At 46.5% G+C, this 280,035-nt stretch overlaps 16 protein-coding genes and 4 long non-coding RNA genes across 33 annotated transcripts; 5 read left to right on the top strand and 15 right to left on the bottom strand.

Moving 5' to 3' along the window:
• Nucleotides 1-998: 998 nt before the first annotated feature.
• On the bottom strand, nt 999-7,850 carry LOC309336873 (uncharacterized protein). The gene is made up of 4 exons (XM_081853337.1): nt 7,777-7,850; nt 5,065-5,859; nt 3,250-3,379; nt 999-1,873 (listed from the first exon to the last, which is right to left on the bottom strand). The coding sequence occupies exons 2-4, from the start codon at nt 5,797-5,799 to the stop codon at nt 1,200-1,202; spliced, it is 1,539 nt and encodes a 512-aa protein (XP_081709463.1). The 5' UTR covers nt 5,800-5,859; nt 7,777-7,850; the 3' UTR covers nt 999-1,199.
• Nucleotides 7,851-11,035: 3,185 nt separating this feature from the next.
• On the bottom strand, nt 11,036-22,079 carry LOC309336663 (uncharacterized protein). 3 transcript variants are annotated; one of them, XM_081852792.1, is made up of 5 exons: nt 21,774-22,069; nt 17,811-18,540; nt 16,611-16,749; nt 14,863-15,114; nt 11,036-12,544 (listed from the first exon to the last, which is right to left on the bottom strand). In XM_081852792.1, exons 1-5 carry the CDS (start codon nt 21,809-21,811, stop codon nt 11,631-11,633), a joined length of 2,073 nt encoding a protein of 690 aa, XP_081708918.1. In that variant the 5' UTR covers nt 21,812-22,069; the 3' UTR covers nt 11,036-11,630. The 3 variants fall into 3 exon arrangements, with proteins under 3 accessions (XP_081708918.1, XP_081708919.1, XP_081708920.1); XM_081852793.1 differs by having other exon boundaries at nt 17,811-18,593; nt 21,774-22,068; XM_081852794.1 differs by lacking the exon at nt 14,863-15,114 and having other exon boundaries at nt 21,774-22,079.
• A 2,932-nt stretch (nt 22,080-25,011) lies between these two features.
• On the bottom strand, nt 25,012-25,517 carry LOC309337515. The gene is made up of 2 exons (XR_014154380.1): nt 25,401-25,517; nt 25,012-25,323 (listed from the first exon to the last, which is right to left on the bottom strand). It is a non-coding gene; the product is annotated as an uncharacterized lncRNA (long non-coding RNA).
• Nucleotides 25,518-28,610: 3,093 nt separating this feature from the next.
• On the bottom strand, nt 28,611-37,054 carry LOC309336601 (uncharacterized protein; the record flags this gene model as incomplete). Of its 2 annotated transcripts, XM_081852613.1 has the most annotated exons (5): nt 36,944-37,052; nt 34,475-34,634; nt 32,789-33,441; nt 32,169-32,298; nt 28,611-30,046 (listed from the first exon to the last, which is right to left on the bottom strand). In XM_081852613.1, the coding sequence occupies exons 2-5, from the start codon at nt 34,545-34,547 to the stop codon at nt 28,611-28,613; spliced, it is 2,292 nt and encodes a 763-aa protein (XP_081708739.1). In that variant the 5' UTR covers nt 34,548-34,634; nt 36,944-37,052. The 2 variants fall into 2 exon arrangements, with proteins under 2 accessions (XP_081708739.1, XP_081708738.1); XM_081852612.1 differs by lacking the exon at nt 34,475-34,634 and having other exon boundaries at nt 36,944-37,054.
• Nucleotides 37,055-39,309: 2,255 nt separating this feature from the next.
• LOC309336160 (uncharacterized protein) lies at nt 39,310-45,550 on the bottom strand. The gene is made up of 3 exons (XM_081851652.1): nt 45,112-45,550; nt 43,278-44,022; nt 39,310-40,729 (listed from the first exon to the last, which is right to left on the bottom strand). Exons 1-3 carry the CDS (start codon nt 45,142-45,144, stop codon nt 39,984-39,986), a joined length of 1,524 nt encoding a protein of 507 aa, XP_081707778.1. The 5' UTR covers nt 45,145-45,550; the 3' UTR covers nt 39,310-39,983.
• A 6,438-nt stretch (nt 45,551-51,988) lies between these two features.
• Nucleotides 51,989-57,553, top strand: LOC309337198 (uncharacterized protein). Of its 2 annotated transcripts, none has more exons than XM_081853935.1 (3): nt 51,989-52,095; nt 54,002-54,118; nt 56,538-57,553. In XM_081853935.1, exons 2-3 carry the CDS (start codon nt 54,101-54,103, stop codon nt 57,252-57,254), a joined length of 735 nt encoding a protein of 244 aa, XP_081710061.1. In that variant the 5' UTR covers nt 51,989-52,095; nt 54,002-54,100; the 3' UTR covers nt 57,255-57,553. The 2 variants fall into 2 exon arrangements, with proteins under 2 accessions (XP_081710061.1, XP_081710060.1); XM_081853934.1 differs by lacking the exon at nt 51,989-52,095 and adding an exon at nt 52,106-52,244.
• Nucleotides 57,554-64,945: 7,392 nt separating this feature from the next.
• LOC309336808 (uncharacterized protein) lies at nt 64,946-79,823 on the top strand. Of its 3 annotated transcripts, none has more exons than XM_081853161.1 (4): nt 64,946-65,094; nt 72,204-73,054; nt 75,684-75,822; nt 78,494-79,823. In XM_081853161.1, exons 2-4 carry the CDS (start codon nt 72,371-72,373, stop codon nt 79,366-79,368), a joined length of 1,698 nt encoding a protein of 565 aa, XP_081709287.1. In that variant the 5' UTR covers nt 64,946-65,094; nt 72,204-72,370; the 3' UTR covers nt 79,369-79,823. The 3 variants fall into 3 exon arrangements, with proteins under 3 accessions (XP_081709287.1, XP_081709289.1, XP_081709288.1); XM_081853163.1 differs by having other exon boundaries at nt 75,684-75,813; XM_081853162.1 differs by lacking the exon at nt 64,946-65,094 and adding an exon at nt 70,494-70,585.
• A 7,114-nt stretch (nt 79,824-86,937) lies between these two features.
• Nucleotides 86,938-96,120, bottom strand: LOC309336668 (uncharacterized protein). 4 transcript variants are annotated; one of them, XM_081852805.1, is made up of 4 exons: nt 95,943-96,120; nt 92,692-93,500; nt 90,263-90,404; nt 86,938-88,341 (listed from the first exon to the last, which is right to left on the bottom strand). In XM_081852805.1, exons 1-4 carry the CDS (start codon nt 96,067-96,069, stop codon nt 87,374-87,376), a joined length of 2,046 nt encoding a protein of 681 aa, XP_081708931.1. In that variant the 5' UTR covers nt 96,070-96,120; the 3' UTR covers nt 86,938-87,373. The 4 variants fall into 4 exon arrangements, with proteins under 4 accessions (XP_081708931.1, XP_081708930.1, XP_081708932.1 ...); XM_081852804.1 differs by having other exon boundaries at nt 92,674-93,500; XM_081852806.1 differs by having other exon boundaries at nt 92,674-93,558.
• Nucleotides 96,121-99,355: 3,235 nt separating this feature from the next.
• On the bottom strand, nt 99,356-108,673 carry LOC309336768 (uncharacterized protein). Of its 2 annotated transcripts, none has more exons than XM_081853067.1 (6): nt 108,557-108,673; nt 106,211-107,024; nt 105,140-105,263; nt 102,613-103,452; nt 100,989-101,188; nt 99,356-99,672 (listed from the first exon to the last, which is right to left on the bottom strand). In XM_081853067.1, exons 2-5 carry the CDS (start codon nt 106,952-106,954, stop codon nt 101,103-101,105), a joined length of 1,794 nt encoding a protein of 597 aa, XP_081709193.1. In that variant the 5' UTR covers nt 106,955-107,024; nt 108,557-108,673; the 3' UTR covers nt 99,356-99,672; nt 100,989-101,102. The 2 variants fall into 2 exon arrangements, with proteins under 2 accessions (XP_081709193.1, XP_081709192.1); XM_081853066.1 differs by having other exon boundaries at nt 102,613-103,455.
• Nucleotides 108,674-111,323: 2,650 nt separating this feature from the next.
• Nucleotides 111,324-121,704, bottom strand: RBM41 (RNA binding motif protein 41). Its single transcript, XM_081853763.1, has 7 exons — nt 121,604-121,704; nt 117,325-117,441; nt 116,794-116,986; nt 114,823-115,027; nt 114,382-114,671; nt 112,703-112,850; nt 111,324-112,547 (listed from the first exon to the last, which is right to left on the bottom strand). The coding sequence occupies exons 1-7, from the start codon at nt 121,609-121,611 to the stop codon at nt 112,450-112,452; spliced, it is 1,059 nt and encodes a 352-aa protein (XP_081709889.1). The 5' UTR covers nt 121,612-121,704; the 3' UTR covers nt 111,324-112,449.
• Nucleotides 121,705-124,792: 3,088 nt separating this feature from the next.
• Nucleotides 124,793-142,020, bottom strand: LOC309336785 (nuclear pore glycoprotein p62-like; the record flags this gene model as incomplete). Of its 2 annotated transcripts, XM_081853106.1 has the most annotated exons (13): nt 124,793-124,987; nt 126,374-126,440; nt 128,165-128,276; nt 128,801-128,935; nt 129,768-129,817; nt 131,125-131,269; nt 132,233-132,335; nt 134,075-134,200; nt 134,469-134,600; nt 135,500-135,604; nt 136,358-136,752; nt 138,023-138,322; nt 141,997-142,020. In XM_081853106.1, the coding sequence occupies 12 exons, from the start codon at nt 138,304-138,306 to the stop codon at nt 124,896-124,898; spliced, it is 1,746 nt and encodes a 581-aa protein (XP_081709232.1). In that variant the 3' UTR covers nt 124,793-124,895. The 2 variants fall into 2 exon arrangements, with proteins under 2 accessions (XP_081709232.1, XP_081709233.1); XM_081853107.1 differs by lacking the exon at nt 141,997-142,020 and having other exon boundaries at nt 134,469-134,597; nt 138,023-138,306.
• Nucleotides 142,021-142,172: 152 nt separating this feature from the next.
• On the top strand, nt 142,173-152,265 carry DNAAF6 (dynein axonemal assembly factor 6). The gene is made up of 6 exons (XM_081854007.1): nt 142,173-142,374; nt 144,834-144,888; nt 146,470-146,578; nt 148,509-148,605; nt 149,733-149,818; nt 151,847-152,265. The coding sequence occupies exons 1-6, from the start codon at nt 142,267-142,269 to the stop codon at nt 151,974-151,976; spliced, it is 585 nt and encodes a 194-aa protein (XP_081710133.1). The 5' UTR covers nt 142,173-142,266; the 3' UTR covers nt 151,977-152,265.
• LOC309336636 (uncharacterized protein) lies at nt 150,109-186,856 on the bottom strand. Its single transcript, XM_081852709.1, has 4 exons — nt 186,077-186,856; nt 171,806-171,817; nt 168,252-171,080; nt 150,109-150,435 (listed from the first exon to the last, which is right to left on the bottom strand). The coding sequence occupies exons 1-3, from the start codon at nt 186,720-186,722 to the stop codon at nt 169,588-169,590; spliced, it is 2,151 nt and encodes a 716-aa protein (XP_081708835.1). The 5' UTR covers nt 186,723-186,856; the 3' UTR covers nt 150,109-150,435; nt 168,252-169,587.
• Nucleotides 156,448-159,490, bottom strand: LOC309337143 (uncharacterized protein). The gene is made up of 2 exons (XM_081853857.1): nt 159,301-159,490; nt 156,448-157,787 (listed from the first exon to the last, which is right to left on the bottom strand). The coding sequence occupies exons 1-2, from the start codon at nt 159,446-159,448 to the stop codon at nt 157,024-157,026; spliced, it is 912 nt and encodes a 303-aa protein (XP_081709983.1). The 5' UTR covers nt 159,449-159,490; the 3' UTR covers nt 156,448-157,023.
• Nucleotides 186,857-193,300: 6,444 nt separating the features above from the next.
• LOC309337091 (uncharacterized protein) lies at nt 193,301-195,020 on the bottom strand. Its single transcript, XM_081853774.1, has 2 exons — nt 194,695-195,020; nt 193,301-194,587 (listed from the first exon to the last, which is right to left on the bottom strand). Exon 2 carries the CDS (start codon nt 194,495-194,497, stop codon nt 193,454-193,456), a length of 1,044 nt encoding a protein of 347 aa, XP_081709900.1. The 5' UTR covers nt 194,498-194,587; nt 194,695-195,020; the 3' UTR covers nt 193,301-193,453.
• A 5,531-nt stretch (nt 195,021-200,551) lies between these two features.
• LOC309336654 (uncharacterized protein) lies at nt 200,552-221,471 on the bottom strand. Of its 2 annotated transcripts, XM_081852756.1 has the most exons (4): nt 221,260-221,471; nt 219,518-220,652; nt 217,607-218,099; nt 209,961-211,286 (listed from the first exon to the last, which is right to left on the bottom strand). In XM_081852756.1, exons 2-4 carry the CDS (start codon nt 220,560-220,562, stop codon nt 210,719-210,721), a joined length of 2,106 nt encoding a protein of 701 aa, XP_081708882.1. In that variant the 5' UTR covers nt 220,563-220,652; nt 221,260-221,471; the 3' UTR covers nt 209,961-210,718. The 2 variants fall into 2 exon arrangements, with proteins under 2 accessions (XP_081708883.1, XP_081708882.1); XM_081852757.1 differs by lacking the exons at nt 209,961-211,286; nt 217,607-218,099 and adding an exon at nt 200,552-202,168.
• Nucleotides 221,472-225,376: 3,905 nt separating this feature from the next.
• LOC309337064 (uncharacterized protein) lies at nt 225,377-227,493 on the bottom strand. Its single transcript, XM_081853728.1, has one exon. It carries the CDS (start codon nt 226,634-226,636, stop codon nt 225,539-225,541), a length of 1,098 nt encoding a protein of 365 aa, XP_081709854.1. The 5' UTR covers nt 226,637-227,493; the 3' UTR covers nt 225,377-225,538.
• A 10,012-nt stretch (nt 227,494-237,505) lies between these two features.
• Nucleotides 237,506-242,759, top strand: LOC309337448. Of its 2 annotated transcripts, XR_014154311.1 has the most exons (3): nt 237,506-237,763; nt 241,498-241,630; nt 242,608-242,759. It is a non-coding gene; the product is annotated as an uncharacterized lncRNA (long non-coding RNA). The 2 variants fall into 2 exon arrangements; XR_014154312.1 differs by lacking the exon at nt 242,608-242,759 and having other exon boundaries at nt 241,498-241,665.
• Nucleotides 242,760-244,435: 1,676 nt separating this feature from the next.
• Nucleotides 244,436-244,839, bottom strand: LOC309337388. The gene is made up of 2 exons (XR_014154243.1): nt 244,680-244,839; nt 244,436-244,585 (listed from the first exon to the last, which is right to left on the bottom strand). It is a non-coding gene; the product is annotated as an uncharacterized lncRNA (long non-coding RNA).
• Nucleotides 244,840-246,049: 1,210 nt separating this feature from the next.
• Nucleotides 246,050-251,365, top strand: LOC309337415. The gene is made up of 3 exons (XR_014154274.1): nt 246,050-246,246; nt 247,713-247,785; nt 250,464-251,365. It is a non-coding gene; the product is annotated as an uncharacterized lncRNA (long non-coding RNA).
• The last annotated feature ends 28,670 nt before the right edge of the window (nt 251,366-280,035 follow it).

A 280,035-nucleotide genomic window follows, 5' to 3' on the forward strand; every position in this document is an offset into this window, starting at 1 on the left:
TGTACGTCGGATGAAGATGTCCTGCCTTTTGTCTCTCCTGGATCTCCCACCATTCAGCTTCGCTGGACGTTAGTGTTATGGGCAGGAAAGAACTTCCCTCTGTCCACGTTCTTCACAAAACCAGCCAAGCTGGTGGCCCTCATTGCCTCTGTGGGAGGGAGTTCTGTAGTTTAACTGTGTGCACTGCATGAAAAAGTACCTTATTTTGCCTGTCCTGACTCTTCTGACATTTGGCTTCATTGGGTGTCCACAAGTTCTAGTCACCTTTGAAGGTGACTTGGAAACTGCAATTAATCCAGAATGCGGCAGCTAGACTGGTGACTGGGAGTGGCCGCCAGGACCATATAACACTGGTCCTGAAAGATCTTCATTGGCTCCCAGTACGTTTCCGAGCACAATTCAAAGTGTTGGTGCTGACCTTTAAAGCCCTAAACGGCCTCGGCCCTGTATCCCTGAAGGAGCGTCTCCACCCCCATCGTTCAGCCCAGACACTGAGGTCCAGCGCTGAGGTCCTTCTGGTGGTTCCCTCACGGCGAGAAGTGAGGTTACAGGGAACCAGGCAGAGGGCCTTCTCAGTAGTGGCACCCGCCCTATGGAACACCCTCCTAAGGCAATAAACAACTATTTTACTTTTAAAAGACAACTGAACGCGGCCCTGTTTAGGGAAGTTTTTAATGTCTGGCGCTGTATTGTTTTTAATATTCGGTTGGAAGCCGTCCAGAGTAGCTGGGAAACCTAGCCAGATGGGCGGGGTATAAAGAATAAATTATTATTATTTTATAAGAGAGGGTGAAAACCCTCTTTCTCCAAAAACTGCATAATACTATACCCCTCTATCATCACATTCCTCACTTTTTAGTCTTCTACGCTAAAAAGCCCTAAATGGTGTAACCTTTCCTTCACGGAGAGTTGCTCTGGCCCCTTGATTGTTTTTTGGTTGTGTGCGTGCAGACAATTGCTCCAAAAATAAATAAATCAAAAATCAAAATAGCCGTGGAAGGAATGGAGAATATTCTTTATTGTGTTAGCAACCGAATGCTCCTGCATTACACAATGTCTAAACACAGGACATTTTTGCGACTGAAGTTTAGCCCGGGTGAGCAATCCACTCAGTCACTCATTGGCAGTACCGATCTCCTGCATCTCACCCCGCTGCCATGGAAAAATAACCCCCCTGTAGTCCATTCCATCTTTATAGCTTAGCGTGCAGTGTGGATTCTCTGATGTCTATTAAGGCAAGTATTGCGAGAGAACCTTTTCCCGCACACCGGGCACTCGTGGGGCTTTTCCCCCGTATGAATCCTGCGGTGCGTGTTAAGGTTAGCTTTCTGGCTAAAGCTTTTCCCGCACCGCGAGCACTCGTAGGGTCTTTCCCCCGTGTGGATTCTCTGGTGAGTGTTAAGGTAGGAGCTGCGAGAGAACCTTTTCCCGCAGGTGGGGCACTTGTGAGGCCTCTCGCTCTCGCATCTCTTGCGGTGCCCGAGAAGGTGGAACTTCTGGCCAAACCGCTTCCCGCAGTCGGAGCACTTGAATGGCTTTTCTCCCGAGTGGATGTTCTCGTGCTTAAGGAGGTTCGCGCTCTGGCCGAACCTCTTCCTATACGCGGTGCAGACGCTTGGTCTCTTACCAGTGTGACTCCTCCGCTGGTGTGCATCCTCCTTCAGATCCTGGAATGTTCCCCCAAATGGGACAGACACACCGACTTCTCGCCCCAAGTCCGCTTCCTGGTGCCCACCCCGAGCGTTTCCCTGCTCGCGGAAACAGGAAACGTCCTCTCTTGCTCCCCAAACCGGCGTCCCACGTGGTGAGAGATGCTCGCGATCTTCAGGGCTGTACCTCTCCGCTTCGTTGAGGTTCGTCCACCCTTTAGCTCCTGAACGGGAAAATAAAATTTCAGATAAGTGCTGCAGATGCAAAGAGGTTGAGGGTACGTTTTTTCATATGTGGTGGACTTGTAAAAGGGTAAAAGAGTACTGAGAAATAATTGTAGAATGAACTGAAAAAAATGTTTAAAAGTACTTAAAAACAACAACAACCAGTGTGTTTTTTTTGTTGGGGATAATTCAGACTGAAATTCCCAGGTTTCAAAAAACGGTTATTTATGTATGCAACAACTGCGGCCCGTGTTTTGTTAGCCCAAAAATGGAAAATGAGCGAGGTCCCAACCAAAGAAGAATGGCAACTTAAACTGATGGGATATACGCAGCTTGCGGATTTAACATATAGAATAACAGAACAAGAAGAACATACGTTTAAAGAAGATTGGAAAATGTTATGGTTCATTTTGCATATCATAAATCCCTGCATATTTTACATAAACTAAACCATTCAGTATTTCATTATTCCATCCATCAAAGCTTATTTGCATTGTTGAATTTATCTTAATGCTGCTAACATTTTCAAGTGTACATAATTTCCCCCCATATATTCAATAAACATTTTCCAATCTTTTCTAAATGTATCTTCTTCTTGTTCTCTTATTCTATATGTTAAGTCTGCAAGTTGCGCATATTGCATCAGCTTAAATTGCCATTCTTCTTTAGTCAGGACCTCGCTCGTTTTCCATTTTTGGACTAACAAAACACGGGCTGTAGTAAGGTAGGCGGTTTGAAAGCCCGTGACGGGGTGAGCTCCCGTTGCTCTGTCCCCGCTCCTGCCAACCTAGCAGTTCTAAAGCACACCAGTGCAAGTAGATACATAGGTACCGCTCCGGCAGGAAGGTAAACGGCATTTCCGTGCACTCTAGCTTCCGTCAGTGTCCCGTTGCGCCAGAAGCAGTTTAGTCCTGCTGGCCACATGACCCGGAAAGCTGTCTGTGGACAAACACCAGCTCCCTCGGCCTGAAAGCGAGATGAGCGCCGCAAACCCATAGTCACCATTGACTGGACTTAACCGTCCAGTCCTTTTACCTTTCACCTTACATAAATAACCTTTCGTTGTCATATTGTCAATCTATTGACTAAAGGGGATGTGATCCCCTTGTCCGCCCATGAATTTGTCTAATCCTCTTTCAAAGGCACCCAGGTTTGTGGGCCAACACTGCCTAGTGGGAATGAAAAACAAAAAAATTCCTTCCAGTAGCACCTTAAATTTTTTTGTTTTGACTATGGCAGACCAACACGGCTACCTATCTTTAGTGGGAATGAGGCAGCTTAACTATGAGCTTAAGTGAAGAAGGACATTCTTTTGGTGGTCCTGAACCTTCCAACCTATTGCAAGCGCCATAAGACACACCTTTGCCATCCTCACCTGTCAAGAGGGCCTCTCCGTGATCAGCTTCCTGCTTGGTCTCCCGGCGGATCTGCCGGTGGGCGGGGTCAGAAGGAACCAGTTCCGGCTCGCAGAAGCTCAGGACCACCTCCTCAAACGGCACGCTTACCTGAAATAGCAGAGGAGATTCTCTATGGACAGGACTTAGGGCACGGGCGGGAGGGGGAACCCCCCGACCCGCAAGTTGCATGCGGCCCTCTGCCAGACTTCCTCTGGCCCTTTGAGTTCCCCTCCAGCCCATCAGCTTTTCAGCAAGGGATCACACGAGCAACAGAGGAAAGGTTTGCAATTATGGATGGGAGATGTTGTCCTTTATTCTTCTCACCTTCTCAGTCTTTCAAGTTACTTTCTCCGCATTTTTACATAGGTTCACTGGTTCTTCTTATTTTAAATATATCTATATATTGGGTTTTGATCAAGATGATGATTAGTGGAATGATCTCTCTAGGGAGGCACCTTCATTATACAGCTTTAGGCGTATAACGTTCCTCTTCCACCAGGGCTTTAGCTGATTAACATCCTATAATCCTATGTTTTTGGGAGGGGGAGAGCGAGGATTCTTGGTTTGTTTTGGTCTCGTTCATGTTTTTATTACGTATTTTGTGTTTTTAGAATGTACAGTGGTACCTCAGGTTAAGTACTTAATTCATTCTGGAGGTCCGTTCTTAACCTGAAAGTGTTCTTAACCTGAAGCACCACTTTAGCTAATGGGGCCTCCTGTTGCTGTCGCGCCACCGGAGCACGATTTCTGTTCTCATCCTGCAGCAAAGTTCTTAACCTGAGGTGCTATTTCTGGGTTAGCGGAGTCTGTAATCTGAAGCGTATGTAACCTGAAGCATATGTAACCCGAGGTACCACTGTATTTTTATGCTGTGAACCCCTCTGAGATCTACAGATAAGGGGTGATATATTTAACAAATAAATGATAATGATAATAAACAGTAAGAGTCAGCACAATTTTTGTACCTGTTACTTGGCTGTAGAAATGCACTGTAACATTTGGAGAATCGACCATTTTGATGGATGGCTGTGTTTTAGTTGGACAGCGCTTGGAAATGTGTCAGCTACCTAATGGCCAACCGAATCAAGTCAAGTCATTTTATTATGGTCAATGACAAGTATCCAAACGAAACACCAATTACAAAATTTCCCCCCCATCTGATTCACTTTATCTGCAGCCTTTACAGCCCCAGGCATTTGGCTAATTAAACAATCAACGGCCTTTTACCCTACGGGTTTTTAAAAATTGTTTTGCTTGTTATTATGTTTGCTTGTTATTATGTATTTTTTATTATTATAATATACAGTGGTGCCCCACAAGACGAACGCCTCGCAAGACGGAAAACCCGCTAGACGAAAGGGTTTTCCGTTTTGTAGGCGCTTCGCAAAACGAATTTCCCTATGGGCTTGCTTCGCAAGACGAAATGTCTTGCGAGTTTTTCCGACTTTTTTTTCCTCCCCCCCCCTTTTTCTAAGCCGCTAAGCCGCTTATCAGCTGATCCGCTAAGCTGATAAGCCGCTAAAAGCCACTAAAAGCCGCTAATAGCGCTAATCCGCTAAGCCGTCAATGGGCTTGCTTCGCAAGACGACAAAACCGCTAGACGAAGAGACTCGCGGAACGGATTCTTTTCGTCTTGCGAGGCACCACTGTAAACAGCCCTGTGATCCTTGGATGAAGGGTGGTATAGAAATTTAATGAATAATAAACAAATTAAAAACCTGCCCCCCTTCCCCAGGGTACTGGCTGCTCATCTGTTCCCAACTTGGGTAAGGCAAACAACACAAGGAGCTCACCTGAGGTTTTGGCTGCTCTGCTTCCTGCTGCCTCAGCAGGAAGTCCTCAGCCAGGGCCACTGCCTGGAAGCAGGTCTCTGGCCCCCGTTCCCTGACCCAGCTCTGGATCTCTGGAGGCAGGATGGTCAGGAATTGTTCCAGGATCAACAACTCCAGGATCTGCTCCTTGGAGTGCCTCTCCACCTTCAGCCACCGCCGGCAGAGCTCCTGGAGGCGGCTGTAGGCCCCTCTTGGCCCCTCGGCTTCCCGGTAGCAGAAGCGCCGGAAGTACTGGCGGTTCTTCTCCCTGCTGATGGCATCCCCGCGCAAGATGGCCGCCTTCACTTTCCCATAATCCTCTCTGTCCCGGCCCTCCAGCCTGCGGAAGGCCCGCTCGGCTTCTCCGCTGAGGGCCGGCGAGAGCCGAGCTGCCCACTCTTCCCGGGGCCACCGGCAGGCTTGGGCCACTTGCTCGAAGGAGGCGAAGAAGGCCTTGGTGTCGTCCCAGGGGGTGGGCTCCTCGGGCGGCTGCGGGACCCCCCAACCCACGTGAGGGGACTCCACTTCCTTCAGGAACTCCTGCCACTGGACCTCCCAGCGCTGAAGGATCCCTTTCCCTCCTTCCTCTTTCACTTGGTGCTGGGACGGCATCTTTTGCAGGAATTCTCGGATGCAGCCCCTCTGGTGGGGCTTCCTCACACTCTCTGCTCCCTCCACCGGTTTGGGGGCTGCTTGGCTTGGCTCCTCCATTTTCATCCCTGGTGCAAGCCTCTCGCGCAAGATCACAGAGGGGGCTGAACAGGACGTCCTGGCTCCCTGGTAAAAGAGGCATTTATATCATTATTAATATTATTTACTAAATTTATATGCTGCCCTATGTGAGAGCCAGTGTGGTGTAGCGGTTAAGAGCAGTAGTCTCGCAATCTGGGGAACCGGGTTTGCGTCTCCGCTCCTCCACATGCAGCTGCTGGGTGACCTTGGGCCAGTCACACTTCTCTGAAGCCTCTCAGCCCCACTCACCTCGCAGAGTGCTTGTTGTGGGGGAGGAAGGGAAAGGAGAATGTAAGCCGCTTTGAGTAATAGTGCCACTGTATTCTGCTCTGGTCAGACCTCACCTGGAGTACTGTGTCCAGTTCTGGGCACCACAGTTCAAGAAGGACACTGACAAACTGGAACGTGTCCAGAGGAGGGCAACCAAAATGGTCAAAGGCCTGGAAACGATGCCTTATGAGGAACGGCTAAGGGAGCTGGGCATGTTTAGCCTGGAGAAGAGGAGGTTAAGGGGTGATATGATAGCCATGTTCAAATATATAAAAGGATGTCACATAGAGGAGGGAGAAAGGTTGTTTTCTGCTGCTCCAGAGAAGCGGACACGGAGCAATGGTTCCAAACTACAAGAAAGAAGATTCCACCTAAACATTAGGAAGAACTTCCTGACAGTAAGAGCTGTTTGACAGTGGAATTTGCTGCCAAGGAGTGTGGTGGAGTCTCCTCCTTTGGAGGTCTTTAAGCAGAGGCTTGACAACCATATGTCAGGAGTGCTCTGATGGTGTTTCCTGCTTGGCAGGGGGTTGGACTCGATGGCCCTTGTGGTCTCTTCCAACTCTAGGATTCTATGAGACTCCTTAAAGGGAGTGATAAAGTGGGATATCAAATCCAAACTCTTCTCTTTCTTCTTCTATAGCCGCAGGTCTCAGAGAAATGTGAGTGATTTATTTGAAATGTTAGCAAAGACACTCAAACAAGGCAGACAAGAGTCTGGAGAGAGGTCCTGCAACAACACTTTACTTAGAAAACTGAACAAAATAAGCCCACAGGAATGAAAACACACTACAGAGTATGATCTGAGGAGAAAAAACATAGAGAAGACCCCAATGTACAGTTGTCAACTGTCCAGAAAAATACAACCTGGCCTGCTCCTCTTCCTTTAAGACAGTTCTGATCCCCAGAAATCAGACAGCACAGCTTTTCATGGCTTCAAAATAAACATCATAAGGATCACCTGACAGATCTTATACCTGCTGTTCCTCCAAGGGGCTACATTACAAAATGGAAGACAATGGCCGCTGCTGTCTTTCCATAGCTGTCAACCTTCCAATTTTTTTGTGGGAAATCCCATTATTCCAGTGCTGCTTCCCGCTGCTTTCTGGATTGTTAGATATCCTGTAGGCTGTCCCCAGGACAGGTGAGGCTGCTGATCCCTTATTTTCGAGGCTCCCTGGGACAGGTGAGGCTGCTGATCCCTTATTTTCGAGGCTCCCTGGGACAGGTGAGGCTGCTGATCCCTTATTTTCGAGGCTCCCTGGGACAGGTGAGGCTGCTGATCCCTTATTTTTGAGGCTCCCTGGGACAGGTGAGGCTGCTGATCCCTTATTTTCGAGGCTGGGCCAAGAGAAAGCAACCAGCCCAAGGGAGGGGGGCTGGAACCTGGCTCGCTATTATCCTAGTCTGACTTTCGCAAGAGCCCTCAGGATCAGGCCAGCGGCCCCTCTAAGTCCTGCTCTCACAGTGGCCGACCTGTGGGAAAGAAGGAGCTGAGGGCTGTGGTTTCCAGCAACTGGGATTTCTATGCACTGGAACCCAGGAAGCTGCACAGAGTCAGACCCCCGGGTCCATGTGCATTGTCGTCAATGACAGCCAGTGGCTTGCCAGAGTTGCCTACGGGTGTGTGTGTGTGTGGAGATCGCTTGCCCTAACCTAGAGCTGCTGGGGGCTGCAAATATTGCAAGGCACCTGCTCATTGCAACCTTGGCTGTTCGTTTCTTTCCAGGCACCGAAGGAATCGCTCTCGCTTCTTAACTTCTTGCATCTCTCCTCCCCCTTAAAAAAAGGAAAGCAAGCAAAAGCACAATCTGCAATTTGAAGCAATTTCCAAGAACTCACCTAAAAATCACACTCACTCTCTCTCTCTAGAAGAGCCTCCAGTCAGCTGGAGAGCAAAAAATGGCACACAGGAAGTGAAATTGTGACTTTTCACGTCCTGCCTCGCCTGCCTCTCTCTCTCTCTCTCTCTTGCACATCCCCACACCAAAACATGCACACCCACACTTCCGCATGAAGCCTAAACACACCTCCCAGGACCCCTCTAGGACTCGCAAGGAGCTCGCTGGTTTTAACTCTTCGAACACTTTGAGTGGGTTGCGGGTGTTTGCCCTCGCGTGGCTGTGAGGCTTAGTGGGTAGAGCACAAGCTGGGAAATGTGCATTTTATCTATTCTATACATTGATTGATTGATTGATTGATTGATTGATTGATTGATTTAAAATCATTTTTGGTTTTAAATAGGAAATGTTGAAGAATTATAGAAGCATGGACTATCTGACTTTTAGAAGACATCTGAAGGCAGCCCTGTTTAGTGAGGTTTTTAATGTTTGATGTTTTGTCCTGTTTTTAATATTCTGCTGGGAACCACCCAGAGTGGCTGGGGAAACCCAGCCAAATGGGCAGGGAATGAATGAATGAATAAATAATAATAATTATTATCCCAGAATTTCAGAGTTGGAAGGGGATCCCCAAGGATCTTCTAGTCCAACCCTCTGCAATGCAGCTGTCCCATACAGGGATAGAACCTGCAACCTTGGCGTTGTCAGCACCTGCTCTAACCTACTGAGCCTGCCACACACAGAGAGACAGTGTGGTGTAGTGGTTACTGCAATGGACTATGATCAAATCCCCACTCTGCCATGAAACTTGCTGTCACCAACTCTCAGTCTAACTTACCTCCCAGGGTTGTTGCAAGGATCAAATGGAGAGGGAGAGAACTACATAGACCACCTTGAGAACAGAATGCTGGGCTCAATGGGCCCACTTTGGCCTGATCCAGAAACCAGGCTCTTCTCAGGTTCATATGCATGTGTTTGTATAATTTTATTACATATATGTATTCTATTTCATAGAAACATCAAAGCGGTTTACAAGAGAAATACATAAAAAAAATTAAAAATTAAAAAAAAACCCCAGGCATCTGTTGTGGAAGGACGTATTCCAAATTAATAGCATGGATCTAGTGGAATAGGAAAGTCTTCAGCAGCCCTTGTTTCATAGGTTATTGTATTTTAGTGTTTTGTTGGAAGCTGACCAGAGTAGCTGGGGAAACCCAGCCAGATGGGCGGGGTAAAAATAATAAATTATTATTATTGTAACGATGAAGCAGAAGATGTTTGCTGAATCTCTATTGGCAGAATATTCCTCAATAAGGTAAAAAGGTAAAGGACCCCGACAGTTAAAGTCCAGTCAAAGGCGACTATGGGGTTGCGGCGCTCATCTCACTTTCAGGCCAAGGGAGCTGGCATTTGTCCACAGCTTTCTGGGTCATGTGGCCAGGATGATTAAACCACTTCTGGTGCAACAGAACACCATGACGGAAACCAGAGCGCACAGAAACGCCATTTACCTTCCTGCCACAGTGGTACCTATTTATCTACTTGCACTGGTATGCTTTTGAACTGCTAGGTTGGCAGGAGCTGGGACAGAGCAATGCGATCTCAATCCGTTGTGGGAATTCGAACCACCAACCTTCTGATCGGCAAACCCAAGAGGCTCAGTGGTTTAGACCACAGCGCCACCCTCAATATTGGGCCGATGACACTATAGGTTCAGTTTCTTGTTGCCGTCAAATGAGCCTTATTAGCTCAGGGAACAGCCAACGATGCTCCTCTGTATGATCTCAGTGATGCAGCCAGGATCTAAGGCAGGCATAGGCAAACTTGGCCCTCCAGGTGTTTTGGGACTACAACTCCCATCACCCCTAGCTAACAGGACCGGCGGTCAGGGATGATGGGAATTGTAGTCTCAAAACATCTGGAGGGCCAAGTTTTTCTATGCCTGTTCTAAGGGTTCAGGCGGTCCCAGAGGTGCCCTGGACCTAAGTTGGGTTTTCTAAATTAGGACAAGGACCTTTAACCTGCCTCAGTAGCAAGCGGGTGACCAGCACAGAAGCTTAAACCACTGTGCCACATGATATCGGGCAGATACCCGCCATCAGCAGCCTGGCTGCCACTTTCTACACCTGGACCTGGTACAGGGAAAACGGGCAGGTGTGGATGGGCCGAGGGCAGGCTGAGTTTGGGGGAGCAGTGACTCATTCTCCCTCATGGACCAGCCTCTCCTGCTGGGTGGTCCTTCTTTCCTTGATACTCCTCTGAGGAAGCCCCCTCAGTTTTCAGGTCTGGTCTCCAGACATAGACCCTCCCAGGAGCTTGGGACTGACGCCTGTCTTTCAACCTCTTTGCCTTGGGTTTTGAAACTTAAGAAGTATATTTTCAGAACCCACCTATTTTTCTGATTTTAATGTGCTTGAAACATCACGGTTCAATTGTTGCAACTCGCCCTTCCCCCTTAAAACTGAAAAATCATTTATTTATTCTATAGGTGTGGTTTAAAATTATTCTTATTTATTCAATTTGTATACAGTGGTACCTCAGGTTACATATGCTTCAGGTTACAAACGCTTCAGGTTACAGACTCCGCTAACCCAGAAATAGTACCTCGGGTTAAGAACTTTGCTTCAGTATGAGAACAGAAATCATGCTCCGGCGGCTTGGCGGCAGTGGGAGGCCCCATTAGCTAATGTGGTGATTCAGGTTAAGAACAGTTTCAGGTTAAGAACAGACCTCCAGAACGAATTAAGTACTTAACCCGAGGTACCACTGTATAGCTGTACCTCGGAAGTCGAACGGAATCCATTCCGGAAGTCCGTTCAACTTCCAAAATGTTCGGAAACCGAAGTGCGAGTTTTGATTGGCTGCAGGAAGCTCTTGCAGCCAATTGGAAGCCGTGGAAGCCCCGTCAGGCTTCCAAAAGAACGTTCGAAAACCAGAACAGTCACTTCCAGGTTTGGGGCGTCCAGGAGCCAAAACGTCCGAGTACCAAGGCGTTCGGGATCCAAGGTACAACTCTACTGCCCTATATCCGCAAGTCTTAGGGTGGTTCGCAAGAGTGTGTGTGTATGTCAAAGAGAAAAAATGAAAATGAGCAATGAATACAAACAAAATTCCCAAGGTGAATGTATTTTTTTTTTACTCTAGGAAATATTCATTTAGGAGGGGGAAAAACAAGTATAGGTTCACAATAGCACACACGCGTGCAAAATACATTATCACAGTTATTAACCTATTTGGTTTCTCGCTTACCCTTTGCCACAGGGGTGGGATCCAACCATATAAAAATACATGGTTAAAATCAGCTTTAAACGATATACCTATAGAACAGACTGGATGTTGCACCTCTGGCCGATGATGAAATCTGCACGACAAAGATGCTGGATGTGAGGAGGGAATTTCACAGTTTAAGGGCTGCTGCTGCAAAGATTGCCACCCCCCCAAACGTCTGACGGCAGAGGGGCTTCCCAGAGCAGGGTCCCCTCTGCCCATTTTAACACTCCAGAGAGTCTGTAGGGAAGGAGGTGGTCTCCCCGATATTTAGGGCTACCCCTGGGCTTACTTTTAATCTTGTTTTTAAGTTGTATTCATTCAACTTGTTTTCTTATTGGTTGTTAGCCGCCCTGAGCCCGGCCTAGGCTAGGGAGGGTGGGGTATAAATAAAATTATTTATTATTATTATTATTATTATTATTATTATTATTATTATTACGTGGCTCCCCCCTTGTGAATCCTTTCATGCCTAGCCAGGGTGGTGTGAGTGTTGAAGCTCTTCCCACAGGCCAAGCAATGGTATCGCTTGACCCCCGCGTGCGCGGTCCGCTCGTGGAGCATGAGCTGCTGCCACTGGCCAAAGCTCTCCGCGCAATGGGAGCACTTATGCGCCAGCTTCTCTCCCGTGTGGCTCTTCTTATGGCGGATGAGGCCCGGGCGGGAATGGAAGCGCTTCCCGCAGTGCGGGCAGGCGTGGGGCTTCTCGCCCGTGTGGACCGTCATGTGCGCCAGCAGCACCGACTGGTAGCTGAACCTCTTGCCGCAGGTGGCGCACTGGTGCGGCTTCTTCTCGCCCGTGTGGATCCGCTGGTGAACCAGGAGGTGCGAGTTGCAGCTGAAGCGCTTCTCGCAGAAGGAGCAGCCGTAGGGCCTCTCGCCCGTGTGGGTCCGCTCGTGGCGCGTCAGGTCGGAGATCTGGACAAAGGTCTTCCCACACGACAGGCACATGAACGGCTTCTCGCCCGTGTGGATGCGCTCGTGCATGAGCAGGTTGGAGTTGCAGTTGAAGCGCTTCTCGCAGAAGGAGCAGCCGAACGGCTTCTCGCCCGTGTGGGTCCTCTCGTGGCGCGTCAGGTCGGAGACCTGGACGAAGCTTTTGGGGCAGTAGGCGCACTTGAAGGGCTTCTCCCCCGTGTGGGTCAGATTGTGCCTCAGGAGGTTCTGCTTGCGGTTGAAACTCTTCCCGCAGTCGCCACACCGGAAAGCCTCTTCTTGGAGCGGGGCCCTCTCGCGTCTGGGCCGAGAGACCCTCTCCGCTGCTGTTCCCGGGTGCTCGCCATCCTGCCGGTCCTCTGGACAGTCCAATCGGCCGTATTTCTCGTCACACTCCCTCGACTGGTCATCATAACCTGTCGGAATAGGGGAAAAACCACCCAAAGCCGTTTTGTTAGTCTTCACTAAGGGGAAGACTCGCGGGGTCCGAACTGGCGAAAGGCCCCACCTAAAGAAGAACTGATGGAATATGCATATCTAACATATAGAATAATAGAGCAAGAAGAACATACATTTATAGAAGATTGGGAAATGTTTACTGAATATATGGGGGGAACTATGTACACTTGAAAATGTTGGCAGCATTAAAATACAGTGGTACCTTGGTTCTTGAACTTAATCTATTCCAGAAGTCCATTCGACTCCCAAAACAGTTTAAAAACCAAGGCGCCAATTCCGATTGGCTGCAGGAGTTTCCGGAACTCAAGCAGAAGCTGCGTCGGAAGTTCGGCTTCCAAAAAATGTTCACAAACCGGAACACTTGCTTCCAGGTTTGCGGCGTTTGGAAGCCGTTTTGTTAGGCAACTAAGCCATTCAAAAACCAAGGTACGACTGTAAATTCTACAGTGTAAACAAATTTTAAGGTTGTTTAATGAATATTTCAAATTGTAAAATAGAAAACTTAGTAAAAATCATACATGAATTGGTGAAAAGTGAAAAGCTATTGCAAGAATACCCAAAAAATTACACACTACAGTGTAATAACCTAGGAAAGAAACATTTCCTGCCATTATTTATCAACGCAGGGGGCTGGATTAGATAACAATTGGGGATCCCTCCAACTGTACAATTCTATGAAAGAGTTACCCAAGGATGGGCTTTGTGACCTGCGATATTTTACTAAAGTGTAAAGTGGTGTGTGTTGGGGTGAAAAAAATAATCCAAATTTCATATCTGTCTATCTATGCACTTACTGGGTCTGAACTGGCGACGATGTACCATAAACAAGACCATGGGGCTGTAGTGGATAGTTTGATTAAGATGTTTACCCAGTGTGTGGGATAAAAATAAAATATAAAGGGGAAGTTCCATAAACAGTTCTGGCTCTGGCCTTGCCCACCTCTAGCTTGGGCTCCCTAAATTTTCTTAAATACCAGGTGTGACTGGAAAGTTGGAAAGTTGGGTGAACGGTCACAGAAATCAGACAGCGAGAAATATTCAAACACACAATCGGCATCGGAAACCCACGAAATGCTCACAATTGTGTATGGTGATGAAACTGTAACTTGAAAGACAGTGTATGAGTGGTTTAAGCATTTCCATGAAGATGACCCTAGGTCTGGCAGACCGCCGACGAGCAGAACGGCAGCAAATGTAAACAGAGTTTGTGAGTTATTGATGTGGGATCGGTGTTTGTCCGTCGGAATGATGGTGAAAGAATTGCATACACTGAGTGAAATTGTTATTGAGGTTACTGAGTTGTCCCACCCTCCATATTCTCCCAATCTGGCCCCACCAGATTACTTCCTTTTTCCAAAACTGAAATCTGCACTGACAGGGCACAGGTTTCCCAACATTTCACACATCCAAGCTGCTGTGACGAGGGAATGGAAAGCAGTACAAAAAGGACTTGGAGATCCCGGGCCACAGGGAGGTTAGGCTGGCCTCAACCAGAGCCAGGGCTTTTTCGGCTGTGGCCCCAATCTGGTGGAATGCTCTGTCACAAGAGACTAGGGCTCTGCAGGACTTGACATCTTTCCGCAGGGCCTGCAAGACAGAGCTGTTCCACCAGGCCTTTGGCCAAGGCACAGTCCTCCTTTGGTAATCCTCATAGAACTCTAGCGCAATGGTTGCCATTAATTTGACTCTGAATTGATTTTAGAATGAATTGTTTTTAGAATACATTTCAATTAATTGATTCTGATTTTATGTAAAGTGTGTTATTTTTACTGTTGCTAGACGCTCTGAGCCCGGCTTTGGCTGGGGAAGGCAGGATATACCGTATTTTTTGCACCATAACACTCACTTTTTTCCTCCTAGAAAGTAAGGGGAAATGTCTGTGCGTGTTATGGAGGGAATGCCTACGGGTGGCATGCCTACGGATTTTCCTCCTCTAAAAACTACGTGCGTGTTATGGTCGGGTGCGTGTTATAGAGCGAAAAATACGTTAAATAAATTGTTATTGTTGATATTGTTATTATTCTCCAGAAGTTTCCAACAGTTCTACGAACGTTGTCAGCGATGCAATGCATCTGAGGGGGCTTACTTTGAAGGCCTGTAAGGCCTGTGTGTTCAAATATTTCTCGCCGTCCAATTTCTGATTCACCCAACTTTCCGGTCGCACCTTGTAAAATAAATCACTGGCTTCATCCCCCAAAAGATCACCCTTCGAGGGGATGTCACTTTGACAAAAAACAACAACAGTAGTTCCCTAACCCTTTATCCTGCCTCTTACCAGGGCGGGTTTGTCGCTGGGCAGCGATTTCTGTGTCGTCTCCTCCGCAAAGCAAGGTTTGTTCATTGCTCTCCGGACAAGATTCCTGCTGCTCCTCTTGCCCAAGCTGACTTCCTGGGAAGTTTTCCTGCCTGTGACTCGGGGAAACATCCTCTTCCTCTGGCTCCACAGATGTTCCAGTTGGATCTGCCTCCTTCAAATCCTCTTCGGCACATTTCTCCTCCTTCCTTACATTCATCCAACCTTTCGTTGCTGGAGGAAAGAAGCAGGGGGGGGTGTCAATCAATCAATCAATCAATTTCCTTTATTCGACCGATAGTCAGAGATAAAACACAATACAGAATTATAAAATAAAACATCATAGGGGTACATAAATAAGGTAGGGCCACAGTACTAAACCTCTCACAGATTAACCCGCATCAAAGCATTCAGTTATACGTTTCTGACACTTGAGTGCCAGGAAAAGGAATTTAGCCACTGACAAAGTTGTTTACCCAGAAGACTTATTTAGCAGATATGCTGTCTGCTTTCCTCTTTGTCGGGGACTGAGCTGGGGTAAGTATGGAGTTATAAGATACTGTCTTAAATCGTTGTAGAAGGGACAGCTCAGTAAAATGTGTTCTGTGGATTCTACCTCACCCAACGCACAATGGCATAATCTCTGGTCATATGGGACTCCTCCATATCTTCCCTTCAGAACCGCCGAGTCAAGAACATTCAGCCTAGCTGCAGTAAATAGTCTGCGGTATTCCCGATACATCTGCTCCCCCAGAAACAACCCAGGTTTCACACGGGCTATGTCCTCCTGTCTGGCAATATCCCTTAATCTTTGGGCGATCACCGCCTTTGCGTGGCTATACGTCATGGACTCTATATAAAGGGAGGACAACCCGCACTTCTGCACTTCCTCCACTAACTCCTCTTCCCATGGAGATTTAAAGTTATCCCTCAGAATCAAGGGGGCCAAACCCACCGGTCTGAAACAGAGCTTGAGCCATAGCCATAACTTCGCTTTCAGGGCCACATACCTAAAGGCTTGACAACCGGTTTCCAATCTCATGATTGCAGGGGGGGCTCATGCGCTTGGGCGTAAATGGAAATGTGGAATTAAGGAACGAAGACCAGGAAATTGCCATTGCTTGCCAGTTCCAGGGCTAACTGAAGGCGCTCAAACTAGTGTTTAAAGCCTTGAATAACTTGGGACTTAGGCCCCAAATATTTGGGAGACTGTCTCCTTCCCTACTGACCCTCTTGGCTGTTTAGATCAGTTTAGATCAGTTGTTTGACGTCCCTAAGATGTTTGTGACAGGGGTCTGTGGCAGTTCCTGAGATTCCTTCCCCACAGAGTCTCGCCTGGTGCCTATTTCAATTTTTCCTAAGAGGTTTACAAGAAGCATTAACATTGTCCATAAAAGGTTAAAATATTTAGAAGCGGTTCATTTTTTAAAAAATGCATATAAAAAATAACAAACTGTGGGTTGCCTTATACATGGGGCAATCTCTCCCCCCCCCATTTTCTTAAATTGGAGTCCCTAAAAATATGGAGCGTCTTATACATGGAAAAATACGGTTTTTCTTTTCTAAAAAAAAAAGATTTAAGAATCTTCAAATTCCTGTAATATAAATGTAGCAGCTCCGGGGTGTGTGTGTGTGTGTGTGTGTGTGTGTGTGTGTGTGTATACAGCCATAGCTGAAGCCAAACCACAAACCCCCACAAGCCCAAAATCTAAACCCACAGGCAACCTTACCCAACAGCTCAGCATCCCTCCTGACTTGCTCCTCTTTGGCCCGCTGGCCAAACACACTCCACCCGAGGTCAGACAAAGTCTGTTCTGCCTCAGAGGACTCTGCCGCAGCCGCCGCCTCTTCTTGTGGTGGAATCAGCCCCTGAAATTGCACCAAGGATATATCTTTTTAGGGTGGAGAAACAAGATGAGACTGAGAGGATGACTCCTATGTATGTCTCCAATGTCAGCTCAGAGCCACTGAAACCGAAGCACTTACTTATTGGAAGAAAGGGTCAAATCAACGTATGTGAAGGACCTGCAGCCACGCACGAGAATAGTGAAAGGTGATGATTGGAGCAATTACAGCTAGCTTTGGACTTTGCAAGGTGTTTCAAAAACGGATATATGCATACATTAAATGTACACAACACAGCCCCCCCCCATTCCAATATGCTGCAATATGTTAGGGTTGCCATTTTCCAGGACATAGCCCGGGTACTGCAGTCGGAAGCAGTGTCCAGGCGCAAATTGTTTAAAAGTCCCCAAAAATCCAGACGTAGGGCAACCCATCTTGGAAGTCTAGAATTTCCTTCAAAATAGCTCAAAATAGCTCAGCTTTGGCCAAAAAGGAAAAAAAAGAAAAAAGAAAATAAAGCTCAACAATTTTGCCAAAAGTTTTTGAGGCATGGCAACCCTACAACGCATAATGCTTTCAGAGAACACCTTATGAACTCATGGATAGAGTGGTACCTCGGGTTAAGTACTTAATTCATTCCGGAGGTCCGTGCTGTTCTTAACCTGAGGTACCACTTTAGCTAATGGGGCCTCCTGCTGCCACCATGCCACCGGAGCATGATTTCTGTTCTCATCCTGAAGCAAAGTTCTTAACCTGAGGTACTATTTCTGGGTCTGTAACCTGAAGCGTCTGTAACCCGAGGTACCACTGTATTTACATTGGTGATTTCATGAGATTTGTTTCAGAACCTGGGAATCTGAAGGGAAAAAAACAGCAATGTGGTCCCCTGGAAAATATTCTGATGCCTCCTTTTCTACCACCCCCTTCTCTCTGCCACCCTCTTTAGGGAAAAATCCATTTTCAGAAATGAATAGGGAAAATTTCCCACCACAGAATGCCATCTGGACCTCTTCCCTTCTATATCAGGACAGGCGAAAATCTGCTCTGCCGTGCCCTGATCCCGGGCTGCTCAGGACCCCCCTCACCTGTGGTTGCTGCCCCGCGGCCTCTGGCTGCCTCTGCAGGTAATCCTCGGCCAGGGCCACCGCCTGGAAGCAGGTCTCTGGGCTCCGTCCCTTGACCCAGCCCTGGACCTCCGCAGGCAGGACGGTCAAGAGCTGTTCGAGAAGGAGCAGCTCCAGGATCTGCTCCTTGGTGTGCTTCTCGACCCTTAGCCACCCGTCGCAAAGCTCTAGCAGCCGGCGGTGAGCCCCTCTCGGCCCCTCGGCCTCCTGGTAGCAGAAGCGCCTGAAGCGCTGGCGCCGAGTCTCCCTCCGGAAGCTGTCCCATTGCAAGATGGCCGCCTTCACTTTCCCATAATCCTTTCTGTCCCGGCCCTCCAGCCGGCTAACGGCCCGCTCGGCTTCCCCGCTGAGGGCTGGCAGGAGCCGGGCCGCCCACTCCACCTTGGGCCACCGGCAGGCTTCGGCCACTTGCTCAAAGGAGGCCAGGAAGTCCTTGGCGTCATCCCAGGGGGTGGGCTCCTCTGGCAACTGGGGGACCCCCCAGCCAGAGTGGGGAGACTCCAGGGTCCTCAGGAACTCCTGCAGCTGGGCATCCCAGTGCCGGTGCAGCCTGTCCTCTGGTTCCTGCTTAATCTGTTCTCCGGATCTCCGGTTTTGTCCTCTAGGGCCGGGGGCATGTCCTGCTCCTGCCACCCTTTCCCACACAGGCGGCGCGACATCCATTTCCTTGCCAGCCACTCTTTCACAGTCTCTGGGAAATGGGGTTGGGGCAACAGCGGATGAGGCTGCCACAAGGCGCTTCTCCTGTGAGGGAATAAACAGAAATGAGAGATGTTGTAAACAAAATCTGCCCTTCTTTCCTTATGGGGTATCCAAGAGCCCGTATAGAGTCCTTAAAAATGTTCCAAATGCATGTTGGAAATGAAAGGAATGATGTAAGTTAAAAAAAACTGCTCCTTTTCCCTTATGGGGTACCCAAGAGCCCATATAGACAGAGTCCTTTTGTAGGTTCTCTATCGGTAGGAGAAAATAACAGAGGCCAACCAGAGAATATTGAGAAGCAAAGCAGCTAGTAAGCCTGATCTTTATTGAACTGTTGCAACAGGGTGCTCCCCTCACACGCAGGAGGACCCAGAACAAAGGTGTGCCCGCCTTTATATAGACATTTTAAATTGCCTGCCCTGGAGTCCAAGACCACCCCCAGAAACATCATACATACATCACAGAAAAAGCGGTCTACAACAGAAATCTGAGTGCGTTGTTTATGTCCTGTCTGGCAGATTACCTGTTAATGGTCACTTGATTGGATTACCTGGGGAGCCTGGCCAGTCTTTTGTAATGACAAATACCGGTACTTAGTTCCTGAGCCAGGTCACGGGCTCATCCTATTCATACACAGACATACCCTTAAGACAGGATTTGTGAACGAAAAGACAATGGGGAGGCTTTTCCATTTTCCTTTGAACTTCGGCCAAGGGTTCCCCATTATTATTACATTATAACAACATTACCTTACTTTGAATAAACATACACAAATTTATTGATTGTTAACATAATAGACAGATGATTTAAGGATCTTGATAATTTGATAATATGCAAGAATAATATGTGTTGAAAAATCAGAGAAGAACTGAGGGAAGTCTGAGGGGGAGGGAGGGAGGGTTCCTTTTTGGGGAGGGGAAAAATGCGGGGGGGATGAAAAGAAGATATGTTTTGATAATTTGTTATGTTGGAATTCTCAATAAAAACTTTTTTAAAAAACAACAACATTAACTTACAACTGTACTATAACTATTTACAAATGGCAGCCATACGAAATTGGATCTGCTGCAGGAAGCCCCCATTTAACTGGTGCAAATTCAGCTTTACACACTTGGCAATTTTATTTTTATTTGTAAAGGGGGTAGAAAGAGGGCAGGTGCCCAGGAAAAAAAGACTTTGGCAACCCTATTGAACCCAATATGTTTTTGGCTGTGAGCACTAGGGCAAAAGATTCTGGCACTGCAGGAGGCTGGACTAGATGACCCTCATGTGCCATGGCCAGCATGGAATGATGGGAATTGAAGTCTAGCAATATATGCCCTAATATCAACAACCTCAGATATGCAGATGACACAACCTTGATGGCAGAAAGTGAGGAGGAATTAAAGAACCTTTTCATGAGGGTGAAAGAGGAGAGCACAAAATATGGTCTGAAGCTCAACATCAAAAAAACTAAGATCATGGCCACTGGTCCCATCACCTCCTGGCAAATAGAAGGGGAAGAAATGGAGGCAGTGAGAGATTTTACTTTCTTGGGCTCCATGATCACTGCAGATGGTGACAGCAGCCACGAAATTAAGAGATGCCTGCTTCTTGGGAGGAAAGCGATGACAAACCTAGACAGCATCTTAAAAAGCAGAGACATCACCTTGTCAATAAAGGTCCGTATAGTAAAAGCTATGGCTTTCCCTGTGGTGATGTATGGAAGTGAGAGCTGGACCATAAAGAAGGCTGATCGCTGAAGAATTGATGCTTTTGAATTATGGTGCTGGAGGAGACTCTTGAGAGTCCCATGGACTGCAAGAAGATCAAACCTCTCCATTCTTAAGTGTTACGGCAAAAATCTGGGTGCGAGGCTACTCTGCCACCCAGCTCATCGGACTAAGTCCGTGGGTCCCTGCGGAGGAAAATGAGCTCAGCCGGAGACAGGAGCAAACTGCAGAAGATCCAAGTTTATTGCGCAACAGGTTCAAGGCGAGATTGAACAGTGAGAAAGGGGTCACATGAGTTTTTGAAACTCCCTCCATGTCCCAGAATACAGTGCAAAACACGTCATGAATACATCACAGAAAGGTGGGGTTACACAGATCAGCACTTCAGAAAGGTGGGGGGTTACACAGATCAGCACTTCAGGAAGGTGGAGGGGTTACACAGATCAGCACTTCAGGAAGGTGGAGGGGTTACACAGATTAACATATGGAGGAGGGAGGGGGGAATATGCAGAGCTGGAGATATGCACAGATAAACACTTCCTGGGGATGAGAAAACAATGGTCTCAAATATGCATAGCCTGCCACCTGACATTGCCTGGAGGAAAGGCTGATCAGAGATTTGAACGGATTAGGGTCTTGACACCTTGAGGGATTATGGAGGACAGGGAGGGGTGATGGAGTCCTAGAGAAATTGAGCAGATATATTGTAGCGAAGAAGGTGAATAAGACATGCCCCCCCCCCTTCCGTAACATAAGGAAGTCAGCCCTGAGTGCTCACTGGAAGGTCAGATCGTGAAGCTGAGGCTCCAAGACTTTGGCCACCTCATGAGAAGAGAAGACTCCCTGGAGAAGACCCTGATGTTGGGAAAGATGGAGGGCACAAGGAAAAGGGGACATCAGAGGACGAGATGGTTGGACAGTGTTCTCGAAGCTACAAACATGAGTCTGACCAAACTGCGGGAGGCAGTGGAAGACAGGAGGGCCTGGCATGCTCTGGTCCAGGGGGTCACGACGAGTCGGACACGACTAAACGACTAAACAACAACAATATACGCCCTGGACTAAACTATAACACAGCTACAGTTTTGGAAACTTATTACGAAACCAACTGTTATGACACCCGCTCCTTTGCCTCCTCCTTCCTTCCCAGCCAGGGAACCTCCTACTTCTGCACTCCCACTCACCCCGTCCCTGTTCCTTCCACGGACTTCCCAAGCCCACAATTGAGTCCATCTACTTCAGTAGTGCCTACACTGGCGGGCAGCGGCTCTACAGATCGGGAGCCCTGCCTTATCAGGAGACGCCGGGGATCGACCATGAAACCTTCTGCATGCAGTGCACATGCTCTACCCACTGAACCTGAATCCCCTTCCCAAGGAGCGCGCAGGAAGCCGCCTCCTAGGGAGATGCACCGTTAGGTCCGCCCAGCTCAGCACCGTCTGCACTGACCGGCAGCTGCTCCCCAATACAGCTGGCGGGGGAGGGAGGAAGAGCCCGCTCCCAGCCTTACCTGGAGGCGGCGAGATTTGAACCCAGGACCTTCTGCATGCAAAGGTGTCCTCTGCGACCAACTCCCAGCTGGAGAGCTTAATTAAAATAAACCAGTTTCCGGAGGAGGGCTGGAAGGAGGAGGAGGAGGAGGAGGAGGAAAGCTCAGCCCAGCTTTGCAAAGGGGGACGGATCAAAGCGGAGGCGCGCTTTGTTTCCATTGCACAACGCGCGGCTCACTCCGGAGTGAAGCCGGAATGGATGGCAGGCAGTTCTGCAGAGGGGCGTCCTTTCTAACCTCCAGATCGCCATTTCCAGGGAGGGAGGGAGGGAGGGAGGGAGGGGGATCCCCCTGCCCAAATCCTGGCTCTGCGCCCACCCCAAAAAAGCTCCCGCTTTCTGCACCTAGTGCAATGTTGTTTTCTCCACCTATAAGGGGGCCTTTTGGGGGAGCAGCCTCTTAATAGCCGCCTACTTCTGGCTCTCCATTGAACAGGAAGGACAACCGATGAAGAAAGTGGGGTGAAAGCGGGTCTGATATTCTTTATGAAACACCCACCTATCCCTTTGGCCCCCTATATGGCAGCGCAGGCACTTGGGAGCCGGAAGTGAGAGCACCAAGCCGCCCTAATGCTTTCCCCTTCCCTCTTTGTCCAAGGAGCCGCTACCTTTCATTGCGCGCAGGCGCATGCTCTCTATTGGTCCGCCTAGAGCAGTGTTGCCTGCACGGGCCGGCAGCGGCAGTTCCAGACCGGTGACGTCCTCACCTCTTTGGAAATGCTGCGCATATGGAGCACAGCAGGCTGCCCCGGTACTGAGCTAAACCATGGCATCCATTGGGTTCAGTATTTCCCACACGGACTGGCAGCAGCTGTCCCAGGTTTCAGCCCTACCTGGAGGCGCCAAGGCAAAGCAGGTGGTCCTCTTCCTTTACAGGGATGTAGTCAAACCATTGGTCCACCGAGCTCAGTAGTGCCAGCACTGACTGGCAGGCGCTCACCAGGATTTCAAAGAAACCTTTTGTCCCAGCCATACCTGAAGATGCCAGGTATGCATGGAAAGCAGGGTCTCTTCCCCTTGGCCCTTCCCCAGACACTCCACCCATATAATCCCACCTGCTTATTCTCTGCCCCCAAATCCATGATCATTTTGAGGGTTCCCTACCTGAAAAGGTTTCCCCCAGTGCTCTGTGTGTGATTGGGTTTTTTCCTCTTGGTTTTCATGTACCTATGTGGAGCTTGTGGCCAGTGCAGTTGATAAAGCAGTTAACACATTTATTAGATATTGGTTGTTGTTTAGTCGTTTAGTTGTTTCTGACTCTTCGTGACCCCCTGGACCAGAGCACGCCAGGCACTCCTGTCTTCCACTGCCTCTCGTAGTTTGGTCAAACTCATGCTGGTAGCTTCGAGAACACTGTCCAACCATCTCATTCTCTGTCGTCCCCTTCTCCTTGTGTCCTCCATCTTTCCCAACATCCGGGTCTTTTCCAGGGAGTCTTCTCTTCTCATGAGGTGGCCAAAGTCTTGGAGCCTCAGCTTCACGATCTGACCTTCCAGTGAGCACTTAGGACTGATTTCCTTAAGAATGGAGAGGTTTGATCTTCTTGCAGTCCATGGGACTCTCAAGAGTCTCCTCCAACACCATAATTCAAAAGCATTAATTCTTCGGCCATCAGCCTTCTTTACGGTCCAGCTCTCACTTCCATACATCACTACTGGGAAAACCATGGCTTTAACTATACGGACCTTTGTTGGCAAGGTGATGTCTCTGCTTTTTAAGATGCTGTCTAGATTTGTCATTGCTTTTCTCCCAAGAAGCAGGAGTCTTTTAATTTCCTGGCTGCTGTCACCATCTGCAGTGATCATGGAGTCCAAGAAAGTAAAATCTCTCACTGCCTCCATTTCTTCCCCTATTTGCCAGGAGGTGATGGTTTTGTTTTTGGTTTTTTTTGATGTTGAGCTTCAGACCATATTTTGCGCTCTCCTCTTTCACCCTCATTAAAAGGTTCTTTAATTCCTCCTCACTTTCTGCTATCAATTATTAGATATAGGGTTGCCATATTTCAGAAACAGGACACCCTGAAAGTTACTGAGCTTTTTAAGACAACCCCCAAAGTTTGTTGAGCTCTTTCCTACAAAAATGGCTATTTTTTCGATTGACTAGCCAGGACAGATCCAGGACAAAGCACCACCTTTCAAAAATTGCCCCCACCCCGGACATCAATTCCATCTTTAAAATCCCAGTAATGTCCAGGGAAATCCTTATTAAATAATAATATTTAAGAACATAAGAACCTGCTAGATCAGGGTTCAGTGGCCCAACTAGCCATGGCAAGGGTGCCAACTTGAATAAAATATATTTTGGGGGGATGATGCGGTGCACATACAACATTCAAATGGCAATGCGTATCAATTTTATTTTATTGTGGGGGCCAAAGAGGAAGAAAGGCCCCTAGGGGTTGGCTCCTATGAGTCATGGAATCAGAGAATTGCAGAGCTGAGGGGGATTCTGTTCTCCGCTGGCCAACAAGATTCCTGTGGGAAACTCGAAAGCAGGACCTGAGAATGATAACCCTCTCCCTTCTTGTTTCTAGCCATTGATAGCCCACTCCTCCGTGAATCTGCCCCATCCTCCCAGCCATACTGTGGGAGGCAGTTCCACAGATTAACTCTGCGCCACACAAAGGACTTTCTTTTACCACTGTTGCGGCTACATTCACAACTAATCTCGCAGCCCGACCATCTGACAAAGAGGGAACGGTGGAAAATCTGTTGTTTATTACTATCACATTACTTTAATGAAGGTAAAGGGGCCCCTGACCATTAGGTCCAGTCGTGACCGACTCTGGGGTTGCGGCGCTCATCTCGCTTTATTGGCCGAGGGAGCCGGCGTACAGCCTCTGGGTCATGGGCCAGCCTGACTAAGCCACTTCTGGCAAACCAGAGCAGAACACGGAAACGCCATTTACCGCCGGAGCGGTACCTATTTATCTACTTGCATTTTGACGTGCTTTCAAACTGCTAGGTTTGAAAGCACCTGGCAGGAGCTGGGACCGAGCAATGGGAGCTCACTCCATTGCGGGGATTCGAACCGCTGACCTTCTGATTGGCAAGTCCTAGGCTCTGTGGTTTAACCCACAAACCACCCGCGTCCCTTACTTTACTTTACTTTACTTTACTTACTTTAATAGCCCCCACCTAAAAGGATTAATTGAAATAAAACACACACACACACACACACCCAAAAAAAACCCAACACCATGAGGTGGGTGAAACTTTTATTTCAGCATGGAAAAGAAAACATTTTTCTTCAGGAGGAGGTTCATGACATCGCGGAGGTGCGAAATCTTTGGCCCACCAAATGTTGCTTGAACTACAACTCCCATCAGACCCAGCAAACATGACTGACGGCCAGGCCTGCTTCTTGCCGTTTCAAGGGATCCTCTTGCAAATTTAATAATGAAAAATTCAATTTCGTTAAAGGACTACAAAGGGACGAGTCACACAATAAGTTCATTTGTGGGTGATGCCGTACTTAGGCTGACTCCAGCATCCTCCGGCTGGGGTGCCCAACTGTTGTTGGACTACAACTCCCATCACCCCCTGCCATCTTGGCCAATGCTGAGGGATGATGGGAGTTGTAGTCCAACAGCAAGGTTGAAGAAGATTATACAGATTTGAGCAGCTCACAGCTGGAAACTCTTAATTTAGTTGCTACATATGATTTTGGGGGCAGGAGGGGATTACATTAAAAAAATATGAAAGGTTTTATCCATTAACATGCCCAACTGAACATATAATAATAATCTGAATTTAAACTATGCCAAAAAAAATACCAAAAGCTTTGTAATGGTTATCCCCCCCAAACTAGAAATTGCTGAAAAATGGGAGTTTAGTTCAGCAACTTCTGGAGAGTGTGAGGTTTGAGAAATCTGGCTTAAGTCTGTTCTACTCTAGATAATGATTTCAAATTCCCAGTGACTATGAGATTTAGGCGGGACGCGGGTGGCGCTGTGGGTAAAAGCCTCAGCGCCTAGGGCTTGCCGATCGAAAGGTCGGCGGTTCGAATCCCTGCGGCGGGGTGCGCTCCCGCTGCTCGGTCCCAGCGCCTGCCAACCTAGCAGTTCGAAAGCACCTCCGGGTGCAAGTAGATAAATAGGGACCGCTTTCTAGCGGGAAGGTAAACAGCGTTTCCGTGTGCAGCTCTGGCTCGCCAGAGCAGCGATGTCACACTGGCCACGTGACCCGGAAGTGTCTTCGGACAGCGCTGGCCCCTGGCCTCTTGAGTGAGATGGGCGCACAACCCCAGAGTCTGGCAAGACTGGCCCGTACGGGCAGGGGTACCTTTACCTTTACCTTTATGAGATTTAGGAACATGATTTTTGCGCCACGTGGCAAAGGGGGATATTGCTGCAGGGCGAAACCCGCGGGTTCAATCTGCTCTGTTGCACATACCTTGGTGAGACTTGAGAACAGATGAGAGAGGATAGCACAGGGCCCTCCAGCATAGCTGTCAACTTACAGATTCGAAAATAAGGGATCAGCAGCCAAAATAAGGGATTTTAGTCAACCAGCAGCCAAACGAAGTCTCAAGTGGTGGTTCCCACAGCGCAGCAACCCGGCAAAGGGGATGCAGCAAGGAAAACCACCGTCACCTCTCTGCTGGGAAGCGCTGAGCAAAGGCGAGTCCCCAGGCAAGGCGGCCGATTTGATGGGCACAAGGCATGCAAGCTCCACCCCCCAGTCATTCTTAGACTCCTTATTGGGTGAGCAACGCAGCCAAGCAACACAGTTGGAGCCTCCCTCCTCCCTGGCCGGCAGGGAGGGAGGGAGAGGAGCTGCTTCCTTTGAAACCCGGGGAATTTAAGGGACATCATCAATAAGGGACAGCAGCGGGACACGGCGCTGGGATAAGGGACTGTCCCGCCAAATAAGGGACGCTTGACAGCTGTGCCCTCCAGGTGTTGCTGAACTACAACTCCCAGAAAGCAATGGTGGGAATTGTGGTTCAGCAACATGGGGAGGGCACCAAAGGTCCCCCTGCCACCTTCCAAACCCAGGACTTCCAATCGGTATCTGTGACGTACAAATCTGAGCAACTACAACTCCCATCATCCCTGACCAGTCAATGGATGATGGGAGTTGTAGTTGAACGACAGCTGGGGGGACCTGAGGTTGCCAGAATACTGAGCCCCAAAGGAAGGAGGGAGGAGAAACTTTGGCCCTCCCAAAGGTTTCGGATCTACGACTCCCATCGGGCGCAGCACAAGCACATGGGAGTTGTAGTTCAGCAACACCTGCAGGGTTCCCTGCACCTGTACAAAGGAAGCAAGTTCTCGCAATAAGTGGCGACTCTTACCCAAAATGGGAGCCGTCCCCTGTGAAAGTAGCATCCTGGGTATGGAAGCCAACTTTCTGTGCGACTTGCGCCGTGAGTGAAGTTGAACATGCAGGCGGCTGCATAGCCTCGGCGATTTCAGAGAGGCTCTGGCAAGCACAAAAACCATTCCCTGTGTGCAGACCCTGCTGCTGCTCCTCTTTCTGGGCCACTTCCCATCTGGTTAAAAAACAAAAACGCAAACTCGAAAACCCACATCGCAGTCCCCTCTTCTGTTGCGCACGGATCCTTTCCCATGTTTGGAATTCCAACCGCCCCATTTTCTCTCTCCCAGGTCCGCTCAGCAAAGCACCTCGACGCAAAACTAATTCTCTCTCTCTCTATTCGCAATTTAGAAAATAATAAAACAGGACCTACCCAGTCCCAGACTTTCAACCGCTTTGATACAATCGGCAAAGCCAAGCCATAAAGTCTGGACAGCATTACTTTCAGCTTATATGTAGCCCTGCCTCTAGAAAAGTAGCAGGTCAGCGAAGTTGTATCCCTTGCACGCTACATATCTACCTGCAAGGATTTTTCCTTTCTTTTTTTTCGTGGCGGAGAGGTGGTGTGCACAAAATATTCCCACATCTAAAACACCTCTGCACTGCAGCCTATAGCGGTACGGTCTGAGAATTGGTTCCCCCACCCCGCAAAAAAGAAAAAAAAAAAGGTGAGATTTCAAGTGGCAGGATGAACTTATAGGTAGCACAGAAATCAAGGCAAAAAGCAGTGAGTTCTGGCTTCAGGGAACGCAAAATCAGGTTCGCTGGTGGCTGGTAGGGTGGAACGCTAGGAGCCTAACAGTAGGTGGCGCCACAGCCAACGACAGAGTCAACAGGAGGCAAAGCCAACTCGTTTGTGTCCCCATCTCCCTGCTGGGTTCTAAAAGAGCAACATTGAGGGGAGGAAGGCGACAGGCAGCGCCACCCCTGGGCTGGCAGTTGGGGGCTATCTGGGTGCAGACTGAGGTTGGCGGGGCAGTCCCTCGTTTGCTCCTAATGGGGTGTTTCCCACTGATCAGGTCCCTCTTTGTAGGTTTCAAAGGCTTAGCACTCTGAGCACCCCAAGCCTAGAGGGCTCCTCCCTCCTCTATCTGGAAAAGGGGTACACATTGAGAAGAGCCAAGTGGCCGGGACATGACAGGCGTTTTGGAGAGATATGCTTTCTCCCCACCTGCATTTTCAGGCACCTTCATTTATGCGCTCGGAACAAACCTTCCCAGAGCAAGCTATTTGCCATGACTTTTGGCCTAGGTGGGCTTGTGACACTCCTGTTCACTTGTAAAGGGGTTTATATCGATCGGTGCCCGACTCTGGTAGCGGCGGGAAAATAATGCATCAGTATTCCAGCACAGCTGCCCCAAAAATGCCCCTTCTAGAGAAGACGGGGCGCTAACGAAATGCCAAAGACCCAAGTCTTATTATGAAAAGGGGAAGAGAGGAGGATTCGATTATCTACTAAGGTTCGTCCAACTGATTTTTCAGGAGTTTCCTTCTGCGTGGATTCTCTGATGACTAATGAGGTTTGAGCTCTGAGTGAAGCTTTTCCCACAGTCCAAACACCGGTACGGTTTCTCCCCTGTATGTGTCCTCTCGTGGGCCACGAGGCTAGAGCTGCCACGAAAGCTCTTCCCACAGACGGAGCACTGAAAGGGCTTCTCGCCGGTGTGGATTCTCTGATGTGTAATGAGGTGCGATTTGTAGCTGAAGCTTCTCTCGCACACCATGCACTGGAAAGGCTTCTCTCCCGTGTGGATCCTTCTGTGCGCGCTGAGGCGGGAGCTGACGCTGAAGCTCTTCCCGCATTCCCCACACTGGTATGGCTTCTCGCCCGTGTGGATCCTCTCGTGGCTGACTACTTCTGAGCTGCGCAGGAAGCTCTTCCCGCAGAACGAACACCGGTAGGGCTTCTCTCCGGTGTGGGCCCTCTCGTGCGCGAGGAGATCTGAGCTTTCACTGAAAGTTTTCCCACAGTCCAAACATATAAACGGTCTCTCGCCCGTGTGGCTTCTCTGGTGCTTCCTGAGCCGCGAGCTCACGCTGAAGGTTTTCCCGCACTCAGAGCACTCGTATGGCTTTTCCCCCGTGTGGATTCTCTGGTGGCTGTTGAGGTACGAGCTCTGGCTGAAGCTTTTCCCGCATTCCAAGCACTTGTATGGCTTTTCCCCTGTGTGGATCCTGTGATGCGTGATGAGGTTCGAGATGTCGCTGAAGCTTTTCTCACACACCGAGCACTGGTAAGGTTTGTCGCCGGTGTGGATTCTCTGATGACTAACAAGGCCTGAGTTGCGCCGGAAGCTCTTGCTGCAGTACAGACATTTGTACGGCTTCTCTCCAGTGTGGGTTCTCTCGTGAGCGATAAGTCCCGACTTCACACTGAAGCTCTTGGCACAGTGCGAACACTTGTAGGGCTTCTCTCCCGTGTGTGTCCTGCGGTGGGCAATGAGGCTGGAGCTGACGCTGAAGCTCCTCCCGCAGTCGGAGCACGTGTACGGCTTCTCTCCCGTGTGGGTTCTCTCGTGAACGATAAGGCGTGACCGGAGGCTGAAGCATTTGCCGCACACCGAGCACTTGTGAATTTTCTCTCCGGCTTGGTCTGAGCCCTGACTGAAGTTTTCTTCGTAGACGATGATCTTCATGGGCGGCTTGCCCTCACCCGTCTCCTTCTCTGCCGTGGCTACACCGAGGTCTTCATAACCACCCGCCAATGGGATGGATTTTTGCAGCCTCTTCCTGGGTGGCTTTTTCGACAGCTTATCTGATCGCAGCGGCCTTTCGGGTAGGTCTTCCAGTTTGTCAAAGACAGGGAAGGTCTCCTCAAGGCCAAGGCCTTCATTGGATGCCTCACACAGCCCCTCGTGCTCCCTGTTCTCTGGCTGGGGACTCCCTTTGTTGTTCTCACTAGGGCACAGGTTGCCTAAAAGGAACAGTTTTGGGGATTAGCACCGATAATCATAATCGTCTGTTTTATCTGAATGCCACTTTCTCACAGAACGGTGTCCAAAATGGCACAAATCATATCAAGTGAGCAGTAAGTGTGCTTTTATGTAAGTCGGAAGGTGCCCAGAGTGGCTGGGGCGACCCAGTCAAATGGGTGGGATACAAATAATAAAATTACAGTGGTACCTTGGTTGTCTAACTTACCGTATTTTTCTCTCTATAACACGTAGATTTTTTCTCCTAAAAAGGAATGGGAAATGTCTGTGCGTGTTATTGAGCGAATGTGGGGGGGGGGGGTCCTCGGAGCCGACTAGGGGAGCGCAGGAACAAAAATCAGCAAAAATCAAATCGCGCGTTGCGTCGGAGAAGGGAAACCTGAAAAGAGGAAGTTGCTGCTTTCCTGCATTCTGCCTCAGGGTCTTACTGCCCACCCTCTTGTGTTTCATTGCTGTGTTTGCTCAAACGGAACAAAGAGCAGGCAAATCCCCTCCCCTCCAGGCAAGCAGAGGGGAAAGCAGAGCGTCCTTCTCTCTAATTCCTCTCCGTGCTCCGGCTGTGCTCGCAGGCAGCCAGAAAACATGCAGAGGAGGGGGTGGGAGGAGGGAGGGCTGGCTTCGGTTTGGGGAAACTTTTGCCTTTCTTTCCTCCGGTTTGGGGAAACTTTTGCCTTTCTTTCCTCCCTCCCGTTAAATCCCTCTCCTGCATTCTTAGCCAGCTGCTTCTCTGCACACCGCTCTCGTGCTCCTTGTCCCTTCTGTGTTTTTCCTTCCCTCCCCCCTTAAAATGTAGTTACAAAGCATGGATCCACATGGATCCTCAGGATCTTTGGATTGGGCCACCCCAAATTCACCATCAGATCACATAGCAGCCTGCCCCCCAAACATCACGCACCCACTGTTGCCTGGGGCTGCAATGGTGCAAAAATGTGGTTAAAAAGCATGGATCCACATGGATCCTCAGGATCTTTGCATTGGGTCACCCCAAATTCACCATCAGATCATATAGCATGTTCATGGCTACAGCCTGCCCCCCAAAATCACGCACCCACTGTTGCCTGGGGCTGCAATGGTGCAAAAACGTGGTTACAAAGCATGGATCCACATGGATCCTCAGGATCTTTGCATTGGGCTACCCCAAATTCACCATCAGATCACATGTCTGTGGCCACAGCATGAAGCACAAAAATGATACATCCACTGTTTCATTCAGAATTTTTTTCCTTGTTTTCCTCCTCTAAAAACGATGTGCGTGTTATGGTCAGGTGCGTGTTATAGAGCGAAAAATACGGTACTCCATTCCAAGAGTCCGTTCGACTCCCGGAACCGTTCAAAAACCAAGGCGCGGCTTCCAATTGGCTACAGGTGCTTCCTGCACTCATCGGAAGCCGTGTTGGACGTTTGGCTTCTGAAAAGCGTTCACAAACCAGAACACTTCTGGGTTTTCAGCGTTTGGGAGCCAAAACATACGCGTACCAAGGTGTTCGAGAACCAAGGTACGACTGTATTACTATTATTATTAAGTTCCAAACATATCAGAAACAATTACAAATCATCAGTCTCAGTCACAGACCTGATAGAAATGATCACAATATCAGCAAGAACCCCAAAGCAAATTTAAAAATCAAAATCAACGGCTTGGCTCTGGGACTTCAGAAGTTCAGAAACTAATATAGAGTCAGACCATGGATCTAGTGAGCATAATATTGCCTATGCCAATTGGCAAGATTTCAGGCTGACGTCTCTCCCAGCCTTAGCTGGATATTCCTGCCTCTCCCCAACCCCCTTCTTTCTTTTCTCTCCCAGCCTTTCCTTCTCTCTCCCCCTTCTCCTCAGTCGGTATAACAGGAGACTCCTGATCTCGGGGTTGTGAGTTTGAGCCCCACATTGGACAAAAACATTCTGGCACTGAAGGGGGTTGGACTAGATGACCGCCATGGCCCCTTCCATCTCTATAATTCTACGATCCTTTCCCAACCTGTCTCTCTCCCTTCCTGTCTCCCCTTTCCTTTCTCTTCTAGCTCTCCGCTTAATGGTTTGGGTCAAAGGAAGTATGTTGTGCATGCCAAGGAACCAATTTTAAAATTCAAATGGGCACCTTACCTCGTGAAGAACTGTCCTCCGCAGCAGTCTCCTCCTTGACCTCCAGGCCCTGCTGTCTCTGCTCAGGGTCCAACAGAGCTCCTTCGGCCTTCAGGGACGTCTCCCTGGCATCCTCAAACAATCCCAGCACCTGAAAGACCAGGAAAGAGGCTGAAAGATACAGCATGTGGGGGGGGGGGGCAACGCCACAGGCGAAGACAGATTCTAAGCCCACCCTGAACAACTCTCAGACCTCCCTTACCATTCCTTGTTGGGGTATAAATAAAAATTATTATTATTATTGTTATACGCCTCATAGAGCTACGGGGTGGTTTAACAATCAATCAATGTAAGGCAATAAGAAATAAACCTAGATTGATAAATATCTGAAAGAGCATCCCCTTCCATACAGACCCTCTCGGGTGCTGAGGTTGGCAGAGGGGGAGGAAATAAAGGGGAAGGTTCTGGAGTGGCCTAGTGTAGAGGTACTAGCAGAAAGGTTTTGCCCTCCCCATGGCCTGGGGAGAGGGAGTGTGGTCAAGGAGGGGGGCCTGACAGACAGGTCTAGAGGGCCACATTTGCTTCCTGGGATGGAGGCTGTCTATACCTGGATGAAAGATTTAAGAGACCCAATATCTCACTTGTGCTTCTGGCCTTTCGGGCTCTCGCTGCCTCTGGAGGAAATCCTCGGCCAACATCACCGCCTGGGCGCAGGTCTCCGGGCAGCCATCTTTGACCCAGCTCTGGCTCTCCGGTGGAAGGATGGCCAGGAACTGCTCCAGGATCAGCAGCTCCAGGATCTGCTCCTTGGAGTGCCTCTCCGGCTTCAGCCACCGGTGGCAAAGGAACCAGAGGCGGCTGCAGGCCTCGCGGGGCCCGTCGGCCTCCTTGTATTGGAACAGGCGGAAGTGCTGCCGCTGGACTTCGGTGCTGATGGCGTCGACCCGCAAGATGGCCGCCTTCACCTTCCCATAATCTCCCGCTTCCCTCTCCTCAAATCGCGGCCCTTCCTCTTTCAGGCCCGGTATGAGCTGCGACATCCACTTTCCCGGACGGGTGTCAACAGCCTTCTCAACGGACGTCAAAAATATATCGTCCCAGCGCGGTGGGTCTGGAAGCTGGGGGTCGTCCACTTCCGAATGAGACGTCACCACCATCTCCGTGACGTCCCTCGTGCAGACTTCCTCGCGTGTGGCAGCCGCTTCGTTTTTCACCAGAGCAACGTGGTTGGTCACACCGGCGTCCTCAGAAACGTCTGTCTGTCTTCTAGGGCCTCCATCGGCCATTTTCTCACCTGTTGTATATAATTTGTATAATATTTTCTGTTTTACATTTTAAAGTACTCCTTAATATATCAATGACGTCCCTTTTTCTCTTTCGATGGTTCATTTAACATATAATAAATACCTGAATATTTTACAAAAACTATACCATTTAGTATTCCATTATTACACCTAAAGGTAAAGGGACCCCTGACCATTAGATCCAGTCACAAACAACTATGGGGTTGCGGTGCTCATCTCGCTTTATTGGCTGAGGGAGCTGGCGTACAGCTTCCGGGTAATGTAGTTCGCCTGACTAAGCCGCTTCTGGTGAACCAGAGCAGTGTACGGAAACACCGCTTACCTTCCCACCAGAGTGGTACCTATTTATCTACTTTCACTTTGACGTGCTTTCGAACTGCTAGGTTGGCAGGAGCAGGGACCGAGCAACGGGAGCTCACCCGTCGCGGGGATTTGAACCGCCGACCTTCTGATCGGCAAGTCCTAAGCTCTGTGGTTTAACCCACAGCGCCACCTGCATATGATAATAATAATAATAATAATAATAATAATAATAATAATAATAATAATAATAATAATAATAATTTATTATTTATACCCCGCCCATCTGGCTGAGTTTCCCCAGCCACTCTGGGGAACATAGAACTCTATGTTCTTCTAATTCTCTTATAGTATATGTTAAGTCTGTGAGTTGTGCATATTCTGTCATTTGGGGGCTAACAAAACAAAGGCCACAGTGTTGGCATACATAAATAACCTTTTTTGACACCTGGGAATTTCAGTCTGAATTATCCCCAACAGGAAGGACTCTGTTTTTTGGGGGAAAGTACTTTTTGACATTTTTCCCCAATACATTATGGATCATTTCCACATACACTTTCACCCTTTAACAGGTCCACCACATATGAAAGAATGTACTCTCGACCTCACTGTATCTCCAGCACTTATCTGATTCAGTCTTAGGCATCTTTGCAAGCCTGCTCTGAGTTAAACACCATCTGTAAATCATTTTCAAGAAGTTCTTCTGCCTGCCCATTTTCTCACCTGCCCACTCCGTTGGAAAAGGTTCCTGGAGGCCCAGCGGGATGGTCCCCACCTCCTCTTCCTCCGAAGCCATTTTCTCTCCCCAGATCGAGGGCAACTTTAGCCCAGCTCGGCTATCTCCACTCCAGATTCAACCCCTTCTGTGTCTTACTAAACGCAGCTGGGTTGGGTGTGAGAAACGGAACTTTTATTTGTTCGGAAAGATAAAATGCCCAACAATAACAACAATAATAATGAATAGATACGACCTGTGCTTTCTCCAAACAAGTGAAGACCTTTTTTGTTCCAACAGGATTTCTAACTGGGCAAATGGGGTCTTTACTGCCAGTGTCCTCTTAGAATCTTAGAATTATAGAATTACTGACTTGTAGAATTGGAAGGGACCCTGGGGGTCATCTAGTCCAACCCCCTGCAATGCAGGAATCTCAGCAAAAGCATCCATGACAGATGGCCACCTGACCTCTGCTTAAAAACCTCCAAGGAAGGAGAGTCCACTACCTCCTGAGGGAGCCCATTCCACTGCCAAAGGGCTCTTACCGTCAGAAGTTTTTTCCGAATGTTTAGTCAGAATCTCCTTTCTTGTAACTTGAAGCCATGGGTTCGAGTCCTACCCTCCGGAGCAGGAGAAAACAAGCTTGCTCCATCTTCCATGGGACAGCCCTTGAGATAGTGGAAGATGGCTATCCTATCTCCTCTCAGTCTCCTCTTTTCCAGGCTAAACATTCCCAGCTCCCTTAACTGTTCCTCATAAGGCTTAATCTCCAGACCCTTGGTCATCTTGGTTGCCCTCCTCTGCACACATTCCAGCTTGTAGACATCCTTCTTAAATTGTGGTGCCCAGAACTGGACACATTATTCCAAGTATCGTCTGACCAAGGCTCTTATTTCCCTTGATCTGGACACTATACTTGATGTTGATGCAACCTGGAATAGCATTAGGGGGCTTTTTTGCTGCCTGACTCGTGTTAGGATTCTTTTGGGTTGTTTTTTTTTTAAAAAATGTTGGTTTTGTGTCTTTTAACTGTTTTTAATTATTTTGTGTGTAAATCGTCTTGAGACAGTCGTTTAGAAGGAAATTCATAAAACAATTGTAATAAAAAATATTAATAATTACAGTTAGATTGATTATTATTATTATTGGGGTGTAGTCAACTAATTCATTTCATCAGCGCAAGTATTTCCACTTGTGCAATGGAGCCTCCCCCACTTAATTCTTCAGATATGGGAAGTGTGCAGGGTGTCAGGATTCACAGAATGCTGTGTGAGATAGTAAGTCTGCAGGCTTGAGTTTGCTGGCTGATGCAATCAGCCTGAAATACTTCCTATGGAAGTGCTGGGTCAGAAAGACTCAGCGGTAATGTGCTGTCAGTTGATTGGCTGCCATTGGTTTAAAAGGAAAACCTGTCCATCAGTGTGGTGCAGAAGAGTGTGGTCAGAGAGAGAGAGAGAGAGAGAGAGAGAGAGAGAGAGAGTCTTCCTATTTGCCTTAAGGTGCAGCCAGGTACTCTGTTTGACTGTATGAACTGCTCGTGTATTATAGCCTGTAGATATTTGTATATATAGCTCACAATAAATATACTGCACTGAAGAACCTGGAATTCTGAGCATTTCTGCTAAAGCGCTGTGGAGAATTCGCGACACAGGGTGCACACTTGGTGTGAATGGGGGGATGTTCCTCTGCCCAAGTAGAAATCCTTGTGCTGATGGAACAAGTTAGCTAGATGCAGCCCATTTGTAAGAATTCTTAGTAATGAATAAAGATTAATAATCAACAATGAGCCTTTTACATAGCTCAGCTGGTTGAGCATGAGACTCTTAACCTCAGGTTTGAACCCCGTATTGGACAAAAGATGATTGCATTGCAGGGGGTTGGTCTAGATGACCCCGGTGTGCCTTCCAGCTGACAATTCTAAGATTCATTTAATCCCTCCTGAGGCCAGGCGAGGCGGAGAGGCAGCGATCTTCAGAGCTGAGCAAGTATTTAAACCTCAAACCTTCCTGGCTCGATGGCCCACACTCTTCCCCACCACACCAGACTGGGGACAGCGCAGCAACCCTGTGCATCTTTACTCAGAAGCAAGTTCCCCTACAGACTATAATCTGGAGTGGGAGGGAAGCATTGCAGGGATACGAATGCATTGTATTCCAGGACAAGATCTCGTGCATCTATTGACGCGGGCTGCAGTATCCCCGAAGCAGACACCGTCATTAAATCGTTAGCCTTCCAGGTCACACAAGACTCTTTGTTGTCAGGGCTGCCCTCTCTGGAAATGACCGTCCTTGCTGGAATTCTTACATCATTCAGGCATGGATGCTTGGCAGAAATCTCCTCTTTATTATTATTATTATTTGCAATTTCTGTCCTTAATCATCATCATTCTGTCCTTAATCATCATCAATAATAATAATAATAATAATAATAATAATTGCACATGCATCTCCCCCAGCTCTCCTCCATCAGTCACTCACCTTTTGCAAAGATTGCAAGGTTGCAATCCTTCCTTGCAAGGTGGGTGCAAAACACAGATCCCTGGGAGCTGGATGCACAATTCAGAAGGCGCATCTGCCCTCCCCCCTCCTCGCAACTCCCCTCTTTCTCCTCCCCCTCCCGCCACAGGAAGGAACTCGCCAGCCCCCGAAAGGTCCTCCCCCAGGACCTCGCTCTCGAGTCCCTCTCTAGCAACGGCCCACTCTGTCGCTTTAACCCCTTGCGCGCCTCGCGGCAAAGCAAACCAACCATGCGGGGTTCGCGTAAGGAGGCTTTTTTGAGTCCGCTTTCCCTGCTGGACCCCCTCGAGAGGTGGGGCGGGGGGGGGGGGAGTAGATGCCGCGATGGGCGGGGCCAGAAGCAAAAGGGGGCGGAGCGGCTGGCTGCAAAGTTCCATCTTTTTGTTGCAACGTCCAGCTTTGCTTTTTTCCCCCTCTTTTTTTTATTACAAAGGATCATGGAATTGTAGAGTTGGGAGGGACCCCCAGAGTTACGTAATCAAGTACAAAACAAAATAAAAAAATTCCTTCCAGTAGCACCTTAAAGACCAACTAAGTTAGTTCTTGGTATGAGCTTTCGTGTGCATGCACACTTCTTCAGAATCAAGTACAAACACACTGCAATATGATGATGATGATGATGATGATGATGATAGTGATAATGATAATAATAATAATTTATTTATACTCCACCCATCTGGCTGGGCGGCTTCCAACAAAATATTAAAATACAGTAATGCATCAAACATTAAAAGCTTCCCTAAACAGGGCTGCCTTCAGATGTCTTCTAAAAGTCAGATAGTTGTTCTCTTTGACATCTGAAGGGAGGGCGTTCCACAGGGCGGGTGCCACTACCGAGAAGGCCCTCTGCCTGGTTCCCTGTAACTTGGCTTCTCGCATTGAGGGAACCACCTGAAGGCCCTCTGTGCTGGACCTCAGTGTCCGGGCAGAACAATGGGGGTGGAGACACTCCTTCAGATATACCGGGTTTCCCCAGCCACTCTGGGTGACTCCCAATAGAATATTAAAAACATGATAAAACATGGATGCTTTAGCTGAGATTCCTGCATTGCAGGGGGTTGGACTAGTTGACCCATGGAGCCCCTTCCAACTCTTAAGATTCTATGATTGCAACACAGGGAACTCAACATGCATTCCACTGTCTGATTTGAAACCATACCAAACCCCGCTTAACTTTGTAAATGTGCAAGCAAGTTTTGCTGCACATAAAACGGAGAGAAGAGTTATAACAAGGGAAGAAAATTTAAAAGATGAAAATCAAACTTGGCACATAGATTAAGTAGAGTTGTGACTGCTTCCTAAAGCCTGTTGCCTTGCTTAGCCGGCTTTGGAAAGGCAGCACGAGGGCCGAGGGGAGTATGTGATTTTGGCTTTGCTTCCACCCCCTCAGTAGGTTCCCTGTAGGAGTACTTGTGAAGCCCACTTGGTATGAAAAGTTGGGCCGCCCCGATTTAGTCACCTAGGTTACTTTTATAGGTTTTTCTGGTTTCATCTGCATTTTGATCCTTCTACAAATACTGATCTTATAATAATTTTGCGGCTTCTAGCAAAAATTCTACAAATTTTATAATGTACACGAAGGTTGCGGCCCTCCCTATGTCAGTGGGCTTCATCTCCCATTAGCCTCAGTCAGTATGGCCAATGGTCAGGGATGATGGGAGCTGTACTGATGGGGTTGGACTAGATGACCCTTGGGTTCCCTTCCAGCTCTACAATTCTATGATTCCTGCAGTATCTGAATGGTCACAGGCCATTCAGAACTGAAGGGCAATTTGATTCAGCAGCTTGCTAATCTTTCTAAATCAATTAATGAAAACCTGGCTGGTTTTATGTGTGTATTATTAGTAAACACGGCCAATTTTGTGTATCATTAGTAAATTTTCTGTTTATACACACCACTGAAAGATTTCTATTATGATGGTGCATAAAAAGTTCTCCAAATAAGAAATAAGATGGAAGCCTGCTATCTGGGGTTAAAAAAACAAAAACAGAAGCTGAAGTTCTCTAATCATGCCAATATCACTTTCCTATGCTGATGAAAACTTGGTGCATGAAATAATAATTATTAAAAAGCAGGCAGGCTGAGAATATGCTCCTATGAGAAGCAGTGATGGCCACCAACTCAGATGCTTTTAAAAGAATATGGGACAAATTTGTGGAGAATAGGACTATCTGTGGCTAGTAGCCCTGTCAAGAGGCAATATGTCTTTGAATACCAGTCACTGGGGATCAGAAATGGGGAGCGTTGGGCTGTTGCTCTCGGATTCTGCTCTGCGGGCACTGAGGCATTGACAGGAGTGAGCCAGCAGTAAATCACACCAAGCAAGTTGGAGTTAACTCTTTATTAGCAAAAACAGGATATGCACAGGAGTGTCCGGCCTAATGAGCAGAGCAACTGATCTCCTCCATGAAGCAGTAGCTGAGACTGAAGGCCTCCCTATGGCTGCCTAACTCCCCTCATCTCCAGGGCCTTTTCTGAGCAATCAGAGACTGTGCCTGTATAAAGCCCCTCCGTCCTCTTCATGCCTCTCCTGGTTCTGGGAGAACAAGAGGGAAGGGAACCTGTTGCAGCAGGAAGGTGAGACATCCACGACTCTTCACCAGCCAGAGTCCTCTCCTCCCACCTTTCTGCTTCAGCTTCTGCCTCTGATTCTGGGCTGCTCTCTGCCACACACTCTCCCCGCTCACTAAGCCTTGTTACCCCTTCAGCTTCCGATACCTCCTTTCCTCAGTCTGCTCCCTCTTCTCCCTCATTGTTGTCCCAACACCATTCCACAGGCCCTGACCCTTCGTCCCTTGGGGGTTCCCCAGCTGGGTGACCTGTATGCCAGACTGCAGAGACCCCCTTTGGCACGACCCAGCGTCGTTTGCGAGGGAAGAAAGTGAGGTGGAACAATGACAAACTCCATAGACTGCAATCAATAAGGAGAAGGAATGGAACAGGATGGCAGTGGGAACCACCTGGTCAGACGAGAACGCGTGGGGACCTGCAAAGTCTCGCTCAGTCACAGTTTTTCCTCTTCTGGCTCTGCTTCGAAGTGGCGCTGGGGTGTGTGACGGGAGCTGGCAGCGAGGTAGCTGGCGAATCTCCAGGACTCGGGTTCGTTAAGGGAGGGAAAGGCTCGGGGCTGGTGGAGGGACACAGGGGGCCTGGCGCCGGGTCGGGTCCCGGAGCCAAGTCTTGTGCCCCGGCAGGAACGTGCATCCCGGGTTCCTCAGGGGTGGGGGAAGACAAGGGCATTGTGCTGCTCCCGGAGGCGCTGGCCCGCCTCTCCTCGGAGTTGGGAGCGGCCTGCTGGGCGGGCCATGGGGGGCTGAACCCCGGAAAGAGGCTGGGAGAGGGGTATCTCGGTGTCGAAAAGGCCGTTGCAATGGCCTCCATGGCAGAGGTCTGCCTGCCCATGAGGTCAGCCAGGGTCTGGTGGGAGCGTTCGATGGCCGCAATCATGCGGTGAGTGGTGGCGCGGTCCTCCTCCCGCTCCTGCTTTTCCTGGCGCCTCTCCTGCCTGTCCTCAGCACGCTCCTCCTGCCGGGTGTTTTCGAAGGCCTGCAGGTCCTGCCGGTGCAGCTGCCGCAGTGCGTCCACAAGGTCGGCGTTCGCCTTGGAGGAGGACGCCATCGCCGGGGAGGATGAGGGTTCCGCAGGCCGCCGGGCGGACTCTAATCGCTGGCGCCAGTTGCGCTCCCGCCGGAAGCGCATGCGCTCCACGTTGCCGGCAGTCGGCCTCCTTGGCTCCTCCGCAGCGTCTGAGGAGAGACAAAAGGAAGGAGAAGGAGTGAAGGAAATAAAACACAGCCATCAGCCCTCGTCATAGAATCACGGACATTCGAGGCCTAAAGGAAAAGACGCACACAGACACAAAACACACATCTTATCTGATGTGTAACTATTGTGGATGAGAATCTTTTGTCAAACTGGGGCAAGTTCAAGGTGTTGGCACTAAAATACCCAATGCAGCTCAGGACCAGGTTCCTCCACAGCAGGTCTGGGCAATTATCAGCTTTCCAACATCGTAATGTTGCCAGCTAAGCTTCATGATATGGTAGTTAATAATAATAATAATTTTATTATTGATACCCTCTTCCACCTGACTGAGTTTCCCCAGCCACTCTGAGCAGCTCACAGAATATATCAGAACATACCAAAACATCAAACATTAAAAACTTCCCAATACAGGGCTGCCTTCAGATATCTTCTATATCAGGGGTCAGCAACCTTTTTCAGCCGTGGGCCGGTCCACCATCCCTCAGACCATGTGGTGGGCCGGACTATATTTTGAAGAAAAAAATGAATGAATTCCTATGCCCCACAAATAACCCAGAGGTGCATTTTAAATAAAAGCACACATTCTATTCATGTAAAAAACACCAGGCAGGCCCCACAAATAACCCAGATGCATTTTAAATAAAAGGACACATTCTACTCATGTAAAAACACGCTGATTTCCGGACCGTCCGTGGGCCGGATTGAGAAGGCGATTGGGCCACATCTGGCTATGGGCCTTAGGTTGCCTACCCCTGTTCTAGATGTTATGTAGTTCTTTATCTCCTTGACATCTGAAGGGAGAGCATTCCACAGGGAGGGCGCCGCCAGTGAGAAGGAAGAAGTGGGGAGGAAGAAGGCAGTTGCCGGTCACGATTAGTGTCACCCTGCACAGTTTCTGCCTCTTCCTGGTGAGGCCAGGCGGGCAGCACTGCCCCCGAATGAGTGCAACAGCTGGAGCACCGCATGGCAATGGCACCACGGAGCCGCTGGCCTCCCTGGGACCACCAGAGGTGGCTTGCCCCAATGAGAGTCTCGCAGCGCAAAAGCCCCCATTCCACTCAGCATGAGGAGGAACGTAGGGATGAGGTGGCCTGCCAGCGCTCACATGGCCAGAGAAAGAAATGAAAGTGACTGGCTGGCAAGCAGACAGGCCGGCCCACTCCTAATCTCAGCTAAAGCATCCATGGCAGATGGCCGTCCAACCTCTGCTTAAAAACCTCCAAGGAAGGAGAGTCCACTGCCTCTCGTGGGAGCTCATACCTGTTTATATTCACTTGCTTTGATATAAGCTAATTGGCCAACTTTGATGCTAGGCTTGGAGCCCAGAAATGGGAGCGATCTGTAAGAGTTGGATTTTTGCACCTTCTGCCTTCATATTTGAAGACATAGGTCCTCTGGCTGGGTCAGGACGACATGGGGTTGGGGGTCCAACTCCCCTCTCTTGCGGGGGCTCAATTAGTGCCAGCGCCTTCTGTCAAGAGTTTGGGTGTAACCTTCGACGCCTCCCTTTCCATGGAGGCGCAAGTTGCAGCCATAGCAAAGGTGGCATTTTTCCATCTCTGCCGTATTAAGCAGTTGGTTGCTTACCTTTCTTGCCCTGATCTGGCCACAGTGATCCACGCAACGGTCACCTCCAGGCTTGACTACTGTAATTTGCTCTACGTGGGGCTGCCCTTGAAGTTGACCCAGAAACTCCAGCGGGTGCAGAATGCCACGGTGAGACTCCTTACGGGGTCCTTGCCGCAGAATCACATTCATCCAGTGCTTTACCTACTGCACTGGCTCCCGGTGGAGTGCAGGGTCAGGTTTAAGGTGCTGGTTTTTACCTTTAAAGCCCTATGTAGCCTAGGAACCACGTACCTATGGGACCGCCTCTCCTGGTATGCCCCGCGGAGGACCTTAAGGTCCACAAATGACAACACCTTGGAGGTCCCAAGTTGCAAGGTGGTTAGATTGTTCTCAACTAGGGCCAGGGCCTTTTCAGTACTGGCCCCAACTTGGTGGAACGCTCTGTCACAAGAGACCAGGGCCCTGCGGGACTTGACATCTTTCTGCAGGGCCTGCAAGGCAGAGCTGTTCCGCCTGGTCTTTGGTTTGGACTCAGTCTGACCCTTATGTTTCCCTCCCCTTATGGTTTTGATCTATGGGCTACTTTTAAAATGAGGCTGCATTTTAAATTGCATTTTAACCAGTATTTTAAATTGGTTTTTTTTCCCTATTATGTTTTTACTGTAATTTTACTGGTGTTAGCCGCCCTGAGCCTGGCTCTGGCCAGGGCAGGCAGGGTATAAATAAAATTTAGTATTATTATCATTAGTATATTGGCAAGTGAAGCAATGGGAAGTCCTGGCCAAACAAACTGCTTTTTAGGTTTGGTCGTTTTCCATTTCACAATATAAATTTTCTGAAATAAATAAGTGAAACACACGTGCTGCCTCCAACAGAGGAGGGAGAATGTCAGCATCGCACCTCACAGCCATTATATGCCACAAAAAATAAACTGTGCCCAAGCCACAAAGCGCCACTCACTTGACACCTGAGGTTCAGCAGGGGTCTCTGGGGAGGGCAAGGGGACACTACTGCCCCGCGGCGGCTCCTCTTTCCCCACGATCAGCATGTCGTCGTCCTTGGACGGCTTTCGGGCCTGCCTGCCCGGCTCGGCGGCCGCCCCCCGGAGCTCTTTGGGAGGGGAGGTCTGGGGCAAGGGGAGGACGTACTGCCGCTCGTTCGCGGCTGCCTCCGGGGCGGCGCTGGCCGCTTCCCTGGCGATCCTGGTGGCGGCCATGGGGTTGAGGGGCAGCCTCTTGCGCCGCTTGTCCAGCCGCTCCACCACGCCGGCCCCACACACCTTGCCGCAGACGATGCCCTTGCGGAGGCAGAGGAACTGCTCCAGCAGCTTGAAGTAGGGGGCGGTCTTGGGCGCCCTCCCCGAGTGGAGGTTCCCGCACTTGATCTCCTTGTAGCCGCGCTTGAGGTCTTTGGCCCGGCTGCGGCACTGCTCGGCATCCCGCTCGAAGCCCCGCTCACGGAGGCGGTCGGCAATCCAGGCAAAGAGCTTCATGTTGCGGTACTGCTGACCCAGGGCGATCTGGACATCCTCCGCTTTCCAGATGTCGATGAAGGCGATGGTCTCCTTGCGGGACCAGGCATCCCGCCGTCTCCTGGGCTCCGGGGAAGGGAGGTTCACATCTGGGGGGCTTGGGAGAGAATCCGTCAGGGAGAAAGGCTCTGCAGCCAGCTGAGAGCTCTCTGGGTCGGCAGTCATTTCCGCATGCTGTAAAGAAAAGAAAGGGGGAATGAAAGGGGAAGTGTCGCTCAGTGGTTAGTTTCTTTTTTAAAAAAACAAAACAAATCACTTGTGTCATATCATTGGCTCCTGGTACATTTCAGAGCAGAATTCAAAGTGTTGGTGCTGCCCTTTAAAGCCCTAAGTAGCTTTGGCCTTGCATGCCTGAAGGAACGTCTCCACTTGCCTCGGTTCTGCCTGGAAGAGCTTAGATTTGATATCTCACTTTATCACTACCCTAAGGAGTCTCAAAGAGGCTAACATTCTCCTTTCCCTTCCTCTCCCACAACAAACACTCTGTGAGGTGAGTGGGGCTGAGAGACTTCAGAGAAGTGTGACTAGCCCAAGGTCACCCAGCAGCTGCATGTGGAGGAGCGGAAACGCGAACCCGGTTCCCCAGATTACGAGTCCACTGCTCTGAACCACTACATCACACTGGTTCTCCAGCTGACCTACACACTGAGGTCCAGCTCCGAGGGCCTTCTGACGGTTCCCTCAATGCAAGAAGCGAAGTTACAGGGAACAAGGCGGAGGGCCTTTTCAGTAGTGGCGCCCACCCTGTGGAATGCCCTCCCATCAGATGTCAAGAAATAAACAACTACCTGACTTTTAGGAGACATCTGAAAGCGGCGCTGTATAGGGAAGTTTTTAATGTTTGATGTCTTATGTTTTATGTGTTTTAATTTATTGTAACCCAGTCAGGTGATATAAAATGAAATGAATAATAATAATAATAAGCATCGGCATCAGAAAAGCTGTTTACAACAACAGAAATAAAAAATCATAAACTATTGACAGGAGTGAGCCAGCATTAAATCACACCTAGCAAATTGGAATTAGCTCTTTATTAGCAAAAAGGATCAACACAGCAGTGTCAGACCTAATGAGCAAAGCAACTCATCTCTGACAGGTCTCGCATCCATGAAGCAGCTGTCGAGGCTGAAATCTCTCCATTTCTCCAGGGTTTCCCCCAAGCAATCGGAGATGGTGCCTACTATTCCCTCTGCCCTTTTCATGCCTCTCCTGGTTCTGGGACTCCTGAAGCTTCCGGCGCCTTCCACGCGAGCCACCTCTCACCTTTTGCTCCTGCCTCTCGGCCTCTTGCTTCATCTGCAGGAAATCCTCCGCCAGGCCCACCGCTTGGGCACATGTTTCCGGGCTGCTCCCCGTCACCCAGCTCTGGAGTTCGGTGGGCAGGATGGTCAGGAACTGCTCCAGGATCACCTGCTCCAGGATCTGCTCCTTGGAGAAGCGCTCTGGCTTCAGCCAGTGGTGGCAAAGGTACCAGAGGTGCCCGCAGGCTTCCCGGGGACCCTCAGCCTCCTGGTAGCGGAATTCCCGGAAGCGCTGGCGGAGGGTGTCCCTGCTCGGAGCATCTCCGCCCAGGGCCTCCTCCTTCGCTGCCCCGAAGCCCCTTCTTCCAGTGTCCGGGACGAGCCTGGGGGCGGCTTCCTCACGAGCCCACCGGCATCCTTCCACAGCTCCCTTGAAAGATGCCAGAAGCTCCTTTGCGTCGTCCCAGTTGCCTCGTCCGGACGGAGGGGACCGCGCCGCCTCGGGGAATTCTTCCAGCTGGGTCTCCCAGCAGTCGGAAAGGCCCTCGTCCGGCTCCTGCTTGACCTGCTGTGACGGTGCCCAGCCAAAAAAGGCCCTTGTGGTCCTGGATGGAGCCGGGTGGGAGCCCCTGACTTTCCCTTCCAGCCCCGCCAACGGTTTGAGCCCTTCCGACTCCCGGCCCTCCATTTTCATTCCCGTCCGAACACACCGTGTGCAACGGGAGGCGTGAGGAGGCCACACTTGCCCAGTCGTCGCCCCCAAACCGTTTTCCTCAGGCGCTCGTGTCTCCAAAAACAATTCCCAGCCATGGGTCACTCTCTTCACATTTGCATGGGCGTCTCTCAGCAAAAGCTGAGGACATTGGGATCCTTAAACCAGGAGGAATCTTACATGGCAGTGGGCAATGTTTGAGGCCTGGAGGGCTAGCTTTTTCTCCCCCTGAAGAAGAAGAAAAGATAAAAATTAATCATTGCAACTACAACAGAAGGCCCATCAATTTGTGCAATGCTTCCCAAGCCTTTTCCCCTCATGGACCTCTTGGAAATTACTGAGGGTCTCAGTGGACCCTATTTTTTCTGCCTGCTGCAGCAATCGTAAAGCACTGTGTTAGGTGCTGTATGCTTTTTAACTGAATGATTACTGCTTGTTTCTTTCGTATCTTGTATTTTGCTGTATTCCAAAGAATTCTTGATTACGTGTTTTGTGATTTTATATTGTGATTTTTATCTTGTGAGACCTGCGGGTATAGGGTGGTATACAAATTTAATAAATGATAATAATAATAATAATTTCCAAAGATTTTAGATTGTGTATTTCACAGAAACACCATGGACCACTTGAATGAAGCTTGAGTGGTGCAGTTATCTGAGTAAATTAGCTTTGTTAGTCAACAGCAGCAGCAACAACAAATAAATAAATATATGTAAATAAATAATAATAAGAGTAATACATTGCTTATTAACAGTACTTTCTTTGTCATGGCTCTCACTAGTACAGAGCACCATCACTTTCTGTTGCTGTTGTTGCCTATGGCACCATTTGGTGCTGTCACCCACGGCACTTTGATCAAAAGATTACCACCGTCACTTCATTATTTTTATCTTTATCAAAAAAACAAAACAAAACACTGCTTCTTAATCTTCTTCTCATCATCAACTCAACTTCTTACCAGCCCTGCACCATAAAATCCCTGGGCTGGTTACAGCCATTTTAAAAAACCACAACATTAAAGCCAGTTTGAAACAAATCACAGTCAACTAGGAGTGTTTTGTTGCCGTTTACTTTCACAAAAAAATAAAAATATTAACAACCCAGGATTGTTAGGTTGTCTTTATTTTTATTATGTATTTTGTGGGGCATATATATATATAGAGAGAGAGAGAGAGAGAGATTTTATTGTGGTGAACCGCCCAGAGATCTATGGGTATAGGGTGGTATACAAATTAATTAATTATGAGAGTGATCAATCAATCAATATTGGGGGACCCCCACCGCAATTAACTAACTAATTTTGACACATAACTTTTATTAAATTTTCTAATTTACATTTCAAAATATTCATTTAAACAACCTTAAATCAACGACTACCCTTCTTCTCTTTCCGTAGTTCATCCTGCATATCACTAATTATTAATTAATTTTGGGGGGGACACCCCCCTCCCCACCCACAGCAAGAAGAAACTTCCTAGAACTGAGAGCTAAGGGCACGCGGCGGCTTCACTCGCCCCTCCTGAGCATGCTCCGAAGTGGGACCCCCCCCTGCGCGCATGCCCGGAGGGGGCGAGCTATCTCGGGCTTCCCCCAGCCGGCAGGCGAGCGTCACGGGACGGGGACCCCACCTTCCTTCCTCCCCCCCCCCCAGCGGCGCCCGCTTGCTCTCCTCTGCGCGGGCGCGGATCTTTGCGCGGCGCTGCTTTTCTTTTGCAAACAAACAAACGACAACAACAACAGCCGTGCATTGGGAGGGGAGGGGAGGGGAGGGGAAATGGGGGGGGGGGAGGGAGGAATAAAAGGTGAGGATCGGGGCGAAGAAGGGAGGGGAGGAATAGAAGGTGGTCTCACTCCCACCCCCCACCCCCCCAAAAATATAAGATCCCCCCGGGCCTGTCTCGCTCACCCCTCCTGCAGCCCGGCCCAGATGCCAAACTTCACTCCTGCGGCTCCTGGGAAATCCGGACTCCAGATTCCCACGCACGAGGGGAGGGAGGGAGGGGGGGAGGGAGGGAGCAAAGCAGGAAGGGGACGGATTAGCCCCTGACATCAGGAGGCTTGGCCTCGCATGCCACCCACACTGGTCTGTCTAGGAATCCGGAGTGAGCCCTCGTTTAAACGCTGGCTGATTTGGAGCAGATCTCTCCATCCATCCATCCATCTATTGCGGGGGGGGGGGAGGCGGGGGTAGTGGAAACTTTATTTCCTCCCCCCCCCTCTCTCTCTGCCTTCTTTATATCTCTTTTTATATATATATATAAATATTTATTAAAAGTTTTCCAATTTTATAAACCAAAAAGATCCAATTAACACAACAGAAAAACATAAACATAAACAGAAAAACATAAATATACATTTAACAACAAAACAAAACAGATATAATTCCCAATCCTTATCTCCATTACCTTATATCCCGGACTTCCTCTCACCTCCCCCTTTTGTATTCCAGTTTAAACTTAAATTCAGCAAAGTCCTTATTACCACATTAATATAACTTATCTAAACTTATTTTTCCACCTTTACATTACAGCTGGTAACCATTTAATTTCTGTCCAACATCATTCTAACTATCATTAATTTTCTGTAGGTAGTCCTTGAATTTCTTCCAATCTTCTTCCACCAACTCTTTCCCCTAGTCTCGGATTCTGCCAGTCATTTCCGCCAAACCCATATATTCGATCATCTTCATCTGCCATTCCTCCAGAGTGGGCAAATCCTGTATTTTCCAAAGCCGCCTTTATATCTCAGGTCCCTTTCTGGCCATCATTACACCTCCATGCTGGGAAAGGAAGGTTGAGCTGCACCGGGTGGATTTCTGCCTGCCAGTTTAGTTCAATCAAAGGCGCAGCAAGAGGCCTGCCCCGCTTTTAAAAGAGCACTGCCTTCCATCCCGCCCAGTGGCCTCTCCAGGAATTTGGAGTAAACCCTCATTTAACTGCAGGCAGTTTTGAAATGGGTTTTTTTTTTTTGAGGAGGGTGTCACACTCCCCCTTCTCTGCCCTTCTTGTACTTTTTATAGGTAGTGGCTGTTTCTTCCTATCTTGGCACCTCCGTGCAAGGGAAGGAACGTGAGCTGCATCAGTTGGATTTCTGCCTGCCATTCCGTTAAATTAAGGGTGCATATCCATCTTTAAAAGAGGGGAGATCTTTGCTCTGTCTCTGACTTACGGACTGGTGTCTCTAGGAACACAGAGGAAGCCCTTTTTTTGGTAGCTCATCTAAACGCAAAGAAGTCTGGATCTGGGATCTGGTTTCCACTGCCTCGTTCTCTCTCCTTCCCAGGCGGAAAGATCCGACAATGGAAGTTTCTCCCTATCACTTCCTTGCTGCACCTGGTGGGTTTCTGCCTGCTACAAGCTGGTAAAGTTGTAGCAGAGCTCAGTCATTTTTATTCAGAGAATGGTAATACTATTTCTTTATTATCTGAGATTGTTAATGACAGGGCTGCCGCCTCTTTAATAGGTGCGTGACAGTAGGAAACTCCACAGGTGAAGCTTTGCTCCAGATGGATTTCTGCCTGCGACATAGCCGTTAAAGGCATGAGAAATACTTTGCCTTAAAAGAGAGAGGAGGGGGTGATCCTAGGTTTTAATCGTCTAGGATTGCTATTTATTTATTTTTTGGCAGGGTGGCTACACTTTTAATACTATCACTACAGGAGGAAATCCAGCAGGTGAAGTTTTCCTGTTACTTTGTACAGAGAAAATTGGACACAGAGAAAAAATGTTTTCTCATAATACTGTCAGAACATAAGAAGAGCCCTGATGGAATATGCTGCCCCAAATGTAGGGCACCGTCTGAGATGGGCTTTGAAAGAGGATTTGACAATATTTTGGAGCAGAGATGTCTCAGAGATGTGCTAGGGCAGGCCTAGGCGATTGGTTCTGTGAAACCAAGGAAAACTCATGCAAATTTCCTTTTTTAAAGTTATTTTTAATATGCTATGAGCCACCCCAAACATTTTTTTACAATGGAAGGGTGGGATATATATGTTGTTGTTGGTTAGTCGTTTAGTCGTGTCCGACTCTTCATGACCTCTTAAATATATAAAGCAAAGTTCTTAAAACAATGTGGCTTACTGTGGTAAGAGATCACTTACAGTATAATAATAATAATAATAATAATAATAATAATTTATTATTTGTACTCTGCCCCATCTGGCTGGGTTTCCCCGGCCACTCTGGGCGGCTTCCAACAAGGATTAAAAATACATCAAAATGCAGGTGTCTCTCGTTTTTATGAACTTGTGCACACTGACGAAGTGTTCTGTGAAATGCTGAAAGCTGGCATACTCCAAAACTCGTTTAAAAATTTGGGAGACAGAGGAGATCCCAGCAGACTTTAGGGATGCCAAAATTATCAATCTTTTTTTTTTTAAAAAAAAAATGGTGACAGAACGGATTATGGAAACTATTGGGGCTTCTCTTTATTAGCTGCGGGCGGCAAAATTCTTGCAAGGATCTTAGCCTGGCTCAGTCAACTAACTGAGGACTTTGCGTTGGTGAGAAAGGAACCTGTCAGTCTGCTGGAGGGCAACCAGAGTTGCCTAAATCTGTTCCAGAGTGAGAAATTCCACGCAAGGACAAAGTGCATCGGGGTGAAGAAGTACCACTTTGGGCAAGAGGGACTTGTGGAACGGTCTTACTGTCATACCGATTAAATGACTGCAGTTCCAGAACCTACATGTCAAGCTTGGACTCTAGGTGTGAAATATACTCGGAGTTGAGTGTAGATTTCATGCTCTTTATTCAGATCATAGTAGTGAGGAATGGAATGTTTCCCCGAACTGTCTGCTTTATATACATTATTATTATTATTATTATTATTATTATTATTATTATTATTATTTTATTATTTTATTTATACCCCGCCCATCTGGCTGAGTTTCCCCAGCCACTCTGGGCGGCTCCCAATCAAGTATTAAAAAGAATACAGCGTTAAATATTATTTACACAATGGGCCCCACGTGATTGGCTAATTCCGGGATTCTCCTGCAGGCCAATCAGGTTGCAGATTCACTTTCACCTGGAGTTGGATTGGGTGGCTCCTGTGGACCAATCAGACTGCTGCATTCTGATCCTATTGTTCTAGGACCAATCAGACTCCTGCATTCTGAATCCTATTGTTCTAGGACCAATCAGACTCCTGCATTCTGAATCCTATTGTTCTAGGACCAATCAGACTCCTGCATTCTGAATCCTCTTGTTCTAGGACCAATCAGACTGCTGCAATTTGGATCCTACTCAACTCAATACATAACAGGGTGGTTGAATAAAAACTGTGTATGTTGTATTGCCTGAGTAAGGGGCATGTGGGATTATATCATCACTGAAGCAGTCAAGTACAACATTTTCCTTGGTGAGGTAAACTTTGCTGCCACATACACCCGGACAACACCATTACTGGCCCCAACAACATCACACATACCATCTCGGGACTATTTAATTGCTCATCGTCTAACATTGTGTATGCCATCAAATGCCAACAGTGTCCTTCAGTGTCCTTTGGTATCTGAAGAAGTGTGCATGCACACGAAAGCTCATACCAAGAACTGACTTAGTTGGTCTTTAAGGTGCTACTGGAAGGAATTTGTTTTGTTTTGACTATGGCAGACCAACACGGCTACCTATCTGTAACTAGTGTCCTTCAGCTCTCTATATTGGACAAACAGGCCAGACCTTACGCCAAAGAATAAACGGACATAAATTGGACATCAGGAATCACAAGACAGAGAAACCAGTAGGAGAACACTTCAATCTCCCAGGACATTCTATACAAGATCTCAAAGTAGCTGTTTTACTACAAAGGAATTTCAGAAATAGACTGGAAAGAGAAGCTGCTGAATTACAACTTATCACCAAACTTAAAACCATGGAGAAACCTGGTCTGAACAAAGACCTTGGATTCTTATCTCATTATACATGACAAAGCCATTTTTCACCTTTTCACCCCTTGCTTCCTCCTGTAAGACCTATTGCAGTCGTTAAGAGTCGTTAAGAGTCGTCAACAGGCTCATCACAGCCATCTGCCAATCACCCATTCCCACCACCCTTCTGAGTAATACCCCTCGGGTCTGGTGACTTCTGTTTCAGTGTATCTGAAGAAGTGTGCATGCACACGAAAGCCCATACCAAGAACTGACTTAGTTGGTCTTTAAGGTGCTACTGGAAGGAATTTGTTTTGTTTTAACATTTTCCTGTTGCCTAGAGTGGACCCACAGGGGAATGTGGCTCCAGAGAGGGAGGACTTCCTGCCATACCTGTTCTGGAGCCCCCTCCCCTTGCGTGTGACCAGGTAGGTGGGCGTGGCCCTAGCAGACCCTTTAAAAGGGCTAAGCACATGGCCATCTCCCCTTTCTCCTTTCGCCTTCTCTCTTGGACCTCCTCTTCAGCCTCTTCTCCAGCAGCACATGGTTTATCCTTACAGAGGATAGAAGCCACAAGGTAAGTAAGCTTTACTCCTAAAGAAGACTCCTGTGTTGTTATTATTATTATTTTAAGAGGGAAATACTAAGGGGAAACCTACCAGGAACAAGGAAGACTGGATGGCTTAATTTAAAGGATTGTAACGAATCACCAACTTGCAAGGGAATGTCTTCTAATGGCTTTCTCCCTAGTGTGAGTGAGGAGGGATAATATTTAATCAATACATCCTCTCCTACCTTCCTCAACATCCCCACAGATTCTGGGTTCTCTATGTCCAGTAATTCGTCTTTCTAGAGCTATCTGATTTAGCCACTGTGGAAAACAGAATGCCCATGGTCAAGCTAACATATTATCAGGGTCAAAAAAAAAATTTTTTTAAAGAAAAACCACAAAAGTTGATGTTATTATGTTGACAGTATGTGAAACCGAGCCACAATTTTTTGAAACACAAAACAAGAAAGCTATTAAATCCAAGTGCAAGAGGGAGAAAGAGGATCTTTCTCTCTGCTGTTTACCAGTAATTTCTCTTTTCATATCTTGTTTTTCTGTGAACTCCAATTCCCAGCAGCCTTTGCACTTCCCACATAAACACCTGGCCCCCTTTACCTGAGCAAACACCCAAGTGGGACAGTGAAGGGGCTTGAGATGAAGAAGGGAAGTCTGTGAATTCACCCCTGTCTGAAGGGGTGGGCTGGAGCCTATTATTATTATTATTATTATTATTATTATTATACCGCTGTTATAAGAAAAAACCTGCTCCTATTCCCTTCGGGGTTATCCAAGAGCCCATATAGAGTCCTTTATTAAACTGTTGCAACAGGGATCCCACTCCCCACATGCAGGAGGGAGGAGGAACCAAGAACAATGGTGCAAGTTTGAAATTGCCCACCCTGTAGCCCAAGACTTCTCCCAAAAAAAACATCATCCGTACATCACAGAAGGAGGCAGAAATCCTGCCTGCTAAGATACTCAATGGTCACTGATTGCATTAGCTGGGCAGCCTGGCCATTCTTTTGTGATGGTTAATACTTTAATTCCTAAATCCAGGTCACAGGCTCACCTTATTCATACACAAATATGCCCTTAAGACTGGATTTGCAAGCATAGAGACAATGGGAAGGCTTTCCCATTTCCTTTCTCCTTGCAGAGAAATATTTGAGGTCAATTTGGGAGAGTCAAAATGGTTTGGGAGAGTCAAAAATGGCTTCAGGATTACTCTCCTGTACTATTTCAGACACGTGGCTTATATACTTACCTAAGTGTTTCCCTTGTACATTTATGAACGTTTATTTAGCACCTTGGAATTCTTATAACACCACCCTATACCTGGAGGTCTCAGGGCGGTTCACAGTACAAAATCAAAATATAAAACCACAAAACATATAATCAAAATAAAAACACCAACCCAATAACCTCCCCCCAAACCACATTTTTAAAAGGCATAGGATGAAGTAGGACTTACTCATGAGTAAACAAGCAAAGGCTTCTGCTGTTCCACACTGCTCTCAGTGTTTAACTCTGCTTTTAGTGTTTATTGCTGCTGTCTACAATGCAGTTACTATTTGTATATTTTATTTAACCTGTTTTATTAGTAGTTATCGGCCTTTGCCAGACAGCCCTAAAACATTAATTCTATCAAATGAAGACATAATTAATCCCACCAGGTAATAAAATGCATTGACCCAACAAAACACATGGCATTTTTGGATTTTCTAATATTAACAATAGCAACTGCTTTGCACTCTTTAGACATCTCTTGTTATTTTTTCACACAGGTAGTTTCCTGCCCTCCATAGTGAAGGCGGTGCTTCCAGAGTGACATCAGGGCCTTGGCCAATCAGCCTCTTCGGACGCCGAAAGTTCCCTTCTCTAGGATGGCACATCTGGAAATGGTAACATGGCTGGTTTCCTTTTTATTTTTTTAGTTGGTGGTTAAGATAGAGAGGGTGAGAATCACTCAGCAAACCGTGGACGCGGATCTGAGCTTTCCATTTGCGCACGTCCTGAGTCCATTTTAATGGTTTCGATTCTCTCCCCTGGATTTATAGCTAATCCAGAAAGCTCGCAGGCTGGAATCGGGACAGGAACCGGCAGGGAAGCCCAGATTTACAAGCCGCTGTCTGATTATTGCTCTGGGCCTTTTAAGAAACAAACAAATTGGGGGCCAATGGGGGAGGGCGAAAGATTTAAAATACATGCACACATATATATAAGTCAACATGTACCGTATTTTTCGCTCTATAACACGTACCTGACCATAACACGCACATCGTTTTTAGAGGAGGAAAACAAGGGAAAAAACATTCTGAATGAAACAGTGGATGTATTATTTTTCTGCTTCATGCTGTGGCCAGAGACATGTGATCTGATGGTGAATTTGGGGTGAACCAATGCAAAAATCCTGAGAATCCCTGTGGATCCATGCTTTGTAACCACGTTTTTGCACCATTGCAGCCCCAGGCAACAGTGGGTGCGTGATTTTGGGGGGGCAGGCTGTAGCCATGGACATGCTATGTGCTCTGATGGTGAATTTGGGCTGACCCAATGCAAAGATCCTGAGGATCCATGTGGATCCATGCTTTTTAACCACGTTTTTGCACCGTTGCAGCCCCAGGCAACAGTGGGTGTGTGGTTTTTGGGGGGCAGGCTGTAGCCATGGACATGTTATGTGATCTGATGGTGAATTTGGGCTGACCCAATGCAAAGATCCCGAGGATCCATGTAGATCCATGCTTTTTAACCACGTTTTTGCACCATTGCAGCCCCAGGCAACAGTGGGTGCGTGATTTTGGGGGGGCAGGCTGTAGCCATGGACATGCTATGTGCTCTGATGGTGAATTTGGGCTGACCCAATGCAAAGATCCTTAGGATCCATGTGGATCCATGCTTTTTAACCACGTTTTTGCACCATTGCAGCCCCAGGCAACAGTGGGTGCGTGATTTTTGGGGGGCAGGCTGTAGCCATGGACATGCTATGTGATCTGATGGTGAATTTGGGCTGACCCAATGCAAAGATCCTGAGGATCCATGCTTTTTAACCACATTTTAAGTGGGGAGGGAAGGAAAAACACAGAAGGGACAAGGAGTAGGAGAGGGGTGTGCAGAGAAGCAGCTGGCTAAGAATGCAGGAGAGGGGTATAACGGGAGGGAGGAAAGGAAGGCAAAAGTTTTCCCTCACCTACCCACCCAAGCCAGCCAGCTTGCACGCGCTCTCTCTCTCTCCCTCCCTCCTGCATGTTTTCAGCTTTCCCCTCTGCTTGCCTGGAGGGGAGGGGCTTTCCCTGCTCTTTGTTCCGTTTGAGCAAACACAGCAAGGAAACAGAGGTGGGTGGGCAGTAAGACCCTGAGGCAGAATGCCGGAAAGCAGCCGCTTCCTCTTTTCAGGTGCTGATTTTTGCCTGCTTTTTTTTGCCTCCCCTCGCACCATTTGGCTCCAGGGACCACACATTCGCTCAATAACACGCACAGACATTTCCCCTTCCTTTTTAGGAGAAAAAATCTGCGTGTTATAGAAGGAAAAATACGGTATATAAGTCCAGTTATCTCCTGCTTGGACTACTGCAATGCACTCTACGTGGGGCTACGTTTGAAAGTGACCCGGAAACTACCGTATTTTTCGCTCTATAAAACACACTTTTCCCCTCCTAAAAAGTAAGGGGAAATGTGTGCGTGCCTTAGGGAGCGAATGCAGGCTGCTCAGCTATCGCTGAAGCCAGAAGAGCACCGATCCCTCTTGCTCTCCTGGCTTCAGGGATAGCCATGCAAAGCCTCTTGAGCGCAGCCGGAACGCTCCTGCCTCTTTGCTCAAGAGGCTTTGCGTTGCTTTCTGGTTTTCCTCCTCTAAAAATTAGGTGCGTCTTATGGTCGGGTGTGTCTTGCAGAGCGGAAAATAGGGTACCACTAATCCAAAATGCAGCAGCTGGACTGGTGACTGGGAGTGGCCGCTGAGACCACATAACTCCGGTCCTGAAAGACCTACATTGGCTCCCAGTACGTTTCCGAGCACAATTCAAAGTGTTGGTGCTGACCTTTAAAGCGCTAAATGGCCTCGGCCCTGCATTGCAGAAGGTTGCAGGTTCAGTCCAGACAGTACTAAACTAAGTGGCCAAGATTCCTATTCCCTTGTGTAGGTGAGGATCATGAAGGAAATATTATATTGTGAGCTATTTTCATAAAACAACAACGCTGGGAGTGTCAGAAATGCAGGCTACGTATGCGGCACTCAAAAGTACCCTCTGAAAGGGGAGCTGCTTATCTGTATTTCCTCTTTCTCAAGATTCCTCATTTCAATCAATCTACTTTCCTAAACAGGCAAAGAGAAAGTGGCAGCCAGGAGATGAAGCCAAAGACGCCTGTGCCTCCGAAGAAAGTTGCAAAAAGACCACCTGGGCCACAGCCAGGATGACGATGTTTGATACTTGCAAGGAGCAAGACCTGTGCATTGTCTATGGGGAACCCATCCGGCCAAAGCCCATCATCCACAAGAGAGCGGGGGGTCAGCAGAAAGCCCACCCAGTCGAGGAGGAGGAGGAGGAACCCCTTCCTCTTGGAGGAAGTTGCAGATCCCCCTGGGATATCCCAGTACAGGCAATTCCTGGTGCTGTTAAGGAGCAGGATGTGTGCATTGTGGGTGAGGAAAACATCTGGCAGTTCCCCAAAACCGGCGAGAGAAAGGCATGTTTGCAGAAAATCAGCTCCGGGGAGGGTCCAATTGACAGCAAAGGAGACTCCAGTGTCCCAAGTAAAACTCCAGCTCAGACCGTTGTTGCTGCCACAGCCAGGATGACGATGCCTGTTACTTGCAAGGAGCAAGACCTGTGCATTGTCTATGGGGAACCCATCAGGCCAAAGCCCATCATCCACAAGAGAATGGGGGGTCAGCACGAAGCCTACCCAGAGGAGGAGGAGGAGGAACCCCTTCCTCATGGAGGAAGTTGCAGATCCCCCTGGGATATCCCAGTGCAGGCAATTCCTTGTGCTGCTAAGGAGCAGGATGTGTGCATTGTAGGTGAGGAAAACATCTGGTAGAACCCAAACATCTGCGAGAGAAAGGCATGTTTGCAGGAAACCCACTCAGTGGAGGGTCCCGTTCACAGCAAACTGGATTCCAGTGTCCCCAGTGAACCTCCAGCCCAGACTGTTGCCGATTCTGCTAAGGGACAAGACATCTGCATTGTGTATGACCAAGGTGTCGTACAAAAGCACCCTGTCCATATCAGAATTGGGTATCCTGAGGAAACACACCCAGGGGAGGATGAAGTTAAGCCTATTGATGGTGGAGAAGATTGGAAAGCCACATGGCAGCCCACTGTTGGTGCCCCCAAGGAACAAGAAGCCCATCATTCAAGGAGGAGCCTGCAGTGAATCACAGCCCCTGTCTCCCACTCCTGTGGGAACAGGAACTGACTAATGAGGAAGACCTTCTATTTACATCAGTGTGTTATTTGATTGATTGATTGATTGATTGACTGGTTGCATTTATATCTCATTCTTTTCTCCCAGGAGGTGCACATGGAATTCTCACAAGAACCCTGCAAGGTAGACTAGGCTGAGAGGCAATGACTGGCCCAAGGTTCTCCAGAGAACCTCTGGGCTGAGTAGGGATTCGAACCCTAGTCTCTCCCAGGTCCTAATCCAATACTCCAACCACTACACCACATTTATTTTATGAGCTGTCTGGAGTGCAGCAGGCTCGCAATGTCATTGTCTCAATTCTCCACAAGAAATGCAGGAACGAAAAGGATAGCGATTTCATACAGCTATTTCTGTATAATTAGCCTAAAATCCCTAAGATCAGGAACGCGTTTCCGCACATGTTTTCCACCTACTCAAATTTATCCGTTTGTCTCTGCATGCATTCTTTAATGAGCAGTGAGGTCTCAGCTGTTAAGGAAGCTTTTCCCACAACCCAGGCACTTGATAGGCCTCTCCCCTGTGTGGATTCTCTTGTGTGCCATGAGGAAGGTCCGTCCCTGGAAGGTTTTCACACGCACCAAACTCTTGTACAGCCTTTCTCCGGTGTGGACTCTCTGATGTGTGATAAGTTGAACCCAGACCCTCTTGGGGTGTTAATGCTGTGAGCCCCTCCACTGTAAGCTCAGGTTTCATGTATGTGCAAATAAACCATGTATCTTAAAAGACGCCACAGTCTGTCCCTCATTCCAAAGGAAAGCGAAGCTTAGATAAGCATCAGGAACCCCTGGAATCTTTTTTTTTTAATTTTTTATTCATTTTTCTTTTTCATTCATTACACATCTCATATTCATAACATTTACTTTGCATTCCTTCCTCCCTCCCGCTCTTAGGCTTTCCCCAACTTCCACTTCTAGTTTGTTTCTCCTTTCACCAACTTTGCTGCCTCCTAAAAGAAAAAGCTACTAATAACATATTTATACAATAACACCAAACCTAAAAACATAAAAATAACAATGAATACACCATATTATTTCTCTATCTTCTACACATTTTCAGATGCTAACAATGTGAATGTTTATTTAAATCCTGCCATCAAGTCTATAGACTTTCTTTGTTTCTGCAAATATAATATAAATGGTTCCCATTCTTTTTCAAAGTCACTGTTGTCTTTTTCTCTTAGTCTGTCATTTTTGCCAGTTCTGCATAGTTCATCAACTTCTCTTGCCCATTGTTCTTTATTTGGTATTTCTCCAGTCTTCCAGTTTTGTGCAATCAACAATCTCGCTGCTGTAGTGGAATACATAAATAAAGTCCTATTTACTTTCGGTATGTCTTGGCCTAAGGAACCTCTGGATTGTTGCACTGCTCAGAAATGGGGGGCGTGCCTGCGACAATACTGCCTTAGAAGAGGCGGTCCTCTTTCTCTCACGCACATTAACACCCTAGAACAGTTATGTCCCCCTCTCACACATGCACATCTTAAAATAGGCAGTCCCCCTTTCCCTTGTATGCACATCCAGAGAAGGGCATCCCCCCTTTTTTTCTCTCACACAAGAGAGAGAGAGAGAGGAAGGGGGGAGGAGAGAATGCCTCTCCTCACACCCTGATATGATACTGTTGTGACGTGGGGTTTGTGATTTCAGCTCTCTTGACATAATATGCTGGAGGCAGTTCTCTAGTAACACTTCTTTATTAAAGCAACAAGACTCAGACTTGAGGAGGGGAGAGCTACATTTATAGGGACAGGGAACTAGCTAGAAAGGATACATTTTGGAGGGAACAATATCAGGCAATCACAGTCCTGCCTTTTGGAGGCAACCAATAAGACAGAGGATCCAAATACAGCAGCTTAAATGAACCAATAGTAGCTGTACCCTGTGGAACCAAAAGGCAGTTACTTTACCCTAATGCAAATACAGACAATAATAATACAGATATAAAATCCTTTGACTCAATACACAACAGATAATATATAATAATCTTTATTGTCATCGTCCCATACAGAACAACAAAATTGAAAAAATCTACATCAGACATTCAAAAACCAACAAGCCTGCTATCCCAGCTTGGTTAACCCCCTACAAACTCTGATACCCCATAATTAAATACAATATACTCCCACAGAGACTACCTTAAGGTAAAGGTAAAGGTACCCCTGCCCGTACGGGCCAGTCTTGACAGACTCTGGGGTTGTGCGCCCATCTCACTCAAGAGGCCAGGGGCCAGCGCTGTCCGGAGACACTTCCGGGTCACGTGGCCAGCGTGACATCGCTGCTCTGGCGAGCCAGAGCCGCACACGGAAACGCCGTTTACCTTCCCGCTGGTAAGCGGTCCCTATTTATTTACTTGCACCCGGAGGTGCTTTCGAACTGCTAGGTTGGCAGGCGCTGGGACCGAGCAGCGGGAGCGCACCCCGCCGCAGGGATTCGAACCGCCGACCTTTCGATCGGCAAGTCCTAGGCGCTGAGGCTTTAACCCACAGCGCCACCTGCGTCCCCCTTTCCCTTGTTATAAGACTACCTTACACTGTGTTTAAAACCAAAATCGCATTTGGATAAAAATTGTTTCTCAGGTGGCTAGTCCTAGTCTTTTTAAACCTGTACCTTCTTCCAGGGGGACGCGGGTGGCGCTGTGGGTTAAACCACAGAACCTAGGACCTGCCGATCAGATAGTCGGCGATTCGAATCCCCACGACTGGGTGAGCTCCCGTTGCTCAGTCCCTGCTCCTCTCAACCTAGCAGTTCAAAAGCACGTCAAAATGCAAGTAGATAAATAGGTACTGCTTGGCGGGAAGGTAAATGGCATTTCCGTGCGCTGCTTTGGTTCACCAGAAGTGACTTAGTCATGCTGGCCATATGACCCGGAAGCTGTACGCCGGCTCCCTTGGCCAATAAAGCGAGATGAGCGCCGCAACCCAAGAGTCAGCCACAACTGGACCTAATGGTCAGGGTTCACTTTACCTTCTTCCAGAAGGCAGAAGCTGAAAGAGATCATTTCCGGGGTGTGCACTATCCTGCACTATCTCTGCAGCTTTCTTATGGCACCTGGAAGCATAGATTGATCCAAGGTGGGAAGAGTGCACCCAATTATTCTCTCTGCAGTCTTTACAACCCTGGACAGCATTGTTTTTCCCCTGACAGTGCAGCTCCCAAACCACACACACAGACCATAAGTTAATACACTCTCCACAGTACAATGGTAAAATGCCATCAACCTGTCCTTTGACAGATTATTTTTCTGGAGGATTCTCCAAAAATATAACCTCTGCATGGGAAGAAGGCAGCCCTGTTTAGCCAAGTTTTTAATGTTTGATGTTTTATTCTAATTTTAATTTGTTGGGAGCCACCCAGAGTTGTTATTATTACTATTAGTATTACTTCTTGTCCTACCAATGAAACCCTGGTCCCCCCAGCACCACGCAGGCAGGGCCTTCTCACCTGCTCCTCAGCCAGGGATGCCGAGACAGGCATTCTCATTTCAGTGTCAATTAAATAAGGGTTGCCATATTTCAAAAATGTATTTTGGAGGGAGGCAGAGTTGTTGAGGTTTAAAGGGGGGAGAGTGTTTTTGAGCTATTTCTTAATGAAATTTGCCCAAATCTACACTGCCCACGTGGGCTGCCATACGTCCGGATTTTCCCGGACTTTCCAGCGATTCCCCCCCCCCCCACCAGATGCTACTTACGAGGGTTAAATACTGGCTATGTCAGGGAAATTCAGTCCTTAGACCTTATAACAGGGGGGGAAACGTCCATTTTTAAAAAGCCATTTGGGACACAGGAAGCTATCTCCCTGGCACGTTAGATTCCCGTTTATGGATTTCAGTAGTTCTTCCAGGGTTTCTGACAAAGAATCCAAAAGGAGGAGAACAAGGTGAGGGGGAATAAAAGGCCTTTCCTTAGACATATCTGATTTCCTGTCCCTGAGAAAACCCTCTGAAGGGTTGCTAGGCAGCAGGATTAAGTGAATTGCATTTCAGTTCAGATGAGCCGCCTCAGGGGTTAGTGCTGCCAGCTGAGCGCAGGGCGACACGCCAGCAGTGCTAAAATGAATATTATTTTTTTGTGGGGAGAAAGGCAACACTGGAACTGTTCAAGAGAATAGCAAACTGGGCAAGGGAGCTTATTCTCTGTGGAGCAGGGTCTCTGTTTGGGATTAGGCTGCAGGAGATAATCCAGCCTAATGTCACACTTCCCAATTCCATACGTTTCATTTGTTATTGCATTGTTTTGCCACCTTTCCTCCAAGGGCCCTCAGGTGGCATGAATAATTCTTGTGCTTCCCCATTTTATCCTCACAGCAACCCTGAAAGCGGAGGTGGAACATGGCCACTGAAGCTAGGAGCCATTGCCAGCCTTTCCCTTCTCTTTTAAAGCCATCCAAGTTGGTGGTTGGGCTGCCTCTTGTGGCAGGGAGTTCCATAGTTTAAGCACTTGGTGAAGAAGTTACGTCCCCAAGGAACATTCACCCAAACCAGCTCAGGGAGTGTCCCCTTCAGGGCTTTTTAATGAGAGTGAAAGCTCATTAAGTAGCAACGCCTGCATCAAATCTCCCTAAAAACAACTCAGGATGAGAGCCTAATGCACAAACACACATTTACTGAGAGCAATCTGATAGTGATTTAGATCCCTTGGCCATATATTATCTGCGTTTGCCTAACAATGAGATGCTTGCCTGCTCTGTTTACCTAACAATGAATATACCAGACTGGACCCTTCAAACCTGTTTGCTCACATCTGGCTTCCAACAACACACATAACGTGTGTTTAATTCAAATCTTGCAAGCTTCTGGACCGGGATCAGAAAGAGATTAGCAAACTAGGGAGAAATATGGTGTCCTGGGAGTTCTCTTGCTCCCAGATTTTGCTTCAGCCACCAGCAATGGAGGACAGCCTTGAACTCTGATAATGTTTCTTGGTCATCTGTGCCAGAACAGGATCTTGAATTAGATGGGCCAGCAGGCCCTTCTCATGTTCATAATAATGGCTCCCGACCCTGGCATGAACCAAGGTTCCCAGAAGCCCTCGCAAGGAGCTTACAGACCAGCTTTTTTGTTTGTGCAAAGCCAGCGCTATATACTACAATGTGCATTTAAATCACACCGTTTCTCCCAAGGGATCCTGGGAATTAGTCTATTAAGGGTCCTGGGAAGTGTAGCTCTGTGGGTGAGAAAGTACATTTCCCATGATTGTTTGGGGGAAGCCATGTGCTTTAAATGGGTGGGATTTTTGGTGTAGTTTACTTCTGAGTAAACTTCATGGGTGTAGCTAGGTGGGCAAGGGGAACAGCTGCCCCCCCCATCAAGTAAATAAATAAAAATACTTAACTAAAAGAAGAAATTGTAGAAGGATTTCGACAGATTTTTCTGAGCACTTGGGGTCGAAAGAAAGTAATTTAAAATCCTGGCTGGGCCCATGGTAGACATTTATAGGATTGCACTATGGTAGACATGTATAGGATTACACGTTAACCCTTCAAGGTTCACAAGACTTATTTCTTCCACAAACTTGCACTACCTCCTTTCCCTAGGAGAGGCATAGGTAAACTCGGCCCTCCAGATGTTTTGGGACTACAACTCCCATCATCCCTAGCTACCAGGATCAGTGGTCAGGGATGATGGGAATTGCAGTCTCGAAACATCTGGAGGGCCGGGTTTGCCTATGCCTGTTCTAGGAAAACAGGTTTGTTGTTGCCTTTGTTTTGAACTACAGTTCCCAGAAGCCCTTGCGAGCCCCAAAGCAGACGCTTGGCACCTTTCCTTTGTGGGGAAACCGGCCAATTTTAAAACAAACAAACAAAAGCCCCAAATGCACAAGCGGGATGGAACCCGAAATAAGGGTCAGGGTTGGGAATTTAAGAAGAAAAAGAGACACACCCCTAAGCATTGCAAAGAGATAATAAGTAGTATCTGGACTTGCAAACTATGCACAAGCAGGATGGAACCCAAAATTAGGACAGGGGTTATTCAACATCCCGGTCTTATTCAACATCTTTATGAACGACTTGGATGATGGACTCAAGGGCATCCTGATCAAATTTGCAGATGACACCAAACTGGGAGGGGTGGCTAACACCCCAGAGGACAGGATCACACTTCAAAACGACCTTGACAGATTAGAGAACTGGGCCCACCCAAACAAACAAGATGAATTTTAACAGGGAGAAATGTAAAGTACTGTATTGCACTTGGGCAAAAAAAATGAGAGGCACAAATACAAGATGGGTGACACCTGGCTTGAGAGCAGTACATGTGAAAAGGATCTAGGAGTCTTGGTTGACCACAAACTTGACATGAGCCAACAGTGTGACGCGGCAGCTAAAAAAGCCAATGCAATTCTGGGCTGCATCAATAGGAGTATAGCATCTAGATCAAGGGAAGTAATAGTGCCACTGTATTCTGCTCTGGTCAGACCTCACCTGGAGTACTGTGTCCAGTTCTGGGCACCACAGTTCAAGAAGGACACTGACAAACTGGAACGTGTCCAGAGGAGGGCAACCAAAATGGTCAAAGGCCTGGAAACGTTGCCTTATGAGGAACGGCTAGGGGAGCTGGGCATGTTTAGCCTGGAGAAGAGGAGGTTAAGGGGTGATATGATAGCCATGTTCAAATATATAAAAGGATGTCACATAGAGGAGGGAGAAAGGTTGTTTTCTGCTGCTCCAGAGAAGCGGACACGGAGCAATGGATCCAAACTACAAGAAGAAGATTCCACCTAAACATTAGGAAGAACTTCCTGACAGTAAGAGCTGTTCGACAGTGGAATTTGCTGCCAGGGAGTGTGGTGGAGTCTCCTTCTTTGGAGGTCTTTAAGCAGAGGCTTGACAACCATATGTCAGGAGTGCTCTGATGGTGTTTCCTGCTTGGCAGGGGGTTGGACTCGATGGCCCTTGTGGTCTCTTCCAACTCTAGGATTCTAAGAAAGAAAGAAAGAAAGAAAGAAAGAAAGAAAGAAAGAAAGAAAGAAAGAAAGACTCTCGATGCATTGGAAATAAATAATAACAAATGCATAAGCAGGATGGAACCCAAAATAAGGACAGGGGTTGGGAATTAAAAAAGAAAAAGAGACACCCCCATGCATTGCAAGTAAATAACCATAATTCCTGGACTTGCAAACTATGCACAAGCAGGGTGGAACCCAAAATAAGGATAGGGGTTAAGAAGAGCAATAAAAAAAAGGAAGAAAACCCATTGCAATACTAATACTAATACTAATATCCGGGCTTCCATCAACTCTTTGCTTGGCCAAAGAGGAGAGGAGAGAGAGCGAGCAGATTCCTAGAAAGGAGCCCCAGAGAGTTAGTCTGGCCTCTTCCTGCTGTATCTCCTCCCCCTGCAAACGGAGTCTTGCGAAGCCACTTTCCCCCCGTCTCCTTCCTTCGCCTCCGGGAGTGGCTGCAGATCTGGGGGGTCTCCGGAGTGGGGGGGAGCAGGTCCCTTCCGGAGGGGAATCTGGGTAAGTTGCACCCATAGAGGAGGCGGAGAAAGGGCACGATCCTGATTGGGTGGGGGAAGCAAGAGAGGGAGATCTGGCGGGGGATCGAGTCGCTCTCTTCGCTCCGGGGGTGGGGGGGGGGAGAGAGAGTTTGCTCCCTTCCACCTCTAGCCATAAGGCATAAGGAAGAGGAGCAAGATCCTGGGTTCAAATCCTCCAGAGCAGAGGCTCTTTGCAAGAAGGGAGGAGGAGTTGAATTGCATCTGTGCATGTTGAGATCGTTTAAGGTGCACTCAGTTTCATTTGTTATTGCATTGTTTTGCCACCTTTCCTCCAAGGGCCCTCGGGTGGCATGCATAATTCTCGTGCTTCCCCATTTTATCCTCCCAGCAACCCTGAAAGAGGAGGTGGAACATGGCCGCTGAAGCTAGGAGCCATTGGCAGCCTTTCCCTTCTCTTTTAAAGCCATCCAAGTTGGTGGTTGGGCTGCCTCTTGTGGCAGGGAGTTCCATAGTTTAAGCACTTGGTGAAGAAGTTACGTCCCCAAGGAACATTCACCCAAACCAGCTCAGGGAGTGTCCCCTTCAGGGCTTTTTAATGAGAGTGAAAGCACATTAAGTAGCAACGCCTGCATCAAATCTCCCTAAAAACAACTCAAGATGAGAGCCTAATGCACAAATACACATTTACTGAGAGCAGTCTGATAGTGATTTAGATCCCTTGGCCATATATTATCTGCGTTTGCCTAACAGTGAGTTGCTTGCCTGCTCTGTTTAGCCAACAATGAATATACCCGACTGGACCCTTCGAACCTGGGAGAGGCAGCCCCATTGAAGCCAGGAGGGCTTACTTCCGAGTAGACCCGGCCGGCATAGCCGCTTCATAGCCTGCTTTGTTTTCTAAGGTGCTCAAGTCGGGGTGTGTGTGTGTGTGTGTGTGTGTGTGGTTATTTCACCACCACCAATGTCTGATCCTCACTACTACAACCCTGAGAGGTAGGTCGGGGTGGGAGAGGACTGAGTTGCTGAGAAACAGCCAAAGCGTTTCATGGCTTGAAATCGAATTGAAGCCTGCCCGGGTCTGACGCTTTTAACTGGGCTGCTCTGTTAAAAAGAACTAACTAACTTAGTTGGTCTTTAAGGTGCTACTGGAAGGATTTTTTTTCCTTTTATTTTGTTTTGACTATGGCAGACCAACACGGCTACCTATCTGTAACTAAAAAAAAAGGATGTATCTACCGTATTTTTCGCTCTATAACACGCACCCGACCATAACACGCACGTAGTTTTTAAGGAGGAAAATCCGTAGGCATGCCACCCATAGGCATTCCCTCCATAACACGCACAGACGTTTCCCCTTACTTTCTAGGAGGAAAAAAGTGAGTGTTATGGTGCAAAACATACATCATACACACATGTGCACATACACACATGCACACAGAAAAGTGGAACGGTCTCCCTCTGGAGGTGGTAAACTCTCCTATCTTGGAGGCTTTTAAGCAGAGGTTGGAGGGCCACCAGTCATGGATGCTTCAGCCGAGATTCCTGCATTGCAGGGGGGTTGGACTAGATGACCCTTGGGTCCCTTTCCAACTCTACCATTGTTCTATGATTCTGTGTCTCTTAACGTGCCTTCGGGCTCCAAAGAAAGACGGCAGCCTTTAACCTTCCCCGTTCCTCGTCAATTGCTTATACAGTAATAAAAAAATAATTAACAATTCCTTCCCCCCTATAAAAAGTTGATTTTTAAAAAGCAAAAAGCCTACGTGTAAAAGCTAAAAATGTCACACGGTGTCTTGGAAGAGGCATTTCTCCTGCTCCCCTTCGCTTTTACAAAGCACGAATTTCATTTGGAGATTGTGTGCGAGTATACGTCAATACATTTAATATATGCAAGGCACTTTGCAGAAAGTAAATTAATGCAAGGCACTTTGCAAAAAGGCATGGTAAAGTTGTGATTTATTATTGGGGTCTCCAACGTGACGCCACAGTGCCCTCAGGCCCCTCCTCTGACTCCCACCAATGTTTCTTGCCCCTCCCAATTTGTTACTGAGGGTTTTGGGGAAGGTGGGTGGGTTATCTTTCTATTTGGGTCAAAATAAAAAAAAATTCCTTCTAGTAGCACCTTAGAGACCAACTAAGTTTGTTATTGGTATGAGCTTTCGTGTGCATGCCCACTTGTGTCACCTGCTTATTTTGTCTAGGTTTTATTTGTTCTTTGTTTTGATGTTGGTTTGCGCGCGTGGTGATGTTGGTTTGCAGAAATAGTACCTTGGGTTAAGAACTTTGCTTCAGGATGAGAACAGAAATCGTGCTCCAGTGGCGCAGCGGCAGCAGGAGGCCCCATTAGCTAAAGTGGTGCTTCAGGTTAAGAACAGTTTCAGGTTAAGAACAGACCTCTGGAACGAATTAAGTACTTAACCCGAGGTACCACTGTACTGCAATTTTCCCCATCTGTGAAATGGGCATTTTGTCGCACTCACAGTAGTTCCAGAATTGCCTGATGCACACAAGTTTATACATGTACCCCACACCTTCTCAAAACAAGGAAAGCACATTTTTGTTTTATTTAAAGAAGAAAACACAGTTTCTTGAAGAGAAGGAGAAACTATTAGTGGACTTTTTTAACGTGTGTGTGAAAAGACAATGAGTTCAGCGCTGTTCTGGTACTGACAGAAAAAGAAAATCTCTGGGTTCAGAATATGCTCAGAGGCACCGTGCTCTAACTGAACGTCTTTCGCACCTGGTTCTGGTTGGTGGTGGGCCTGAGAAACATCAAGTCTGCCCCACCCTTGGCTTCAGCCCTACACAAACATGAATGATTCATATCACTGAATTGTGCCGAGTGACGTCCTGACAAAAGGAGCTTTTGGGGAGGCAAAACCTGTTCGCAACAAAATGCAAACGAAAAGCCGTTTGAGAAATTAATCTGGCTACCCAAGTACGGGGTACGAGAAACGTCAGCAGCAGAAGGGCAGTGAAATAATTAAATAAATTTGTGTTTAAAAATTGGGCATGGCATGGCATGGCAGTTGATTAGATCTGGGACGGACGGACACTTAGAGTTCAAAATTCCCACTTTGGCCATAAATCTTGCTGGTCTCTATGGGCCAGTCACTATTTTTCTGCCTAACCTACCTTTCAGGGTTGCTGTCGAGGTTGGGGGAAAGCAAAGACTGTGAATGCTAAATTGTAAGACCACTGATAATGCACCTTGGCTGTTTTTAGGGTTCCCCCACCAGCCCTTTATTCTCAAAAGCTTTTTTTGTTTTTTAAAGGGTTTGCAAACCTCGGGTCCCCCACCCCACCCCAAGCCTGGGGGTCTCCAGCTCCCCACCCACGTCCCTGGATATTTGTCCATAAAGTAGGGGTGTTGTACGTCCAGAATTTCCCAGATGTAGGTGGGAGTTGCCTGCTGGAAATAGCATCTGGGTGGAATTTTCAAAAATTGGCAAAAACGTCCCGAAAAACCAGGGGGGTATGGCAACCTGTGTCTGGAAGTGTAGATTTTGTATCCTGATTTTCACTTTTTGAAATACGGCAACCCTACCATAAAGACCCCCTACTTGGAAATCAGTGATTGCTCTGAGGGTAGAGAAAGCCATGCACAACGGGGTTATGTGGCATTTGCGTAGCGATGTTTTATTTTTTACTTTTTTTTGCAAAAAGTGGGGAAGTTTCTCCTTGCCAGGGGGGAGCGGCTTGAGGTTGCCATAATGGCTACCAAAACTCCTTAAGGAAGAAAATGAGATGGGCTGCTTTCGTTACAATGCAAGGGGATGTGGTCTGAGCTCACATCTGTGGTTGAGTTTTCCGAGGGATTTTCTTTTTCCGGAGAGATAATATGTGTTCTCTCCTAACCACTTCCTCCTCTGCTTTTAAAAACGCTCTGTTCTTTTTCTGTCGTTCTTGGTGTGCAGACGTGGCTGAGGGACTTGGGCTTCCTGGTCCAAATTCAGATCCCATCACCCCACCCCTCTTTTTATAACATTTTTTATTGGTTTTACGAAATTTTATACATTTTAACCATTTCAAACATGAAAACAAAAGGTTCTGTTGAACCTTCGGATCTCCTTCCCTCCCTCAATGGGTTCCATTTTCGAGATAAAATTCTCTGCATTTTTTTCCTTTATCCATCTGTTCAATATCCCTGACTATGATTTTAACTGTTTACAATGGTCTTTTAAGGAAACTAAAAATTTACTCCAGTCTTTTAAGAATACTTGATCTTCCTGGTTTCTTATTTTCCTCATCAGTTTCCTTCCTTCCATCTTTGGGATAGAAGCATTCTCGCTGCTGTCGTTGCATACACAAAAAGTCTTTTTTCAATCCTTTAGGCCAAACTCATACCATACATTTAAAGCACCTTGATACCACTTTAAACAGTCATGGCTTCCCCCCATTTTCTTTTTCTTTTTTGGGGGGGGAAACTGTAGTTCGTAAAGCGTACAGTCCCCACCCACCCCGAGCTGCAATTCCCACGGTGGATTCACCATGAATCTATCTTTTGGGAATTGTAGCTCTGTGAGGGGAATAGGGAGTGTCTCCTTTTTTATAATTTATTTAATCATTTTTTCAATACAAACAACAATCACAAAAAACACATACAACAAAAACCACAATAACACTAATAACACAATGTAACAATTCAGATTTGAATACTGATATACCTATAACTACACCTTTTTAACAATATTTCCCCACCTCTCCTCCCCCTACTTCCCACCACTATCTATCTGCCTTATCGCTTATGTATTCCTTCCAGATTTCTTCATATTTATCCATTCTTAATTTGCGTCGACATGCAATTCGTTTGTATGTAGCTAGTCTGTCCATATTGTCAATCCATGTGCTCAATGGAATCTTTTTGCGGTTCTTCCAGTTCATCAAAACATGTTTTTTTTGCTTCTAATATGGCACGGTGCATCCATTTTTTAAGACCCCTTGTAATCTCCCACGTTTCCGGTATATAGTTTAGAATTCAATTCAGTTCGGGACTAGGGGGTCTCCTAAAAACTCTCAGCAGCCTGAACAAACCACAGCACCCAGTTGGTTGAGGGTGGTGGGACTGTGGCTAGCAAAAACTACAGTTCCCATGATTGTTCGGGGGGAGTCAATGACAGTTAAAGTGGTATAGGAGCGATTTAAATTTATGTTGTACATGTGACCCTAGAAGTGGGCTGGGTAGTCTTAAAGTTTTGGGGGAATCTGCTTTATTTTTGTTTTACCAATAACCGGAAGTTTCTAGTAAAGCCAGATACAAAATGGCGGCTCAAGGGGTTGGAGCCAATGGCAGCTGCAGGCCACACACCCTGAGGCTGCATCTTGTACTCTGCTTTTGAAGCAGTACGGTGTCGCTAGAAACCGCCATGGCTTCCTCCAAAGAATCCTGGGAACTGTACCTCGCTGAGGATTCTCAGTTGCTAGGAGACTCCCATTCCCCTCACAGAGCCACAATTACCAAGTAATCAGTCCCTATTCCCAAGGAAATTTTAGATTTGTAGCTCTCTGAGGTGAATAGAGGTCTTAAATAGATGAAATTTCCATTCTGTTACATCTAGGCCTCTGTTAGAAATTAGCCAGGCGCCAGGCGCGTTTTGCACCTGGCGCGGGTCCAATTGTGACCACGTGGAGATGTCTAGATGCTAAGTTGGCTACTGACATGTCCATCTGACTGGCCACTCCAGCTTTCTTAAGCAGGTCAGCAGAACTTATTTATTGCATTTATATCCCAACTTTTTCTCCAAAGAGTACATGGTTCACCCCCAGGGGCGCCGACTTATAAAAAATATTGGGGGGGCGGGGGCCCATACCAACTTATAAAAAATATTGGGGGGGCCCCAGACCTCCAAACCGCTGCTGCTGGGGGAACGAAAGGGGCGAGTCCCGGGCTGCCCCGACCTTAAGTGAACCTGTGAGGGCCCGCCCTTTGCGGCAGCCGATTGGCTGCCGCCGTGGGCGGTGAATATTAATGAGCTAGGGGGAATCCCCGCTTCTCGCGGGGCTGGCGTCAGCCCCACGAGATTGTTGATGGGTCGAGAGCCCGCAATCCCACCCCCTCTCTAGATTGGGAGTGGCTTTGCTTTAACTCATTACTGAATGTATTTTAAAAGGTAACTATCGTCAAACAAGGAAAATAAAAAATACCAACATAATTTTGTGATTTTACAAAGCATAATATAACTAATAATTTTCTTAAATTATTGGGGGGGCGGAGCCCCCCAAACGAATTTTTGAGGGGGCTCGGGCCCCCTCAGGCCCCATGGAATCGGCGCCTATGTTCACCCCCCTCCTCAATTAATCCCAACAACGACTCTGTGAGGTAGGTTAAGAGGCTGTGACTGACTCCAAGGTCACTCAATGAGCTTCATAACAGAGTGGGGACTTGAACCCTGATCTCCCACATCCTGGTCCGACACTCTGACCACTACACCACCCTGGCTTCCGAGAGTCCTTCTGCTGTGGGGCAGCTGTGGGGTAAAAAAATATAGGGAAAGCAAAATGTCACTTAGAGCAGGATCTGGAATATTTTGAAGCTTGAATTTCTTTTATTCTGGATTGTTCTATTTGATGCTTCAAGGTGTCGTAAGCCACTTTTAGACTTTTCCTTTAAAATAGTGAAAAACCTCTGGGAAATTATATATAATGAGATGAAAATGATGTTGAAATATACATATATACAGTGGTGCCTCGCAAAACGAAATTAATCCGTTCCATGAGGCTCTTCGTATAGCGGTTTTTTCGTCTTGCGAAGCAAGCCCATTGACAGCTTAGCGGATTAGCGCTATTAGCGATTTAGCGGCTTTTAGCGATCAGCTGTTAAGCAGCTTATCAGCGGATCAGCTGATAAGCGGCTTAGCGGCTTAGGAAAAGGGGGGGAAAGGGAAAAAACCCGCAGGAACTCGCAAGACATTTCGTCTTGCGAAGCAAGCCCATAGGGAAATTCGTTTTGCGAAGCGCCTCCAAAACGGAAAACCCTTTCGTCTAGCGGGTTTTCCGTCTTGCGAGGCGTTCGTCTTGCGGGGCACCACTGTATCTGGGTTTCTAAAACTGATCTAGGTGCAGGCTGGACATGTCTGCAGGGCCTCTGTGATCGCTTCCCACTCAAAATCTACTCTCTGTCTCCCTCAGGAAAAGCGCCACGTTTTGTGGAGGACCGCTGCTCGCTTTGGGCCGACGTGGAACGACGGACGCTGTGCACCCCGGATAATCCGAGTCGGGGCGAGGAAAGGAAGAGCTGGGCGAACACCTAGGCGCATTCGGGAGATTTGCTGCCTTCGGGAGCGAGTGCGAGGGAAATGTCCGCCGAGCAGACCCCACGGATCCTCCAGGAAAAGAGCATCCGGGAATTCCTCCAGAGGAAACCGGGGGAAGAGATCAAGCAGGAGTCTCGCGACGGCCTCCTTCAGCAGTGGGAAGCCCAGTGGCAGGAGTTCCTGAAGACGGTGGAGGCGTCTCAGCCGGGGCCCCCGCAGCCGCCCGAGGAGCCCACCCCCTGGGACGACGCCAAGGCCTTCCTGGCTTCCTTCGAGCAAGTGGCCGAAGCCTGCCGGTGGCCACGCGAGGAGTGGGTGACCCGGCTGCTGCCGGCCCTCAGCGGGGAAGCCAAGCACGCCTTCGGCAGGCTGGAGGGCCGGGACAGGAAGGATTATGGGAAGGTGAAGGCGGCCATCTTGTTAGGGGACGCCATCAGCCGGGAGAAGAACCGCCAGTATTTCCGGCACTTCCGGTACCAGGAGGCCGAGGGGCCGCGAGGGGTGTACAACCGGCTGCAGGAGCTCTGCCGGCGGTGGCTGAAGGTGGAGAGGCACTCCAAGGAGCAGATCCTGGAGCTGCTGATCCTGGAGCAGTTCCTGACCGTCCTTCCACCGGAGATCCAGGGCTGGGTCAGGGAACGGGGGCCCGCATCCTGCACCCAGGCAGTGGCCCTGGCCGAGGATTTCCTCTGGATGCAACGGGAGTCTTTGAGATGGGAGCAACAGGTGAGAGACCCCGCATCCTCTCCCCTCCTGCCCCTCCCTGGGCGACAAATGTGGCCCTCCGGACCTCTCTGCCTGGCCCTCGCCAGCTCTGCTTTGCACTGCCTGACTGGGGCACGGGCTTGAATTCCGATCAGATCCTTTGCTTGTGTGGATAAAGGATAGAAAGGGATCTGTGTAGAAGCTAAGCCTCCTCATTTTGTTTGCCTCTGGCTAGAAATCCTTTTTTCAAAAAAAAATTATTCATTTTATAACACAAATAAACAACACAAACAGAAAAACAGACAATACAAACAAATTCTTGTCTTCTCCTTATTTTTTCTAAACATTGTTAGGTGAGCTTTCCCAAGTCCTCCCTATCTGATATTCATTTTACCTCATCTTTAGCAGTTTACATATATCACAATTTTAATCATTTTTAAAATCACACTTACTTTTACCATAATAATCTTCACATTTTATTCTTTACAAATAATACTATTTTAAAATTCACTATCTTCTACTTCTAACCCTACAGCCTGTATCCACTTCCAAAGCTAGTCTAAGATTTAAATATTAACACATTTTTTCAAATATTCTTTAAACGTCTTCTAATCTTCTTCCACCATCTCTTCTCTCTGGTCTCAGAGTCTCCCAGTCAGTTCGGCAAGTTCCATATAGTCCATCATCTTCATCTGCCATTCTTCTATAGTTGGTAAATCTTGTTTCTTCCAATTCTTCGCTAATAAAATTCTTGCAGCTGTTGCGGCATACAGAAAAAAAAGTAACATCCTTTTTGGGGATTTCACCCCCCACTATACCAAGTAAAAAGGCTTCTGGTTTCTTAATAAATGTGTTTTTCAACACTTTTTTCAGTTCATTATAAATCCTTTCCCAGAAGTCTTTTACCTTGGAGCACATCCACCACATGTGGTAAAAGTTCTGGCTACAAATCCAGCAATATCCCAGCCACATGGACAGGCTATTCTTATTATTATTGACAGGGAATAATCATCAGCATCATCATCTACTGGTTTCCCCATTCCTGTTCTAAGCAGAGCCTCACTCAGATGGAAGATAGAATCCAGCAGACCTCCTCAATGGACCTTTTTCACTTTTGGATTTATTATAATTACACGTTTATCCCACATTTTCCTCCAGTGACCTCAAGGTGGCATACAAAACATCGTTCTCCCTTCCCCATTTCATCCTCACAGCAGCCCTGTGAGGTAGGTTAGGCTAACAGATGGATGGTGGCTCACCCAGTGAGCCTCATGGCTGAGTGGGGATTCGAACCCTGCTCCCCCAGGTCCTAGTCAGACACACTAACCACTACACCACCCTGGCCTTTTGTCTTTGACCAACACTCTCACTGTTATACCACACTGCTCTCTTTACCCATGAAGCTAAAAGCCTGCCAGTATTAGAAAGGAAAAGGTATTCAGCAGGAAGCGGGGCCAGCAACCGAGAAGGCCCTGTCCTTTCTATCCTCAAAGTATTGTTTTCGCAATAGGAAGGGCCTGGTGGGGAAGGTTTGGTTTCCCAAAAGTTTAAAGTAGCTGGAGGATATACCGGTACTGCAAGAGCCTTTGTGTGTGTGTGTGTTTGTGTGTGTGTGTGTGTGTGTGTGTGTGTGTGCTGTGTTGTTGTTTAGTCGTTTAGTCGTGTCCGACTCTTCGTGACCCCCTGGACCAGAGCACGCCAGGCACTCCTGTCTTCCACTGCCTCCCGCAGTTTGGTCAAACTCATGCTGGTAGCTTTGAGAACACTGTCCAACCATCTCATCCTCTGTCGTCCCCTTCTCCTTCTGCCCTCCATCTTTCCCAACATCAGGGTCTTTTCCAAGGAGTCTTCTCTTCTCATGAGGTGGCCAAAGTCTTGGAGCCTCAGCTTCAGTTCTGTAGTATCACCTTATTTTATTTGCTGACTAAGAACCCCACAACTGTATGATCCCTCCGCTTTATTATTGCAGGGTGTAGATTGGGGAGCAATGATGTTAACTCTTTCATCTTGACATCAGATGTCAAGGAAATAAGCAGCTATCCTATTTCTAAAAGACATCTGAAGGCAGCCCTGTTTAGGGAAGTTTTAAATATTGAATGCTGTATTGTTTTTAACACTCGATTGGGAGCCGCCCAGAGTGGCTGGGGAAACTCAGTCAGATGGACGGGGTATAAATATAATAATAATAATAATAATAATAATAATAATAATAATAATAATAATAATATCTATTCAGGTTGTTGTCGTCCCCCATTTGGCAAGTCCTCGCTTTAAGCAAATGCCTACTTGTGAAGCAAAATGCTGTTTTGTTGTTTCCTGCTGGATCTTACATTATGTGCGATTTTTTGCTGTTTCGTTCTGTTTGTGTGTAAAATTTCCCCCTTCGAGTTGTGATTTACAAATTTCAATAAAAAGTCTCCCCCCCCTCTCTTTATATATATGGTGAGGCAGAGAGATGGTGATTGGTCCAAAGTCACCCAGTGAGCTTTGAAGGGAAGCTTTCTCCCAGATCCCAAAGCAGTGCTCTAACCACTACACCATGCTGTCGTTTGGGGCTGAGTTGGTGCCAGGTTCTTCCCTCCTTTGCTGTTGCCCTGCTGCTCCTGCTCCTTAGTGCTGCTTCATGTTCTGGTCCTCCCTACTGTTTCAGGTGGCAACGGCAGGGGTTTCTTTGGCGGCAGTGGCCGTTCCACTGGCCGAGGCGGAGCCAGTGGCGCCTGATTCTGGAAAGAGGCAGCTGTGCATGGTGGTGAAGCAGGAGATGGATGCCGTCAACATCAGTGCCCATGGTGAGCATGGAATGCCGACCCACGGGAAAGAAGTACCGTATTCAGGCGAATCTAATGCGCCATGAAATTGAATGCACACCTCAGTTTTCAAAACCTTGAAACCGGAAAAATATTTGCTATGTCAGCCGTGTTTTTCAAGCTTGCTGTCGAATATAATGCGCTGTCAAGTCTAAGGCGCACCCTAATTTTTGCAGTGTAACTACTGAAGCAGACCACATACATGGGGAGAAAACAGTAGATCCGGCTGAAAGATGTGCACTGATCATTGCAATGCAGTCCTAATCATTATTACAGTGGCACCACAGTGGTACAGTGGTACCTTGGAAGTCGAACGGAATCCGTTCCCGAAGTCCGTTCAACTTCCAAAATGTTCGAAAACCAAAGTGCGCCTTCTGATTGGCTGCAGGAAGCTCTTGCAGCCAATTGGAAGCCGCGGAAGCCCCGTCGGACTTTGGGCTTTCAAAAATAGTTTGCAAACCAGAACACTCACTTCCGGGTTTGCGGCATTCAGGAGCCAAAACGTTTGAGAACTAAGCAGTTCAAAAAGCAAGGTACGACTGTAAAAGCAAAAGGGGGTGGGGGCTGTGAGGGGACGTGGCTATGATTATCACGAAAGGGCCCTAGCATACCTGCTTCCTTGGTAATAATAATAATAATAGTAATAATAATATTACATTTTATTTATACCCTGCCCTCCCCGGCCAGAGCCGGGCTCAGGGCAGCTAACACCAGTTAAATTACAGTAAAAACATAATAGGGGGGAAAAAACCCAATTTAAAATACAGGTGAAAATGCAATTTAAAATGCAGCCTCATTTTAATAGTAGCCCATAAATCAAAACCCTAAAGGGAGGGAAACATAAGGGTCAGACTGAGTCCAAACCAAAGGCCAGGCGAAACAGCTCTGTCTTGCAGGCCCTGCGGAAAGATGTCAAGTCCCGAAGGCCCTAATCTCTTGTGACAGAGTGTTCCAGCAAGTCGGGGCCAGTACTGAAAAGGCCCTGGCCCTAGTTGAGACCAATCTAACCACCTTGCGACTTGGGACCTCCAAAATGTTGTCATTTTTAGGGTGCTGCGGGCGGTTCCGCCACACAGGATGCCGAGCTGAGGGGGTACAAAACTGAGAAGAAGCGTAATCAAGAAGATCCATTTGGGGGCGCCATGTTTTGGCCTTGCGCTGGGCTCCATGTTACGAAAGATTCCTGTATTGCAGGGGGTTGGACTAGATGACCCTCGGGTCCCTTCTGACTCTTAAGGTCCTGTGATTCTATGAAAGATTACAAAAGCCTGCCCCTGTGCAACCCCTGGCTGTTGTCGATGCTGGATGGGGCTTTGATGGGAACTGGGAGTCCAGATGCCTTGAAGGTTCTCTGTCTCTGCTGCAAAATGTGGGGAAAGCGATGAGCTTTTGTGGTCGCAGGCTTGGCTCAATAGTGTGCTTCTGTTTTTGACCAAAGCTGCAGGCAAGCTGCAGTTGAGCTAAGCCTCCAGGCCAGTATGTGTGTGTTTGCAGATAGATAGGGAGATAGATAGGGAGGGAGACAATGGAAAAACATCAGCCGGCAGCGATGGGGGAGACAACTGTAGCTCAACGGTAGAGGGCATCTGTCCCCAGCATCTCCTCTCCGAAAACCTTCTGTCTCTCATGCAAAGCGGGCCTCACTCTGCAGCAACAGACTCTCACTCTAGGGAAGCTTTTAATGTTTGATGCATTACTGTATTTTAATATTTTGTTGGAAGCTTCCCAGCGTGGCTTTGGAAGCCCAGCCAGATGGGCGGGGTATAAATAAAAAATTATTAAGTAAATAAATTATTATTAAAAACAAAACAAATTCCTTCCAGTAGCACCTTAGAACAAAGGAATTTGTTTTGTTTTGACTATGGCAGACCAACACGGCTACCTATCTGTAACTTAAATTATTATTATTAACCTTAATAACAATAATAATAATAATAATAATAATAATAATAATACCTGTGCCTTCAGGTACACAGGACCGAGGCCGTTTAGGGCTTTAAAGGTCAGCACCAACACTTTGAATTGTGCTCAGAAATATACAAGGAGCTAATGTAGGTCTTTCAGGACTGGTGTTAAGTGGTCTCAGTGTTATGTGGTCTCAGTCTAGCTGCCGTATTCTGGATTAGTTGTACTTTCTGGGTCACCTTCAAAGGTAGCCCCACGTAGAGTGCATTGCAGTAGTCCAAGCGGGAGATAACCAGAGCATGCACCACTCTGGTGAGACAGTCCGCAGGCAGATAGGGTCTCAGCCTACGTACCAGATGGAGCTGGTAAACAGCTGCCCTGGACACAGATCTGACCTGTGCCTCCATGGACAGCTGTGAGTCCAAAATGACTCCCAGGCTGCGCACCTGGTCCTTCAGGGGCATAGTTACCCCATTCAGGACCACACCCACCCGGCCTGTCCCCCCCAAATCTTGTCAGGATTCAACCTCCATTTGTTAGCCGCCATCCATCCTCCAACTGCCTCCAGACACTCACACAGGACCTTCACTGGTTCTGATCTGAAAGAGAGGTAGAGCTTCAGGTTTTTGTAGACGGATATTGTGGCTGGGGAGACCCAGCCAGATGGGCGGGGTACAAATAATAATAATTATTATATTATTATCACCTCTCAGTCTCCTCTTCAACAGGCCTCTCTCTCTTCCGGCAGGTGACATCCGACAGGGCGAGAACAGCGGGGAAATCCTTGGGCTCCAGTTGCAAAGAGTTGAGCAGCAGAAGCTGGAGGAAAACTTTGGGAACCAAGGCGGGCCGAGGCGGAGAACGAGAAACCACCAGGCCGAGAAGTGGAAGAAGCCCCCCATTCCTTGCCCCGGTGGCGGGTTCCACAACGCCTCTATCTCGGAAGAGAAGCCCATTGAGAAGAGGAAGTACAAGTGCAACGTTTGCGGGAAGTTCTTCAGCTACAAGTCGAGCCTTAAAATACACCTGAGAATCCACACGGGGGAGAAGCCCTACAAATGCCAGGAGTGCGGGAAGAGCTTTATCCGGAGCGACCTCCTGGCGTCGCACCAGAGAATCCACACCGGAGAGAAGCCCTACAGCTGCTCCTACTGCGGGAAGAGCTTCTGCGACCTGTCCACCCTTATCAAACATCGGAGAATCCACACCGGGGAGAAGCCCTACGTGTGCCTGGAGTGCGGCAAGAGCTTCAGCCAAAAGGCGATCCTGAATTCGCACCAGCGGATCCACACAGGGGAGAAGCCACACAAATGCCTGGAGTGCGGGAACAGCTTCAGCAGGAGCACTTACCTTACTTCTCATCAGAGAATCCACATGGGTGAGAGAACGTACAAAAACATCGGCTTCTCTGAGCAGTCGGGCCTTATTCATCCTCAGAGAATCCACGTCGAGGAAAAGCCCCACAAATGCCCGGAATACAGCCCAAACTTTAGCCAGCCGTCGTCGTGCGCAACACATCAGAAAATCTATGCACTGAGCGACACTATCAACGTTTTCGAGTGTGGGGAGAAACTTCAACTGGAGGCGGCGTCTTATGAGACTTCTGAGCGTCCTAGCAATTAGACTCATGTCTGGTCGCCTGCGGTGATTTGAGCTTGCCTCCTGGCGACCAGGTGTGTTCCCCCTTCCAGCAGGGATTAAAAGCCACATTCTTTATAAACGGCAGCACTGTAAATGCTCCTTCAGTGGAGATGCAGACAGGGCAGGGGGCGCGATTTTATATCCTTTCGCATTCTGTTTTGCAACTAGCTGTAGGCAGCTGCCAGGTTTGAGAGCTGAGGAAGCGTTTTCCAGCTTCCCTTCCCTTCCTTTGCGCTGGCGTTCCAAGTGACCAAGCAGAGGGAAAAGCCATCCTAGCCTTTGCCCTTCGGTCGGCTTGCGTGTTTGATCTGTCTCAATCAATTCAGCCAACTGACCTGTGAAATATTAGTCATGTATTGTCAGATAATGATCAAGTACAGTGGTACCTTGGGTTACATACGCTTCAGGTTACAGACTCTGATGACCAAGAAATAGTACCTGGGGTTAAGAACTTTGCTTCAGGATGAGAACAGAAATTGTGCTCTGGCGGCGCGGCGGCAGCAGGAGGCCCCATTAGCTAAAGTGGTGCTTCAGGTTAAGAACAGTTTCAGGTTAAGAACGGACCTCTGGAACGAATTAAGTACGGTACTTAACCCGAGGTACCACTGTATTTGAAAAGGCTACCTTTTCATCAGAGTCCCCCCTCCCCTTTTTAATGACTTTCCCCAACTCTCCAAAGTTGCAGCTGTTGAGGACTGCATTCCCTTGCAGATAAGCTTTTTTAATCTTTTTTTTTGAGGGGCGGGTGCTGGTATTGGATGGGGGCAAAGAGCCAAAAGTGGGCAGTTTTCAGGGTTGCAAAGCATTCTCTCTGCCACCTCATTTCTCTCTTTCTCCCTCCTTCTTCCTTGTCCCCAGCGTCTGGTGTCCAGAGGTAGACTGCTGCAGCGTATGAAGGCTCCATTGTGTCACCCACATCCCATAGAAATTTTGCAGGCTTTCCCTGTCTTTTTGGGCTACAGTCATACCTCATGTTACGTCTGCTTCATGTTACTTTCTTTCAGGTTTCATCCCGCGGCGACCCGGAAGTACCGGAAAGGGTTACTTCCAGGTTTTGCCACTCGCGCCTGCGCAGACGCGCAAAATGACGTCACACGCATGCGCAGAAGCGGTGAATCGCAACCCATGCGTGTGCAGATGTTCATGTTGTGAACGGGCCTCCAGAACGGATCCCGTTTGCAACCAGAGGTACCACTGTACTTACTGGGAAAACTTCCCTCTCTTTCTCTCTCATACACCTACACACATTGCAGAAGAGGAAATAATCACAGGAAGGTTAGACTAGAGAGCAAAGACTAGAGTGGGTCTGCAGAGGGCCAGATGAAATGAGGTTGGGGGGGGACGCAGCCTTCCCACCATTGATTTAAAGTGTCACTTGCGACTGTACCCAGTGAGCATCGCTCCAACCTGTTCCCTCTACTCGCTACCCCCCCCCCGAGACCCAGTCCCCTGCAAGAGTTTTACAAAGCTGCCAACTTTGTAAAGGGCAGGGGAACTTCCCGCAGCAAGAAAGTTAGGGAGTCCTGGATGGACCTTTGACCCTGATGCTTCCCCGAGATTCTTTTCCTCTTGGGAGATTGCCTGCAGTCCTAACAGGTGGCCAGTAGAAGGCGTGTTGCTGGGTTAATAGTTTGCCCCCCCCCCAATCTTACAGGTATTTGTGGGCGGGGGGCAAGTGGCCTGTCCTTGCTAACAACTGACACCCTGGAATACTTAACAATATTTGGTAAGATGATTATTATTTCTTTGATCATGAAAGTGAAGAGCTTGTAAGAAGGTTCAAGAAGACACTCCCCCCCCTCCCTGAAAAACCTGGGTTTTCACATGATGCTGGTGAATCCTGACAATTTCTGTGTGGCTCTTCTGGAACATTTTGAGCCTCTTGGGTCGGAAAAGCTCTTGTCGCAGCCGGGGCACCAATGTCCTTTCTCCCCTGCTTGGATTCTCTGATGAGATGTAAGGTTTGCGCCCAAGAAAAAGCCGTTTCCGAAGTGCAAGCTTTTGTTCAGCTTCTCTCCACCTCTGTGGACAATCCTGGTTTCCTTCTCCTCTGCCGCTCCCTGCTTTCCCACAGCCCCTTCCCTTGCAATCTCGAAAGGTAGAACGGAAATTGTCCCTTCTCCTCTTTTATGTTGGTGTTAGCAGAGCTGGGTGGATTTGGCCGTATCGGTGGGCAGGTTTTTGGCCTACTCCGCAAGGCCAGTCCTTTTCTTTCCCCTCTGCTTAGAAATGCATAATGGCCACTCTCATATTCGGGAGAAAGTGAAAACGAGGGAAGTGCTCAGGAAGATGAATGGGCTGGATCTGAATTGCCCCATCAGAGACACCAGCCATTCAGTACTGTGCCTCTTCAACATTTGAATTGCCCCGTCCTGATCCTTGGTCACACCTGCGTTCGACGGAACGGTTGGCTTTTTAAACATAGCTAGGCGATTGGCAGCTTTGCGGTTTTTGCGGTCTCACAGTGGCCTCCTTGAAAAAGAGGGCAGCGGTAGGGTGGGAGGCTGGGAGCCCAACAGCAGATGGCGCCAGAGCCAACGCAGGCAGATCCTGATCTAATTCTGCTATTCTCCCTACTGAGTCCTACAAGGGGCAATGCTGAGACTGGTTGCCAGGTGCATTGGGAGGAATTGGGACGGAGGTTGGTGGGACAAGACGGTATAGGAGTTTCATAACGACAACGCCTACGAGGCTTCTCTGCATTGCGAGTTCGCCTTTCTGAGAGGCTGGATTCTTAACCTCCCTTTTCTCTTAAGCTTCTATAACTTCTTTGGTGGTGTGGAGGCGGCAGAGGGAGAGAGAGAAACTCTTCCGCAGTTGAGATCTTCCTGAACTGTAGGCTCCCCCCTCCATGATGCCGTCGCAAACACCAATTCTCCTGAACCCCTAGCACAGATATGGTGACCCATCTTCGTATTCGCTTCCGAGAACCTCTTGAGGGGGCCATGTTCCAGTCCTGGGGCCAGGGGCAAAAGGGGTGGAGCAACAAATGCTTTGGGTGGGGTATACTTTTGTACAGTAGGCCAGTTTCCAAGCCTCTCTTACCTTCCCCTGGCCTGCAAGAAGCATAACCAGAGTGCAGGAACACATCCCAGCCAGGCAAAACCTCTCCAGGAGAGTACGATGTGGGGGTCAGTGACGGGGTGGCGTAGGGAGAGGTCCGGGGGGGTTGGAGGGCTGTGTTTGACTTCCAAACCCTTGCCAGCACCTTAGGGATTCCTGATTGCAACACCGAATAACGGCTCAGAATTTCTCTGCCTTAAAAAGATGATCTCCCTGAGTATGGTAGCTGCTGGGGAGCTTTCTTGAGCCGTAAAATGTGTCCCCAACCAAGAACACTCGCCCATAGTTTTCAGAGAGACGTCTTGATTTCAGACCTTGGCATCAACATGAGGACAGATGGGTCCAGCCTTGTGTTTAACAGAATGTGCCTGGTCGCCATAGGTGAGCGCGAGCTCTGTGCAGGCGAGCAAGCAGGTTGGCGGAGGAGCAACAGCACGTCCCTGCCTTCTGTTCACCTGCTTGGTTTCCATCCCAGTTGCAGAGGGACAAAACATCTTTCTCCATACCAGCATGGAAATGCAGAAGGGGGGGGGGCGGGGGGTATGGCATGATCTGCCTCTCCTCCAGCAGCCCTCTTGGTTACAAATCACATTATATTTTTTTGCTAGCCTAAGATGCTCATAGGCGGTGTTTGCATCTAGACTGTGGAGGAAATGGAGAGCAGGCTTGGGGTTTTTGTGTGTGTGTTTTGCTTTTTCCCAGGCTAACGAGTGTAGTGGGGCTTAGTCAGATCCTGACATAATTATTTTAAGTTCACTATTTGATTGTCAGTTCATGTTTCTCTTGGCAACTGCAGTAGATGTTCTTTTGAGGGAGCTGTTTCTAATCAAGCTTGAAATTTGCCGAATGACAAAGAATTTGATCTCCGACAACTGGTTTGCCCCAAGTGGGGTGACCCGGACTTGGACCTTTTGAGTTCAGTTCTTCACAAACCTCATTTTGGAAAAACTTGGCACCCATAAAGTCAACCTGTTCAGACTTTCCGGAGATTTAAATTTTATTAAAAGGCAACTTTTGCTTTTGTTATTGTTGTTTAAATGCTTTCCTATTGTCGAAACTTTTGATTGTGCTTTTCAAATAGTTTTTAAAAACATACTTTTTTCTAAAAACAAAAAACCCTGTTTTTTAAAAGGTTTTATGAAGTTTGTAACCTGAACTGCTTTCTGCGTGAGAATTGAGATGTGTATGATATTTTAAATATGGTAAATAAAATACCCTGGGTCTCAAGAGATTTGTGTGATTACGGTGGTGGTGTTTTATATATTAAAGATAACGCTGAATTATCTTTTGCTTTCTGCTTGACGTAACGTGCAGTTATATGCAGAACAGTCATAGCTTCCTATGTTCCTAATTTCAAGGTGAGAAGATTAAGCCTTGTGGCAGGCAAACGTGAAAATTCATTTTCAGCGACTGGGTAACAGCAGCACGTTCAGTGTTATTGCGGTGGCTCATATTTGGGCAGGTGGGGTGAGGTGTGCCACCTCTCACTACTGGCTGTTTTTGCATTTTTTGAAAAAGGGAACTCTGGTACTTTGAGACTTAGGGTAGTTAAAAAGCAAAAATTGTTTGTTTTTTTTACAACAAAATGGGTAAAACAAGATGATAGAATCATTTCAAGGAGCAGTAAACTTCTCTATATATATTAAATACAGTGGATATTGCACGTGCTCAGAAATGTACTGGGTGCCAATGTAGGTCTTTCAAGACCGGTGTTATATGGTCTTGGCGGCCGCTCCCAGTCACCAGTCTAGCTGCCCCATTCTGGATTAGTTGCAGTTTCTGGGTCACCACCAAAGGTAGCCCCACTTAGAGCTCAGGGCCTCTGCCTATAATCTATCATCGTTATTGGAGAAGAGATGAGATCCCTGCATATTGGAGGCAGGTAAGATGTCCCCATCTATCGACTGGTCATCTTGTGTGGATACCAGGAAAGATCAAAGAACAGATAATTGAACATTAGGCCTGTGAGCACTTAGAAACAGACACTGCGATTACCAAGAGCCCCTTGCCAGCATGACCAGTGCTCAGGGATAGTGGATGCAAGAGTCAGCAACTTCTCCAGGGCCACAACTACCTGGTTCCTAGTCTAGACTGACTGCCAGCAGCTGTCCAGGATTTCAGACCAATTTGTTTCCAAACCTGCATGACAAGCAGGTGGTCCTCCCCACTGGCTATGCCCTGTCCTACTTTCTCACAGATTCCTCCTTCCCACAATGCCCATAGATCCCAGTTTTGGGGCACAGCCTACTTTCTTTAGTTTATCCAACCCCCCTGATCAGTTTCATGAGAACCACCACTTCATTTCTCCAACCGCCATATAGAGGCCCTCCAAACCCAAGAGCTTTGTGGCTTCTTCAGTGTCTCCTCTCTAATAGGTCTTTCCGTTCTTGTTTAATAATAATAATAATTTTATTATTTATACCCCGCCGCCCATCAGGCCGGGCCTCCCCAGCCTGTGCCCCTCTGATCTTTCCCTCAAGTCCTCCTTCTGGGTCCTGATTCTCAATCTGTTTCCTAATCTGCAGCCTCCCCTCAGCTAAACTGCCTGTGCTACCTTGCTCCTTTATTTTTTTTACAGCGAGAACTGTTCCCCCTCTTTCAGCACTTGTGTGAGATTCTTTTTTAAAAAATTCCCAGCCAAACTGATAGTTTGCCCTTCCCTCACCGGGTCTGGACAGGCAGCAAATCTTCTGACGACTTCATTCCCTTAGTAGTCAGAACTCCGACTGCTCATGAACCAGCTCAGTCAATCAGTGCCAGAGGCTGCCCTGATGTAAGAGCAATGCAATATGAACAGCCCTATCATTCTGGCCCCTCTGCAGAGTCTCTTTCTGTATTGTGAAGAGGATGTTTTCCCGATCCAATGAGAATGAACAACTTGGCTGCAAAGCATTTGCTTCATGGCCGAAGTGTGAGTGGAAATCCAGGTGCTCTTGGGATGATCTGAATACGGTGGGATTTGAAAAGCAAAGAAAGCTACTTCAACATATCTGGTTTCCTTTTGAGAATTAACATTGCTTTGTATACAGCTGTGATTTAATATCTAAGCTGCATCTCTATTACTCTTTACAACTGGAAACCTAATAAAAATATAACGGAAAGAAAGTACAGGGAAACAGGGAAACAAGAACTAACACAAAATGCTAATGGCAAAGTCATACAACCTCACCCTCAATCTATGCACAGTCTAATCGTGTGCATGTTTGCTCTGAAGGAGGACACTTTGGAAGAGAGAAGTAATGAGTTCACTTTTTAAGTGATCTGACCTAACTCATCACTCCTGGACTTACATACATACCAGATGCATTCCAGAGCACAGCTATGGATGCCTCTGATTTTTTAAAATGCAGTTTTGGTTTGTTTGTTTGTTTGTTTGTTTTGAAGGGTACTAAATGCATATTTTAGGGGGAACAGGTATTGGAAAGCATACCAGGAAAAAAATGAGATTTTTAGAGGGAGTCGGTGCCTAAAATGCATACAGTTTAAAATGTGAATTTTTTCATGCTTAAAAAAATAATAATCCACAAAAGACAAGAGCTATTAATGAGCGTGTTCAAAACATGACATGGATCCATCCATCCATTACTCTCCAGTAAATGTGGATAAGATGCCCACATTGGAGGCCCTTTGAAATCCATTGGCTTACAGAGACACACACACAATGCTTGCATTGGACGGGGCATTGTTGGGGTGTGTGTGTGCATAACACAAAGTCTCTTGCTACCACATGCAAGAGAGAAAAGAGACAACAGGAGCTCCCTCAATTAATGGGGGGGGGGGGAGGCACCTACATCAGCCGTTCACAGTGCTTGCTCACACAGAGAAATTCTTTGCACCTGTTCAGAGCAGGAAGGAGGGCAGGTGTTTGTCCTAGCATCCAATGAAATGTGGACATGTTTGAAGTGGGCATGTTCAATGTAGGAAAGGTTGAGACAGTACAAACAGCAACTGAGCAGGAAGAACAAATAGTCTCTCCTACATTGCGGATTTTTGAGGGGATATTTGGTGAGACCTTTCACAGGCGCCATAGAGTTAAAAGGTCAAGGACCCCTGGCCGGTTAAGTCCAGTCAAAGGCGACTGTGGGGTTGCGGCGCTCATCTTGCTTTCAGGCTGAAGGAGCCGGCATTTGTCCACAGCCAGCTTTCCAGGTCATGTGGCCAGCAGGACTAAACCGCTTCTGGCGCAACGGGACACCATGACGGAAACCAGAGTGCACGGAAACACTGTTTACCTTCCCGCTACAGCAGTACCTATTTATCTACTTGTACTGGCGTGCTTTCAAACTGCTAGATTGGCAGGAGCTGGGACAGAGCAACGGGAGCTCACCCCATTGCAGGGATTCGAACCACCGACCTTCCGATCGGCAAGCCCAAGAGGCTCAGTGGTTCTGGTGGACACACGGGCAACCATGGACACCATGTTGGCAAACCTTGCCCTAGGCAGTTGACATGAATTAATAATAATAATAATAATAATAATAATAATAATAATAATAATAATAATTTTATTATTTATACCCCACACAACTGGCTGGGTTTCCCCAGCCACTCTGGGCAGCTTACAACATATCTAAAAACATAATAAAAACATTGATCCATTAAAAACCTCCTGATACATGGTTGCCTTCAGATGTCTTCTAAAAGTTGTGTAATTTTTCTTATCTCCTTGACATCTGAAGGGAGGGCGTTTCACAGGGAGGACACAGCTACCAAGAAGGCCCTCTACACAACTATCCAGGTCATTACAAACTAATTAATGGAAACATGCAGTTAAAAACCATCCAACTAACTGAGTATTTATAAAACCACAAATGAATCACGAGCATTAAAGAGGGAGTCCCGCAAAGGAGCAACCACGGAAGAGATCCAGCTGTTCAGCTCTCCAAAACCAAAGATGGTTGGAGCAGGACCTCATCTGCTACTCTTAAGAGTATGGGGAAGTTAATATGGAGGCTTCACCTCCTGTGTGAATTCTCTGATGCCGAATAAGATTTGTGCTCTGGCTGAAGCTCTTTCCACACGCTAAGCATTTATATGGCTTCTGCCCTGTGTGAATCCTTTGATGTTTAACAAGGCCTGATTGGTCGCAAAAGGTCTTGCTGCAGTCCGAGCATTTATATGGTCTCTCTCCCGTGTGGATTCTCTGATGTGACGTAAGATGCGTACTCTGACTGAAGCTTTTCCCGCACTCCAAGCATTTATATGGCCTCTCCCCTGTGTGAATTGTCTTGTGGTTAATAAGGCCGGACTGATTACAAAACCCCTTCCCACAGTCGGAACACTTGTACGGTTTCTCCCCAGTATGGATTCTCTGATGTGATGTAAGGCTCGTACTATGGCGGAAGCTCTTTTCACACTCGGCGCATTTGTACGGTTTCTCGCCTGTGTGAATTCTCTGGTGTTGAATAAGACTAGTGCTCTGGTTGAAGCTCTTGCTGCAGTGTGAGCAACTGTACGGCCTCTCCCCTGTGTGGATTCGTTGATGTGACGTGAGGTGCGTGCTCTGACTGAAGCTCTTTCCACATTCCAAGCATTTATACGGCTTCACCCCTGAGTGGAGCAACTGATATTCTGTGACACTTCTGTGCTGGCCGAAGCTCTTCCCAAACTTTAAGCTTTTGTTGGTTTTCTCCCCTGTGTGGATTCTCCAATGTCCACTGAGGCACTTGCTTCTCCACTTCTCTGCTTGTTGTTGTTCTTGAACTACGATTTCATGGAAGTCTCCGTCCTGGAAAGGAGTGGCTTTATCTCTGCCCTTCTCCACGTGGTTTCCCTCTGGCCTCTTCGATCCATCTTGATTCCAGAAGTTCTCTTTCAATGCCTCCTGCTGGCCTGCTTCTGAGGAGGTCCTGCAAGGTTCACCTTCATCTTCGCTCTCCCATACACCACCATCTGAAATGAAGAAAGAAACCTGATAAAAGCCATGAATAAATCATTCAAAACCAGGAATCAATCAGTCAGTCAATCAATCAATCAATCAATCAATCAATCACAGACCTCCTTAATAATACTCATAGAACAGGAACATTCTTTCATATGGGGTGGACTTGTAAAAGGTTAAAATAATATTGGGAAATGATACATAATGAATTGAAAAAAATGTTTAAAAGTACTTTCTCCAAAAACCCCAGTCCTTTCCGTTCGGGATAATTCAGACGGAAATTCCCAGGTGTCCAAAAAGTGGTATATTTATGTATGCCACTACTGCGGCCCGTGTTTTGTTAGCCCCAAAATGGAAAATGAGCGAGGTCCCGACCAAAGAAGATTGGCAATTTAAATTGACAGAATATGCACAACTTGCAGACTTAACATATAGAATAAAAGAACAAGTTTTGATGGATGGAATACTAAACGGCATAGATTTTGTAAAATATCTTAAGGATGTAAAAATGAGTACTTTAAATTGTAAAACAGAAATTTTAATTTATATATATGCAGCAATGCAGGAATCTCAACTAAAAAATCCACTCTGAATGTGGCCTAGGTTCTATTCAGAGTGGACACATTGAAATGAATGAGTTCATTTGGGCCGCAGAGCAGCGGAGGATCACATTCCACAACATCTCCACCAGGACGCCACTTTAAACAGCCACAGCTTCCCCCAAAGTATTCTGGGAGCTGTAGTCAGTTAAAGGTGCTGAGAGTTGTGAGGCAACCCTCTCTTCCCCTCAGAGACCTCCAGAGTTCCTTTTTCGTGTGTGTATATAAAAAATACTCATTTTACATCCTTAAGATAATGATTTCCCTTCTTCTCTTTCCATGGTTCATTTTACATATCATAAATCCCTGCATATTTTACAAAAACTATACCATTCAGTATTCCATCATTGCATCCATCAAAACTTGTCTACATTGTTGAATTTATGCTAACGCTGCCAGCGTTTTCAGCTGTACACAGTAATTTCCCATATATTCAATCAACGTTTTCCAATCTTCTCTAAACGTATGTTCATCTAGTTCTCTTATTCTATAAGTTAAATCTGCCAAGTGTGCATATCCCATCAGTTTAAGTTGCCATTCTTCTTTAGCTGGGACCTCGCTCGTTTTCCATTTCTGGGCTAACCAAACACAGGCTGCAGTTGTTGCGTACATAAATAACCTTTCTTGACACCTAGAATTATAGAATAGAATCATAGAATCCTAGAGTTGGAAGAGACCACAAGGGCCATCGAGTCCAACCCCCTGCCAAGCAGGAAACACCATTGGAGCACTCCTGACATGGTTGTCAAGCCTCTGCTTAAAGACCTCCAAAGAAGGAGACTCCACCACACTCCTGGGCAGCAAATTCCACCGTCTAACAGCTCTCACTGTCAGGAAGTTCTTCCTAATGTTTAGGTGGAATCTTCTTTCTTGTAGTTTGGATCCATTGCTCCGTGTCCGCTTCTCTGGAGCAGCAGAAAACAACCTTTCTCCCTCCTCTATGTGACATCCTTTTATATATTTGAACATGGCTATCATATCACCCCTTAACCTCCTCTTCTCCAGACTAAACATGCCCAGCTCCCTTAGCCGTTCCTCATAAGGCATCGTTTCCAGGTCTTTGACCAGGCATTTGACCAGTCTGAAAATTCCCAAAGTTCCTTGTGAAAATGGTCAAACTACTCTGGGAATTGGAAGAGAGGCCTTCTAACAACTGTCTCTTAGCAAACTGCAACTCCGACAATGCTTGGGGAGCGGAGTCATGAATTTAAAATGAAAATGCAGATAGGGCCATAGGCTCTAGAGAGAGAGAAGCGGAGAGTAGCTTCCGGAGGTCAGTCCAGCAGGGAATGTCAAACTATCCAAGGCACACATGGAAAACCCTCCTCCTTACCCAGCAGGTCCTCCTCGTCCTCGTCCTGCTTGGCTGCTGCATGCGGCTGCTTCTCCCTGGCCTCAGGTGGTGCCTGGCCAGAAATGGAGGAACCTGCAGCTGCTGCCGCCACCACCACCACCTCCTTCTCCTCAAAGACCACCTGCAACAAGCAGAGCATCTCTCTTGCATTAGTATACCTGAAGGAGCGTCTCCACCCCCATTGTTCAGCCCGGACACTGAGGTCCAGCGCCGAGGGCCTTCTGGCGGTTCCCTCGCTGCGAGAAGTCAAGTTACAGGGAACCAGGCAGAGGGCCTTCTCGGTGGTGGCGCCCTCCCTGTGGAACGCCCTCCCACCAGATGTCAAAGAGAACAACAACTACCAGACTTTTAGAAGACACCTGAAGGCAGCCCTGTTTAGGAAAGCTTTTAATGTTTAATAGATTACTGAATTTTAATATTTTGTTGGAAGCCACCCAGAGTGGATAGGGAAACCCAGCCAGATGGGCGGGGTATAAATAATAAATTATTATTATTATTATTATTATTATTATTATTATTATTATTATTGAAAGTATCAGAAGCAAAGGTTTGATTGCGTCCTCCACCCTGCCCTTACCGACCTCATTGCCATGCAGAGGGGAGGAATCAGGACTCAGTTTCATTAAGGCATGTTTAGGTGCAAGACGGACCATGCAACAAAATGTCACCGCTCAGGAGCGCTCTTGCTCAGGATGCCAGTCAGGCCCTTTTTCAGCCCTACCGTTCCATCCCATCCCCAGGTTCCCTGCCCTACTGCCAGTCAGCATTCTGTGCCCACTGAGCACGCTCAGTCTTCTTGGGAATGGTTTCCCCCACTTCTGTACTACTGCAAAACTAGAGGTTCCTCTGCAGCCCACCTGCCCATCGTAGAATCATAGAATGTTAGAGCTGGAAGGGACGCCAAGGGCCATCTAGTCCAAGCCCTTGCAATACAGGAATCCTGCCCGCAGTCATCCTTGGGTGGGCTCAAACCACCAGCCTTCTGTTCAATAGTCAGATACACTGACCAAACCTTATGAGGAATGGTTGAAGGAGAAGGGTATGCTTAGCCTGGAAAAGAGGAGGCTGAGAGGAGACATGAGAGCCATCTTCAAATACAGTCATACCTCAGGTTACAGACAGGTTGCGTGTTTTCAGGTTACGGACGCGCCGAAACTCGGAAGTACTGGAACGGGTTACTTCTGGGTTTTGACACCTGCGCATGTGCAGAAGAGCTAAATCGCGCTTTGCGCATGTGCCGAAGTGCAACCCGTGCGTGCACAGACGTGGCGCTGCGGGTTGCGAACGCTGCCTCCCACACGGATGTGTTAGAGTTCCTGTTCCATGATGGCAGTCATAGGATTGTTGTCTTTCACATGACGGTATATGTTTTGACTCCAGAGAGTGGGATGTGATGGAGGCAGCATGTTTGTGTTACTGTGTTCCGTGAAGTGGGACTGTTGTCTTTTGTTCTTTTTCTCTTTGCTGTCTGATGCTAGAGAGAGAGGGAGCCATGTTGCAGTGCTCTGTGTGTGTGTTTATATGTAAATAAAGTAGATTAGCCAAAATGCTGAGTTGCTGAGGTCTGTCACGCAATGATGCGAAGACTCTGCAGATCCCTAAGTGTGTCGTGTCAGTTGGCATCGGTCGCTGTGATGTTCGGGCTGAAGAAAACTTTGAAGCTCCCGAACGATTGATCAGGAGGGAGAAAACATGCCAGTTGGGCATGTGTCTCTGCCAAAGTCCTACTCGAGTGTAGGCTGAACTCCTGACAGGATCATGTTTGCAACCTGAGTGTCTACTGTATCTCAAGGGCTGTCACATGGAAGAGGGAGCATGTTTATCTTCTGCTCTTTAAGGCAGGACTCAAACCCATGGCTTCAAGCTCCAAGAAAGGAGATTTTGACTAAACATTAGGAAGAGCTTTCCGACAGCAAGAGCTGTTTGGACAGTGGAATGGTCTCCCTCGGGACACTGTGGACTCTCCTTCCTTGGAGGTTTTTAAGCAGAGGCTGAATGGCCCTCTGTCATGGATGCTTTGGCTGAGATTCCTGCATTGCAAGGGGGTTGGACTAGATGACCGCTGGGGTCCCCTTCCAACTCTACAATTCTATATTATTTCCTGATACCTTACTTCTTCTGTGTGCATGGTAACTACATAAGGTTTTTCCTGAGAAAGGGCTGGCAGTCGGGTTGGCTGCTAGCATGTAGGACTGTAAGGGGATTCCTTCTGTGGCCAGCTTTGTTGCTGAGTCGCAGAACCCAGCCACACAACTCGGAATTGGACACCATGAAGCCCTAAGGGGAGCCTGGATCAGGCCAAAGGCCTGCCTAGTTGAACATCCTGTTCTCACAATGGCCCAATGGGAAGGCCACCGATACTGACACTAACCACAGCCAAGTGGTCCCACCTGGCTTTTCGGATTGACCTGAGTCTCCCGCTGCCTCAACAGGAAACCTTCTGCCAGGGCCACCGCCTGGGAGCAGGTCTCCGGGCCGTGATCCCTGACCCAGCCCTGGATCTCCGCTGGCAGGATGGCCAGGAACTGTTCCAGGACCAGCAGCTCCAGGATCTGCTCCTTGGAGTGCCTCTCCACCTTCAGCCACCCCTGGCAGAGCTCCTGGAGGTGGCTGTAAGCGCTGCTGGGCCCCTCGGCCTCCTGGTAGCAGAAGTGCCTGAAGTGTTGGCGCAGCTTCTCCCTCCTCAAGGCGTCCCCTCTCAAGATGGCTGCCTTCACTTTCCCATAATCCTCTCTGTCTCCAGCGTCCAGCCTCTCAAAGGCCCACTCGGCTTCTCCCCTGAGGGCCGGCAGGAGCCGGGCCGCCCATTCCACCTTGGGCCACCGGCAGGCTTGGGCCACTTGCTCGAAGGAGGCGAAGAAGGCCTTGGCGTCGTCCCAGGGGGTGGGCTCCTCCGGCAACTGGGGGGCTCCCCATTCTGAGTGAGGGGACTCCACTGTCCTCAAAAACTCCTGCCACTGGGCTTCCCAGCAATGGGCCAAGCCGTCTTCCGATTCCTCCTTCACGCGATGCGGGGTCCCCCTTTCGAGGAACCCCTCGGCGTTCCCCGAATGCCTTGCTCTGGGGAGTTCACTCTGCGCCTCCAAATCCATCCTGGGTTTGCGGCCACCAGCATTCAAGAGGGCATGAGCGGCTTTCCCTGTTCCTTCTGGTTCCTCTCTTTCTCCCCAGGCTACAGGATATCCCTCCTCCATTTTCATCCCTGGGCAAAGGTGCGCTGTGGAAAATTCCAGAAGAAACCACAGTGAGCAAGGTGGGGGAGCCACACTTTGGGCCTGAAAAGCACAGAGAAAGAAATTGACTGAGGTGAATGGTCAGCCTCTCATAGGGCTGGAATAAATGAACTCTCCCTCTTTCTTTCTTTCTTTCTTTCTTTCTTTCTTTCTTTCTTTTCTGAGAAATTTGACTTTATGGGAAGATTGTGGTCAGCTGCAGGAGAGAATGGGGCTCATGCACCTTTGTGTAGAAGCTACAAGCAGCCATGCTTCCTTACTGTTACTGCATTAATACTGCCTGGAAGTGGATGGGAAGTGCCAGAAAGAAAGAAAGAAAGAAAGAAAGGGAGGGAGGGAGGGAGGGAGGGGGTAGTTGGCCAAGGAAAGGCTGCAATTCATTGGTAATTCATCTGCCTTGCACTCAGAAGGTCTTGAGTTCTAATCCCCCATGGCAGTGGTTCTCACGCCACACCAGGATTTTTTTATTTTTATTGATAAGAAGCACATTGGAGAACAAAAAGAAACACCTCTTGGCAGTGTTTTATTTAAGACACATAACACAACTACTTTATAATATGATCATGGGACGTACAGAAAGTATAAAACAATGCAGCTACGTAAGAACATCAGTCATTCCCAAAGTATAATTCTAAACGAGCCTCTTACATACGCACCTTAAGTACGTATGCAAACTCACTGAGAGGTGTGAGCTTGTTTTTGCCAGATAATCCAATTTACATTGGTCCGATTTGAGGCAAACAAACTCTCATCAACACAAATGAAATGTTCAAATGTTTCTTTGATCGTCCTCAGATCTTCCCACCTGACTTGCCATCCTTTCATGTCACGCCTTTGAGAACCTACTTTATGGTATCTCCAGGTATTGCTGGGGAAAAGATCGAAACCCCCGGAAAGCCACTGCCAGCCAGTGTAAACAATACTGGGCAAACGAGACTCTTAATCTCAGGGTTATGGGTTCAAGCCCCAACGTTGGGCAACAGATTCCTGCATTGCAGGGGGTTGGAAGACCCTTGTGGCCCCTTCTGACTTTACGATTCTATGAACTGGGCTGACTCAATATAATAACAATAATTTTATTACGTATACGCCACCCATCTGATTTGGCTTGCCCCAGCCACTCTGGTCGGCTCCCGGCAAAATATGAAAAACACAATCAAATGTTAAAAGCTTCCCTTATACAGGACTGTCTTTCCTATATAGCGTAGCCCATGGGTAGGTAGGGACGCGGGTGGAGCTGTGTGTTAAACCACAAAGCCTAGGACTTGCCGATCAGAAGGTCAGCGGTTCGAATCCCCGCGACGGGGTGAGCTCCCATTGCTCGGTCCCTGCTCCTGCCAACCTAGCAGTTCAAAAGCACGTCAAAGTGCAAGTAGATAAATAGGTACCGCTCAGGCGGGAAGGTAAACGGCGTTTCTGTGCGCTGCTCTGGTTCACCAGAAGCAGCTTAGTCATGCTGGCCACATGACCTGGAAGCTGTACGCCGGGTCCCTCGGCCAATAAAGCAAGATGAGCACCGCAATCCCAGAGTCAGCCATGACTGGACCTAGTGGTCAGGGGTCCCTTTACCTTTACCTTTATGGGTAGGCAAACTAAGGCCCGGGGGCCGGATCTGGCCCAATCGCCTTCTCAATGCGGCCCGTGGATTGTCCAGGAATCAGCGTGTTTTTACATGAGTAGAATGTGCCCTTTTATTTAAAATGCATCTCTGGGTTATTTGTGGGGCATAGGAATTCATTCATCCCCACCCAATATAGTCCGACCCCCCACAAGGTCTGAGGGACAGTGGACCGGCCCCCTGCTGAAAAAGTTTGCTGACCCTTAGCGCCGTAGCCCCCCAACATTTCTCTAATGAAAATTTTTAAAGCGGGACATTGCCGGATCAAATCAGAAACTGGGACGGCTTCTCTAAATACGGGGCTGTCCCTGGAAAATAGGGACACTTGGAGGGTCTGATATAGGCAGCAGTTTACTATGGCTGAACTGGGGGGTGCACTGCCCCCCCCCATTATCCCCAATTGAACCAGCCCCTCAACCCTGCATTTGTGCAAAGCTCTTTCTGGATCTAGAAGGGGCTGAGTGGGAATAATGATGATGATGATGATGATGATGATGATGATAATAGGTTTGTCATTGCTCAATTCCAATTATTATTATTATTATTATTATTATTATTATTATTATTATTATTATTATTATTTATACCCCGCCCATCTGGCTGGGTTTCCCCAGCTACTCTGGGCAGCTTCCAACGGAATGATCCTGTGCGTGGTAGGGGGATCTGAAGGAGCTTCTGTCTCTCCCCCCCCTTCATTTTCCACCCCTCCTGCTGCTTTGCCCCCCTTCCCTTCCAGATGACCCCCAATGCTCCCTTCCCAGTCCTTTGCCTGCTCCCCCCCCCCCAGCAGCTCCCTTCAGTGATTCACCTCCTTTCTGGGCCTTTCTGCTGCTTCTGCCTCTTTCTCCAGTCTTCCTGCAGATGCAAAGCAAGGCAAGGCAGCCCACTCCCCCTTTCCCCCCCACTACATACAGGGAAAAGGGCAATTTGCTCATCCCTTTCCATCCCTCTCTTCTGTCCTCTCTAGGAAGTAGGAGGGAAAACTCCTTCGGCTTAACCCTTTAGGCGCATCGCTGTCTTAAAAAAAAAACACCGCACAAAGCAAAACATCTCCAATTTGGATTATTAGAAAGGTCAAAAGGCCCTGGTGGGAATAAAGGAGCCTGGTGCCTTTGGGGGCATGAGGGAAAATGTACCTGGTTGTTTAGGGAATCATAGATTTATAGAATTGTAGAACTGGAAAGAATTGCTGTTAGCAGCTCTGAGCTGGGGAGGGCGGGATATAAATAAAATTATTATTATTATTATTATTATTATTATTATTATTATTATTATTATTATTATTATTATACCTAAGGGCCATCTTTCTGCAGGGCCTGCAAGACAGAGCTGTTCCGCCTGGCCTTTGGTTTGGACTCAGTCTGACCCTTATGTTTCCCTCCCTTTAGGGTTTTGATCTATGGGCTACTTTTAAAATGAGGCTGCATTTTAAATTGCATTTTAACCTGTATTTTAAATTGGGTTTTTTCCCCCTATTATGTTTTTACTGTAATTTTACTGGTGTTAGCCGCCCTGAGCCCGGGTCTGGCCGGGGTATAAATGAATTATCATCATCATCATCATCATCTAGTCCAACCCACTGCAATGCAGGAATGCTTCTTAACGTGTGAGATGCCTGTTTTTAGGAACCCACCTCATCTTTATGATTGTAAAATTCCTTAACATTGTTTTTTTCTTTTTTAAATACTTTGCTTTAATGTTGTGAGTTGCCCTGGGGCCTGTAGGTAATTAATAAACAAGCAAACAAATAAACAAGCAAGCAAGCAAATAATATAATTATATAGTACATAAATTCGATTTTAAAAATATTAAAACAGTTTTACTTGTTTTCAGTGGGTTTTTTATTTTTAAAAAAAACACACGCATTATTTAACTTTTTAAATACTGGTATATATTGTGTGTTGTTAGTTATGTTCTGCCTGAACTGGAGCAACACCTCCACTGAAAGAAAGAAAAAGAAAACTGGGATTTTTCATGTTTTGGAAAGTGATGGGGGTAAATATGGGACAATGTGAGGTGGTCCCATAAATACAAGGATCCTAGGCCACAAAGGGCTTTAAAGATAATGTAGAAACAACTAATCCACCCTAATCACCTTTGGTGAACATGCCCAAAGATTAAGACCTTCTGGGAGATGATCTATAACGAAATGAAAAAGGTATTTAAATATACCTTCCAGAAGAAACCAGAGGCCTTTCTCTTGGGCATGGTTGGCCAATTGGTGCGAAAGGAGGATAGAACTTTTTTTATGTACGCTACAACAGCAGCAAGAATAATCATCGCAAAGTATTGGAAGACACAAGATCTACCCACCCGGGAAGAATGGCAGATGAAGGTGATGGAGTACATGGAACTGGCTGAGATGACTGGCAGAATCCGGGACCAAGGAGAAGAGTCAGTGGAAGAAGATTGAAAAAAATTCAAAGTTTATCTTCAAAAACATTGCAAAATTAAGGATGGCTAGAAAGATGTTGGAAAAAGAAAATTATGTGGTTTTAGTAGAAATGACATAAAGGATTAAGTAAAATGAGTTGGTGAAAGAGAGAATGTAAAATTATGGTATATTAAGACAAATTATTAAGATAAAAACAAGGTTGGAAGGATTTGCTGAAATAATAATTTGAATTAGAATACAAAAATGGGAGGTGTGAGGAGGTCAAGGAAATAAGTAAAGGAAAGAAAGCTATGTAAAGGTTCGAATTGTTCTTTTTTAATTGACTGTATTTTTTTCTGTATTTTTTATTTTTATTTTTTCTCTTTTTTCTTTTTGTAACCTTTAAAATTTGAATAAATATTATTTTTTTTAAAAAAAGAAACAGCTAATCCAAGGGCTCTATTTGGAGTAGGCTTTCCCTCTCCCTTTTATATCATGTTGTTGGCATCCATCAACAGACAATGGAGTGAGCCTGTGTGTGTGTGTGTGTGTGTGTGTGTGTGTGAAGTCAAACCACTGTGTTAGCAGCAAGGAAGTGACCTCCATAGGGCACAAGCCTGGACAGTGTGTCTGGAGGTCCCCGGCTGCCCAGATGTCAAGACCCCCCTCTCAGACTCACTGATGTGGTCCAAAGGAAAGCAGAGCAAGATGTTTGGCACCTGTTTAATCTTAAGCCATTTCTTGTCCTGACGATAACCCACAAGGCAGTGGAGAATTAGGATCAGAATTTTTCTTCTCCTAGATGGCCTATCTTCCCAGATGGACGAGGCCCATCTGCCCCTTTTATATTAGAATACAGTGGTACCTCGGGTTAAGTACTTAATTCGTTCCGGAGGTCCATTCTTAACCTGAAGCTGTTCTTAACCTGAAGCACCACGTTAGCTAATGGGGCCTCCTGCTGCCGCCGCACAATTTCTGTTCTCATCCTGAAGCAAAGTTCTTAACCTGAAGCACTATTTCTGGGTTAGTGGAGTCTGTAACCTGAAGCGTCTGTAACCCAAGGTACCACTGTAATAATTATTTTAGGCTACGTCTCTCAAAAATATTGTTCCTGCCTTGTTTAATTTATCCTGCCATTTTCCTTCCGCACTCATCTTGTACTTTGGCTCCATTCCTTCTCTGCGGTTAAAGCACTGTGACGCCACTTTTAACAGCCATGGCTTCCCCGCCAAGAATTCTAGGATCTGTCGTTTGCTGAGAGTTGTGCTACAATTCCCAGAGTGGTTTAACAATCAACTCTCTCTTTTCAGGGAACTCTGGGAACCGTAGTTCTGTGAGGGGAACAGGGTTCTCCAAACAGCTCTCAGAACCCGTAACAAACTACAGTTCCCATGATTCCTTGGGGGAAGCCATGGTGATGGAAGTGGCACCAGGGGACCTTAAATGTATGGTGGGAAAGTTGCTGTCCGAGGTTCCCTGCCCCAGATCTTGAGGCAGAGCCAGACTCCGCACCTGATAATGAAGTTGAGTTAAGGAATGCAAACCTTTCCGAAGCTGCCCTGAACATGAACGATTTGTGAAAGGGATAGAACCACAAGTTCTTTCGTCAGCTTGGGTTAGGGTCGCCATCCAGGGAGAGAACCGGCAAAATGTGTGGGATTTCAAGGCTGATTGTCTAAAAAAAAGCTGAAGAAGTTTCCTAAATATAAAAAGGTCAAGAACTTTGAGTTTCTTTTTCCAAAAAAGAAAATAAAATCAGGAACTTTTGTGTCTTCTAGAAATATGGCAACCCTAACTTGGATACAATTTTAGTTTCAAACAAACGGAAGAAACGAGAGCACAAAAGCTTATTCAAAACCACCAACTTTTAATTCTCTCCCCTTCCCTCGTTAATGTAATGTGGAATTGATAGTCAAATGGGAAAAGCAAGAGAGTCGGTGCCTTGGAGTGAGCCATTTTTGAGGAGAGAGCCTGGGGTGGGAGAAATCAGGAAGGGGTCATCTTCCTTCTCAGCGATGGTCTCTGCCAGGGATGGAGGTGGCTGTAGTCTGTTTCAGGAGAGACAGAAGGAGGGTGACACTTTGTTAGTCTCTCCTCATCTTCTCAGGAGACGAAGTCACCTGCCTCTTGAAACCCCCGATTTCAAGGACCACCAACTGGTCAACTGTTGAGGCGAGGGAAAGAGAAGTAAATAACCGAGACGACAGGAAAGAAGAGGGTTAGGATAAAAATCCGTTCACAACCACACACTATGGTACCACTTTAAACAGTCATGGATTCTGGGAGCTGCAGTTTCCTTACAGGTGCTGAGAGTCATAAGGAAAGACCCCTACTCCCCTCACAGAGCTACAATTCCCAAAGTTCCCTGGAAAAATCAACAATACTTATTGGCTTATCTCTCCTGACCGTTGTCAGGATGACTAGTTAAATATCATTAAGCCTATTAGGTAGTTTTTTAAAGCTCTAAATTAGAGCTCCGAATTACTGTCCTGCCTCACATGATAAGAGGAGGTTAAGGGGTGATATGATAGCCATGTTCAAATATATAAAAGGGTGTCACATAGAGGAGGGAGAAAGGTTGTTTTCTGCTGCTCCAGAGAAGCAGACACGGAGCAATGGTTCCAAACTACAAGAAAGAAGATTCCACCTAAACATTAGGAAGAACTTCCTGACAGTAAGAGCTGTTCGACAGTGGAATTTGCTGCCAAGGAGTGTGGTGGAGTCTCCTTCTTTGGAGGTCTTTAAGCAGAGGCTTGACAACCATATGTCAGGAGTGCTCTGATGGTGTTTCCTGCTTGGCAGGGGGTTGGACTCGATGGCCCTTGTGGTCTCTTCCAACTCTATGATTCTATGATGTTGTCAAGCTGAGAAGCTTGGAATAGACTAGACTAGACTAGACTAGACTAGACTAGACTAGACTAGACTAGACTAGACTAAAATAAAATAAAATGTGTTATATCTTACTGGCCTCTCAGGGTTGATGTCTGCTATGTAATATGAAGAAGAAGAAGAAGAAGAAGAAGAAGAAGAAGAAGAAAAAGAAGAAGAAGAAGAAGAAGAAGAAGAAGAAGAAGAAGAAGAGGAGTTTGGATCTGACATCCCGCTGTATCACTACGCGAAAGAGTCTCAAAGCGGCTAACATTCTCCTTTCCCTTCCTCCCCCACAACAAACACTCTGTGAGGTGAGTGGGGCTGAGAGACTTCAGAGAAGTGTGACTGGCCCAAGGTCACCCAGCAGCTGCATGTGGAGGAGCGGAGACTCGAACCCGGTTCCCCAGATTACGAGACTACCGCTCTTAACCACTACACCACATTGGCTCTCTTAAGCACATTAAGGAATAAAAAAAGGTCCAAATTATATGAATAACAATAATTACTGGCCTACCCCTCAGGGTTGTTGTCAGCCTTATCAGCTAAGCAGCATTAAGTGCTAAAAACAGACTAGACAATTGCGAGTGAACGCTGTTCCGTTATTCTTACATGGGCCACTCGAGTTCCCAGCGGTGCCCCTCCTGGTTCTGGTGCTTGGCTACTGGTTCATAGGACCTCACAGAAGGCTTGTTTTTCCTCGATTCCAGGTGTCCCCCTCATCTGTTAGCAGGAGGGGCCTTGTACCTCCACGTCGTCCTCGTCATCTTCCTCACATCTCTCCAGCTCACGCCTCCGGGCTCGGTAGGAAGCTGAAAGGGGACAGAGGGAGAAGGCCGTTTCACTGCGGACCATGACCTCTCGCTGTCACTGAGATACACGGAGCTGGGCCCTTGCCACGACCCCCATTGTGAAGAGCCAAGCAGGGAAGCATGAGAAAATGTTACCACCGGAATGGAGTGCTCTGGTTGTGGTGTTCAGCCAGCCACGCCCTCCTTCAGTACTCCATTCCGCCTCTTTGCCAACGGACGCTCAACATTCTGTGCCCACTGGGCATGCTCAGTCACTATTAACGTACTGGTGGAATCGATGCTCAACATTACCCAGCAAATGGGTAAACTCAGCCTTGGCCCAGTATACCTGAAGGAGCGTCTCCACCCCCATTGTTCTGCCCGGACTCTGAGGTCTGGCTCCGAGGACCTTCTGGCGGTTCCCTCACTGTGAGAAGTGAGGATACAGGGAACCAGGCGGAGGGCCTTCTCGGTAGTGGCGCCCGCCCTGTGGAACGCCCTCCCATCAGATGTCAAAGAGATGAACAACTACCTGACATTTAGAAGACATCTGAAGGCAGCCCTGTTCAGGGAAGTTTTTTATGTGTGACATTTTAATTTATTTTTAATCTTTTTAAAATATTTATTTTTAAATATCAAAGAAATAAACAACTCTCTGACTTTTAGAGGACATCCGAAGGCAGCCCTCTTTAGTGAAGTTTTTTATGTTTGATGTTTTAGCGTGTTTTTAATATTTTGTTGGAAGCCGCCCAGAGTGGCTGGGGAAACCCAGCTAGATGGGCTGGGTATAAATAATAAATTATTATTATATTATTACTCCCCTCCCCACTGGTCTCCCAGAACCAGGAGAGGGCAGAGCAGAGACAGACAAGGCAATGAAGTCTCAGACTGCTTGGGAGAGGAGATGGGGACCTTCAGCTCTCACAACTGCCTCATTGGGGCAAGACCTACCGGGATCTGTGTTGCCGTGCTCACTAGGCCTGGCCTCTGGAGCTGATTGTTTCTTTGAGTATAATAATAATAATAATAATAATAATAATAATAATAATAATAATAATAATTTATTATTTGTACCCCGCCCATCTGGCTGGGTTTCCCCAGCCACTCTGGGCGGCTTCCAACAAAGATGAAAAATACACTAAAATGTCACATATTAAAAACTTCCCTGAACAGGGCTGCCTTCAGATGTCTTCTGAATGTCAGGTAGTTGTTTATTGCTTTGACATCTGGTGGGAGGGCGTTCCACAGGGCGGGCGCCACTACCGAGAAGGCCCTCTGCCTGGTTCCCTGTAACTTGGCCTCTCGCAGTGAGGGAACCGCCAGAAGGCCCTCGGAGCTGGACCTCAGTGTCCGGGCAGAACGATGGGGGAGGAGACGCTCCTTCAGATATACTGGACCGAGGAGTTAACATCACTGACGCCTGCTGCTGGCACCCTCCCACTTACCCGGCAGGTGACGGTCCTTGAAGGGGGGGCGTCCCGCTGCGTCCCACACGGCCCGCATCCGGTTGAAATACGGGGGGATGACCGCAGGCTTCTCCCTCCCTTCCGCGGCAGGCCGCCCGGCTGCAAAAAAGTCCGTCTTCAGCTGTTTCCACTTCGATCGGAGCTGGTCGATGTTCCTGACGAAGCCCTGAGCCTGGAGCTGGTCCCTGATCCTCTCCCAGTGTTGGTGCCCCCTCTGGGAGCTGCTACTCATCAGAAGGGCCAGGGCGGGACTCGCTTTGATGCTGCTCAGCAAGGCCACAACTTCCTTCCCTTCCCACCGCTGGCCACGGATGCGGGAGGGAACCATCTTGTGGAGGACGGGGGGTTGGCCGGGTTCACTGGTGGAGCCCATGTGCTGGGCACCACAGAAATACGGGCGCTTGTAGGGTTTCTCCCCAGCGTGGGTCCTTTGATGGACGAGGAGCTTTGCGCTGCAGAGGAAATACTTCCCACAGACTTGGCATTTTACCGGCTTCACCCCCATCCGGGTTCTCGTTGGGAGGATGGCGTTCCGGCCGTAAGAACTGTAGGCAGTCCGTTTCCGGTTGGTGTCGATTCCTACCGGGACTGCAGCTGGGGTTTCCGTGGGGGTCAGGCAACCCAATCCATCAACTTCCTCTGCCATCAGCTTTTTCTGACAGCCGTCTGCTCTTCCCTGGCGCCCTGAGGCATTTTCTTGCGCACAACACTCGGAAAAGCTCTCCTCCGTTTTCCACACCGATGTCCCGTGCGGACATTCTGCCTCAGAGTCTTCCGCCGCGTAGTCTTCCCCGTTGCAGATGGTGACCCAACCTTTGGCTGCTGGAGAAAGGAGAAGAGAATCCTAAATACACTCAGAGCTTTGAGAGAAACGAGACTTGGAAACAGAGGGGGAACGCGCTTATTTGATAGAGGAAAAAAGCACATTCTTTTCAAAGACCTTGGGTGCAACTTTAGGACAGCCCTGTTTAGGGAAGTTTTTAATGTGTTATGCATTACTGTATTTTAATATTTTGTTGGAAGCTGCCCAGAGTGGCTGGGGAAGCCCAGCCAGATGGACGGGGTATAAATTATTATTATTACTATTAGAATCATAGAATCATAGAATCATAGAGTTGGAAGAGACCACAAGGGCCATCGAGTCCAACCCCCTGCCAAGCAGGAAACACCATCAGAGCACTCCTGACATATGGTTGTCAAGCCTCTGCTTAAAGACCTCCAAAGAAGGAGACTCCACCACACACCTTGGCAGCAAATTCCACTGTCGAACAGCTCTTACTGTCAGGAAGTTCTTCCTAATGTTTAGGTGGAATCTTCTTTCTTGTAGTTTGGAACCATTGCTCCGTGTCCGCTTCTCTGGAGCAGCAGAAAACAACCTTTCTCCCTCCTCTATGTGACATCCTTTTATATATTTGAACATGGCTATCATATCACCCCTTAACCTCCTCTTCTCCAGGCTTCTTCTTATTATTATTATTATTATTATTATTATGCAGTACAGTCGTACCTTGGTTGCCGAACGCCTTGGAACTCGTACGTTTTGGCTCCCGAACAATCAGAAACCAGAAGTGAGTGTTCCAGTTTTCAAACGATTTTCAGAAGCCAAATGTCTGGCACAGCTTCCGATTGGCTGCAGGAGCTTCCTGCAGCTAATCAGAAGCCACGCTTTGTTTTCCGAATGTTTTGGAAGTCGAACAGATTTCTGGAATGGATTCTGTTCGACTTCCAAGGTATGACTGTACAGTGGTGCCTCGCAAGACAAAATTAATTCGTTCCGCGAGTCTCTTCGTCTAACAGTTTTTTCGTCTTGCGAAGCACGGCTATTAGCGGCTTAGCGGCTATTAGCAGCTATTAGCGGCTTAGCGGCTTTTCGTCTTGCAAAGCAAGCCCATAGGGAAATTCGTCTTGCGAAGCACCTTGAAAACGGAAAACTCTTTCATCTAGCGAGTTTTTTGTCTTGCGAGGCGTTCGTCTTGCGGGGCACCACTGTATATTTAACAAGGTGATGCCTTTCATTACAGGTCAGTCAGTCTAACTCTCTAGCCACTAATATGCTTACACTGATAATAATAATAATAATAATAATAATTTTGGTTTTGGCATCTGGGAATCAGTGGAGGAGTGGGCCTTTGGGGTTGAAGTCAAACTCTTGCAAGGTTGCAGCGCCTGCTGGGGCTGAAGAGACTGATACTACAGTCATACCTCAGGTTAAATGTGCTTCAGGTTAAGCGCTTTTGGGTTGCGCTCTGCGGCGACCTGGAAGTAACGGAACATGTTACTTCCGATTTTCGCCGCTCGCACATGCGCAGATGCTCAAAACGATGTTACGCGCATGCGCGGAAGCGGCAAATTGCGACCTGCGCATGCTGCGTTCACTTCTGGATGCAAACAGGACTCCGGAACGGATCCCGTTCATATCCAGAGGTACCACTGTACAACTAATAAAAACAAAATTCAACAAATAAGAGAAACTCATGCACAAAAGGCACTTGCTTCATACCCATACCCAGCAGGCCAGCTTCTCCCTTGTCATCTTCCTGCTTGGTGTCGATGCAGAGAAGCCCCTGCTTGTTCAGGGACGGACCCCGGCCTTCCTCGGAGGAGCTCCCAGCCACCTCTTCAAACGTCACCTGAAAAAGCAGAGAGGAACCTGGTCAAGGCAGAACTGAGATATGCTCAGCAGAAGATTTTGGTCTGAGCAAGTCCCTCAGTTCTCATCAGCAAATTCATATACGAGATAAATCCATATAAGGTCTCGTATTTTTCACTCCATAAGACGCACCAGACCATAAGACGCACCTAGTTTTTAGAGGAGGAAAACAAGAAAAAATATATTCCGAATGAAACAGTGAATGTATGATTTTTGTGATTCATGCTGTGGCCACAGACGTGATTTGACAGTGAGTTTGGGGTAGCCCAATGCAAAAAACCTGAGGATCCATGTGGATCTGTGCTTTGTAACCACACTTTTGTGCCATAGCGGCCCCATGAAACAGTGGGTACGTGATTTTTTTGGTACAGGCTGTAGCCATGTACATGCTATGTGATCTGATGGTGAATTTGGGGTGACTCAATGCAAAAATCCTGAGGATCCATGGGCTTTTACCTCCCCTCTCCCAGGCAGCCTCCTTTATCTCTAGCGTCCCTTATCTCCCTCCCCGATCGCTTGCCGATTAGAGGCTTTATTTCAACCACTACTACCCTCTTTCAAAAAAATAGCATAATCTGCTTTTCACGGCGCTCATCTCGCTTTATTGGCCGAGGGAGCCGGCGTACAGCTTCCGGGTCATGTGGCCAGCATGATTAAGCCGCTTCTGGTAAATCAGAGCAGCGCGTGGAAACGCCATTTACCTTCCCGCCGGAGTGGTACCTATTTATCTACTTGCACTTTGATGTGCTTTCAAACTGCTAGGTGGGCAGGAGCAGGGACCGAGCAACGGGAGCTCACCCTGTCATGGGGATTCGAACCGCCGACCTTCTGATCGGCAAGCCCTAGGCTCTGTGGTTTAACCCTAATAAGCCCTAGTAAAAAATATTATTAAAAATAAAGAAGGAAAAGGTGGCCATATGGCCTCACCTGGCTTTCTTGGCTCTGGGCCACTTCCTGCCTCAACAGGAAGTCCTCGGCCAGGGCCACCGCCTGGGAGCAGGTCTCCGGCCCACACTCCCTGACCCAGCTTTGGATGTGGGCTGGCAGGATGGTCAAGAGCTGCTCCAGGATCAGCAGCTCCAGGATCTGCTCCTTGGAGTGCCTTTCAAATTTCAGCCACTGGCAGCAGAGTTCCTGCAGCCGGACGTAGGCCCCTCTCGGCCCCTCGGCCTCCTGGTAGCAGAAGTGCCGGAAATGCTGGCGGATCTTCTCCCGGCTCATGGCGTCCCCTCGCAAGATGGCCGTCTTCACTTTCCCATAATCTTCTCTGTCTTGGGCCTGGAGCCTGCGGAAGGCCCGCTCGGCTTCCCCGCTGAGGGCCGGCAGGAGTCGGGCCACCCACTCCTCCCGGGGCCACCGGCAGGCTTGGGCCACCTGCTCAAAGGAAGCCAGGAAGCCCTTGGCGTCGTCCCACGGCGAGGACTTCTCTGGAAAGGCTGGGATGCCCCAGTCCGGATGAGGAGACTCCACCGTCTTCAGGAACTCCTGCCACTGGACTTCCCAGAGCTCAAGGGAGCTCTCGCTTGGCTCTTGTTTGATCTGATCCCCCGGCATCCGTCTCAGGAATTCTCGGATGTTCCCAGCTTGGAGGACATGAGGGGCTTTCGCTGCTCCTGGAGATCCCGCCTCTCCCGATGTTAGTCCTGTGGGGGTCTGATCCCCCCTTTTCATATTTGAGAGGGTTCACGGAAGAGCGAACAAAAACCGAGTGGAAAATTTCAGAATAAATTCCAGTGGTCGGCTGAGGGAAAAAGGGGGGGGGGGTCACGAGAGAAAATGAGCACAAATAAAAGACTGACAACAAACTTGGAGGGGTAGCTAATGCCGCAGAAGACAGAATTAGAATTCACAATGAGCTTAACAGATTGGAGAACTGGGCCCGAGCTAAGAAAATGAATTTCAGTAGGGAGAAATGTAAGGTTGTCCACTTAGGCAGGATGAACTAGATGCACAAATGCAGTCATACCTCATGTTATGTTTGCTTCAGGTTGTGTTCTGCGGTGACCCAGAAGTACCGGAAAGGGTTACTTCTGGGTTTTGCCACTTACGCATGTGCAGATGCGCAAAATGACACCATGCGCATGCGCAGAAGCAGCGAATCACGACACGCGCAGACGCGGGTTGCGTTCTGCTCATGTTGTGAACTGGCCTCCGGAACGGATCCCGTTCGCAACCAGAGGTACCACTGTATATATAGGATGAGGGGACACCAGGCTTACTAGCAGTACATGTGAAAAGGATCTAGGGGTCTTGATTGACCAAAGCTTAACATGTGACACAGCAGCAAAAAAAATGCCCATGTTATTCTAAGCTGCATTAACAGAAGTCTAGTCTCGCTCTATTCCATAGCTGTCAATTTTTCCCTTTTCTTGCGAGGAATCCTATTTGGAATAAGGGAATTTCCCTTAAAAAAAGGGAAACGTTGACAGCTATGCTCTATTCTGCCTTGGTCAGACCACACCTGGAATACTGTGTCCGGTTCTGGGCACCACAATTTACGAAGGACATTGACAAGCTGGAAGGTCTGCAGAGGAGGGCAACCAAGATGATCAAGGGTCTGGAAACTAAGCCCTATGAGGTACAGTTCAGGCTTGGAAAAGAGGAGACTGAGAGGAGATAGGATAGCCATCATCAAATATCTCAAGGGCTGCCCCATGGAAGATGCAGCAAGCTTGTTTTCTCCTGCTCTGGAGGGTAGGACCCGAAACCAATGGCTTCAAGTTGCAAGGAAGGAGATTCCGACTAAACATCAGGAAAAAAACTTTCTGACTGTAACAGCTGTGGAACAGACTCCAAAGGGAGGTCTGTTCCTTCCTTGGAGGCTTTTAAGCCGAGGTTGGAGGGCCATCTGTCATGGATGCTTTCGCTGAGATTCCTGCATCACAGGGGGGTTGGACTAGATGACCCTGGGACCCTTCCAGGTCTACAGTTCTATGATGCTATGCCCTGCATAAGGCAGCTTCTCTTGGAGAGAGACCACCACCTTCCATCACCCCCCCCCCACCCGCCGTGATTTTGCTGTGCGCGTTTCTATATCAGAAGGAGGCATCTCCAGACAGGCAACTTTAGCAGGGATTTACGCTTTACACACACAGAGGAAAAGAGGGAACGAAATGAACGTTTGCGAAAGGTCTTCCCTCCCAAAAGCAGTGCAGAGTGCGACCCTCCTGAGGTCACCAGGCAGCTTTTGCAACCGGAGAGACAGAGGAAAGTGGTGATGGGAGATCTTATTAAACATCGATCTTGCAAATCCCTCCACCCATCGCCCAATACCTTTTCCAGGCTGGATCCTGCTCTCCTCTCTTGTTTTCTGCAGCAAAAGGAAATTCAAAAAGCCATCTCAGGACCATCCCAGGGAGCTGGGAGGACTCATTGCCTCTCTAGGAAGACGGTATCTCTTGGCTTTTAACCCTTTGGGGTTGACTTTCCCCGCCACCAACACCGGGAAAGTGAGAAGTGTAACCTGCCTGGTTTGGGCTCCAGAGGGAGAGAAGGGATTTAAACAACGAAAGCAGGAGGCGGAGGAGGGCAGATTTTCATTCATTCATTCTTAGCACGGCAGCGGCTCATTAACTCATTAGCTGCCACCAGCCTCATTAGCTGCCATTAACTCATTAGCTGCCACCAATACAAGATGGGTGACACCTGGCTTGAGAGCAGTACATGTGAAAAGGATCTAGGAGTCTTGGTTGACCACAAACTTGACATGAGCCAACAGTGTGACGCGGCAGCTAAAAAAGCCAATGCAATTCTGGGCTGCATCAATAGGAGTATAGCATCTAGATCAAGGGAAGGAATAGTGCCACTGTATTCTGCTCTGGTCAGACCTCACCTGGAGTACTGTGTCCAGTTCTGGGCACCCCAGTTCAAGGAGGACAAACTGGAACGTGTCCAGAGGAGGGCAACCAAAATGGTCAAAGGCCTGGAAACGATGCCTTATGAGGAACGGCTAAGGGAGCTGGGCATGTTTAGCCTGGAGAAGAGGAGGTTAAGGGGTGATATGATAGCCATGTTCAAATATATAAAAGGATGTCACATAGAGGAGGGAGAAAGGTTGTTTTCTGCTGCTCCAGAGAAGTGGACACGGAGCAATGGTTCCAAACTACAAGAAAGAAGATTCCACCTAAACATTAGGAAGAACTTCCTGACAGTAAGAGCTGTTTGACAGTGGAATTTGCTGCCCAGGAGTGTGGTGGAGTCTCATTTGCTGCCCAGGAGTGTGGTGGAGTCTCCTATGTCAGGAGTGCTCTGATGGTGTTTCCTGCTTGGCAGGGGGTTGGACTCGATGGCCCTTGTGGTCTCTTCCAACTCTAGGATTCTATGATTCTATGATTCAACCGGTGAAGCTTCTCCACATCCTCTTGAATCGAGGCTTCCAAAGGCAGAGCAACCTTGCCAAGGGGGAAGGTGGCAACCTGCCTGCCGCCCGTGCATTTTTCTTGTTTAATGGGATCGTCTAATTACTTATTTCAGTTACAGCTGCTTGTATTTTAATGAAATTGATGTACTGTGGATTTTGAGCATGCATGCAGGATTGCTTTCTTGTGTTGTTATAATTGTGGACGCTTACATGCTAAGGTTTATAGGGGGTTGCTTCATTGTATATTTAAATTATTGTGGATCTTTATATCTGGATGATTAACTGGGATTGTTTCATTCCGCGTTTTAATTAGGGATGCTTGTGGTTTAATGTTGCATAAATGTCTATATGCTTCTGGTTTGATGATGCATAAATGTTTCTAGCTGTAAAAAGCGCAGAAGCCTACTTTGGCATTATGAGGTAAATATTGATTGGCACCTGCCAGTCTTGGAAAACAATGGAGAAGTACATCTTTGAGGGTGAAGTCGAACTGTTGGGAGCTTGCAGGAGAGACATGTTTTGTTGCAACCAGGGAAGGTGACGGCGTCCAGTTGCGCTGCTGCAGATGCCATGGTGTTTCTCTTCTCTGCACTCCTCCCAGTGGTCTTTTCTCCTCTGATCACTGCTGTTGATTTGCAGTGGAGTGCAGAGAGAAGAAAAAGTGGGGGGGGGGGGGATGAGGGAGCACGTATGGGTGAGAAACCCATTAGGCATGGGGTTTCAGTTTTCTCTGCCTCATTTCTGCAGTCTTAAATTTAGTTATCCAAATTGCCGCTCCACAGTAAAAGGAAGGAGCTCCTGAAAATCTGTCACCATTGTAGTGCAGATTTCTCCTAAGGCACATTTTTTGCAAAGCATGCTTTCGCTAATAATGACATCTTTCCCAGTAACAAGTCTGGATCAGTTGACCAGATAGCTAATCTTTCGTTAGAGGACTATGTAACTTGGGATAAGGCATCTCCAGCCCCAGTACTTGCACACCCTTTTGCCTCCCTTGCTCCAGTTGCTGAGTCACAATAGCCCAGCCTAGATTTCTGGACTTAAATTTGGCAATGGAGGTCTGGACGCTTTATCTGAATCACTGCAGGTCTGTGCTTATGTGGTAACCACATTAAGACTGTTAAAATGGCAGGGTATTCTTGAGTCAAGCTGGGTATCTAAGTGTAACACGCGCAGGACCGAACCCTGTGGTACCCTACTTCTCCCATTTCTCCAGGATGGCGAGGAACCATTAGTGAGTACACTTTGGTGGCTTTCCCTGTTGTGCTCTGCGGCAAACCCCCTCTATATACACCATATTAACCACCATGGGTTAGCTGATGATTTTTGTGTGAGGGTAAACTTAGATCCTTGGAGGTAAACTTAGATCCTTGGGACGTGGGTGGCGCTGTGGCCTAAACCACTGAGCCTCTTGGGTTGCGTTGGTGGTATAGTGGTGCGCATAGCTGCCTTCCACTGAGCCTCTTGGGTTTGCTGATCAGAAGGTCTGGGGTACCAGAAGCGGTTTAGTCATGCTGGCCACACGACCCGGAAAGGCATCTGCGGACAAACGCAGGCTCCCTCAGCCTGAAAGCGAGATGAGCGCCACAACCCCATAGTCGCCTTTGACTGGACTTAACCATCCAGGGTTCCTTTACCTACCTTGACCTTACCTTAGATCCCTGGAGACCCAGGCAGAAGTTGAAGAAATAAGAAAGATTTATTTTACAGGACAAAGGTGATAAAACAAAGGACGCATCAGGAGATAATGTTCCTTCGGGAAACAGTTAGCATTAATAATTACACTAAATCGAATGGATGTTACAGGCTTCTAAACAAGTTAGTAAATGCACAGCTTCTTTTAAGTAACTACTCTTCAGTTAGATGTTACAGGTTTCTAGATTAGATGGTAAATCCTCAGCTTTTCAGCATATTTATCCTGTGGGATAACCAGCCTCACATCTGTCTTCACATAAATCTATCCATCTGTCTTCCCATAAACCCATTTCTTAGCAGAAGCCTCCGTCCCTGCCCACCATACACCTCACACGTGCAATAGGATGCCATGCCCCCCCCAAATTACGTTTTATTGTAATTTATATTTGGTCGGGGAGGGTGGGGTATAAATAATAAAATTATTATTATTATTATTTCCAGTAATTTCACTTCAGTTCCTTAGCTGAGTTGCTGCATAGGTGATTTCTCTAGTTCTTAAATAATGTGCCACTTTCTGTCATGTTACCCAACCTTTTATGAATCCCACTCCTGAGGTATTTCTAGCAATATAACAGACCTTCTTATCTGGTTTGGGATTCTTCTCTTCCTAGAAGATCACTCCCCTCCTAACCGAAATGAGACCCAAGTAGACTGTATCCTCACAGCTCCTACTTCTCCTGGCTCAAACTCAGCCCCCCAGTTAACTCCTGTCTGAATACTCTTCCGAGAGAGTACACACTGTATTTCAGTCTAAACTCAGAGACTCCTTTCTCTAGCTGTAGATACTTTTCTCAGAGTGGATGCTACACGCAGACCAGAACCAACTCTCTCTCTCAAACTATTTGCCCACTCTCTTAGAAATGGCTCCTTTTATTCCCCCTCCCTAAATGCTCCACGCATGCACCCCCTCTGGCTAGCTGTCTTGGTAGCCAAACAGACAGAGACTCCCAGCCGCTGGTGGAATTCAGAGGCACTCTGGTCTAGCTCAGCTGTCCGTCACAGTCCCAGGTCTCTGCCCCTGGCAGCAAGGGACAATTCTTCCACGTGAAACCCCTCTGGCTGTTTCCACTTTGCTGCAGCGCAGGGGAGACTCCAGGATGAAGGCTCAGAGTCAAGGCGTCTTCTTCCTCCCGTACTCAATAACCATGGGCTTCCCCAGCAGGATGAAGCCGTTTGCCAGCTGCAGGGCTGCCTGTGCTGTTGAGATACCTGAGACCAAAGAGCGACACAGGATCAGCCCTGGCGGTTCAGCTCCTGGGGAGGCATCCAGAGACCGTTGGAGCCTCTGCACTCCATTCCCCGCCCACATCCCAACCGGAAGGCCAGCGTTTGGCTCTGGGGGATGTGGAGGGCTGGACACTCACTGGGAAAGGTGAGGAAAGCTTGTCCTCTCATGCGCCCGCTCAGCAGGCGGAATTGGATCTGGGGGCCTCCCTCCTCCTGGAACCTCGCAAACAAGGACAGCAGCTCCTTCATGTTGACGCGGCGGCTGAGGTTCTTCAAGTACAGCACCTGCTCAGCACCAAAACACATACAGTGTTGGAAACTCAGATATATAAGCTAATCGCCAAATGACACCTTAAATCTAGGTGGCTGTCACCACCACAGAATGTCTAGTTCATGGAAGAAGCAAAGATCACCGGTGTTGAAGCAATGATTCTTCAACATCAACTTCATTGGACTGGTTATGTTGTGCAGATGCCTAATGATCATCTTCCAAAGCAACTACTGCATTCCAAACGTAAAAATGGAAAGCGTCTCTCTCAAGGCAAATCTAAAAAAATGTAACTGGGAAACACTGGCTTACAAGCGTTCCAATTGAAGAACAGCCTTTACCAAAGGTGTCATGGACTTTGAATATGCTCGAACTCAGGACGAAAGGGAGAAATGTGCTAAGAGGAAGGCACACTTGGCAAACCCTCACCGTGATCAACTCCCACCCAGAAACCTATGTCCCCACTGTGGAAGGATGTGTAGATCCAGAATTGACTTCCACAGTCACTTACAGACTCACTGTCAAAACTGTTTATGGAAGACAATCTTACTCGGCTACGAGTGATCACCAAAGAAGAGATGATGATGGTTACTATTAATTCCATTTCTATACCACTTTATATTTTAAAGATAAAAAATCTAAGTGGGTGTCAACACATTAAAACAGCATACCGTATTGACCAGAATATAAGCCTCACTTTCCTCCCAAATTCCGACTAAGAAAAGTCAGTGTGGCTTAAATTTGCGACCTTACAAAACTTGGTTTTTACGATTTCGCTGCTGAAATAGACAGTAAAATGGAACGGGCGTGAGTGCCTGCAGAATTTTAAGGGAGTGGCTTATGTTTGGGTATTGTTTCTCTCCCCCCCCCCCCGATTTTTAAAGGTGTGGCTTATATTCAGGTGTGGCTTATATTCGGGCCAATACGGTATAAAACAATCCAGAATAAAACAAATTTGAGCTTTGGGGAAAATATTTCAGATCCTTCTCTAAGTGACCCTTGGGATTCCTTCCAACTCTACGATTCTGTGATCTCCCCCCCCCCCGGTTTTTTGAGCAACATCTTCATGTCTGGAGAGCTCCCTGGGAAGGTCATTTTCTGTAGACAAGCTGCAAAAAGAATGGAAGCGCTCTTCCGCAGAATGGCCAGCTGACCCCCTCGACAACTTCTCTGTTGCCGATTCTCCAACTTTGAGTTTGTCGAAAGGGAGACTGATGAAATTAATTGACTGGAGCCATGCGACTCAACTTGGGTCAACTGGACCCGGTTTTTATAAGCAAGGTGGACCCAAGTTACTTCTGGGGTCCTTCCAGGATTTGAGGCCCTGAAGGTTAAGCTTCATTCATTTCCTAGGACATCTGCCCCGATCTTGAGGGTTCTAGAACATGAACGGATCCTCTTGGTGCTGGGAACCTGACACGGCTCCCCAATAAGCTTTCCGTCCCGTTTCCCGTACCGCCAAGTGGTGGGAGAGAAGGTCCTTGCTGCTCCTCCATTCGCAAGCAGGGAGGCTCCTGAGCCCCAGGGGCTGGGAGGGAAGAGACTCACCTCGCTTGGCTCTCCAGGGCTGTGGGAGGAAAACCGGGGAATCTGGTGGATCTCCTCCTCCGAGAGGCGGTTTCTGCGGATCTCCTCCTCTGGGATAAACTCCACCGGCTCTGTCACCGTCACGGACGCTGGGGTTGGCTGGGGACCTGTGCCCTGAGATGCTGGGGGGCTGCTGGAAGGCGCGGGGCACGGGGAATCTGGGTCACTCTGGGGAGGCGAGGGAAGCCCCTCCGGCCGGTGGCCAAGAGTTGTGCTGAGGTGTGACAAGGGGTCCTCCTGTGTAGCCTCATCTGGGCCAGAAGGGAAACAACAGAGCCCTCAGTGACAGACATTTGCAGAAGGCCACGTTGCGAGGAAAGTTAGGCAATGAAGCACCCCGCCACCTCCTCCCGTTGCCTTCCACACCCACCCACAAGGACTCCAGGGGCCCCAGCCATGCACCTTGGTGGTACAGAACCCTTAGGAAGGCATGGCGGTCCGTGCCCTGGAAGAGAGAGCTCTCAATCTCCATCTCTCGCCTGCTCAGCTGCTTGCTGCCCGCAAAGCGTTGGGGTAGCGAAAGGATGCGCCGGCGCTCGGCCATCTTCTCCTCGATGGCCCCGATCCTCTCTTGTATCGCTTCAGGGGCTGCCCCGAGGCCGGGACTCTGGAAGGAAGCCACAGACAGGGGTCAGGTGCCTGCCCCTCGTCCCCCACCCCTTCAGCTTCCTCCAGCTCATAGGAGATCCCTGTTACGATATGGATGCAATGCAGCTGCAAAGTGCTAGCTTGAAAAGTAAACATGATGGGAATGTTGGGACTGCCCATGGGAAACAGAGGGACAGTCAATTCACAGTGCGAAGCACCAGAATTAGTTCAGAGTGTAATATGAGCTCTTCCGTTTGTTCCTGTCCAGGAAGTGTTTGTCACTAGACTGCTGGAGCTTGAAGAGAGCAGTCACGTTTTTTGTAATGCTGCAAAGACAGAAATAAAGGCATGTAAATACGTTTCTGTCTATCTCTTTCGCCTGCCGGGGGGGGGGCAGGAAAGAGGGGTGTGTTCTTCTCACGCTGAGAAGGATTGCCTATTGCGACCTAGCCTGGATCTTGCTGGGGAATGCAGCCAGGGAGGTCAACAGGGAATCATGCCGGGTGCCTGGGAGAGTTGCCAGTTTCTCCTGATAAAGGCTTGATTTCAAGGGCTGCACTGAGGAGGAATGGTGGGAGCCTCCCCCTCCTCCTGATCAGGATCCTGAATCTTCCCAGGAGCAGGAGGAAAGTATAGATTTGGAACAGTGGTTTGCAGAAGGACATAGCTCAGAAGGCAGATGCTGGGAAATACTGGATGGGGAACAGCTAGGAGAAGAAACACTGAGAGAGAGTTAACAGATTTACTGTCTCTGGAAAGCATTCATCCGCTCTCCCCAAGATCAAGAATGGCTGAGACTGTGGCAGAAAAGAAAGCACAGAGGGTACAAGTTCAGGTTACAAGATGTAAAAGTGACATGGGTGGCTAGGGACGTAAGGGGGTGGAATTCTACATTGGGAGCATCGCCATTCCTAAGAGATGGGTTCTTTGTTCTCTCACTGTGATCATTAAAGATCATCACATTCACCCAGTGCTATACCAGCTGCACTGGCTCCCAGTGGAGTACAGGATCAGGTTCAAGGTGCTGGTTTTAACCTTTAAAGCCTTATACGGCCTAGGACCCTTGTACCTACGGGAACGCCTCTCCTGGTATGTCCCACGGAGGACCTTACAGTCTTCAAACAAAAAACATATTGGAGGTCCCGGGCCACAGGGAGGTTAAGCTGGCCTCAACCAGAGCCAGGGCTTTTTTGGCTGTGGCCCCGATCTGGTGGAACGCTCTGTCACAAGAGACTAGGGCCCTGAGGGACTTGACATCTTTCTGCAGGGCCTGCAAGATAGAGCTGTTCCACCAGGGCTTTGGCCAGGGCACAGCCTGACCTCCTCCTTTGGTAATCCTCACAGAACTCTAGCTCAATGGTTGCCATTAATTTGATTCTGAACTGATTTTAGAATGAATTGATTTTAGAATGCTGTATTATTTTACTGTTGTTAGCCGCCCTGAGCCCAGCTTCGGTTGGGGAGGGCGGGATATAAATAAAATTTTATTATTTATTATTATTAAATGGGAAGAAGACTCCTTTTCCTTTGTTCTGTTTATCTACTGCCGGGGGGGGGGGGGAGAGGAAGCCGATTTCCTGAAGCCTGACACCTGGGCCTCACATATTTCAGCATGGAAGGCAGACCACTGCACTGGTGCCACCAATAAAAAGGTCCAGTCTGCGTTACAGCAAGCTGGTCATTATCAAGCCGTGGCAAAACAAACTGGCTTCCACCAGCCGACTGCAGTGCCCTTACTAGGCAGCGAAGTAAACACAGTGAAGGACTCCCTGCCCCCTCATTCACCTTATCTGCCAAGGCATGGCTCTTCCAGAACTGGATCTCGGCGTCTGAGAGGCCCAGCTCTCGAAGAGCGGCGGCCTCTTTGTTGCTTTCCTGCAGCGCCTGGAACTGAGGCAAGGTGCAGGTCCCAGCGGCTTCCTCTCCAAAGGGCTTGTAGAGCGCTGCAGGCGCAAAGCAGCGGCGCTTGGACACACACCTGCGAGCCAACACAGCAGCATTAGAAGAGGGCTACCCTGGGAGGCGGCAGGCCAAGCCTCCGGGAAAGAGCCTGCACCATCGGATCCTGAGAAGGGGGTTGGACTAGATGACGCTGCTTGGTGTCTTTTCCAACTCTAACATTCTACGATTCTCAGAAGACCCGATGGCAGAGGACCCTCACTGGCACACAGCGTCCTCCCCTCTCGCCCCCCAGGGAAAGGCCCTTGCCCAAGGCAATGTGCTTCCGACCTTCCTGCGACAACGGACCAAGAATGCTTCCTGCTGCCAGGGACACCTCCCACCCTGACTCTGCCCTTGTGCAGGATCCACACTCACTGCTCAATGGAGACAGATGTGTCGAGCTGATGGTGCAGGAGGCTCTTGAGTTGCCTCTGCCCTTCCGTCTCCTGGTCCTCCAGGGGAATGTCATCCCGGCTGTGTCTGCTGTCGATCCTGCGAAGGCGGAGAGGTCAGAAGCAGGGAGCTTAGAACTCAGATAGGATACTTGGCGCCTAATAGCTCCTTAATTCCAGGCTACACTTGCCAAAACAGAACGTCTAGTGCCATTTGGGGGCAAGACGGTTCTCAAGTCTTATTTTTCAAATGATGGACAGTGTGATTGATTTTCAGGCTCTAGTAATGATAATAATAATAATAAATTTTATTTATACCCCAGCCAAGACCGGGCTCAGGGTGGCTAACACCAAATATAAAACAAGTCGATTGAAATACAACTTAAAAACAAGATTAAAATACAACATTAAGATGCAGCCTCATTTCAGCAGAAACTCAAAAACTTTTTGGGGGATGAGGTGTGCCTACTAAAATAAAAGCAACTATTTATTTACAACAAAGGCCAGATTGCCCCTCTTTAAAATAAACAACAACAATTTTTCTTACCATTTTTAATTGATTTTCCATAAAACAAATTGTCACCAAATTAATTCAAATTTAATACAAATTTAAAAGCTGACTTTCCACCCCACCAGCTGTTCCTCTCCCCCTCCATTCCTGCTCCAGAAACATTAGCTTTCCCACTTTCATTTCAATAATCAATAAAATCAAACATATTTATATTTGCAATAACATTTCATCCTTTCTCCCTGCACATCACATCATCCATACGAGTACCAATTTCTGCTGTGGACTTCTATATATTATTGTAACCTATCCACATAATAATCAGATCAAGTAAATCCTCTTTTATCTGTCTGCGATAATCATTCATCAATAATTTTAATTCACCTCCCAGCGAAAAAGAACAATAATGTTATTTATGTACACCACTACAGCGGCCCATGTTTTGTTAGCCCCAAAATGGAAAACGAGCGAGGTCCCAAACAAAGAAGAATGGCAACTTAAACTGATGGAATATGCACACTTGGCAGACTTAACTTACAGAATAAGAGAACAAGAAGAACATATGTTTAGAGAAGATTGGAAAATGTTTATTGAATATACGGGTGAAATTTGTTTACATTTGAAAACGTTGGCATTTAGATAAATTCAACAGGGTAAATAAGTTTTGATGGATGTCATAATAGAATACTGAATGGTATAGTTTTTGTAAAATATGCAGGGATTTATGATATGTAAAATGAACCATGGAAAGAGAAGAAGGGAAGTCAGTGATATCTTAAGGATGTAAAAATAAGTACTTTAAATTGTAAAACAGAAAATGAAATAAAAATTACATACAACAGGTGAGAAAATGGCCAAAGAACACTTCTTCGGATACCTGCACACTTCTTCAGATACCTGCACATGAAAGCTCATACCAATAACAAACTTAGTTGGTCTCTAAGGTGCTACTGGAAGGAAAAAAATTTGTTTGTTTCTACCAGGAAGGTATAATTATTGATAGGACTCAAACAAGTTTTTTATTTTGTTTCGACTACGGCAGAACAACACGGCTACCTACCTGTAACTTCCTGCTTGATAATCCCTTTCTGCCCCTCTTAAAGAAAACACACATGAATCTGGATCATGAGGCTGCATTTTAAATTGTATCTTAACCCGTATTTTAATAAATTGGTGTTTATTGTCCCCCCTCCCATTATGTTTTTATTGTAATTTTACTGGTGCTAGCCGCCCTGAGCCCGGCTCTGGCTGGGGAGGGTGGGGTATAATTAATTATTATTATTATTATTATTATTATTAACATAAACTACTTTACTTCCAGTTTCATTCAGGTTTACAGAGTTGTTCCTGAAGGCAGGCTTAGGTTACATAACAGATAAACTATATACTAGATAGTAGTGAGTCATGAGAAGACTGTATCCGAGCAGTTACCAGTTAACACTCCTTGCAGCGACCGACCAACAGACCAAACTGCCTCCCACGTAGAGGCAGTTAGTTCTGTCTCAGAATGTTGGACTTGACTGACAGCTATATATCCCACAACACACACACATACCAGGATTCCCCCCCCCCCCAAATTTAAATCAGATTTTAAAAATAAAATGCTTTTGGAGGAAAAATCTTTCTAAACTAGTTTTCTATTTAAGTTACATTATAATTCAAAGGCTATTCATCAGGAAATAAGGATTTGTTTTAATGAGATGAAAAAGATGCTGAAATATACATTTACCAAAAAACCAGAAGCATTTTTACTTGGTATTATTGGGGAGGGTGTTAACAACGGCAGCAAGAATATTATTGGCACAAAAATGGAAGCAAGAAGAACTACCGACGAAAGAAGAAATGAAATTAATGGACTATGCAGAATTAGATAAATTAACAGGAAGGATTTGGAACCTGCGGGACCAAAGATAATTAGAAGACTGGACTAAATATCTGAACTATTTGAAAAACAATTGTAATAAACAGATTACACTAGTAGGACTGCAAGAAGTTCTGTAAGGAGGATTGTGTGAAATATTGCAAGGAAGACTATGAAGAGAATTATTAGTTAACAATAACTAAAAGTAATAGAGAAATTAAGAAATGCAGAACAAGTGATACAGAACGGAAAATCTTCAGAGGTTGTTGACAGAAGTCTAAAATATTGTATAAGATAAGAAGTTATGTGAAATGACTGTTGGAAACGATATGTTACAAAATTAATACAAATGTACAAAAAGGAAGTAAATATTAAGATTATACTAGCAAGAATAAATCTTTCTGTAAAAAAAAAAAAAGATTTAAATGAAATCTTACTGACTAGTGATTTAAACTGATTTGATTTAAATCAAATCTACCCTGGTACATACACCCCCCCCCCCACTCCAAGGAAGGACAGGGCACTGCTATGATGGACCCCTTTGGGTTTCAGGAGTCACAAAACAGTCGAGTTGGAAGGGACCTCCGAGGGTCATCTCCAGTGTATCCCAACCTTTGGTCTCCAGCTGTTTTTGGACTACAATTCCCATCATCCCTGACCACTGGTCTTGCTAGCTAGGGATGATGGGAGTTGTAGTCCAAAAACAGCTGGCGACCCAAGGTTGGGAAACACTGATCTAGCCCAGTGTATCCCAACCTTTGGTCTCCAGCTGTTTTTGGACTACCATTCCCATCATCCCTGACCACTGGTCTTGCTAGCTAGGGATGATGGGAGTTGTAGTCCAAAAACAGCTGGAGACCCGAGGTTGGGAAACACTGATCTAGCCCAGTGTATCCCAACCTTTGGTCTCCAGCTGTTTTTGGACTACCATTCCCATCATCCCTGACCACTGGTCTTGCTAGCTAGGGATGATGGGAGTTGTAGTCCAAAAACAGCTGGAGACCCAAGGTTGGGAAACACTGATCTAGCCCAGTGTATCCCAACCTTTGGTCTCCAGCTGTTTTTGGACTACAATTCCCATCATCCCTGACCACTGGTCTTGCTAGCTAGGGATGATGGGAGTTGTAGTCCAAAAACAGCTGGCGACCCAAGGTTGGGAAACACTGATCTAGCCCAGTGTATCCCAACCTTTGGTCTCCAGCTGTTTTTGGACTACAATTCCCATCATCCCTGACCACTGGTCTTGCTAGCTAGGGATGATGGGAGTTGTAGTCCAAAAACAGCTGGCGACCCAAGGTTGGGAAACACTGATCTAGCCCAGTGTATCCCAACCTTTGGTCTCCAGCTGTTTTTAGACTACAATTCCCATCATCCCTTGCCACTGGTCTTGCTAGTCAGGGATGATGGGAGTTGTAGTCCAAAAACAGCTGGCGACTCAAGGTTGGGAAACACTGATCTAGCCCAACCCGCTGCAAGGCCGGCGCCTCCAGGCCAGCTGGCCATTTAAGCCCGGCCATTTAAGGGCCACCTTCTCTGGGGCGGGAAGCCTTGAACTTGGGGGGCAGCTTCCTTCCCCCCAAAACGGGCTTTCTCCTTTCTCCCTCGCCTCGGAAGCTGCCGGGATGCTGCTGCGCCTTTCGGGGACCCCACAAACCCCACAGGGCCCCGTCGGGCTGCACCCCACCCTACCCCACCCCCCTGACCCCCAAGTAAAGGGGGCAGCAAAGGGTCGAGAAGGAGGCGACGCCGGAGACCCACACGCCGCTGTGGGAAGCAGGCAGGGCAGTGGGGGGGGTGGCGACCCCCCCTCGCCCCACATATGCACCCCCAAAACTCCCCTGGGGGGTCGCAGCAACTTCCCGCCCCCTCGCAGACACCCCCCCCCCCACTTACCTCCTCATCGCTTTCAACGGCACCAACGGAAACTCCTCGGACTGCAACTCCCAAGAGGCGCCGCGCGGAGCAGGAAGGAAAGGGAGCGGGGCGGGGCGCGGTGGCTGCTGGGAAATGTCGTTCCGAGCGGGCAGGAGAGCGGTCGCGCAAACCCACTTTCTGCCGCGACCCCATAAAATATGTGAGGGTGTCCCGTCCCCCCAAGTTGCTGGGGGGTTTGGACTAGAAGACCCGTCGAGCCGCTTCCAAGTTTACACGTCTTTTTTAAAAATGATTTGGGCTTTTCATCTTTATGCATTTCACTCATTTTACAGTTACAGATAGGTAGCCGTGTTGGTCTGCCATAGTCATAACAAAATAAAAAAATTCCTTCCAGTAGCACCTTAAAGACCAACTAAGTTAGTTCTAGGTATGAGCTTTCGTGTGCATGCACACTTCTTCGGGTATCTGAAGAAGTGTGCATGCACACGAAAGCTCATACCTAGAACTAACTTAGTTGGTCTTTAAGGTGCTACTGGAAGGAATTTTTTTATTTTGTTTTGACTCATTTTACAGTCATTTTTACATTTCAAAACTCGACTTCCTTCCCTCTTTCTGCGGTTCCTAAAATTTATTTTTAACGTCTTCTGCATATTTCATTTCATTTCTATACCGCTTTCTATTTTTAAGAAAAATCTGAAAGCGGTTTGCAGAATATTAAAACATCAATAAAACAAAGCAACATAGTCAAAACAAAATGAAAAAATTCCTTCCAGTAGCACCTTAAAGACCAACTAAGTTAGTTCTAGGTATGAGCTTTCGTGTGCATGCACACTTCTTCGGGTATCTGAAGAAGTGTGCATGCACACGAAAGCTCATACCTAGAACTAACTTAGTTGGTCTTTAAGGTGCTACTGGAAGGAATTTTTTTATTTTGTTTTGACTCATTTTACAGTCATTTTTACATTTCAAAACTCGACTTCCTTCCCTCTTTCTGCGGTTCCTAAAATTTATTTTTAACGTCTTCTGCATATTTCATTTCATTTCTATACCGCTTTCTATTTTTAAGAAAAATCTGAAAGCGGTTTGCAGAATATTAAAACATCAATAAAACAAAGCAACATAGTCAAAACAAAATGAAAAAATTCCTTCCAGTAGCACCTTAAAGACCAACTAAGTTAGTTCTAGGTATGAGCTTTCGTGTGCATGCACACTTCTTCAGATATACTGAAACAGAAGACATAATTAACATAATTAACGGAAAACTAAAAAATTATAAAGATTTCCAAAAAAATAAATTACAAAGGAGGTCAACTACAAAATACATATTGAACACAAAGTTAACAAATTAACTTAAATATATACGCTTATAAAACTGTAGGTTATTACACTAATAATGCCAATGTTCTTTTCTGTTTAGAATTATATCTGTAAATATTCAATAATCCATTTCCATTCTTTTTATTAAAAGTTTTGTTATCTTTATTTCTTAATTCTTCCGGTAAGTTTTGCCATTTCTGCATACTCTGTAAATTTTTGTATCCATTCTTCCTTTGCTGCTATTCATTTTGGGGCAAGTAACATTCTTGCCACTGTAGTAGTATACATGAATAAGCTTCTATACAGTTTAGGTAGTTCTGTCTATCCTATAATTCCCAAAACAAAAGCTTCTGGTTGTTGTTTTTTTGCAAACATTGTTTTAAACATCATTTTCATTACAGTATAAATTATTTCCCGTAAGCCTTAACATTATTACAAGACCACCACATATGATAAAAATAACCTTTCTTTTTACATTTCCAACACTTATTTGATTTAGATTTATACATTTTTGCCAATTTATTCAGTATTAGATACCATCGATATAACATTTTTATATAATCTTCTCTTTAACCATAGCATGCTGTCAATTTTATATCCATATTCCACAATCGTTCCCATGGTTTCATGTCTATATTGTGACCAATATCTATTGCCTAATGTATCATTGAGGATTTTACTTGCTCATCCTTTGTCTCCCATTCCAGTGATATTTTATACATTTTAGACAGCACTTTCACATTACATTCCAACAGGTCTCTCTCCAGTTGTGTTATTTACACTTCTATGATTCTCTGTGTGGCAAGTCATACACTCTGTCCCATTGTTATTTTTGAAGTTGGCAACCCCTATACACGTTCCTGGAGACAGGACCTGACTCTGCACTGCTGGGCCTTGCAGATGAAGCTCCAGTGCCCCATCCCGTCGTCTTGGGGCACCCCCCATTCTCACAAGCCGCAGCTCCGGCAAGCAGGGATGAGAGGGTTTCACATTAGGGTGGGGACAGGGGTGGACCTGCGTTGTGGGGGCCCTGAAGCTCCAACTGTTATGGGACCGCCCCTTCCCATAGGAACTGACCTGCACCCTGCCATCCCTGAATCACAAGAAGGGGCCTTTCCTGTGGTGGCTCCCAATTTGTGGAACATTCTCCCCAGTGGAGCTTTGCCTCCATTGCATGTCTTTCAGCACTTGGCGAAAACGTCCCTCTTCTCCCAGGCCTGTGGACAATTGCTCAGTCTACAGCCAATTAAAGCAATGATTGTGTGTGTGTTGTTTTTATTATCCTCTGTTCACAGATTTGCAGAGTGGGAAGGGATAACACAGGTCATCTAGCCTAACCCTTTGCAATACAGGAATCAGTGTTCTATGTTGCAAACGGCCCTGAGCTCTCTTGAAGGTCAGTATATAAATTTAATAAACAGTAATAACAATAATCACTATCATCACCATCCCTGCTCATTGGTCTGATGTTTGAATCCAGCTGGGATAGCTCAATTGGTAGAGAACAAGACTTAATCTCAGGGCTGTGGGTACCAGCCCCACATTGTTCAGAAGATCCCTGCATTGCAGAGGGTTGGACTAGATGGATCCCAACTCTACCCTTTTGTTAGTGTGGGCCTTGACTTTTCAGATCTGGGTTAGCCAGCCATGCTCGAAGTCTCCGGGGCCTAAAACAACATCCGCTCCACCCCTTCAAACTGCAGAGTAGAATCCTAGAATTGTAGAGTTGGAAGGGACCCGAGGGTCATCTAGTCCAACCCTCCGCAATGCAGGAACCTTTTGCCCAATGTGGGGCTTGAACCTGCCATCATGAGATGAGCACAATCAGTCCACACCTGGGAGCAGAAGAGAGAGGAAACCCCACACCCAATAACTCCTCTGGCCACACAGTTCTGCACAGAAAAGGCCTTTATTGTCAAACACAAAACTCAACTAGTAACAAAACATTTGGGCATTGTGCGAGTATCCCCCCCGCTCCCCGGCAACGAGGCAGTCAGTCAAACGTAATCCGGAAGCTGCGTTCCTGTTCCTTGCGGCGGCTTTCGCAAACCTTGGTCACTTCCTCTACTTTCCTTTGCAGCAAGGCTGAAGGCGGAATGACAACAAGGAGAATGTCAGAGGGCTGAGCATCCCAGCGTGTACCCCTGGCAGAGCAGACTCTGCCCGCCTGTGGCACAGCAGTCGCTCCCTCCCCCTCCCTCGCTGGAAGCACAACGGGGCTGAGTGGGGGTAGCAGCCACCCCCCACCAGCTCAGTCTGGACTAGGAATCTCAAGCCGCACCGGGCTGTAGCTCCACGGCAAATTCCATTTTCTCCCACCAGCAAATTCACTGGGATAGAGCTGGAGTGGGCTAGGCTCACTTGTGCAGAGCACCTGTCTTGGGGTTCAGCCCCCAATTGCAGTGTCTCCACGTGGGGCTGGGAGGGACCGCTTCCTGAAATCCTGGAGAACCGCTGCTGCCAGTCAGTGTTGACGACACTAAACTAGATGGACCAATACTCCTGGGGCTGTCCTTGTTGTGCTGACCCTCCTTCCCTGCCTTGTGGGAAGGGGGCTATTGGTTTGACTTGCTTTGGTTTGCAGTATGCATTTTGTGTTTTCTGTCTTGTCTTTTTATGTGGTGGCCTGCCCTGTGATCTTTGGATGAAGGGCGGTATGCAAATTAAACAAATAAACAACACAACAGCCAACAGATAGCTCCTAAAACCTGAGCAGGAGATGGATTTCGCAGTCTGGAGACCCACAAAATGGATCCCCCCCCCAATATGAGGCTGCGATTCCCCCCCCAGCGGTTGCCATGTTTGCTGCAGAGGATCTCAACATGTGCCAAGCAGATACAGTGGTGCCCCGCAAGACGAGCGCCTCGCAAGATGGAAAACCCGCTAGACGAAAGGGTTTTCCGTTTTGGAGGTGCTTCGCAAAACGAATTTCCCTATGGGCTTGCTTTGCAAGCCGAAAATGTCTTGCGAGTTCCTGCGGGTTTTTTTCTGCTTTTTCCGCCTTTTTCCTAAGCAGCTAAGCCGCTTATCAGCTGTTCCACTGATAAGCCGCTTCTCAGCTGATCCGCTAAAAGCCGCTAGACCGCTAATAGCGCTAATCCGCGAAGCTGTCAATGGGCTTGCTTCGCAAGACGAAAAAACCGCTAGACGAAGAGAATCGCGGAATGGATTCTTTTCGTCTTGCGAGGCACCACTGTAGCTCAGTAGGTTCGAGCACGGTGATAATAACATCAAGGTGGCAGGGGTTGATCCCCGTATGGGACAGCTGCATATTTCCCTGTCTAGTTCCCTGGCTGAACTAGATGATCCTCAGGGTCTCTTTGAACTCTATGATTCTAGGACAAGGACTGCCCCTTTCCCACCTTGGTGCTTCCTTCCTTCTCTCCCCCTAGCCAGCCTGCCTCAAAGCAGTTCATCTTAAAAGTGAAGGAAGGACCCTACGACTCCCTAATAAGGAAAAGTGCCAAATACCTGAATTCTGATCAATCCACTGGAGGGAGTCCATGTGCGCATTCAGAATCTTGCAGATCTGCTGAAGCTGGAAGAGATTAGAGAATGTCATTAGTTGCTGAACCTGGTCTGAATCTCTCGAAGCCCTGCAAAGACCACGAGATCAGCACTCACGCCGGCAGTCATTTTTCAAGACTGAAGGATGCTGATGTTCTGCAGGAAGAGTTGGCACCATCGGAAGGGAAACCAAGCGCCGTAACTGCCATGATTTTAAAAGGCCTTTGCCCAGCCCAGGCAGGTAGCAATGTACTCTGGCCCCAAAATGGCAGGTTGGCAGTAGTCCCTTTCCTGCTATGAGTGGCTCAGCTGTCGGTGGGAGAGCGCAGAGCCCTGCCTGGGACTGCAGAGATGGCTGTGTTGGTCCTGCGAGGCACAAATGTGGGTGGAAGAGGAAGGCAAATTTCACACAGATGATGTCTTGGTGTCCAAGGGTACTAAAATCCCCCCCCCGCCTTGTTGAGGCACATCAAGGATGGTGGTGTGATCTGCTGAAGGCAGATAGGACTCCATCCTTGAAATCTTAGAATTGGGAGGGACCCCGAGGGTCATCTATTCTAACCCCCTGGAATGCAGGAATCTGACCTAGAGCATCCGTGACAGACGGGCATTCAACCTGTTTAAAAATCTCCAAGAAAGGAGAGTCCACAACCTCCCGAGAGAAGCGTTCCACTGTCAAACAGCTCTTAGGTGTGGTCTGAAAATGTGATGCAGCAGCAGAAACAAAACAAAACAAGCTACGGTAATTGTATTCTAGGCTGCATCAACAGAGGTCTGGTGTCCAGATCAAGGGAAGCCGTAGTCCCGCTCTATTCTGCCTTGGTCAGACCACACCTGGAATACTGTGTCCAGTTCTGGGCACCACAATTTAAGGATAGTGACAAGCTGGAAGGTGTGCAGAGGAGGGCAACCAAGATGATCAAGGGTCTGGAAACTAAACCGTATGAGGAATGGTTGAAGGAGCTGGGTATGTTTAGCCTGGAAAAGAGGAGAATGAGAGGAGATAGGAGAGCCATCATCAAATATCTCAAAGGCTGTTCCATGGAAGATGGAGCAATCTTTCTTTCTTCAGTGGGTAAGACCTGAAGCAATGGCTTCAGGTTGCAAGAAAGGAGATTCCAACTCAACATCAGGAATAATTTTCTGACTGTGATAGCTGTTTTGACTGTGGGATGGAAGGTGGTGGACTTTCCTTCCTTGGATGCTTCAGTTGAGGTTCTTGCCTTGCAGGGCATTGGATTAGATCAGGGTCCCTTCCAAGTCTACAATTCTATGAGTCGGGTGAAAGCAAAGCAGGCCAGCCTTGAAGAACGGGGTTTCCTGCTCCTGAAGCCTGACTGTGCTGAAAAGCATTGCTAAACAAGGCCACACTGACAGACAGCTGCCTGGAGGGGGAAGAGCAGGGCAGAGCGGCCCTCACTGGAGAGCCAGTGTGGTGTAGTGGTTAAGAGCGGTAGTCTCGTAATCTGGGGAACTGGGTTCGCGTCTCCGCTCCTCCACATGCAGCTGCTGGGTGACCTTGGGCCAGTCACACTTCTCTGAAGTCTCTCAGCCCCACTCACCTCACAGAGTGTTTGTTGGGTGGGAGGAAGGGAAAGGAGAATGTTAGCCGCTTTGAGACTCCTTAAAGGGAGTGAAAGGCGGGATATCAAATCCAAACTCCTCTTCTTCTTCTTCATAAACCAGGAAGGAGCATCCTTAGAGAGGCTCTTGGCCCTCTCCTCCTCCCATGCATCTCATCCAGTTTGTACTCACCGGGTCACTGGTGTCAGCAGGACCTCCAGAGGTGTTCAGGTGCTCAATAATATCTTTCAGATCTTGGGCCATGCGCTTCAGCTGGGCATCAATGTTCTCTGCCAGTTTGTACCTGCAGCACAGGAAAACATGTTGTCACTGCTATCGATCTCCCTCCTGCTCTCGCCCCAGGGAGCCTGCCAAGCCAAGGCCAAACACTTTTTTTTTTGGGGGGGGGGGAATCCTAAAGGCTCATTGGTTGCCATGAGGGACCCTTAAGCCTCTCCCATGGAACTGTGTGAAGCTGTGACAATCTAGGGGAGCTGCTGGGTTTCCCAGTGGACTCTAATCTTGTCAATACTTTCAATTAGACCTGTGAATGTCAGGGATTGAGCAGAAACACGCTTAGGAGACAGCTTGGGTCTTCTGGCTTAAAAGTGGACTCTGCAGGAATTGCGGAACAGCACCCATCTCACAGTCCACATGCTCAGAATTATCCAGAAAGCAAATTCCCCCCTTTAGAATGGCTCAACATAGGCTGATCTCCACAGTTGACCGCCAAACCTTTGCTTTTTATTTTTAAACTTGTCTATCTGGGGACCACCTGCAGCCCTCGCAACTAGGGCTCCACCACTGCCATCCCTGGCATCGTCTTACGTCTTCTCCCGTTCCTCATCTGCATGTTGTAAGTAGACGGTCCCACTCTGCTCCTTTACGGACTCTTCCAGGGGCATCAGCAAGTCCTCCAGCTCCTTTTGCTGGGACAAAATGAAATCTAGTTCTTGGTCCAACCTATAGAAGGAAAAAAATGGAGGGAGGTTAGATAAGCAGGCAACATGTGGCAGCACTGTCTGGGAGAGGCACTCAGGTAGAATTCAGGCAAGTTAGCCAAAAATATATTTGCACTTATGGCTGAAGTCAACCTGAGGACGCCAAAGGGCCTCCTCTTTAGGTACCAGCACACACAGGGAAGAAAATGGTTACTTTGGGTCACCTGGCATAATTGTAATGTGATTTGATAGGTGGGAGGAGGAGGGAGGTCAGGATCTGGCACATGGGCTAGATCCTGCGCCCCACCCCTGTACAGTGGTACTTCGGGTTACAAACGCTCCAGATTACAGACTCCGCTAACCCAGAAATAGTACCTCGGGTTAAGAACTTTACTTCAGGATGAGAACAGAAATCACACAGTGGCGGCAGTGGGAGGCCCCATTAGCTAAAGTGGTACCTCAGGTAAAGAACAGTTTCAGGTTAAGAATGGACCTCCAGAACAAATCAAGTTCTTAACCTGAGGTACCACTGTACTACAGAAAACTAAAAAGACCCCGACATCCCTACTAGCTGGCGCTGAACGAAGGTGTGGAGAGGAAGTGCTTCTGAGGAATGGGAAGTTTTTAACGTGTGTTGGTTTACTGTGGTTTTGCAATTATTTCTTGGAAGCCGCCCAGAGTGGCTGGGGAAACCCAGTCAGATGGGTGGCATTTAAATTATGACTGTGGGACTGAGGGGGGCTCAGACCTTTGCCACTTGCAACATCCCCTGCCATTCACAAGCATCTCAAGCCTTCCTTCACAGTACTCAACCTCCCGCCAATAACATGCTATGCAGCCCCCTTTCCCTCTACCTTTTCTGATCCAGTTTCACTTTTTCCACTTCTCGGTGCAGAGACGTGATCTATAAGACAGAGACGGGGTTTACAAAGTGGGACAGGAATCTATAAGTGACAATAAAAGCCCCAATCTTTTTCGAGGTACAGTGGGAAATCAGGGCTTTGGGAACACTAGAAAAGAACTGGCTGAAGAAGACACTGAGCAAAGAGGAGTTAGTGCAACACGCGCTCTGTGGGGCTTCCTTCACGATCGATACGGAAGCTGCAGTTAGTGAAGGATGCTGCAGCATGATTGCTGACAGGAATGAGGCCTTGGCAGAATGTAACACCTGGGGTCAGAGGTCTGCTCTGCTTGCTGATCTGCTACCAGGCCAAGTTCAGAGTTTATAAACTAATATAAACACTATTAACTAACACTGTTCACTGATAGGAACGCTGAACAACTTAGGACTAGTTTACCTATGAGAACAACTTGCCCTCCATGTGCCCACTCAGCCGCTTCCATCGGCAGAACTGGCACCATTATAAGTGCCACAGAACATTCCATTTTTCCATGTGGCAGCACCCACCTTTTGGAACGTCCAGCACCCTGAGACCAGAGACACCCCCTTCGCTGTACTGTTTTCGGCCCTTGCTAAAAAACATTTTCACTTAGGCAAGCCCACGAAGCCTGCAGAATGTTGACAAGTGTTTTGATCTGCTTATTTTAATGGCTATTTCAATGTTTTAAATACTTGCTTTGACTCAGACATATGCTCTTTACTATGTTTCAATCACTGATGTTCTGTAATGTGTTTTTAATGTTGCCCTGTGATCTTTCGATGAAGGGTGGTATTTAAACTAAACTAAATAAATAATATTAATAATGTTACTGTTCTATTCTTTATTTGTAAACCACTTTGAGTGGTCCCCCCCCCCCCAAATTGAGCAGTGTATCGTTTTTTATAAAATACATAAATATAGAGAAGCTGCATTTTTATTTGTTTTTTGGCTATACAGTGGTACCTTGGTTCTCGAACTTAATCTGTTCAACTCCCAAAAGCGTTCGAAAACCAAGGCACGGCTTCCAATTGGCTGCAGGAGCTTCCTGCCCTCGACTGAAAGCAGTGTTGGATGTTTGGCTTCCGAAAAATGTTCACAAACCGGAACACTCACTTCTGGGTTTGCAGCATTCAGGAGCCAATTTGTTCAGGAACCAAGCTGTTCAAGAACCAAGGTACCACTGTACTGTTAAGGTTAAAATTGAGTAGAAAGAGGAAGGTTAGTTACAGCCAGCCCCTGCATGGGCACAGGGGGTAATACCTTAGCTCCCCCTCTGACCTAGGCAGCACAGCTCCCTAAAAAGAATCTTGCCGGCAGAATGGGTCCCTACCTTCTCCCCGTTTTCGATCAGTTTCCTGTCCCAGGCGTTGACTTGGGTGGCCTGCTGGAGGAAGTGCTTCTCCTGGTCCTCCAGCTCCAAGCTCCACTTGTTAACCAGGCTCTCCAGCTGGGCATAGGTCATCGACGGGGGAGCCCTGCAAAGAGAGGAGGAGTGTGCTGGATGGCGAAAGAGCTGAGCCAGCCCACAGCTCCACCCCCACGCGGGGCTCAAGGAGGGAGACCTGCATCCAGCAAACTGCTATTCCTTGCCTCCGTGGGGGGACTCCATTCTACACCCCCCCCCAAACTCATGGCTTGCCGAGCATATGGCAATCATCATCATCATCAGCAGCAGCAGCAACAACATTTATACTCTACGCATCTGTCTGGGTTTCCCTAGCCACTCCGGGCAGCTTCAAGTATGTATAAAAGCTTAATAAAACATCAAACATTATAAACGTATTAAAATTACAAACATTATAAACTTCCTTTCAATGCCTTCTAAAAGTTGTGTAGTTCTTCTCAACTCTGAGTTAAAGATAAAAGTCCCTACCAGAGAAGAATGACAAATCAAGCTGATGGACTATGCTGAGATGGCAAAGCTGACTAGAAAACTCAGAAACCAGAAGCACAAAAGCTTTACAAAAGAAAGGGAATTTTTTATAAGCTATTTAGGAGACCACTGTAAGCAAATGGAAACAAGAGCAAGAATTTGATTCATTTGTAGTGTAAAAATACTACGGATAATATAGTCTGATATAATAATTGGAGTACTTATGAATATGCAGGTGCAGGTTCTTAAAATGAGACTCCATGGAAGGAAGTCCTGAGATTCAGAGACTCTATACAGATATATCTTTGCCAGTTTGTGTTTATTTGTGCTTTGTATTTGTAAAATCAATAAAAATGTTGTGTTTTTTTTTTTTTTAAAGTTGTGTAGTTCTTTATCTCCTCGACATCTGAAGGGTGTTCCACAGGGAGGGTGCCACTACCGAGAAGGCCCTCTGCTTGGTTCCCTCTAACCTCACTTCTCGCAGGGAGGGAACCGCTAGAAGACCCTTGGAGCTGGACCTCAGTGTCTGGGCTGAACGATGGGGTGGAACACGCAGGGAACTTACGTGACTGTTGTGGTGCCCGCAGTGGACGTGGAGGCCACTGTAGCAGTGGTGGATAGAGGCTTCAGGTTCAGCATGAATCCCGTACTTGGGGTGGAGGCGATACCTGCAGAGAAAACAAATGTTGGGTCAAACCACAGCAGGAAGTCAACAGGGATGCAGGGCAACAGAGTCCCTGCTTGGAGCTGGACCCAGGATGGGAGACTCCTGGGCCTGACCTCAGCTGCGATGGAAGAGCCAGGGAAGGGAAGAGGAGGCTGCCTGCCCAGCATGCTCCGTGGCCAAGTGAAAAACCACAACCTCTCCTATAGCTGATCTCAAGAGTGCCCACTTGTCACTGAATGCAACCAACGGAGCTCGGGACCCCTCTTGCGTTATCAATAAAGACAAACAAATATATAAACAAAGGACCTTCCCATGTGATATAGACACAACCCCCTACACTAACAGTAGGCAACAGATCCCTGCTCTCCCTCTCAATCTGCCTCTTTTCCCCCAACCGAATGATGTCTATGACAGTGTTTCCCAAACTTGGGTCTCCAGCTGTTTTTGGACTGCAGCTCCCATCATCCCTGACCACTGGTTCTGCTAGCTAGGGATGATGGGAGTTGTAGTCCAAACACAGCTGGAGACCCAAGTTTGGGAAACACTGGTCTATGACAAGTGTCTCTCACTAACTGTTAAAAAGACTCTGTGAACTGATGATAGATGTACCTTTCCCTATTCATCTGTTTGTTTCGCAACACACACAAAAATTAGTTAACAACAACTAATTAAAAGAAAAATATCCACTCCACCTCATTAGCAATCATTTTCGTGATGCCGAGAGAGGAGGTATCAGCAGATGAAGGAGCATTTCTGACATGGAGAATTTGGGGCTGGGGTGCAAATACCACCCACTTGCCCTGCTCAGGAATCCCTTTTCTTCAGAGTCTCCAGCTTTGGCAGCAGGAGGAAGAAGAGCGATTGATCCTCCAGTTCACGTGCAGACAGTGCTGTGTTACTCAATGCTGCAAGAACTCCAGAACTATCAGTGGCCCACGCAGGACCTAGTACAAAAAGATGCGAGCCAGACAGACTTCTGGAGTCTGTTTTGTGGACAATCCATCACACACACACAGTTCCACTTCAACTACAGCATCCTCCCTAGTTTCCTGGTACTGCTCACTTTGACCTGCAAAGCCCTAAATGGTATAGAACCAGTATATCTGAAGTTGCCAGCTCTGTCTCCAACGTAATCTTGCCTACCCGCAGCTTTCAACCTTGGTGGCTCTCCTATGCACAACACCCCCTTCCAGGAGCACGGCTAACTGGGATGTGGGCCAGGGTCCTTCCTAATGTGGCACCTTGGAACCATGCAACTCCTTGCCTAGAAAGATTCCATCGGCTCCTTCTTCCAAGCTTCAGGAAAGACCTTTTCATTTCACCAAGTTTCTAGCGTGGGTTAAAATACGTTTGTTTTTTTAAAAATCCCTGTTTCGATGCTGAATTGCTCTGTTCCGTAAAGCTGATCATAGCAATGTAAACAGCTTTATGTGCTTCACGAATTGTGAAAGCTGGAGAGCCCTTCAAATAATATAACGACAGCAAGCAGGAACTCCACAGTGCCTGCAACATTCTACCTGATAGCTCAGTTGGTAGAGCAGGAGACTCTTGATCCCAGGGCCATGGGTTTGAGCCTCACGTTGGGCAAAAGATTCCTGAATTGCAGGGGTTGGACCAGATGACCCGCATCGACCCTCCCAACTCTATGATTCTATGATATTCTAACCGAAGAGCAAAAGTCAGTGGCAGTTCTGTGTACCCTTGCCTTCCCTCCCTCCTATTTTCTCTTATGAGCCTTACTGGTTGCTGCGGGGGCTCCTCCCACTGCAGTCGCCGTGGCCGTGGGTGCTGTTGCTGTCGTCCCAGGGGCTTTTGCGCCAAACCCTAAAGTCCCAGCAGGTGCCGTCCCCGTTGAGGTGACACCAACTACAGAAGGAAGAAAACAAGAGCTCATGAGTGCGGCTTGGCAAGGCTGCCTCCTGCTCAAAAGAACAGCCCCGGCAGTTAAGTGGTTTGGCGCAACAGACCTTTAGGCAAAACCTGGTGAAGTACAAAATATCCTGGACTGGGGGGGGGGGGGAAGAGAAGTGGTCCGTTTTGCACCGTCAGCAGGCAGTGGGCAGAGCCAAGGCTGCCCAAGCCCCACTCTTTCAACTTCCCCATCAAGAAGGGAGGCAGGGTTCCAGTCACTTACGTGAGAGGCTAGTAGCAGACGAGGCTGGCGCGGAAGAGCTGGCAATGGATGCAAACAAGGTTGGCCCGGACATCCCGAGGATGGAGTTCACAGCTGTGGTAGAAGGCGCCGTGGAAGTTGCCGCTGTACCTGCTTCGGGGAAGAGACGCATTCTGGGGTTCAGTTACAACCAGGAGGAGGAGAACACACTTTCCTCACGGAGGATACTTAGCTGGTAAGAGCATGAGACTCTTAATCTCAGGGTTGTGGGTTCAAGCCCCACGTTGGGCAAAAGATCCCTGCATTGAAAGGGGCTGGACTTGATGACCCTCATGGTCGCTTTCAGCTCTGAAGGTCTATGATTCTATGCACCTGTCCACAAGGCCAAGGAAGACACAGAGTCGGCCTGGTGGCGGAGCAGTTTTCCAAGAGGTCGAAGGCAACTGGAAGTTCTCACAGCCCCTGCCCCCCTGTTATGGCCAAGTAGGGGAAGCAGCTGCCGCCACCACTGCTGCTATGCCAGTCCCTGTGTGCTAGGTGCTGTACAAAGAGGAGAACCATCTACTCCCAGACACACTGTGCAAAGGCACAAGGCTGTGGCAAAACTTGGTGAAGGAGCTGTGGCGATGCGGGAGGAGAAGTTAAACAGCAACTAAAGAAAAGAATGGGCGGTGGTTGTTCAGGGAAGGACAGGGAAGCGGCAGTGGTGAGATGACAGCAGCAGCCGCAGCTTGGCAGGCAGAGCGTGTCCAAGAGCAGAAGCAGAACATGGGGAGGAAAGGAACCAAAAGGCGGCTGTGGCAGATCAGCTTGGCCGGAGTGTGTGTGTGTGTGTATAAGCACAAAAGGGAACAGGCAGGATTCGGAGGGGAAGGTCTGGAGCTTGAAACAGAGAGTGAGGAGAAAGGCCCAACTGTGCCAAGGTATTTCAGAGTTAATTTAGAAGGCCAGCAAAGCAAGAAGGGACACCAGCACAACTGCCCTGCCCTTTCTCACTTCACTTCTTAGCAAGAACGGCCCAATTTCCCCCTTCCCGAGGCACAATCGCCTACCTCCAAGTTTCGCTCCAAAGGACAAGGCTGGCCCCTGACCGAGCGTTCCTGTGGAGGCAGAGGTGGCAGGTGTTGACGTCAGCAGCCCAAAGCCTGAAACTGGAGCTGGAACAGAGAATGGTTAAGAGAAGCAGTTATCACCTTAAATTCCTTCTCCGGTCTGTGCTTGAGTAGAATGGCATCTTTGGGGCAACGTGAGACACAGCTGCATTATGACTCAGCCCTTCACCTATATACAATTACCTAACTTTGCATATCTAGACAGCATCTTAAAAAGTAGAGACATCACCTTGCCAACAAAGGTCCGTATAGTAAAAGCTATGGTTTTCTCAGTAGTGATGTATGGAAGTGAGAGCTGGACCATAAAGAAGGCTGATCGCCGAAGAATTGATGCTTTTGAATTATGGTGCTGGAGGAGACTCTTGAGAGTCTCATGGACTGCAAGAAGATCAAACCTCTCCATTCTTAAGGAAATCAGCCCTGAGTGCTCACTGGAAGGACAGATCCTGAAGCCGAGGCTCCAAGACTTTGGCCACCTCATGAGAAGAGAAGACTCCCTGGAAAAGACCCTGATGTTGGGAAAGATTGAGGGCACAAGGAGAAGGGGACGACAGAGGACGAGATGGTTGGATAGTGTCTTCGAAGCTACAAACATGAGTCTGCCCAAACTGCGGGAGGCAGTGGAAGACAGGAGTGCCTGGCGTGCTCTGGTCCATGGGGTCACAAAGAGTCGGACACGACTAAACGACTAAACAACAACAACAACTTTGCATATGGAGGGCAAGCTTGCAAGGCAACTTGTCTACAAAGAAACTCTGCCTTGCCAGAAGTGCTTTTGTACAGGGCTTGGCGTCTCACCTGTTGTCTGCGCCCCAAGGCCGAACGCCACAGCTGGCTGCGCTGTGGATACCGTGGTTGTAGTAGGGCCGGCCGCGGATGCAGGAACTCCGAACGCCAAGCCGGTGGAGGCGGGTGCTGCTTGCTGCGTCGTATTCCCTATGGAGCCAAGGCTGAAGCTGGGGGCCGCAGCCTGCGTTGCTCCCACGCCTCCAAAGCTGAAGCCTCCGGTTGTGGCAGGCTGGGTAGCGGTGTTGGAGCCAAACACAAAGCCGGAAGGAGCCACTGGCTGGCTGGCAGGGGCGCTACTGGGTGTGGATGTGCCCAGTCCGCCGCTGCCGAGCCCAAGCGCCCCCGTAATGCCAGCCGATTGTGTTGTGTTGGTGCTGCTCAAGTTCAGCTTGGGGGCATTTCCCCTAAATAAATAAAAAAGAGCAAAAGGGTCCAGGGTGGATTTTGGGCAGATATTCAAAGCATCCCAAGTTCTCTTGTGCCATTTTTTTGCTGCTACTTCTGCATCATTTCATTCATTTCATTTCTGACTAAAGTCTCAGGGTAGGTTGTTTGCCCATTTACCGCAGGATTTTTAACATTCCAGCTGAGCCCAAGGAGACTGGCAACCGGCGTTAGGAATTAGCCAGGCACCAGGTGCATTTTGCGACTGGCACGGGTCCAATTGAGACCATTTCCATCTGGCTGGCCCCTCCAGTTTTTGGAAGCAAGTAAGCAGAATAGCTTATTCATTGCATTTATTTCCCACCCTTTTCCTGCAAGGAGTAGAGTCATATCTTGGTTCTCAGATGGAATCTGTTCCAGAAGTCTGTTCGACTTCCGAAAACGTTCAAAAACCAAGACGCGGAAGCAGCGTTGGACGTTCGGGTTCCAAAGAAGGTTCGCAAACTAGAACACTCACTCCTGGGTTTGCAGAGTTCAGGAGTCAAAACATTCGAGTCACAAGGCGTTCGACAACCAAGGTATGAATGTACATGGTTCAGCCCCCTCCACAGTTAATCCCTACAATGACCTGGTGAGGTAGGTTAAGCGGCTGTGAATGACTCCAAGGCTTCCTGTATGAGTGGGGATTTGAACTCTGATCTCCCAGGTTCTGGTCCAACTAACCACTACACCACTCTGGTTTCCTGGAATTCTTCTGCTACGGGGCAGCTCTATAAATTAAGGAGGTCAATAAATATGGGGAAAGCCAAATGTCCCTTAGAAAAGGATCTGACATATTTTCCTGGAAGTTTGTATTTGTTTTATTCTGCATTGTTTTATTTTATGTTAATGTACTGTCAACCGCTTTGAGATTGTTTGCTTTAAAATATAAAGCAGTATAGAAATTAAATTATTATTATTGATAATAATAATAATTTAATTTCTATACTGCTTTATATAATTAATAAAATAAATAAATAAATAAATAAATCTCCAATGGGAAGGAATGGTGCCTAGACACACCATTGTGGTGGCTGTAACCTAGGTTTAAGGTGCCATTTGGTGACATTGCTGGGAACGACCCTGGGCACCAGCTCCCCCACCTAAGGCTATAGATTGTACAACACAGTGGTACCGTGGTTCTCAAACGCCAAAAACCCAGAAGTAAGTGTTCTGGGTTTTCAGAAGCTGAACGTCTGATCCTTAGGGCTCAACAAGCCTCTCACCCACATGGGATTGTGCCAACCTTACCCCAGTGTGAACACATTTCCAGCAGCAGCTGGTGCCGACGTGGCAGGTGTGCCGAAGCTGAATCCAGAGGTCTGTGCCGATGTCGCTGGGGGAGCGAAAGAGAACAGGCCTGCAGGCTGGGTGCTTGCTGGGTTTTGAGCAGCAGTCCCAAAACTGAAGCCTCCCCCTGTGGTGGCTGAAGAGAAGGAGAACCCCGCAGGGGCTGTGCTGGCTGCGGGTTTCGGAGTCCCGAAGCTGAAGCCTCCCCCAGGAGTGCCAGGTGTGCCAAAGTTGAACTGGCTCATGATGATGGCTGTGCTCCTGTGAGGAAACAGAGAAAAAGAGCTGTCTCGTTGGCTCCAGGGCTGATGCTGATCTGTGGAGGCTAGAGATCTCAGTGGGCAAAGGCAAAGTGTTTCAGAAGCTCTGCAAATGCCACCCTGGTTACAAAGATAACCCCACAGTAAATATGGGGGGGAAATCTAAATGCCCCTTAGAGAAGGAACTGAAATATTTTCCTCAAAGCTTGTATTTGTTTTATTCTGGATTGTTTTATTTGAGGTTTCAATGTGATGCCAACCACTTTGAGATTTCCCCTTTAAAATATAAAGTGGTCTAGAAATGGATACAGTGGTGCCCCGCAAGACGAACGCCTCGCAAGACGGAAAACCCACTAGACGAAAGGGTTTTCCGTTTTGGAGGCGCTTCGCAAAACGAATTTCCCTATGGGCTTCCTTCGCAAGACAAAAGCCCATAGGGAAATCTCCGGGACAGCGGGGAAGCGCAGCGCGTCTTCCCCACTGTCCTCGGACCTCCTCCGAAGGCTGGCGGTGGGGCGGAGAGACCTCCTCCCGCCGCCAGCCTTCGGAAGGCTGCTCCGAAGGCTGGCGATGCGAAGGCTGGCGGTGGGGCGGAGAGACCTCCTCCCGCCGCCAGCCTTCGGAAGGCTGCTCCGAAGGCTGGCGGTGCGAAGGCTGGCGGTGGGGCGGAGAGACCTCCTCCCGCCGCCAGCCTTCGGAAGGCTGCTCCGAAGGCTGGCGGTGCGAAGGCTGGCGGTGGGGCGGAGAGACCTCCTCCCGCCGCCAGCCTTCGGAAGGCTGCTCCGAAGGCTGGCGGTGGGGCGGAGAGACCTCCTCCCGCCGCCAGCCTTCGGAAGGCTGCTCCGAAGGCTGGCGGTGCGAAGGCTGGCGGTGGGGCGGAGAGACCTCCTCCCGCCAGCCTTCGGAAGGCTGCTCCGAAGGCTGGCGGTGGGACGGAGAGACCTGCTCCCCGCGCCAGCCTTCGGATGGCTGTCCTGAAGACTTGCGGTGGGAGGAGGGTTTTCCTTCCCACCGCCAACTTTCAGAATGCTGTTCTGAATGTTGGCGTGGGGAGGAAAAACCCTCCTCCCACCGCAAGCCCCGGGAACAGAGGAGAAGCGCTGCACGCCTTCCCCTCTGTTCCCGTACCTGTCCTGAAGGCTTGCGGTGGGGAGAAAAGCCCTTCTCCGCACCGCCAGCCTGGCAAGCGGTCTCCATAGGAACGCATTAATTGATTTTCAATGCATTCCTATGGGAAACCGTGCTTCGCAAGACGAAAAACTCGCTAGACGAAAAAACTCGCGGAACGAATTAATTTCGTCTTGCGAGGCACCACTGTACTACTACTACTACTACTACTAATACTAATACACTCTAGTGGGAGTGGAAAAGGTGCCTAGGCATACTGCTGTGGCAACCATAAACGGTTTAAGGTGCTATTTGGCGATTAGCTTATGCATCTGAAGGGCCTTCTCGGTAGCAGAACCCACTCTGTGGAATGCCCTCCCGTCAGATGTCAGACAGATAAACAAATATTTGACTTTTAGAAGGCAGCCCTGAAGGCAGCCCTTAGGAAAGTTTTCAATGGCTGATGTTTTATTGTGTTTTTAATGCTGCGTTGGGATCCAGTCAGATGGGCAGCATATACATAATAAATCACCAACATCATCATATAAGTTTCTAACACTGCCCACCAAAGACCACCAGTGTCAAATCAATGATTCTTCAACATCAACTTTGTTGGACTGGTCATGTTGTTCGGATGCCTGATTAACATCTTCCAAAGTGTCTACTCTATTCCAAACTTAAAAATGGTAAGATTAATGCTGGTGGTCAACAAAAGAGGTTTAAAGACTCTCTGAAGGCAAATCTAAAAAAAAAAAAGTAGCATAAAGACCGACAACTGGGAAACACTGGCCTGTGAGCGTTCCTATTGGAGAACAGCCTTTACCAAAGGTGTCATGGGCTTTGAAGACGCTGGAACTCAGGACGAAAGGGAGAAACGTGGTAAGAGGAAGGCACGCTTGGCAAACCCTCACCGTGATCAACCCCCATCCAGAAACCAATGTCCCCACTGTGGAAGGACGTGTGGATCCAGAATTGGCCTCCACAGTCAATTATGGACTCACTGCTAAAACCGGGTTTATGGAAGACAAAATAAATCATCATCATCATCATCATTCCCTGTTTTTAATGTCTGAAGTTTTATTCTGTTTTTAATGTTCTGTTGAAAGCCGCCCAGAGTGACTGGGGAAACCCAGCCAGATGGGCCAGGTAGAAATACAGTGGGTACCTTGGGTTAAGTTCTGGAGGTCCGTTCTTAACCTGAAACAGTTCTTAACCTGATGTACCACTTTAGCTAATGGGGCCTCCTGCTGCCACCATGCGATTTCCGTTCTCATCCTGAAGCAAAGTTCTTAACCCGAGGTACTAGTTCTGGGTTAGCAGAGTCTGTAACCTGAAGCGTCTGTAACCCGACGTAATAATAATAATAATAATAAATTTTATTTATACCCCGCCCTCCCCAGCTAAGGCCGGGCTCAGGGCGGCTAACAAGCAATAATAAAAACAAGTTGAATGAATACAATTTAAAAACAAGATTAATGGTTTTTAATGGTAGGTGATGTTGCTATGCTGTATTCTATTATCTATGTTCATCGATTTATTTCTTGGAGTTAAGACTGGGATAAACTGTGTTCGCTGAGCCCTTATTTCAACTCTGGCTCCGGCCTGGTGGAACGCTCTGCCTCATGAGACCAGGGCCCTGCAGGATCTGATTTCTTTCCGCAGGGCCTGTAAGACAGAGTTGTTAGGCCTGGCCTTTGGCTTGGAGCCAATTTGATTCCCTCCCTCCCTCCCTCCCTCTCTCTCTCCCTCTCTCTTCTGTTTTCTTTTCCTTCTCCTCCTGTGACGAGGCTACATTTTAATATTTTAATGTTCCATTATTTTAATGTTGTATTTTATTTTTGTTTTTAAGTTGTAATCATTCTTCTTGTTTTTATTATTGTTTGTAAGCCGCTCTGAGCCCGGCCTTGGCTGGGGAGGGCGGGGTATAAATAAAAAATTATTATTATTAATTATTATTATTATTATTTTATACAGTCTGTATATGATGCTTGTTAGTTAATGTGTGGTGTATTATGCCTAATAAAGGATTATGAATGAATGATTAAAATACAACATGTGTGTATCTGAAGAAGTGTGCATGCACACGAAAGCTCATACCTAGAACTAACTCAGTTGGTCTTTAAGGTGCTACTGGAAGGAATTTTTTTATTTTGTTTTGACCATGGCAGACCAACACGGCTACCTATCTGTAACTAAAATACAACAGTAAAACACTGTAAGGCAACACTGTAATAAATTATAATTATAATTATTATAATTATTATAATTATTATAATTATTATTAGTATCATCATCATTTCTAACGCTCCCCACCCACTACTTCCAGCCCGTCAAGTTAAGGGCTCCAGCGACCAAAGGGAACCGTCCCCCGGGGGCGCCTCATGCCAGATCTCGCCGCAAGGAGCGGACTGACTTCGACTCCATACCTCAGCTTCTAACCCTCCTCCTCCTCCTCCTCTTCCTCGTGCGGCTGCTCTCAGCGCTAACGGCAGCCTCCTGCGTCCGCGAGAGGGTCTTCCGGGGCCGGGGAAGAGCAACTGTCAACCTCCGCTTCCCTCCTCGCCTCACCTCTCTGGCGGCGCCTCCTCCGCTGCGCGGCAGTTACGCTCCTCGGCCGCGCGCCCTTATGACGGCACGGATGTCCGCGCGGAGGTTCCGGCGCCTCCCGATGTCGTCTTGGCGCTCCTCCGCCAATGGGCGCGCCGCATAGCCTCCTTGCGCCCGCGCAGGCGCCGTGGGGCCGTTGCCGTGGCGACGCGGGAGACGCTGGCGGTGGCCGGCCTGCAGGCCGCTGGCTTCCTGGGCGCTGCGGCGAGTTTCCTTGCAGCCGCCCGGGCGATGGAGCCCCCGGAGCTGGGTCTCTGCTCGGCCTCCTCCTTGCTGGCTCTCTCCCAGTTGCTCTCGCCGCCGGGGGAGGAGGACGAGGACGGAGGAAGAGCGATAGGGGTGAGAGCAGGGCCGGATTTATGTGTATAATAATAATAATAATAATAATTTATTTATACCCCGCCCTCCCCAGCCAAGGCCGGGCTCAGAGCGGCTTCCAAGCAATAATAAAAACAAGATGAATGATTACAACTTAAAAACAAAAATAAAATACAACATTAAAATAATGGAACATTAAAATATTAAAATGTAGCCTCATCGCAGGAGGAGAAGGAAAAGAAAAAAAGAGAGAGAGAGAGAGGGAGGGAATCAAATTGGCTCCAAGCCAAAGGCCAGGCGGAACAACTCTGTCTTACAGGCCCTGCGGAAAGAAATCAGATCCTGCAGGGCCCTGGTCTCATGAGGCAGAGAGTTCCACCAGGCCGGAGCCAGAGTTGAAATATGCTAAACAAGCTTAGGGCTCCACTTTCTCTCTCCCCCCAATATAATTATATTTCACTATTACTATACTTCTTCTTAATTGTATTTCAGTTCAACAATTACTTTGAAAACATACATATTTTGTTCTGTGCAAATGGCTTTAGATACCTATTAGGTCCATAAATTACAGTCATACCTTGGGTTACAGACGCTTCAGTTTGCGTTTTTCAGGTTACGGACGCGCCGAAACCCGGAAGTACTGGAACGGGTTACTTCCGGGTTTCGGTGGTCGCACATGCACAGAAGCGCTAAATTGAGCTTTGCGCATGCGCAGAGGCGCCGAATCGCAACCCGCACATGCGCAGACGTGCCGCTGTGGGTTGCAAATGCTGCAGGTTGTGAACGTCCCACACGGATCACGTTCGCAACCCGAGTGTCCACTGTACCATACAGCATATATTCAACACAAAAAACAGCGACAATTTGTTGTTGACAAAGGACAGCTGGACATATAAAAGGGCCCCATTAAGTTCAGTAGCTTAGGGCCTCATCAGACCTAAATCTGGCCTTGGGTGAGAGGAAGGCTGGGGAGGGGTGGGGAGACCCCCTCCCCCTCCAGGGGTTTATTTCTCTCTTTAAACATGACCTTTTTATTAAATTTTCAGATTTTGCCATTTCTTTTAGAATCCTAGAGTTATTGCCATTTCTTTTAGAATTGTAGAGCTGAAAGGGACCCCTGAGGGTCATCTATTCCAACCCCCTGCAATGCAGGGATCTTTAGTAAAAGGCGGAAGATTTATACGATCTGAAGAGAAAGCAGCTGAAAACATTAATAATAATAATAATAATAATAATAATTTATTTGTACCCCGCCCATCTGGCTGGGTTTCCCCCAGCCACTCTGGGCGGCTTCCATAAAAACCAAAAATACACTAAAATATCACAGATTAAAAACTTCTGAATTTCAGGTAGTTATTTATCTCTGTGACATCTGATGGGAGGGCGTTCCACAGGGCAGGCGCCACTACCGAGAAGGCCCTCTGCCTGGTTCCCTGTAGCTTTGCTTCTCGCAATGAGGGAACCACCAGAAGGCCCTCGGCGCTGGGGTGGAGACGCTCCTTCAGGTATACTGGGCCGAGGCCATTTAGGGCTTTAAAGGTCAACACCAGCACTTTGAATTGTGCTCGGAAACGTACATTAGCAGGACTGCAATAACACTTGTAATGTAACGAGAAATATGGACATAATGGAGTGAATAAAAATTTGGATTGTTGAAAAAAGATGCAGTAGAAAAGGTTTAACAACAGAACCCATGGAGGGGAAGGCGGGAGAGTCCAGAGACTTGGAGGAATCTTTAAACTGTGGATATGTTGTGGTGTGATTATGTTAAATATGTAAAACCAAATAAATATTTTTTAAAAAGAGCAATGCAGGAATCTCAGCTAATGCCTCCTTGACAGATGGCTATCCAACCTCTGTTTAAAATGCCTCCAAAGGAAGGAGAGTCCACAGCTTCCCAATGGAGACTGTTCCACAGTCAAACAGCTGTCACTGTCAGAATGTTCTTCCTGATGTAAACATAAGGAACCTTCTTTCTTGTAACCTGAAGCCATTGGTTCGAGTCCTACACCCTCCTGGAGCAGGAGAAAACAAGCTTCCCCCCTCTTCCATGTGACAGCTCTTGAGATATTAGGAAATGGCTTTTATATCTTTAGACAACATTCAGAACAAATATTTCCTATCAATTGAACTCCCATCCACCCTTCCATAGTGTTCTTTTCTAACCAAATCAAGCTGCTATATTACTTATATTTTACCCATTATATACATTAATTCTAACTTGCTAAACTATCGGTTCTCATCTGTTGCTATAATTCAAATGCTGCATATGTTTTCACATAACCATGCTATTAAAAGACAAATTCCACAAAATATTTCCATTCCTCAAGAATTTTTTTCCTCATCTTTAATTCTAACAGTCAGTCTAGTCATCTCAGCATATTCCATCATCTTCATAAGCCTCTGCGCTTTCAGTGTGCTTTAGACCTGCCTTCTTCAGGGCAGCTAATGGACAAGGGTTGAATGCAATCTTTTTGCAGGTGAGCAGTGCAGGCCCAGGGAACATTGGCCCCCCAAAGGCAGCAGCGCCCACAGGTAAGCCGGGCATTACAATGATTTATTACATTTATGTACCACCTTTATCTTCCAAGGAGCTCAAGGTGGTGTACATGGTTCCCCTCCTCCCCATTTCATCCTCTCAGGAACCCTGTGAGGTAGGTTAGATGGTGACTGGCTCTAGGACACCCAATGAGCTTTATGGCTGAGTGGGGTTTAAAACCCAGCTCTCCCATGTCCAACACTCTAATCATTATGCCACAAAGCAAGGAGTGAGGAGATTTTTTTTGGGGGGGGGAGCAGGGTGCACAGGGACATAACTGATATGCCATCAAAAGGTTGCCTGCAGCGTCCTCTCCATGCACCACTCCGGAAATCTGAAAACAGCAGGACACCCTCAGCATCCATCGAAACAACAAACCCAAGCGATGCCGCTCACACATGGAAGGAATCAGTGAACTCGATAACAAGGACAGAGCTGCAAGGCACCTCCATGCATCACACAGAACACAAAACAGTGTTCCTGCCCTGTGAGCCGTGGTGGCATAGGCAGCTGCAGCCTTCAGATCCCATTATGCTCCCTGTAACCACTGTCATAGAGCAAGAAGACACAGAAAGAGGAGTGAGGAGAACTCAGTGGCCAGCACTGTTGTAGCTCCCTTAACAGGAGGCCTGCAAGGAGCACATACAGCCAGGTCGAAGGTTTTGTGAGCCTTTGGGCAACAGAATGTCCATGGATCCTCTTTGAGCTCCCTCTATTTAAATTGAGGCTGGCCTTATAATAATAAAACTTGGAATTGCAGCAATGCACAAGACTCTTACTAATGTATGAGTAAAGGTAACCATTAGGTCCAGTCGTGGCCGACTCTGGGGTTGTGGCGCTCATCTCGCTTTATTGGCCGAGGGAGCCGGCGTACAGCTTTCGGGTCATGTGGCCAGCATGACTAAGCGGCTTCTGGCGAACCAGAGCAGCGCACGGAAACGCCGTTTACCTTCCCGCCGGAGCGGTACCTATTTATCTAATTGCACTTTGATGTGCTTTCAAACTGCTAGGTTGGCAGGAGCAGGGACCGAGCAACAGGAGCTCACCCTGTCGCGGGGATTCGAACCGCCGACCATCTGATCGGCAAGTCCTAGGCTCTATGGTTTAACCCACAGCGCCACCCGCGTCCCTTAATGTATGAATACCGGCACCTAATTTTTTACCAATAATGTTGTTAACCATCGTGAGATCTCCGAGTATAGGGCAGTATACAAATTTAATTAACAACACCATGATCATCATCAACAACAAAAAGCACTGGCCTATATATAAGCCCATCCTTTCTAACACCAGTAGCAATTTCCCCAATGGCATCGTAACAGGTACTAAATCATTATTTGTAGTGATGTATGAACATCTCTGATTAATGGGATTTCAGCCAGTGATTCATGGGATTTACAACTTGAAAACCAAGGTGCTTGTTGATTTACCGACACTGTCTTTTAGATGCTCCCTTGTGCCATGAGTGTGTTAGGAGCCAGACGTGGCCTGTTGCCCTGCAAGTACCAAAAGGCCAGGGAGCTGTGTGTGCTCTGCAAGGACAGGTAAACCAGGTGATTCTGTCTTCCTGCTTGCAGCCGCCACTCAAGTGAAATATGGGAACAGCAAAGAGATCTGGAGCGCAGAGGACGTGCCAGAGGATTCCGAGTACAGTGACGATGCCTTGGACTCCAGGGAACAGCCTGAGTAAGCCCACATACCCTGCCAGGAGTGCTTGCCAGCACATGCCTCTCTCTTCCAAATCTGTGCTCTGATTTGCCTTTGCATGAGGGAGTTCTCTTAAATAGTCTTGCAAGGGTTGGTTCAGTGTTTGAAATTAACCGGGCACCAGTCACCTATCACCACAGGCAACAGGCCTTTTGCGAGTAAGTGGAGATGTCTGGTCGCAAGATTTGACAACTAACATCTGGCTGGCTGCTGCTGCCATACCGTGCCAGTCAGGAAGTGGGGTTAGGAGTGCAGCTTTATAAATTGCATTGAAATTGCTGCAAGACATGAGTAGCTCTGGAGCAGCTGACAGGCAGAGAGAAGGAGGCAATTAAGTCTTCTGCTGTTTCAAATGGGCGTTGCTACCAAATCTATAGACAAAGTTCTCTTAAATTTTTAAAAAATACATTTTACATATCTTAGTACATCAGCTATATAGTTGTCGTCATTTATTTTACACTCTTTAGTTACCACACACATCCCTCTTATTTAGTCCTTGTTAAGTTGCATCTCCTTAACTGCCAACCCTCTTCTGCTTATTTTTAACTGCGGCTCATATATCTAACCCCACTTGGAAGTTTATCTGATTGTTATATTTCTTTAAATATTCATCAAAGTACAGTATTCCCACTCTTCTTTCATATCTGACTCATCCTGATATCTTTTCTTTGCAGTTAACATTGCTAGCTCCATGTATTCTATTAGCTTATTCTGCCAGTCTGCTTTTGCGAGACTATTTTTGTCCTTCCACCTTTGGACACAGATTATTCTGGCTGCTGTTATTGCATAGAGGAAAAGACTAAGTACTTTACAGTGGTACCTCGGGTTACATACGCTTCAGGTTACATACGCTTCAGGTTACAGACTCCGCTAACCCAGAAATAGTACTTCAGGTTAAGAACTTTGCTTCAGGATGAGAACAGAAATTGTGTTCCGGCGGTGCAGCGGCAGCGGGAGGCCCCATTAGCTAAAGTGGTGCTTCAGGTTAAGAACAGTTTCAGGTTAAGAACGGACCTCCGGAACGAATTAAGTACTTAACCAGAGGTACTACTGTATTGGGTATTTCTCCCTCTGCTATACTCAATAAGAACATCTCTGGTTTCTTGGGAAATAAGACTCTTAACATCTTTTTTAGTTCTGAGTATATCATCTTCCAATACACACTGGCTTTCTTACACCCCCACCACATATGTATAAATGTCCCTTCAATCACTTCACATTTCCAACATGGTTCCCTTTTTATACATTTTTACAAGTTTACTAGGGGTGAGGTACCATCTATATAACATCTTACGTAGGTTCTCTTCTAGAGTATAGCATGCCAAGAAGTTTATTGTTGTTTTCCACAGTTTTCCCCAAGAGGCCAAGTTCTTTCTTGTAGAGAAATAACTCTGTTTACTTTGCTTAATTATATTAGGGGCATTACATGCTTGAAATGCAATACTCAGCTATGTTCTTGCATTTCTTAAAATCCATAGGAAGGGAATGTGCTGTTCCCAAATCTGCTTCATTCCAAATTAAAAAAAAATGGCATGGGGCGGGGGGGGGGGGGGAGAGAGAGAGAGAGAGAGAGAGAGAGAGAGAGAGAATGGTTGCCCAATGGAAAATTAATTGAAATTGGTTAGAAAAGCTCTGTGAAGTTCAGGATCCAAGAAGGAATTGTGGATAGGAAAGAAGGACGCAGCCAAAAGCAGCTTTCTACATAATTGCTTGGCAGCTGGAGGCCAATGCTTGTCCACCTCCCTCCAGTTGTTTTTTGGGGTTGCAGTGGCTGAGCAGGAACTGAAAGCATCGGGCTCTGCCCCCTTGGGAGTGTAGGGGCTGCCAGGCAGCAGCTGATGAAAAGAGGTGCCTCACCCCCACCCCAGTGGCTTTCAGCCTTGCTGGTGAACATTGTTGTCTTTCACAGATATGAAATATTATTCAAGCAGCATGTGAGCGCAGAGGACATGTTCCTGGGAATGAGCAGGAAGGACGCGTCTACGGCTTGCTGTGAGGACATGCTGGTAAGAAGCAGGCTCTCCAGGCTCTTCCTCTTAATGTACAGTGGTACCTCGGGTTACATACGCGTCAGGTTACATACACTTCAGGTTACAGCCTCCACTAACCCAGAAATAGTGTTTCAGGTTAAGAACTTTGCTTCAGGATGAGAAGAGAAATCTTGCTCCGGCGGCAGCAGGAGGCCCCATTAGCTAAAGTGGTGCTTCAGGTTAAGAACAGTTTCAGGTTAAGAACGGACCTCCGGAACGAATTAAGTACTTAACCCGAAGTACCACTGTATTTGGCCCATTGTTCTAACAGGGATGGGGTTTTAATGGGGATGTGGGTGGTGCTGTGGACTAAACCGTGGAGCCTCTTGGGCTTGCCGATCGCAAGGTCTGCACTTCGAATCTGCTTGACGGGGTGAGCTCCTATTGCTTTGTCGCAGCTCCTGCCAACCTAGCCGTTCGATAGCATACCAGCACAAGTAGATAAACAGGTACCACTGCGGCGCCAAGGTAAATGGCGTTTCTGTGAGCTAGAAGCAGTTTAGTCATGCTGGCCACATGACCCAGAAAAGCTGTCTGCCGACAAGCGACAATCCCCTCGTCCGCACCCCATGAATTCAGTTCAATTGGACAACTGTCCAGGGGTCCTTTGACTTGGCTGGGTGCCATTTTATTTGGGGGTGGGGTTCTTCAAAAGTTTTTAAGTGTTATATATTCATTCGGATTTTGTTTTTGCGGGCTGGGCTATTGTTTCGGGGCTTTTGTTACGGAGTGTATTTGTGAATAGTTTGTATACATTAGTATTGCTAATTGCTTTAGTTATTTTATTATGTATTTTGGGGTTTTAAATTATAACTTTATGTTGTGAACCACACTGAGACCTACAGGTATAGGGTGGTATATAAATTATATTATTATTATTAATAATAATAATAATAATAATACTTTATTATAACTTTATGTTGTGAACCACACTGAGACCTACAGGTATAGGGTGGTATATAAATTATATTATTATTATTATTATTATTATTATTATTAATAATAATAATAATAATAATAATACTTTCACCTAGAGTCCCTTGTGACCCCAGCAAGGAGCTGTATCAGTGCTCCCTGGTAACCAACTCTGTTTTTCATTTCAGATTAAAATCAAACTTCCAGATACGAAGGCTTCAGACATTACCCTTGATATCCGGGAAAAGATTCTTGATCTCCGGAGCCCAGAGAAGTAAGCTGGGAGGAGGGGGTGTGGAAGTTCCCCTCAATTATTTTGGACCAATTTGGCAGCAGCCGCTTGCTCATAAAGGAACTCCTGAACACATGAGGAATAAACCTTGCACAGGTCACTGGTTGGTCGGCTGACTGGCAGTGTGAAGATTCTTGGGTAGAAAGGCAGACTTTGCGCCGGCCTGTGACCTCCAGTGCGACACTTCAGGGTTGGTGACAGGGGCTGGCTGTTTTTGGTGTCTGGTAATGCTCTCTATAGGGACGCGGGTGGCGCTGTGGGTAAAACCTCAGCGCCTAGGACTTGCCGATTGTCAGGTCGGCGGTTCGAATCCCTGTGGCGGGGTGCGCTCCCGTTGCTCGGTCCCAGCGCCTGCCAACCTAGCAGTTTGAAAGCACCCCCGGGTGCAAGTAGATAAATAGGGACCGCTTATTGGCAGGAAGGTAAACGGTGTTTCATGTGCTGCGCTGGCTTGCCAGATGCAGCTTGTCATGCTGGCCACGTAACCTGGAAGTGTCTGCGGACAGCGCTGGCCCCCGGCCTCTTAAGTGAGATGGGCGCACAACCCTAGAGTCTGGCAAGACTGGACCGTACGGGCAGGGGTACCTTTACCTTTAATGCTCTCTATTCTCTGCCTTATTCTTAGTACACCCTTGAGTCTTGGCTAGCGCTTTCAGAAAGATGCACGCAAGCTTTGTTTGCAGGAAAAAGCTTTGAAAGTAGGAACCAGTGGCTGCCAAAGATCTGGAAGGAAGGAAATTATTGTTTTGGTGGGGAGAATTTCTGAACTCTTTGTGTGCTCCCCCAACAACAATAATTTTATTATTTATATGCCACCCATCTGACTGGGTTGCCCCAGCCATTCTGAGCAGCTTCTGACAAAATATTAAAAATACAAAAAACCTCCAACTTCCCTTTGGATGTCTTCTAAAAGTCAGATAGATGTCTTCTAAAAGTCAGATAGAAGTGTGCATGCACACGAAAGCTCATACCTAGAACTAACTCAGTTGGTCTTTAAGGTGCTACTGGAAGGAATTTTTTTATTTTGTTTTGATCTGATGGGAAGTTTTTAATGTTTGAGGCAGAGGCCCCCCTCAGTCTTGGCCACAAAGATTCCCTTCTTTCTTTCTTTCTTTCTTTCTTTCTTTCTTTCTTTCTTTCTTTCTCTCTCTCTCTCTCTCTCTCTTTCTTTCTTTCTTTCTTTCTTTCTTTCTTTCTTCTTTCTTCTTTCTTCTTTCTTTCTGTCAGTGTGGTGTAGTGGTTAAGAGCAATAGACTCGTAATCTGGGGAACTGGGTTCACGTCTCTGCTCCTCCACATGCAGCTGCTGGGTGACCTTGGGCCAGTCACACTTCTCTGAAGTTTCTCAGCCCCACTCACCTCATAGAGTTTTGTTGTGGGGGAGGAAGGGAAAGGAGAATGTTAGCCGCTTTGAGACTCCTTGGGGTAGTGATAAAGCGGGATATCTGTCAGTATATGGAAACATCACCGCTGCAGACAGCCAGATTGTTGACACCACATGATGCGCTTATCTGTGGGAAAGAAGAATTTCCCAGGACGTTCACAGGCTGGATAAGTCTTTGTGAAGAGTGTAACCTTCTGTGTGTGCATGTTCAGGAAGTTTGTCAGACTTGCTGGAAGAACTGAACTGAAAGGACGTGTTTTTCTCTAGTGCTGTAATGTCAGAAATAAACATCATGTAAATAGATTTCTGACTTATTTTCTTTCCCCTGCGGAAGCAGGAGGGAGGGGTTGTGCATTTTACCCACGCTTGGGAAAATGTCGCCTATCAAATCTCCCTGGTCTGTCTGGATGTCAGCCAGAGGAGGTTACCGGTAAGCAAGCTCCGAGGACAGTGAGAGGGGCCAGCCTGTATGGAGGGGGCTTGCAAACCAACAATATCAAGTCCAAACTCCTCCTCTCTTTCCTTCCTTCCTTCCTTCCTTCCTTCCTTCCTTCCTTCCTTCCTTCCTTCCTTCCTTTTCCTCATACGGCAGCTTCAGGTGACAGCTTCTACTTTTCTGTTTCCCAGGAAGCTTCTCTTGCACCTGCCTCACCCTGTGGATACGAAGAGTGGGAAGGCCTCTTTCCTCTCCGAAAAGGGCACTCTGGAAGTCACCTTGAGGATGAAACGAGAGCTGGATTTCATCAATTTTGCCTGAAGAGGAAAGGAACAACTCCATAGAAATGGTCGTTGAGTGAGCAACCTCAAAAGCTGGACTGAGCTTTCCTGTTGCAGCTCCCATTCCTTAGAGCTCTGAGATGGAAATCTAGCTGGGGAGGTGTCCCAGTAGAAGACGAGGCTTGTGCTTTTGGACAGAGTGGTGACTGAGGTACATTATAGTCCAACCTTGAACTTTCAGATTCGCAGCCAGGAACATTGCCTGCTCTTATTTCTGACAATTGCATACCCATTTTGTGGATAATTAAACAATATTTTCCATTCCTTAATGCATGTGCACATCAATATTATTTTGAGAAGATCTGCACGTATAAGCAGAAAAAGAGGTTTCCTTGCATTTGATAAAGGTTTGTTTTCAAGGCTGCCTTCTGCTGCATGTGGGGGGAGCACCCTGTTGCAACAGTTAATAAAGATCAGGCTTACTAGCTGCCTTGCTTCTCAATATTCTCTGGTTGGCCTCTGTTATTCTCTCCTACCGATAGAGAACCTACAAAAGGAGACTATATGGGCTCTTGGGTGCCCCATAAGGGGAAAGGAGCAGTTTTATCACTTATAACAGTGGCCATCCCTGTCTCCTCGGGGAGTGAGTCCCAGAGTTGGACTCTGTGTTTTGAAGAAGAGCTGGATCTCCCCACATCCAGCTGTTAGGAGACTGGGACCAAAACTTTCCTCTGCCCACTTTATGCTGTGAATAATTGTACAAATTCCTATTGTGTTGCCTCTTAATTGCCTTTCCCCTGCTAAACTTAAAAAACCCCAAAGGTGTTCTAAACTCCCTGGAAGGTAGGACTCGAACAAATGCCTTCAGGTGACAAGAAAGGAGATTCCGGCCCAACCTCAAGTACAGGGGTAGGCAACCTAAGGCCCAAGGGCCGGATGCGGCCCAGTCACCTCAATCCGGCCTGTGGACGGTCCAGGAATCAGCGTGTTTTTACATGAATAGAATATGTGCTTTTATTTAAAATGAATCTCTGGGTTATATGTGGGGCCTGCCTGGTATTTTTACGTGAGTAGAATGTGTGCTTTTATTTAAAATGCATCCCTGGGTTGTTTGTGGGGCATAGGAATTCGTACTCCCCCCCCAAAAAAAATACTGTCCGGCCCCCCACAAGGTCTGAGGAACAGTGGACCTGCCCATGGCTGAAAAAGGTTGCTGACCAGGGGCCACTAGGGGTGCATCGGAAGATGGCTGACAATAACATCTCTCCGACCCACAGGAGGTAATTAGGAGGCTGTGATGGGAGTAAATAGCCTCCCTACCCCCCCAAGGTTGTGGGGGGGGGGCTGCCTTTGCCTGCTGTGCCCTATACCGCCCCCGAATTTGTGGGGATGGGGGCACTAGGCAAAATGCCTTCCTGTGGATCTCGGTGCTCCTGGATGCTGTCTCTGATCCGCGCCGCTAGCTGCAATAACTTCAAAAGGAACAATTAGGAAGAAGCAAATGCACATATTTCAAGGAAGGAGGGGGAGTAAAGACTGCTAACAGAAGAGTTCTCTGATAAACAAGACGAGTCGGAGGAACAAGAATCAGTCATGAGAAGATATGCCAAGACTCGGTATGGCAAAGGGACTGGATGGGGGAGGGGGAAAAACTTTCCTTTCTTTCCTCTGTGATTAAACAAGAATCCCCCCCCCACAAGTCAGAAATGCAGTTTTAATGACTTAAGCTATGGATTTACGACTGTGTGGAGATAAATTTTCTAATCAAAGCATATTTTAAGAAGAGTGTGGAAAGTTTAAGAGCTTTGGAATGACACAGTTAAAAATACCGTCGCCATGTTGGCAAGCTCTGTCGGAGGACTTGAGTCTGGGAGGAGGAAAAGAGCTGTTTTTATATTGTGGGTGAGACTCCTCAGTGGGACTTAAGAACGACAGATCCTGAGATTAATGATGGAAAGAGCGATGTTATTTATGAAAGTGATGATATATGGAAACCATCTCGATATGAGGATTGGACAAACGGAAAAATTCACACAGGATATAATTGGTGTTTATCTGCTTAAGAAGATTATCAGAAGAGATCATAAAGAAAAAAGAAAAAATATACGAACAAGATGAGATGTGGAAACAGCAAAATAAGACTGGATAGAATTATGAACTTTATTTGGACTGATTTGGATATGAACGCAGTAGCAAGAAGTTGATCGGAATCCCCCTTTGGAACTTGAAATATGGGTCCCCTCAACAAAAATTTAAAATTCGGCTTTGTAATTCGGAATTTATGTGGTGTGATTTGATTTGATTTGATTGGTCGGTTAATAAAAAATGTTTTAAAAAAAGGGAAAAAAAAGAAAAAGGTTGCTGACCCCTGCTCAAGAAGAACTTTCTGACAGTAAGAGCTGCCTGACTGTGGGGTGGAAGGGGGCGGGCTCTCCTTTCTGGGATGTTCTGAAGCAGACGTGGGATGCCCATCTGTCCTGGATGCTTGAGTTCTGGGTTCCTGTGTGTGCTGCTATCAATCCACCAAACACACACAAGGAGGAAGGTTTGAGGGGGTAATAGAAACCCTATCATAGAATCGTAGAGTTGGAAGGGACCCCTGCGGTCATCTAGCTCAACCCCCAGCAATGCAGGAATCTCAGCTCCAGCACCCATGACAGATATTTATGTTATCCAAGGAAGGAGAGGCCGCGACCTCCTGAGGGGGACCCGGTTGCTCTGTTCAGAAGCTCTGACTGACAGAAAGCACTTCTTCCTGATGCTGGGTCTTCTTCATTGTCCCTTGAAGCTCTGGGTTCAAGTTCTACCCTACATGAACTTGTGATGTCTGGGATTCTTTGAGTTTAGAAAACTATTTGGGGCGCCTGTGCAGCTGATCCAGCGGGGCTTTCCGGAGGCGAGACCAGCGCCTCTCCTCGCTCTCTGCCTGGAGAAGCCCAGAGGCGCCTGCTTCCATTTCTGTCCCGCTTCCCCGGGGAAGATGCTGGGCTTGGCTGCGGCTGTCCTTCCTCGTGGAGGCGCTGCAGGTGGGTCATATTATTAGTGGGGGATGGGTGCTCCTGCTGGAGGGAGTATGGAGAGGGATTAAAAAAACCCCTATTATGTGGGAAAATGGTTGTTTGCACATAAGAGCATGGGCGAAAGTTTATTACTGCAAGGTGATTTCATAGCAAAAGGCATTGGAGCATGATCAACGCGTGGAGAGCTCATGCTGCCCGATGATTGGTCCACGTAAGCATAGCCTGATCAAATACGTGGTCTGGTGTGATGGCATGAGACCCATGTATTGTATTGTCTTTTATCTGCTAGCTGAGGCAAAGTTTTCTCCTTGAATTTGTATCTTTTCTACTGCACACAATAAATGCTGGCTGCAGCAGCTCCTGAGCAGCCAGATTTCTGCAACCCATCTTGGTGTGAGACTGATTTACGGATGGCGAGCAGGTTCTCGTCACTATTAAGCAAACCATTTCAATGTAAGATTTTTTCCGTGTCTCCTTTTTCTAGTTACCAGTTTGTCCAGATTTTCACATCTTATTATTTTTAAAGACCTCTTGAAAATTGGTCAGCATTTTGGTGCAGATATCTCCTAATGTACACGCTTTTGCAAAAGGTATTTCCCCATATATTTACATTTCCCATAGTTCTTGCATTCCTGTATATTTTTCTGCTAAAACAATGCATTTATAGGTCTTTCCCCCTTTGTATGGGGGTAGGAAATATTTTCCCAATGGAAGGGCAGATCTTTCTCCTGCTCCCCTCCCTGCAGGTGAACTTGGGCAGGTGGGTGACATTCCTTAGTCTCCCCATAGAGCTTGGGGTCAAGGCAAACCCTAAAACATGGGAAAACCTTTTGCAGGGGCTCCCCCTGGAACTTGTAACATTTTTTCCCCTGGCCTGATTTTAGTTTAATTTATTGAATGTATATACCTCCATTTACCCACAGTTCTCAGGACAGTTCACAGGATAAAATTACAATAAAAAAACTCAAAGTACATGATAAAAACAAAAAAAGCAACAACCCAATAACACCCCCACCCCACATTTTAAAACGTTTGTGTTTCAATTAAGTACAGCAGTTTCTGCCAGAGCAGTTCTGGGCAAAAGAGGTTAAAAAGAAGAAGAGAGAAACACATTAAAAGTCCAAGTGTGGCTGAGGCCTTATACAGACCGGCTAATACTACTACAGTGGTGCCTCGCAAGACGAAAAGAATCTGTTCCGCGAGTCTCTTCGTCTAGTGGTTTTTTCGTCTTGCGAAGCAAGCCCATTGACGGCTTAGCGGCTATTAGCGGCTTTTAGCGGCTTATCGGATAAGCAGATAAGCAGCTTAGCGGCTTAGAAAAAGGGGGAAAAAAGAAAAAAAACCCCGCAGGAACTCGCAAGACATTTTCGTCTTGTGAAGCAAGCCCGTAGGAAATTCGTTTTGCGAAGCGCCTCCAAAACGGAAAACCCTTTCGTCTAGCGGGTTTTCCGTCTTGCGAGGCGTTCGTCTTGCGGGGCACCACTGTACTCCTTTTCATATTGGACCCTACTGACATCTAAACAAAGAATGTTTGTTAACTGTGTTGAGTGAGAACAGTGTCATTTATTGGACATTTAAATGAGAAACTACTTTGTTACAATTGTTCAACAAGGCCATGTATACACTATAACTACAAAGCTCATTCAAAGCACATTCCTTGTCCCTCGAGAATTCTGTGGATTGTAGTTCGCTAGGATTCCCAGCAGCCCTTAACAAACCACAGTGCCCAGAACTTGAGGGGTGGGGAGAACATGTACTTCGCAAGTATAGTTTTTATGTAGTTTTAAATAATCAAAATATCCCATGTGCCCACGAAAGGCAGGCACTTACACATAAGATAACTAGATAAATGTAGCAGTGCATTGTGACTGTCTTCAAAGACTCAGAAACCTTAAGGCAGCACCCCATCGCACGAGTTACAGGCACTGGGATATTCTCTCATGATAATTTCTCCCCTCTGTGGGTTCTTTGGTGTGAAAGAAGGTGTACACTTTTCTCCACACTCCAAGCATTTCCTGTGTGAATTCCTTTATTTCCTTTCATTTAGCAAACAAGTTCTGAAAATTTCTATGGTACCTGCTCTTTGTGACCCAGCTGATGTATTCCAAGGCTTAAGGGAGACATAAAACACGTTTGACATTTGGAGCATATAAAATGTTTCTTTACAGAGCGGGTTGTGTCATAATCAACAAAGTCTGATGGAGGAACAGAGCTTATGCCACAATCTGGCTTCAATATGTGGGCTCTCCAATGGGCAATAAGGTTTGTGCTGCTACTGCAGCTATGTTCACATGCTGAGCATTTATAAGGTCTCTCTTCAGTGCGGATTGTTTTATGTTCAATAGAGCTTGCTTGAGAAGCATAACTGGTGCCACTCTCTAGCTTTTTGTCTGTATGGGTTCTCTGATGTGCAGTAAGGTTTGTGCTGTTACTGAAGCTGTGGTCACAGTCTGAGCATTTATGAAATGTCTCTCTAGTGTGGATTCTTCGATGTGCAGTCAAGTTCGACTTCCTCTTGAAGCTCTTTTCACACACGTCACATTTATAGAGCATCTCTCCTGTGCAAGTTCCTTGACTTCTGGCAACTTTTGATGTATGGCAGAAGCTATTTGCACCCCTGGAGTGTTTATATGGCTTCACCCCTGCATGGAGTCTTCGATGTGCAATAAGGTTTGACTTCCAATTGAAGCTTGTCCCACATTGTTCACATTTATGGGGTCTCTCTCTTGTAGGAACTCTCTTGTGTTTCAAGTTCTCTTTTACATCCTCATGCTTAAGTCCTGGCAGAATCGCACATGGTTCTACCTCATTCTCAACTACCTGCACATCACCTGTCGGAATAAAGAGAAAGACCCAAAATGACAAGCAAGACCTCAGTTTGCTCTCTCTTCCCCCATTGTGAGTCACATTCTCCCCTCTGGAAAGGCTGGTGGGAAAACTTAGCTGTCCACTTCACCCACCCGCCCCAGTATTCCAAATTTGCAATGTTCCCTGTCCCCAAACTCCAGGGGTTGAGCTCACCAAAGATTCAGTGAAACCCATTGTCATAAGGTGAATGCTTTGGGAACCTTTCCTACAAGAAAACATTGCATCCCCTGTGAAGGACCCAGCTGCTGGAGATTTTTGTTTGATTTTCCTGGACTGTAATGCTTTAAGGTGAGCTCTGCTGGGTGAGACTAAAAGCCCATCTGGCCCAGAATCTTGTACCAACAGTGATCAACCAGATGTTTATGGGAGCCTGCAAAGTACTGTATTTTTCGCTCTATAGGGCGCACGTTTTCCTTTCTAAAAAGTAAGGGGAAATGTGTGTGCGTCTTATGGAGCGAATGCAGGCTGTGCGGCTAAGCCCAAAGCCAGTTCAGGGAGACGGAGTGCTGCGCAGCGCTCCGTCTCCCTGTTCTAGCTTGGGGTTAGGTGCGCAAAGCCTCCGCAGGGCAGCAGGGCCTTCACCCCACTGCTTTGCAGTGGCTTCAAAGGCTGTCCCTGAAGCCAGAAGAGCAAGAGGTTATCCCAGAAGCCAGATCCCTCTTGCTGTTCTGGCTTCTGGGGTTCAGAATTTTTTTCTTCTTGTTTCCTCGCCCCCAAAACGTCCGGTGCGTCCTATAGAGCTGAAAATACGGTAAATTTGTCAACAAAACTACCCCATTACACAAGCACTAACAGCAATAGATGTGAAACTAAAAGGCAAGGCTAGGAACTGTGGGGCTCCCTCTTTATAATGAATTGAAAATTGAAAAAAAATTATAATGAATTGAAAAAAATGTTTAAAAGTACCTTTCCAAAAAAGCCAAGAGTCCTTTTTTGGGGGGATAATTCAGATGGAAATTCCCAGGTGTCAAAAAAGGTTATTTATGTATGCCACCACGGTGGCTCGTGTTTCGTTAGCCCCAAAATGGAAAACGTGTGAGGTCCCAACTAAAGAAGAAGGGCAACTTAAGTTGATGGAATATGTGCAGCTTGCAGATCTAACTTATAGAATAAGAGAACAAGAAGAATATTTGTTTAAAGAAGATTGGAAAATATTTATTGAATACATGGGGGGGGAATTCTGTACGCTTGAAAACGTGGGCAGCATTAAGATAAATTCAACAGTGTAAATAAGTTTTGATGGATGTAAAAATAGAATGCTGAATGGTTTAGTTTATATAAAACATGCAGGGATTTATGCTATGCAAAATGAACTATGGAAAGAATAAGAGAAGTCATTGATATTTTAAGGTTGTTTAAATGAATACTCTAAATCGTAAAACAGAAAATTACATTTAAAAGTATATATTAAAGAAGAAGAAACAAACGGGGGGGGGCATCAAAAATGCAGGCTCAGAAAGCACAGCTTCTCCTTACTCAGACATCTGGCCTCCTCATTGTCAACTTCTTCTTCCATTTCATGCCATGGCTGCCTCTGTTTCATAGCTCCCTGAGCCTGGCCTGCCTCAGAGGTATTTGCAGCCTCCTCCTCCATAGATGCCTGAAACATCAGAAAGGCATCCATTAAAAACAGCTCTACTGGACTAAGCCAATGGCCCACCTAGTCTGGCATTCTGTTCTCACAGTGGCCAACCAGATCAGTGTTATATACCAGAATTCAGTTCTTGATATGAAGAAGATCGGCAGAAGGGATGTGAAGAAGAGTTAAGAGCCTCGGATATAAGATCTCCAGGTTGATGGACTGTCTGGAGTTGACAGAAGGGACGGCAGAGGCCGAGACCAGGGAGAGGAGACGGTGGAAGAAGATTGGGAATTTAAAGTTTATATTTGGAAATTTTGTAAAAATTTAATGAGGGAGAGAAAAATCGTGGAATGAAATTTTTATGACCCTAGTGGAAATGTTTTAAGAGATTAAGTTCAAATAGATATATTAGTTTTAATGAGAAATAAGATTTAAAAAGTAAAAACGGATTGTTAATTGGTGAAAGAAGAGAATGTAAAATTACAGTACATTAAGATAGATTATAAGGACAAAATAAAGAGGGAAAGGATTTGCTGAAATATCTAACTGAATTAGAATACAAAAAAGGGAGGTGGGAGGAGGTCAAGGAAACAAGCAAATGAAAGATAAATTATGTGAAGGTTTGATGTGTTTTTTGCTTTTCTTTGTTGATGGGTCGAGAGCCCGCAACGCCACCCCCTCTCTAGATCGGGAGTGGCTTTGTTTTAACTCATTACTGAATGTATTTTAAAAGGTAACTATTGTCAAACAAGGAAAATAAAAAATACCAACATAATTTTGTGATTTTACAAAGCATAATATAACTAATAACTTTCTTAAATTATTGGGGGGGCGGAGCCCCCCCAAACGAATTTTTGAGGGGGCTCGGGCCCCCTCAGGCCCCATGGAGTCGGCGCCTATGATGGTAATGGAGGTGCCCCCTACCTTCCAGCTCACCCCGCAAGACAGGATCCAGGAGCTTTCCATCTTCCATCGATCTCCAGCACAGCTATCAGAAATTAGGAAGAGCACTGAGTTAATGGCACTTTCTCCAAATGCTACAATGTCACCTCACCTATTTTCTCCATTACAACCTTCTGTCTACATTGCCCAGCTAACAGAGGCCGACAGTTATTGCAGATGTTCAAGCAGTCTCTCCAGGCTATTTAAGCTCAAGCTGCAGAACCACACCATGCATCCAATGTGCATTTATTATCGTCATCATCATTATCCTGACTTTTTCTTCAAACCAGGAATCAAAGGCAGTTTACACAATTTTGTTGAAAAAAAGAATCGGCCTTAAAAAAAGAATCACATTCCTGCAAAGGTAGTCTATAAAACACTGAATGCAGGAGGCAGCAAGCCAACTCCCTTTGCTTACCCAATCCTAGGAATAAATCTCGGTGTCTCCCAAAGTTCTTCCTCTACAATCGAGAATCTCCTGATTTCAGCTTCTCTCTCTTTTCCCCTGAAGGAAGAAAAAAGGTTCCTTTAATCCACCTAGATCTCTTTAGAACCAAGGAAGATCTAGAACTCAGCCCCCCAAACAGCAGCTACTACAGGGAAAGCCAGAGGATCAATTTCCAGGAAGGAAAATAGAGCAGAAACAGGAAAACCCCATTTAGAACCCACAGAGTTTCCCCCTCACCTCTAGGTAGTTTCAAACCCCACACATTGTAGGCAGGTGGTGGTGGTGAATTTATGACTGGCCTCCTGCATCTTCCTCTCTCCCAGCTGTGCAACTGCTCAGATAAATGGTGCCAGCTGTTGGTGATTTCAGTGGGATTAGCAAAGGCTGCTGGGGATTGCAGTTCCCAGCAAGCGGCTTTGGCTGGTGCCCATTGGGGCAGAAGGGAGGGAGTCCAACAGCAGGTGGCGCTAGAGCCAACTACGTTCTAGTTTTGTCCCCCTCCTTTTCCTTGCAGGGCTGTGGAAGGGCAACAGCTGAGACTCAGTTGGTGGAAGCTGATGAGCAATGCCATTCCCTGCCCCCCTGGACTGGTTGTAAGCAAGAAAGTAGGCAGGTGGGGTTTGGCAAAAGTCAGACTGAAGGTTAGGCAGTGCCCTGCTTTGCCCAAATGGAGCATCTTCCCCTAGCAGCAAACAAACTGTGGCAGGGAGATCTGGCCCAAGACCTGGGAGAGATATCCTTTCTTCCCTCTTGCACTTTGATTGATAGCTTTCCTGTTTACTTTGGTGCTCATTTTCACATCTTGTCAGCATAAGTACATGAAAAGAAAAGGATTAAGGACATAAGAATCTGTTTCCTGGATCAGACCAAAGGCCCTTCTTGTCTGTCACTCCCAGAGATACCTCCAGGAAGCTCTAAAACAATACAAAAAGGCCTCACTTCTGAGAAAGGCAGAGGGACCCTAAGCACTGTGGCACTATTGAATTATTAGCTGTGGAGAGAGGACTCTCTTTCTCCATGCATCCTCCTAAACCACTTTTAAAAGCCATTGGCTGTCAAGATGTTTTGTAATACATCTGAACCTACCTGGACCCTGAGATCGTCTTCAGAGGCCCTTCTTCGTGTGCCTCCTCCACAAGAGGTCTGGAGGGTGGCAATGTGAGAACAAGAGGTCTGCAGTGGCTCCCTGTCTGTAGAATGCTCTCCCCAGGAAGGTTTGCCTGGCACCTTCATTCTACACCTTTAGGCACCAGGCATAAACGTTCCTCTTTCATTATCATTATTTATTGAATTTATATACCTCCATATACCTGGAGGTCTCAGGGCAGTTCACAAAACAGGCTGATTGTCATCCTTTTAAAATGTGGGGATGTGTGTGTGTGTGTGTGTGTGTGTGTGTATTTGGTTGTTTCTGTTTCTGTTTTGATTATGTATTCCATGTTTTTATAATTTGATTTTATCCTGTGAGCTGCCCTGAGACCTGTGGGTATAGGGTGGTATATAAATTTAATAATAATAATAAATTATATAACATACGACGCTAGACATGAAGCGCTCTTTTCCAGATCCACTGGGCGACTGAGGTTGCAATCCTGTACTCACTTAACGGAGAAGTCCTTCTGGAGCTTCCTTCTGAGTAATTGGCTGCCAGTTCATTTTCAGGCTGATTCTAGTGTTTAAAGCCCTCAATGGTTCAGGCCCCAAATATCTGCGACTGCGGCTGGCAGTGCAAGTTGGCACAGAGCGTTGCTTTAATAATAATAATAATAATAATAATAATAATAATAATAATAGTAATAATTTATACCCTGCCCTCCCCAGCAAAGACCGGGTTCAGGGCGGCTAACACCAGGCATAAAAACAATTGATTAAAATACAGCTTAAAAACAAGATTAAAATACAACATGAAAATGCAGCCTCATTTCAGTAGAAACTCAAACCAAAAACTTTTGGGGGATGAAAATGTCAAATCTTCACCAAGGCCAACCTTGCAGACTGGTGCTACATGGGCCAGAAAGAAGCCAGGCAACTACCGGTGACAGACCATCTGCTTTCAGACCCTCCAACTCTTCCCTATTTTCAGAGATTTCCTTTCTGGTGCAAGTTTGCAAAGCTAAGCAGGCTTTTGGCAATTTATTTCCTTTCTTACATCTATTGTGTTGATTGCAATTCCAGCAAGTTGTTTTTGCGATATCACCACCTCTATTGTTTATTAGATCATTGCATACGTGCACAATTTAATGTCATTATATATACATACTTTCTTACATAATCACTGCTGGAGTTTTGAGTTATTTAATCGTTGGAACTGGTGAGGCAATTGATTTTTGACACTCAATCATGCTGTTATTCTTGGTAGTTTGTGATACAGCAGACAGCACTTCTGGGTGGTGCAGCAATAAAAATGCTGGCGTGCTTGCAAAGAAAAGCAGGCTCTGGTGTGGTTCAAATTAGATGGGGAACCACCTGTTGCGATGCATGGAAGTTGGTCTAAATGACTTTCAGGGTCCCTTCCAGCTTGTTAATTCTTTGATTGGTATAAATGACTTTCGGGGTCCCTTCCAGCTTGTTAATTCTTTGATTCCATGATACCTCCTGTAAATAGGTGCACAAACTTTTATGCCAATTCAATTCCCTTAGAATCATAGAATCATAGAGTTGGAAGAGACCACAAGGGCCATTGAGTCCAACCCCCTGCCAAACAGGAAACACCAACAGAGCACTCCTGACATATGGTTGTCAAGCCTCTGCTTAAAGACCTCCAAAGAAGGAGACTCCACCACACTCCTTGGCAGCAAATTCCACTGTCGAACAGCTCTCACTGTCAGGAAGTTCCTCCTAATGTTTAGGTGGAATCTTTTTTCTTGTAGTTTGGAACCATTGCTCCATGTCCGCTTCTCTGGAGCAGCAGAAAACAACCTTTCTCCCTCCTCTATGTGACATCCTTTTATATATTTGAACATGGCTATCATATCACCCCTTAACCTCCTCTTCTCCAGGCTAAACATGCCCAGCTCCCTTAGCCGTTCCTCATAAGGCATCGTTTCCAGGCCTTTGACCATTTTGGTTGCCCTCCTCCGGACACCCTTGCGAAGTTGGTTTTATCCTTTTACTGAGTCAACCCTGAGGGTTGGTTCAACCCTGAGGGTTGGTTCAGGCTGGAGGTTTACTGCCTTCCCAGATCATTATACCTGTCTCTGGGGCCAGGGCTTCCAGTTTTTCTGTGACCAGCGACGAGGCCGTTGATCCACCTCTTTTCACTGTACTGTTTAAGGAGTATCAGTTATTGAAATTAGGGGTTTGGGTTTTAATTCAATTTTACCAGCAGCTTCAAGACCTATATTTAGTGATTTTTAGGACCTGCCGGCACAAATTGTGCTTAGTTGTGGGCTTACACTTAGGTGAAGTACACCTTTAATTAATTGTTGCCTTATTCTATATAATTTACCTGGCCGTGAGTATGGTTTTGTTCCTTGGCTTGAGATCAAGGGATATCTCAGTTGGTTGGAGCTTGGTGCTGGTGGTGCCAGGGTTGCGGGTTTGCTCCCCAGGTGGAATAGCTAAGGTGGTGGCTTGGGGACTCCCTTCTGCACTTGTGATCCAATTGGGGGAGAATGACCTGGGCCAGCGTACGGGCTGTTGAGTCTGGTGTGGGTCTCCAGCTTCACCTCCCAAGACAAGTGAGAGCTTCCTAGCTGTCCAGGCTCAGGATGCGCTGGGATGAACTGTTGCCTCTTGTGGGGCCCACCTTCTGCCTTAGTTGTCCAGCTGGGCGAAAATGACCTGCCTTTGTTAAAAGGCTTGGACTTATGGACTCGCATTATATTAACCTTAAACCAAAATAAATACAGTGGTACCTCGCAAGACGAATGCCTCGAAAGACGAAAAACTCGCAAAACGAAAGAGTTTTTCGTTTTTTGAGTTGCTTCGCAAGACGGATTTCCCTATGGGCTTGCTTCGCAAGACGAAAACGTCTTGCAAGTTTGTTTCCTTTGTCTTGCAAGTCTGTTTCCTTTTTCTTAAAACCGTGCATTCACTTCGAGGAGCAACTCATAGCACGCGGTGTGGTAGCCTTTTTTGAGGTTTTTGAAGACTTTGGTGATTTTTGAAGCTTTTCCAAAGTCCGTGCTTCGCAAGACAAAAAAATCGCAAGACGAAAAAACTCGCGGAACGAATTAATTTCGTCTTGCGAGGCACCACTGTAAAAGAAAAGAAAATATGAAGTACTTGGAGGAGCTAGCGACGGTCCTTCCTGCCACAACCATTTTTTGGTTACAGCTCCTTTCAAGGCGCGCTTGGCGCGGGAGTGTGTGCCCAGCTGCTATGGACAAAGCCAGAAGGCGTGGGGATCGTGCTGCATCACGGAAGGTGCTTGCTGGGTGGCAGGCTGATTCCCCACACAGATGTTATTTTCAGAAATGCGGCCCTGTTTAGGGTGGACGGCGTGCACTTGTCGGATGGCGGTAGTGATGTATGGCTCACTGGAATTTTAAAAAGTTCATTAGATTGGTTGCGGGAGTGACGGTATTGGCGGCGAGCGATTGGTTCGTGTGGCGGTTAGGCATTGGTTTAGGAAATGTGGGGAGGGGAGGTGCGGCCATCACCTGCCCCTCCAACGAACAGGGTATTCCGTTAGAGGAATCCAGGAGTCTGGATCTCGTCCGAAGCCTGGAGAGGGGCTAGGGCCATGCCAGGACCCCTGGGAACCCCAAGGGTGAGCACCAGTCAATATACACTGACGGAGCTCCCCCTGCTGATTGTTTACCCTTACAGGTTTCCTGCAGGGTGGGGCAGGAGCCAGTTATAGTTTTGATACCAATGCCTAAGTCAATACCAGTCACATTTGTGTATTCAATAAAGTTGTGGCCAAAATTTGCTCATTAACATTTAAACTAAATTCTGTCTCCACTCTGTCTGTATTTCCATGAGGGATGGGTTTTTGGGGCTCGGAGCACTTGTCATCTGATTGGTTCAAAATTGGGAAAGGAGTATGGCAAGGCTGTATATTGTCTCCCTGTCATAGGCGCCGACTCCATGGGGCCTGAGGGGGCCCGAGCCCCCTCAAAAATTCGTTTGGGGGGCTCTGCCCCCCCAATAATTTAAGAAAATTATTACCGTAAATTTCGCTCTATAACACGCAGATTTTTTCTCCTAAAAAGTAAGGGGAAATGTCTGTGCGTGTTATTGAGCGAATGTGTGGTCCCTGGAGCTGACTCACCGGAGCGCAGGAGCAAAAATAGGCAAAAATCAGGCAAAAATAAGATCGGGCGGGCGGGCGGAGGGAAGGCAGAAGCTGCTGCTTTCCTGCATTCTGCCTCAGGGTCTTACTGCCCACCCGCTTCTGTTGCTGCGTTTGCTCAAACTCAACAAAGAGCAGGGAATCCCCTGCCCTCCTGGCAAGCAGAGGGTTAAGGAAAGGATCGAGTCCTTCCTTCTAATTCTTTCCTAGTCACACTGCGTGCAGGCTCCAGCCCACCACCTCCTCCTCTCCGTGCTCTAGGGACTCGCAGGTGGGAGAGAGAGAGAAAGAGAGAGGGCTGGCTTGGGGGGGGGGACTTTTGCCTTCCTTTCCTCCCCCCCACCCCGTTAAACTCCTCCCCTGAATTCTTAGCCAGCTGCTTCTCCGCACACCCCTCTTGTGCTTCTTGTCCCTTCTGTGTTTTTCCTTCCCTCCCCATTTAAAACGTGGTTACAAAGCACGGATCCACATGGATCCTCAGGATTTTTGCATTGGGTCACTCCAAATTCACCATCAGATCACATTACATGTCCATGGCTACAGTCTGTACCAAAAAAATCACGCACCCACTGTTGCCTGGGGCTGCAATGGTGCAAAAACGTGGTTACAAAGCACGGATCCACATGGATCCTCAGGATTTTTGCATTGGGTCACCCCAAATTCACCATCAGATCACATAGCATGTTCATGGCTACATCTTGCACCAAAAAAATCACGCACCCACTGTTGCCTAGGGTCACAGTGGTGCAAAAACGTGGTTACAAAGCACGGATCCACATGGATCCTCAGGATTTTTGCATTGGGTCACCCCAAATTCACCATCAGATCACATAGCATGTCCATGGCTACATCTTGCACCAAAAAAATCACGCACCCACTGTTGCCTAGGGTCACAGTGGTGCAAAAACATGGTTACAAAGCACGGATCCACATGGATCCTCAGGATTTTTGCATTGGGCTACTCCAAACTCACTGTCAGATATTAAAAATCTTTATAAAATAGAGAATTAAATACATACAGAATGTTAAATTTTCAGTTTTGAAATATTAGTACTAGTTTAGTACTGTATTTCTATATTACTATAGTACTGTATTAGTTATTTTCAAATACTTAAATATTTTTAGGGTGTAAGACCCAATTAAAGCCCGTTATTTACATACAGTATTACAGTATTTACATACAGTATTAGGCATACTGTATTAACTTTATTAACTGTATTAAAGCATTAACTTTGAGATATTATTTTTATTTAATGAACCCTCAGCCTTATTCAAAGTAAGCTTAAATTAGTTATTTCACTTATTAATCAAAGTGCTATTACTGTGCGACAGCAATATTTTATGTTTTATTCTTTTAATGATAGTTTGGGATTTATTTAAATATCATTTCAGTCTTTTCAGAGCTATATATTCACTGCTCTGTAATAGTCTATAAGCATAATTGTTACTGTAAATTAAATTAGCTTTTTACGAAGATACCGTGCGTGTTTATGTTTTGTTTCTTTTTTCAAAGCCAAAAAGTGTTTCAGGCTTGTCGAGTTTCCCGGAGTGTGGAGTTATAGAGAGTCGAGTTTTCGGGGTTCTAATGTTGATCATATGACTCTAAAATACTTTTTAAAAACTTTAAAACTCACTAATTTTCATCTAAAATTTAGAAAACTTCCCGGGGCAGGACCCCGGTATGGGCCCCCCCAATATTTTTTATAAGTCGGCGCCCCTGCTCCCTGTTTATTTAACTTACGGGTATATGCAGAATTCATCATGAGAAAGGTTGGACTGGATGAATCCCAAGCCGGAATTAAGATAACCTCAGATATGCAGATGACACAACTTCATAGCTCTCAACTTTTCCCTTTTCTTGCTAGGAATCCTATTCGTAAGAAGGGAATTTCCCTTAAAAAAAGGGAAACGTTGACAGCTATGCACAACTTTGATGGCAGAAAGTGAGGAGGAATTAAATAACCTTTTAATGAGGGTGAAAGAGGAGAGCGCAAAATATGGTCTGAAGCTCAACATCAAAAAAACGAAGATCATGGCCACTGGTCCCACTACATCCTGGCAAATAGAAGGGGAAGAAATGGAGGCAGTGAGAGATTTTACTTTCTTGGGCTCCATGATCACTGCAGATGGTGACAACAGCAGTCATGAAATTAAGACACCTGCTTCTTGGAAGAAAAGCGATGACAAACCTAGACAACATCTTAAAAAGCAGAGACATCACTTTGCCGCCATAGGTCCATATAGTTAAAGCTATGGTTTTCCCAGTAGTGATGTATGGAAGTGAGAGCTGGACCATAAAGAAGGCTGATCACCGAAGAATTGATGCTTCTGAATTATGGTGCTGGAGGAGACTCTTGAGAGTCCCATGGACTGCAAGAAGATCAAACCAATCCATTCTGAAGGAAATCAGTCCTGAGTGCTCACTGAAAGGACAGATTGTGAAGCTGAGGCTCCAGTACTTTGGCCACCTCACGAGAAGAGAAGAGTCCCTGGAAAAGACCATGATGTTGGGAAAGATTGAGGACAAGCTGGTTGGACAGTGTTCTCAAAGCTACTAACATGAGTTTGACCAAGCTGTGGGAGGCAGTGGAAGACAGGAGTGCCTGGCGTGCTCTGGTCCATGGGGTCACGAAGAGTCGGACACAACTAAACAACAAAAATGTTTAAGGGTTCTTTGAGTGTCTAGACAGAGTGGTTTAACTATCAGCCTCTCTTCCTTAGGAACTCTGGGAGCTGTAGCTCTGTGAGGAGAATAGGGGCCTCCCCTAACACCCCTCAGCACCCTTAATAATCTACAGCTCCCAGAATTCTTTAGGGGAAGTCATGACAGTGCTTTCACTGCATGGAGCAGATGTTGACTAAGTGTGCAGGAAACTGCAACCTAAATTGGAAACCTGCATCCGTTTTTGTTCCGAGGAGCCGGTTAAAACAGAAGAGTACAAAGCTTAAAATACACACAACTTTATTATTCAGGTAGTCTCACAACAAAACTAAAAAGCAGAAGCAGCTACAGTACCAGTTTTACATTTCAGACAGATGATGGGTAACTCGCTGAAGCCTCTCAAACTTTCCCGTCTTTCCTCAGGTTTCTCCTCCTCTATGGACTCAAGACCCTAAATAATCGCCTCAGTTATCCCCGATATGGTTAATTCAGCTGTATGAGCAGAGGAGCCCTCAATTAAGGTTTTTTTTAAAAAAATAATGTCACATGGAATGCACACCACAAATGGACAACAAAACCTGAGGCAACTAAAAAGACCAAAGAACCCACTCAAAGCATGGATTATGTGTGTGTATTTGAAGGTTTGTGGAATGTAGCCTCTGGGTGGCTCCAGTGATGCCAAAAAGATGGATGCCGAGACTGAGGTCACATTCGCACCATACATTTATAACTGTTGCCATGGCTTCATCCAAAGAATGATGGGAAAAGTAGTTTGTACTTCATAGACCTACAATTGCTAGCACCCTTAAGAACTGAAGTTCCCAGGATTCCTTGGGGGTAAGCTTTAAAAGTATTGTGTGGATGCGACCTTCTTAGCATAGTTGAAGAAGTTACATGGTTTCCATCCGCTGAGTGTTCTCACCTACATGAGGTCTCGATTCATCATCTAAACTCTCACTGAGATTTGAACCCTGGTTGGGCGTCTCCTTTGTATGGTGCTTTTGATGCCTCTTGAGGTCTGATTTATGGGTGAAGCTCTTTCCACATTGTTCACACTTGTACAGTTTCTCCCCTGTATGGCAAGACCTTGTATGTCTGGAAAGACCTCCGCTGTCACGGAAGCTTTTTCTACACACTGGGCATTTGTAGGGTTTCTCTGTTGTGTGAGTTCTTTGATGTCTAAGGAGATTTGCCTCCTGACTAAAGGCTTTTCTACACTCTGAGCATTGAAAAGATTTCTGTGCTGTGTGGGTTCTTTGATGTGTAATAAAAAGTCTCCTTGAACGGAAACATTGACTGCACTTGGAACATACATAGACTTTGTTCCATCTGTGTATGATTCTCTTATGTCTAGTAAGGACTGACCTGTTGCTGAAACATTTTCTACACCCTGAGCATTTATAAGGTTTCTCCGCTTTCTGTCGTATTCTTTTATGTTTGGTAAGGTATGACCACTTAGTATAGTTTTTCCTGCAAGCTGAACATTTATACTTTTTTTTGTGAATTATCTGTTGACTAGGAAAATTTGAGCTCTTACTAAAGCTTTTTCTACCCAGTGATAACTTAAAAGGTGTCTTCCTCCTGTGAAGTTTTAGATGTTTAGTAAGATTTGATTTCTGACTGAAGCACTTACCACACACTGAGCATTTATGGGGTCTTTCCCTTTTGTGAATCCTCTGATGTCTAGTAAGGTTTGACATCTTAGCAAAATATTTATTACAGACTGAACATTTGAAAGGTTTCTCCCCTGTGTGAGTTCTTATATGTTCTGTAAGGTATGAGTTCACAGTAAAGCTTTTCTCACACTTTGAACATTTGAAAGGCTTCTCCCCTGTGTGAGTTCTTTGATGTCTAGTAAGGTGTGAGCTGTCAGTGAAGCTTTTCTCACACTTTGAACATTTGAAAGGCTTCTCCCCTGTGTGAGTTCTTTGATGTCTAGTAAGGTGTGAGCTGTAAGTGAAGCTTTTCTCACACTTTGAACATTTGAAAGGCTTCTCCCCTGTGTGAGATCTTTGATGTACTTTAAGGTTCCATTTCCTGCAGAAGCTCCTTCCACACTCCAAACAAGTAAATTGCTTCATGTCTGTAGGGTGTGTGGGGCTATTTCCATTGTTTCTGTTCCCACTGCTTATTTCTCCAGATTCTGCCGTTTGAATTGTTTTCTCCTTTGAGGATGTTCTCAAAGCATTTCTGTTTTCTGGTTGTTCTCCTTGCTCAGTGAAAAAGCCACTTTGAGAAACGATGGATTTATCTGTCTTCCGTTTTCTGTGGCTTCTCTTTTCCCTCCTTGGTCCATCTTGACTCAGGAGGTTCTGCTCCACCATCTCATCCTGTGCTTTTTTCAAAGTTTTCCCTTTGTTCTGTCTCCACTGCAAAACACCTGCTGGATAAGAGAAAAGGAAAACATGGATGTCAGAGAGAGAGATGGAAACTGAGACATTCAATGTAATATGTTTTGTCTTTTTGATACACTTTTGGGCCATTGCTGTCTAAGCAGGCAGTAAGTTGCCATCATGGGCGAACTTTCTTTCCACTCTGCTCAAGATCCTTAGTCAGGTTTTGCCGTTGAGTCAGATTCACCAGCAAGTTTATACGTGTAGAGATTTTACTCTCGAGAGCAAATATTTTCTCAGTCTCCAGGTGGAAGCTTACATTGGCTTTAGGAAGCATAGCTATATTGTTCGTCCATCACGAGGTTAGATCAAGATTTCTAATTCTTGATGCATAGAAACTTTTCTAATGCTCAAGAGCAGACAGTACAGCAAAAGTAGCAGACTATGAACATAGGGAAAGTAGTTGTGAACAACAAACAAAACAACAAAAAGTACAAAGCGAAATTAAAAAATTTCTGCACAAGGCGCGCGCACACACACACACACACACACACACACACCTCAAGAGCAGTACAGTTTCCCCAGCAAACAGAACCTACTTAGAGTCGGTTCTATGTCAGTACATTACTTTTAGTGGGTCTATTGTAAGTTGCTGTAGCATGGGATGACCTCAAAAATAGCCCTGTGTGCTTGTCATTAAGACCTCGAGCTCAGGAGGAATTCTGCCTGGGACCTCCCTCCCCAATATGCATTACCCGGAAGTCCCATTACTTACCAGTATCCATATCTCTCTGAGCTGTGGCTTCACTGGGGGCTGTTCCTTGAAAAATGGGCTTCTGACAGGAGTCTTGTTCCTTGGTGGCATCAAAAGCGGGCTGGAAGGTGGATTCATTGGGGCCTTTCCAATCTCCTCCGCCAGCAATAGGCTTAACTATATCCTCCCTTGGGTGTGTTTCCTCAGAATACCCAATTCTGATATGGACAGTGTGCTTTTGTAGGACACCTTGTTCGTACACAATGCAGATGTCTTGTCCCCTAGCAGCATCAACAACAGTCTGGGCTGGAGGTTCACTGGGGACACTGGAGTCTAGTTTGCTGTGATCAGGATCCTCCACTGAGAGTGTTTCCTGCAAACACGCTTTTCTCTCACAGATGTTGGGGTTCTGCCAGATATTTTCCTCACCTACAATGCACACATCCTGCTCCTCAGCCGCACCAGGAACTGTCACCACCATGATTTCCCAGGGGGATCTGCAACTTCCTCCATGAAGAAAGGGTTCCTCCTCCTCCTCCTCGACTGGGTGGGCTTCCTGCTGACCCTCAGTTCTCTTATGGATGATTTGCTTTGGCCTGATGGGTTCCGCATAGACAATGCACAGGTCTGGCTCCTTGCAAGTATCAGGCATCATCATCCTGGCTGTGGCATCAACAACGGTCTGGGCTGGCGTTTTACTTAAGACACTGGAGTCTCCTTTGCTGTAAACTGGACCCTCCCCTGAGGTGATTTTCTGCAAACACATATTTCTCTCGCTGGTGTTGGGGTAGTGCCAGATGTTCTCCTCACCCACAATGCACACATCCTGCTCCTTAGCAGCACCAGGAATTGTCTGTACTGTGATTCCCCAGGGGGATCGGCAACTTCCTCCATGAAAAAGGGGTTCCTCCTCCTCCTCCTCTGGGTAGGCTTCCTGCTGACCCCCCGTTCTCTTATGGATGATGGGCTTTGGCCTGATGGGTTCCCCATAGACAATGCACAGGTCTGGCTCCCTAGAAGTATCAAACATCATCATCCTGGCTGTGGCCCAACTGGGCTCCTTGCAACCTTCTTCGTAGGCACAGGCTTCTTCTGCTTCATCTGCTGGCTGCCGCTTTCCCTTTGCCTGTTTGAGAAAGAAGATTGTTTGATATAAGGCATCTTGAGAAACAGGAAATACAAAAATTAAAAGCATAAGAAGTATCCTGTTCAGCTCAGCCTTCTAAGGATACATTGTGTGCCCCATATGCACACTAGACACTCTCCATCTTACTGTTTTAGGAAAATAGCTCACAAATGATTCTTTTCCTTCATGACCCTCATATACACAAGAGAATAGTAACTTTGGCCACTTAGCTCCATACTGTCTACACTGACTGGCAGCAGCTCTCCAGTGTTTCATACAGGAAGCCACTCCCAAGCCCTACATGGAGATTTTGGGGATTGAATTTGCCACCTTCTGCAATGAAAGGCAGGCGCTCCACCACTGAGCTGCATTTGACTCACCCAGGTCCCCTTAGGGCTAAGGAAGGTCTACACTCGCGGCCCAGAGCAGCAGCCCTTTGTAATATCAAGTCTGCATTTCAAATGCCACAAAGGAGAAGAAAGAGGGGAAAAACAGGAACCCCCAGTTCAGAATTTTATACCCAAATCCCAGCATGTCTTCTCTTGAGTTCTAGGTAGGCTCCAGCTCACCCGTTCTGGTAGACATTGGTGAATTCACAGACTTTCTTTCTTCATCTCAAGCCCCTTCGCTGTCTCACTTGGGTGTTTGCCCAGCTAAATGGATCCAGGTGTTGATCATTTATGTGGGAAGTGCAAAGGCTGCTGGGAATTGGAGTTCACAGAAAAGCAAACTGCAACAGGGAGGAAATGTGATCTGAAATGAGAACTCAGACAGTAGAGATATAGATAGAGATATAGAGATAGATGATAGATGATAGATAGATAGATAGATAGATAGATAGATAGATAGATAGATGATATAGATAGATGGATAGAAATCCTCTTTTCCCTGTGCACATTGATTTATGGCCTCCTTGTTTTGTTTTGTTTTGAATTTGTTGTTGCCAGGGCTATTGTTCTCCACCCTAGGATGATACAGTATTCAGCTATCTCATTAGACATGTAGATGGTGGTACTTAACTGGCCAGCTTAATCAATTACCTTAGAAACAGAGTGGTCTGAGTGGTTCAGCAGCGGCAGAAGCTTCTACTAGATTTTAAACTCACAGATACAGGATCGTAGACCTGAAAGGCACTCAAGGGTATTATCCAAACTGACTTCCCAAAAGCCCGTAACAGTACATATCAGGGATGCGTAAACATATATACTTGTGGTGAGGGACCTGTGGCTCTTCCAATGTTTGTAGGACCACAACATCCATCATTCCACACAATTGGTTGTTTGTTTATGCAGCAAAGAAACCAAAAAAATGTGTAGTTTGGGTGGAAAATAGATGATGAACATTTTCACATTGTACTCCCAGAGTGGCTGGAAGAAGCAGGAGAACAACCCTTAGGCATCTTCTCCAAATAGGAAGCCTAGAGTAACTGGTAGAATCATGTGCTCAGTCACACAATGGTTTTCCAAGAGGATTGCTCCCATTTATGACAGATGAAACTATTGATGGCTACCATTCCTGATAGCTTTGCCCTGCCCCATGGTTGGAGGCAGTAATGGTTTCAAGTACAGTTCAACGAGCGCCTCTGTTATCGTATGTTTCGGTTGCCGAATGCTGAAAACCTGGAAGTAAGTGTTCCGGTTTCCGAACATTTTTTCAAAACCCCAACGTCCAGTGCGACTTCTACTTGTGTGCTAGAAGCTCTTGCAACCACTTAGAAGTTGCCCCTCGGTTGTGGAACGTTTTGGAAGCTGAATGGGCTTCCGGAACGAATTGCGTGCATCAACCAAGGTTTGACTGTACCAGAATCCTCTTGGGCTGAGGTCCTGTTTGAAGGTTTCCCCCGGGACATCAGGGTGGCCTCTGTGTAAAGAGGGTGCTGGACTAGGTGGGCCTTTGTCCTGATCCAGCAGGCTCTTATGCCTGTGCTGCCCCTTTAGCTGCACATCTCTCACAGGGAACTTTCCATAGGCTGTCCTTTGGCATCTCTCTGTGGGAGTGTGTATGCATTTGGGGTCCTTGCCAGTTCTGCAACGAGGAACATAGGGTGTGGTCCTGATGCATTTATTTACTTGTGCCATGCTGATGCTGCATGCCAACAGGCGGAGCGTGTGGTAGGTGTGTCCAAGGCGCATGGCATGCATCATGCGCCAACAGTGAGCACTGCTAGGGCTGCAGTGTCCCCTCTCTTAGTTTCATTCCTGTGCTGATGATTTTGAGCTACCTCCCATGAGCTACCTATGAATTAACTAAACACTTTCTTCCTGCTCACTAGCTGCTAGTTTATGGTTAGGCAAGCACAGTGGCGGAGGAGGGGGGTGGGGTGGGCGCACACCACCCCAGGTGCCATGTTTGAGGGGAGCGACCAGAAGGCACTCTGCAGGGTGCTCGCTCAGCCGCCCTTGGCCGTGGCAGTGCAAGCCACCGCTGCAGCCATGTGCAGAGGATCCTGCCAGTGTCCTTACGGTGCTCAAGTGGTGCTGGGGGCAAAGCGCTACGTGTGGCGTCACTTCGTATAGGTCATACACAGTGTCTCTCTGTACAGGGCATGTGCGCAGTGTCCCGCATGTGCCGTACATAGCGGTTTGCCACCGGCGCCGCTCGAGCGCCGTACGGATGGTGGTGGGATCCCTCCGCCATTGCTACAGCTACAAGTGGAGGATCCTGCCACCATCCGTAAGGTGCTCAAGCGCAAGCGGTGGCCAACCGCTACGTACAGCTGGGAAGCCATGGCTTGGGGAATACAGATTGGCCCACAGGCCAGAGGTTGTGCAGCCATGTGCAATGAGAAAAGCCGTACCAAAAACCCCAAACTAACAATTTAATAAATGCTGCAGCAGCATATTTAAAACTGCAACCTTGACAGGAGGCAAGAGTAATAAAAAGAGAAGCAAAAGGAATAAAAAACATACAAAATTTATTGATGAATAGAGCAAACACATTAAAATACTTATTGAAGCAAGTCCCAAATAAAACATGCATTTAAAATGAAGTACCGGTGACAGGGAAAATACACTGAAGTAGAAGAATGGAGAAAGAGAAGCATTTGCAACCTTTCTATGCCTCTCCATTGCTGTCTTGTGCCAATTCAACTGACGTGAAGTGAGTGCACTATCATAAAAGCTTTCCCCACACTTGTGGGTTAATGAGTGGAAATTGTCTTGTGCTGATTAATTGGATATTTTAAAAAAGGGTCTTGCTTCAGCCTAGGAGGCTCTGCGACATCTCCTATTTATGCTTCAGTTGATGTAACCAAGGCTTCCGCAGGAACACTTGGAACATACGAAAAAATTTCTTTTCAGGGCGGGTTACATTCTGTTCAACAAGACTTGGTACAGAAACATGGCTCAGGCCAAAATCTGGCTCCTCTCCTCCATGAATTCTCTGATGTTCCAAAAGGGAGGTGGTGCACCTGAAGCTCTCTCCGCATCCTGAGCATTTGTGAGGTCCTTCTTCAATGTGCATCGTGTTATGTTTAATGAGACCAAAAGGAGAAGTAAAGTCCTTGTGGCAGTTTGAGCATTTGTATATTTTCTCCATGAAGTGTATATTTGTATATTTTCTCCATGAAGTGTTCTCTGGTGTGTGCTGAGCTGCGTGCTGAACTGGAAGCCCTGCTCACATTTTGAGCATTTAAAATGCTTCTCTTTCATGTGGATTAAGCTATTTATTTATTTTTTTAAAAAAGGCACAAGAAATCCACAGCACAAATGGACAACAAAACCTGAGACAATGAGTTCTTGTCACTAAAAAGACCCAAGAACCCACTCAAAGCATGGATTATGTGTGTGTATTTGAAGGTTTGTGGAACGTAGCCTCTGGGTGGCTCCAGTGATGCCAAAAAGATGGGTGCCAAGACTGAGGTCACATTCGCACCATACATTTATAACTGTTGCCATGGCTTCATCCAAAGAATGATGGGAAAAGTAGTTTGTACTTCATAGACCTACAATTGCCAGCACCCTTAAGAACCGAAGTTTCCAGGATTCCTTGGGGGGAAGCTTTAAAAGTATTGTGTGGATGCGACCTTCTTAGCATAGTTGAAGAAGTTACATGGTTTCCATCCGCTGAGTGTTCTCACCTACATGAGGTCTCGATTCATCATCTAAACTCTCACTGAGATTTGAACCCTGGTTGGGCATCTCCTTTGTGTGGTGCTTTTGATGCCTCTTGAGGTCTGATTTTTGGGTGAAGCTCTTTCCACATTGTTCACACTTGTACAGTTTCTCCCCTATATGGCAAGACCTTGTATGTCTGGAAAGACCTCCGCTGTCACGGAAGCTTTTTCTACACACAGGGCATCTGTAGGGTTTCTCTCCTGTGTGCCTTCTTTTATGTACTGTAAGGTGTGAGCTGTGCGCGAAACATTTATCACACTCCAAACACTTGTAAGGCTTCTCGTTTGTGTGAGTTCTTTGATGGTTAATAAGGTTTGATCTCACAGTGAAGCTTTTCTCACACTCTGAACATTTGAAAGGTTTCTCCCCTGTGTGAGTTCTCTTATGTACTGTAAGGTTTGAGCTGTCAGTGAAGCTTTTCTCACACTTTGAGCATTTGAAAGGCTTTTCCCCTGTGTGGGTTCTTTTATGTACTTTAAGGTTCCATTTCGTGCAGAAGCTTTTTCCACAGTCTGCACATTTATGTGATTTCTGTCCTGTATGAATCTTCTGATGGGCAGCAAACTGCTTCTGATTCCTGAAGCTCCTTCCACACTCCAAACAAGTAAATCGCTTCACCTCTGTAGGGCATGTGGGGCTATTTCCATTGTTTCTGCTCCCACTGCTTATTTCTCCAGATTCTGCCGTTTGAATTGTTTTCTCCTTTGTGGATGTTCTCAAAGCACCTCTGTTTTCTGCTTGTTCTCCTTGCTCAGTGAAGAAGCCACTTTGAGGAACGATGGATTTGTCTGTCTTCCGTTTTCTGTGGCTTCTCTTTTCCCTCGTTGGTCCATCGTGACTCAGGAGGTTCTGCTCCATCATCTCATCTTGTGCTTTTTTCGAAGATTTCCTTTTGTTCTGTCTCCACTGCACAACACCTGCAGGATTAGAGAGAAAGAAAACATAGATGTCAGAGAGAGAGATGGAAACTGAGACATTCAATGTAATATGTTTTGTCTTTTTGATACACTTTTGGACCATTGTGTCTAAGCGGGTAGTATGTTGCCATCATGGGCGAACTTTCTTTCCACTCTGCTCAAGATCCTTAGTCAGGTTTTGCCATTGCGTCAGATTCACCAGCAAGTTTATACGTGTAGAGATTCTACTCTCGAGAGCAAATATTTTCTCAGTCTGCAGGTGGAAGCTTACATTGGCTTTAGGAAGCATAGCTATATTGTTTGTCCCTCACGAGGTTAGATCAAGATTTCTAATTCTTGATGCACAGAAACTTTTCTAATGCTCAAGAGCAGACAGTACAGCAAAAGTAGGAGACTATGAACATAGGGAAAGTAGTTGTGAACAACAAAAAAACAACAAAAGTACAAAGCGAAATTGAAAAATTTCTGCACTAGGCTTATATATAAATATATACAACTTAAGAGCAGTACAGTTTCTCAAGCAAACAAAACCTAAATAGAGTGGGTGGGTTCTATGTCCATTACTTTTAGTGGGTCTACTGTAAGTTGGTGTAGCATGGGATGACCTCAAAAATAGCCTTGTGTGCTTGTCATTAAGACCTGAAGCTAAGAAGCAATTCTGCCTGGGACCTCCCTCCCCTATATGCATTACCAAGGAGTCCCATCACTTACCAGTATCCATACCTCTCTGAGCTGTGGCTTTACTGGGGGCTGTTCCTTGAAAAATGGGCTCCTGACTAACCATTACCTCATACGCAATGCAGGCGTCTTGTTCCTTGGTAGCATTAAGAACGGCTTGGAAAGTAGATTCATTGGGGCCTTTCCAATCTTCTCCACCAGCAACAGGCTTAACTACATCCTTCCCTGGTTGTGTTTCCTCAGGATACCCAATTCTGATATGAATGGTGGGCTTTTGTAGGACACCTTGCTCATACACAATGCAGATGTCTTGTCCCCTAGCAGCATCGACAACAGTCTGGGCTGGAGGTTCACTGGGGACACTGGAGTCTAGTTTGCTGTGAACGGGACTCTCTACTGAGAGGGTTTCCTGCAAACACGCTTTTCTCTCACAGATGTTGGGGTTCTGCCAGATGTTTTCCTCACCCACAATGCACACGTCCTGCTCCTTAGCAGTGCCAGGAACTGTCACCACCTTGATTTCCCAGGGGGATCTGCAACATCCTCCATGAGGAAGGGGTACCTCCTCCTCCTCGACTTGGTGGGCTTCCTGCTGACCCTCCGTTCTCTTATGGATGATGGGCTTTGGCCTGATGGGTTCCCCATAGACAATGCACAGGTCTGGCTCCCTAGAAGTATCAAACATCATCATCCTGGCTGTGGCATCAACAACGGTCTGGGCTGGAGTTTTACTTGGGACACTGGAGTCTCCTTTGCTGTAAACTGGACCCTCCCCTGAGCTGATTTTCTGCAAACATGCCTTTCTCTCGCTGGTTTTGGGGTAGTGCCAGATGTTTTCCTCACCTACAATGCACACATCCTGCTCCTTAGCAGCACCAGGAATCGTCTGTACTGTGATTTTCCAGGAGGCTCTGCAACTTCCTCCATAAAAAAGGGGTACATCCTCCTCCTCAACTGGGTGGACTTTCTGCTGACCCCCCGTTCTCTTATGGAAGATGGGCTTTTGCCTGATGGGTTCCCCGTAGACAATGCACAGGTCTGGTTCCTTGCAAGTATCAAACATCATCATCCTGGCTGTGGTCCAACTGGGCTCCTTGGAACCTTCTTCGTAGGCACGGGCGTCTTCTGCTTCATTTACTGGCTGCCACTTTCCTTTTGCCTATATAGGAAAGTAGATTGTTTGAAACAAGGCATCTTGAGAAACAGGAGATGCAGAGAATTAGAAACATAAGAAGTATCCTTTTCAGCTCAGCCTTTAAAGTATACATTGTGTGCCCCATATGCACACTAGACACTCTCCATCTTACTGTTTTAGGAAAATAGCTCACAAATGATTCTTTTCCTTCATGACCCTCATATACACAAGAGAATAGTAACTTTGGCCACTTAGCTCCATACTGTCTACACTGACTGGCAGCAGCTCTCCAGTGTTTCATACAGGAAGCCTCTCCGAAGCCCTACATGGAGATACTGGGGATTGAACTTGCCACCTTCTGCAATGCAAGGCAGGCACTCTACCATTGAGCAGCTTCCTTCCTCCTAAGACTCTTTTGATATTTGCTCCAGGACATGTCACAACCTCCACCTGCAGAAGCCCTAATACATATCTTGTCCCCCTTTTCCTTTCCTTTGTGGACTCTGGGTTGCAGCTCTGCCTTAAACAAACCAACCCCTTGGAATTCCGGTTTCCTGGCCCTGGGAAATGGCTTCTTTCCTTATAACTGTGCAGGTTATAAGGGTTGATATGGCAGTAATGATCTCTGCTGACACCCCAGTGTAAGGGGGGACAGGCCATGACCCACAGATCGTCCGTTATCTGCCGCTCACTTCAGAATGCGGGGCAGGGCTGCTGGGTGTGCACTGCGTGAACTGGGAATTCTCCAAAGCCTGTCAGCATGAGCCAGGAGATCCCTGTTTTTAAAAATTATTAAATTCGGACTAAGAAACAGGCGTGTTCTAGAAAGAAAGAGATGGAAAAGATCTGCTAAACTAACCAATCACTGGATGCCAAGGTTTGGACTTGAAAAGCACTCTCATCTTTGTGCTTTGATTTATGAGGTGAGCGGCAGCCGTTTTTGTACATTCTTTCTATTTGCTATTTCATGATATGGCGAACCTCACCAAGAAAGAATCAATTATCTAAAGGAATTGCAGGAGGAACTGTAATTATTAGTTGGACACATGGCTGCGCAGTCCCCAGCAGAGAGCCCCAATTAGAACTGGCAAAATAAGATCAGATATGAAAGTGGTTCAGGCTGAGGGGGGGGGGGGAAATGGAGACGGCTGTTGCAAAGGAAGGAAGGAAAAAAAATCGGCCTTCCCTACTGGGGGGGGGGGGGCTGCAGATATTTGATGGAAAAAAGGGAAGAGAAGAGAATTGTATCTTTGGCCACTTAGCTCAGTACTGTCTACACTGACTGGCAGCAGCTCTCCAGTGTTTCATATGGGAAGCCTCTCCCAAGCCCTACATGGAGATACTGGGGATTGAACCTGCAACCGTCTGCAAGGCAAAGCAGGTCCTCTCCCACTGAACTGCATTCCTTCCCTCTAAGACCTTGTTGATCTTTGTTCTATGAAATGCAGCATTTTTGCTCCTTAAATGTAGCATCCTCCATCTGCAGAAGCCCTTATATACACCCTGTCCCTCTGTCCCCTTCTGATATTGACTCTGGGTTGCAGCTCCCCAAGGACTCTCCCTTAAGCAACCATGCTCCTACATGGACACTGCCCCTTAGTGAAATATTTAATTAATGCAAAAGCCAAGACCCCACCCCTGTTTACCCATCCACGGGAATAATTCCCTCTCTTGCATTCTTCCTTGCTGACCATATTCCTCCTCCTACAAAACTGGGGAGCCCCTTGTTGGCACTTTCTCATTCCTGCAGAGGAATGCCAGCCTCCTTTGACTCACCCAGGTCCTCTTAGGAATAAGGCAGGTCTACATTTGAGACCCAGAGCAGCAGCCCCTTGTGAGATCAAGTCTGCATTTCAAATGCCACAAAGGAGAAGAAAGAGGGGAAAAACAGGGACCCCCAGTTCAGAAATTTCTACCCAATCTCAGCATGTCTTCTCTTGAGTTCTTGGTAGGCTCCAGCTCACCCCTTCTGGTAGACACTGGTGAATTCACAGACTTTCTTCTTCATCTCAAGCCCCTTCACTGTCCCACCTGGGTGTTTGCTCAACTAAATGGATCCAGGTGTTGATCATTTATGTGGGAAGTGCAAAGGCTGCTGGGAATTGGAGTTCACAGAAAAACAAACTATGGCAGGGGGGAAGTGTGATCTGAAAAGAAAAATTAAACAGCAGAGAGAAAGACAGAAATTCCCTCTCCCCCCCCTCTGCACTTTGAGTTATAGCTTTCTTGTTTTTTTTTGTTTAAATTGTGGCCTGGTTTCACATACTGTCAATATAATAACATCAACTTTTGTGGTTTTCTTAAAAAAAGATTTTGACCTTGATAATGTTAGCTTGACCATAAGCTAGTCCAGCGTTCTATTTTCTACAGTGGCCAATCGAATAGCTCTAGGAAGACCAGTTACTGGACGTAGAAGACCCAGAATCTGGTGTTCAGAAGTTGAGGGGTCCTGAACATAATAGTATTATTGTGCACCAAACCTTTTGTAGCAATGAATTTTATACATTGTAAGGTTGCCATATGTCTGGGAAAACCAGACCTCTTTGGGGGCGCAACATGCCCATCTTGGCACACTTTTTCTTTTTAAAGGAAATGTCTAGGTTGTGGGAGGGTTATTTGGGCTCAGGCAGCTGGAGACAGTCCTGCTGCTCCAATGGTTTTAACTGTTTTACATTTGTGTGTGTTTGGTTGTTCTTTGTTATTATTGAGGGAGTGGAGATGTGTCTGGAAGGAGAAGAGCTGGGAAGAATAGCAGGGTCCCCCATCACAGTGGTTCAGGGTAGGGGGAGGTGAGGGAGGCCGGGTTATGCCCAGAGGGCACCCCCCCCTTGCTGGTGTTAACCCTTGCCGGTCTTCAAGCCATCAGGCTGAAGCCGGATAGATGGATAGGACCAGTGCCTAAGTCAATACCGCTCTTACCTATTAGCAATAAAGTTGTGGCCAATTTTAGCCCATTAACCTGAATTATGGTGTCTTGTGTCGTTATTTACCACTGGTGGGAGGTGGGAACTCACCACGCAAGGGAGATACCTTTTCCAGAGCTGTGCGTACCGGAGGACGCTCAGATTTCGGGGGCCTTGCAGGCACCCCCAGGGCATTTTCCAACCATCAGACCAAGGCGACTGGCTGTGGATGTCATGATGACCGTGGGTCTGTCCCCACATGTCACTGCCCGAGGCATGTGGCCGGCCACACTCTGGTCCTTGTTTTATCAACTGGGCTGTAAGAGGGTGTTGCAAAAATGGGGGCTATTGACAGCAGTCCCATTTAGGGAACCTGAGAACCGGCCTTTCCTGAGGTGCCTCTTCACTCCTGGAATGCTCTTCCCTGGGATGGTACCTTCCTTCCTTATTTCTAGGCACCAGCTTTTCAGCCAATGAGTGAATGCAGAGCTGTGAGCGATTTGTGAGTGGTTTAGATACCAGGCAATAGGAATCCCCCGAGTCCTCAAAAGCTGCTTCTCCCTTCCTTTGAGTGTACTTATTCTGATTCTTGTGCCTTTAACAGCTGTGTAACAGGCAGAATTTCAACAGGTTAAGCTATTTCTCAAAGGGAAATATAACTTTAGTGAAGCTTCACATTCTGTCTGTCACAGTTTCAGTTACAGGTGCGGCCACTGATTTATGGTTAATAAAGTCTTCATATATACAGAGGACCGAGTGTTACTGAATAAAAGGCAACTTGTCTTCTGCAATTCACCAATCTTTTAGGGTTCTTTGAGCATCTAGGGCAAAGTGGTTTAACCATCAGTTCCTCTCCCCCAGTAATGCTGGAAACCGTAGCTCTGTGAGAAGAATAGCCGGTCTCCTCTAATCCATCTCAGCACTCTTAACAACCTTCAGCTCCCAGACTTCCTTGGGGGAAGCCATGACTGTTTAAAGTGGTATCCCATTGCTTTTACTGCATGGTGTGAATGGGGGATGAGTGTGCTGGAAACTGCAATCTAAACTGGAAAGCTGCATCCATTTTTGTTCTGAGGAAAACAGAACAGCACAAAGCATAATATTTACACAACTTTATTATTCAGGATCGCTGGTCGCAAAACAAATCTAGAAAGCAGAAGCAGCTACTTTGCCAATTTTGCATTTCCAACAGGGAAGCCTCTGAAGCCTTTCAACCTTCCCTTCCTTCCTTGGGTCAATCCTTCTCTTTGGTTTCAAGAGCCTAAATTATCCCCAACATGGTTAATTCAGCTGGATGAACAGAAGAGCCCTGATATTTATTGCGGTGCCAAGAGAAATTCCCAATGTCAAGAGAGAAAGGTGCTGGTTGACTGTGCTCTGGCCAAGGAAAGAGCTGAGTTTTCTCTAGATTCTCCCAAGAGCAATTTTCATAGCCTAACTGATTACAATAAAGCAACTACACACACACACACACACACACACACACACACACACACACACACAAACACAGACACACAACTATCACATGGAATCTACACAAAGAATGGACACAAAACCTGAGGCAATGTATTTTAGCCACTTAAAAGACTCAAGAATCCTCCCAAAGCATGGATTATGTGTGTGTATTGGAAGATTCAGGGGGGATGTGGCCTCTGGGTAGCTCCTTCGATGCGGAGACTGAGGTCACATCCGCACCAAACCTTTACAGCTCCTTTGTAGCTATTATATGGCTTTCTCAAAAGAATTCTGGAAACAGTAGTTTCAACCTCATAGGTCTAAATTCCAGACACCTTTACGAACACCATTAAGTTCCCAGTATTCTTTAGGGGGAAGCTTTAAATATATTGTGTGGATGCTCAACTTAGGATAGTTGAGGAAGTTACATGGTTTCCATCTGTTGTGCATTCTCACCTTCATGAGGTCTCGATTCATCATCTAAACGCTCACTGAGATTTGAACCCTGGTTGGGCGTCTCCCTTGTGTGGTGCTTTTGATGCCTCTTGAGGTCTGATTTACGGGTGAAGCTCTTTCCACATTGTTCACACTCATACAGTTTCACTCTTGTGTGAGTTCTTTCATGTACTTTAAGGTTTGAGATATGTGCGAAATGTTTCCCACACACAGAACATTTGTAGGGCTTCTCCCCTGTGTGAGTTCTTTGATGTCTAGTAAAGTTTGAGCTGTCAGTGAAGCTTTTCTCACACTTTGAACATTTGAAAAGCTTCTCCCCTGTGTGGGTTCTTTTATGTACTTTAAGGTTCCATTTCTTGCAGAAGCTTTTTCCACAGTCTGCACATTTATGTGATTTCTGTCCTGTGTGAATCTTCTGATGGGCAGCAAACTGCTTCTGATTCCTGAAGCTCCTGCCACACTCCAAACAAGTAAGTTGCTTCACCTCTGTAGGGCATGTGGGGCTGTTTCCATTGTTTCTGCTCCCACTGCTTATTCCTCCAGACTCTGCCCTTTGAATTGTTTTCTCCTCTGTAGACACTTTCAAAGAGTCTCTGTTTTCTTGTTGGTCTCCTTGCTCAGTGAAGAAGCCACTTTGAGAAACGATGGATTTGTCTGTCTTCCGTTTTCTGTGGCTTCTCTTTTCCCTCGTTGGTCCATCGTGACTCAGGAGGTTCTGCTCCATCATCTCATCTTGTGCTTTTTTTGAAGATTTCCTTCTGCTCTCGCTCCACTGCACAACACCTGCTGGATAAGAGAGAAGAAAAACATGGATGTCAGAGAGAGAGATGGAAACTGAGACATTCAATGTAATATGTTTTGTCTTTTTGATACACTTTTGGACCATTGCTGTCTAAGCGGGTAGTATGTTGCCATCATGGGCGAACTTTCTTTCCACTCTGCTCAAGATCCTTAGTCAGGTTTTGCCATTGCGTCAGATTCACCAGCAAGTTTCTACCTGTAGAGATTTTACTCTCGAGAGCAAATATTTTCTCAGTCTGCAGGTGGAAGTTTACATTGGCTTTAGGAAGCATAGCTATATTGTTCGTCCATCACAAGGTTAGATCAAGATTTCTAATTCTTGATGCACAGAAACTTTTCTAATGCTCAAGAGCAGACAGTACAGCAAAAGTAGCAGACTATGAACATAGGGAAAGTAGTTGTGAACAACAAAAAAACAACAAAAGTACAAAGCGAAATTGAAAAATTTCTGCACTAGGCTTATATATAAATATATACAACTTAAGAGCAGTACAGTTTCTCAAGCAAACAAAACCTAAATAGAGTGGGTGGGTTCTGTGTCCATTACTTTTAGTGGGTCTACTGTAAGCTGGTGTAGCATGGGATGACCTCAAAAATAGCCTTGTGTGCTTGTCATTAAGACCTGAAGCTAAGAAGCAATTCTGCCTGGGACCTCCCTCCCCTATATGCATTACCAAGGAGTCCCATCACTTACCAGTATCCATACCTCTCTGAGCTGTGGCTTCACTGGGGGCTGTTCCTTGAAAAATGGGCTCCTGACTAACCATTACCTCATACGCAATGCAGGAGTCTTGTTCCTTGGTAGCATTAAGAACGGCTTGGAAAGTAGATTCATTGGGGCCTTTCCAATCTTCTCCACCAGCAACAGGCTTAACTACATCCTTCCCTGGTTGTGTTTCCTCAGGATACCCAATTCTGATATGAATGGTGGGCTTTTGTAGGACACCTTGCTCATACACAATGCAGATGTCTTGTCCCCTAGCAGCATCGACAACAGTCTGGGCTGGAGGTTCACTGGGGACACTGGAGTCTAGTTTGCTGTGAACGGGACTCTCTACTGAGTGGGTTTCCTGCAAACACGCTTTTCTCTCACAGATGTTGGGGTTCTGCCAGATGTTTTCCTCACCCACAATGCACACGTCCTGCTCCTTAGCAGTGCCAGGAACTGTCACCACCTTGATTTCCCAGGGGGATCTGCAACATCCTCCCTGAGGAAGGGGTACCTCCTCCTCCTCGACTTGGTGGGCTTCCTGCTGACCCTCAGTTCTCTTATGGATGATGGGCTTTGGCCTGATGGGTTCCCCATAGACAATGCACAGGTCTGGCTCCCTAGAAGTATCAAACATCATCATCCTGGCTGTGGCATCAACAACGGTCTGGGCTGGAGTTTTACTTTGGACACTGGAGTCTCCTTTGCTGTAAACTGGACCCTCCCCTGAGCTGATTTTCGGCAAACATGCCTTTCTCTCGCTGGTTTTGGGGTAGTGCCAGATGTTTTCCTCATCTACAATGCACACATCCTTCTGCTTCTTAGCAGCACCAGGAATCGTCTGTACTGTGATTTTCCAGGAGGCTCTGCAACTTCCTCCATAAAAAAGGGGTACATCCTCCTCCTCAACTGGGTGGACTTTCTGCTGACCCCCCGTTCTCTTATGGAAGATGGGCTTTTGCCTGATGGGTTCCCCGTAGACAATGCACAGGTCTGGTTCCTTGCAAGTATCAAACATCATCATCCTGGCTGTGGTCCAACTGGGCTCCTTGCAACCTTCTTCGTAGGCACGGGCGTCTTTCCTATATAGGAAAGTAGATTGTTTGAAACAAGGCATCTTGAGAAACAGGAGATGCAGAGAATTAGAAACATAAGAAGTATCCTTTTCAGCTCAGCCTTTAAAGTATACATTGTGTGCCCCATATGCACACTAGACACTCTCCATCTTACTGTTTTAGGAAAATAGCTCACAAATGATTCTTTTCCTTCATGACCCTCATATACACAAGAGAATAGTAACTTTGGCCACTTAGCTCCATACTGTCTACACTGACTGGCAGCAGCTCTCCAGTGTTTCATACAGGAAGCCTCTCCGAAGCCCTACATGGAGATACTGGGGATTGAACTTGCCACCTTCTGCAATGCAAGGCAGGCACTCTACCATTGAGCAGCTTCCTTCCTCCTAAGACTCTTTTGATATTTGCTCCAGGACATGTCACAACCTCCACCTGCAGAAGCCCTAATACATATCTTGTCCCCCTTTTCCTTTCCTTTGTGGACTCTGGGTTGCAGCTCTGCCTTAAACAAACCAACCCCTTGGAATTCCGGTTTCCTGGCCCTGGGAAATGGCTTCTTTCCTTATAACTGTGCAGGTTATAAGGGTTGATATGGCAGTAATGATCTCTGCTGACACCCCAGCGTAAGGGGGGACAGGCCATGACCCACAGATGGTCCGTTATCTGCCGCTCACTTCAGAATGCGGGGCAGGGCTGCTGGGTGTGCACTGCGTGAACTGGGAATTCTCCAAAGCCTGTCAGCATGAGCCAGGAGATCCCTGTTTTTAAAAATTATTAAATTCGGACTAAGAAACAGGCGTGTTCTAGAAAGAAAGAGATGGAAAAGATCTGCTAAACTAACCAATCACTGGATGCCAAGGTTTGGACTTCAAAAGCACTCTCATCTTTGTGCTTTGATTTATGAGGTGAGCGGCAGCCGTTTTTGTACATTCTTTCTATTTGCTCTTTCATGATATGGCGAACCTCACCAAGAAAGAATCAATTATCTAAAGGAATTGCAGGAGGAACTGTAATTATTAGTTGGATACATGGCTGCGCAGTCCCCAGCAGAGAGCCCCAATTAGAACTGGCAAAATAAGATCAGATATGAAAGTGGTTCAGGCTGAGGGGTGGAAAAATGGAGACGGCTGTTGCAAAGGAAGGAAGGAAAAAAAATCGGCCTTCCCTACTGGGGGGGGGGGGCTGCAGATATTTGATGGAAAAAAGGGAAGAGAAGAGAATTGTATCTTTGGCCACTTAGCTCAGTACTGTCTACACTGACTGGCAGCAGCTCTCCAGTGTTTCATATGGGAAGCCTCTCCCAAGCCCTACATGGAGATACTGGGGATTGAACCTGCAACCATCTGCAAGGCAAAGCAGGTCCTCTCCCACTGAACTGCATTCCTTCCCTCTAAGACCTTGTTGATCTTTGTTCTACGAAATGCAGCATTTTTGCTCCTGAAATGTAGCATCCTCCATCTGCAGAAGCCCTTATATACACCCTGTCCCTCTGTCCCCTTCTGATATTGACTCTGGGTTGCAGCTCCCCAAGGACTCTCCCTTAAGCAACCATGCTCCTACATGGACACTGCCCCTTAGTGAAATATTTAATTGATGCAAAAGCCAAGACCCCACCCCTGTTTACCCATCCACGGGGAGAATTCCCTCTCTTGCATTCCTCCTTGCTGACCATATTCCTCCTCCCACAAAACTGGGGAGCCCCTTGTTGTCACTTTCTCATTCCTCCAGAGGAATGCCAGCCTCCTTTGACTCACCCAGGTCCTCTTAGGAATAAGGCAGGTCTACATTTGAGACCCAGAGCAGCAGCCCCTTGTGAGATCAAGTCTGCATTTCAAATGCCACAAAGGAGAAGAAAGAGGGGAAAAACAGGGACCCCCAGTTCAGAAATTTCTACCCAATCTCAGCATGTCTTCTCTTGAGTTCTTGGTAGGCTCCAGCTCACCCCTTCTGGTAGACACTGGTGAATTCACAGACTTTCTTCTTCATCTCAAGCCCCTTCACTGTCCCACTTGGGTGTTTGCTCAACTAAATGGATCCAGGTGTTGATCATTTATGTGGGAAGTGCAAAGGCTGCTGGGAATTGGAGTTCACAGAAAAACAAACTATGGCAGGGGGGAAGTGTGATCTGAAAAGAAAAACTAAACAGCAGAGAGAAAGACAGAAATTCCCTCTCCCCCCCCTCTGCACTTTGAGTTATAGCTTTCTTGTTTTTTTTTTTGTTTAAATTGTGGCCTGGTTTCACATACTGTCAATATAATAACATCAACTTTTGTGGTTTTCTTAAAAAAAGATTTTGACCTTGATAATGTTAGCTTGACCATAAGCTAGTCCAGCATTCTATTTTCTATAGTGGCCAATTGGATAGCTCTAGGAAGACCAGTTACTGGACGTAGAAGACCCAGAATCTGGTGTTCAGAAGTTGAGGAGTCCTGAACATAATAGTATTCTTGTGCATCAAACCTTTTGTAGCAATGAATTTTATACATTGTAGGGTTGCCATATGTCTGGGAAAACCTGGACATGTCCTCTTTGCGGGCGCAACATGCCCACCTGGGCAGACTTTAAGGAAATGTCTGGGTTTGGGGAGGGTTATTTGGGCTCAGGCAGCTGGAGACAGTCCTGCTGCTCCAATGGTTTTAACTGTTTTACATTTGTGTGTGTTTGGTTGTTCTTTGTTATTATTGAGGGAGTGGAGATGTGTCTGGAAGGAGAAGAGCTGGGAAGAATAGCAGGGTCCCCCATCACAGTGGTTCAGGGTAGGGGGAGGTGAGGGAGGCCGGGTTATGCCCAGAGGGCACCCCCCCCCTTGCTGGTGTTAACCCTTGCCGGTCTTCAAGCCATCAGGCTGAAGCCGGATAGATGGATAGGACCAGTGCCTAAGTCAATACCGCTCTTACCTACAGTATTAGCAATAAAGTTGTGGCCAATTTTAGCCCATTAACCTGAATTATGGTGTCTTGTGTCGTTATTTACCACTGGTGGGAGGTGGGAACTCACCACGCAAGGGAGATACCTTTTCCAGAGCTGTGCGTACCGGAGGACGCTCAGATTTCGGGGGCCTTGCAGGCACCCCCAGGGCATTTTCCAACCATCAGCACCAAGGCAACTGGCTGTGGATGTCATGATGACCGTGGGTCTGTCCCCACATGTCACTGCCCGAGGCATGTGGCCGGCCACACTCTGGTCCTTGTTTTATCAATTGGGCTGTAAGAGGGTGTTGCAAAAATGGGGGCTATTGACAGCAGTCCCATTTAGGGAACCTGAGAACCGGCCTTTCCTGAGGTGCCTCTTCACTCCTGGAATGCTCTTCCCTGGGATGGTACCTTCCTTCCTTATTTCTAGGCACCAGCTTTTCAGCCAATGAGTGAATGCAGAGCTGTGAGCGATTTGTGAGTGGTTTAGATACCAGGCAATAGGAATCCCCCGAGTCCTCAAAAGCTGCTTCTCCCTTCCTTTGAGTGTACTTATTCTGATTCTTGTGCCTTTAACAGCTGTGTAGCAGGCAGAATTTCAACAGGTTAAGCTATTTCTCAAAGGGAAATATAACTTTAGTGAAGCTTCACATTCTGTCTGTCACAGTTTCAGTTACAGGTGCGGCCACTGATTTATGGTTAATAAAGTCTTCATATATACAGAGGACCGAGTGTTACTGAATAAAAGGCAACTTGTCTTCTGCAATTCACCAATCTTTTAGGGTTCTTTGAGCATCTAGGGCAAAGTGGTTTAACCATCAGTTCCTCTCCCCCAGTAATGCTGGAAACCGTAGCTCTGTGAGAAGAATAGCCGGTCTCCTCTAATCCATCTCAGCACTCTTAACAACCTTCAGCTCCCAGACTTCCTTGGGGGAAGCCATGACTGTTTAAAGTGGTATCCCATTGCTTTTACTGCATGGTGTGAATGGGGGATGAGTGTGCTGGAAACTGCAATCTAAACTGGAAAGCTGCATCCATTTTTGTTCTGAGGAAAACAGAACAGCACAAAGCATAATATTTACACAACTTTATTATTCAGGATCGGTAGTCGCAAAACAAATCTAGAAAGCAGAAGCAGCTACTTTGCCTATTTTGCATTTCCAACAGGGAAGCCTCTGAAGCCTTTCAACCTTCCCTTCCTTCCTTGGGTCAATCCTTCTCTTTGGTTTCAAGAGCCTAAATTATCCCCAACATGGTTAATTCAGCCGGATGAACAGAAGAGCCCTGACATTTATTGCGGTGCCAAGAGAAATTCCCAATGTCAAGAGAGAGAGGTGCTGGTTGACTGTGCTCTGGCCAAGGAAAGAGCTGAGTTTTCTCTAGATTCTCCCAAGAGCAATTTTCATAGCCTAACTGATTACAATAAAGCAACTACACACACACACACACACACACACACACACACACACACACACACAGAGACACACAACTATCACATGGAATCTACACAAAGAATGGACACAAAACCTGAGGCAATGTATTTTAGCCACTTAAAAGACTCAAGAACCCTCCCAAAGCATGGATTATGTGTGTGTATTGGGAGATTCAGGGGGGATGTGGCCTCTGGGTAGCTCCTTCGATGCCCAAGAGATGGATGCTGGGACTGAGGTCACATCCGCACCAAACCTTTACAGCTTCTTTGTAGCTATTATATGGCTTTCTCAAAAGAATTCTGGAAACAGTAGTTTCAACCTCATAGGTCTAAATTCCAGACACCTTTACGAACACCATTAAGTTCCCAGTATTCTTTAGGGGGAAGCTTTAAATATATTGTGTGGATGCAACTTTCTTAGGATAGTTGAGGAAGTTACATGGTTTCCATCTGTTGTGCATTCTCACCTTCATGAGGTCTCGATTCATCATCTAAACGCTCACTGAGATTTGAACCCTGGTTGGGCGTCTCCCTTGTGTGGTGCTTTTGATGCCTCTTGAGGTCTGATTTACGGGTGAAGCTCTTTCCACATTGTTCACACTCATACAGTTTCACTCTTGTGTGAGTTCTTTCATGTACTTTAAGGTTTGAGATATGTGCGAAATGTTTCCCACACACTGAACATTTGTAGGGCTTCTCCCCTGTGTGAGTTCTTTGATGTCTAGTAAAGTTTGAGCTGTCAGTGAAGCTTTTCTCACACTTTGAGCATTTGAAAGGCTTCTCCCCTGTGTGGGTTCTTTTATGTACTTTAAGGTTCCATTTCTTGCGGAAGCTTTTTCCACAGTCTGCACATTTATGTGATTTCTGTCCTGTGTGAATCTTCTGATGGGCAGCAAACTGCTTCTGATTCCTGAAGCTCCTGCCACACTCCAAACAAGTAAATCGCTTCACCTCTGTAGGGCATGTGGGGCTGTTTCCATTGTTTCTGCTCCCACTGCTTATTTCTCCAGACTCTGCCCTTTGAATTGTTTTCTCCTTTGTGGATGTTCTCAAAGCACCTCTGTTTTCTGCTTGTTCTCCTTGCTCAGTGAAGAAGCCACTTTGAGGAACGATGGATTTGTCTGTCTTCCGTTTTCTGTGGCTTCTCTTTTTCCTCCTTGGTCCATCGTGACTCAGGAGGTTCTGCTCCATCATCTCATCTCGTGCTTTTTTCAAAGTTTTCCTTTTGTTCTGTCTCCACTGCAAAACACCTGCAGGATTAGAGAGAAGAAAAACATGGATGTCAGAGAGAGAGATGGAAACTGAGACATTCAATGTAATATATTTTGTCTTTTTGATACACTTTTGGACCATTGCTGTCTAAGCGGGTAGTATGTTGCCATCATGGGCGAACTTTCTTTCCACTCTGCTCAAGATCCTTAGTCAGGTTTTGCCATTGCACCAGATTCACCAGCAAGTTTATACGTGTAGAGATTTTACTCTCGAGAGCAAATATTTTCTCAGTCTGCAGGTGGAAGTTTACATTGGCTTTAGGAAGCATAGCTATATTGTTCGTCCATCACGAGGTTAGATCAAGATTTCTAATTCTTGATGCACAGAAACTTTTCTAATGCTCAAGAGCAGACAGTACAGCAAAAGTAGCAGACTACGAACATAGGGAAAGTAGTTGTGAACAACAAAAAAACAACAAAAGTACAAAGCGAAATTAAAAAAATTCTGCACTAGGCTTATATATAAATATATACAACTTAAGAGCAGTACAGTTTCTCAAGCAAACAAAACCTAAATAGAGTGGGTGGGTTCTATGTCCATTACTTTTAGTGGGTCTACTGTAAGTTGGTGTAGCATGGGATGACCTCAAAAATAGCCTTGTGTGCTTGTCATTAAGACCTGAAGCTAAGAAGCAATTCTGCCTGGGACCTCCCTCCCCTATATGCATTACCAAGGAGTCCCATCACTTACCAGTATCCATACCTCTCTGAGCTGTGGCTTCACTGGGGGCTGTTCCTTGAAAAATGGGCTCCTGACTAACCATTACCTCATACGCAATGCAGGAGTCTTGTTCCTTGGTAGCATTAAGAACGGCTTGGAAAGTAGATTCATTGGGGCCTTTCGAATCTTCTCCACCAGCAACAGGCTTAACTACATCCTTCCCTGGTTGTGTTTCCTCAGGATACCCAATTCTGATATGAATGGTGGGCTTTTGTAGGACACCTTGCTCATACACAATGCAGATGTCTTGTCCCCTAGCAGCATCGACAACAGTCTGGGCTGGAGGTTCACTGGGGACACTGGAGTCTAGTTTGCTGTGAACGGGATTCTCTACTGAGTGGGTTTCCTGCAAACACGCTTTTCTCTCACAGATGTTGGGGTTCTGCCAGATGTTTTCCTCACCCACAATGCACACGTCCTGCTCCTTAGCAGTGCCAGGAACTGTCACCACCTTGATTTCCCAGGGGGATCTGCAACATCCTCCCTGAGGAAGGGGTACCTCCTCCTCCTCGACTTGGTGGGCTTCCTGCTGACCCTCAGTTCTCTTATGGATGATGGGCTTTGGCCTGATGGGTTCCCCATAGACAATGCACAGGTCTGGCTCCCTAGAAGTATCAAGCATCATCATCCTGGCTGTGGCATCAACAACGGTCTGGGCTGGAGTTTTACTTGGGACACTGGAGTCTCCTTTGCTGTAAACTGGACCCTCCCCTGAGCTGATTTTCTGCAAACATGCCTTTCTCTCGCTGGTTTTGGGGTAGTGCCAGATGTTTTCCTCACCTACAATGCACACATCCTGCTCCTTAGCAGCACCAGGAATCGTCTGTACTGTGATTTTCCAGGAGGCTCTGCAACTTCCTCCATAAAAAAGGGGTACATCCTCCTCCTCAACTGGGTGGACTTTCTGCTGACCCCCCGTTCTCTTATGGAAGATGGGCTTTTGCCTGATGGGTTCCCCGTAGACAATGCACAGGTCTGGTTCCTTGCAAGTATCAAACATCATCATCCTGGCTGTGGTCCAACTGGGCTCCTTGCAACCTTCTTCGTAGGCACGGGCGTCTTCTGCTTCATTTACTGGCTGCCACTTTCCCTTTGCCTATATAGGAAAGTAGATTGTTTGAAACAAGGCATCTTGAGAAACAGGAGATGCAGAGAATTAGAAACATAAGAAGTATCCTTTTCAGCTCAGCCTTTAAAGTATACATTGTGTGCCCCATATGCACACTAGACACTCTCCATCTTACTGTTTTAGGAAAATAGCTCACAAATGATTCTTTTCCTTCATGACCCTCATATACACAAGAGAATAGTAACTTTGGCCACTTAGCTCCATACTGTCTACACTGACTGGCAGCAGCTCTCCAGTGTTTCATACAGGAAGCCTCTCCGAAGCCCTACATGGAGATACTGGGGATTGAACTTGCCACCTTCTGCAATGCAAGGCAGGCACTCTACCATTGAGCAGCTTCCTTCCTCCTAAGACTCTTTTGATATTTGCTCCAGGACATGTCACAACCTCCACCTGCAGAAGCCCTAATACATATCTTGTCCCCCTTTCCCTTTCCTTTGTGGACTCTGGGTTGCAGCTCTGCCTTAAACAAACCAACCCCTTGGAATTCCGGTTTCCTGGCCCTGGGAAATGGCTTCTTTCCTTATAACTGTGCAGGTCATAAGGGTTGATATGGCAGTAATGATCTCTGCTGACACCCCAGCGTAAGGGGGGACAGGCCATGACCCACAGATCGTCCGTTATCTGCCGCTTGCTTCAGAATGCGGGGCAGGGCTGCGCGAACTGGGAACTCTCCAAAGCCAGTCAGCATGAGCCAGGAGATTCCTGTTTTTAAAAATTATTAAATTCGGACTAAGAAACAGGCGTGTTCTAGAAAGAAAGAGATGGAAAAGATCTGCTAAACTAACCAATCACTGGATGCCAAGGTTTGGACTTGAAAAGCACTCTCATCTTTGTGCTTTGATTTATGAGGTGAGCAGCAGCCGTTTTTGTACATTCTTTCTATTTGCTATTTCATGATATGGCGAACCTCACCAAGAAAGAATCAATTATCTAAAGGAATTGCAGGAGGAATTGTAATTATTAGTTGGATACATGGCTGCGCAGTCCCCAGCAGAGAGCCCCAATTAGAACTGGCAAAATAAGATCAGATATGAAAGCGGTTCAGGCTGAAGGGGGGAAAAATGGAGACGGCTGTTGCAAAGGAAGGAAGGAAAAAAAATCGGCCTTCCCTACGGGGGGGGGGGGGCTGCAGATATTTGATGGAAAAAAGGGAAGAGAAGAGAACTGTATCTTTGGCCACTTAGCTCAGTACTGTCTACACTGACTGGCAGCAGCTCTCCAGTGTTTCATATGGGAAGCCTCTCCCAAGCCCTACATGGAGATACTGGGGATTGAACCTGCAACCATCTGCAAGGCAAAGCAGGTCCTCTCCCACTGAACTGCATTCCTTCCCTCTAAGACCTTGTTGATCTTTGTTCTACGAAATGCAGCATTTTTGCTCCTGAAATGTAGCATCCTCCATCTGCAGAAGCCCTTATATACACCCTGTCCCTCTGTCCCCTTCTGATATTGACTCTGGGTTGCAGCTCCCCAAGGACTCTCCCTTAAGCAACCATGCTCCTACATGGACACTGCCCCTTAGTGAAATATTTAATTGATGCAAAAGCCAAGACCCCACCCCTGTTTACCCATCCACGGGAAAAATTCCCTCTCTTGCATTCCTCCTTGCTGACCATATTCCTCCTCCCACAAAACTGGGGAGCCCCTTGTTGTCACTTTCTCATTCCTCCAGAGGAATGCCAGCCTCCTTTGACTCACTCAGGTCCTCTTAGTACTAAGGCAGGTCTACATTTGAGGCCCAGAGCAGCAGCCCCTTGTGAGATCAAGTCTGCATTTCAAATGCCACAAAGGAGAAGAAAGAGGGGAAAAACAGGGACCCCCAGTTCAGAAATTTCTACCCAATCTCAGCATGTCTTCTCTTGAGTTCTTGGTAGGCTCCAGCTCACCCCTTCTGGTAGACACTGGTGAATTCACAGACTTTCTTCTTCATCTCAAGCCCCTTCACTGTCCCACTTGGGTGTTTGCTCAACTAAATGGATCCAGGTGTTAATCATTTATGTGGGAAGTGCAAAGGCTGCTGGGAATTGGAGTTCACAGAAAAACAAACTATGGCAGGGGGGAAGTGTGATCTAAAGTTGTGGGAGGGTTATTTGGGCTCAGGCAGCTGGAGACAGTCCTGCTGCTCCAATGGTTTTAACTGTTTTACATTTGTGTGTGTTTGGTTGTTCTTTGTTATTATTGAGGGAGTGGAGATGTGTCTGGAAGGAGAAGAGCTGGGAAGAATAGCAGGGTCCCCCATCACAGTGGTTCAGGGTAGGGAGAGGTGAGGGAGACCGGGTTATGCCCAGAGGGCACCCCCCCCTTGCTGGTGTTAACCCTTGCCGGTCTTCAAGCCATCAGGCTGAAGCCAGATAGATGGATAGGACCAGTGCCTAAGTCAATACCGCTCTTACCTATTAGCAATAAAGTTGTGGCCAATTTTAGCCCATTAACCTGAATTATGGTGTCTTGTGTCGTTATTTACCACTGGTGGGCGGCGGGAATTCGCCACGCAAAGCCACTTCCGACCTCGGGAGGAGGTGGTGTTGCAGGCTCACGCTCCCAACACGCGCGTGATGGCTTGCTTGCAGCCCCGCTCAAACTGGGGAATCCCCGGGCCGCGTTATCCTCTGAGCCTTATCCTGTGAGGGAGCCTTCCCAGACCCGCTGAAAGAGGCGGTCATTAAACCGCTTCTTAAAAAAACATCTTTAGACCCGGCCAATTTGGCCAACTATCGCCCAGTCTCAAATCTGCCATTCTTGGGCAAGGTGATTGAGCGGGTGGTTGCTGAACAACTCCAAGCACGCCTGGAGGAAACGGACCATTTGGATCCCTTCCAATCGGGATTCAGGCCTCACCATGGGACTGAAACTGCCTTGGTCGCGCTGGTTGATGATCTCCGGCGGGCTAGGGACAAAGGTGAGAGCTGTTTCCTAGTTCTGCTGGATCTCTCAGCGGCCTTTGACACCATCGACCATAACATCCTTCTGGACCGTCTAGAGGGGCTGGGAGCTGGGGGCACTGTTATACAGTGGTTCCGCTCCTTCCTCCTGGGCCGTGTCCAGAAGGTGGTGGTGGGGGATGAATGTTCAGACCCCTGGGCTCTCACTTGTGGGGTGCCTCAGGGTTCTGTCCTCTCCCCCATGCTTTTTAATATCTATATGAAGCCGCTGGGAGAGATCATCAGGGGGTTTGGACTGGGTGTTCATCAGTATGCAGATGACACCCAGCTCTACCTCTCCTTTAAATCAGAACCAGTGAAGGCGGTGAAGGTCCTGTGTGAGTGCCTGGAGGCGGTTGGAGGTTGGATGGCGGCTAACAGATTGAGGTTGAATCCTGACAAGACAGAAGTACTGTTTTTGGGGGACAGGAGGCGGGCAGGTGTGGAGGATTCCCTGGTCCTGAATGGGGTAACTGTGCCCCTGAAGGACCAGGTGCGCAGCCTGGGAGTCATTTTGGACTCACAGCTGTCCATGGAGGCGCAGATTAACTCTGTGTCCAGGGCAGCTGCCTACCAGCTCCACCTGGTACGCAGGCTAAGACCCTACCTCCCCGCGGACTGTCTCGCCAGAGTGGTGCATGCTCTAGTTATCTCACGCTTGGACTACTGCAATGCGCTCTACGTGGGGCTACCTTTGAAGGTGACCCGGAAACTGCAATTAATCCAGAATGCGGCAGCTAGACTGGTGACTGGGAGTGGCCGCCGGGACCACATAACACCGGTTCTGAGAGATCTGCATTGGCTCCCAGTACGTTTCCGAGCACAATTCAAAGTGTTGGTGCTGACCTTTAAAGCCCTAAACGGCCTCGGTCCTGTATACCTGAAGGAGCGTCTCCACCCCCATCGTTCAGCCCGGACACTGAGATCCAGCGCCGAGGGCCTTCTGGCGGTTCCCTCATTGCGAGAAGTGAGGTTACAGGGAACCAGACAGAGGGCCTTCTCGGTAGTGGCGCCCGCCCTGTGGAACGCCCTCCCATCAGATGTCAAAGAGATAAAGAATTACCTGACGTTCAGAAGACATCTTAAGGCAGCCCTGTTCAGGGATGTTTTTAATATGTAATGCTGTATTGTTTTTAATACTGATTGGGAGCCGCCCAGAGTGGCTGGGGAAACTCAGCCAGATGGGCGGGGTATAAATAATAAATTATTATTATTATTATTATTATATAGCCAGGATATTGGCTGGCTCGGGATGTGTGGCTTGCCCCATTTAAGGCAAGCGCAGCCTGGGGATCGCCCTCTTTCGGATCGCTCAACTGACTGGTTTCCAACCCACCCGCCCTTCAAGGTTTCCTTCTGACCTTGCTATGGACTTTGGTTGGTCGCTGTTAAGGGGCCTGGTAGGAGTTTATTTCACTTAGCAAATTGGCACCGGCCGTTTGCTTTTTGCCTACCTCATAGGAAATCGTCACAACCTCTCTGGTCTTGGCAGTTAGGCATTGGTAGGGATATTGTTATGTAGATGAGATGGGGGGAGGAGTGCCATCACCTCCCCCAAATATTGAAGGGTAGTCCGGTAAAGGATTCCGGGGGGCGTTGCCTTGTCCGAAGCCTATGGAGGTCGGGGCCTAAAGCACGCCCCCGAGCGGTGACCCCAGGAGAGTTACCTAGTTGATGTGCATCAGCAGGTCTCCCCCTTGCTGGTGTTAAGCCTTGCCGGTCTTCAAGCCATCAGGCTGAAGCCGGATAGATGGATAGGACCAGTGCCTAAGTCAATACCCCTCTTACCTATTACCAATAAAATTGTGGCCAATTTTACCCCATTAACCTGAATTATGGTGTCTTGTGTCGTTATTTACCACTGGTGGGAGGTGGGAACTCAACACGCAAGGGAGATACCTTTTCCAGAGCTGTGCGTACCGGAGGACGCTCAGATTTCGGGGGCCTTGCAGGCACCCCCAGGGCATTTTCCAACCATCAGCACCAAGGCGACTGGCTGTGGATGTCATGATGACCGTGGGTCTGTCCCCACATGTCACTGCCCGAGGCATGTGGCCGGCCACACTCTGGTCCTTGTTTTATCAATTGGGCTGTAAGAGGGTGTTGCAAAAATGGGGGCTATTGACAGCAGTCCCATTTAGGGAACCTGAGAACCGGCCTTTCCTGAGGTGCCTCTTCACTCCTGGAATGCTCTTCCCTGGGATGGTACCTTCCTTCCTTATTTCTAGGCACCAGCTTTTCAGCCAATGAGTGAATGCAGAGCTGTGAGCGATTTGTGAGTGGTTTAGATACCAGGCAATAGGAATCCCCCGAGTCCTCAAAAGCTGCTTCTCCCTTCCTTTGAGTGTACTTATTCTGATTCTTGTGCCTTTAACAGCTGTGTAGCAGGCAGAATTTCAACAGGTTAAGCTATTTCTCAAAGGGAAATATAACTTTAGTGAAGCTTCACATTCTGTCTGTCACAGTTTCAGTTACAGGTGTGGCCACTGATTTATGGTTAATAACGTCTTCATATATACAGAGGACCGAGTGTTACTGAATAAAAGGCAACTTGTCTTCTGCAATTCACCAATCTTTTAGGGTTCTTTGAGCATCTAGGGCAAAGTGGTTTAACCATCAGTTCCTCTCCCCCAGTAATGCTGGAAACCGTAGCTCTGTGAGAAGAATAGCCGGTCTCCTCTAATCCATCTCAGCACTCTTAACAACCTTCAGCTCCCAGACTTCCTTGGGGGAAGCCATGACTGTTTAAAGTGGTATCCCATTGCTTTTACTGCATGGTGTGAATGGGGGATGAGTGTGCTGGAAACTGCAATCTAAACTGGAAAGCTGCATCCATTTTTTTTCTGAGGAAAACAGAACAGCACAAAGCATAATATTTACACAACTTTATTATTCAGGATCGGTAGTCGCAAAACAAATCTAGAAAGCAGAAGCAGCTACTTTGCCTATTTTGCATTTCCAACAGGGAAGCCTCTGAAGCCTTTCAACCTTCCCTTCCTTCCTTGGGTCAATCCTTCTCTTTGGTTTCAAGAGCCTAAATTATCCCCAACATGGTTAATTCAGCTGGATGAACAGAAGAGCCCTGACATTTATTGCGGTGCCAAGAGAAATTCCCAATGTCAAGAGAGAAAGGTGCTGGTTGACTGTGCTCTGGCCAAGGAAAGAGCTGAGTTTTCTCTAGATTGTCCCAAGAGCAATTTTCATAGCCTAACTGATTACGATAAAGCAACTTTATTGTATAAATATATAAAACTATTCAACTATCACATGCAATCTACACAAAGAATGGACACAAAACCTGAGGCAATGTATTTTAGCCACTTAAAAGACTCAAGAACCCTCCCAAAGCATGGATTATGTGTGTGTATTGGGAGATTCAGGGGGGATGTGGCCTCTGGGTAGCTCCTTCGATGCCCAAGAGATGGATGCTGGGACTGAGGTCACATCCGCACCAAACCTTTACAGCTTCTTTGTAGCTATTATATGGCTTTCTCAAAAGAATTCTGGAAACAGTAGTTTCAACCTCATAGGTCTAAATTCCAGACACCTTTACGAACACCATTAAGTTCCCAGTATTCTTTAGGGGAAAGCTTTAAATATATTGTGTGGATGCAACTTTCTTAGGATAGTTGAGGAAGTTACATGGTTTCCATCTGTTGTGCATTCTCACCTTCATGAGGTCTCGATTCATCATCTAAACGCTCACTGAGATTTGAACCCTGGTTGGGCGTCTCCCTTGTGTGGTGCTTTTGATGCCTCTTGAGGTCTGATTTACGGGTGAAGCTCTTTCCACATTGTTCACACTCATACAGTTTCACTCTTGTGTGAGTTCTTTCATGTACTTTAAGGTTTGAGATATGTGCGAAATGTTTAACACACACAGAACATTTGTGGGGCTTCTCCCCTGTGTGGGTTCTTTTATGTACTGTAAGGTTTGAGCTGTCAATGAAACTTTTATTGCACTCCAAACATTTGTAAGGCTTCTCCCCTGTGTGAGCTCTTTTATGTTTAGTAAGGTGTGAGCTGATTGTGAAGCTTTTATCGCACTCCAAACATTTGTAAGGCTTCTCCCTTGTATGAGTTCTTTTATGTTTAGTAAAGTTTGAGCTGTCATTGAAGCTCTTCTCACACTTCGAACATTTGTACGGCTTCTCCCCTGTGTGGGTTCTTTTATGTACTTTAAGGTTCCATTTCTTGCAGAAGCTCTTTCCACAGTCTGCACATTTATGTGATTTCTGTCCTGTGTGAATCTTCTGATGGGCAGCAAACTGCTTCTGATACCTGAAGCTCCTTCCACACTCCAAACAAGTAAATTGCTTCACCTCTGTAGGGCATGTGGGGCTGTTTCCATTGTTTCTGCTCCCACTGCTTATTTCTCCAGACTCTGCCCTTTGAATTGTTTTCTCCTCTGTAGACACTTTCAAAGAGTCTCTGTTTTCTTGTTGGTCTCCTTGCTCAGTGAAGAAGCCACTTTGGGAAACGATGGATTTGTCTGTCTTCCGTTTTCTGTGGCTTCTCTTTTCCCTCCTTGGTCCATCGTGACTCAGGAGGTTCTGCTCCACCATCTCATCCTGTGCTTTTTTTGAAGATTTCCTTCTGCTCTCTCTCCATTGCACAACACCTGCTGGATAATGAGAGAAGGAAAACATGGATGTCATAGAGAGAGATGGAAACTGAGACATTCAATGTAATATATTTTGTCTTTTTGATACACTTTTGGACCATTGCTGTCTAAGCAGGCAGTAAGTTGCCATCATGGGCGAACTTTCTTTCCACTCTGCTCAAGATCCTTAGTCAGGTTTTGCCATTGCGTCAGATTCACCAGCAAGTTTATACGTGTAGAGATTCTACTCTCGAGAGCAAATATTTTATCAGTCTGCAGGTGGAAGCTTACATTGGCTTTAGGAAGCATAGCTATATTGTTTGTCCCTCACGAGGTTAGATCAAGATTTCTAATTCTTGATGCACAGAAACTTTTCTAATGCTCAAGAGCAGACAATACAGCAAAAGTATCAGACTATGAACATAGGGAAAGTAGTTGTGAACAACAAACAAAACAACAAAAATTACAAAGCGAACTTGAAAAATTTCTGCACAAGGCGCATACACACCAACAACCACACCCGCACACACCTCTCAAGAGCAGTAGAGTTTCCCTTGCTTCTTCACTGAGCAAGGAGAAGAACCAGAAAACAGAGATGCTTTGAGAACATCCACAAAGGAGAAAACAATTCAAACGGCAGAATCTGGAGAAATAAGCAGTGGGAGCAGAAACAATGGAAACAGCCCCACATGCCCTACAGAGGTGAAGCGATTTACTTGTTTGGAGAGTGGAAGGAGCGTCAGGAAGCAGAAGCAGTTTGCTGCCCATCAGAAGATTCATACAGGACAGAAAACACATAAATGTGCAGACTGTGGAAAGAGCTTCTGCAGGAAATGGACCCTTAAAGTACATAAAAGAACCCACACAGGGGAGAAGCCTTTTAAATGTTCAAAGTGTGAGAAAAGCTTCACTGACAGCTCAAACCTTACTAAACATCAAAGAACTCACACAGGGGAGAAACCTTTCAAATGTTCAGAGTGTGAGAAAAGCTTCACTGTGAGCTCAAACCTTACTAACCATAAAAGAACTCACACAAGGGAGAAGCCTTACAAGTGTTTGGATTGTGATAAATGTTTCGCACACATCTCACACCTTACAGTACATAAAAGAAGGCACACAGGAGAGAAACCCTACAGATGCCTTGTGTGTAGAAAAAGCTAACATGAGAGCGGAGGTCTTTCCAGACATACAAGGTCTTGCCATACAGGGGAGAAACTGTACAAGGAAGGTGTACAGTGATACTTTTCTAATGCTCAAGAGCAGACAATACAGCAAAAGTAGCAGACTATGAACATAGGGAAAGAAGTTGTGAACAACAAACGAAACAACAAAAATTACAAAGCGAACTTGAAAAAATTCTGCACAAGGCGCATACACACCAACAACCACACCCGCACACACCTCTCAAGAGCAGTAGAGTTTCCACAGCAAACAGAACCTACATAGAGTGGGTTCTATGTCAGTACATTGCTTTTAGTGGGTCTATTGTAAGTTGGTGCAGCATGGGATGACCTCAAACTAACCTTGTGTGCTTGTCATTAAGACCTGGAGCTAAGAAGCAATTCTACCTGGGACCTCCCTCCCCAATATGCATTTCCCCCGGAGTCCCATTACTCACCAGCATCCATACCTCTCTCAGCTGTGGCTTCACTGGGGGCTGTTCTTTGAAAAATGGGCTCCTGTCTAACCATTTCCTCATGCACAATGCAGGAGTCTTGTTCTTTGGTGGCATCAACAGCAGGCTGGAAGGTGGATTCCTTGGGGCCTTTCCAATCTCCTCTGCCAGCAATAGGCTTAACTATATGCTTCCCTGGGTGTGTTTCCTCAGGATACCCAATTCTGATATGCATGGTGTGCTTTTGTAGCACACCTTGGTCATACACAATGCAGATGTCTTGTCCCCTAGCAGCATCGACAACAGTCTGGGCTGGAGGTTCACTGGGGACACTGGAGTCTAGTTTGCTGTGAACGGGATTCTCCACTGAGAGTGTTTCCTGCAAACACGCTTTTCTCCCACAGATGTTGGGGTTGTGCCAGATGTTTTCCTCACCCACAATGCACACATCCTGCTCCTCAGCAGCACCAGGAACTGTCACCACCATGATTTCCCAGGGGGATCTGCAACTTCCTCCACGAAGAAGGTGTACATCCTCCTCCTCCTCAACTGGGTGGGCTTCCTGCTGATCCTGAGTTCTCTTATGGATGATGGGCTTTGGCCTGATGGGTTCCCCGTAGACAATGCACAGGTCTGGCTCCCTAGAAATATCAAGCATCATCATCCTGGCTGTGGCATCAACAACGGTCTGGGCTGGAGTTTTACTTGGGACACTGGAGTCTCCTTTGCTGTAAACTGGACCCTCCCCTGAGCTGATTTTCTGCAAACATGTCTTTCTCTCGCAGGTGTTGGAGAACTCCCAGATGTTCTCCTCACCCACAATGCACACATCCTGCTCCTTAGCAGCACCAGGAATTGTCTGTACCGTGATTTCCCAGGAGGCTCTGCAACTTCCTCCATGAAAAAGGGGTACATCCTCCTCCTCAACTGGGTGGACTTTCTGCTGACCCCCCGTTCTCTTATGGAAGATGGGCTTTTGCCTGATGGGTTCCCCGTAGACAATGCACAGGTCTGGCTCCTTGCAAGTATCAAACATCATCATCCTGGCTGTGGTCCAACTGGGCTCCTTGCAACCTTCTTCGTAGGCACGGGCGTCTTCTGCTTCATCTACTGGCTGCCACTTTCCCTTTGCCTATTTAGGAAAGTAGATTGTTTGAAACAAGGCATCTTGAGAAACAGGAGATGCAGAGAATTAGAAACATAAGAAGTTTGAGTACACAGACATATTAGATCTAGAGGGGTTTGGAAATAGATATGGGTGGCACGCGTACCTTTGGTATGACAAGGATGGAGTACACCGAGACTTTCTAGATCATATTATAAAAAGATTATTGTGCGAAGTTTGGAAGAGATATAAAGAGTAGTTTGAAAGGAAAACACCATGGTGCCTGTCACCCCAAGAAGCCTTCTCAGTGAAAAAATCAAATATGAAAGGAGAATGGCTAACGCACAGAGACATATTTATAGAAGGAAATAATGTAAGAAAGATCAGGCCTTACGAGGAACTAAAAGATAAATTATCAAGTTGGATGGAGTATCGTCGAATGAATGACATTTTCCCAAAAGATAAAAAAGCAAGAGGTTTCGAACAAACCAAATCAATATTAGAAACTGCAGTATTACAAAACACAAAAATATTGTCAAAGGTCTGTGAGTTTTTATTAGAATGGTGCACAAAAGACGAAGAAATCAAGAGCGTCACGATTAAATGGGCAATGGATGTTGGCCGTAGCATTGAATACGAGAAGTGGATAAGACTATGGAACACTGGGCTAAAATTCACTGCAAGTACTTTGTTAAAAGAAAATCTGTTAAAAATGATGTACAGATGGTACCTCACTCCAATTAAACAGTTAAGGATGTACAAAACAGGAAACAAGAATTGCTGGAAATGTGGGGTGAAAAAGGTAATTTCTTTCACATGCGGTGGTCATGTGATAGGTAAAAACATACTGGGGAAATATATACAGTGAGCTAAAGAAGATCTTTAGATATATGTTTTTGAAAAAGCCAGAGGCATTCTTGTTAGCAATGGTAGGAGAAAATCTGGTTAAGAATGACCAGAAACTGTTTTTATATGCAACAAAAGCGGCGAGGTTCCTGTTAGCGTAGGTTTGGAAACAGCAGCAGTGACCAACAGTAGAAGAATGGAGACAGAAGGTAATGGAATATGCAGAAATAGCCAAACTAACCAGGAAAATTCGACAACAGGGTGAGGAAACATTTCAAAAAGAATTGGAAAAATTTAAGTTGTATAAAGGAAAGAAAAGATGAAATAGTAAAACTAGTAGAATTGGAAACAAACCTCATAATGGGAAAGATTAAGAAAAGTGATGGATAATGAAAATAATAAGAAGCAAAATGTATAAGGAAACTAATATAACTAACAGTAGTGGTAAATTACAGACAACAAGAATTGTATAAACCTGAGGACTTTTTTGTTTATGGATACACTATGCTCAAATATGGAAAATGATAACAATATATAAAATGGAAGAAAATAGTGCGATAAAATTATATGTGATATAAAAAAACCAGAAGAAAGAAGGAGGCAAGTCAGCTTTGAAGAGCAAGTATAAATGTAAAATGTAATACAATATGTGTATGTGGAGTATCTAATTGAAATTGGACCCCACCCCATCTCAACCTCCCAGGGGAAGAAATCTCTCTCTTGCACCCTTCCTTGCTACCCACATTCCTCCTCCTGCACAATGAGAAATCCCTTGTTTTCACTTTCTCATTCTTGCAAAGGGCTGTCATCCTTTGACTCATCCAGGTCCTCTTAGGAATAAGGCAGGTCTACATTTGAGGCCCAGAGCAGCAGCCCCTTGTGAGATCAAGTCTGAATTTCAAATGCCACAAAGGGGATGAAAGGGGAAAAACAGGAACCTGCAGTTCAGAGGTTTCAACCCAATCTCAGCATCTTATCATGAGTTCTTGGTAGGCTCCAACTCACCCCTTATGCTAGACATTGGTGAATTCACAGACTTTCCTTCTTCATCTCAAGCTCCTTCACTGACCCACTTGGGTGTTTGCTCAGCTAAATTGGACCAGGTGTTAATCGTTTATGTGGGAAGTGCAAAGGCTGCTGGGAATTGGAGTTCACAGAAAAACAAACTGTGGCAGAGTGGAAGCGTGATCCGAAAAGAGAAATTAAACAGCAGAGAGAGAAAAAGACAGAAACGCCCTCTTTTTCCCTCTTGCACTTTGATTTATAGCTTTCTTCTTTTGTTTTTAAATTGTGGCTTGGTTTCACATATTGTCAACATAATAACATCAACTTTTGTGGTGTTTTTTTTTTTTTAAAAAGACTCCTCCCCCTCCTCCGTGTGGCTCTGACACGAAAGGCCTGGATCCTTGCGACCTGAGAACCGGCCTTTTCTGAGGTGCCTCCTCACTCCTGGAACGCTCTTCCCTGGGATGGTACCTTCCTTCCTTATTTCTAGGCACCAGCCGTTCAGCCAATGAGTGAATAATAATAATAATAATAATAATAATAATAATAATAATAATAAATCTTTATTGTCATTGCCCTCTCTCGGGGACAACGAAATTACTTGGCTGCTCCATCCACCCAGGTAGGGCACTCCACACAAAATCAAAACAACTATAAAAACACTAATTAAAACAATACAGTATAATACAGTAAGGAAGATTAGATGACTTTCAAAGTCCAGGCTTCCCATTGAGGGACGGGATTGCTCTGGAGAAGAAGCTGTTCTTAAGACGGCTCGTTCTTGTCTTCATCGTCCTGTATCTCCGTCCCGACAGCAGGAGCTCAAAGAGACAGTGACCAGGATACGATGGATCTTTTACTATGTCCAGTGCCTTCCTATGGCACCTTGTGGCATAAATCTGCTCTAAGGTGGAAAGTGGGCAGCCAACAATGCCCTCTGCTGCCTTAACAACTCTGCACAACCCCATCCTGTCCTGGGTAGTACAGCTTCCGTACCACACACATAAGCCATAAGTGAGCACACTCTCGATGGCACAGTGATAGAAGGCAAGCAGCAGTTTCTGCGGAAGATGGTTTTTCCTTAGAATTCTCAAAAAGTACAGTCTCTGCTGCGCCTTCTTCACAAGCCCCCTTGTGTTGACACTCCAGGACAGATCCTCTTGTAATTCAGTGCCCAAAAATCTGAACGTTGTTACCCTCTCCACACAGACCCCATCAATCAAAAGTGGCTGGACATTGCTCTTCTGTCTCCTGAAGTCCACCACAAGCTCCTTTGTCTTCCTTGTATTTATGAGCAAGTTCTTAGCTCTGCACCACTCTGTCAGCCGCTCCACCTCATCTCTATAGTCCGTTTCACCTTCCCTTTCAGAGATGAGCCCAAACACGGTTGTGTCATCTGCAAATTTGACAACCCTATTACTAGGGTGAGCAGCGACACAATCGTACGTGTAGAGAATATAAAGGAGCGGACTGAGTACACATCCCTGTGGTGTTCCTGTGTTAGTCTTAAGCATATTAGAGGTATAAGGGCCCAACCGAACCCTCTGGGGGCGGTCTGACAGAAGAGTCCAATATCCACCCTCAAAGTGATAACGGAAGCCCCAAATCTTCCAGTTTAGACATCAGACGTTGTGGTAGAATGGTATTAAATGCCGAGCTGAAATCTAAAAAAGCAGTCTGGCATAACCCCCCCGCTGCTCCAAATGTGCAAGAACGGCATGGAGGGCAATGCCCCTTCCGATCTTCAGGAGGAGGGGGGGTTGTGGGATCACGACCCCGCCCACACTCACTCTCGCGAGGCTGGCGTCAGCCTCGTGGGAGACAGGAATTCCCCCAATTAGCATACCCTGTGGCGCCAGCCAATCGGCTGGCGGCAGGGGCGGGCCTTCGTAGGGCCACTTAAGGTCAGGGCAGCCCCTGGCTCGCCCCCTTTCTTCCCTGGAGACGACGCGGTTTCCCACCCACCCGCCCTTTAGGTTTTGCCACTGACCTTGCTATGGGCTTCGGCTGGTCGCCGCAAGGGGCCTGGTAGGAGTTTTTCCATTTGGCTAATTGGCTGGTTTTGTGAGCCACTTGGTTTTTTCGCCTACCTCGTAGCAAATCGTCACAACTCCCTCGGTTTTGGCGGTAGGCATTGGCCGGGGTATTATCATGCAGATGAGGTTGGGGGGGAGGAACGCCATCACCTCCCCCAATGCTTGAAGGGTAGTTCGTTAAAGGACTCCGAGGGGCGACGCCTCGTCCGAAACCTACGGAGGCTAGGGCCTAAAGCGCGCCCCCGAGCGGTAACCCCTCGGGGAGCGCCTAGGGATATGCATCTCGGGTGGCTCCCCCTGTTGGTGTTTAACCCTTCCCGGTCAGACCGGATAGTCGGTTAGGGCCAATGCCTAAAGCCAATACCCTTCTTTCCTGTGATCAATAAAGTTGTGGCCATTTTCGCCCATTAACCTAAAACTCTGTGTCCGTTGTCTTCATTTATTCCACCTGTGGGGGGGGGGGAATAGCCACACAATCGCCACAGCGTCCTCTGTCAATCTTTTCATTTTCATGCAGAGCTGTGAGCAATTTGTGAGTGGTTTAGATATCAGGCAATAGGAATCCCCCGAGTCCTCAAAAGCTGCTTCTCCCTTCCTTTGAGTGTACTTATTCTGAGTCTTGGGCCTTTAACAGCTGTGTAGCAGGCAGAATTTCAACAGGTCAAGCTATTTCTCAAAGGGAAATATAACTTTAGTGAAGCTTCACATTCTGTCTGTCACAATTTCAGTTACAGGTGCAACCACTGATTTATGGCTGATAAAGTCTTCATATATATATACAGAGGACCAAGTCTTACTGAATAAAATCCAGTTTGGCTTCTGCAATTCACCAATCTTTCAGGGTTCTTTGAGCATCTAGGCAAAGTGGTTTAACCATCAGTTCCTCTCCCCCAGTAATGCTGGAAACTGTAGCTCTGTGAGGAGAATTGCAGGTCTCCCCTAACCCATCTCAGCACTCTTAACAGCCTTTAGCTCCCAGAATTCCTTGGGGGAAGCCATGACTGTTTAAAGCAGTATCACTTTGCTTCCACTGCATGGGAAACCCAGCAATATGGGCGGGGTATAAATAATAAATTATTAATAATATTATTATTAATTATAATTATGGTGTGAATGTGTGCTAAGTGTGCTGGAAACTGCAACCTAAATTGGAAAGCTGCATCCATTTTTGTTGAGGAGCCAGAGAAAACAGAAGAGTACAAAATGTAATATTTATACATCTTTATTATTCAGGATTGGTAGTCTCTAAACAAATCTAAAAAGCAGAAGCAGCTACTGTGTCAATTTTACATTTCCAACAGGGAAGCCTCTGAAGCCTTCAACCTTCCCTTCCTTCCTTGGGTCAATCCTTCTCTTTGGTTTCAAAAGCCTAAAGAATCACGTAGATTACCCCCAACATGGTTAATTCAGCCGGATGAATTTATTGGGGAGATATTCCCAGTGTCAAGAGAGAAAGGTGCTGGTTGACTGTGCTCTGGCCAAGGAAAGAGCTGAGTTTTCTCTAGATTCTCCCAAGAGCAATTTTCATAGCATAACGTATTAAAATGAAGGCACTTTATTATATGTAAAAAAACTTTTCAACTATCACATGGAATCCACACAAACAATAAACAACAACCCAGTCGAGGCAATGAGTTTTAGTCACTTAAAAGACTCAAGAACCTGCCCAAAGCATGGATTATTTGTGTGTATTGGGGGGTTCAGGTAGGGACAGGCCTCTGGGTGGCTCCTGCGACGCCCAAAAGATGGACACCAAGGCTGAGGTCACATTCGCACCACCCCTTTAAAGCACATTTATAGCTTTTCTATGGTTTGTTAAAAGAATTCTGGAAACAGTAGTTTGTACTTCATAGACCTACAATTGCCAGCTCCCTTAAGAACTGAAGTTCCCAGGATTCCTTGGGAGGAAGCTTTAAAAGTATTGTGTGGATGCGACCTTCTTAGCATAGTTGAAGTTACATGGTTTAAATCCGCTGTGTGTTCTCACCTACATAAGGTCTTGATTCATCATCTAAACTCTGACTGAGATTTGAACCCTGGTTGGGCATCTCCTTTGTGTGGTGCTTTTGATGCCTCTTGAGGTTTGATTTACGGGTGAAGCTCTTTCCACATATTGAGCATTCATGGGGTCTCTGCCCTTTGTGTATCCTCTGATGACTAGTAAGGTTTGCCCTCTGAGCAAAACATTTATTACAGACTGAACATTTGAAAGGTTTCTCCCCTGTGTGAGTTCTTTTATGTTTAGTAAGGTTGGAGCTGTAATTGAAACTTTTCTCACACTTTGAACATTTGAAAGGTTTCTCTCCTGTGTGAGTTCTCTTATGTACTGTAAGGTATGAGCTTTGTGCGAAACGTTTCCCACACTGAGAACATTTGTAGGCCTTCTTCTTTGTGTGAGTTCTTTGATGTGCATTAAGGTATGAGCTGCGTGCGAAACGTTTCCCACACACAGAACATTTGTAGGGCTTCACCCTTGTGTGAGTTCTTTGATGTGCATTAAGGTTTGATCTCACATTAAAGCTTTTCTTGCACCTTTTCCTTTTATTTTTTTTTTTTTTTAAATATTTATTTATACAACAAGAAAAAACAAGAAAACACACACACAAAAACCCCCCCCCACAAGTATCAAATTACACACAAATTACAAAAATAACCATAGACGCGTAATTTTCTTGACAAACAATAAAACATCTATTGGTCTTAACACTAAAGACCCAACTTCCCGTCTATTCCATATTTCAAGTTCAAATTACTTATTGCCAATACACATTTTTTTTCATAATTAAACTTATTCTCAATAAATCTAATTTCTTCTCTCTACCTAGCAACTATTACTGAAGTTCCTCGAATGCTGCAACAGAATTTAAACTACTATATTTGTTTTTCAGATATTCTTTGAAAACCTCCCATTTAGAAACAAATTCCTGTTTGGATTTATTCTTTATTTTTTCTGATAAACCATCTAATTCGGCATATTCTGTCAGCTTTTGGATCCAATCTTGTATAGAGGGGATTTCATTACTCTTCCATTTTGCTGCGATCAAAACTCTTGCTGCCGCCGTCGCATATAAAAAGATACCCTTCCTCTTTTGTGGAATATCCAAATCTGTTATTCCCAGGAGGTAGGCCTCTGGTTTTTTATTGAATGAGATCTTTAGAATTTTTTGCAGTTCTGCGTGTATACTCTCCCAGAATACCTGTATTTTCCTACATGTCCACCACATATGGTAGAATGTTCCTGAGTCTCCGCATCTCCAACAATTGCTTGACACATTTTTATACATTTTTGAGAGTTTCCATGGTGTTAGATACCATCGATGTTGCATTTTTTGAAAGTTCTCTCTAATCGTGTAACAATTTGTGAATTTCCAGTTGATCTTCCATAAATTTTCCCATTGGGCCATGGTTATTGAATGGCCAAAATCCTGAGACCACCTCACCATTGCCACTGTTACCTCCTCCTCCTTGACTGTCCAGTCAAGGAGGAGTCGGTAAGTTTTGGAAAGAGTTTTTCTTTTAGAATTTACAAGATCAGATTCGAATCGGGAAGTTTCTACTGAGAACCCCTTTTGTTTGTCAGATTTAAATTTTTCAAATAACTGATGGTATTGGAACCAGTCTGAAATGTGTTCTCTTATTTCCTCAAATTTTTTTAATTTTATTTGGTTATCTTCATTTTTTAGAAGTATTTTATATGTTGGCCAGCTTTCCTGAGTATTTTTCCGTTTTACTGCTATGGCTTCTACTGGAGAAGTCCACCACGGGACTTTAGGCTCCATCAGGTTTTTATATTTTTCCCATACAGCAAAGAGTGACTTTCTTATTATATGGTTGGTAAAATTTTTATGGATTTTCGCTTTTCCATATATTAGGTAGGCGTGCCATCCCCAACGGTTGTCAAAACCTTCCAGGTCCAGGAGGTCCGGATCCTGCAACGTGCACCAATCTTTTAACCAGGTGAAACAGGCTGCCTCATAATAAAGTTTTAGGTCGGGTAGGGAAAAGCCTCCTCTCTCTTTTATATCTATTAAGATCAGGTGTTTAATCCTGGGTTTCTTCCCTTCCCACAAAAATTTGGAAATTTCTCTTTGCCATATCTTGAGACAACCTGCTTCACCAAGTATCGGAATCATTTGAAATAAAAAGATTAATTTTGGAAGCACATTCATCTTTATAATGGAAATCCTACCGAGAAATGTTAATTTTAGTTTACTCCAGGTTACCAAGTTTTTTCTAATCTCTAGCCAAGTTTTGGTGTAATTGTCCTGAAATAAGTTTATGTTCTTAGGGGTGATCCAAATACCCAAGTATTTCGCTTTGGAAGAGATTTTCAAGCCCAATATTTTTTCTAAGTCGTCCTTTTCTTCTGCGGTTACATTTTTGACAAGCATTTTTGTTTTTGTAATATTCAGCTTAAAGCCTGCCACTTCTCCAAATTCTTTAATCATTTCCAACACTCTTTTCAGACTTTCTTTAGGGTTTTCAGTCATAACGAGTAGATCGTCCGCGAAAGCTTTAATTTTATATGTTTTGTTTCCCAGAGTGATGCCTTTAACAAGCTGATCCCTTCTTATCTGATTGTTCAATACTTCCATCACCAAGATAAATATCAGTGGAGACAGTGGGCAGCCTTGTCTGGTTCCCTTGTTTATTTTGCATTCCTCAGTAATTCTTCCGTTGATGATCAATTTTGCATATTGTTCTGAGTAGATGGCATTTATTCCTTTACAAATATTTTCTCCCAGTCCGATTTCTTCCATTAATTTTTTCATAAACTTCCAGGACACATTATCAAAAGCTTTTTCAGCGTCTACCAACATAATAGCTGCTGGTTTATCAATTTTAATATCCAAATATTCTAATACATTAATCACACATCTAATATTGGATTGCATAAATCGTCCGGGAAGAAATCCGGTTTGATCTTTATGAATTATCTCTTTCAGCACCATTTTTAATCTATTTGCAAGAATGTCTGCAAATATCTTGTAATCATTATTTAGCAGTGCAATGGGTCTGTAATTGGCCATGTTTGAGGCTTCTGTTCCTTGTTTATGGATAAGAGTAATAAAGCTGTCCTTCCAGGTTTTCGGAAGTTTTCCATTTGCCAGAATATTATTCATTAGGTCTTTCATGGGAAGAAATAATGCTTGTTCTAACTTTTTATAGTAATTAGCTGGAAGACCATCTGGGCCCGGTGTCTTTCCTAATTTTGATCTCTGTATAGCTTGTTGCACCTCCATAGCTGTTATTGGTGAGTTCAAGATTTCAGTTTTTTCCTTAGGTATTATTGGTAGTTTATTTTTGCCCAGATAATCAATTATTTTTTCCAGAATCTCTGGACCTTCATTATATAGTTTTCCGAAAAAACTAGCAAAGTTTTTACTAATTTCCTTAGGTTCTTGAATCCATTTGTCTTCAATTTTAATTTTATTGATAATTCTATCTTCTTTTTTCTTCTTTAATTGCCAGGCCAGAAGTTTACCAGGTTTATTTGCAAACTCAAAGTTTCTATGTCTCAACCATTTTATCTTCCATTCTATCTCTTCATTTATTATCATGGAGAATTGCGTCTGTAAGATTTTTATACTTTGCTTAATTGGTTCATCATCTGGTTTTTGGAAAAGGATCCTTTCCTTTTTTCTAATTTCCTCCCAGATCTCCATTTTCTTCTTCTCCTTTATTTTCCTTTGGAATGCGTTTTGTTGTATAAAGAAGCCTCTTATGACGGCTTTACCCGCGTCCCAAACCGTCTCTAGATCTACTCCTTGATTTAAATTAAACTTAAAATATTCTTCTAAGATTTGCTTGGCCTTCTGTACAATTTTTTCATCGTTTAACATACTCTCATTAAGTTGCCACCTTTTAACCTTTTCTTCTTTTCCTTTAAAGTTAACCCAGACCGCGCTGTGGTCAGAAATTGTCCTTGGGTGGATTTCTGCTTTTGTAATATTATTTAATAAATCCTTTGTTGTCCAGATCGCGTCGATTCGTCCCGCCGATTTATGTGGCTCTGAGTAATGAGTAAATTCTTTCTCTGTTGGGTTCTTAAACCTCCAAGCGTCGAACAAATTCAGGAGTTCTATTAGTTGGAAAAATGTAGTTGGGAGTTTGTTCTGCCTCTTTTCTTTCTTCTTTATTGTCCTGTCCATGTTTGGATTGACTACTCCATTAAAATCTCCTAATAATATAATTTTTTCCCCTATATATTCTATGACTTTTTCTTCCAGGAATTGATAGAATTCGGATTTTCTTTCATTTGGTGCATAGATTCCAATAACTATCACTTTTTCATTATTGATCTTAACCTCTATAATCACTGTTCGGCCTTTTTCATCATTATAAAGCAGTTTTGGCTCCAGCTGAGGTTTTACATAAATTACCACCCCTCTCTTTTTTTCTTTACTTGATGCAATAAACTCAAGCCCCAATCTCTTATTTATTAATACTCTTTTATGTTTTTCCGCTACATGAGTTTCTTGCAGACAGATTAGATCATATTTTTGCTTAACCAGAATATGTTCCACCTTGTTCCTTTTTGATTTTTCATTTAATCCATTTACATTCCAAGTAATAAATTTATAATCCATACTTTATTTCTTATGATATGTCAACAGGTTTAAAAAAATAATAATAAAATTACACATTCAAGGCCTCAGTATAATTTAATAAATTCCCTTCTTAGATCTGTCTCCTAACTCTCAACTGTTTGTTCAATATCCTCTGATTCTCCCAACAATTGCCGTTTTCCTCCGAGGTCTTTTCGGTACTTTCTCCAGAACTTGTCTGCATCTAATGCCGACAGGCACTTTCTACGTTTCCCTTTGAAGAAAAAAGAGATGCCTTCCGGGTACTCCCACCTATAGTCCACTGCCTTTGCCTTTAATGCCTCGGCCAGAGGTCTATAAGCTTCTCTCTTTTTTATCAACCGATTTGGAATAATCTTGTGGACGATAATATCATTTCCTTCTGATTGAAATTTCTTCTTGTTACTAGCTTGTAAAATTCTGTTTCTGAAATCCATAGAGTTAAAAGAGACTAAACAATCAGCCGGCCAGTTGTTTACTTTTGCTACATTAGATTTGACTCTGAATGCTTTTTCTATTTTTTGTGCTACTTCTGCTTCTTCTAGGTCTAACCAAGCTGCTAGCTCTTTTGAGATTTTTTTCTCAGTTGCTTCCTCTGCGTCCTCCGTTAGTCCTCTGAATCTTAGGGTATTCTCCCTTCTCTGCATTTGCAACATCGCAATAGAGTCCAAAGTTGAATCCTGCTGTGCTTTCAGATCTGCTGTTTCTTTCCTTATCTTATCGCATTCCTTTTTCAACTCTCTATTTTCATTTTGTAATTTTTTCTGAGCTTCCTCTAGGTTCTGTGTTTTACCTTTAAGGTCTAGCACTATTTTCGTCAGTTCTGAATTTTTTTGTACTAAATTGTTGACCTGAGTTGATAACTCAGCTGCTATTTTCACATTTTCATCTATTTTGGCTCCCATTGAAATAAGTTTTTCTTCTGTTGCTTTTGCCTTTTCATTTACATTATTTTTTAAATCTTGGATATCTTTCTTCAAACTTAAAATTAATTCTCTCATATCTAATGGTTGATCCATGTCAATTACAGAAGTTCTCCTGATTTGTGAGGCTGATACTGCCGCAGAACCTGACACAGTTGTTTTTTTACCATACATCACTAAGAAATTCAATTAGCTCACTAGGTAATTTGTTCTCTTCCCTTCTGTCTTACAGATTGGATATCAATTAAGTTCAATCTTTCTTGATACAATCGTGTCAATATTAATTAATGAATGTCAATTAAGTTCGATCTTTCTTAATACAATTACGACAATTTTACCAGTCTGATCGTGATCTCTGGCCTATGTATCCACTATTTTTTTTATATATTCCCAGTTTCACTAAATATATTTTAAATTGATTATGAACAATTATCTAATTAGTTACAGCCAAATATCAATACAGCAATATCACAAATTCATCAGATCAAATAAATATAAGTGATTGCAATCCTTGCATTTACTTAATCCTTCAGGGTAATAGATCAAATGTATAATTCTTTAAACAGGTTAGCGGTTCAGTTAGTCTGCACCTTGCAACAAAGCTAATGACATCTGATGCTAATATCAGCTGCGTTAGCTACCATTAGATAGCAAAAGGCTAGGCAAACAAAAACAGAAAAAAAAACAGAAACAAAAAACAGAAAAAAACAGAAACAAAAAACAAAACAAGACAAAACGACACAAGTTGAAAACCACACAAAAACGACCAGAAAAACAACAAAAATGAAACAAACAGAGAAACAAAACAAAACAAAAACACAAAAGAAATACAAAGGAGAGAAACAAAAATAATAATGCAATTTATAATTTGTAAAGAAATAAAGAGGGGGAAGAAAATACGAAAAGTATATTTAAATAATAAGAAAAGAGCTGGGGAGTATTTTGAATTAATAATGTACAATGCAATAATGTTATGTGCTATTATGTTCTCTCCAGACGTTACTTTTCCAGAGGTAACAGGAATGCTATTCCAGTAATGGGGTATAGGGTCTATAAGAATTTATGAGACCTTGTCTCTTTCAGCAGATTATGATGCAGCGTTTTGGGATCTTCAATAGTTGCAGATCTTGCAAAGATCCCTGTAATTGCTCTTATAAGTCTTATTAGAGGAACGTCTTTTTCAAAAGAGGGCAAAGTTTTATTTCACCAGCTGATGTCGCTGTTTGAGTCACTCCCTCTCTGCGATTTTCGACCCCGTTCTCTTTCTATGTCAGTCTAATACAGTTCGTTTCCGTTCCTCAAACCAGGAAAATGTCGGTCTAAGAAAATGCTTTTCTTGCACACTGTACATTTGAAAGGCTTCTCCCCTGTGTGGGTTCTTTTATGTACTGTAAGGTTCCATTTCTTGCGGAAGCTCTTTCCACAGTCTGAACATTTATGTGTTTTCTGTCCTGTGTGAATCTTCTGATGGGCAGCAAACTGCTTCTGCTTCCTGACGCTCCTTCCACTCTCCAAACAAGTAAATCGCTTCACCTCTGTAGGGCATGTGGGGCTGTTTCCATTGTTTCTGCTCCCACTGCTTATTCCTCCAGATTCTGCCGTTTGAATTGTTTTCTCCTTTGTGGATGTTCTCAAAGCATCTCTGTTTTCTGGTTGTTCTCCTTGCTCAGTGAAGAAGCTACTTTGAGGAACGATGGATTTGTCTGTCTTCCGTTTTCTGTGGCTTCTCTTTTCCCTCCTTGGTCCATCGTGACTCAGGAGGTTCTGCTCCACCATCTCATCCTGTGCTTTTTTTGAAGATTTCCTTCTGTTCTCTCTCCACTGCACAACACCTGCTGGATAAGAGAGAAGGAAAACATGGATGTCATAGGGAGATGGAAACAGAGTGATTCAATCTAATATATTTCGTATTTTGTTACACTTTTGGGGCCATTGCTGCCAAAGCGGGCAATGAGTTGCCATCATGGGTGAACGTTCTTTCCACTCTGCTCAAGATCCTTAGTCTGGTTTTGCCATTGCGTCAGATTCACCAGCAAGTTCCTAATCTTGAGAGCAAATATTTTCTCAGTCTGCAGGTGGAAGCTTACATTGCCTTTAGGAAGCATAGCTCTTTTCTTTGTCCATCATGAGGTTAGATCAAGATTTCTAATTCTTGGTGCTTTGAAACTTTTCTAGTGCTCAAGAGCAGAAAATACAGCCAAAGTAGCAGACCACAAACAAATAACAAAAAATCAAGAAGTACCCATCACAATGGAAAAATTTGTCTACAAGGCTTATCGTATTTTTCGCTCTAGAAGACGCCCTTTTCCCCTCCTAAAAAGTAAGGGGAAGTGTGTGTGCGTCTTATGGAGCGAATGCAGGTGGGAGGCTCTGCTCCCTTTAAAGAGCCATGTGGAGCGTATGTGCGGCTCTTGGGGGCTTTTCCCCCAGGAGGAAAAGCGCTGCGATCCCGCTGGCTGTCTTGGCTTCTTGCTTAGCCGCGCGTAGCCTCTCTCAGGCAGAGGCTGTGCGTGGCTACCCCATAAGCCAGGGCTGCACAGTGATCCCGCTTGCTGTCCTGGCTTCTGGGATTCAGATTTCTCCCCCCTTGTTTTCCTCTTCCAAAAACTAGGTGTGTCTTAAGGTCTGGTGCGTCTTATAGAGCGAAAAATACGGTGTGTGTGTGTAAAAAAACACACACACACACACACACACACACACACACACACACACACTGTATACATCTCAAGAACAGTACAGTTTCCCCAGCAAGCAGTCCTGCTGTTTCCGGGGTTGGACTCGATGGCCCTTGTGGTCTCTTCCAACTCTATGATTCTATGATTCCCCAGCAAGCAGAACCTAAATAGAGCTTCAGATTACAGACTCCGCTAACCCAGAAATAGTACCTCGGGTTAAGAACTTTGCTTCAGGATGAGAACAGAAATTGCGGTGCGGTGGTGCAGTGGCAGCAGGAGGCCCCATTAGCTAAAGTGGTGCTTCAGGTTAAGAACAGTTTCAGGTTAAGAACAGACCCCTGGAACAAATTAAGTACTTAACCTGTGCTACCACTGTATATAATTTCTTGTTTAAAATTTCTGCACAAGCCACACACACACAAACACACACAACTCAAGAGCAGTATTGTTTCCCCAGCAAAGAGTACCTACATAGAGTGGGTTCTATGTTCTATGACAGTCAAGGCCTGGAGCTCAGAAGGAATTCAGCCTGGGACCTCCCTCCCCAATATGCATTACCCGGGAGTCCCATGACTTACCAGTATCCATACCTCTCTGAGCTGTGGCTTCATTGGGGGCTCTTCCTTGAAAAATGGCCTTCTGACTAACCATTTCCTCGTACCCAACGTGGGAGTCTTGCTCCTTGGTAGCATTAAGAACAGCTTGGAAAGTAGATTCATTGGGGCCTTTCCAATCTTCTCCGCCTGCAACAGGCTTAACTACATCCTTCCCTAGGTGTGTTTCCTCAGGATACCCAATTCTGATATGGATGGTGGGCTTCTGTAGGACACCTTGCTCAGACACAATGCAGATGTCTTGTCCTTTAGCAGCATCAACAACAGTCTGGGCTGGAGGTTCACTGGGGACTCTGGAATCTAGTTTGCTGTGAACGGGACTCTCTACTGAGAGGGTTTCCTGCAAACACGCTTTTCTCTCACAGATGCTGGGGTTTTGCCAGATGTTTTCCTCACCCACAATGCACACGTCCTGCTCCTTAGCAGTGCCAGGAATTGTCTTTACCGTGATTTCCCAGGGGGATCTGCAACTTCCTCCATGAGGAAGGGGTTCCTCCTCCTCCTCCTCCTCGACTGGGTGGGCTTCCTGCTGACCCCCCGTTCTCTTGTGGATGATGGGCTTTGGCCTGATGGGTTCCCCATAGACAATGCACAGGTCTGGCTTCTTGCAAGTATCAAGCATTATCATCCTGGCTGTGGCATCAACAACGGTCTGGGCTGGCGTTTTACTTGGGACACTGGAGTCTCCTTTGCTGTAAACTGGACCCTCCCCTGAGCTGATTTTCTGCAAACACGTCTTTCTCACGCAGGTGTTGGGGTAATGCCAGATGTTCTCCTCACCCACAATGCACACATCCTGCTCCTGAGCAGCACCAGGAACTGTCACCACCATGATTTCCCAGGGGGATCTGCAACTTCCTCCATGAAGAAAGGGTTCCTCCTCCTCTTCCTCGACTGGGTGGGCTTTCTTCTGACCCTCCCTTCTCTTGTGGATGATGGGCTTTGGCCTGATGGGTTCCCCATAGACAATGCACAGGTCTGGCTCCTTGCAAGTATCAAACATCATCATCCTGGCTGTGGTCCAACTGGGCTCCTTGCAGCCTTCTTCTTAGCCACAGGCGTCTTCTGTTTCGTCTACTGGCTGTCGCTTTCCCTTTGCCTGTTTAGGAAAGTAGATTGTTAGAAACAAGGCATCTTGAGAAACAGGAAATACAGAGAATTGGAAGCACAGGAGTATCCCTGCATGCACACTGGATACTCTCCTGTTACTGGTTTAGGAAAACAGCTCAGAAATGAATCTTTTCCTTCATGATCCTCATGTACACAAGAGAATAGTAACTTTGGCCACTTAGCTCAGTACTGTCTACACTGACAGGCAGCAGCTCCCAGAGTTTCATATGGGAAGCCTCTCCCAAGCCTTCCATGGAGATACTGGGGACCCCACCCTATCTTAACCTCCCAGGGGAAGAAATTTCTCTCTTGCACCCTTCCTTGCTACCCACATTCCTCCTCCTGCACAATGACAAATCCCTTGTTTTCACTTTCTCATTCTTCCAAAGGGCTGTCATCCTTTGACTCATCCAGGTCCTCTTAGGAATAAGGCAGGTCTACATTTGAGGCCCGGAGCAGCAGCCCCTTGTGAGATCAAGTCTGAATTTCAAATGCCACAAAGGGGATGAAAGGGGAAAAACAGGAACCTGCAGTTCAGAGGTTTCAACCCAATCTCAGCATATCTTATCATGAGTTCTTGGTAGGCTCCAGCTCACCCCTTCTGGTAGACACTGGTGAATTCACAGACTTTCCTTCTTCATCTCAAGCCCCTTCACTGACCCACTTGGGTGTTTGCTCAGCTCAATGAGGCCAGGTGTTAATCGTTTGTGTGGGAAGTGCAAAGGTTGCTGGGAATTGGAGTTCACAGAAAAACAAACTGTGGCAGGGGGGAAGCGTGATCTGAAAAGAGAAATTAAACAGCAGAGAGAGACAGCAGAGATAGATAGATAGAGAGAGATCCTCTTTTCCCTGTGCACTTTGATTTATTGCTTTCTTGTTTTGTTTTGTTTTGTTTTGTTTTGAATTTGTTGTTGCCTGGGCTATTGTCCTCCATCTTAGGAAGATGCAGCATTCAGCCATCTCATTGGACATGTAGATAGTGGTACTTAACTGTTAATGTCCGCTTGGTTGTTTGTTTATGCAGCAAAGAAACTAAAAACATAATGTGTAGTTTGGGTGGGAAATTGGGTGGGAGCATTTTACATTGTACTTCCAGAGTGGTTGGAAGAAGCAGGAGAACAACCCTTAGGCATCTTCTCCAAATAGGAAGCCTATAGTAACTGGTAGAATATGTGCTCAGTCACGCAATGGCTTTCCAAGAGGATTGCTCCCATTTATGACAGATGAAACTATTGATGTCTACTATTCATGATAGCTATGCCCTGTCCCATGCTTGGAGGCAGTAATACTTTCAAATACAGTTCAACGAGCGCCTCTGTTATTGTAAGTTTCAGTTTCCGAATGCTGAAAACCCGGAAGTAAGTGTTCTGGTTTTCAAACATTTTTCAGAACCCCAACGTCTGGTGTGACTTCTGCTTGTGTGCAAGAAGCTCTTGCAACCACTCAGAAGTTGCCCCTCGGTTGTTGAATGTTTCGGAAGCTGAATGGGCTTCCGGAACGGATTGTGTGCATCAACCAAGGTTTGACTGTACCAGAATCCTCTTGGGCTGAGGTCCTGTTTGAAGGTTTTCCCCAGGACATTAGGGTGGCCTCTGTGTAAAGAGGATGCTGGACTAGGTGGGCCTTTGACCTGATCCAGCAGGCTCTTATGCCTGTGCTGCAGTGTGTGTGCAGTTGGGGTCCTTGCCAGTTCTGCAACGAGGAACATAGGGTGTGGTCCTGATGCATTTATTTACTTGTGCCATGCTGATGCTGCATGCCAACAGGTGGAGCGTGTGGTAGGTGTGTCCAAGGCGCATGGCATGCATCATGTGCCAACAGTGAGCACTGCTAGGGCTGCAGTGTCCCCTCTCTTAGTTTCATTCCTGTGCTGATCATTTTGAGCTATCTCCCATAAGCTACCTATGATTTAACTAAACACTTTCTTCCTGCTCACTAGCTGCTAGTTTATGGTTAGGCAAGCACAGTGGCGGAGGAGGGGGCGGGGTGGGCGCGCGCCACCCCAGGTGCCATGTTTGAGGGGGGCAACCAGAAGGCACTCCGCAAGGTGCTCGCCTGGCCGCCTTTGGCTGTGGTGGTGCAAGCCGAGATCGCACTGCTGCAGCCATATGCAGAGGATCCTGCCAGTGTCCTTATGGTGGTCAAGAGGTGCTGGGGGCAAACCGCTATGTACGGCACATGTGCAGCATCACTACATACAGGGCATACACGGCGTCTCTACGTACAGGGCATGTGCACAATGGCACGCATGTGCTATACATAGCTGTTTGCCACAGGCGCCGCTCGAGTGCCGTACAGATGGCATTGGGATCCCTTCGCCATTGCTACAGCTGCAAGTGGAGGATCCTGCCACCATTCATATGGTGTTCGAGCACCCGTGGCGGCAAACCGCTGCGTGCAGCACATGCGTGGCGCCATTCGCATGGGCCATACATAGCGATGCCACGCATGCGTCACCAGTGATTTGCCCTACCCCGGGTGCCTGATAGCCTTCCTTCATCGCTGGGCAGCCAGGGCTTGGGGAATACAGATTGGCCCACAGGCCAGAGGTTGTGCAGCCATGTGCAATGAGAAAAGTCGTACCAAAAACCCCAAACTAACAATTTAATAAACGCTGCAGCAGCATATTTAAAACTGCAACCTTGGGGGACTTCCGGGTTAGCGCAATCGGTTAATGGCGGATTCCCTCCGAGCTCCGGAGGGAATCGGCTGTACTGGGGACGGGTCCTGCCGCGACGGCGACGCGGGGACCCTTAGAAACCGCAGGCGCGGAAGCCTGCAGACTTGGAGACTCGGTGGGCGCCTTAAGCGCCCCTTCGACACATGAAGAGCCTTTTTAAAGGCTTCGGAGAGGGTACGAAGGGTGGCGTGGCGCTGTGAGTTGATCGCTACCTCAGTGGAGTGAAGCCGCGAGCCATGACCGGAGAGCGCTGACTTTCTTCCTTGAAAATTTGGACGTAAAGAAACAACCTGTGAGTAGAACGGAATTTGGACTTAAGAAATTTTTCTCTTTGAATTCGGTACGACCGGGGTGTGTGCTAAAAGGAAGTCCGCACCCCCCCCTTTTTACAGATGATCTAAAGCAAGAATTTGATAACTAAGGTGGAGTGATCGTTTTCCTCCTTGTGAGATAAAAGATATCAATTCCACGACTGGCATAAGAAGTTTGATGTATTGTGTTAAGAAGAAGAACTTTTAGAAGCTTTTGGAAAACCCCCCCCGGACCCGGGAGTGCCCTGCGAGTGAGAGCCTGTTGAAAAGAAATAAGGAGCTTGACAGCTGTCAAAGGAGCTGTCAAAGGAGCTGTCAAAATTAGGAAAATTTTTGTTAAACTCTCTCTTTGCGGACTAAATGTGTTATATTTGAACTTAAGTTGGTGGAAATAAAGAAGGAATAAATAACAAAGTAACGGACTGTTGGAAAAGGACTACTAAGTAACCAGAATCCCTCTAGGGGGAATTCTGAGACACTACAATGGCTGTAGATGGAAAAATACAGGCAGAGCTGGAAAAAATGTTTTTTCTCGTGGGAAAGTTACAAGACCAGAGCACAGCTATGGCTAAAGGGTTATCGACCTTGATTGTTAAAGTAAGCAATGCTGTTGACTGTGTTAAGGACTTGTCAGTAAAAAACTCTGCAGCTGAACTGGAAGAGATATCTTCAGAACTAGAGGTGAGGGAAGAAGGAGTGGAAAAAGTTCAGGTGGAAAGTACCAACCAGAAGCTTACTATTGTGGAGTATAAAGAAGAAGATTCATGGATTATAAACTTGCTTGAGATGGAAGAGGGAACCCTTGGAGCCTTTGGAATATCTGATTTTAAAAAACAAGAAATACGACTGGGACTACCCTTCTGAACATGGAAAGCAGGTTGGAAACAGCTTTGAACTTACTGTACTCCAAAGCAGAGGTTTTGCCCCAATTTTGACTTTATTGTACCAGAGCTCCTTCGAGACCTGAGAACCAACATAAAGGACTACCAACAAAACTGGCAGAGAGAGACAGACAGAGACTTGAAGGCCTCGGGTGTGAGAAATCCAGGCTAAGAGCCGTTTCTGTGGACATTTATGCGGAAGGGGACTGAAACCGGGGGAGGGGGGGGAGAGCAGATTTTTGAAAATTTTAATGATTTTTGTGTTTAGTTGGTATGACTAATATTTAATGAAAGAAAGGGGAATCTGTGGAAGGGAACTTGGGTCAACCTTAGAAAAAGGCAAAATGTTTATAAGAGATCTATTTAAGATAAATTTGGTTAAATAAGAAGAGTTAAGTTAAAAAATAATAACAATAATAATATTTTAAGGATGAGAGGTAAGGACTTGCTGAGCTATCTATTGGAAGTGGGATGTATGAAGTGGGGGGGAGGGGAAGTCAGGGGAAGAGGTTAAGAAAGCAAATATTTGAAATTATACATATTTTGTTTGTGTCTTTTTGTGTTTGTGCTGTCTATATAAAATGTGAAAACCCAATAAAAATTTACTACAAAAAAAATAAAATAAAACAGCAACCTTGACAGGAGGCAAGAATAATAAAAAGAGAAGCAAAAGGAATAAAAAACATACAAAATTTATTGATGAATAGAACAAGCACATTAAAATACTTATAGAAGCAAGTCCCAAATAAAACATGCATTTAAAAAGAAGTACCAGTGACAGGAAAAATACACTGAAGTAGAAGAATGGAGAAACAGAAGCATTTGCAAGATCCCTCTGCCTCTCCATTGCTGTCTTGTGCCGATTAAACTGACGTGAAATGAGTGCACTATCATAAAATCTTTCCCCACACTTGTGGGCTATTTCGTGGGAATTGTCTTGTGCTGATTAGTTGAATATTTTAAAAAGGGTCTTGCTTCAGCCTGAGAAGCTCTGCGATGTCTCCTATTTATGCTTCAGTTGGTGTAACCCAAGGCTTCCACTGCACCCAAATGTTCTGGAACAAATGGAACATATGAAACATTTCTTTTCAGGGCGGGTTACATTATGCTCAACAAGACTTGGTTCAGAAGCATGGCTGAGGCCAAAATCTGGCTCCTCTCCTCCATGAATTCTCTGATGTTCCATAAGGGAGGTGCTGCACCTGAAGCTCTCTCCGCATTCTGAGCATTTGTGAGGTCCTTTTTCAGTGTGGATCCTGTTATGTTTAATGAGATCAAACGGAGAAGTAAAGTCCTTGTTGCATTTTGAGCATTTGTATGTTTTCTTCACTTCATGGGTTCTCTGGTGTGCGTTGAGATCTATGCTACGATCGAAGCTCTGCCCACATTTTGAGCATTTATAAGGCTTCTCTTTCATGTGGATTCTTTGATGCTGCCTAAGGTTGGATCGGGTAATGTAACTCTTGCCACATTCTGAGCATTTGTATGGCCTCTCCCCTGTGTGGATTCTCTGGTGTACTTTCAAGGTGCTCTTTTGATTGAAGCTGTGCCCACATTCTGAGCATTTATAAGGCTTCTCTTTCGTGTGGATTCTTTGATGCACCCTAAGGTTGGGTTGAGTAAGGTAACTCTTGCCACATTCTGAGCATTTGTATGGCCTCTCCTCTGTGTGGAGTCTCTGGTGTACGTTCAAGTTGGACTTGTGATTGAAGCTCTGCCCGCATTCTGAGCATTTATAAGGCTTCTCTTTAGTGTGGGTTACTTGGTGCGAGGCAAGGTTTGATCTATGACTGAAGCTTTTTCCACATTCCTCACATTTATAGGGCTTCTCTCCCGTGTGACTTCTTTCATGCAGAACAAGGGACGTCTTGTACTTATAGCTTTTCCCACACCACATACATAAATAGGGGGCCTCTCCTGTGTGAAATCTTTGGTGTTCATAAACGCTCGACTTGTGTTTGAAGCTTTTTCCACATCGGCTGCATTGATAGGGTCTCTCTTCCACCTGAGTTCTCTGCATAACATTCTCGTTCATCTCTTTGTGCTCAGGCTCTGCTGGCAACATCGCACAACGTTCTCCTTCATTCTCAGTTACCTGCATATCATCTGTTGAAATAAAGGGGGAGAAAGTCTTTATGGGACCCCAGAGGAGAAGGAAAGCTTCCGTTGGCTCTCCACTAAATGTGTGGTTTCATTCATTGAACTTGGCTATTTCCCATAGTGCGAGTTATTTATTTCCCCCTATGTCTGTTAGAATATTCTCTTGAAAGACACCTTGCCCAGCAGATCTTTCCTTTCCTCTAAAGCAGGAGCTTAAGAGATTGAAGGGAATTTAATGGCTTAAGAATTACCGGTAGCTTACTGGAATTAGGTAAAGGTAAAGGGACCCCTGACCATTAAGTCCAGTCCTAACCAACTCTGGGGTTGTGGCGCTCATTTGGCTTTATTGGCCGAGGAAGCCGACGTACAGCTTCTGGGTTATGTGGCCAGCATGACTTAAGCTGCTTCTGGCGAACCAGAGCAGCACATAGAAACGCCGTTTACCTTCCCGCTGCAGCAGTACCTATTTATTTACTTGCACTTTGACGTGCTTTCGAACTGCTAGGTTGGCAGGAGCAGGGACCAAACAACCTTCGGATCAGCCAGTCCTAGGCTCTGTGGTTTAACCCACAGCGCCACCCACATCCCTTTACTGGAATTAAACAACAGTATACTGCTGAAATTTGATGTGTTTGTTGGTTTGCATGCTCTGGCGGAACAATTAGGATACAAGTGCTTGTATAACCTGGGACAGGGTTTTATTTTCTATGAAACAAAAGCACTAATTGTGAATGCATGGGCACAATTCCTGATTTTCTTGCCTCCCTAGATAAATAAGAATGTAAGGCATTATCACTCTCTGCAGTTCATATGGTGACCAGTAGGTGGCCATGCCAACTGCAGCATGAGGAACAGCTTTCTGACACAGGTGAACTGCGGGGGGGCGGAATATGCAAGGAGGTAAGATACAAAAGGGAGGGGCTTTAGTCAAGTGGGGGGGGAGGGCAAAGGGGTAGGGGAAGACAGAACTTGCCTACAATCCTGCCCTCCTCGTTCTCCTTGTTTTCCTTCTGCAGCTGCCTCTGCTCAACTAAAACTGGAGCCTGGCCTGCATCAGGGAGATTTGCAGCCTCCTCTTCCTTCTCCTCCGGTATCAACTGAAACAGCAGAAAGGAATCCTTTCAATAGCTGGAGCAACAGTCCACACCATCTTTTTCACTCACCCTCTGCAAGTGAGAAGTTAGGGCTGCGTTTCTTCACACCACACATTTAAGGTGTGCCCATTTATTGCACACACACCCAATCTCCAAGTGGTGCGTATTCCCAGGGGTTCCATGCGTTTCCTCAGAATGAGGGACAGCTGAGACTGTGGTATCTTGATAATAAATGGTTTATTTACACATCTAAGCAACCTGAGTTCCGATGGAGGGGCTCACAGCATTAATGCCCCCCAAAGGGTCTTGCTTCTCCAACCCGCCATTGCAGTTGTTTTGAGGTGGGCACCTCCAGCGCTCTTCAGGACCTTCAGACCCTGAAGACATGTGGAATCCCTTGTTGAGGGCTAGATAAAACAATATGGAAGAGGCCAGTGTAGTGTAGTGGTTAAGAGCAGTTGTCTCGTAATCTGGGGAACCGGGTTCGTGTCTCCGCTCCTCCACATGCAGCTGCTGGGTGACCTTGGGCTAGTCACACTTCTCTGAAGTCTCTCAGCCCCACTCACCTCACAGAGTGTTTGTTGTGGGGGAGGAAGGGAAAGGAGAATGTTAGCCGCTTTGAGACTCCTTAAAGGGAGTGAAAGGTGGGATATCAAATCCAAACTCTTCTTCTTCATCATCTAGTCTACTGTGGCCGGCACATGGCCTTCTCAACCACTAGAGGGTCAGGGCATGTGATGGCCAGCAGAGCCAGACTAGAGTCTGGTGGTGCAGTTCCCAAGAAATTCCACCAGAGGGCTGGAGCCTGTCGCTGATTGGCTACAGAGTCAACTAGACACCGAGGGGGGAGGAGCCGCACTTTTGGAGGGAAAATAAAAGGAGCCATTTCTGAGGGAGAGAGTTAGATAGGGCTGGATTTGAGAAGACGGACAGGATTTGATTGGAGATGTTAGAGCGGGTTCAGGTTGAGGGATAGGATTCAGGATAGGATTTGATGGAGAACTGGTTCATATTTGAGTTGAACATCCACACTGAGGATGTTAGCAAGAGGACAGAGCCTCATTGCTTTACATATAGGGAGAAAGTGTTGAGGGTCTGGGAAATGTAAACAGACAGGAATGTTCTGGAAGGGCTGAGACTGAGCCAGGAGAGGGAAAAGCCGTGGGAATACAGACTCCATGGGTCTCGAATTCTTCTAGGTAAAGAAGACTCCTAAACCAGTCAGAAGGGCTGAGGGAATCCCCTGGGTCTATTATTCCATTTGGAATACCTCAGGAATGAGATGATTAAGGGAGTATGTAACTGAAGAAAAGTGCCCCTCACTCACGGACCAAAGTATTAATCTGCAAAGGAAGCTGTGCTGTATTAAATGTATTTAACTGAACCACCTGTCATAAGTAAGTAGCAGAAACTGAACCCAGCATTTTACCACCTCTTCTAGAACCTAAACATCTAACTGAAGTGTACCAAAGTTTAAGAAGAGCGGTGCCTAGAGCTTTATGTTTAAGCCTGTGGCATCTTTATAAAAGTTAACTTTTACTAGAAAGAATGCATTTCCTGATCTGCTTTATTTCACAAACTTCTTTTAGTTTAATAAAACTTTTCATGGGTGTTTGAGCAAGTGATGCCCGAGACTCTAATCTACTACGTTTTCCCTCACACTAGACCCCCCCAGGACAAACTGTGGTTAATTGCAGAAATTTGTGCAATTGGCATACAGTGAAGAGTGTGCGCTATATTTAATGGGGGGCAGTTAGCGTAAGATTGCCAGATTTTTTTCAATGAATCCGGGGACACTTTTCAATTTCAATAGGAATTATAGGATTTCGTCAGGGGACTGATTTGTAAATCCGGGGACTGTCCCCGGGAAACAGGGACGTCTGGTAACCTTAAGTTAGTGGGGTGAGTCCACGGCACTATTAATTGGTAGTAAGCGGGTGGGTCTGCCGCAGAGCTCAACCCTTGGCCCCACAACCAACGTTCTGGCAGCATAACAGCCAGTGGTAACTGAACGCCCACCAATTCAGCTAATAATAATAATAATAATAATAATAATAATAATAATAATAATTTATTATTTATACCCCGCCCATCTGGCTGGGCCTCCCCAGCCACTCTGGGTGGCTTCCATAGAAACCAAAAATACAGTAAAATATCACACGTTAAAAACTTCCCTGAACAGGGCTGCCTTAAGATGTCTTCTGAATGTTAGGTAGTTGTTTATCGCTTTGACATCTGCTGGAAGGGCGTTCCACAGGGAGGGCGCCACTACCGAGATCCCTTTAAAATATGATTGGCTGCAGCCCAGTATACCTGAAGGTGCATCTCCACCCCCATCGTTCTGCCTGGACACTGAGGTCCAGCGCTGAGGGCATTCTGGCAGTTCCCTCATTGCGAGAAGCAAAGCTTATTATTATTATTATTATTATTATTATTATTATTATTATTATTATTATATTCATGGAAGTGAAGGCTGTCAACAGCTAGTAGCCTTGACGGCTCTGTTCTGTCTCCCCAGTCAGAGGAGGTAATGCGTCTGAATACGAGTTTTGGGGGACCACAGAAGAGGAGAGAGCTCTTGTGCTTGCATGTTTCCCCACAGGCATCAGTTTGGCCACTGAGAGAACAGGATGCCAGACTAGATGGGCCATTGGCCTCTGCTTCTTAATCATTTCACCTGGAAGGAGAGCATGGCTTTGACGTCCCCCAGTTCTTCATACCGGTAAGCAGTGCTTTTTTCCTTGAAAAATGTTTAGGGGTACTCTCATGTTCCTACTCATATTGAAATACTGTCCCTTAACGAGGCCAGACATGGATTCACAAAATGTTTAGGGGTATGCGTACCTCTGCGTCTCCTGCAAAAAAGCACTGCCAGTGAGGATTCATAAAGTCATGGTCCTCCATGGGTCACAGATACAGGTCTCTCAACTCTGTAAGAGAATACGGGATATGTAATGGAGACACCTAAGCTATTAGGGATATTCCCACACCCAGAGAGCTATGAGGAAGGGCTCGTGTTAAGCCAGGCATCCCCAAATTTGGCCCTCCAGATGTTTTGGGACTCTACAACTCCCACCATCCCTAGCTAACAGGACCAGTGGTCAGGGATGATGGGAATTGTAGTCCCCAAAAACATCTAGAGGGCCAAGTTTGGGGATGCCTGCGTTAAGCAGATTTCCTCCAAACACTACACCATGACCCCCATCTATTTGTGCATGTACAGTGGTACCTCGGTTTACATATGCTTCAGGTTACAGACTCCGCTAACCCAGAAATAGTACCTCGGGTTAAGAACTTTGCTTCAGGATGAGAATAGAAATCGTGTTCCGGCAGCAGCGAGAGGCCCCATTAGCTAAAGTGGTGCTTCAGGTTAAGAACAGTGTCAGGTTAAGAAGAGACCTCCAGAACGAATTAAGTACTTAACCCGAGCTACCACTGTATTCTTTTCTATAGAGTTTGCAAGGAACAAGCAGTAGTTAGGATTAACCACAAATATGGGTTTAAATATGGGCCCTATGCCTTTATCTAAAGAAGCATTGTAACCGAACACAGGCATTATTCCAGTCAATGTTTTGATTGATTGGTTCTTACTGTATTTTGACAATCTGTACTTGCTTTTGGCTTGTGATGGGATCATTGTACATTGTGTGAACTGCTTCAATATTTTGCTGTACCAAGCGGTATATAGGTTAGTAAAATGAATGAATGAAAGAATGCTTGGAGGGAGCCAGGACTGTTTAAAGCGGTACCTTTAAAAGTATGGCATTAATGAGGTCATTTTTTTTTACACCGGCAAAGTTCACCTACTCCGAAGGATGCTGCTGCTTCCTGGCAGGGACTTTGAGGTCCAGCTCCCCAGCAGTGTGGTCTCCAAACCTAATATTCCTGCTTCAAGGACACCTCCAATTAAGGAAACGTTGAGTTTAAAAGCTCCTTTACGGAAGATGATCAAGGAAGAAAGAAGGGAAACTGAAACTGAAACTGAAACTAAACATGGGAAAACCCCTCCTTCCGCCTCCCACTCCCAGATACATTAACCGAGAGCATTCTAAATTGTGTGTTGCCACGCAATAATGTGCTGGCTGAGGTATGTAGGTATATGGTGCGAATTCTCCCCATGCTCCTCCTGGGGCTGGAAAGGGGTTAGTTTAACCTGCAGTTTGCTAGAAAAACCTGAATTGCTGCGTCGAAAAATGATGCATGTCTAAAAGGCGTTGTCACCAACATGCAAAGTTTGGAAACCTATACAATAAAGCCCTTTTCTTCTTAATATTGTGGGTTTGAACCAAAGTCTGTTGCCTGTTGGAACACTTTCCTCACCAAATTCCGCTCCCACCACTAGGCACCTCCCAGATTCATCTTCCATTCTCCTCTGAAGAAATGAAAGAATCCCTTCAACTCACCCAGGAAAGTAGAAAGGAAAATGGGTGTACTATCCAGCCCCAATGCAGCACTCACTCTGGGGGTGGAAGATTAAAAACTAGGATGTCAGCGCCAAGAAGCAGAGCAGAACTGGGAACTCTATGTTAAGCTTGTCCTACAAGATCCCATGATGTTTTCTCTTGAGCTCTAGACAGGTGATGCCGAATTTAGGACTCGCCTCTTGCATCCCAGACTTCTTCTCCCCCAGCTGTGCACATGCTCAGGTAAATGGGGCCAGCTGCTGATTGTTTCTGAGGGATTTGCAAAGGCTGCTGGGAAATGAAGTTCACAGGGAGGAAAACTGAGCCACGACCATCAAGCAGGCAGCTGAGAGAGAAAGATTCCCTCTCTCTCCTCTTGCATTTTGATTCCTAGCCTTCCTGTTCTCTTTTAAAATTTAAATCCAAAATTTATTTTCATATATATTTTCCACATAGGAACATCAAAAATAATAAGGCATGGCTTAGGGAAGACAGATTGGCCCACAGGCCAGAGGTTCTACAGCCATGTGCGATGAGAAAAGCTGTTTAATAAATGTTGTTACAGTATGTTTAAAACTACAACCTCGACAGGGAGCGAGAGCAATAAAAAGAGAAGCAAAAGGGGTAAAAACGTACAAAATTTATTCGTGAATACAGAAAACACATTAAAATACTTATAGAAGCAAGTGCCAAGTAAAACATGCATTTAAAAAGAATTACCAGTGATTGGAGTAATACACTGAAGTAGAAGAATGGAGAAACAGAAGCATTTGCAACATTTCTCTGCCTCTCCATTGCTGTCTTGTGCCGATTAAACTGACGTGAAATGAGTGCGCTATCATAAAAGCTTTCCCCACATTAGTGGGTTATTTCGTGGGAATTGTCTTGTGCTGATTAATCGGAGATTTAAAAAAGGGTCTTGCTTCAGCCTGAGAAGCTCTGCGATGTCTCCTATTTATGCTTCAGTTGATGTAACCCAAGGCTTCCGCTGCACCCAAATGTTCTAGAACAATTGGAACATACAAAACATTTCTTTTTAGGGCGCGTTACATTTTGTTCAACAAGACTTGGTTCAGAAGCATGGCTCAGGCGAAAATTTGGCTCCTCTCCTCAATGAATTCTCTGATGTTCCATAAGGGAGGTTCTGCACCTGAAGCTCTCTCCGCATTCTGAGCATTTGTGAGGTCCTTATTTAATGTGGATCCTGTTATGTTTAATGAGATCAAAAGGAGAGGTAAAGTCCTTGTCGCATTTTGAGCGTTTGTATGTTTTCTCCACTTCATGGGTTCTCTGGTGTGTGTTGAGATGTGTGCTATGATCGAAGCTCTGACCACATTTTGAGCATTCTTAAGGCTTCTCTTTTGTGTGGATTCTTTCATGCTTCCTAAGGTTGGATTGGGTAATGTAACTCTTGCCACATTCTGAGCATTTGTATGGCCTCTCCCCTGTGTGGGTTCTCTGGTGTACGTTGAAGTTGCACTTGTGACTGAAGCTCTGCCCGCATTCTGAGCATTGATAAGGCCTCTCTTCGGTGTGGATTCTTTGATGAACTGTAAGGTTGGATCGGGTAATGTAACACTTGCCACATTCTGAGCATTTGTGTGGCCTCTCCCCTTTGTGAGTTCTCTGGTGTACGTTCAAGTTGCACTTGTGACTGAAGCTCTGCCCGCATTCTGAGCATTTATAAGGCTTCTCTTTAGTGTGGGTTACTTGGTGCGTGGCAAGGTTTGATCTATGACTGAAGCTTCTTCCACATTCCTCACATTTATAGGGCTTCTCTCCCGTGTGACTTCTTTCATGCCTCATAAGGGATGAGCTGGTCTTAAAGATTTTCCCACACCACATACACAAATAGGGGGCCTCTCCTGTGTGAACTCTTTGGTGTTCGTAAACGTTCAACTTGTGTTTGAAGCTTTTTCACATCGGCTGCATTGATAGGGTCTCTCTTCCACCTGAGTTCCCTGTATAACATTCTCGTTCATCTCTTTGTGCTCAGGCTCTGCTGACAACATCGCACAACGTTCTCCTTCATTCTCAGTTACCTGCATATCATCTGTTGAAATAAAGGGGGAGAAAGTCTTGATGGGACCCCAAAGGAGAAGGAAGGCTTCTATTGGCTCTCCACTAAATGTGTGGTTTCATTCATTGAACTTGGCTATTTCCCATGGTGAGAGTTATTTATTTCCCCCTATGTCTGTTAGAATATGCTGCTGAATGACACCTTGCCCAGCAGATCTTTCCTTTCCTCTAAAGCAGGAGCTTAAGAGATTGAAGGGAATTTAATGGCTTAAGAATTACCGGCAGCTTACTGGAATTAGGTAAAGGTAAAGGGACCCCTGACCATTAGGTCCAGTCCTAACCAACTCTGGGGTTGTGACGCTCATTTGGCTTTATTGGCCGAGGGAGCCGACGTACAGCTTCTGGGTTATGTGGCCAGCATGACTTAAGCTGCTTCTGGCGAACCAGAGCAGCACATAGAAACACCGTTTACCTTCCCGCTGCAGCAGTACCTATTTATTTACTTGCACTTTGACGTGCTTTCGAACTGCTAGGTTGGCAGGAGCAGGGACCAAACAACCTTCGGATCAGCAAGTCCTAGGCTCTGTGGTTTAACCCACAGTGCCACCCACATCCCTTTACTGGAATTAAACAACAGTATACTGCTGAAATTTGATGTGTTTGTTGGTTTGCATGCTCTGGCGGAACAATTAGGATACAAGTGCTTGTATAACCTGGGACAGGGTTTTATTTTCTATGAAACAAAAGCACTAATTGTGAATGCATGGGCACAATTCCTGATTTTCTTGCCTCCCTAGATAAATAAGAATGGAAGGCATTATCACTCTCTGCAGTTCATATGGTGACCAGTAGGTGGCCATGCCAACTGCAGCATGAGGAACAGCTTTCTGACACAGGTGAACTGCGGGGGGGGGGGGGGGGCGGAATATGCAAGGAGGTAAGATACAAAAGGGAGGGGCTTTAGTCAAGTGGGGGGGGAGGGCAAAGGGGTAGGGGAAGACGGAACTTGCCTACAATCCTGCCCTCCTCGTTCTCCTTGTTTTCCTTCTGCAGCTGCCTCTGCTCAACTAAAACTGGAGCCTGGCCTGCATAAGGGAGATTTGCAGGCTCCTCTTCCTTCTCCTCCGGTATCAACTGAAACAGCAGAAAGGAATCCTTTCAATAGCTGGAGCAACAGTCCACACCATATTTTTCACTCACCCTCTGCAAGTGAGAAGTTAGGGCTGCGTTTCTTCACACCACAAATTTAAGGTGTGCCCATTTATTGCACACACACCCAATCTCCAAGTGGTGCGGTATTCCCAGGGGTTCCATGCGCTTACCGAAGGCTCGGTTTCCTCAGAATGAGGGACCGCTGAGACTGTGGTATCTTGATAATAAATGGTTTATGTACACATCTAAGCAACCTGAGCTCCGATGGAGGGGCTCACAGCATTAATGCCCCCCAAAGGGTCTTGCTTCTCCAACCCGCCATTGCAGTTGTTTTGAGGTGGGCACCTCCAGCGCTCTTCAGGACCTTCAGACCCTGAAGACATGTGGAATCCCTTGTTGAGGGCTAGATAAAACAATATGGAAGAGGCCAGTGTGATGTCGTGGTTAAGAGCAGTTGTCTCGTAATCTGGGGAACCGGGTTCGCGTCTCCGCTCCTCCACATGCAGCTGCTGGGTGACCTTGGGCCAGTCACACTTCTTTGAAGTCTCTCAGCCCCACTCACCTCACAGAGTGTTTGTTGTGGGGGAGGAAGGGAAAGGAGAATGTTAGCCGCTTTGAGACTCCTTAAAGGGAGTGAAAGGCGGGATATCAAATCCAAGCTCTTCTTCTTCATCATCTAGTCAACTGTGGCCTGCACATGGCCTTCTCAACCACCAGAGGGTCAGGGCGTGTGATGGCAAGCAGAGCCAGACTAGAGTCTGGTGGGGCAGTTCCCAAGAAATTCCACCAGAGGGCTGGAGCCTTTTGCTGATTGGCTACAGAGTCAACTAGACACCGAGGGGGGAGGAGCCGCACTTTTGGAGGGAAAATAAAAGGAGCCATTTCTGAGGGAGAGAGTTAGATAGGGCTGGATTAGAGAAGACGGACAGGATTTGATTGGAGATGTTAGAGCAGGTTCTAGGTAAAGAAGACTCCTAAACCAGCCACAAGGGGTGAGGGAATCCCCTGGGTCTATTATTCCATTTGGAATACCTCAGGAATGAGATGATTAAGGGAGTATGTAACTGAAAAAAAGTGCCCCTCACTCACGGACCAAAGTATTAATCTGCAAAGGAAGCTGTGCTGTATTAAATGTATTTAACTGAACCACCTGTCATAAGTAAGTAGCAGAAACTGAACCGAGCATTTTACCACCTCTTCTACAACCTAAACATCTAACTGAAGTGTACCAAAGTTTAAGAAGAGCGGTGCCTAGAGCATTATGTTTAAGCCTGTGGCATCTTTATGAAAGTTAACTTTTACTAGAAAGAATGCATTTCCTGATCTGCTTTATTTCACAAACTTCTTTTAGTTTAATAAAACTTTTCATGGGTGTTTGAGCAAGTGATGCCCGAGACTCTAATCTACTACGTTTTCCCTCACACTAGACCCCCCCAGGACAAACTGTGGTTAATTGCAGAAATTTGTGCAATTGGCATACAGTGAAGAGTGTGTGCTATATTTAATGGGGGGCAGTTAGCGTAAGATTGCCAGATTTTTTTCAATGAATCCGGGGACACTTTTCAATTTCAGTAGGAATTATAGGATTTCGTCAGGGGACTGATTTGTAAATCCGGGGACTGTCCCCGGGAAACAGGGACGTCTGGTAACCTTAAGTTAGTGAGGTGAGTCCACGGCACTATTAATTGGTAGTAAGTGGCTGGGTCTGCCGCAGAGCTCAACCCTTGGCCCCACAACCAACGTTCTGGCAGCATAGCAGCCAGTGGTAACTGAACGCCCACCAATTCAGCTAATAATAATAATAATAATAATAATAATAATTTATTATTTATACCCCGCCCATCTGGCTGGGCCTCCCCAGCCACTCTGGGTGGCTTCCATAGAAACCAAAAATACAGTAAAATATCACACGTTAAAAACTTCCCTGAACAGGGCTGCCTTAAGATGTCTTCGGAATGTTAGGTAGTTGTTTATCGCTTTGACATCTGCTGGAAGGACGTTCCACAGGGAGGGCGCCACTACCGAGATCCCTTTAAAATATGATTGGCTGCAGCCCAGTATACCTGAAGGTGCATCTCCACCCCCATCGTTCTGCCTGGACACTGAGGTCCAGCGCTGAGGGCATTCTGGCAGTTCCCTCATTGCGAGAAGCAAAGCCTATTATTATTATTATTATTATTATTATTATTATTATATTCATGGAAGTGAAGGCTGTCAACAGCTAGTAGCCTTGACGGCTCTGTTCTGTCTCCCCAGTCAGAGGAGGTAATGCGTCTGAATACGAGTTTTGGGGGACCACAGAAGAGGAGAGAGCTCTTGTGCTTGCATGTTTCCCCACAGGCATCAGTTTGGCCACTGAGAGAACAGGATGCCGGACTAGATGGGCCATTGGCCTCTGCTTCTTAATCATTTCACCTGGAAGGAGAGCATGGCTTTGACGTCCCCCAGTTCTTCATACCGGTAAGCAGTGCTTTTTTCCTTGAAAAATGTTTAGGGGTACTCTCATGTTCCTACTCATATTGAAATACTGTCCCTTAACGAGGCCAGACATGGACTCACAAAATGTTTAGGGGTATGCGTACCTCTGCGTCTCCCGCAAAAAAGCACTGCCAGTGAGGATTCATAAAGTCATGGTCCTCCATGGGTCACAGATACAGGTCTCTCAACTCTGTAAGAGAATACGGGATATGTAATGGAGACACCTAAGCTATTAGGGATATTCCCACACTCAGAGAGCTATGAGGAAGGGCTCGTGTTAAGCCAGGCATCCCCAAATTTAACACGAGCCCTTAACACGAAGGGCTCGTGTTAAGCCAGGCATCCTCAAATTTGGCCCTCCAGATGTTTTGGGACTCTACAACTCCCACCATCCCTAGCTAACAGGACCAGTGGTCAGGGATGATGGGAATTGTAGTCCCAAAAAACATCTAGAGGGCCAAGTTTGGGGATGCCTGCATTAAGCAGATTTCCTCCAAACACTACACCATGACCCCCATCTATTTGTGCATGTACAGTGGTACCTCGGTTTACATATGCTTCAGGTTACAGACTCCGCTAACCCAGAAATAGTACCTCGGGTTAAGAACTTTGCTTCAGGATGAGAATAGAAATCGTGTTCCGGCAGCAGCGAGAGGCCCCATTAGCTAAAGTGGTGCTTCAGGTTAAGAACAGTGTCAGGTTAAGAAGAGACCTCCAGAACGAATTAAGTACTTAACCCGAGCTACCACTGTATTCTTTTCTATAGAGTTTGCAAGGAACAAGCAGTAGTTAGGATTAACCACAAATATGGGTTTAAATATGGGCCCTATGCCTTTATCTAAAGAAGCATTGTAACCGAACACAGGCATTATTCCAGTCAATGTTTTGATTGATTGGTTCTTACTGTATTTTGACAATCTGTACTTGCTTTTGGCTTGTGATGGGATCATTGTACATTGTGTGAACTGCTTCAATATTTTGCTGTACCAAGCGGTATATACGTTAGTAAAATGAATGAATGAAAGAATGCTTGGAGGGAGCCAGGACTGTTTAAAGCGGTACCTTTAAAAGTATGGCATTAATGAGGTCATTTTTTTTTACACCGGCAAAGTTCACCTACTCGTAAGGATGCTGCTGCTTCCTGGCAGGGACTTTGAGGTCCAGCTCCCCAGCAGTGTGGTCTCCAAACCTAATATTCCTGCTTCAAGGACACCTCCAAATAAGGAAACGTTGAGTTTAAAAGCTCCTTTACGGAAGATGATCAAGGAAGAAAGAAGGGAAATTGAAACTGAAACTGAAACTAAACTTGGGAAAGCCCATCCTTCCGCCTCCCACTCCAAGATACATTAACCCAGAGCTTTCTAATCTGTGTGTCGCCACACAATAGTGTGTTAGCTGAAGTATGTAGTTATATTGTGCAAATTCTCCCCATGCTCCTCCTGGGGCTGGAAAGGGGTTAGTTTAACCTGCAGTTTGTTAGAAAAACTGAATTGCTGCGTCGAAAAATGATGCATGTCTAAAAGGCATTGTCACCAACATGCAAAGTTTGGAAACCTATACAATAAAGCCCTTTTCTTCTTAATATTGTGGGTTTTAATCAGAGTCTGTTGCCTGTTGCAACAACACTTTCCTCACCAAATTCCGCTCCCACCACTAGGCACCTCCCAGATTCAGCTTCCATTCGCCTCTGAAGAAATGAAAGAATCCCTTCAACTCACCCAGGAAAGTAGAAAGGAAAATGGGTGTACTATCCAGCCCCAATGCAGCACTCACTCTGGGGGTGGAAGATTAAAAACTAGGATGTCAGCACCCAGGAAGCAGAGCAGAAATGGGAACCCTATGTTAAGCTTCTCCTACAGGATCCCATGATGTTTTCTCTTGAGCTCTAGACAGGTGATGCCGAATTTAGGACTCGCCTCTTGCATCCCAGACTTCTTCTCCCCCAGCTGTGCACATGCTCAGGTAAATGGGGCCAGCTGCTGATTGTTTCTGAGGGATTTGCAAAGGCTGCTGGGAAATGAAGTTCACAGGGAGGAAAACTGAGCCACGACCATCAAGCAGGCAGCTGAGTGAGAAAGGTTCCCTCTCTCTCCTCTTGCATTTTGATTCCTAGCCTTCCTGTTCTCTTTTAAAATTTAAATCCAAAATTTATTTTCATATATATTTTCCAAATAGGAACATTAAAAATAAGAAGGCATGGCTTAGGGAAGACAGATTGGCCCACAGGACAGAGGTTCTACAGCCATGTGCAATGAGAAAAGCTGTTTAATAAACGTTGCAACAGTATGTTTAAAACTGCAACCTTGACAGGGAGCGAGAGTAATAAAAAGAGAAGCAAAAGGGGTAAAAAACTACAAAATTTATTCGTGAATACAGCAAACACATTAAAATACTTATAGAAGCAAGTGCCAAGTAAAACATGCATTTAAAAAGAATTACCAGTGATTGGAGTAATACACTGAAGTAGAAGAATGGAGAAACAGAAGCATTTGCAACATTTCTCTGTCTCTCCATTGCTGTCTTGTGCCGATTCAACTGACGTGAAATGAGTGCGCTATCATAATAGCTTTCCCCACATTAGTGGGTTATTTCGTGGGAATTGTCTTGTGCTGATTAATTGGAGATTTCAAAAAGGGTCTTGCTTCAGCCTGAGAAGCTCTGCGATGTCTCCTATTTATGCTTCAGTTGATGTAACCCAAGGCTTCCGCTGCACCCAAATGTTCTGGAACAATTGGAACATACGAAACATTTCTTTTTAGGGCGCGTTACATTTTGTTCAACAAGACTTGGTTCAGAAGCATGGCTCAGGCCAAAATTTGGCTCCTCTCCTCAATGAATTCTCTGATGTTCCATAAGGGAGGTTCTGCACCTGAAGCTCTCTCCGCATTCTGAGCATTTGTGAGGTCCTTCTTCAATGTGGATCCTGTTATGTTTAATGAGATCAAAAGGAGAGGTAAAGGCCTTGTCGCATTTTGAGCATTTGTATGTTTTCTCCACTTCATGTGATCTCTGGTGTGTGTTGAGATGTGTGCTATGATTGAAGCTCTGACCACATTTTGAGCATTTTTAAGGCTTCTCTTTGGTGTGGATTCTTTGATGCAGCCTAAGGTTGGATCGGGTAATGAAATTCTTGCCACATTCTGAGCATTTGTGTGGTCTCTCCCCTGAGTGGATTCTCTGATGTACTTTCAAGGTGCCCTTTTGATTGAAGCTCTGCCCACATTTTTCACATTGATAAGGCTTCTCTTTCGTGTGGATTCTTTGATGAACTGTAAGGATGGATCGGGTAATGTAACTCTTGCCACATTCTGAGCATTTGTGTGGCCTCTCCCCTGTGTGGGTTCTCTGGTGTACTTTCAAGTTGGACTTTTGACTGAAGCTCTTCCCGCATTCTGAGCATTTATAAGGCTTCTCTTTAGTGTGGGTTACTTGGTGTATGGCAAGGTTTGTCTTATGACTGAAGCTTCTTCCACATTCCTCACATTTATAGGGCTTCTCTCCCGTGTGATTTCTTTCATGCCTCATAAGGGACGTCTTGTTCTTATAGCTTTTCCCACACCACATACATAAATAGGGGGCCTCTCCTGTGTGAACTCTTTGGTGTTCATAAACGTTCGACCTGCGTTTGAAGGTTTTCCCACATTGGCTACATTGATAGGGTCTCTCTTCCACCTGAGTTCTCTGTAAAACATTCTCGTTCATCTCTTTGTGCTCAGGCCCCATTGACAACATCTCACAACGTTCTCCTTCATTCTCAGTTACCTGCATATCATCTGCTGAAATAAAGGGGAGAAAGTCTTAATGGGACCCCAAAGGAGAAGGAAAGCTTCCGTTGGCTCTCTACTAAATGTCTCATTTCATTGATTGAAATTGTCTGTCTCCCATAGTGAGAGTTATTTATTTCCCCTATGTCTGTTAGAATATTCTCTTGAAAGACACCTTGCCCAGCAGATCTTTCCTTTCCTCTAAAGCAGGAGCTTAAGAGATTGAAGGGAACATTAATGGCTTAAGAATTACCGGTAGCTTACTGGAATTAGATAAAGTTAAAGGGACCCCTGACCATTAGGTCCAGTCGTGACCGCCTCTGGGGTTACGGTGCTCATCTCGCTTTATTGGCTGAGGGAGCCGGTGTACAGCTTCCGGGTCATGTGGCCAGCATGGCTAAGCCGCTTCTGGTGAACCAGAGCAGCGCACGAAAACGCCGTTTACCTTCCCGCTGCAGCAGTACCTATTTATCTACTTGCACTTTGACGTGCTTTCGAACTGCTAGGTTGGCAGGAGCAGAGACTGAGCAACAGGAGCTCACCTCATTGTGGGGATTCAAACCACCAACCTTCTGATCGGCAAGTCCTAGGCTCTGTGGTTTAACCCACAGCGCCACCCGCATCCCTTTCCTGGAATTAAACAACAGTATACTGCTGAAATTTGATGTGTTTCTTTGATTTGCATACTCTGGCGGAACAATTAGGATACAAGTGCTTGTTTAACCTGGGACAGGGATTTATTTTCTTATGAAACAAAATCACTTATTGTGAATGCATTGGCACAATTCCTGATTTTCTTGTCTTCCAAGATAAATAAGAATGTAAGTTATTATCACTCTCTGCAGTTCATGTGGTGACCAGTAGGTGGCCATGCCAAATGCTGCATGAGGAACAGCTTTCTGACCCAGGTGAACTGCGGGGGGGGGGGGGGATATGCAAGGAGGTGAGATATAAAAGTGGGAGCTTTAGTCAAGTGGGGTGAGGGCGGAAGCAATGGGGTAGGGGAAGACGGAACTTGCCTACAATCCTGCCCTCCTCGTTCTCCTTGTTTTCCTTCTGCAGCTGCCTCTGCTCAACTAAAACTGGAGCCTGGCCTGCATCAGGGAGATTTGCAGCCTCCTCTTCCTTCTCCTCCGGTATCAACTGAAACAGCAGAAAGGAATCCTTTCAATAGCTGGAGCAACAGTCCACACCATCTTTTTCACTCACCCTCTGCAAGTGAGAAGTTAGGGCAGTGTTTGTTCACACCACAAATTTAAGGTGTGCCCATTTATTGCAGATACACACCAATATCCAAGTGGTGCGGTATTCCCAGGGGTTCCATGCGCCTACCGAGGGCTCGGTTTCCTCAGAATGAGGGATAGCTGAGACTGTGGTATCTGGATGATAGATGGTTTATTTACACATCTATGCAGCCTGACCCTCCGATGGAGGGGCTCACAGCATTGATGCCCCCCAAAGGGTCTTGCTTCTCCAACCCACCATCACAGTTATTTTGAGGTGGGCGCCTCCAGCGTCTTCAGACCCTGAAGACATGTGGAATCCCTTGTTGAGGGCTAGATAAAACAATATGGAAGAGGCCAGTGTGGTGTAGTGGTTAAGAGCGGTAGTCTCATAATCTGGGGAACTGGGTTCACGTCTCTGCTCCTCCACATGCAGCTGCTGGGTGACCTTGGGCCAGTCACACTTCTCTGAAGTCTCTCAGCCCCACTCACCTCACAGAGTGTTTGTTGTGGGGGAGGAAGGGAAAGGAGAATGTTAGCCGCTTTGAGACTCCTTAAAGGGAGTGAAAGGCGGGATATCAAATCCAAACTCTTCTTCTTCATCATCTAGTCTACTGTGGCCGGCACATGGCCTTCTCAACCACTAGAGGGTCAGGGCGTGTGATGGCCAGCAGAGCCAGACTAGAGTCTGGTGGGGCAGTTCCCAAGAAATTCCACCAGAGGGCTGGAGCCTGTTGCTGATTGGCTACAGAGTCAACTAGACACCGAGGGGGGGGGGAGTAGCAGCACTTTTGGAGGGAAAAGAAAAGGAGCCATTTCTGAGGGAGAGAGTTAGATAGGGCTGGATTTGAGAAGACGTACAGGATTTGATTGGAGACGTTAGAGTGGGTTCATGTTGAGGGATAGGGTTCAGGATAGGATTTGATGGAGAACTGGTTCATATTTGAGTTAAATATCCACAGTGAGGATGTTAGCAAGAGGACAGAGCCTCACAGCTTTACATTTAGGGAGAAAGTGTTGAGGGTCTGGGAAATGTAATAAAGTTTAATAAAACTTCATGCGTGTTTGAGCAAGTGCTGCCCGAGACTCTAATCTACTATGTTTTCCTTCACAGGACAAACTGTGGTTAATTATAGAAATTTGTGCAATTGGCGTACAGTGAAGAGTGTGTGCTATATTTAATGGGGTGCAGTTAGCATAAGATTGCCAGATTTTTTTCAATGAATCCGGGGACACTTTTCAATTTCAATAAGAATGATAGGATTTAGTCAGGGGACTGATTTGTAAATCCGGGGACTGTCCCTGGGAAACGGGGACATCTGGTAAGTTAGTGGGGTGAGTCCACCACACTATTAATTGGTAGTAAGTGGATGGGTCTGTTGCAGAGCTCAACCCTTGGCCCCACAACCAACCCTCTAACAGCCAGTGGTAACTAAATGCCCACCAATTTAGATCCCTTTAAAATATGATTGGCCTCAGCCCAGTATACCTGAAGGAGCGTCTCCCCCCCCCATCGTTCTGCCTGGACGCTGAGGTCCAGCGCTGAGGGCCTTCTGGCGATTCCCTCATTGTGAGAAGGAAAGCTACAGGGAACCAGGGAGAGGGCATTCTCGGTAGTGGCACCCGCCCTGTGGAACGCCGTCCCACCAGATGTCAAAGAGATAAACAAGTACAGTGGTACCCCGCAAGACGAACGCCTCGCGAGACGAAAAACTCGCAAAACGAAAGGTTTTTTCGTTTTCGAGTTGCCTCGCAAGACGAATTTCCCTATGGGCTTGCTTCGCAAAACGAAGCTTGCCCAGGGGACAGCGGGTCTTCTCTTTTGAAGCAAGGGGCGGCGGGGAGAAGCGATCTTCTCCCCGCAGCCCCAGGTCCGGGGACAGCGGGAAGCGCTTCCCGCTGCCCCCGGACCTCTTTTGAAGCAAGGGGCTGCGGGGAGATCGCTTCTCCCCACCTCCCCTTCCTTCAAAAGAGGTCCGGGGACAGCGGGAAGCGCTTCCCGCTGCCCCCGGACCTCTTTTGAAGGAAGGGGCTGCGGGGAGATCGCTTCTCCCGGTGCTCCGAAGCCGGGCGGGGGGGAGGGAACACCTGCCCCCACCGCCCGGCTTCGGAACGCTGCTCCGAAGCGGGGCGGGGGATGGGAACACCTGCCCCAGCCGCCCCGCTTCGGAACGCTGCTCCGAAGGGGGGCGGGGGGGGGCGGGAACACCTGCCCCAGCCGCCCCGCTTCGGAACGCTGCTCCGAAGCGGGGCGGGGGGGGGCGGGAACACCTGCCCCCCGCCGCCCCGCTTCGGAGCGGGGGGGGGGCGGGAACACCTGCCCCCGCCGCCCCGCTTCGGAACGATGCTCCGAAGTGGGGCGGGGGGGCGGGAACACCTGCCCCAGCTGCCCCGCTTCGGAACGCTGCTCCGAAGCGGGGCGGGGGGCGGGAACCTCGCACCCCGCCGCCGGGCATCTGAACAAGGTCCTGGACCTCTTCTGAAGGCAGGCGGGGGCAAAAGTCTTTGCTCCCCCCGCCTGCCTTCCCGGGACAGCGGAGACTTCTCCGCTGCCCCGGGCGATCTTAAAATGCTGGCGGGCGGGAGCGAAGCGTTCGCTGCCGACCCCCAGCATTTTAAAATCTCCCCGGGGCAGCGGAGACTTCGCTCCCTCCCGCCAGCATTTTAAAATCGCCCCGGGACAGCAGGGGCTTTTAAAATGCTGGCGGTCGGCAGCAAAGCCCTCCTGTCCCCGGAGCTTGTGGGGCGGGAGGTGAGAAGAAGGGCTTTTCTTCCCACCGCCAGCCTTCAGAACAGCCTTCTGAAGGCTGGCAGTGGGAAGAAAAGCCCTTGTCCCCCCCCCCCCCCGCCCAGCCTTCAGAAGAGGTCGGGGGACAGACTGTCCCCGGACCTGGTCTGAAGGCGGTTTCCCTAGGAACGCATTAATTGATTTTCAATGCATTCCTATGGGAAACCGTGCATCGCAAGACGAAAAAACCGCAAGACGAAGAGACTTGCGGAACGAATTAATTTCGTCTTGCGAGGCACCACTGTACCTGACATTTAGAAGACATCTGAAGGCAGCCCTGTTTAGGGCAGTTTTTAGTGTGTGACATTTTAATGTATTTGTTGGAAGCCATTCAGAATGGCTAGGGAACCCAAGCCAGATGGGTGGGGTACAAATAAATTATTATTATTATTATTATTATTATTATTATTATTATTATTATAATGTTCATGGAAGTGAAGGCTGTTAACAGCTAGTAGTCATGACAGCTCTGTTCTGTCTCCTCAGTCAGAGGAGGTAATGCATCTGAATATGAGTTTTGGGGGACCACAGAAGAGGAGAGAGCTCTTGTGCTTGCATGTTTCCCCACAGGCATCTGTTTGGCCTCTGGGAGAACAGGATGCTGGACTAGATGGGCCATTGGCCTCTGCTTCTAAATTATTTCACCTGGAAGGAGAGCATGGCTTCGACGTCTCCCGGTTCTTCATACCAGTAAGCAGTGCTTTTTTCCTTGAAAAATGTTTAGGGGTACTCTCATGTTCCTACTCATATTGAAATACTGCCCCTTAACGAGGCCAGACTTTGATTCACAAAATGTTTAGGGCTATGCGTACCTCTGCGTCCCCTGCAAAAAAGCACTGCCAGTGAGGATTCATAGAGTCATGGTCCTCCATGGGTCACAGATACAGGTCTCTCAACTCTGTAAGAAAATGCGGGATATGTAATGGAGACACCGAAGATATTATGGATATTCCCATACCCAGAGAGCTATGAGGAAGGGCCTCGCGTTAAGCCAGGCATCCTCAAATTTGGCCCTCCAGATGTTTTGGGACTCTACAACTCCCACCATCCCTAGCTAACAGGACCAGTGGTCAGGGATGATGGGAATTGTAGTCCCAAAAAACATCTGGAGGACCGAGTTTGGGGATGCCTCCTTTAAGCAGATTTCCTCCAAAGACTACACCGTGACTCCCATCTATTTGTGAATGTATTCTTTTCTATACAGTTTGCAAGGAACAAGCAGTAGTTAAGGTCAACCGCTGATACGGGTTTAAATATGGGCCCTATCTAAAGAAGCATTGTAAGGGACCACAGGCATTATTCTAGTCTTAATGTTTTGATTGATTGGTTCTTACTGTATTTTGACACTCTGTACTTCCTTTTGGCTTGTGATGTGATCATTGTACATTGTGTGAACTGCTTCAGTATTTTGCTGTACCAAGCGGTATATACGTTAGTAAAATGAATGAATGAATGAATGAATGAATGAATGAATGAATGAATGAAATGAATACTTGGAGGAAGCCATGACTGTTTAAAGGGGTACCTTTAAAAATATGGCATTAATGTGGTCATTTTTTTTTACACCGGCAAAGTTCACCTACTCGTAAGGATTCTGCTGCTTCCTGGCAGGGACTTTGAGGTCCAGCTCCCCAGCAGTGTGGTCTCCAAACCTAATATTCCTGCTTCAAGGACACCTCCAATTAAGGAAACGTTGAGTTTAAAAGCTCCTTTACGGAAGATGATCAAGGAAGAAAGAAGGGAAACTGAAACTGAAACTGAAACGTCGAAAAATGATGCATGTCTAAAAGGCGTTGTCACCAACATGCAAAGTTTGGAAACGTGTACAGTAATGCCCTTTTCTTCCTAACATTGTGGGTTTGAACCAAAGTCTGTTGCCTGTTGCAACAACACTTTCCTCACCAAATTCCACACCCACCACTAGGCACCTCCCAGATTCAGCTTCCATTCTCCTCTGAAGAAATGAAAGAATCCCTTCAACTCACCCAGGAAAGTAGAAAGGAAAATGGGTGTACTATCCAGCCCCAATGCAGCACTCACTCTGGGGGTGGAAGATTAAAAACTAGGATGTCAGCACCCAGGAAGCAGAGCAGAAATGGGAACTCTATGTTAAGCTTCTCCTACAGGATCCCATGATGTTTTCTCTTGAGCTCTAGACAGGTGGTGCTGAATTTAGGACTCGCCTCTTGCATCCCAGACTTCTTCTCCCCCAGCTGTGCACATGCTCAGGTAAATGGGGCCAGCTGCTGATTGTTTCTGAGGGATTTGCAAAGGCTGCTGGGAAATGAGGTTCACAGGGAGGAAAACTGAGCCAAGACCATCAAGCAGGCAGCTGAGAGAGAAAGATTCCCTCTCTCTCCTGTTGCATTTTGATTCCTAGCCTTCCTGTTCTCTTTTAAAATTTAAATCCAAAATTTATTTTCATATATATTTTCCAAATAGGAACATTAAAAATAAGAAGGTATGGCTTAGGGATGACAGATTGGCCCACAGGCCAGAAGTTTTACAGCCATGTGCAATGAGAAAAGCTGTTTAATAAACGTTGCAACAGTATGTTTAAAACTACAACTTTGACAGGGAGCGAGAGTAATAGAGAGAGAAGCAAAAGGGGTAAAAAACTACAAAATTTATTCGTGAATACAGCAAACACATTAAAATACTTATAGAAGCAAGTGCCAAGTAAAACATGCATTTAAAAAGAAGTACCATTGATTGGCACACTAAAGTAGAAGAATGGAGAAACAGAAGCATTTGCAACATTTCTCTGCCTCTCCATTGCTGTCTTGTGCCGATTAAACTGACGTGAAATGAGTGCGCTATCATAAAAGCTTTCCCCACACTTGTGGGCTATTTCGTGGGAATTGTCTTGTGCTGATTAGTTGAATATTTTAAAAAGGGTCTTGCTTCAGCCTGAGAAGCTCTGCGATGTCTCCTATTTATGCTTCAGTTGGTGTAACCCAAGGCTTCCACTGCACCCAAATGTTCTGGAACAAATGGAACATATGAAACATTTCTTTTCAGGGCGCGTTACATTATGCTCAACAAGACTTGGTTCAGAAGCATGGCTGAGGCCAAAATCTGGCTCCTCTCCTCCATGAATTCTCTGATGTGCCATAAGGGAGGTGCTGCACCTGAAGCTCTCTCCGCATTCTGAGCATTTGTGAGGTCCTTCTTCAATGTGCATCCTGTTATGTTTAATGAGATCAAATGGAGAAGTAAAGTCCTTGTCGCATTTTGAGCGTTAGTATGTTTTCTCCACTTCATGGGTTCTCTGGTGTGTGTTGAGATGTGTGCTATGATCGAAGGTCTGACCACATTTTGAGTATTCTTAAGGCTTCTCTTTTGTGTGGATTCTTTCATGCTTCCTAAGGTTGGATCGGGTAATGTAACTCTTGCCACATTCTGAGCATTTGTGTGGCCTCTCCCCTGTGTGGGTTCTCTGGTGTACGTTGAAGTTCCTCTTTTGACTGAAGCTCCGCCCACATTCTGAGCATTTATAAGGCTTCTCTTTACTGTGGGTTACTTGGTGCGAGGCAAGGTTTGATCTATGACTGAAGCTTCTTCCACATTCCTCACATTTATAGGGCTTCTCTCCCGTGTGACTTCTTTCATGCAGAACAAGGGACGTCTTGTGCTTATAGCTTTTCCCACACCACATACACAAATAGGGGGCCTCTCCTGTGTGAACTCTTTGGTGTTCGTAAACGTTCGACTTGTTTTTGAAGCTTTTTCCACATCGGCTACATTGATAGGGACTCTCTTCCACCTGAGTTCTCCGCATAACATTCTCGTTCATCTCTTTGTGCTCAGGCTCTGCTGACAACATCGCACAACGTTCTCCTTCATTCTCAGTTACCTGCATATCACCTGCTGAAATCAAGGGAAGAAAGTCTTGATGGGACCCCAGAGGAGAAGGAAAGTTTTCGTTGGCTCTCTACTAAATGTGTCATTTCATTCATTGAAATTGGCTATTTCCCATAGTGCGAGTTATTTATTTCCCCTATGTCTGTTAGAATATTCTCTTGAAAGACACCTTGCCCAGCAGATCTTTCCTTTCCTCTAAAGCAGGAGCTTAAGAGATTGAAGGGAATATTAATGGTTTAAGAATGACCGGTAGTTTACTGGAATTAAACAACAGTATATGAGGGTGGCACTGTGGGTTAAACCACAGAGCCTAGGCCTTGCGGATCAGAAGGTCAGCGGTTCGAATCCCCGCGATGTGGTGAGCTCCTGTTGTTCAGTCCCTGCTCCTGCCAACCTACTAGTTCGAAAGCACGCCAAAGTGCAAGTAGATAAATAGGTACCACTCTGGCGGGAAGGTAAACGGCGTTTCCGTGTTCTGCTCTGGTTTGCCAGAAGTGGCTTAGTCAGGCTGGCCCATGACCCAGAGGCTGTACGCCGGCTCCCTCGGCTAATAAAGCGAGATGAGCGCCACAACCCCAGAGTCGGTCACGACAGGACCTAATGGTCAGGGGGCCTTTTACCTTTTTTATACTGCTGAAGTTTGATGTGTTTGTTGGTTTGCGTGCTCTGGTGGAACAATTAGGATCCACGTCCTTGTCTAACCCAAGACAGGGTTTTATTTTCTTATGGAAGATAATTAGGTATTCTGAATGCTTTGGCACAATTCCAGATTATCTTGCCTTCCTAGATACCGTACATAAGAATGGAAGGTATTTTCACGTTCTGCAGTTCATGTGGTGACCAGTAGGTGGCCATGCCAACCAAAGCATGAGGAACAGGTGGCTGACCCAGGTGAACTGCGGCGGGGGGGGGGAATATGCAAGGAGGTAAGATACTAAAGGGAGGGGCTTTAGTCAAGTGGGGGGGGGAGGGCAAAGGGGTAGGGGAAGACAGAACTTGCCTACAATCCTGCCCTCCTCGTTCTCCTTGTTTTCCTTCTGCAGCTGCCTCTGCTCAACTAAAACTGGAGCCTGGCCTGCATCAGGGAGATTTGCAGCCTCCTCTTCCTTCTCCTCCGGTATCAACTGAAACAGCAGAAAGGAATCCTTTCAATAGCTGGAGCAACAGTCCACACCATCTTTTTCACTCACCCTCTGCAAGTGAGAAATTAGGGCTGTGTTTGTTCACACCACACATTTAAGGTGTGCCCATTTATTGCACCCACACCCAATCGCCAAGTGGTGCGGCATTCCCAGGGGTTCCATGCGCTTACCGAGGGCTCGGTTTCCTCAGAATGAGGGACAGCTGAGACTGTGGTATCTTGATAATAAATGGTTTATTTACACATCTATGCAACCTGAGCTCCGATGGAGGGGCTCACATCATTAATGCCCCCCCCAAAGGGCCTTGCTTCTCCAACCCGCCATCGCAGCTATTTTGAGGCGGGCGCCCCCAGCGCTCTCCAGGACCTCCAGACCCTGAAGACATGTGGAATCCCTTGTTGAGATAAAACAATATGGAAGAGGCAACCCTATGTCGTCCATGGGTCTCGAGTTGGTGTAGGGCAAGGTTTGGCTTGTACCTGAAGCTTTTATCACACACCTCACATTTATAGGGCTTCTCTCCCGTGTGACTTCTCTCATGCCTAATAAGGGACGTCTTGTTCTTATAGCTTTTCCCACACTGCTTACATATATAGGGGGCCTCTCCTGTGTGAACTATTTGGTGTCGATGAAGTTTTGACTTGTATTTGAAGCTTTTTCCACATTGGCTGCATTGATAGGGTCTCTCTTCCACCTGAGTTTCCTGTATAACCTTCCCGTTTACCTCTTTGTGCTCAGGCCCCATTGAAGATATCGCACAACATTGTCCTTCTTTCTCAGTTACCTGTGTATCACCTGCTGAAATAAAGGCCAGAAATACTTTATGGGTCACCAAAGGAGAAGCAAGCTGTTCTTTGACTCTCCCCTAAATGTGTTGTGGTGTCATTGAATTCATTAAAATTGTTTGTGTCCCATAGTGTGACTTATTTATTTCCCCTTTGTCTGTTAGAATATGCTGCCGAAAGACACCTTGACCAGCAGATTTTTCTTTTCCCCTAAAGCAGGAGTTTAAGAGAGTGAAGGGAATATTAATGGGTTCAGAATTAGTTTACTGGAATTAAACAACAGTATACTGCTGAAATTTGATGTTTGTTGGTTTGCATGCTCTGGCGGAACAATTAGGACACAAGTCCTTGTATAACCTGGGACAGGGATTCATTTTCTTATGAAACAAAATCACTTATTGTGAATGCATTGGCACAATTCCTGGTTTTCTTCCCTTCCTAGATAAATAAGAATGTAAGGTATTGTCACGCTCTGCAGTTCATGTGGTGACCAGTAGGTGGCCATGCCAACCAAAGCATGTGGAACAGCTGGCCAGCCCAGGTGAGCTGGGGAAGCATATGCAAGGGGGTGAGAAATAAAAGGAGGCCTTTAGTCAGGTGTGGGGAAAGGGCAAAGGGGTGAGTGGGTTTGGCACATATAGCAGGATAGGGGGAGTCTGAACTTACCCCAAATCCTGCCCTCCCCATCATCCTGTTCTTCCTGGGTTTCATTCTGCAGCTGCCTCTGCTCAACTGAAGATGGAGCATGGCCTGCAGTGAGGAAATTTGCAGCCACCTCCCAATCATCATCATCACCTTCCTCCTGGATTTCATTCTGCGGCTGCCTCTGCTCAACTGAAGATGGAGCCTGGCCTGCAGTGAAGAAATTTGCAACCACCTCCCAATCATCATCATCATCTTCCTCCTGGGTTTCATTCTGCAGCTTCCTCTGCTCAACTGAAGATGGAGCCTGGCCTGCATTGAAGAAATTTGCAGCCACCTCCCAATCATCATCACCACCTTCCTCCTGGGTTTCATTCTGCAGCTGCCTCTGCTCAACTGAAGATGGAGCCTGGCCTGCATTGAAGAAATTTGCAGCCACCTCCCAATCATCATCACCACCTTCCTCCTGGGTTTCATTCTGCAGCTGCCTCTGCTCAACTGAAGATGGAGCCTGGCCTGCATTGAAGAAATTTGCAGCCACCTCCCAATCATCATCATCACCTTCCTCCTGGGTTTCATTCTGCAGCTGCCTCTGCTCAACTGAAGATGGAGCCTGGCCTGCAGTGAAGAAATTTGCAGCCGCCTCTTCCTCCTCCAATATCCCCTGAAACAGAAGAAAGGAATAATTTCAATAGGAGGCTATTGTTCAAGCTGGAGCAACTGCCCCCATCAGCTTTATCTTTCACTCACATTCCACAAGTGAGAAATCAGGGATGTGCTTGTTTACATACGACACATTTAAAGTATACCCATTTATTGCACACACACCCAATCTCCAAATAGTGTGGTATACCAGGTTTCCAGGAGCTTACAGAGGGTTCGGTTTCCTCAAAATGAGGGACAGCTGAGAGTGTGGTATCTTAATGATCGGTAGTTTATTTACACATCTATTCAACCTGTGCCTCTGATGGAGGGGCTCACAATATTAACACCCCCTAAAAGTTCTTGCTTGTCCCACCCACCATAGTAGCTGTTTTGAGACGGGTGCCCCCAGGGCTCCCCAGGACCGCCAGACCCTGAATACATCACATGTGGAGTCCCTTGCTGAAGAATAGTCTGAAGACTAGACAGACCATATGGAAGAGGCAACCTTATCTAATCTATTGTGGCCTGCACATCTCCTTCTCAAGCATTAGAGGGACAGGGAACTCAACCCCTGGCCCCACTCCCACCCCCTGGCAGCACACTAGCAAATGGGAACTAAATGGCCACCAACTTGGATGGCTTGAAAATATTCTTGGACATATTCATGGAGGAGAAGTCTATCAATGACTACTAGCCCTGATGGCTATCCCCTGATTCCACACTTAGAGCTGGTATTTTTTTCTTAATACGAGTGTGGGGAGACCACAGAAGAGGAGAGGGCTCTTGTACCCCTGTTTGGCCACTGGGGGACCAGGATGCAGGACTCGATGGGCCATTGGCCTTTAGTTCTTGATTATTTCACCTCTAAAGAGTGTATCACTTCATTAACGAGTTCCTGGTCTTCCCAGTCAGGTTTCTTGTGGCATTGGTTCCCCATGGTTCACAGATACAGGTTTCCCAACTCTGTAAGAGAATATAGGATATGTAGCAGAGACAACCCGAGATATTAGGAAGATTCCCACACCCAGAGAGCTATGAGGAAGGGCCTCACGTTAAACAGGCTTCCTCCATACACTATAACATAACCCCCATCTATATATGGTTGTATTTTTTTCTATACTGTTTGCAAGAAACAAGCTGCAGTTAAGATTAAACACAGTTTAGGGTTTAAACATGGGCACTATGCCTTTTTTTATAGAAGCATTGTAATAGACCACGGGCATTATTTCCCTATGAATGTATTAATGTTTTGCTTAATGGGTTCTAATTGCATTTTGATGCTCTGCCGTTCCTTTTTGTGTGATGGCATCATTGTGCATTGTGTGAACCACTTTGATATTTTGTTGTACTAAGTGGAACAGTTGGACCTCTGGTTACGTACTTAATTCGTTCCGGAGGTCCGTTCTTAACCTGAAACTGTTCTTAACCTGAAGCACCACTTTAGCTAATGGAGCCTCCTGCTGGTGCCACACCGCCAGAGCACGATTTCTGTTCTCATCCTGAGGCACGGTACTATTTCTGGGTTAGCGGAATCTAACCTGAAGCGTATGTAACCAGAAGCGTATGTAACCCAAGGTATCACTGTATATGCCTGTTGTCTTTGTCCATGGAGTTTTCTTGGCAGGGATACTGGAGTGGCTTGCCAGTTCCTGCTCCAAGTGGATCACGTTTGGTCAAAACTCTCCACTATGACTTGTCCATCAGACCATGGCCCTGCACAGCATAGCTCCTAGCTTCTCTGAGTTATTCAAGCCCCTTTGCCATGGCAAGGCAGTGCGCTGGATTACACAGAAAGCTAAAGAGTTCCAGAAAGACATTTACTTCTCCTTCGTTGACTATGCAAATGCCTTTGACTGTGTCGACCACTGTAAACTTTCGCAAGTTCTTAAAGAAATGGTGAGTGCCTGATCACCTCATCTGTCTCCTGAGAAATCTCTATTTGGGACAAGAAGCTAAAGTTAGAACTGGATATGGAACAACTGATTGGTTCATAATTGGGAATGGAGTACGACAAGGCTGTATATTGTCTCCCTGCTTATTTAACTTATATGCAGAATTCATCATGCGAAAGGCTGGGCTGGATGAATCTAATGCTGGAATTAAGATTGCCGGAAGAAATATCAACAACCTCAGATATGCAGATGACACAACCTTGATGGCAAAAAGTGAGGAGGAATTAAAGAACCTTTTAATGAGGGTGAAAGAGGAGAGCGCAAAATATGGTTTGAAGCTCAACATAAAAAAACTAACAACATGGCCACTGGTCCAACATGGCCACATGGCCACTGGGGAAGAAATGGAGGCAGTGAGAGATTTTAATTTCTTGGGCTCCATGATCACTGCAGATGGTGACAGCAGTCACGAAATTAAAAGACGCCTGCTTTTTGGGACAAAAGTAATGATAAACCTAGACAGCATCTTAAAAAGCAGAGACATCACCTGGCCAACAAAGGCCCATATAGTTAAAGCTATGGTTTTCCCAGTAGTGATGTATGGAAGTGAGAGGTGGACGCTAAAGAAGGCTGATTGCCGAAGAATGGATGCTTTTGAATTATGGTGCTGGAGGAGACTCTTGAGAGTCCCATGGACTGCAAGAAGATCCAACCTCTCCATTCTGAAGGAAATCAGCCCTGTGTGCTCACTGGAAGGACAGGTCGTGAAGCTGAGGCTCCAATACATTGGCCACCTCATGAGAAGAGAAGACTCCCTGGAAAAAACCCTGATGTTGGGAAAGATGGAGGGCACAAGGAGAAGGGGCGATTGAGGACGAGATGGTTGGACAGTGTTCTCGAAGCTACCAGCATGAGTTTGACTAAACTGCGGGAGGCAGTGGGAGACAGGAGTGCCTGGCGTGCTCTGGTTCATGGGGTCACGAAGAGGCGGACATGACTAAACGAATAAACAACAAGTGGTATATAAGTTATTAAAATGAACGAATGAAATAAACGCTGGGTGCGGTGGAAGTTTGGGGCCCCCTGGATGGTGCTGGACTACACCACCCACCATCCCTGGCTGGGGCTGATGGGAGTTGTAATTCAGTAACATCCAGAGGACCAAAGGTTCAATACACCCTCTGTCTGCATATCCCTGCAGTCCCTGTAAATGAGGAAGGGGCTTCTCTAGTCCATCAAAACTTCAGCTCCAAATAAGGGCTCTTACACACTTCTGATGGACCTTTCTTTTCTGGGCATCAGCGTGGAAGGGTTTTCATTTACCCTCCTGTTTTTCCTGGGAAAACCTGGCTGTTTAACAGTGAATCGCAACAAACCCCATTCATTCTGATGCAGTGGTAAATAAGAGACGCGGGTGGCACTGTGGGTTAAACCACAGAGCCTAGGACTTGCCGATCAGAAGGTCGGCGGTTTGAATCTCTGTGAGGGGGTGAGCTCCCGTTGCTCGGTCCCTGCTCCTGCCAACCCAGCAATTCGAAAGCACGTCAAAGTGCAAGTAGATAAATAGGTACCGCTCTGGAGGGAAGGTAAACAGCATTTCCGTGTGATGCTCTGGTTCGCCAGAAGCGGCTCCCTTGGCCAATAAAGTGAGATGAGTGTCGCAACCCCAGAGTCGGTCACGACTGGACCTAATGGTCAGGGGTCCCTTTACCTTTACCTTAATGGGTTTCCCCAAGAAAAGTGAAACAAAAAACTCCTCTGACCCAAGCATTTAAGCATGAGACAAGTGGAAGACATAGGAGAAGTAGTGTGGGCGAGTCTTGGATCATGTTAGCTTGCAAAGAATGGTTCCTGTTTGGCCACATTCCCACCATCCATCTTAAAACAGTACAATACCACTTTAAACAGTCCTGGTTTTCCCCAAAGAACTCGGGGAGCTGTAGTTTGGTAAAAGTGCGGAGGGTTGTGAAGAGACTCCTACTATTCTCCTCACACAGCTACTGTGATAGGAATTTTATGGTCTTAGATATATGGTAATGTTCATAAGTGTACCAGCCAAGCACATACATAGATCAACACAGGAAGGCCAACCTGGAACCATTTTGATTCCTAAACTGACCAAATGTTTTCTCTGCAAGGTCAAAGTGGGAAACCTCCCCATTGTCTCTTTCCTCACAAATCCTGCCTTAAGGACACATTTAAGATATGAATAGGGTGTGAGCCTGTGACCTGGCCCAGGAACTAAGTATATATCACTCCAAAAGAATGGCCAGGCTCCCCAGGCAATCCAATCAAGTAACCTGCCAGACAGGAGATAAACAACAACAGGAGAAAAACAATATTCAAATTTCTGTTTCAGACAGCCTTTTCTGTGATGTAGGTGTGATGTATCTGAGGGGTTGTCTTAGGTTACACCCCTTCTGTCATGTATGTATGATGTTTCTGGGGGTGGTCTTGATCTACAGGGTGGCAATTTCAAAAGTTTTTATAAGGCCTTGCACGCCATTTTTCTGGGTCCCTCCTCTCTCCTGCGGGTAAGGGGAGCACCCTGTTGCAACAGATTAATAAAGATCAAGCTTACTAGCTGTTTTGCTTCTCAATATTATCTGGTTGGCCTGTTATTTTCTCCTACCAATAAGGAACCTATGTAAGGACTCTATATGGGCTCTTGGATAAGGGAAAAGGGCATTTTTTGTTTACAACACTACAATGCACAGAGTTCCCTGGAAAGTGGGACTGATTGTTAAACCACGCTGGAAACTGCAGTTCTGTGAAAGGAACTGCGGAAGTCTCCTGTACTTTTATCAGGGAACAGCTCCCAGTATTCTTTGGAGGAAGCCAGGACTGTTTAAAGAGGTACCCTTTAAAGGATGGCATGAATGTGGTCATTTTTTACACCAGCAAAGCACACCTACTCCAAAGGATGGCCCTATTTCCTGGCAGGGACTTCGAGCTCCAGCTCCCCCCAAAGGGCAGCCTAAAAAAAATAGGGATATTCCTGCTTCAAGGGCACATCTAGTGATGGAAACATTGAGTGCCAAAGCTCCTTTTCTGAAAATAATCGAGCAAGAAGAAAAGGAAACTCAAACTAAATTGGAAAACCCCTCCTCCCTACTGATCTCACATTCCCGGATACATTCACCCCCTTCGTGGCTTTTTCTTTTCAGTATAGTGCGTATGAACTAAAGTCTGTTGCCTGTTGCAACAACCCTTTCCTCACCAAATTGCATCCCCACCATCAGGCAACTCACTTGTTCAGCTTCTCTTTTTCTCTGGTGAAATGAAAGAATTCCTTTAGCTCACCCAGGAAAGTAGGTCTACAATTCAGCCCCAAAACACCACTGCAGGGCTGAAATACTAAAAACTAGGATGTCAGCTCCCGGGAAGCAGAGCAGAAATGGGAAATTTACGATAAGCTTCTCCTACAGGATCCCATGACATTTTCTCTTGAGCTTTACACAGGTGTTGCTGCATTATGACTCGTCTCCTGCTTCCCAGACGTATTCTCCCCCAGCTGTGCACATGCTCAGGTAAATAGGGCCAGCTGCTGGTAATTTCAGAAAGTTTTGCAAAGGCTGCTGGGAAATGAAGTTCACAGGGAGGAAAACTGAGCCAAGACCAACAACCAGGCAGCTGAGAGTCCAAGATTCCCTCTTTCCCCTCCTGCACTTTGATTTATAGACTTCCTGTTATGTTTTGTTTTTAAAGGGACACTGGTGGCGCTGTGGGTTAAACCACAGAGCCTAGGACTTGCCAATCAGAAGGTCACAGTTTGAATCCCCGCAATGGGGTGAGCTCCCATTGTTCGGTCCCAGCTCCTGCCCACCTAGTGGTTCGAAATCATGTCAAAGTGCAAGTAGATAAATAGGTACCGCTCTGGCGGGAAGGTAAACAGCAATTCCGTGCGCTGCTCTGGTTCGCCAGAAGCGGCTTCGTCATGCTGGCCACAAGACCTGGAAGCTGTACGCCGGCTCCCTCGGCCAGTAAAGCGAGATGAGCGCTGCAACCACAGAGTCGGTCCTAATGGTCAGGGGTCCCTTTACCTTTACCTGTTGTTTTTTAACATTTAAATTTAATTTTTATATATTGTCCACATATGAACTTTTTTAAAAAAAAGAAAAGAAGGAATGGCTTTCACTCACCCTCTGCAAGTGAGAAGTTAGGGCAGTGTTTGTTCACACCACAAATTTAAGGTGTGCCCATTTATTGCAGATACACACCAATATCCAAGTGGTGCGGTATTCCCAGGGGTTCCATGCGCCTACCGAGGGCTCGGTTTCCTCAGAATGAGGGATAGCTGAGACTGTGGTATCTGGATGATAGATGGTTTATTTACACATCTATGCAGCCTGACCCTCCAATGGAGGGGCTCGCAGCATTGATGCCCCCCAAAGGGTCTTGCTTCTCCAACCCGCGATCGCAGTTATTTTGAGGTGGGCGCCTCCAGCGCTCTTCAGGACCTTCAGACCCTGAAGACATGTGGAATCCCTTGTTGAGGGCTAGATAAAACAATATGGAAGAGGCCAGTGTGGTGTCGTGGTTAAGAGCAGTTGTCTCGTAATCTGGGGAACCGGGTTCGCGTCTCTGCTCCTCCACATGCAGCTGCTGGGTGACCTTGGGCCAGTCACACTTCTCTGAAGTCTCTCAGCCCCACTCACCTCACAGAGTGTTTGTTGTGGGGGAGGAAGGGAAAGGAGAATGTTAGCCGCTTTGAGACTCCTTAAAGGGAGTGAAAGGTGGGATATCAAATCCAAACTCTTCTTCTTCATCATCTAGTCTACTGTGGCCTGCACATGGCCTTCTCAACCACCAGAGGGACAGGGCGTGTGATGGCCAGCAGAGCCAGACTAGAGTCTGGTGGTGCAGTTCCCAAGAAATTCCACCAGAGGGCTGGAGCCTGTCGCTGATTGGCTACAGAGTCAACTAGACACCGAGGGGGGAGGAGCCGCACTTTTGGAGGGAAAAGAAAAGGAGCCATTTCTGAGGAAGAGAGTTAGATAGGGCTGGATTTGAGAAGACGGACAGGATTTGATTGGGGATGTTAGAGCGAGTTCAGGTTGAGGGATAGGGTTCAGGATAGGATTTGATGGAGAACTGGTTCATATTTGAGTTGAACATCCACACTGAGGATGTTAGCAAGAGGACAGAGCCTCACAGCTTTACATATAGGGAGAAAGTGTTGAGGGTCTGGGAAATGTAAACAGACAGGAATGTTCTGGAAGGCCTAAGACTGAGCTAGGAGAGGGAGAAGCTGTGGGAATACAGACTCCATGGGTCTCGAATTCTTCTAGGTAAAGAAGACTCCTAAACCAGCCACAAGGGCTGTGGGAATCCCCTGGGTCTATTATTCCATTTGGAATACCTCAGGAATGAGATGATTAAGGGAGTATGTAACTGAAGAAAAGTGCCCCTCACTCACGGACCAGAGTATTAATCTGCAAAGGAAGCTGTGCTGTATTAGATGTATTTAAGTGAACACCTGTCATAACTAAGTAGCAGAAACTGAACCGAGCATTTTACCACCTCTTCTACAACCTAAACATCTAACTGAAGTGTACCAAAGTTTAAGAAGAGCGGTGCCTAGAGCTTTATGTTTAAGCCTGTGGCATCTTTATAAAAGTTAACTTTTACTAGAAAGAATGCATTTCCTGATCTGCTTTATTTCACAAACTTCTTTTAGTTTAATAAAACTTTTCATGGGTGTTTGAGCAAGTGATGCCCGAGACTCTAATCTACTACGTTTTCCCTCACACTAGACCCCCCCAGGACAAACTGTGGTTAATTGCAGAAATTTGTGCAATTGGCATACAGTGAAGAGTGTGCGCTATATTTAATGGGGGGCAGTTAGCGTAAGATTGCCAGATTTTTTTCAATGAATCCGGGGACACTTTTCAATTTCAATAGGAATTATAGGATTTCGTCAGGGGACTGATTTGTAAATCCGGGGACTGTCCCCGGGAAACAGGGACGTCTGGTAACCTTAAGTTAGTGGGGTGAGTCCACGGCACTATTAATTGGTAGTAAGCGGGTGGGTCTGCCGCAGAGCTCAACCCTTGGCCCCACAACCAACGTTCTGGCAGCATAACAGCCAGTGGTAACTGAACGCCCACCAATTCAGCTAATAATAATAATAATAATAATAATAATAATAATAATTTATTATTTATACCCCGCCCATCTGGCTGGGCCTCCCCAGCCACTCTGGGTGGCTTCCATAGAAACCAAAAATACAGTAAAATATCACACGTTAAAAACTTCCCTGAACAGGGCTGCCTTAAGATGTCTTCTGAATGTTAGGTAGTTGTTTATCGCTTTGACATCTGCTGGAAGGGCGTTCCACAGGGAGGGCGCCACTACCGAGATCCCTTTAAAATATGATTGGCTGCAGCCCAGTATACCTGAAGGTGCATCTCCACCCCCATCGTTCTGCCTGGACACTGAGGTCCAGCGCTGAGGGCATTCTGGCAGTTCCCTCATTGCGAGAAGCAAAGCTTATTATTATTATTATTATTATTATTATTATTATTATTATTATTATTATTATTATATTCATGGAAGTGAAGGCTGTCAACAGCTAGTAGCCTTGACGGCTCTGTTCTGTCTCCCCAGTCAGAGGAGGTAATGCGTCTGAATACGAGTTTTGGGGGACCACAGAAGAGGAGAGAGCTCTTGTGCTTGCATGTTTCCCCACAGGCATCAGTTTGGCCACTGAGAGAACAGGATGCCAGACTAGATGGGCCATTGGCCTCTGCTTCTTAATCATTTCACCTGGAAGGAGAGCATGGCTTTGACGTCCCCCAGTTCTTCATACCGGTAAGCAGTGCTTTTTTCCTTGAAAAATGTTTAGGGGTACTCTCATGTTCCTACTCATATTGAAATACTGTCCCTTAACGAGGCCAGACATGGATTCACAAAATGTTTAGGGGTATGCGTACCTCTGCGTCTCCTGCAAAAAAGCACTGCCAGTGAGGATTCATAAAGTCATGGTCCTCCATGGGTCACAGATACAGGTCTCTCAACTCTGTAAGAGAATGCGGGATATGTAATGGAGACACCTAAGCTATTAGGGATATTCCCACACCCAGAGAGCTATGAGGAAGGGCCTCGCATTAAGCAAGGCATCCCCAAATTTGGCCCTCCAGATGTTTTGGGACTCTACAACTCCCACCATCCCTAGCTAACAGGACCAGTGGTCAGGGATGATGGGAATTGTAGTCCCAAAAAACATCTAGAGGGCCAAGTTTGGGGATGCCTGCGTTAAGCAGATTTCCTCCAAACACTACACCATGACCCCCATCTATTTGTGCATGTACAGTGGTACCTCGGTTTACATATGCTTCAGGTTACAGACTCCGCTAACCCAGAAATAGTACCTCTGGTTAAGAACTTTGCTTCAAGATGAGAATAGAAATCGTGTTCCGGCAGCAGCGAGAGGCCCCATTAGCTAAAGTGGTGCTTCAGGTTAAGAACAGTGTCAGGTTAAGAAGAGACCTCCAGAACGAATTAAGTACTTAACCCGAGCTACCACTGTATTCTTTTCTATAGAGTTTGCAAGGAACAAGCAGTAGTTAGGATTAACCACAAATATGGGTTTAAATATGGGACCTATGCCTTTATCTAAAGAAGCATTGTAACCGAACACAGGCATTATTCCAGTCAATGTTTTGATTGATTGGTTCTTACTGTATTTTGACAATCTGTACTTGCTTTTGGCTTGTGATGGGATCATTGTACATTGTGTGAACTGCTTCAATATTTTGCTGTACCAAGCGGTATATATGTTAGTAAAATGAATGAATGAAAGAATGCTTGGAGGGAGCCAGGACTGTTTAAAGCGGTACCTTTAAAAGTATGGCATTAATGAGGTCATTTTTTTTTACACCGGCAAAGTTCACCTACTCGTAAGGATTCTGCTGCTTCCTGGCAGGGACTTTGAGGTCCAGCTCCCCAGCAGTGTGGTCTCCAAACCTAATATTCCTGCTTCAAGGACACCTCCAATTAAGGAAACGTTGAGTTTAAAAGCTCCTTTACGGAAGATGATCAAGGAAGAAAGAAGGGAAACTGAAACTGAAACTGAAACTAAACATGGGAAAACCCCTCCTTCCGCCTCCCACTCCCAGATACATTAACCGAGAGCATTCTAAATTGTGTGTTGCCACGCAATAATGTGCTGGCTGAGGTATGTAGGTATATGGTGCGAATTCTCCCCATGCTCCTCCTGGGGCTGGAAAGGGGTTAGTTTAACCTGCAGTTTGCTAGAAAAACCTGAATTGCTGCGTCGAAAAATGATGCATGTCTAAAAGGCGTTGTCACCAACATGCAAAGTTTGGAAACCTATAGAATAAAGCCCTTTTCTTCTTAATATTGTGGGTTTGAACCAAAGTCTGTTGCCTGTTGGAACACTTTCCTCACCAAATTCCGCTCCCACCACTAGGCACCTTCCAGATTCATCTTCCATTCTCCTCTGAAGAAATGAAAGAATCCCTTCAACTCACCCAGGAAAGTAGAAAGGAAAATGGGTGTACTATCCAGCCCCAATGCAGCACTCACTCTGGGGGTGGAAGATTAAAAACTAGGATGTCAGCGCCAAGAAGCAGAGCAGAACTGGGAACTCTATGTTAAGCTTGTCCTACAAGATCCCATGATGTTTTCTCTTGAGCTCTAGACAGGTGATGCAGAATTTAGGACTCGCCTCTTGCATCCCAGACTTCTTCTCCCCCAGCTGTGCACATGCTCAGGTAAATGGGGCCAGCTGCTGATTGTTTCTGAGGGATTTGCAAAGGCTGCTGGGAAATGAAGTTCACAGGGAGGAAAACTGAGCCACGACCAGCAGCCAGGCAGCTGAGTGAGAAAGATTCCCTCTCTCTCCTCTTGCATTTTGATTCCTAGCCTTCCTGTTCTCTTTTAAAATTTAAATCCAAAATTTATTTTCATATATATTTTCCACATAGGAACATCAAAAATAAGAAGGCATGGCTTAGGGAAGACAGATTGGCCCACAGGCCAGAGGTTCTACAGCCATGTGCGATGAGAAAAGCTGTTTAATAAACCTTGCAACAGTATGTTTAAAACTGCAACCTTGACAGGGAGCGAGAGCAATAAAAAGAGAAGCAAAAGGGGTAAAAACGTACAAAATTTATTCGTGAATACAGCAAACACATTAAAATACTTATAGAAGCAAGTGCCAAGTAAAACATGCATTTAAAAAGAATTACCAGTGATTGGAGTAATACACTGAAGTAGAAGAATGGAGAAACAGAAGCATTTGCAACATTTCTCTGCCTCTCCATTGCTGTCTTGTGCCGATTCAACTGACGTGAAATGAGTGTGCTATCATAAAAGCTTTCCCCACATTAGTGGGTTATTTCGTGGGAATTGTCTTGTGCTGATTAATTGGAGATTTAAAAAAGGGTCTTGCTTCAGCCTGAGAAGCTCTGCGATGTCTCCTATTTATGCTTCAGTTGATGTAACCCAAGGCTTCCGCTGCACCCAAATGTTCTGGAACAAATGGGACATACGAAACATTTCTTTTCAGGGCGCGTTACATTTGGTTCTACAAGACTTGGTTCAGAAGCATGGCTCAGGCGAAAATTTGGCTCCTCTCCTCAATGAATTCTCTGATGTTCCATAAGGGAGGTTCTGCACCTGAAGCTCTCTCCGCATTCTGAGCATTTGTGAGGTCCTTCTTCAATGTGGATCCTGTTATGTTTAATGAGATCAAAAGGAGAGGTAAAGTCCTTGTCGCATTTTGAGCATTTGTATGTTTTCTCCACTTCATGGGATCTCTGGTGTGTGTTGAGATGTGTGCTATGATTGAAGCTCTGACCACATTTTGAGCATTTTTAAGGCTTCTCTTTGGTGTGGATTCTTTGATGCAGCCTAAGGTTGGATCGGGTAATGAAATTCTTGCCACATTCTGAGCATTTGTGTGGTCTCTCCCCTGAGTGGATTCTCTGATGTACTTTCAAGGTGCCCTTTTGATTGAAGCTCTGCCCACATTTTTCACATTGATAAGGCTTCTCTTTCGTGTGGATTCTTTGATGAACTGTAAGGATGGATCGGGTAATGTAACTCTTGCCACATTCTGAACATTTGTGTGGCCTCTCCCCTGTGTGGGTTCTCTGGTGTACTTTCAAGTTGGACTTTTGACTGAAGCTCTTCCCGCATTCTGAGCATTTATAAGGCTTCTCTTTAGTGTGGGTTACTTGGTGTATGGCAAGGTTTGTCTTATGACTGAAGCTTCTTCCACATTCCTCACATTTATAGGGCTTCTCTCCCGTGTGACTTCTTTCATGCCTCATAAGGGACGTCTTGTTCTTATAGCTTTTCCCACACCACATACATAAATAGGGGGCCTCTCCTGTGTGAACTCTTTGGTGTTCATAAACGTTCGACCTGCGTTTGAAGGTTTTTCCACATTGGCTACATTGATAGGGTCTCTCTTCCACCTGAGTTCTCTGTAAAACATTCTCGTTCATCTCTTTGTGCTCATGCCCCATTGACAACATCTCACAACGTTCTCCTTCATTCTCAGTTACCTGCATATCATCTGCTGAAATAAAGGGGAGAAAGTCTTAATGGGACCCCAAAGGAGAAGGAAAGCTTCCGTTGGCTCTCTACTAAATGTCTCATTTCATTGATTGAAATTGTCTGTCTCCCATAGTGAGAGTTATTTATTTCCCCTATGTCTGTTAGAATATTCTCTTGAAAGACACCTTGCCCAGCAGATCTTTCCTTTCCTCTAAAGCAGGAGCTTAAGAGATTGAAGGGAACATTAATGGCTTAAGAATTAACGGTATGATACTGGAATTAGATAAAGTTAAAGGGACCCCTGGGGTTACGGTGCTCATCTCGCTTTATTGGCTGAGGGAGCCGGTGTACAGCTTCTGGGTCATGTGGCCAGCATGGCTAAGCCGCTTCTGGTGAACCAGAGCAGCGCACGAAAACGCCGTTTACCTTCCCGCTGCACCAGTACCTATTTATCTACTTGCACTTTGACGTGCTTTCGAACTGCTAGGTTGGCAGGAGCAGAGACTGAGCAACAGGAGCTCACCTCATTGTGGGGATTCAAACCACCAACCTTCTGATCGGCAAGTCCTAGGCTCTGTGATTTAACCCACAGCGCCACCCGCATCCCTTTACTGGAATTAAACAACAGTATACTGCTGAAATTTGATGTGTTTCTTTGATTTGCATACTCTGGTGGAACAATTAGGATACAAGTGCTTGTTTAACCTGGGACAGGGATTTATTTTCTTATGAAACAAAATCACTTATTGTGAATGCATTGGCACAATTCCTGATTTTCTTGTCTTCCAAGATAAATAAGAATGTAAGTTATTATCACTCTCTGCAGTTCATGTGGTGACCAGTAGGTGGCCATGCCAAATGCTGCATGAGGAACAGCTTTCTGACCCAGGTGAACTGCGGGGGGGGGGGGGGATATGCAAGGAGGTGAGATATAAAAGTGGGAGCTTTAGTCAAGTGGGGTGGGGGCGGAAGCAATGGGGTAGGGGAAGACGGAACTTGCCTACAATCCTGCCCTCCTCGTTCTCCTTGTTTTCCTTCTGCAGCTGCCTCTGCTCAACTAAAACTGGAGCCTGGCCTGCATCAGGGAGATTTGCAGCCTCCTCTTCCTTCTCCTCCGGTATCAACTGAAATAGCAGAAAGGAATCTCCTTTCAATAGCTGGAGCAACAGTCCACAACATCTTTTTCACTCACCCTCTGCAAGTGAGAAGTTAGGGCTGCGTTTGTTCACACCACAAATTTAAGGTGTGCCCATTTATTGCAGATACACACCAATATCCAAGTGGTGCGGTATTCCCAGGGGTTCCATGCGCCTACCGAGGGCTCGGTTTCCTCAGAATGAGGGATAGCTGAGACTGTGGTATCTGGATGATAGATGGTTTATTTACACATCTATGCAGCCTGACCCTCCGATGGAGGGGCTCACAGCATTGATGCCCCCCAAAGGGTCTTGCTTCTCCAACCCGCCATCACAGTTATTTTGAGGTGGGCGCCTCCAGCGTCTTCAGACCCTGAAGACATGTGGAATCCCTTGTTGAGGGCTAGATAAAACAATATGGAAGAGGCCAGTGTGGTGTAGTGGTTAAGAGCAGTTGTCTCGTAATCTGGGGAACCGGGTTCGTGTCTCCGCTCCTCCACATGCAGCTGCTGGGTGACCTTGGGCCAGTCACACTTCTCTGAAGTCTCTCAGCCCCACTCACCTCACAGAGTGTTTGTTGTGGGGGAGGAAGGGAAAGGAGAATGTTAGCCGCTTTGAGACTCCTTAAAGGGAGTGAAAGGCGGGATATCAAATCCAAACTCTTCTTCTTCATCATCTAGTCTACTGTGGCCTGCACATGGCCTTCTCAACCACTAGAGGGTCAGGGCGTGTGATGGCCAGCAGAGCCAGACTAGAGTCTGGTGGTGCAGTTCCCAAGAAATTCCACCAGAGGGCTGGAGCCTGTCGCTGATTGGCTACAGAGTCAACTAGACACCGAGGGGGGAGGAGCCGCACTTTTGGAGGGAAAATAAAAGGAGCCATTTCTGAGGGAGAGAGTTAGATAGGGCTGGATTTGAGAAGACGGACAGGATTTGATTGGAGATGTTAGAGCGGGTTCAGGTTGAGGGATAGGGTTCAGGATAGGATTTGATGGAGAACTGGTTCATATTTGAGTTGAACATCCACACTGAGGATGTTAGCAAGAGGACAGAGCCTCACAGCTTTACATATAGGGAGAAAGTGTTGAGGGTCTGGGAAATGTAAACAGACAGGAATGTTCTGGAAGGGCTGAGACTGAGCCAGGAGAGGGAAAAGCTGTGGGAATACAGACTCCATGGGTCTCAAATTCTTCTAGGTAAAGAAGACTCCTAAACCAGTCACAAGGGCTGAGGGAATCCCCTGGGTCTATTATTCCATTTGGAATACCTCAGGAATGAGATGATTAAGGGAGTATGTAACTGAAGAAAAGTGCCCCTCACTCACGGACCAGAGTATTACTCTGCAAAGGAAGCTGTGCTGTATTAAATGTATTTAACTGAACCACCTGTCATAAGTAAGTAGCAGAAACTGAACCGAGCATTTTACCACCTCTTCTAGAACCTAAACATCTAACTGAAGTGTACCAAAGTTTAAGAAGAGCGGTGCCTAGAGCATTATGTTTAAGCCTGTGGCATCTTTATGAAAGTTAACTTTTACTTGAAAGAATGCATTTCCTGATCTGCTTTATTTCGCAAACTTCTTTTAGTTTAATAAAACTTTTCATGGGTGTTTGAGCAAGTGCTGCCCGAGACTCTAATTTACTACGTTTTCCCTCACACTAGACCCCCCCCCAGGACAAACTGTGGTTAATTGCAGAAATTTGTGCAATTGGCATACAGTGAAGAGTGCGTGCTATATTTAATGGGGGGCAGTTAGCGTAAGATTGCCAGATTTTTTTCAATGAATCCGGGGACACTTTTCAATTTCAATAGGAATGATAGGATTTCGTCAGGGGACTGATTTGTAAATCCGGGGACTGTCCCCGGGAAACAGGGACGTCTGGTAACCTTAAGTTAGTGGGGTGAGTCCACGGCACTATTAATTGGTAGTAAGCGGGTGGGTCTGCCGCAGAGCTCAACCCTTGGCCCCACAACCAACGTTCTGGCAGCATAACAGCCAGTGGTAACTGAACACCCACCAATTCAGCTAATAATAATAATAATAATAATAATAATAATAATAATATATTATTTATACCCCGCCCATCTGGCTGGGCCTCCCCAGCCACTCTGGGTGGCTTCCATAGAAACCAAAAATACAGTAAAATATCACACGTTAAAAACTTCCCTGAACAGGGCTGCCTTAAGATGTCTTCTGAATGTTAGGTAGTTGTTTATCGCTTTGACATCTGCTGGAAGGACGTTCCACAGGGAGGGCGCCACTACCGAGATCCCTTTAAAATATGATTGGCTGCAGCCCAGTATACCTGAAGGTGCATCTCCACCCCCATCATTCTGCCTGGACACTGAGGTCCAGCGCTGAGGGCATTCTGGCAGTTCCCTCATTGCGAGAAGCAAAGCTTATTATTATTATTATTATTATTATTATTATTATATTCATGGAAGTGAAGGCTGTCAACAGCTAGTAGCCTTGACGGCTCTGTTCTGTCTCCCCAGTCAGAGGAGGTAATGCGTCTGAATACGAGTTTTGGGGGACCACAGAAGAGGAGAGAGCTCTTGTGCTTGCATGTTTCCCCACAGGCATCAGTTTGGCCACTGAGAGAACAGGATGCCGGACTAGATGGGCCATTGGCCTCTGCTTCTTAATCATTTCACCTGGAAGGAGAGCATGGCTTCGACGTTCCCCAGTTCTTCATACTGGTAAGCAGTGCTTTTTTCCTTGAAAAATGTTTAGGGGTACTCTCATGTTCCTACTCATATTGAAATACTGTCCCTTAACGAGGCCAGACATGGATTCACAAAATGTTTAGGGGTATGCGTACCTCTGCGTCTCCCGCAAAAAAGCACTGCCAGTGAGGATTCATAAAGTCATGGTCCTCCATGGGTCACAGATACAGGTCTCTCAACTCTGTAAGAGAATACGGGATATGTAATGGAGACACCTAAGCTATTAGGGATATTCCCACACTCAGAGAGCTATGAGGAAGGGCTCGTGTTAAGCCAGGCATCCCCAAATTTGGCCCTCCAGATGTTTTGGGACTCTACAACTCCCACCATCCCTAGCTAACAGGACCAGTGGTCAGGGATGATGGGAATTGTAGTCCCAAAAAACATCTAGAGGGCCAAGTTTGGGGATGCCTGCATTAAGCAGATTTCCTCCAAACACTACACCATGACCCCCATCTATTTGTGCATGTACAGTGGTACCTCGGTTTACATATGATTCAGGTTACAGACTCCGCTAACCCAGAAATAGTACCTCGGGTTAAGTACTTTGCTTCAGGATGAGAATAGAAATCGTGTTCCGGCAGCAGCGAGAGGCCCCATTAGCTAAAGTGGTGCTTCAGGTTAAGAACAGTGTCAGGTTAAGAAGAGACCTCCAGAACGAATTAAGTACTTAACCCGAGCTACCACTGTATTCTTTTCTATAGAGTTTGCAAGGAACAAGCAGTAGTTAGGATTAACCACAAATATGGGTTTAAATATGGGCCCTATGCCTTTTTCTAAAGAAGCATTGTAACCGAACACAGGCATTATTCCAGTCAATGTTTTGATTGATTGGTTCTTACTGTATTTTGACAATCTGTACTTGCTTTTGGCTTGTGATGGGATTGTACATTGTGTGAACTGCTTCAATATTTTGCTGTACCAAGCGGTATATACGTTAGTAAAATGAATGAATGAAAGAATGCTTGGAGGGAGCCAGGACTGTTTAAAGCGGTACCTTTAAAAGTATGGCATTAATGAGGTCATTTTTTTTTACACCTGCAAAGTTCACCTACTCGTAAGGATTCTGCTGCTTCCTGGCAGGGACTTTGAGGTCCAGCTCCCCAGCAGTGTGGTCTCCAAACCTAATATTCCTGCTTCAAGGACACCTCCAATTAAGGAAACGTTGAGTTTAAAAGCTCCTTTACGGAAGATGATCAAGGAAGAAAGAAGGGAAACTGAAACTGAAACTGAAACTAAACATGGGAAAACCCCTCCTTCCGCCTCCCACTCCCAGATACATTAACCGAGAGCATTCTAAATTGTGTGTTGCCACGCAATAATGTGCTGGCTGAGGTATGTAGGTATATGGTGCGAATTCTCCCCATGCTCCTCCTGGGGCTGGAAAGGGGTTAGTTTAACCTGCAGTTTGCTAGAAAAACCTGAATTGCTGCGTCGAAAAATGATGCATGTCTAAAAGGCGTTGTCACCAACATGCAAAGTTTGGAAACCTATAGAATAAAGCCCTTTTCTTCTTAATATTGTGGGTTTGAACCAAAGTCTGTTGCCTGTTGGAACACTTTCCTCACCAAATTCCGCTCCCACCACTAGGCACCTCCCAGATTCATCTTCCATTCTCCTCTGAAGAAATGAAAGAATCCCTTCAACTCACCCAGGAAAGTAGAAAGGAAAATGGGTGTACTATCCAGCCCCAATGCAGCACTCACTCTGGGGGTGGAAGATTAAAAACTAGGATGTCAGCGCCAAGAAGCAGAGCAGAACTGGGAACTCTATGTTAAGCTTGTCCTACAAGATCCCATGATGTTTTCTCTTGAGCTCTAGACAGGTGATGCAGAATTTAGGACTCGCCTCTTGCATCCCAGACTTCTTCTCCCCCAGCTGTGCACATGCTCAGGTAAATGGGGCCAGCTGCTGATTGTTTCTGAGGGATTTGCAAAGGCTGCTGGGAAATGAAGTTCACAGGGAGGAAAACTGAGCCACGACCAGCAGCCAGGCAGCTGAGTGAGAAAGATTCCCTCTCTCTCCTCTTGCATTTTGATTCCTAGCCTTCCTGTTCTCTTTTAAAATTTAAATCCAAAATTTATTTTCATATATATTTTCCACATAGGAACATCAAAAATAAGAAGGCATGGCTTAGGGAAGACAGATTGGCCCACAGGCCAGAGGTTCTACAGCCATGTGCAATGAGAAAAGCTGTTTAATAAATGTTGTTACAGTATGTTTAAAACTGCAACCTCGACAGGGAGCGAGAGCAATAAAAAGAGAAGCAAAAGGGGAAAAACGTACAAAATTTATTCGTGAATACAGCAAACACATTAAAATACTTATAGAAGCAAGTGCCAAGTAAAACATGCATTTAAAAAGAATTACCAGTGATTGGAGTAATACACTGAAGTAGAAGAATGGAGAAACAGAAGCATTTGCAACATTTCTCTGCCTCTCCATTGCTGTCTTGTGCCGATTCAACTGACGTGAAATGAGTGTGCTATCATAAAAGCTTTCCCCACATTAGTGGGTTATTTCGTGGGAATTGTCTTGTGCTGATTAATTGGAGATTTAAAAAAGGGTCTTGCTTCAGCCTGAGAAGCTCTGCGATGTCTCCTATTTATGCTTCAGTTGATGTAACCCAAGGCTTCCGCTGCACCCAAATGTTCTAGAACAATTGGAACATACGAAACATTTCTTTTTAGGGCGCGTTACATTTGGTTCTACAAGACTTGGTTCAGAAGCATGGCTCAGGCGAAAATTTGGCTCCTCTCCTCAATGAATTCTCTGATGTTCCATAAGGGAGGTTCTGCACCTGAAGCTCTCTCCGCATTCTGAGCATTTGTGAGGTCCTTCTTCAATGTGGATCCTGTTATGTTTAATGAGATCAAAAGGAGAGGTAAAGTCCTTGTCGCATTTTGAGCATTTGTATGTTTTCTCCACTTCATGGGATCTCTGGTGTGTGTTGAGATGTGTGCTATGATTGAAGCTCTGACCACATTTTGAGCATTTTTAAGGCTTCTCTTTGGTGTGGATTCTTTGATGCAGCCTAAGGTTGGATCGGGTAATGAAATTCTTGCCACATTCTGAGCATTTGTGTGGTCTCTCCCCTGAGTGGATTCTCTGATGTACTTTCAAGGTGCCCTTTTGATTGAAGCTCTGCCCACATTTTTCACATTGATAAGGCTTCTCTTTCGTGTGGATTCTTTGATGAACTGTAAGGATGGATCGGGTAATGTAACTCTTGCCACATTCTGAACATTTGTGTGGCCTCTCCCCAGTGTGCGTTCTCTGGTGTACTTTCAAGTTGGACTTTTGACTGAAGCTCTTCCCGCATTCTGAGCATTTATAAGGCTTCTCTTTAGTGTGGGTTACTTGGTGTATGGCAAGGTTTGTCTTATGACTGAAGCTTCTTCCACATTCCTCACATTTATAGGGCTTCTCTCCCGTGTGACTTCTTTCATGCCTCATAAGGGACGTCTTGTTCTTATAGCTTTTCCCACACCACATACATAAATAGGGGGCCTCTCCTGTGTGAACTCTTTGGTGTTCATAAACGTTCGACCTGCGTTTGAAGGTTTTTCCACATTGGCTACATTGATAGGGTCTCTCTTCCACCTGAGTTCTCTGTAAAACATTCTCGTTCATCTCTTTGTGCTCATGCCCCATTGACAACATCTCACAACGTTCTCCTTCATTCTCAGTTACCTGCATATCATCTGCTGAAATAAAGGGGAGAAAGTCTTAATGGGACCCCAAAGGAGAAGGAAAGCTTCCGTTGGCTCTCTACTAAATGTCTCATTTCATTGATTGAAATTGTCTGTCTCCCATAGTGAGAGTTATTTATTTCCCCTATGTCTGTTAGAATATTCTCTTGAAAGACACCTTGCCCAGCAGATCTTTCCTTTCCTCTAAAGCAGGAGCTTAAGAGATTGAAGGGAACATTAATGGCTTAAGAATTACCGGTAGCTTACTGGAATTAGATAAAGTTAAAGGGACCCCTGACCATTAGGTCCAGTCGTGACCGCCTCTGGGGTTACGGTGCTCATCTCGCTTTATTGGCTGAGGGAGCCGGTGTACAGCTTCCGGGTCATGTGGCCAGCATGGCTAAGCCGCTTCTGGTGAACCAGAGCAGCGCATGAAAACGCCGTTTACCTTCCCGCTGCACCAGTACCTATTTATCTACTTGCACTTTGACGTGCTTTCGAACTGCTAGGTTGGCAGGAGCAGAGACTGAGCAACAGGAGCTCACCCCATTGTGGGGATTCAAACCACCAACCTTCTGATCGGCAAGTCCTAGGCTCTGTGATTTAACCCACAGCGCCACCCGCATCCCTTTACTGGAATTAAACAACAGTATACTGCTGAAATTTGATGTGTTTCTTTGATTTGCATACTCTGGTGGAACAATTAGGATACAAGTGCTTGTTTAACCTGGGACAGGGATTTATTTTCTTATGAAACAAAATCACTTATTGTGAATGCATTGGCACAATTCCTGATTTTCTTGTCTTCCAAGATAAATAAGAATGTAAGTTATTATCACTCTCTGCAGTTCATGTGGTGACCAGTAGGTGGCCATGCCAAATGCTGCATGAGGAACAGCTTTCTGACCCAGGTGAACTGCGGGGGGGGGGATATGCAAGGAGGTGAGATATAAAAGTGGGAGCTTTAGTCAAGTGGGGTGGGGGCGGAAGCAATGGGGTAGGGGAAGACGGAACTTGCCTACAATCCTGCCCTCCTCGTTCTCCTTGTTTTCCTTCTGCAGCTGCCTCTGCTCAACTAAAACTGGAGCCTGGCCTGCATCAGGGAGATTTGCAGCCTCCTCTTCCTTCTCCTCTGGTATCAACTGAAATAGCAGAAAGGAATCTCCTTTCAATAGCTGGAGCAACAGTCCACAACATCTTTTTCACTCACCCTCTGCAAGTGAGAAGTTAGGGCTGCGTTTGTTCACACCACAAATTTAAGGTGTGCCCATTTATTGCAGATACACACCAATATCCAAGTGGTGCGGTATTCCCAGGGGTTCCATGCGCCTACCGAGGGCTCGGTTTCCTCAGAATGAGGGACAGCTGAGATTGTGGTATCTTGATAATAAATGGTTTATGTACACATCTAAGCAACCTGAGCTCCGATGGAGGGGCTCACAGCATTAATGCCCCCCAAAGGGTCTTGCTTCTCCAACCCGCCATAGCAGTTGTTTTGAGGTGGGCATCTCCAGCGCTCTTCAGGACCTTCAGACCCTGAAGACATGTGGAATCCCTTGTTGAGGGCTAGATAAAACAATATGGAAGAGGCCAGTGTGGTGTCGTGGTTAAGAGCAGTTGTCTCGTAATCTGGGGAACCGGGTTCGCGTCTCTGCTCCTCCACATGCAGCTGCTGGGTGACCTTGGGCCAGTCACACTTCTCTGAAGTCTCTCAGCCCCACTCACCTCACAGAGTGTTTGTTGTGGGGGAGGAAGGGAAAGGAGAATGTTAGCCGCTTTGAGACTCCTTAAAGGGAGTGAAAGGTGGGATATCAAATCCAAACTCTTCTTCTTCATCATCTAGTCTACTGTGGCCTGCACATGGCCTTCTCAACCACCAGAGGGACAGGGCGTGTGATGGCCAGCAGAGCCAGACTAGAGTCTGGTGGTGCAGTTCCCAAGAAATTCCACCAGAGGGCTGGAGCCTGTCGCTGATTGGCTACAGAGTCAACTAGACACCGAGGGGGGAGGAGCCGCACTTTTGGAGGGAAAAGAAAAGGAGCCATTTCTGAGGAAGAGAGTTAGATAGGGCTGGATTTGAGAAGACGGACAGGATTTGATTGGGGATGTTAGAGCGAGTTCAGGTTGAGGGATAGGGTTCAGGATAGGATTTGATGGAGAACTGGTTCATATTTGAGTTGAACATCCACACTGAGGATGTTAGCAAGAGGACAGAGCCTCACAGCTTTACATATAGGGAGAAAGTGTTGAGGGTCTGGGAAATGTAAACAGACAGGAATGTTCTGGAAGGGCTGAGACTGAGCCAGGAGAGGGAAAAGCTGTGGGAATACAGACTCCATGGGTCTCGAATTCCTCTAGGTAAAGAAGACTCCTAAACCAGCCACAAGGGGTGAGGGAATCCCCTGGGTCTATTATTCCATTTGGAATACCTCAGGAATGAGATGATTAAGGGAGTATGTAACTGAAAAAAAGTGCCCCTCACTCACGGACCAAAGTATTAATCTGCAAAGGAAGCTGTGCTGTATTAAATGTATTTAACTGAACCACCTGTCGTAAGTAAGTAGCAGAAAGTGAACCGAGCATTTTACCACCTCTTCTAGAACCTAAACATCTAACTGAAGTGTACCAAAGTTTAAGAAGAGCGGTGCCTAGAGCATTATGTTTAAGCCTGTGGCATCTTTATGAAAGTTAACTTTTACTTGAAAGAATGCGTTTCCTGACCCGCTTTATTTCACAAACTTCTTTTAGTTTAATAGAACTTTTCATGTGTGTTTGAGCAAGTGCTGCCCGAGACTCTAATCTACTACGTTTTCCCTCACACTAGACCCTCACAAGACAAACTCTGCTTAATTGTAGAAATCCGTGCAATTGGCATACAGTGAAGAGTGTGCGCTATATTTAATGGGGGGCAGTTAGCGGGGTGAGTCCACTGCACTATTAATTGGTAGTAAGTGGCTGGGTCTGCCACAGAGCTCAACCCTTGGCCGCACAACCAACCCTCTGGCAGCATAACAGCCAGTGGTAACTAAACGCCCACCAATTTATATCCCTTTAAAATATGATTGGCCTCAGCTCAGTATACCTGAAGGAGCGTCTCCACCCCAATCATTCTGCCCGGATGCTGAGGTCCAGGGCTGAGGGCCTTCTGGCGGTTCTTTCCCTGTGAGAAGCAAAGCTACAGGGAAGCAGGCAGAGAGCCTTCTCGGTAGTGGCACCCGCCCTGTGGAACGCCCTCCCACCAGATGTCAAAGAGATAAACAAGTACCTGACATTTAGAAGACATCTGAAGGCAGCCCTGTTTAGGGCAGTTATTAATGTGTGGCATTTTAATGTTTTTTTTTTTATCTTTGTTGGAAGCCGCTCAGAATGGCTAGGGAACCCAAGCCAGATGGGTGGGGTACAAATTATTTATTTATTTATTTATTTATTTATTATTATTATTATTATTATTATTATTATTAATGGAAGTGAAGGCTGTCAACAGCTAGTAGCCTTGACGGCTCTGTTCTGTCTCCCCAGTCAGAGGAGGTAATGCGTCTGAATATGAGTTTTGGGGGACCACAGTAGAGGAGAGAGCTCTTGTGCTTGCATGTTTCCCCACAGGCATCAGTTTGGCCACTGAGAGAACAGAATGCTGGACTAGATGGGCCATTGGCCTCTGCTTCCTAATTATTTCACCTGGAAGGAGAGCATGACTTCGACGGCCCCCGGTTCCTCATACCAGTAAGCAGTGCTTTTTTCCTTGAAAAATGTTTAGGGGTACTTTCATTTTCCTATTCATATTGAAATACTGCCCCATAATGAGGCCAGACTTGGATTCACAAAATGTTTAGTGGTATGCGTACCTCTGCGCCTCCCGCAAAAAAGCACTGCCAGTGAGGATTCATAGAGTCATTGTCCTCCATGGATCACAGATACAGGTCTCTCAACTCTGTAAGAGAATACGGGATATGTAATGGAGACACCTAAGATATTAGGGATATTCCCATACCCAGAGAGCTATGAGGAAGGGCCTCGCATTAAGCCAGGCATCCCCAAATTTGGCCCTCCAGATGTTTTGGGACTCTACAACTCCCACCATCCCTAGCTAACAGGACCAGTGTTCAGGGATGATGGGAATTGTAGTCCCAAAAAACATCTGGAGGGCCGAGTTTGGGGATGCCTGCGTTAAGCAGATTTCCTCCAAACACTACACCATGACCCCCATCTATTTGTGCATGTACAGTGGTACCTCGGTTTACATATGCTTCAGGTTACAGACTCCGCTAACCCAGAAATAGTACCTCAGGTTAAGAACTTTGCTTCAAGATGATAATAGAAATCGTGCTCCGGCAGCAGCGGGAGGCCCCATTAGCTAAAATGGTGGTTCAGGTTAAGAACAGTTTCAGGTGAAGAATAGACCTCTGGAACGAACTAAGTACTTAACCCGAGGTACCAGCTCCCCAGCAGTGTGGTCTCCACACCTAATATTCCTGCTTCAAGGACACCTCCAAATAAGGAAACATTGAATGCAAAAGCTCCTTTACGGAAGATGATGAAGGAAGAAAGAAGGGAAACTGAAACTGAAACTGAAACTAAACTTGGGAAAGCCCTCCTTCCGCCTCCCACTCCCAGATACATTAACTCAGAGCATTCTAAATTGTGTGTTGCCACGCAATAATGTGTTGGCTGAAGTATGTAGGTATATTGTGTGAATTCTCCCCATGCTCCTCCAGGGGCTGGAAAGGGGTTAGTTTAACCTGCAGTTTGCTAGAAAAACTGAATTGCTGCGTCGAAAAATGATGCATGTCTAAAAGGCGTTGTCACCAACATGCAAAGTTTGGAAACGTGTACAGTAATGCCCTTTTCTTCTTAACATTGTGGGTTTGAACCAAAGTCTGTTGCCTGTTGGAACAACACTTTCCTCACCAAATTCCACACCCACCACTAGGCACCTCCCAGATTCAGCTTCCATTCTCCTCTGAAGAAATGAAAGAATCCCTTCAACTCACCCAGGAAAGTAGAAAGGAAGATGATTCTACTATCCAGCCCCAATGCAGCACTCACTCTGGGGGTGGAAGATTAAAAACTAGGATGTCAGCACCCAGGAAGCAGAGCAGAAATGGGAATTCTATGTTAAGCTTGTCCTACAGGATCTCATGGTGATTTCTCTTGAGCTCTAGACAGGTGGTGCTGAATTTAGGACTCGCCTCTTGCATCCCAGACTTCTTCTCCCCCAGCTGTGCACATGCTCAGGTAAATGAGAACAGCTGCTGATTGTTTCTGAGGGATTGGCAAAGGCTGCTGGGAAATGAAGTTCACAGGGAGGAAAACTGAGCCAAGACCAGTAACCAGGCAGCTGAGAAAGATTCCCTCTCTCTCCTGTTGCATTTTGATTCCTAGCCTTCCTGGTCTCTTTTAAAATTTAAATCCAAAATTTATTTTCATATATATTTTCCAAATAGGAACATTAAAAATAAGAAGTCATGGCTTGGGGATGACAGATTGGCCCACAGGCCAGAGGTTTTAGAGCCATGTGCAATGAGAAAAGCTGTTTAATAAACATTGCAACAGTATGTTTAAAACTGCAACCTCGACAGGGAGCGAGAGTAATAAAAAGAGAAGCAAGAGAGGTAAAAACGTACAAAATTTATTCGTGAATACAGCAAACACATTAAAATACTTATAGAAGCAAGTGCCAAGTAAAACATGCATTTAAAAAGTAAGTACCAGTGACAGGAAAAATACACTGAAGTAGAAGAATGGAGAAAGAGAAGCATTTGCAACATTTCTCTGCCTCTCCATTGCTGTCTTGTGCCAATTAAACTGACGTGAAATAAGTGCGCTATCATAAAAGCTTTCCCCACACTTGTGGGCTATTTTGTGGGAATTGTCTTGTGCTGATTAATTGGAGATTTAAAAAAGGGTCTTGCTTCAGCCTGAGAAGCTCTGCGATGTCTCCTATTTATGCTTCAGTTGGTGTAACCCAAGGCTTCCACTGCACCCAAATGTTCTGGAACAAATGGAACATACAAAACATTTCTTTCCAGGGTGGGTCATGTTATGCTCAACAAGACTTGGTTCAGAAGCATGGCTGAGGCCAAAATCTGGCTCCTCTCCTCTATGAATTCTCTGATGTTCCATAAGGGAGGTGCTGCACCTGAAGCTCTCTCCGCATTCTGAGCATTTGTATGTTTTCTCCATTTCATGGGTTCTCTGGTGTTCGTTGAGATGTATGCTACTATCGAAGCTCTGCCCACATTTTGAGCATTTATAAGGCTTCTCTTTGGTGTGGGTTCTCTGGTGTACTTTCAAATTGCTCTTTTGACCGAAGCTCTGCCCACATTCTGAGCATTTATAAGGCTTCTCTTCCGTGTGGATTCTTTGATGCACCGTAAGGTTGGGTTGAGTAAGGTAACTCTTGCCACATTCTGAGCATTTGTATGGCCTCTCCCCTGTGTGGGTTCTCTGGTGTACGTTTAAGTTGAACTTTTTACTGAAGCTCTGCCCGCACTCTGAGCATTTATAAGGCTTCTCTTTAGTGTGGGTTACTTGGTGCGTGGCAAGGATTGACTTACGACTGAAGCTTCTTCCACATTCCTCACATTTATAGGGCTTCTCTCCCGTGTGACTTCTTTCATGCATAACAAGGGAAGTCTTGTTCTTATAGCTTTTCCCACACCACATACATAAATAGGGGGCCTCTCCTGTGTGAACTCTTTGGTGTGCATAAAAGTTCGACTTGTGTTTGAAGCTTCTTCCACATCGGCTACATTGATAGTGTCTGTCTTCCACCTGAGTTCTCTGCATAACATTCTCGTTCATCTCTTTGTCCTCAAGCCCCGTTGAGAACATCGCACAACGTTCTCCTTCATTCTCAGTTACCTGCATATCATCTGCTGAAATAAAGGGGGAGAAAGTCTTGATGGGACCCCAGAGGAGAAGGAAAGCTTCCGTTGGCTCTCCACTAAATGTGTCATTTCATTCATTGAAATTGGTCAGGGCTCCCTTTATCTTTTTTATACTGCTGAAGTTTGTTGTGTTTGTTGGTTTGCGTGCTCTGGTGGAACAATTAGGATCCACGTCCTTGTCTAACTCAAGACAGGGCTTTATTTTCTTATGGAAGATAATCAGGTATTCAGAATGCATTGGCACAATTCCAGATTATCTTGCCTTCCTAGATACCGTACATAAGAATGGAAGGTATTTTCACGTTCTGCAGTTCATGTGGTGACCAGTAGGTGGCCATGCCAACCAAAGCATGAGGAACAGGTGGCTGACCCAGGTGAACTGCGGGGGGGGGGGGCGGTATACAAAGAGGTGAGATATAAACGGGTGGGGCTTTAGTCAAAGGGGGGGGGGAGGGCAAAGGGGTAGGGGAAGACGGAACTTGCCTACAATCCTGCCCTCCTCGTTCTCCTTGTTTTCCTTCTGCAGCTGCCTCTG

This window comes from Podarcis erhardii (genome assembly GCF_964252035.2).
Source record: "Podarcis erhardii genome assembly, chromosome: 2".
NCBI lineage: Eukaryota > Metazoa > Chordata > Lepidosauria > Squamata > Lacertidae > Podarcis > Podarcis erhardii.

What these genes read in the sequence shown, in the direction of transcription:
- LOC309336873 (XM_081853337.1), bottom strand. Translation starts at nt 5,799, where the DNA reads ATGAAAATGGAGGAGCCAAGCCAAGCAGCCCCCAAACCGGTGGAGGGA. An exon ending in CAGAGCAGCCAAAACCTCAG is followed by an intron (nt 3,380 to 5,064) that starts GTGAGCTCCTTG and finishes CTGCTATTTCAG; the next exon opens with GTAAGCGTGCCGTTTGAGGA. An exon ending in CGGAGAGGCCCTCTTGACAG is followed by an intron (nt 1,874 to 3,249) that starts GTGAGGATGGCA and finishes TTTCCCGTTCAG; the next exon opens with GAGCTAAAGGGTGGACGAAC.
- LOC309336663 (XM_081852792.1), bottom strand. Translation starts at nt 21,811, where the DNA reads ATGCAGAAGGTCCTGGGTTCAAATCTCGCCGCCTCCAG. An exon ending in TCAAATCTCGCCGCCTCCAG is followed by an intron (nt 18,541 to 21,773) that starts GTAAGGCTGGGA and finishes CCCATTTCCCAG; the next exon opens with AGACTGTGAAAGAGTGGCTG. An exon ending in GAGGGATGCTGAGCTGTTGG is followed by an intron (nt 15,115 to 16,610) that starts GTAAGGTTGCCT and finishes TCTTTCCTCCAG; the next exon opens with CAACGAAAGGTTGGATGAAT.
- LOC309336160 (XM_081851652.1), bottom strand. Translation starts at nt 45,144, where the DNA reads ATGAAGCAAGAGGCCGAGAGGCAGGAGCAAAAG. An exon ending in CCGAGAGGCAGGAGCAAAAG is followed by an intron (nt 44,023 to 45,111) that starts GTGAGAGGTGGC and finishes TTTTCTTTACAG; the next exon opens with CATGCGGAAATGACTGCCGA. An exon ending in TGCTGAACCTCAGGTGTCAA is followed by an intron (nt 40,730 to 43,277) that starts GTGAGTGGCGCT and finishes GTCTCTCCTCAG; the next exon opens with ACGCTGCGGAGGAGCCAAGG.
- LOC309336808 (XM_081853161.1), top strand. Translation starts at nt 72,371, where the DNA reads ATGTCCGCCGAGCAGACCCCACGGATCCTCCAGGAAAAGAGCATCCGG. An exon ending in CTTTGAGATGGGAGCAACAG is followed by an intron (nt 73,055 to 75,683) that starts GTGAGAGACCCC and finishes CTACTGTTTCAG; the next exon opens with GTGGCAACGGCAGGGGTTTC. An exon ending in CGTCAACATCAGTGCCCATG is followed by an intron (nt 75,823 to 78,493) that starts GTGAGCATGGAA and finishes CTCTTCCGGCAG; the next exon opens with GTGACATCCGACAGGGCGAG.
- LOC309336668 (XM_081852804.1), bottom strand. Translation starts at nt 96,069, where the DNA reads ATGAGCAAATTGCCCTTTTCCCTGTATGTAGTGGGGGGGAAAGGGGGA. An exon ending in CAGAAAGGCCCAGAAAGGAG is followed by an intron (nt 93,501 to 95,942) that starts GTGAATCACTGA and finishes AATTTTCCACAG; the next exon opens with CGCACCTTTGCCCAGGGATG. An exon ending in GGACGAGGAGGACCTGCTGG is followed by an intron (nt 88,342 to 90,262) that starts GTAAGGAGGAGG and finishes TCTTCATTTCAG; the next exon opens with ATGGTGGTGTATGGGAGAGC.
- LOC309336768 (XM_081853066.1), bottom strand. Translation starts at nt 106,954, where the DNA reads ATGAAAAGGGGGGATCAGACCCCCACAGGACTAACATCGGGAGAGGCG. An exon ending in CCCAGAGCCAAGAAAGCCAG is followed by an intron (nt 105,264 to 106,210) that starts GTGAGGCCATAT and finishes CTGCTTTTTCAG; the next exon opens with GTGACGTTTGAAGAGGTGGC. An exon ending in GGGAGAAGCTGGCCTGCTGG is followed by an intron (nt 103,456 to 105,139) that starts GTATGGGTATGA and finishes TCCTTTCTCCAG; the next exon opens with CAGCCAAAGGTTGGGTCACC.
- RBM41 (XM_081853763.1), bottom strand. An exon ending in GCCATGCCTTGGCAGATAAG is followed by an intron (nt 115,028 to 116,793) that starts GTGAATGAGGGG and finishes GCTTCCTTCCAG; the next exon opens with AGTCCCGGCCTCGGGGCAGC. An exon ending in GCCCTGGAGAGCCAAGCGAG is followed by an intron (nt 112,851 to 114,381) that starts GTGAGTCTCTTC and finishes GGTGCTGAGCAG; the next exon opens with GTGCTGTACTTGAAGAACCT.
- DNAAF6 (XM_081854007.1), top strand. Translation starts at nt 142,267, where the DNA reads ATGGAGCCCCCGGAGCTGGGTCTCTGCTCGGCCTCCTCCTTGCTGGCT. An exon ending in AAAGGCAGCAGCGCCCACAG is followed by an intron (nt 144,889 to 146,469) that starts GTAAGCCGGGCA and finishes TCCTGCTTGCAG; the next exon opens with CCGCCACTCAAGTGAAATAT. An exon ending in CTTGCTGTGAGGACATGCTG is followed by an intron (nt 148,606 to 149,732) that starts GTAAGAAGCAGG and finishes TTTTCATTTCAG; the next exon opens with ATTAAAATCAAACTTCCAGA.
- LOC309337143 (XM_081853857.1), bottom strand. Translation starts at nt 159,448, where the DNA reads ATGGATGCCTTTCTGATGTTTCAGGCATCTATGGAGGAGGAGGCTGCA. An exon ending in TGAGGAGGCCAGATGTCTGA is followed by an intron (nt 157,788 to 159,300) that starts GTAAGGAGAAGC and finishes TTATTCCGACAG; the next exon opens with GTGATGTGCAGGTAGTTGAG.
- LOC309336636 (XM_081852709.1), bottom strand. Translation starts at nt 186,722, where the DNA reads ATGATGATGTTTGATACTTCTAGGGAGCCAGACCTGTGCATTGTCTAT.
- LOC309337091 (XM_081853774.1), bottom strand. Translation starts at nt 194,497, where the DNA reads ATGATGATGTTTGATACTTGCAAGGAACCAGACCTGTGCATTGTCTAC.
- LOC309336654 (XM_081852756.1), bottom strand. Translation starts at nt 220,562, where the DNA reads ATGATGATGTTTGATACTTGCAAGGAGCCAGACCTGTGCATTGTCTAT. An exon ending in TCAGAGAGGTATGGATACTG is followed by an intron (nt 218,100 to 219,517) that starts GTAAGTCATGGG and finishes TCTCTTATCCAG; the next exon opens with CAGGTGTTGTGCAGTGGAGA. An exon ending in AAGCCTTTCAAATGTACAGT is followed by an intron (nt 211,287 to 217,606) that starts GTGCAAGAAAAG and finishes TAAAAGGAAAAG; the next exon opens with GTGCAAGAAAAGCTTTAATG.
- LOC309337064 (XM_081853728.1), bottom strand. Translation starts at nt 226,636, where the DNA reads ATGCAGGTAACTGAGAATGAAGGAGAACGTTGTGCGATGTTGCCAGCA.